Source organism: Trichosurus vulpecula, chromosome 3, assembly GCF_011100635.1.
Source record: "Trichosurus vulpecula isolate mTriVul1 chromosome 3, mTriVul1.pri, whole genome shotgun sequence".
Lineage (NCBI taxonomy): Eukaryota > Metazoa > Chordata > Mammalia > Diprotodontia > Phalangeridae > Trichosurus > Trichosurus vulpecula.
Genome location: NC_050575.1, coordinates 322311757 through 322600114, shown reverse-complemented (window position 1 = coordinate 322600114; position 288358 = coordinate 322311757). Strand labels below are relative to the sequence as shown.

Genomic DNA, 288358 nt, shown 5'->3' with positions numbered 1-288358 from the left:
CTTCCTGATCTCTTTGCAGAGTTTGACATTTTTGATTACCCTCTTCTCACTCTCTTCCATCTAGCTTCCATGACACGGCTCTCTCCTGGTTCTCCTCCTATCAGATTGCTCCTTTTCAGTCTCCTGTGCTAGACCTTCATCTGGGTCACACCCACCAACCATGGTTGTCCCCCAGGGTTCTGTCATGGTCCCCAGTCTTCTCCTTCTATATTATTTCACTTAGTGATCTCATCAACTCTCAAGGATTCAATTGTTATTTCTATGTACATGATTTTGAGGTCTATTTATACAGTCCTAACCTCTCTCTCAACCTCCAGTCTTGCATCTCCAACTGCCTCTTGGACATCTAGAACTGGATATCCTGTAAACAAACATTAAATTTAGCATAGCTAAAACTGAACTCATTATCTTTCTTCCCAAAGTTTCCCCTCTTCTTAACTTCTCTCTTATTGTCAAGAGTACTCCCATCATTCCAGGCTCCTGGGTTGGCATCTTAGGTGTTAATCTTTGACTTCTACATCTCTCATCCTCTATTCAACCATTTGTCAATTCATACCCCTACTATCTTCATAACATCTCTTGTATATACCCACTTCTTACCTGTACCACTACTACCATACTGGTGAAGTCTCTCCTTACCTCCCTCCTAGACTAATAATACCCTGCTGGTTGGTCTCTCTGGCCATCTTTCCCCACTCCATCAGAATGAAGTAAGCAGAACCAAGAAAACTATATATATATATATATATATATATATATGTGTGTGTGTGTGTGTGTGTGTGTGTGTGTGTGTGTGTGTATATGTATATATGTGTGTGTGTGTATATATATGTATATATATGTGTGTGTATATGTATATATATGTGTGTGTATATATATGTATATATATGTGTGTGTGTATATGTGTATATATATGTGTGTATATATATGTATATATATGTGTGTGTATATATATACATACATATATATAATGACAACGATGTAAATGAAGAGAACAATAAAATGACAATATACACTGAACTTATAACTATATCATACTTAATATAACTATATTATAATTAAAATGTTTTTTAAAGTGGAAAAGAATAGCATTATAAAGTGAGAGCTCTCATATCCTGGCTGATAGTATCTTTCTCTAACGGCTCTTGACTGAGGGTTCCTAGCAAGTATAGACTCCAGTTTACCTATTTCTAATGCTGTAGTCAGCTTCAGACTAGTCAGAATTCAAGACAGGCATTACATAGAGCAGTGATTGCTGGCCCAAAGGCTTCATTGGGCTGTAGTGGAGCTGAGGTCTTATAGTTCTTTTGGATGGTATAGAAACACCCATCTGGTCTTTTCAAACACTGTCGATTTTGCCCATTTGTTAACAATTTGACTTGTCCTTGTAGAATATGCTTATTAGGACAACTCTGTTAAAATAAGAGGCAGTATGGCCTAGGGCTTGAGTGTTAGATTTAGAGGCTAGGAAACCTGTTTGGGTTCAAATCCTGCCTCTGACACTAATTAACTGTGTGACCGCGGGCATGGCATTATCATGTATGACAACCTAAATGAAGCTGTTTCCTCATCTGGGAAATGGGAATAATAAGTAACCTGTAGTATTGACCTCATAGAATTGTTGTGAGGTGGAAATGAGATAAAAGTGTATAAAACACTATATAAACATCAGGAATTGTGGTGTGAGACCCTAGTCAATCAAGAGGAAAACATGATGAAATGCTGGCTCCAGATTTCCCATCAGTCAAATGGAATATTTGAATGTTACAAGCGCTGTAACAATACAACACCTAAGAGGTGGATTATTGCATACTCAGGTAGTTTACTCCTGGAATGCCAGTCAGCCAATATGCATTTTTTAAAGCACCTATTATGTGCCAGGCACTGTGCTAAATGCTGGGGATACAAAGAAAAGCAAAAGATTGTTTCTATTCTGGATGGGACACACAGTCCAATGGGGGAGAGGACAAGTAAACAACTGTTCACAAACTACATTGGGATAAAAAGGAAATAATCAACAGAGGCCACCCACTGCAAATTAAGAGGAATTGGGAGATGCTTCCTGGAAGATAGGACTTTAGCTGGGACTTGAAGGAAGCCAAACCACTCCAGTATCTGCCAAGAAAATGCCAAATGGGTTCACAAAGTCTGACACAACTGAAATAACCGAACAACAAATGAAGGAAGACAGGAGGCAGATGTGAGGAGGGAGAGAATTCCAAAGGGACAAAAAAGTATTGGAGCCCAGAGATGAGTGTTTTGTTTCAGGAACATAGAGGTCAGTGTCATTGCATCAAAGAGCATGGTAGGAGGGAGCTATATTTTGGAGGGTTTTGAATGTGAAACAAAGGATGTACCTTGGGAGAGATAAGTAGTCACTGCAGTTTATTTAGGAGGGACGTGATATGGCCCGATCTAGGTTAAAAAAAAAGTCACTTTGCCAGTGAATCGAGCAAAGCAGAACATTGCACAGTAACTGAGGTATTGTAAGGATGGTCAACTTTGAAAGACTTAGCTATTCCAATCAAGACAATGATCCATGGCAATTTCAAAGGACTCAGGATGAAAAATGCTATCCACCTCCAGAGTGCGAACCAATGGACTCTGAGGGCAGACTGAAGCATATTTTTCTTACTCATTTTTCTTCCTTTTTTTTCCCGTAACATAGCTAACATAGAAACGTTTTGTATGACTTCATATGTATAGTAGGTATTCTATTTCTTGCCTTCTGGATGGGAAGGGGGAAGTGAAGAGAGGGAGAAATTTTGGAACTGAAAATAAATTTTTTTAAAAAGTCTTGTGTTTCACTTGAGTAGCCTTTAAGAACCGAGGCTCATCTCCATATTGAGATGAGGCATTAAATAGAACTTTCCTAAAGGTATTTTTAACAACGATTTTTAAAAATTCTGCCTGCCCTCCCCCGCCCCGCCTTAAAACTGCACAAAGACCGTTGAGACATCCCGTACTTTTTTTTTTTATGAATTTAGGGCACACCCCAAAGTACCAAGAAAAATAAAGCATTTAAGTAGTGCTTTAAGATTTGCAAAGCACTCTACAAATATTATCTCATTCGCTCCTCGCAATGACCCTGGGAGGAGGGTACTATCATTATTATCATTACTCCATTTTGCAGATGAGAAAACTGAGGCAGACGGCGGTTAAGCTACTCAGTCCCAGCGATAGATAGGAGGTGTCTGAATATGGATTTGAATTCAGGTCTGTTGCGACTCCAGGGCCCGCGCTTCATCCCAGGGGGCTTGGTAAATAACTGGACGGAAGAATGGATGGATGAATGGATGGATGATTGAAACAGTGAACACTGCAGTTTTAACCTCATTTTAGGTTGTTTCCTCTCTCTTCTGCCTTTCCTCCTTTCTTTCCCCCTTCCCCTTCTCCCTTCACCGCTCTTCTCTCACCCCTCCCCCTTCCTCCCTCCCCAGGAAAGGGCACAAAAAGACTGCAGCGCTCCAACCTCAGAACTCAAGCTGGGAAATGATTTCCCGAGAGCAGCAAGCAGAGAAGGGGGCGGGGCAGAAAGGCGAGGCTCCCCATTGGCCGAGGCCTCCTACCGGAGAGCGGATTGGCTAAGGAAGGTCAGCCCTGGCGCCAGATCCGGGGGTTTCCTGCTGGGGGCGGGGCGCTGGGGAGCGGGGAGGAGCCTTTACCGCGGGGGCGGAGGAGAGAAGGGGAGGAGCGGGCTCGGGCGGCCGAGCTGCTGGGCCCTCGGGCTAGCGCGGTGCTAGCCCCCTCCTACTCCCCCAGCTGCCCCAGGAGGCGTCGGGACCCCAGGCGGTTTGGGGTAGGTGCCGAGGCTGGACCGCGGATTCCTGGACCCTGCAGGTAGGAGCCGTGGGGTGTGTGTGTGTTGTGGACTTGGGGGCGGGCGTGGTGAACGCCGAGCCCTGGCCGGGCCACCCCGCCCTTCTAGGCGGTCCGAAGCCGAGCCCGCGGCCAGGCCCCCTCCGCCCTGAGCACGGCCCCCACCCCGCGCGGCCTCTTCTGGAGCTGGGTCATGCGCGCGTGGGCATGTGCGGCCTCCTCTGGGGGTGGTCCCCCCGTTTTTCAGGTGGTTGTTCTGGTCCCGGGAGGGCGCGCGTGTGAATTGTGCACTTGGGGGTCCCAGGCCGGGGAGGGTGGGGCTGGACCCTGAATTGTGAAATATGCAGGGGGCGGAAAATGCCTGGGCGTTCTGCGTGTGTATATCAACAGACTTTGTGCGTCTGTGTGTGCATGCGCTGCGGGGAGGGGGCGTGCGAGTTCAGGGTTAGGGCGGCATAAAACAGTGAGCGCTTAATAAATGCTTTATCGCGACCTCTATAGTCTGTCGCTATCTATCTTTTTATTTCTTTCTGTGTATATCTGCTTGTCCCTACTTACCTATCTCTCCCTACCCATTTATTTCGGTGTCTTTATCTTCTTATTTCTATCATCTTTTTTTTATCAATTCTCTACCTATTTATTTCTATATCTCTGTCCAATCTATCTAAATCTTTACCACCTACCTAAACTTTCCTCTATCTCTACCTACCTATCTCTATCTTTCTATCACCTCCTTCTGCCACCTGTCTATACCTTCCTATATCTTTACCCACCCATCTGCACCTATCTCGTCTATCCATTTTATCCCTCCATCACATCCATCTATCCATCTTTCTGTCCATCCATCCATCCTTCTGTCAATCCATCCATCCATCTGTCCATCCATCCATGCATCCATCCATCCATTCCTTGAGGAATAATGCAGAATCATCACTGGAGGCCATTGAGTCGTGTGCGCCGTATCTCCGGTGAGAGGTGGTAGCACATCTTTTAGCCTCTTCTGAACAGCCGCTTGCCTACGCAGTGGTTGTTATTGGAACTCGGTTTCCTTTTGGGATGTCCTGCGGCCCCAGACTGTTTTTTCCGGGTTTTGTTCGTTAGGGGCCGGGTATCCCGTGTGGGAGTGGGGCAGTTTTCCGGCTTGCTGCAGTTGCAGACAGTTATTCTGAATACCTGTTTCTCACTCAGTGAGGGAGACCTGTCAAGCAATAGAAAAAATTAACTTATTTATTGTGATAGCAGATTCTTCTGGGCTTGACTGTAACAGGGGATGTCTTTTGGAGCTCTCACCACCAGATCACTTAGGGAAAAGGAAAATGCAAAACCTTTTTAAAAAAAAATACTAGGCTGGGTTCAGTTAACAACAATTGTGTTTTATGCGATTAAAAAATAAGGGAAATGGGCCGGTGCCAGTTAGTGGTGAGGTAATAACAGTTTACAAAAGTTTAGATAGTAACTTGGGGTTGGGTGGAACTTTAAAAAAAAAAAACCCAACACATTCTTATACTGTAGACTACAATTTTGGAACATGGAAGGAAATTTGTTGCTAGACCAATTAATGAGGAACTAGGAGACGTAGGTTACAAATTTATGTGGTCACAGACCACAAGTAAGTTGTTTCTTAGAGCTGAGGAGTTCAGGTATTTGATGGTGGTTTGGGGTCTGAATAAGCCTGATGATAAAATGGCCAACCTGCCTCTAACTGGGTAGCTAAATTAGAGGAAACAGTGAAGTCAAGTTTTTCATTTCCTGCTGTTCTCATCTTCATCTAGCTCCTTCCCCTCCACCTCCAGCCCCTTCAGACTACCTGAATCAATTCTGGACATCTGAGTTATTGGGCGGGGGGGACTGTGAAATCATAGGATTTTAAGGTTGGAAGAGAGGTCATCTATCTAACCTTTTCATATTACCTCTAAGAAACTGAGGCACGCAGATTCTGGTTTTAAATCCTGAGCTCTTGTCACTAAACCCGATGTCTCGCTAATTAAAATGGGACAGAAAAATCTCTCCAGCTAAATTAACTGAGTATCTTTTAAAGTAAATTTTTATTGATTTTTTGTTTTGTTTAATCATCATAGTTTTCCTCAGTATCTCCCCTTTCCTACTCCCAGAGAGCCATCCCATATAACAAATAATATTTTTAAAGAACTGCCACCTTCAAAAAAAGAGGAAAAAATTAGCACATTCAATCAATACATTGAGAAAGTCCACAAAAATATGAAATGTGCATCTGTGGACCTCCCACCTCCACAAAGGGGTGGGTTGGGGTGTGTCCTCTCAGCTCTTCATTTGAGTCATGCTTGATCTTTATAGTTTTGTAAATTTCACTTTTGATTTTTTGATAGGTGGGTCTTTACATTTACATTATGGTAGTCATATATATTATTTTCTTGGCTCTGATTACTTCATTCACTCTGCAACAGTTCGTGTTTTCCTTTCAATTCTCTATTCACTTACTCCTTATAGTACAGTGATATTCCATTACATTCATGTACCACAGTTTATTAATTCTTTGATAGGCATGTACTTTGTTTCTAAATTCTTTGCTATCACAAAAAGTCCTATAAATATTTTGATGTTTATAGGGATTTTCTTCTTATCAGTGACTTGTTGGGGTATAAACCCAGGAATGCAATCTCTAGGCCAAAAAGTATGGACATTTTAGTCATTTTATTTACATAATTCCAAATTGCTTTCCAGAATGGTTATACCAGTTTGCAGCTCCATCACATATATTAGCCTGTCATCCCACAACCCCTCTAACAATCAACTACTGCTATTTCTTGTCATTTTTGCCAATTTGCTAGGTGTGCAGTAAAACATCAGGGTTGTTTTAATTTACGTTTCTCTTATTTTTAGTGATGTGGAGCATTCTTTCATGTGGTTGTTAATACTATACATTTCTTTTTTGAACAGTTCATATCTTTTGACCACTTTGGGGAATTAACTGAGCAATATTGTATAATCTCCTTATTTACTCTTTAGAGCTATTCCATTTAAAAAAAAAAGGTCTTTCATTCCTTTTCCTTTACATGATGAAGTTTTTCCAGGAAGTAATCTCATGTGTGCAAGGCCTCTCACACTATTATTAAATTCATTGCAGCATAGCATCTGATATATTCTTAATCTAGAGCTTCCTAATGAAACCTCAGGTTACAAAAAAAGCAAATGGGTAGCTATATTGAGGTATTTCTCATTAGAAAAGTAGTTAGCACTGGATAGCTATATTGAGGCATTTCTCATTGGAAAATTAGTTAGCACTCTCTTTGCTGAGGTTTGGGACTATGGGCATGGAACATTGTGTATACTGTTAGACACAATTAAAGTGTTGGTTTTGCTGAACTGCTTTCTGCCCCCTCTTTTTCTACTCATTTTTACAAGCAATTGGGAAGGGAAAGGGGAAAGAATATAGACAGTTCTTGCTTTACCTAAGTGGATCATTGCTCAGGCCTCTACACAAAGCAGTAAAGTGCTTTTTGTGTAATACCAATTTGCCCGTATCGATCCACTTCACTTAGCCTATATAACAAAGGCATACACAAAATGTACCTTTATGAAAGTCCTAAATGCAGACATTAAATACTGTACCGTGATGACAAACAGAATTATGAAACGAAAGGTAAAGTTAATGATAAAGTATGTACAGTACTGTAAAGTTGACATAGGTGTGCAGTATGTTGCCCCTTCAGCACCCGCTGCACCTAGCCTTTGTCTCTGGTGTTTGGCTGTACAAATTTTTTTAATGAAGCTATTGAGAGATGTTTGGACGGTGGCTTTTTCCCCCTCATATATATGATGATAGAAAGCAAAATCATCCTCACCTAGTTTTTGAACTTTTAAAAATCTTAAAGTATTGGGATTCATTTTTTCAGTACAAGAAAAAAATTGGTTCAAATGAAGAAATGCATCTGCCAGCTGTTTGATTGTGAACCTTTTTGGTTTGACCTCAGGTTCCAAAGCTTCCCTTTCTTCTCCTGCACTCTTTGCAGCTAGCAGCTCAATCAGATCCTCATTCAGCAGTTTTTCTCCATGAGACTCAAATCAGCTCTTCCACATCATTTTCATCCACTTCTAGCTGCAATTCTTGTGCTAATTTTACAGTCTTGTTCTTTGAACGTATCATCTTTGTCAGATCAAACTGCAGGCACACTTTTTTCCCACTGTCTTCATACATATTTCTGTTAAATCTTCCCATGCCTTAGCAATATTCCACATTGCACGGTAAATATTATAGGACTTCAAGAAATCTCTCAATGTCAAGTCATTATCTACATCCAAACTGCCTGGGCAAATATAGTGCCCTGAAATTCACAGTCACTTCCTGATAGTTGTGATCATGAAGGAGTGTTTGGTAGACCACTTCTACAGTTTCTTTAAAACCATCCAAATGGGGAGGGTGACCTGGGGCATTATCCAAAATAAGTTGAATCTTGAAAAGAATGCCCTTGTCATTCTGGCAGGAAATAATGAACTGGTAGATCACTTCAGTCACTGCCTAAGTTAATGCAGACTACTCATTAGAAGGACAAATACTGAAACTGAAGCTTAAATACCTTGGCCACATAATGAGAAGACAGGGCTCATTGGAAAAGACCTTGATGTTGGGAAAGATTAAAGGCAAGAGGTGAAGGAGACAACAGAGGATGAGATAGATAGTGAGCGTCACAGAAGCAACAAACATGAGCTTGGACAAACTCCCAAGAGATAGTGGAGGGTAGAAGGGCCTGGTGTGTTTTGTGGTCCATGGGCTGGATATGACTGTACGAATGAACAACCAAACTGTTGGCTTGCTGATTCCTTTCAAGGCTCTGGGATTTTCTGAGTGATGCACCAGAACAGGTTTTAATTTGCAAGTCCTAGATGCATTCCCTCCAAGCAGACAACTATTTTTCTAAGGTTTATGCCCTGGCAGAGTTGTTTTTTTTTTTCCTCCCCTGAGATGTTAGGTTTGAGATGGCATTCTTTGATTTAATAGGCCAGTTTCGTCTACATCTGGCAGCTAGGGACCTTCATCTGTTATTTTTTGCAGGAACTCTGGGAACTTCTTTGCTTCTGCACAGTAACTGCCTCTTCTGATACTTGCACATTATGAAATCCTACACGATTTTAAAATCAGAACTGGAATGTGGATTTCTTTTAGAATTCTTTAGGTAAAGTTGAATTTGCATAATGTGACTTTAGGTAAAATGAGAACTGCCTATATTTGGAAATGAAGATGGTATGAAAACAAGGTATCAATAAAAATTTAAATTTGTGAACCTCTAACCCCCAATAGGTAGGAAATATTTTGTCAGCTTAGTATGAAGAAAGCATTGGACAATGGGTGATCAGAAGACATGGATTTTTTGAGTGGGACTTTGGGAAGTCTTTTCCTCCTTTTTAGAAGGTTAGTTCTTTTGGTTATAAATTGAGGGGGTTGGGCTCTTTCAGTTCTAATATTATATGTATGGTGAAGAGTGGTGGTTTCTTTGGAAATGGGACTTTTATTTTCTCCTCCTCTAGTATCTTAACCCAGTCTTAACAGAGGAAAAGTTTCAGATCACTTAAAAGCAACAAGCCAACAGAAACATGGAGAAGTTCTTTGCTGTTCTAGAGAAATGGTATCTAAGTAGCAAAATCTGGTAACTGCTGCCTGAAACTGCAAGATAAAAGAGAGAATATTACCTCACTTCCAGTTATTTTGTTTTTGCTAAAGAAGTTTCTCCAAGGGCTGTATTTTGAAGTTTCAGAAGGAATCATTCAGGAGGGCTATCCCAGAGGCTATAACCTACTACAGATTATTTTGTTACCTCAGATGGGGCCAATCTCACAGACCCACACCTTTCTCTCCCTCTTTAGCATAAAAGACAGAACTTATGCAGTTTTGCCTCAAACTGTGTTCTTATGTGGCAGCAGTGGCAATTTGCCACAGAGCTGTTAAAAAGTGTCAGTGTCCCTTGCCAAACAAACCTCTTTGGCTACTTGGTATCTGATTTTGTATCAGACACACTAACTCTTCAGTAGTTGGGGTCTGTTTTAGTGGCAGCCGGAGCCAGGTTTGATGTACCTGTGGGGTTTGAAGAAAATGTTAAGTTTGGGAAGATGTTTCTGATTGTTGAGATTTTTGTAATTACAGGTAACATTCTTCTCCTCTCTGTATGCTGAGAACAAATCAGATCTACTTGCATTATCTATAGCATCAGTGCTTTGAGCTCTGTTACTCTGCTCATTAGCATGCAGCTGAAGCAGCCTGAGAAGCTGGAGAGTCGGGGGAGTGGTCGCTCAAGTTCCTTTGTCCGTGTGGCAGCTGTGTGTCTTTCACGGACATTTGAAAGCCTTGCATTGACTAGTCAGCAGACCAGCTTTCTCCTCCCCCCCCCCGCCCCCAGAGTGAAAGGCAATCTTCAGGTACTCTTGTAGTAGGAATCAGCAGAGTGGAAAAGTGGACTAAATATAGATAGATAGGCAGTAAATACTCTGTACCCCTGCATTCCTGAAACACGCATCCTATCTCCACACCTCAGACCCAGTGGGGTCCAGGCTGGCTACTGTGACCCTAGGATAATAATAATAATGCATATTTCTGTAATTCTTTAGGGTTTACAAAATATCTTCCTTACAACTCTTCAATGTATTAAGTACAAAACACACTATCCCCATTTTAAAGATAAGAGAACTGAGGTTGAGATTTGCTTCATGCCTCACAGGTACCTAGAAAGCTGGAATTTGAACCCAGGTCTTCTGATGTCCACAAATCTCCACTACACATTGCCTTCCAGAGTGGGGAAACACTTTTGGGTGAGCAGAACTTCAGAAAGCAGCTCTAGGTAGAAGAGGAGGTATGACTACTGATGTTTAAAAAAAAAAAAAGACAAGACCTGAACTTGAAAAAAACAAAAAACAGATGAGCTATAACAAGCCTCACCCTCTCCCTCTCCCCAAAGAATCAAGAGGGATTTTTTTTTCCTGTTTTTCTGATTTTTTTAAAGATTTTTTGGATTTTCTTCCAGGTGACAGTTCTCAGGATGTTCACTGATATCAAAATAGACCCATTAGAGGGTAGAGTGAAAATTCCATGCCTCCTCCCTAACCTACTCTTAATGTAGTTACTTTATTTCTTTAATTCCTCTTTTTAGCATTTCTGCCTTAATGCTCTTTTAGCTTTAAGTGTTCTATAAGAGTCTGAGACTTGGTTGTGGTATGACTTCCTGATAAGCAGCGCACAAGAGTTCTTTGATTCCCTTCCATATCCTTCTCAGACAGTCCTTTTGTGGATTATTTTTCCCTTCAAAGTTGCCCTTGATGACCCCTTTAACCTGACTTCACATGTGTGAAATGTTGTGGAAAGTTGTGTATGTGCTGACTTTGCCTATGTGTGGGGAGCCCCACCTAGGGGAATGCTGAAGACAGCTGCTGATCTTGGTATATTCGGCTGCCCATTCCTGCTCTCCAGCTATGGCTCCTCTGATGTGCCCTCCTCCTGGTGTGACCAGGCATCTCTCATGACTGCCCTCCTTTGTGGGCTTCTGCTGCTTATAGCCCTTCCTCCTTTTCATACTCCCTCCTATTCCCAGATCCAATCTCCATTTTGAAGTTCCTTCTCCTTCATAAATCTCATTCTTCCAAAAGCTTTCAGGCAATCAACAATGCCCTGGCCTTTTTTTTTTTTCTTTTTCCACTCATTCTGCCAAAATTTGTGCTTGCCTAGAGGGCCTCTTCTATAGTGGGGTGGTCTTTTTGTGGTTAAGTTCTCTGCATTTATTGTCTGCCATCGTATAACTGAGCACTGGATTTGAGTCCTGACCTTAATGCTTACCAGCTGTGTGCCCACTGGTAGCCACAGTTGCATTTTCTGTAAAAAGGAGATAGTATTTTGCACTGCCTAGTTCATGGGGTCCTTGGGGGGAATGGTCCTCTGTAAGCCTTAAAGTGGAGAGAGCTCTGGGCCTGGCAGTAGGAAGATCTGAGTTCAAATGTGGCCTCAGACACTTAATAGCTGTGTGACTCTGGGCAAGTTACTTAACGCCTGTTTGCATTTATTTGCTGGAGAAGAAAATGACGTATCACTCTAGGATCTCTGCCCAGAAAAACTCCATGGACAGTATAGGTGAACTATGGTCCATGAGGTCACAAAAAGTAGGACACAATTGAAAATAGCAGCTTTATAAATGTGAGTTTTTATTACTCTCAGTGATGAGGTGAGGCAGGCAGGAGTGCTCGAGGCAGATGGACCAAGCGGGATGCAGGATGTGAGATATGGGATAAGATACAGGATGTGTCCAGCCAGAAAAGTGATCAAAGAAAACTATGCATTGAAGCCCCCCACTGTGGACTTACTTGTGTGCTTTCACAGAGCACCCCCAATTCCAGAACAACTCTTAACCTCTCCTCTCCTATTCCCTTAGCTTATCTGTATGATAAAGGCACCTCCCGACAGCCTGATATCCCAGGCATTTTGGCGCCATGCCTGCTCCTCCCATTCTCTCATCCCCCTTCCCCCTCTTCCATTGTATTTAAATCAGACACTGAACCCCAATAACCACTTTTGCCTCCTGCCGGAAGCAGAGCGCTTAGGAGAGCAGGGCCTATGCTCTGTCTCTCACATGTGTGGAAGCGACCCACTTGGGTGCATCACCTCAATAAATGCCTTTCTTCAACTTGGAAAACTGTTCGAGTGAATTTCTTTCAGGACAATGGAACCCGCATGTCTGTTCCTCACACCCCAACATTCTTGGAGTGCACCCTGAATTCATCATCAAGAATAGCAGAATTAATCTGATTTGGTTTCTGAATCATAGGATCATGGAACTGGAGCCGAGGAAAAACTTAAAGCTAGTCATCTGGTCACACTCCCTCATTTTACAGAAGAGGAAACTGAGGCCCAGAGAGTTGAAGTGCCCAAGGTTACACAGGCAGCAAAAGGCTGAGCTGTGATTCTTCTGTTAAGCTGAATTCTGGTTGTTCTAGTTCTCATGAGCATGTATGAATAGATGTAAGGTCTCTTGCTTCTTTTCAGATAATTGATATATTTGTCAGGGAATTTGTTCTAAATTAAGTCATTTTAAATGCAGTCAGAATGTTCATTGGAATCCTGAATTAAATCTCTTATTTTATTTTATTTTATTTATGGGAGCTATCCCCTAACTCTACATGCATACCAGGTTTGTTTAAATCAGAGTCTTCCCCATGTGCAGTTCCTTCTTTCAGCTCCTTACAGAGGTGGTGATATAATCTGTTAGAGACCAGAGAGCCATGCTGTCTCAGACACCAGATAGCCAGCCAAGCCTGACCAAGTTAGAATTACCGGACGTGTGATGTGTATGTACATATTTTTACTGTGCAGTAAGAGCAGGCAGGGCTGTCTCGTTCCTCATTCTCGGCTGAGGACAGAGCTCCTCTGGGTTGCTGCAGATTTGGATTGTTACAAGAAAGGTAGTAACAAAGTCAAGTTTACTAGGATATCCTGAAAAATCTCTCTGGTTTTTATAGCTGGTTTTAGACTGGAGAGGGGAGGCAGATTTGGTTTTGTAAGGATTCCTGATAGATTGACAATGGGGCTGAATTCATTATTCATGTTGTGAAGTCTAATGTCCTCTCCTGTTACTGTTGTGAGGGTTAACTGTGACCATGTCTGGGAAAATGCCTTGTCAGGTACCTAGCCTGGTGTTTTACTTTAGTAAGCTAAAAACCACTGTAACCTGGTGGTCTGGATACTTGGGTTGTTGTTTCTCTCTGTGACCTTGGCAAGTTGTGTCATCCCTGTGGCACAAAATCTCTGATGGCTCTGACAGCCCTGATCTCACTCTGACCCCCTGGGTTTGAAGCAAATGTATATATCTGAAAGTGGCAATACCACCGTCCTTTAAAACTAGGACAGTCTCTGTTTTAGATTGTCAGACTTGGCCCAAAGAAAAGAGCTTTTACTATACAATAAATGCTGCTCTTGTAGAAGAAAGGGAGCTTAGGAGAAAATGGCAGGATCAGACTAGATAGTCACAGGATCACGGATTTAGAGCTGGGAGGACCTTAGAGGTCATGTAGTCCAGATCGCTCATCTCACATGTGAGGAAAGCCCTAGGAGTTGAGGTGACTTGCTCAAGGTCGCACAGGGCTAGCAAGTCAAGATCTCTAAGGTCCTTCTAGTTAGTGATGAGAAAAATTATATTTGGCTTCAGAATGCAGCCAGAAATGTGCATCAGTATTCACATTTAACCTGTATGCCCAGCCCTGGCTTTTGTCTTTACAACAAGCACCTTTCTAGGGAAGAAGAACATAGGATCATAAATCTAGAGGTGGAAGAGATCTTAGAGGCAATCTAGTCCATCCTTTTATTTTACAAATGAGGAATCTAAAGCCCAGAGAAGTTAGTTTATTGGTCCAAGGTCACACAGTAAGTGGCAGAGTCAGGATTTGAACTCAGGTCCCATGAGTCCCATGTTCAGGTATCTTTCTGCAGTATAATTCTGCCTGCCAGGAGGCAGGAAGGTTACTTCTCTCTGCCCAATGAGAGATTTTGTAGGGGTGAAAGAAGATAGGCTTGTCCTTCTAAAACAGAAATAGGGAATGATCCTGCTTAAAGCCCACAGATTAATTTCAGCTAGTTCGGGGGAGTTCTTAATTTTTTGACTGTATTATGGATCCCTTTGGCAGTCTGGTGAAGCTTATGGACCCCTTCAAAGAATGATGTTTTTAAATACATAAAAAAAAAGGAAGCCAATTTTATTGAAATAGTTTTCAAATCAAGTTTGCAAGCCCCAGGGTAAGAATCCATGCTCTAGTTAGTGAGAGGCATACAAAAAACCTTATCTCTTCATCTGCATAGTTGTGGAACTATAACATAGAATTGTCTTTGCTGTAATATCCTGAAATGCTATGTGATTAGAATGGCTTCATGAAAATGTGTCTACTCTTGTCTCTTATACTTGTCTGCTTTCTCATACCACTTTTGTGATTGTTGCATACTTTTTGTCTGACGTGTTCCCTCTTGCCCTTCTATGTTGCTTATAAATAAAATTAGCCTTGATATAGAAATTGACTTTTGAAATTTCCGATTGCCTAGAAAAATTTTGTCTCTAATCTTCATCCTAAGGGGCAGCCAGGTGACACAGTGGACAGAGTGCTATGTCTGGAATTGGAAAGACTTGAATTCAAATCCAGCCTCAGACACGTCTTTGGCTATATAACCCCAGGCAAGTCATTTACCCTCTTTTTGCCTCAATCTCCTCAGTTGCAGAATGGGGAAAATCTTAGCAGCTCCCTCACAGGATCAAATGAGATATTTGTAAAGTGCTTAGCACAGTGCTTGGCATGTAGTAGGAGCTTAAGAAATGCTTATTCCCTCTCCTCCTTTCCTTTTTCCCATGCCACCCGTATCCCAATATTCCCCTTTTGCCCTTAGTTCTTATTCTCTAGTCTTGAAATATTAATATAGCTAAAACCCACATTTACATTTTGTAGTTTTTGGCTTTGGGGAAACTGGTTCGTTTCAACACAATCAACAGTAAATTAATGAGGAATGATTTTTTTTTCACTATTGGGTCAGTGGCTTCATAGAAAATAAACCTGGTTCCCACCTCTGTGTCAGAGATACTACTTACTGTTCCTGCCCTAGCAGCAAAGAAGTGGCCTTCCTGCCCAGGTGGCTTCTTAGGTGTCCTGGGAAGCATCAGTCTCGGCATGTCCCAACTTGTCCTCTGAAAGTTCTGCCCCTGATAGGAAGCCGGGCAGGAACATGCCAACAGTAACTCAGTAGTCACAACAGAAGGGCAGCAGATGCTTGGCACAGAAGGACCCTACTTCTCTTTCCCAGCTAGAGTGGGGTGAGGGAGTGTGAATAAAGGTGACCTTTGTACTGGAAGATCAAAATCCTGACTCCAATTAGGATAGGTCTTAAGGTTTGTTTAATGTGGGTTCCACTTATGGAGTCCCCACCTGATGCTGGGACCTTTACTAACTATTCTGAATGGAGGTAACAGAATGCTGTTTTCACAAGCTCCATTGGAAGGGTTTGGCACAAGGGGAAGTTATGACTTAAGGCTTCCTCAGAAAGTTGGTGTTTGCAAACGGTGCTTATGGCTTTAGAGTTCTTTTCTTCTTTAGTCAGATTCTGTGATAGGTGGGAGGAAAGGGTACATTGTATTGTAAGAAAAATAACTACTTTTTTCCTGTTCCTTTCCAGTTTCCTGTAGGGAGCTGGCAGCTCATGGGCCCTGAACTAGGGAGAGTCAGAAGTCTCTCCTCAATGGCACTTGGTGAAGAAAAGACTTTGGCAGAGAGTGAGACTGAGGCAGGGGCTGTGCTGGACGGGAATGTGAAGCACCATGGAGCTTGGAACAGCCAAGAACTAGAGACAGATTGCTCGATGTCTCTGGGCAGCGTGCAACACTTTGTAGAGGCCAGTGGAGGAAAATGCGTCCCACGGGGGGAGGAAGAAGAGCTGACCAACAGGAAGGCCATGCCTGACCACATTGCTGCGGCTGGAGTGTGGAAGAAACACCACACAGACAAAGAAGGCAAAACCCAGACCTCAGAGAGAGAGTCCTTCATCACTGGATCTGAACCTGTTTATAGCCATTTGCTTCCTGAAGACGGGACTGGAACAGGAACAGGAGACCTTTTGCTCAAAGTAGGAGCCCAGGTAGGAAGTGTTGTTGCTTATGGTACGCTGGATCTATAGATTACCTTTCTTTCAGATCACTGTGGCTTTCAGTCAGATACTGTTTTATTTGTTCACTCCAACCAGTATACGAGGTGAGATAAGAGCCTGGATACTTATTTTATGGATGGAAAAACAGATGTGATGAGGTCAAGTTATCCTTATCAGAGTGGTTGGCTCCCAGAGGTCAGTAGCAAGGAAAGGTCAAAGTTTAATGTCATCTCTAAGATAGAATCCTGCGTCCTGTACTACCTACCCTGCCCTGGTTGTGGGCATGTGGGACACTATGTCACTCCCTTGATTATTAGATCTCATTCCCCCACACTCAAAAAATGACATTGCACTTCCATATGTACTTTTTATATGCTTATTTGTATAAATGTTGTCCCCTACCACCACCTCAAGGAGAATGTAAACTTCTTCAAGGACAGGAGCTAGCTTGCTCTTGTATCTGTTTTCTCCTGAACTTGAACTACGCCTGGCACTTAGTAAGCACTTAATAAATGTTTATTGATTGATTGTTTTGGCATCCGGGGACCCAGGGCAAAAGTGAGGGTCATCTGTAAAATGGGGATAATAATCATACTTGTACTACCTGATACAAGCGCTGCCTCACAGAGTGAGTGTGAAGCGATTGTAGAATGTGTGAAAGGGATTAATCTATTGAAAGGCTGGAAAGGTAGGTTGGGGCCAGGTTGGAAAGGGCTTTAAAAGTCAAATGAAGGAGTTTCTGTTTCATCCTAGATGAATAGGGAGCCACTGTAGTTTATTGAACAGAAAGGTGATATGGATAGACCTATGCGTCAGGAAAATCACTTCGGCAGTTGTGTGGAGGATGAAAGGGAGTGGGGAAAATCTCTTGGCTCAGAGACCCATTAGGAGGCAGTGGTCTTGATGAGAGTTAAAAGAACTAAGGTCGCGGGTCTTCCAGTGAAAAGAAGGGGGCTGATGCAAAAGATGTAGAGGGAGGTACAAGACAAGATTGGTCCACTGGTTGGCTGTGTGGAGTGAGGGAGAGAAGGGAAAGGAGGGTGACACCAGGGTTACACAACCAGGTGACTAGAGGGGAAAAGATAATGGCATCTGTTTTGGACAGGTTGCATTTGAGATGCCTTTGGGATGTCCATTTTGAAATGTCCAATAGGTGACACAGGACTGGAGCTCAGGGCTGAAGATCTAGATGTTGGAGTCATCTGTATAGAGATGGTAATTAAGCCCAGTGAGATCACTAAGTGACAGAGTATAGAGAAAGAAGAGGCCTGGGATAGAACCTTAGGGTACCTTTTCTGGGTCTGTATTCATCCAGATGTTTATCTTCCTTTTGAAATCAGTTGACACTGTCCTGTTGACACTGACACTGAATCCTGACCTCAAATATCAGAGAGAAGATAAAGGATCCATTCTGGGATCTATCTGTGTTATCCAGGAACTGAACAGTCTGGAGTGCCCTGAGCAAAGTCATATGAAACAATAGATAGATTTCGAGGGTCCAAGAGCATGAGTTTAGCGTTACTTCTACCATTGGACTACTTGAAAATGCTAAGGGAAAATTTTGAGATTCTCCTAATTTTCCCCTTCTTTTTATTTTGTTCTTAAGGGTTTGTTTGCTTTTTGTAAACCTTATGCTTGATGACGTGTATCAATAGTAACTTACCAGTAACTTCATAACCCCTTCCTGTCTTTTCGAGTTACATATTCACATTTATGCATATGCACATTTAGTAATTTAGGGAGCTTTAATTTCAGCCAAGACTTCTTCTTCCATTGACAGACTTTACTACAGTATTCTTGAGCTGATGTAGTTGAAAAATTCATCACCCTGCATGTGATAATGAACTTTCTGAAGTTAGCTAGACTTGTCCTTGGATGACACAAACTTGGTGTCTTTTCTGATTTGCGTGGGACCTACTACATTCCATTGGCAGTTGGCTCCAGGAACCCAAGATCAGTACTCCACAAGGAGGCATTAGGGGAGAACTTAACAAAAAATGGCATCAGCTAAGAGAGGCAGCAAGGCCTAGTAGATAGAGTGCTACTGGGATTCTAAAAACTTTTGAATCCAAATCCTCCCTCTAACACTTAATAGCTGTGTGACCCCAGCAAGTCCCCCTAAACTCCTCTGTGCCTCAAGCACTTCCTTCGATTTAGGTCGAGTTACCATTGGGCTGCAATCTAACCCACCTCACAGATCCTGCCTGTGTCCTTTAAACAAAGCTATTATTAGTGGTACTCCTTATTCTGCTTTTCCTCAATTGGAGCTGTTCAGCATTACCACGATCACAACTTCTTGAAGTAATGAGCTGTTGTTTTATATAAGAGAGCCGAGTTATACACTGGTATTTGAACATGCAGTCAAAACAAAGGGAGAGTGTAGTTCTGCAGGATGCCTTCTCCTAGTCCTGGGATCACTATGAAGAAGATTCATAGATGGAATGAGGTCCTATCTACCTGACATATTTCTCAAAGATTTTCAGAAGGGACATAAATTTGGTACCAGTCATCACTGGCCTATTTGGCTAGCCCCCACCCTAAGTGGGCAGTCTTCAGTATTTTGCTGTTTTATCTGTTGGGAAAGAAATCCTATGAAAGCTGTTTTCTCTATTCCAAGACACCGGTATTGTGCTAGTGCCATTCATCAGATTCTTGGAGTCTTACAGTTTGGGAATCCTTGAATTATCCATTCTAAAGAGTTCTTTTCCAAAGTGAGGCCTTTTGGTTGTCATCCAGGTGCCAAATAAAAGTCCTTGGCCCTGTTTTTATCTTAGTAAATTGCTTCAATACAGTCACCTCTATGGTTATTTTTTTGTCTTTGTCTTCTTCCCTCTCTTCCTTTTTTACTACAGATGGAGGAGAAATTGTGTCTTGACTGTCCAGAGCTACCTCAGAATATTGCTGATCCTCTAGCCAGGACTCTCAGCTCAGGAGAGGTTGCTGATGATGAAGATGACCACTCCAGTTTTGAATCCCCCCGAATCCATGGTCCTAGGCAACAACCTTACAACTCCAATTCTTCTTTCTCATTGAGGTGGAAATCTTTGCTGAACCTAGATTTATCTGCCCTTTCTCTTTCCAGCCACAGCTTTCCCACCTCACCTACCCCAAATGGTTTCCTGAGACAGAGAGAGAAGACAGGATCGCAAAGCCTGTGGCCTCCTAAAAGCTCTTCACTTGAGCCCACAGCCTCATGTTTACCATCTGGTTTATTGAGCTCTGCATTGGGCCCCATGCCTCAAACACATGGGATGCCATGTCTAGCATCCTGCAGTGGTGGAGCTGTAGCTGAGGCAAGCAGGAGGCGGTCCTCCTTTCAGACTGATTACTGGGCCTGTGTGCTGCCTGACTCCCTGCCTCCATCTCCCAATCGTCGCTCCCCTCTCTGGAATCCCAATAAAGAGTATGAAGACTTGCTTGATTATACTTACCCTTTAAAGCCCAAAGCCCAACTTCCAAAGCACGTTGACAGCCATGTGCTGGCTGACACCTTCCTGCATGACTCAGGTGTTGACCTGGACAGCTTTTCCCTCTCACCTGAGAATACCCTGAAGTCTCCCACTACTCTGTCCCATGACTGCCTACGTACAGAACCAGATGTTCAACTCCCTCCAGAATCTAGAAACTGTGACGACAGGTTTTCTACTGTAATGTCCCAGACCCAGGGCAGCTTTGGTTTGGCAGGTTCTGGTCAGTTAACATCTACTCCCAAAGCCGGTAGTAGATGTGCTGTACAGAATGACAAGGAGCAGCCTCTGATGAACTTCCGGGAATCTCTACCTATGGGAAGCTGCCTTGAGGCGCACTTGCCATCACCTGGAGAATGGTCCAGAGGGAGTTCCTTTTCAACACTTACTGGAAAGAATGATGGGAGTGGTGATCTCCAGTGTCTTTCCCATGAGGCTCCAATGGAATCAGGGTGGAAAGCACAAGAGGATATTGAAATTGAAGAAGAGTATCTTGCTCTGCCCCCTCGGCTGACCCAGGTTTCCAGTCTGGCTCCATATCTGTCTACCATTCAGACATCTGATTCTCAGCCTTCTGTAGCTGCTGAAGGGCAAGGTTTACCAGCTGCCTCTGGTGATAAAGAGCCAGCTCCCCTTCTGCACCATACCAAAAGGCAGTCTCCTACCTGGGAAGAATCCAGAGGGAAATGGGGTACTGCAGATAGGGATTGCTGTACCCAGATCCCCCACTTTCAGTTTCAAGAACTTGATAGGGAAGGCAATGCTAACATATTAATCAGTCAAGACCCAGGAGGCCCAGCCAGCCGACTGAAGACAATTTCTTCCTTTAGGAAAATGCTTGCTGGGCTGGCTTATTCTGACTTGAAACCAGAAGGGCAAAATCCAAAGAAAGAGAGGGTCCAAGAAAGAGAATCCCTTCTACAGTGTGTGAAGGTAAGGAAAAGAAAATTTAAAGATATTTACATGATGATCTCTCTTACCACTACCTCCCCTAAACCCCCAGATTAAATTATTGCCTGGGCAAGCTAAGCTTTACTTTGTAGTGTTATCATGTGGTAGCTGGTCTCAACTGTCACTGTAAGAGAGGCCATTGTGATCCAACCCCTTGGTGTTGGTTATAAAACTGGGGTTCTAGATCCAAGGACTTCATCATTTCACTGTGGACTCACATGTTCCAGAAGTCAGACTGGTCTTTCTTGGTAGAGTGGGAGAGAGTATGTGAGCTACCCCACTGAGTTTCAAATATAGAAGCGTGGTTTCATCTGCTGCATTATGCTTTTTTGGAGGGCAGGGGGCATATGAAGGATTTTCTTTCTTCGTTCTTCCTGTGGTCTGTCACTTAATAAAAACAATGTCTCATACTTATAGAGAGCGTTATACTTCACATAAAACTCATCTGCTCAAAGAAGGTAATGCTGGGCAAATAATATCTCCATTTTACAGTGAGAATGCTGAGACACAAGAAAGTTGAAGTAGCTAGCTGTACCAAAGGCTACACCCAGGGACAGAGCTAGGATTCGAATCCAGGTCCCTTGAATTGTAGTGTAATAGAAAAAGCAATGAACTGGGACTCAGGAAACCCAAATTGTAGTCTCAGTTCTGCTGTGGGGAAGTCACTGCACCTCCAGTAAGTGACAGTCTGTGGGAGTAGAGTATTTGTGACTCTGGAGAGTCACTGTAGTGCAGTTCTCAGGACTTTGGTTGCCTCATCTATAGGATGAAGCATTTTTAGAATGAAGCATCTGAAATAGATAATTTCCCACATCTCTTTCAGTTCTGAGATTCTGTGACTTTTTAGTGTTCTGGTCCTTAGGTTTGTGAAGAAAGATACAAGATAAAAAATTTTATTGTTATTTTCAATAATGTTTTAAGGTCAGGGATGTTTGTGGCCATTTGTTCTAGGCTAACCTTTTTCAGCAGAAGTAGCTTTTTAAGTTAACATGCTAAAACAACCATACCAGCTGACATTTATGTAGCCCTGTTATGAACATGGCTGCCCTTTCCCCCAGATTTTTCACAGGCAATATTGCATTTTCTCAGTCTAGGTTAGCATCTCTTTTTCTAGGTATTAACCCAGATAGTAGAGATACTGAACTAAAAGGTTAAATGTTTGATATGATATGTATGATAGAGGCCTTCCTGCAGGGCAGGGCTTTAGAAGTATAGGGAAGTAATCAGGGAGAAATGAGGTCCAAGAGTCATTATTCATACGTTAAGTAGCCTTGGAAGAAACCCTGTGTCTGCGGTAAAAGGATATTTGTCTTTATATTGGTGTCCCTGGAACACAGATAAATAACAGTTATATTTGGCCTCAGTAGATATTTTGCTGTTACCTGGAAGAGCTGATTTGCTGGCTATATAAAGTAGCTGAAGTTACGGACAATTTGATTCCACCAAAGTCTAACCTTGCAAGTCTCAAGTCTTCCCTACAGCTTTATCGGGTAAGTATAAAGCCCCATGTGTTCTCTATACCCATCTGTCCTCTTTGGCGGGGGCGGGGGGGGGGGGGTTGGCTAAATTATTTGGCGTTAACATCACAAACTTTTGTCTTATCTTGTGAACATTAGAATCCCCCTGACCACGCTGCTGGGAGGGGCAGTTTTTTCCTCCTCCTGCCAAAAGCAGAAAGAAGAAAGCCAATAAATCTGCTTAACGTGGGGCTCCTGGTTTTCCGGATTAGTAGCTCACATTGACACAGCACTTTAGGGTTACAAAGCACCTTCCTTACAACAACCTTGTGAAAAAGGCAGGGCAAATATTATTAGTCCCATTTTCCATATGAAGATACTGAGGCTTAAACAAGGCAAAGTGGTACAGTCAGCGAGTAAGCATCAGAGCCAGGTGCTGTGCTGAACCCAGTGCTGCCGTCTTTGTTAATCGTTGTTAGTTGGATTACTTGATTCGTTTCTCTAGTGCATTGTCTTGGGAAATTACTTCCCATCCTGTAAGGGCAGAGTATTTGTTTTCTAGGAAATAAGGCACTTCAGCAAGAATTGTTTCCCTAAGATTCTTTCTGCAAATTGTTAGAGCCTTTGAAGGGTACAATGCCTGACCAGAAGCTCTTCCACGGAGAGAAGCTGTTGTTTTATTTTATCTGGAGGCAGGCTGTCAAGTTGACTAAGCCTGGTTCCTGCTCCGCCCTGTTCATAGGGGTTCCCCCACTTTGTTGGAGTTGAATGAAATGCAATTAGTTGCCTATCATACAAGAGAAAGGCATGGTGGGGAGTACAGGGAGTCTAAGCTAGTCCAGTCCTTCTGGAATGGCTCACTCTTGATGAGGCTTGGGACTTACTCTGGGGCTAAAGGTGTGAGGCCGCTGTGTCATGGAGGGTCAACTTAGAGTAAGATGGGATGTGGCAGAAATAATTAGAAGCTGCCTTCTATCTAGGCCTCCAAAAGCCCACACAGAAAGATTCCCAGATCTGGAATCAGAGGAACTGGGTTCTAATCCTGGCCCTTCCCCCAGCGCAACCTTGGACAAGCTACTTAAATTCTCTTGGGCATTTTTCCTTACCTGATGAAGATGAAGGGGTTAGTCTAGATGACCTCAGAGGTCCTTCTCAGCCCTGAATCTGTGATCTTACTAAGGCCAGAGAGGAGCTAGTGGTTAGAAAAACCTGCAGGGGAAACCCATTGGATAGGCTTTGTCTTACCTTGGTCAGTGGTTAGAGTGCTGGGCCTAGAGTCAGGAGGATTCGAGTTCAGGTCTGTTCTCAGACATCATTTAACCTCGGTTTGCCTCAGTTTCCCCAAGTGTAAAATGGAGGCAGCAGCACCAGAATAGCTCCTCCAGCCCCACAGGGCTTTTGTGAGGATCAAACGAGATAATGTCCCTAGAGCGCTAAGCACAGTGCCTGCTACATAGTGGGTGCCATACATATGCTCATTCCCTTCCCCTTCTCTTACTCTCTTGCCCTAAAGACCAAAATCACCCCGAAACTAGGTGAGGCTGTCCAGGTGGCCTTCACCTGGCGAGGGAGAATGCCGTGATTCTTCTCCCCTCTAGTTTGGTGCCCTTCTATGGGGCCCTCACATATTTTCTCTTCCATTCTCCCAGTGGGGAGACGATCTTCAGTGCATTTTATTACAATTTAGAATAGTCCATGAGGAAGGACATCCTTCTGTGTCTCAAACAGAACTGTCTAAACCCCAGCACACAAAAAGTGTTGCCTTCTACTCTCTGGTATTTGGGTATTTTTTTTTCCAAAACCAAGTTAATTAGAATTAGTTTTGCTTTGAAAAGTTCATGAAAAATATTTGAGACAATTTGTGATGCCCTGGGTTATGGGGAGGGAGGGTTGAAGGGAGAAAGAGTGGGAATTTCTTCTCAAGACATTTAAAAGAGAACAGTGATACAGATGACTATGGGGGATTCAGTATCAGAGGACCTGGGTCCACATCCTGGCTCTGCTGCTTATTACTCAGTCTCTCCTCTCTAGAAATGAAGAGGTTGGACTAGATGAACTTAAAGATGCTTTCTAGCTCTAAATGAGCTGTGCTCTGCCATTGAGATGGTCTCATTCGACCATCAGGCAGGCATTCTCTAGCAGACAACAGTAAAGTTTGTCTCTTTGTATTTTCGTAGTTTCAGAGTCTCTCTGGTGTTAAGCAAAGACATCAGAAGCGCTTAGATGGGGGTTTTATTTATTCTTCATCTTAGTTAATATGGTGGCTTTATATTAGTTTAATTTGGCAGCACTTTTTCTTATACAATTTAATAAATTATGCTCATAAAATGTTCATTTTTCTTTATCCTGATGCCTTTTTCAGCAATTTAAAAAAGACATAGCTGAACACCAATCCCTGACTGAGAATGTCTTACAGAAAGGGGAAATTCTACTCCAGTGCTTATTGGAGAATGCATCAGGTGAGATGTTTGATACTTTGCTTCATATAGACTATAGCCAATGTCCCTCTTCTCTCATGAAAGTAGTATCTAGGACTGATATTTACTCTGCACAGAGATAAGAAACCTATATTGTACAAACTCTAAATCATATGCCATGAGATTCCCATTAACTCCCCTTGTGCTAGCTAAACATCTGTACTACTACTCATCTTTCCCTTGCACTTGCTGGCTATTGCCTAGTCTTTCCACTTAAAAGAATAAAAATGTATCTTTGCTTTGACCCTGGAAATGGGAAATTCCATCTGCTTTTGACAGTATTTGATGGTTTTTTTATTTTTGTGTCCATTGGAAGCTTGGCTTTTAGAGGAGCAAGTATGATTATATAAGGGCAAATAATTCAGTCTAGAGATGTACAGGTACCTCATAGAAGGCAGGAGGATGATGAGTGGGTACATGGTGGCCATGGAAAATATGGGACCAACTGATACCAATTTTATGGGCCAAGTAGAATGTTTACTTTTTAAAGTGAGTCAGGGTCTGTGAAGGAATAAAAAGTGGACCTAGAGGTTTAAAAGTACATTTGACTAATAAAAAAAAGGATTTTTGTACTCAGCATTGCGGTAGGCTCTATAGGAGTATACAGAAGCCTGTAAAGCTTACAGCATAATTGGGGATCTAAATACAATACAGGGGAACCTTCTGTATCCTGAGGCAGCCCATTCTATATATGAATAGCTCTAATTTTTAGAAAGTTCTTTCTAATATCAAGCCTGCATTTTGCCTATAATTTCCACCTATTACTACCAGTTCTGCCCAGTTAGCTGGTGGTAAAGCTGAGAATCAAACCCTTGTCTTTAGACTCCAAGTCTAGTGCTCTTTCCATCTCACATATTGCCTCCCCAATAGATCAGTAAGGCACAGTTACGTAGTCACTCAGCAAGCATTTCTTGGGCACCTACTATATGCCTAGGTACTGTGCTAACTTCTAGGGATACAAAACAGGGCAAAAAGACAGTCCCTGCTCTCAAGGAGCTCACAGTCTAATGGGGAGACTATACAAACAAGTATGTACATGCAAGATGCAGGATAAATTAAAGATAATCAACAGAAAAAAGACCACTGGTGTTAAGGGGGATTAAGAAAGGCTTCTTGTAGAAGGTAGTACTTTAGCTGGGACTTGAAGAAACCCAGAAAAGCCAGGAGGCAAAAATAAGGAGAGAATTCCAAGTAAGAAGGAAAGCCTGTGAAAATATCCATGGCCTGGAGAAAGTGTATCTTGTTTGAGGGACCGCAGGAAGGCCAGTGTCACTGGATTGTAGAGTACATGGGAGTTTGTATGGTATAAGAATACTGCAGGGCAGCTAGGCGGTGCAGTGAATAGAGCACCGGCCCTGGAGTCAGGAGGAACTGAGTTCAAATCTGGCCTCAGACACTTGACACATGTACTAGCTGTGTGACCTTGGGCAAGTCACTTAACCCCAATTGCCCTGCCTTCCCCCCTCAAAAAAAGAAAAAAGCAGAATACTGGAAAGGTAGGAGGGGGCCAGGATAGGAAAGGCTTTCAACATCAAGCAGAGGATTTTGTGGTTGGTCTTGAAGGTGATAGGGAGCCATTGGATTTGATTGAATTCGAAGTGGGGTTTCTGACATGGTTAGACCTGAACTTTGGGAAGATCAGTTTGACAGCTGACTAGAAGATGAATTAGGGCAAGGAGACCAGCCAGCAGGCTGTTGCAATAATGTAGATGTGAGGTGAGGGCTTACACTAGAGATGTGACAGCTTCAGACAAGAGAAGGGGTATGTATGAGAGATGTTAAGTAAAATCAACAGCATTTGGCAACAGACTGGATATAGAGGGGTGTGAGAGAGGGCAAGGAGTCAAAGATTACACCTAGGTTGCCAGCCTGAACGATTGGGTTGATGGGGGAACCCTGGACATTATTACGGAAGTTAGGAAAAATTATTTGTGGAGGGAAAGACTGAGAATTCTGGACATGTTGAGTTTAAGATATTTACAGAACATCCAGTTAGAGATTTCCAGTGGGCAGTTGGGCTTGTGAAACATGAGCGTGTTTGTAGGCAATAGAGAAGCAGCCTGTAGAGAGGAGAAGATGAATGAGAAAGAAAGGATGATTGGGAGAGGGAAACATTCTGGAGATGAAATGGGATCACTTGTGCATGAAGATGACTTTGTTCTAGCAAGAGAAAGGGCCACCTTTTCATGATTGAAAGAAGTAAGGAGGAGGTAGTTGAAGAAGGCATCTGGTTGATTTAAGATGAGGAAGAGTAGAGAAAGGGAACTCTGAGAATGGCCTCAGTTTTATCGGTGAAACATGAGGCAGTGTTCTCAGCTGAGAGGGAAAGCTAGCTATGGGGGGTTTGAAGAGTAATAAGAAACCTTGGAAGGTTGCTATGGTGATTGAGAGAGTACATCAGCTAGGCAGATGTAAAAGGATGGCCTTGCTGCAGTGAGAGTTGAGATTATTTAATATAAATTTGTAGTGGACCCAGTTGACACAGTTTCATGATTTTCTCCAGCTTCATTCAGTTGTACATGAGTAGAAATAAAGACAGCAGAGAGTAAGCCAAGGTTGAAGATTGGCAGGGCAAGATCACTGATGAAATAAGAGGGCAAGGAATTCAAGAAGATGGTATAGAGTTGAATTGGTTCACTAAGGAGTCAAGATGTAAAAGGGAGGTGAGTATGGCCAGTGTAGAGGTAATGGCCTGGGAAAAAACAGAATCATTGAGGGGAGGTTGTAGTGTAGACTAAGATTAGGGATTAAAGTTGCAAGGCAGAGGGAGAGGTAGAATGTCAACAGACTGCAATCAGGTAAGAGAATTTCAGAGTTCATGAACATGGAAGTGGAGCACGCATTTGATGATCAAGGTTTTGACCATCTCTGGCTGCAGTGGGGTAGTGGATTAGTTCATGAGAAATGAGGAACTTTAAGATCATGGTGTTTGAGGGAATGTCATGAATGTTGAAGTCCCTTAGTATGAGGGCAGCAGTTGGGGAGCAGAGAAAGTCTGTGAACAGGTCACTGAACTCATTGAGGAAAGAAGGAGAATGCCCTGGAGGCTGGTAGACAACAGCTACCAGAATTTTGATTTGGTGTCAAAATACTCATTAAGTGCATCTCAAAGAAGGAGAGGTTACTGAGTGATGGTGTTAGGAGGAGAACATGGAAGTGGCAGTGTGTGGTAAGGATTATTCCAACTTGGGTTGAATGAGTGAAAGTGCAACCAGTCCTAGAAAGAGTAGCCAGGGAGTCTGTGTCTCAGCAAGATCCAGAAAGTGGAAGGGGCAGGGAAGAAACAAAAAGATTTAAGATTAAAGGACTCAAGGATCACATATTTAAGTGGTTGTTGAAGTTCAGAAGAGGAAGTACAAGTCTGTAAGGATTGGCCTTGTCAGGGAAGACTTTATGGAAGAGGTGGGATTTGAATTGAAACTTTGTAAGTTGGTAGTTTGGATAGGCAGAAGGTTGGGCATTCCGGGTGAGATTAACATAATGAACGAAGCCATAAATAAAGAGGAAGTGTACCTGGAACAGTGAAAAGTTGAACCTGACTAGATTGGGCATGCATTTGGAAAGGGAGATGGTTAACTAGGTAGGTTAAATCCTGATTATGGAACAGCCACCTAGAGGGAACTTAGATTTGATATAGTAGGAAATGCGGGAATCACAAAAGGTATCTAAACAGAGGGATAACATGAAAAGACTGGTATGTGCCCCAAATTTTTGTGTCAGTATCTAACTCTTTGAATATGAATTCTTCAAATACATATTCTTTCCCCTTCAGCTTTCCATTTACCTGTTCTTCCCTGTCCATCCACCAGAGTGGTTGTGAGTGGGGATAGAGGAAGTTAAGTGAGGTAAATCTCTGCTATTTTTGGTAGCATCCTTAAAGGGTATAGGTAGGAGGGAAGAGCCATAGGAGGGGAAAAAAATAGATGTAGCTGTAGGGAAAATTTTTTAGTTAAGGAGATTATATATTATGTTCAGAAGGAAAGTGGATTTCTTTATTAAAAGTTCTGGGTCACAGTTACAAAAATCTTTATTATTAAGTTCATCTTTCGTATGTTCTGCCAATAAAAGTTGTCTAGATAAGTGTTTACCAATCCAGATTCAACTGTAGGTCAGTAAAAGTGGTCTACCCTGGCTCTCGGTCTGCCCTAGTTTCTGTAGCTTTAGCACCGTAGTTCTCCTACTCCCTTGGAAGAAGGACGGAACTGGAGATGGGAGGAGCAGGATGAAAAAAAGAATAGAAGTATTTCTAAGGAGTGAGGAGGATATTTGGTAGTAAGAAGATTTTGTGGATCGGCTAAAAACCTTGAACTAGTGGCAGATCATCAACTGCAATGGACACATTGATTTGGACAAGTTTAGTTGTATTGCTTATGTTCCAGTCTGGGAAAAGGCCATGTAGAAAGATAAGAACTGGAGCTGAAAAATGAGTGAGAATCGCCTGTTTGGAGTGTTTGGGTATGTGTAAAATGCTAGAGATTTAAATTTAGGGAGGGGAAATTTGGAAAAGCTTTAGGGAAATTGAAGGTGGCAAAGAACTAAAGCTGAAGGAGGAAGAGGAAAAGGATTTAAGGAGAGGAATTTGAGATAAGTTGGTAAGTCAAAGGAAAGGAAATTCGTGTGTGGCTGTCAAGGTGTGAGGAAAGTGATGACTCAGGAGTTCAAGACTACAAACAGTTTACTGTGGTAGTTCTCCAGGGGAGCGACAAGTAAAGTGAAAATGACTGCGGATCTTCATTTCCAGGATGTATGGAGAGCAGGAGGAATTTTACTGTGACTTGCATAGTACTAGTCTGTTGTTTTATGTTTCTGCCTTGGCCAAGTGACTGCTATCTATTCCCAAGGTGCAGACTAATCTCCTTGTAGAAGAGAGGATGAAGGGACATAAATGCTTCTCTGCTCTCCAGGTTATGAGAGAGAATGAAGTGATGCTTTAAGAGAGAGAGAGAGAGAGAGAGAAGGGCTTCAGTGTGAAAACAGAAGAAATGGAGTCTGAAGGGGCAGAGGGGAATTCTGACCTATGAAGATGATGGAGGGTGGGACAATGTTAGAGAACAGAAAGTGGGTCCTTCGAACACTAGGAGCTGAGAAAAAGCTATTAAGTTTTTCCAGAAGGGGAGAGAGCTGATACCTCTCTATGAAGAGGCAGCGGTAGCCTATCATTAAAAGAATGAGGAGATGGATGCTAGATTACTGAAAGAACTGGTAGCTAGGAATGTAGCTGTCTGGTATAGCACTTAGAGTACTGGATTTGGAGTCAGAAACACCTGCGTTCAGCTACTCCTGCTAGTTACTTGCTATTTGGCCTTGGATAAGCCTCATTTTCCTTCTCTGTAAAATTTGGGTACTTAACCTCAGGGATTTTATGAAGTTTCCAACTAGATAAGTCATTAAAATACATTTAGAAATTTAAAGCACCTTATAATTGTCATCTGTTAATGTGATTGCTGAGTGACATAGGTGGGGAATGGGGCGGGGGGGGGGCGGATCATAGGATGAGAGAGAGGCAAATACATTAATTAGGACAGTGAACTAGACCTGAGCTCTCCCAAATTCCTCCCCGAACAACTTTAAGTCATGCATCAAAATGAATTCTGGAGCAGCAAAACTGCTAAAATAACTTAGAAGGTCTGCAGGAAAGGTCTGTCTCACTAGAGCAAAAGGGGAGTGCAGCCCAGCAGAAGCAGTGTCCAGGCCAGCCAGTGGGAGGCCCCTATCGCCAGAACAGATCAGCAGCCAAGGCCCCTGTGGTCCAGGCACAATAGACTGGTTTTGAGACCTCCAGCTCCAAGCCCAGTGACCCCAGTACAGTAGGTAAGCTGTCAGACCTGAAGCCACACAGGTGCAGTGGATGAGCTGCCATCCCTGAAAGGCAGCAGGCGAGTGTCAGGGCCAGAGATCCTGGTGCAAGAAACCTGGGACAATGCCTCTTTTGCCCCAGGAGCAGAGTTCAACTTTAAAAGTCACAAAATAGGCTGGAAAATGAGCAAAAACAAACCAAAAAAACCCTGACTCTAGAAAGCTACTATTATGACAGGGAAGATAAAAGCACAAACTTAGTTTCTGTGATTGCACATATAAAACCTTTATCCAGTTGCTTACTGTCTTAGGGAAAAGAAAGGGGAGGGAGGAGGGAGAAAATTTGTACTCAAAATTTTATGTAAAATCCTTGTTAAAAGTTGTCTTTACATGTAATTGGAAAAAATAAAATACTACTTAAAAGAAAAAACCCACAGACTCAGAAGAGGACAGCAATGTCAAAAAGTCTACATATGACGCTTCAGAGAGAAATGTAAATTGATCGCAGGTCCAAAAAGAACTCCTGGAAGAGCTCAAAAAGGATTTTAAACATCAGTTAAGAGAAGTAGAAGAAAAATTGGGGAAAGAAATGAGAGTTATGCAAGAAAGTCATGAAAAATTCAACAGCTTGGTTAAGGAATCACAAAAAAAAAAAAGGAAAAAGATGCACAAAAATGCAATGAAGAAAACAACTCCTCAAAAAGTAAAATTGGCCATGTGGAAAAGGAAATACAAAAGTTAACTGAAGAAAATAATTCCTTAAAAATTAGAATTGGGCAAGTGGAAGCTAATGACTCCATGATACATAACGAATCGATCAAACAGAATCAAAAGAATGAAAAAATAGAAGAAAATGTAAACTATCTCATTGGAAAAACAGCTGACCTGGAAAGTAGATCTAGGAGAGATATTTTAAGAATTATTAGATTACCTGAAAGCTATGATCAAAAAAAGAGCCTGGACAGCATCTTTCAAGAAATTATCACAGAATGCTGCCCTTGTATTCTAGAACCACAGGGTAAAATAGTAATTTTAAAAAATCCACCAATCATCTCCTGAAAGAGATCCCAAAATGAAAGCTACCAGGAATAATATAGCCAAATTCCAGCATTCTCAGGTCAAGGAGAAAATACTGCAAGCAGCCAGAAAGAAACAATTCAAATGTCAAGGAGCCACAGTCAGGATCACACAGGATTTACCAGCTTCTACATTAAAGGATTGGAGGGCTTAGAATGATATTCCAGAAGGCAGAGGAGCTCAGATTGCAACCAAAAATCACCTATCCAGCAAAATAGAGCATAATCCTTCAAGGAAAAAAAAGGACACTCAGTAAAATAGAAGACTTTCAGACATTCCTGGAAAAAAACACCAAAAGTAAACAGAAAATTGAGTTTTCAAATACAAGACTCAAGAGAAGCATAAAAAGGTAAGCAGAAAAGAAAAAAAAACATTTAAGTTATTCAATAAGGTTAAACTGTTTAAATCCCTACATGGCAAGGTAACACTTATAACTCTTGAGAACTGTATCGCGGGGCGGAGCCAAGATGGTGGCTGGAAAGCAAGGACTAGCGTGAGCTCCCCCCCGAGTCCCTCCAAAAACCTATAAAAAAAAGGCTCTGAACCAATTCTAGAACTGCAGAACCCACAAAATAGCAGAGGGAAGCAGGGCTCCAGCCCAGGACAGCTTGGATGGTCTCTGGGTGAGGTCTATCCTGCACAGAGCTGGGAGCAGAGCGGAACAGACCAGCGTGGGCAGCGCGGACCAACGAGACCAGGAGCCAGGTGGAGCGTGCCCTACCGCCCTGAATCAGCGAGCTGCAGCAGATACCAGACTTCTCAACCCACAAACACCAAAGACAACAGTGAAGGTTAGTGGGAAAAGCTGCTGGGGACAGAGTGAAAAAAGGAGTCACGGTTCAACCACCGCCTCTGGGGCAGTGGAGGTGGGGCAGCTGCAGTTGCTTCTGGCCCCAGGCCCACCTGGTGGGAGGAATTAAGTGGTGGATCAGAGCAGGAGTGAAAAGCCTGCTGAAGATCTAAGTCCAGTCCGGGTTGTGGGGGTTCTTGGGGAAGGAGGAGTGCTGGTGTGGCAGAGCTGGCACATCCCCCCAAGCTTGGAACATAGTTCTCTTAACTCTACAAGCAGTCATACCCCACTGAAAAACTCAAGGGTCAAGTTAGTTGGCTGGGAATATGGCCAGGCAGCAAAAATGCACCTAGATTCAGTCTCAGACTTTGGATTCTTTCTTTGGTGACAAAGAAGACCAAAACATACAGCCTAAAGAAGTCAACAAAGTCAAAGAGCCTACAACAAAAGCCTCCAAGAAAAACATGAACTGGTCTCAGGCCACAGAAGAGCCCAAAAAGGATTTGGAAAAGCAAATTAGAGAAGTAGAGGAAAAATTGGGAAGAGAAATGAGAAGGATGCAAGAAAACCATGAAAAACAAGTCAATGACTTGCTAAAGGAGACCCAAAAAATACTGAAAAATATACTGAAGAAAACATCACCTTAAAAAATAGACTAACTCAAATGGCAAAAGAGCTGCAAAAAGCCAATGAGGAGAAGAATGCCTTGAAAGGCAGAATTAGCCAAATGGAAAAGGAGGTCCAAAAGACCACTGAAGAAAATACTACCTTAAAAATTAGATTGGAGCAAGTGGAAGCTAGTGACTTTATGAGAAATAAAGATATTATAAAACAGTACCAAAGGAATGAAAAAAATGGAAGACAATGAGAACTGTATCGCTATTAAGGCAGTTAAAAGGAGTATATATAGACAGAGGGTGTGTGTATGAGTTGACTTTGATGGAATGATTTAAAAAAAATCAAGGGGTGAGAAAGAGGATTGCATTGGGAGAAAGAGGGAAGGGAGAGGCAGAACGGGGTAAAGGATTTCACATGAAGAGACACAAAAGATCTATTGAGGAGGGATGTATAGTTAGTATAACTGTGGATGTTCATCCCATTCACATCCACAGTTACACTAACTCTACATTTCCCTCCATCCTATTTTCCTTGTTTATTCTTCTCTCCTCTCTCCTTTCATCCTGTCCCTCCTCATTAGTGTTTTGCTTCTGACCTCCCTCAATCCGTTCTCCCTTCTATCAGCACCCCCCTTTCTTGTCCTCCTCCCCTCCTACTTCGCGATAGAGTAAGATAGATTTCTGTACCCAAATGAGTATATGTTATTCCCCCTTTGAGCCAAATCCCACAAGAGCAATGCTCACCCCACCCTTTCCCTCCACTGTAATAGATCTTTTGAGTTTTCCTTAAAATGATAAGAAATATCTATCTAAAACCATAAGCAAGCATTATCTGTAATGGGGATAAGCTAAAAAGCTTCCCAGGAAGATCAGGTGTGAAGGAAGGATGTCCATTATCACCACTATTATTCAGTATTGTCTAGAAATGTTAGCTATAAGAATAAGAGAAGAAAAAGAAATTGAAGAAATTAGAATAGGCAATGAAGAAGCAAAGCTACCACTTTTTACAGATGCTATGATGGTATACTTAACAGAATCCTAATGAATCAACTAAAAAACTAGTTTTAATAATTTAGCAAAGTTGCAGGATATAAAATATGCTCTCATAAGTCATCAGCATTTCTGTTTATTACCAACAAAGCCCAACAGCAAGAAATAGGGAAATTTAAAATAACTCTAGACAATATAAAATACTTGGGGATCTACCTGTCAAGACAAACCCAGGAACTCTATGAACACAGTTGTAAAACACTTTTCACATAAATAAAGTCAGATCTAAACAATTGGAAAAATATTAATTGCTCATGGGTAGGCCAAGCCAATATAATGAAGATGACAATTCTACCTAAATTAATCTGCTTATTCAGTGCCATACCAATCAGACCACCAAAAGATTACAGAGCTAGAAAAAAATAACAAAATTCATTTGGAAGAAAAGGTTACCATCTCTGAGAGGATCCCACCTGGATGCTTGTCCTGTTCTGGATTTTCATTTTCCAGTAGCCCCTCTAATTCGAGAATATCAAGGAAATTGGTGAAAATAAATGTGAATGAAGGTGGTCTAGCCATATCAGATCTCAAATTGTGTTATAAAGCAGTAATCAGTAAAACAATCTAGTACTGGCTTAAAATTAAGTGATGGATTAGTGGAATAGGTTAGGTACACAGGACTCAGTAGTAAATGACCATTCTAATCTAGTGTTTGATAAATCCAAGGACTCAAGCTTTTGGGACAAGAACTCACTATTTGACAAAAATTGCTGAGAAAACTGGAAAACAGCGTGGCAGAAATTGGGTATAGACCACCATAAGTACATGATTTAAACATAAACGGTGATACCATAAGCAAATTAGGAGAGCAAGGAATAATTTACCTGTCAGATCTATGGAGAGAGAAAGAATTTATGACCAAACAAGAGCTAGAGAGCATCACTAGATGTAAAATGAGCAATTTTGATTATATTAAATTAAAAAGAGTTTACACGAACAAAACCAGTGCAGCCAAAACTAGAAGGAAAGCAGAAAGCTGGAAAACAGTTTTTACAGCAAGTGTGTCTGGTAATTTCTCAAATATATAGAGAATTGATTCAAATGTATTAAGAAAAGCCATTCTCCAATTGATAAATGGTCAAAGGACGTGAATAGTCAGTTTTCAGATGAAGAAATCAAAGCTATCTATAGGCATATGAGAAAATGTTCTAAATCAGTATTAGACAGATGCAAATTAAAAGTACTCTGAGATACCACCTCATACATATCAGATTGCTAATATGACAGAAAAGGAAAATAAAATAAATATTGGAGGCAATGTGGGAAAATTGGGACACTGATGCACTGTTGGTGGACTTATGAATTGATCCAGCCATTCTGGAGAGCAATTTGGAACTATGGCCAAAGGGCTATAAAACTGGGCATATGCTTTGATCCAGCAATACCACTACTAGGTCTGCAATCCAAAGAAATCTTTTTTTTAAAAAAGAGACAAAGGACCTATCTGTACAGAAATATTTATAGAAGCTTTTTTTGTGGTGGCAAAGGTTTGGAAATTGAGAGGATGCCCATCAATTGGGGAATGGCTGAACAGGTTGTGGTGTATGGTTGTAGTGGAATATTGCTGTGCTGTAAGAAATGATGAGCAGGCAGATTTCAGAGAAACCTGGACTTACATGAACTGATGCAAAGTGAAGTGAGCAGAACTGGAAGAACATTGTATATAGTAACAGCAGTATGGTATGATGATCAATTGTGAATGACTTAGCTATTCTCAGAAATGCAGTGATCCAAGGCAATTCCAAAGGACTCATGATGAAAAATGCCATTCATCTTCAGAGAAAGATGGAATCTGAATACAGATCAAAGCATACTGTTTTTCACTTTCTGTATTTTTTTCATGGTTTTCTTTCCTTTGGGTCTGTGTCTTCTTTCACAACATGACTAATATGGTAATAAGTTTTGCACGATTGAACATGTATAATAACCTATATCAATTGCTTACCGTCTCAGGAAGAGAATTGGTGAGGGAGGGAGAGAGAAAATTTGGAACTCAAAAATTTTTAAAAAATGACTGTTAAAGATTATCTTTACAAATAACTGGGTGGGGGGAGAATAAATTTTTTTAAAAGAAAATTATATTAAATGGGTAGTTAATTAACATCTAGAAAGAGAAGTGGTGATTACAGAGAGCCAGCATAGCTTCGAACGAATCATTCCAGACTGATCAAATTTTTTTCTTTTTGGACAAAGTTACTAGACATTTAGCTCAGAAGAATGCTGTAGATGTAGTTTACCTAATTTTAGTAAGGCATTTGATAAAGTATCTCATGATGCTGCAGAAAAGAGGGAGAGATGGGGGTAGAGGTAGAACATCTAGTTCAGGGCTGTCCAAAATGCGGCCTGCCTACAAGCCTAGAAATTTACATAAATGCTTTAGTAAAGGAAGCCGAGCTACCACAGAGCTCTCACTAAAATGGCAAATCAAATATATTGTCTGTTGTTTCAATAAAAACCTGAGGTTGGACAGCCCTGATCTGGTTAGATGGATTCAAACTGGGTGGACGCCTATACTGAAAATAGTCATTCAGTGATTCCATGTCACATCAGAAGGCAGTCTGATATAGATGCCGTTTATTTATACAGGTCATTGCTGAAAATGCTAGATAGATGAGAGCCAAGAACAGGCCCCAGGTCCTCTCCATCACAAACCTCCTAAGATGACCCAGGTCACCTAATGGCTATTTTCAGTCCAAGTATCCAACGAGTTTGAGTTTACCTAATTGTGTGAAAGCCCATGGCTTCTGTTCTTGACCCTGTGCTCTTTAAAATAACCTTTTGATGAATGTCCTAGAAGAGACAGATGAGTGGCATCCTTAGCAACAAAACAAGGCAAGACAACAGACATTTATTAAGGCTTTATTGTGTCGGGCACTGTGCTAAGAGCAGAGGATACAAGTACAAGTGAAAATGAATCAAACATTTATTAAGTGCCTACTAGTCCCTGCCCTCAAGGAGGTTATCATTAATGAGAAAAGCCAATATTCAAAAGAGAACTAGAAAGCTAGGAGATGGGGTGAAGGTACCCAGTATGGGGATGTGGTGTCAAAGTTACAAGCACAGCCAGGAGGGAAATGAAAGCTTAGCCAACCTGGACCCCTCCCCAAAATAAAGGCCCAGAGAGGAACTTAGCTATGGAAGAAAGGGGCTGCCATAGCAGAGCAATGGTTTAGAGTGAGAAAACCATGAGACCTGTTGCTTATCCCATGAGGAGACTATAGATGAGGCATGCATGGTATGAAAGCCTAGCAAATCAAAAGCAGGCACAGCAAATGAGATTTGCATGTGTTACAAAACTGGGAGGATTTTGAGGGCTAATACAGTGGATGGTAAGTCGAGATCCAAAAAGATTTTGACAGCTTAGGATGTTGGGCTGAATTCCCTGAGATAGAATTCAGTAGTCTTACATTTGGGCTTACATAAGTGCAGAATGGGAAGCATAGTTAGATTGTAATTCATCTGAAGAAAGATCTGGTATTTTTTTGGACTAATTTCAATCATCAGGTGATAAAATTAAAAAATGGCTAATGTGATCTTCACTTCCATTAAGAAATGATTAATGTCCAGGAATAGGAAGGGCACATATGGATGAGAGATTTCCTCTAAGGGTCGATCTAGCTGATGATGTGATTTTGCTTTAGCTATAAAAGTGGTTTTCATTTTCTGGCTTCACTAATAGTGCCTGAAACCGCTAGAATGTACATTATTTTTCACATGGTATTGTAAAGGCAATCAGTAAGCGAGAAGATCCCGCGCCCCCATTTGAATAGGCTTCAGGTGGGGCTCCAGGTGGGGCCAATGAAAGGAGGTCTGATGAGAGCTTTGCTCCTAAGTAGGCCCCAAACCCCTAGCTACTAGGTGCTAAGCAGATGTGTCGAGAAGCCCTTGGGGCCCTAAGGGGAGTTGCTAAGACCAGAGCCAATAGTATGTATCTAAGTTCTGGTCACTCAGATGACGTTTGATGACATCCAAAGACTATAAAAAGAGGAAACAGAGCTATTTGCTTAAAGCTCTCACTCACTGGAAGAGTGGCGTGTGATTGGAAGAGACTCTGGGCAGCTGTTAAGAGCCCCCCAGCTCGTAAATCCGGATGTTGGGACTTTGTTAAACCCTGGTAACTATGCATTGAGATTTGAAGCAGACAAGGTCTGTCTGTTGATGTTTGTAATTTGTTTGTATTTGCTCTGAAGTTCAGGGTGCTTGCTTTTTCCCCTGAACTAAGTGGATATTTGTATGTTGGATTGAAATAAAATTGTTAACCCCCCTAACATTACTTTCCTTAGTAAAGCAGAACCTGTGCTGGCAGCATTCTTGTTGGACTTGTGTTGGTCTCTCACCCCCACAGCAGCTGCTAGCCAAATTGTTGAAACAGGTACTTGGACAGCTTGACTGCCTCCAAATCCTTTTTGGTTACTTTTTTATATCGAGACTTGGATGCTGCTACTTACCAGAGCCAAAACTAAGATTTTTTTCAAGTCATCCCCTGAATTTACACTGGGAAATGGAATTCTGTTCAGCTGTACATTCTTTTGATTCCCAGCCCTTTTACCCTCCTCCCCTTAAATATTTTCATAAGAATTTAAGGTGCTTAGAAGATCATAACCTCATCGTAAATTTGAGATTCAGAAAAAGAGTAACTACAGAGTTTCAGAGAAATAATGTGAGAAGGCACAGTTGTCTTTGTTGGAATCAGGAAGACCTGGGTCTGAATCCTGTGAGCCTCTCCGTCATCCCTCTGCTGACCCAAAGGTCTCTTAATTCTAAATCTGCTCCATTGAGAGCCAGAGATCTGCTACACATGCATACGGGGAAACCCGCTTTAATCATATTTGAAATTACTTTCCTCCTTCTGGCTACTCTTGTTTGGCCACAGTGCCTCAACAGCTCTCTTGTAAGACTTGGCTTTGCTCTGATGACGCTGCATTGGCGTGGCTTCCTCCACAAGCTGATCTCCAGCCTCTGGTCCTCTTTCCTTTCATCTCATCAGCATTGTCTGCACATCAGTGGTTTCCTCTTCCTCTGCTGGCAGATGTTGTAGCTGTGGCAGGAAGCTTGAGGACTAGCAAGACTGAAAAAGGCCCAGGGAATGAGATGATCTTTGTGTTCCAGCAATGGCTACAAATACAAATGAAAGGAGGGCACTTATATACTGCCAAAATCAGGGCCACGAGCACCCCGCCCTTCTGCTCTTCCAGGTGCAGGGGAAGAAAGGAATCCCTACTGACTCTGAAATGAAAGGTGGTGGCCTGAGAATACAAGTGTCCTTCAACACCCGCAGAAGCTTGGATTTTTTTCTGCTTTGAGAACTAAATAAAAATTGTAAACAGTTTCTTTGAATGAGGTACATGAGGGCTTTTGACTTTGCTTTAAAACAAAATTTAAAAATTTATAGTGAGAACACATTCCAGATTGATAACCCTCACCTACCAGGGGCCCCACAGAACTTGAAGTAGCCTGGTGATTGAAGTGACAGCCCACAAGTAAGGGTCCCATCTCAGCTATTTGCCGAGGCAGCACTCCCTCAGTCACCAGGGCCAAGAGTCATAAAGGAGGAAGTTAAGCTCCAAGAGATTAAGTGACTTGCCCTGTGTTCCTGTTGCTAAATACCGGGTCTTGGGACCCTGAACCCAGTTCCCTCTAGCGATTTGTGTACTTTATCTAACCCCCAAGGTTTGTGTGTCCATGTCTCCAAAATTCCATGTCAGTGTTCCTCCTCATTAGATTATAGGGTCATTGCTTTAGAGTTGGAAAGGACTTCCAAAGTCAGCCCCTTCGTTTTGCAGATGAGGAAACAGGCCCTGAGAGGTTGATTTTCAAAGACTTGCCCTTTCAAAGATAGCCACCTCTTCCCGCTGCAGACGCCTTCTCCAATTCCAGCAGTGAGTTTTTTCTGCAACCTCCATTTTGGGGGAGGGCCTAGGCCAGCCATTCCTTGTTCTTTACACTTTGCTACCATGCTGCCCAATTATTTGAACCCAAAGACTAAGCTAACTTGTAGCTTTAATTTGAGGGTAAAAACATGGATTTTGTGATGTGAACCAAAAGGTATTGAAAAATCACCTGCTATCAGTTTCTGGGCATTAGTACACTGAGCTTTTAATAGTAACTTAGTAAGACTGTATCTCTGAACCAAGGATTGTCATCTTGATGGGGAAAAATATTTCTGTAGGATCCAATGAGTATGGTTTTTTAATTTCTTGTATAGCACTTGCACATTCTGGATGCTAACCACTTTGATCCCTCCTTTCAGTTTTAAAGGATGCCCTTGGGTTGATTGCAAGGCAATCTAATGAGCTGGAGGACCATGCAGAACACCTATATGACTCCGTCTTAGCAGCTCTGGACATGATGGCCGGGAACACTTCTGGTCCAGATAGCAAGCCAGCTACATGTGGAAGGATATAACCAGGTAAGCAAAGAAAAGGGAGGGGGGGGGGGGGGGGGGGGGGGCGGGGAGGGAAGAAGAGATTTCTATTCTCTCATCAGAAACACTTGTGCTTAATAGATAATTTTGTAGAATGAATATGTCTGTCATGGTCCTTAAAACTGGCTGAGCTCAGAGTTGTTTGTGATAGGTTAAAAATGACAGAAAACTGAGACAAGATAATGTAAAAGTTGCCAGTTTGGAAGAGGATGGGGTGAGGGGAGAGGGGACCAGGCAGACCGTTTTTTAGAAAGTATGTATGGTGCCTGCCATGCCATAGTGGGCAGAGGGCAGAGCTTTAAGTCAGAAAGACTTGGGTTCAAACATCTCCAAGCACTTTTCAGTTCCAGTGAAATGACATCTATGAAGTGCTTCGCAAACCTTAAAGCCTTATGTAAGTATGAGCTATTATTAATGTTGGGGCTTTGATTTCATCAGTGGAGAGACTGACATTACCAATGCAGACTGAATCAATTAGGTGAGTATTTATTAATAGTCTGTGTGCCAGACCTAGGGATACAACCCTCAAGTCGCTTACATTCTCTTGGAAGAAACATATATTAAGTATAAATGTACGTTACACTTAATAAGTTGTCATATTTTCATTAAATATATTATGCAGTTATATTTACTACATGTGTTGTATTATGTATTTTGTACATCTGCACATATATTATGTGTAAACGAAATGAATACAAGGTATTTTGGGGAGAGGGCTCCTGCAGCTAGGAAATCAATGAAGACGTCACATAGATGACCGCTGAGCTGAGTTTTGAAGGGAACAAAGGATTCTAGGGCAGAGGGAGGACGGTGTTCATACCAGGGATGGGGGACAACTATTGCAAAGAAATGGAGATGGAAGGTGGAGCGCTGTGTGAGGAACAGCCAGAAGGCCAGTCGGAGAGTACTGTGACATGCAAGAGGAAGATTTGTGTACACAATACAGTAGGAAGGATAGTTTGGAGCTGGGTGCTGACAGGCTTTGAAGTCTGGACGAGTTTATTTATGAGCCAGGACATGCACATATGGAAGAGCATCTATAACTTAAATCTTCCTTGCCTGGGACAGCAAGAGCTTTAGTGACTTGTCCACATGGCCCTAGAGCCATTATGTCTCTGGCAGGACTGGAACCTGTGTCTTTATTGTCCTGACTCTAAGGCTGGCCCCATGTCCTCTACTGTTATAATTGTGGATATAATCAGCTCACTAGTGATTCTGTTCATTTTCTTGAAATAAATCATTTCTGTTAGCTTAGAGAAAGGATAACCTAATGGTGCAACTCTGCAGCAATACTGATTGAGAAGCAAAGTCTCTCTCCCTTTTGTCTCCCCTAACCCACAAAAGAGTGCCAGTCTTTGTCTCCTCAGAAACCGCATTTTAAGAAACTTAAATTTAACCCCAGTATCTTTTCTCTCTATGCCATAGCTAACCCCTCATAACCAGTGGGGCTCAGTGTCTCAAGTTTTATTCTCTCCCTCCTCCTACTCAGGGTCTCCTGAATCTGTTTTCCATCCTAGTCCTCCTACCCTGACTTTAAAAAAGGAAGTAAGGGGGTAGTTTCTCCATGCTTTTTAAGAAGAAACAATTCCATCTTTTGATATGTGTGGAAAGGTGAAGTGACTGGTAAGGAAAGGCAGGGCAAGGACCTTGGCAGGGGCACATGCCAGCCAAGTGCTCACCACCATTCAGAGGCTATTCACTGTCATTGCTTATCCCCACTATCTCAGAAAGAGTTTAAGAAATGGACTAGGAAGGTGATTCAGCATGGCATTCTCTTCCATAATGGTCCCGCTGGTGAACAGGATACTTCTTGTACCGTCAAAGGAGCAATCCGTGCAAGAGCTCATGTATTCATACAGTGGCTTAAGAAGCAACAATTAAAGATCCCCAAATCCCAGTTCCAATACCAGCTCTGTCTCTCGTGTGTGACTTTGGGCAAGGCAGTTAATCTCTTGTATCCTTAATTCCCTATTGGTAAAAACAAAAGTTAGGATGGTCCTTTAAGGTCCTTTCTTACTCTGAAATGAAGAAATACTGTGCCTAAATTCAAACTTCTATTCAACCTGGCCTGGCTAAGGATGCACATATTTCTTGAATTGTTTTTCTTTGCTGGCCTATTCCATCCTGTAACACATGGCCGCCTTTCTATTTCAGGTAATATCTCAAGCAATGATTTTTTGCCAGATCACACTGATGTAGCAGAGAGAACCTGCACTGACCTCCTGGCTCTACATGAATTTCTCATGTGTGAAGTGAAAAGCTACTTGAATTATTATTGAAAAAATGAATCCTCTAATGAGAACCTGTAAAAGGGAAAAGCAGATGCCTTCCAGACCAAGGTTTTTCTCAAATGGTGCTTCCAGTGACTCTGGGGATTGCCAAGCCACTCAGCTTCTTAGTTCTTAATAGAAAATAGCCTAAGTGACAAGTCTGTCCCCTTAAAAAGAAAAGGGAATGGCAACAGTTCTCATAGCCAGACAGTTGTCTCAGGAGCCAGTTTGCATCACCTGTTGTAAGTGTCCACAGAGGGCTAGGAAATATGACATTGAAAATGCTTGGCCAACTGGGAACTAAGAGAGTTATCATTGGCCAGAGGCTTTTGATCTTTCCATAAAGAAACCTCATTTGGGAAAACCAAACCTTGTTTGGGAAACCTCATTTTGCATGTTTGCAACAAGAAAGGCATTTTTAACACTTAACCTACTGATGAAAATGAATACAGCCCATTGAAACACTGGGGAGATATTAACACTAGTTTTCTTGCTGAGGACAGTTGTCTCTTTGGAATTCAAAGATGGCACCTCAGTAAACATTAAATGCCTGTTATTGAAGGCACTTTACATTCTTATCAAATGGATGATTTGATGTGATTTTGTGCCCATCTCTTGGGTAACTTACAGTGTTTGGCCTCACTTAATTCCTCAAAGTTTAGGTTGTAAGTGTACCTCTACCCTAGAAAAAGATGGAGTCTCCTTACCACCTTAAAGTGGAAGTGTAATTTAACCAATTAAAATAATTCCGTTCCTTTTTAGAACAGTGATACTAACAATTCTCTCAGGTCATGAATGAATGAAGATAGAAGAGGAAAGCAGGTAGAATATAAAAATCCTCGTAACTAAGAATTGAGCAAAGCGTGTTTGGTAGTGGAGTACTAGAAAAAAGCACTTAGAGCTTTTGGGAAATACTTTCACATTTGAATGTTGCTTTAGAAAGAAAAATCTGCTACATTTGTGGAGGATGGGAGAGGTCCGCTGTAGAGTTAATCATATTCTAAGGTAAACCAATGAGGTATGAGGTACACATTTCTAAACATTCAACTCTAGCCAAAGAAAATTTCAAAGCCCCATTGTGGTGGTATAAAACTTCTTTGAAGCTAGATTATGATAACATTCTGGGACATACAAAATGTAAATTACTTACCTATATGACCTAGCCAACTCCAGGCATTTCAAATAATTGGTCATGCATTACCAAAGAGGTAATTCCTACCTAGTCTGTTACGGGGAACTCACAATTAGATGGTAAAATGTTTATGGGGAGGAAATAATCCTTTAAGACTTAAGGCCAGTTAAAACACAAAATGAAATCTTTCTAGATGTATTGTTAAGTTAATAATATATGCTATGGAGTAACAGAAGTTTAGAGTAAAGAAGACTCAGGTTCAAATTCTGCTTCTGATGTGACTGTGATACTGGGCAGGTGTGACCTAAACCTTGCCCTGCCCTCCCTCCCTCCCTCTCCTCTTCAGGCAGTTCTCTAAGACTGGAGGAGTTGCTAGTCTGCATTGATGGGAGGGAGTCAATATATTGGAAGTTCTATATACAAATGAAATTATAGTCCTGGAAACACCCCCTCCCTGCCCCCCTCCCCACTCCCCCGCCCTTTAAAAAAAAAAAAAAACCTTTGCCCCATAGACACAGTTTCATCATAGGAGAGAAAACGTGCTGAGCTTGGAGTTAGAAAAACAAGGCTTAGATACTGCCGCTGCCACTGGCAATGTGATCATGGGTGAATCATTTCACCTGTTTCCACTATGATAATGTGTAAAGTATGCATCTCATGGCTTATACTGTGATGTTCAAATGAAAATGTTTGTAAAGCACTGTGTAAAAAAACTAGTCAACAGCTTCTCAAAGTGTGGTCAGGGAATATATCTAGGTTTCAGGAGGTCAAAAATATTTTTCATAATAATACAGTTTAATTTCTAAATTAGAAATTTGAGGGTCCTCAGTTTTTAATTATTAAAGGGTCTTTAGACCAGAAGGTTGGAGAATCATTCACCTGAGTCATAGATTGGTTGTGATCAGCATTTGTGGAGGGAATTCCTAACACTAATGAAATCACAGATGTTTACTATTTTGCCCCCAAATACACGACAATCCTTAAAAGAAGAGAAATACTAGTTTGCCACATTTGGCCTGATTTCAAAATTAGGAATTTGTATATGAGTCAGCTGTATGAATAGAACATCCTGTAGAAGGAAACTACTCAGTACTGTGTAACAAGTGATAACAAATTCTACACTCATGGTGCCTCCTGAAATCCAGTAATAGATTTACACAGCTTTTGAAAGTTTCACAGAACACTCTAGGGAGAGGCCCTTTTTCTATAAGTGACACTCCAATTCTACATCATACAAGGGTTTTTAAGCTATTGGCATTCAAATCTTTTTTCCAGTGAGTAGCAAAACACCACAGTATCTGTGGAAGCTAGAACTTTATAGCTGTCTGAGAATGCCAGTAAGCCAGTTGACAGCCACTATTCTTTAGGCACTTTTTTAAGAAAAATTAATATCATTTTGGCTTAGAAAAGTGAAATCATTTTGGCTTAGCAGTCATTCATCAGTAATGCTAAAAGGTAGGCCAATCTAAGAACCTTGGGGAAAAAATTTTATCACTACCTGGGCGAAAGTGCCTCAAATCAAGACAGATAGGAAATGTTGTTGTGCATTACAAACTCTTTAAAAGAAGTTCTATTAAGTTTCATGTCCCTATTAGAAATATTTTAATGTTCCTCTGTGAATATCAACAGGCATAATCTAGAATGGCAGAATGAACACTGTACTAAGCCAGGAGAGCCCCAGTTCTACAGAGGACTAGCTATGTGACCATGTGTAGGTGAACTTCTGAGCCTCTCATCTGTAAATTGAAGATGTTAATGTACAGTTACTGTGAGCATGTTTCTGAAAGCACTTGCCAAGCATAAAGCAGTGCAGAAACGTTAAAAGGGAGTCTTTTAAGCATATAAAGTCAACATTATTGTAATAAATGAAATTTCAACACGAGGTCAAGGAGGCTTAGAGTAAGAATGGCTCCTACCTCACAAAGATCCCCATTTTCTTCAAAGAAGAACTGTTTCTGAACTGTAATTTACAATCCCCAACATCTAGCCACAATAAAGCCCACAGCCCCATGTTAAATAACTTGTTTCTAAAGATGAGGGCAGAAAGCAATGTTTTTCCCCCTTGCAGGTAAAGACTCAACCCCCAAACAGGCATAATGAAGGGCAACATGATTTTCCTTGTCTTGAATGTCTTGGGGAATGTCAAAATTTTCCAGATTATTTGATTAAGCATGTACATCTCATGGAAATGTTGATGGTGCATCAAGAATAATGGCTTGAGCAACGTAACTATTGTATGTAATCAAATTTTGCTTCAGGATCCAAAGTTTGTGTTTAGTCAATTATTTTTCAAGTGTTTCTGAAAGCTGTGTTTTATACTGTTTTAAGGCAAGTTAGCTATTTGAAGGTGTTTTTAAAAATTACCCAAGTACTGTCTGTGACTTTTCAGGAACTGATCAGTTGCCTTACGTAGTATGAATAGATTCTCAATAAGCACATCTAAAATACAAAGTAAACTATGATTTTATTGTGAAATTCTCATAGATGGAAAATTCAATTGTATATTTATTCTGTTCATTCATTTTACAATAATCTTACCCACTTATTTTTGTACCATGTATTACGATTGCCTGTTTAGTGAAAATAAAATAAAAAATATTTTAAGGGTTGCTTTTACCTGTATTTTAACCCCTGAATTAAGTTCAAAGACTTCACCATAGAATGTGTTTGTGTACAGTGTTTTGGCTATTGTAGCATATGTTTAAACAAACAATAAGGGGAAAATCTTAAATCAAAGTGTTTAGGGGGAAAACAAAAGATTCAGAACCCAACTCAAAAAAACCCAACATCTTCTTGAGACTTCTGTTTTCATGTGGGTGCAAAAATTCACCCAGGCAAATAACTTTCTTTTAAAATTTCCACCCAGCCACAAATGGTTTTAACTCATTTTTAGGGGTGTCATTTTTCAGGTAAGGGTTATCAACTAATGAAAGAAAGCCTACTCCCAAGCTGCTTCAGTGTTTTAACTTTTCCCCCAACACAAGTTATATAGCTACAGTTTATGGAGGGCAGAATAATTATTGAAGATAGTGCGCTAAACTTATTTAATAAAGTTGAAACGGTACTGATTCAGAATATGGAAGTAACAGTATATAAAAAAAAGCACATACTGGCTAAATTACATCAGCTTGAATTGTTAGTCTGATCATTCACAAGTTAGGAAAAAGATACAATTTTCCATCTCTACTACAGATGAATTAACAAAAGCATTTCTAAATAAAGCCATTTAAAAATGGTTTTAAATTTCAGAGATAATAGACTAAATATTGTACATTCAAAATGTACTTGATTTCCATAAATACCACTTTAATCTCCCTCCAAACCAAATTTGCTAAATCCCTGTACAGTATACATGCCTGCACTGTTGCATCATTTATCAGGTATATTAGCTGGGAAGCATTGTTGTTGCTATTCTAAAATAGGTCTAAAGTGCCCTGGTTGAACATAAATGGCTATGTTTTGAGCACAATGCAAGCCTATATTTCCCCTTAACCATAAGAATTAAGACAATACTTATCACCATACAGTTTGATATTACTTCCAATAAGTACAATATTTATTAAACATTTCTTCAGTTGTTTGTTACATATTGTGCAACAAATTACAATATTCTGCAGCCACAAATTATATGCAGAGTATGAAGAAACTAGTAATCAGATAGTGTAATCTTTCCATTTATAACTCTACAAGAAAGAACTAGCAAATCAGATCTTACATATAACATCTCACTAAACTTTTATGCATGGAAAGTGACAGACACTGTTGTGCTGTTTGATACAAAATGGCTGAACTTCATCTTCAGAAGACTAAACCCGACATCTAAACATGCCAATATAAACATCAAAACAAAATATATTCTAACCAACCACGGGAAACAGTCTGGTATCAGGAAAGCAACAAGGATTACACACATTATTTTATAAACCAGCACACAAAGGTTTAAAACAGTTCTGAAAATGAAGTTAGCTGTCTTGAGTCAAGGGAATAAAAAAAAAGTCAGTATTGACCATTTACAATCTCTGACCTTTGTGGAGACGGTAAGAATCTGTTGTAGTGCAGCTACATACAGTACAATTCAGGCAATTTTGTTTTTTTTTTTTTTGTTTTTTTTTTTGTTTTGTTTTTTTTCACTTGGGTTCAGATTGCAAATTCATTGCTGTGAGAAAAGAAGGGAGGCAGATTTTAGCAGCAACCTCCACTAGACTGCTTGACTGGAGTGCTCTGAATTTTAACATTGGATTTCTCTGCACCCCCAGCTGTTGCTCCAGGGCCCATTCGCTTTTTAATCTCAGCCGCCATTGTCATGAAAGACTGTTCTACATTTGTTGCATTCTTTGCACTGGTTTCCAAAAATGGAATTCCAAGAGAATCTGCAAATTCCTAAGAATATAAAACATGACATGAAGAATAAAATCAGACCCATTCTCCATACGCATTTGCATCTTTTAAGCAAAAACATAAAGTCTATTGGTAAATATATTAAGCCTTTCCCTTCATGATGGTGTCCAGAAATGAACTGTTCTCCCTCTTCCTTTTACCGGAATTCCTCCCATTTTAAATCTCAACTCAAATTCCAACTTCCAGGAAGTCTTTCCTGATTCCACAGAGCAATCTGTTTTGTACGTGCATCATTCTGTATTTGAATTGTTAGGTTAAATTCTCCAAGTTTCCTTTGATTCTAATGAACATTCCTCTAACAATACTGTTTTTGATTCAGAAAAGGACTACTTAAATAAGGAATGACAGTAGATTTTTAAAAGTGAGAATGGTTGTTGCACTTTTCCAAGCCTAAACTTGAAATAAAAGCATAACAATAAAATCTAAAGAATAAAATACACATACCTTTGCTGTTGTGTAGTCTACTACTTTCTTTGTGGTCAGATCACATTTGTTCCCTACCAATAACTTGTTGACGTTTTCACTGGCATAGCGGTCTATTTCCTGCAGCCACTGTTTTACATTATTGAAGGACTCCTATAAAAATAGGCATTAAGAAATATAGTCAAAATCAACTTCTGAATATCAAATATTCAGTTTCCCATACTGGAAACCTTAGGATTATCTCTGTTCTTCTCTTTCACCTCTCAATTCTACCCTTGTTACCAAGTCTTATCGGTTTTAAAGTCTTCCTCAAATACATTTCCTACTCTACTCCTCCTTCCACACCAAGTACAAGCCTCACTGCTCTCCACCAATTCATCTCACACCATTGTTAGAATAATCTTCCTTATTAGTATCTAGTCACTGAATATATCACCTCTTTCCACAAAAATCTTCAGTGGCTCCCTACTGCCTGCCTACCACATACAGCTCAACCTCTTTGTCTAACATATTAAGGCCCTCCAAAATCTGACATAACTGGACCTTTCCAACCCAACCTCAAATTACCCCACTGCATACTTACACCAACTACTGTTCCCCAAACTGTACTTTTCACAGCCTCCAAGCCTTTTTTTTATAATGGTTTCTAGGAATGAATTGATCTTTCTCCCCTCTTTGCCTGAATTCCTCACCACTTTAAAGCTCATCTCAAATGCTAAGTCCTCCAAGAAGTCTTCCCTGATTATACCATTTGGGAACAATCCTCTTTAGACTAGATTTTAGAGAACAATATTTTTGTGCATGCATTATTTTGTATTTCAGTTCTAGAGCTATATATCCCCTACCGGGACATAAGCTCCATGAGGCAGGTGACAAGGTTATCTAAACACCATCTCTTCTGGAGTCTAGTACAATGCTCTGCCAACAGAAGGTACTTAATTTTTGTTGAGCAATAACAAACTGAATACATCAAGATGTATGGAAAAGAGGGTGTAGGTGACTGGGGAAAGAAAAAAAATCAAGCAGAACCAGAAAAATGTGTGTAAGTTGCAAAGAAGATAATTTAGATTCTATGCAAGTCAAATTTCCTAAGAAAATGAAAGCTATCTCTCTATAGGTAGAAGGTGATACGGGAGGGGAAGACAAGCAACTGTAGTCAAGATTAACTCTGCAAGCAAAGGCTGGAGGACCCTGGACACTGAAGTGAAGCCACAGAGAAGGGATTCTTGTCTACATCACAGTTTGTACAAGAAGTCCCTAAGGTCCCTCCCAACTCTGAGGTTCCAGGAAACAAGACATAAACAAGAAAATATTCCTAAGTCTCCACACCTCAACTGATAAAGCATCTGTATGAGGACTATCACAGGCAAATACTGTATTCTGAAAAAGAGCTAGGAAAGAATGTGGTGTAGGACATAGAAAACTGGCCGTAGCGTCAGGAAGATTCATTCTGTGCCTCTGACACATCCTAGGCTCTCAAGATCATCTTTCTTCTGGGCATGTCCCTTAATTTTCTGGATCTTCATTATAAAAAATTTGTTGAAATAAGAAGACAATTTACTTCCCCCATTACATCAAATCATAGAAATTAAAGGACAACATTTTAAGAGCAGCGGCAACTTTTGGCCAGAGTCAAAAGGAAGACCTTTTCCCCTCCTTTTGTTCATACCAGGAGGATTTTACTCTAGTTTCTACTCCAAATGAATTTTATTGTTCCAGAAAATCATGTAGGATAACGAGTTTGAAGGACAGAGATGATGATGATGATGATGATAACAATAATGGATTATTATTTTTATACAGCACCTAGTATGTGCCAGGTCCTATGCTAAGTGCTTTACAAATATCTCATTTGATCCTCATGACGACTCGGGGATGTAGATTCCAAATTATCCTCATTTTACAATTGAAGAAACTGAGGCAAACAACATTTAAGTGACTTAACCAAGATCATACAGCTAATAAGTCTTTGGGGTCCATATCTGAAGTCAAGACTTTTAATTTTAGGTCCAGAATTCTATCCACTGCACTACCTATATGCATGGCTGTGGCAAGGGAAGATGGGGAGGGCTGTCAGGGAGGGAAGGGCCAATCATGTGGATAAGGGCAAAGAATTACCAATGGACAGCTAAAGGTGCTCTATTGGAATACACACAGTTTATTAAAAGCACCAGAAGCAGTCTCCAAGGAAGATTTATTGGGGGATGGGGGAGACATGATAATACATCTATAATAATTAAAATAGCTAACTAACATTTAAATAGTACTCTGTGCCAGCAAATGTGCTACACACTTTACAATTATTATTTCATTTGATCCTCACAACAATCTTGGGACAAAGACATTATTATACCCATTTTACAGATGAGGAAACTGAGGCAGACAGTTGTTAAGTTGAAAAGGACCATCTAGACAGTTATTTTATAAGAAAAAGCTGTGATTTTTGTCACTTGAAATACACACACCGATGTAAGCACAATCCACTGAAAGACCAATGTTATCTTTAATTACACCCTTATTGCAACTTTAGAAAATAATTTCAATTTTACAGTTAAAGCAAAATAAAAAAAAAAACCACTGAAAAAAAATTCTTAACTGTAGATTCTTGAAATAACAGGCCCTTTTTAATCAATCAATAAACATTTATTAAGCACCTTCTATGTGCCAGGCACAATGCTAAGTTCTGGGCTTAACTAAATTTTAAATGATAATTTACCATCAAAATCTGAGATTTTCAATAATTCTGGAAGATAAAACCTGCCTAAATATAAAATCACTTAGAAGTGAAACTTTATCACCCATTTTTTTCACAAGTGCCTCTTTGGTGTCTGAATTCTGTATATTCATAAATTTCTACTCCCAAACAAAACAGCTTCTTGGTATCTGATGGTTATCCTAACCTTTGTCTTCAACCTAAGCCACTTTTGATAGGAACCTATCAAATGGTTACCGAATTACTCACGTGCTACTTTTCTTCTCCTCTAAATATTCTTCTGTCTCTCATATTCTTATCCCTTTTTTCCAATATCTCAACTAGAAGAGACTTCAAATCTCACTTTTAACAACTTTATTGATCTGACTTTAGGTATGAAACGTGGTTAAAAAAAAAAAATTAACACGTTTCTCCTAAACCTTGTCAGTGAAAGCAAAGCACAACAAACCCCCGGTTTACTGGATATTAGATACTATCAAGGTATCAGCAGGTATCAATCTCATTGTGAAAGATAGCACTGCCCTCTAGAGATCTGCAGGATAAAAAGCAATCTGAAGACACTATTAGGAAAAGCCAATTAAACTAAGACTGGCCAAGAAGCAGTTTCAAAATCAAAACTGATACTGGCACACAGGGGAGTCAAAAGAGAAGGGAAGTCTTTAAAGGAAAGATCTCTACTATGTTGGTTATGCCTTTTTAAAAACTCAACAGTGAACTCTCACTCCTTTAACCAAGAAATCTTGTCCTCTGAAGGTGAACTGTCAAGCTCACTGTTGATGTGCCTGAGATATGAGTGGAATACACTGAAAACCTGGACTGTAAAAAGATGCGATAACCTGATTTAGAAATGTGAAATTCAAAGACAAAACAACCACAAATGAACCATCCCTAAGTTGATCAAGTTAGGATATCCTGCTACAAATCTTCCTTTAATGACTACAAGAAATAAATACTCAAAATACTAATCTGAGAACAACTATATTAATTGTAGTCTATTATTTGAAAAATGACCTTTCAAACTCAAATAAGAAAAAAGTTATTTTTTCCTCATTTAACAGAATAAAATTAGCTTTTCTTCCAAGTCTTATGCTATCTTCTATATTCAAAAATACAAAATATTACATTTAAACATTTTGTTTTGTTAAACACTTAGTACAACAGTTTGACAATGCTTACATTTTAATGTAAAATGTCTGAATGTGACCATTCTCACACAATAGGCTTCTACTCAAGCAACAATTTCTGAAGAACTCACCTGGTCTGTCACATCATACACTACTATGATGCCATGGGCTCCTCTGTAATAACTGGAAGTGATTGTTCGAAATCTCTCTTGGCCTGCTGTGTCCCACTGTTATTAAAAAAAAATAACCCACAAATTGTTGGATTACAGTAACTTTCAAAAACTCCTCAAACACATTAAACAGATATTTGCTTAATCAATGGTAACTCAATTGCTGAAATACCTTAATATTAAGATGAGAATGAATACAAATAGAATGGACACAGTTGTAGTACCTAAGATCTTTAATATGAGTATTAGTATTATTTGTCACTAAAAAGGCCACAGCTACAATTCAACCATGAGTTATTACTACCAAATTTTTCTACTGCCATTGAACTCCAAGGTAGGGACCCATGTCAGGTTTTAAAAAAAAAAAAACAGTTACCAAACTACCTAGAACTATGTTGAGCATATAAATGTTTGATAAAGGTATTTTTTGCCTCAAACTTCCTTTAAGCAGTATGCCTTATATATGAAAATCATACCAGTATTTTACATTTCTCAAGATGATTTTATTTTCCATGTAAAACTACCTAACAAGTACTTAAAGAGCCCCTGAGATACCATCATATTCCCTGCTACCACCAGCCTGCTTTCCATGGAAGACTACCTGAACCTCAAACAAACAAGTAGAAATTCATTTGCAAATCTCAGACAAGATAACAGAAAGTGCATGTGTGTGTGTGTAAAAATTGCTGGCTATCAGACTAGGTAAAATTCCATTTGGAGGGAAAAAGTTAGCTTTTCTGATGGTCTTACTCAAAATTCGGGCAGACTGTAACTAAACTAACACTGAATGCTTCTTGAGGGCAGGGGTAAGATCACATTTATCTATGTGGTTTTCTCCGTACCTAGCAGGCTACACTGTACACAATTGGCTTAATTGAAATTTGTCATTCAATACTTTTTATTTGAGGGAGCAAAGGAGAGGAGAGTAGGCTCCTAGGCCAGGCCCCACTACTTATCGTCAGCACAGAAATTTTAAATGACCTGCTATTTCTGACTGGGGCCAGTTCAATCCTCTTCACACAGCTTGGTGGCCCGCTGTTCCTGGAACTCACCATACTGGTGGCTAGACTTAACATGGAGACTCAATAGGCTCTAGTCCCTCATTGCTCAGAACTGAGCTCAAATGACCCAGCAGAAACTACAGCTATGTACTACCATGGCCAGCTCAATACACACTCAACACCTGCTTTAAGTGAGGCACTGTATAATTCTTCTTGTTTTAATGGAAGATTTTGAGAAAGCAATGTAAAACACAAGTCAATTCTTAATCCCAATCATTTGACTTTGCTTCTTGCTTTGGCTATAAATTTCCAAAAGTTAATTTATAATTCCTTGATTTTATTAAACTATCTTATGCAGTAACAAACCCTAGATCATTCATCATAAATTTATATTCTTAATATTAAAATATTACAAGTTTTAAACAAACACTTACTATTTGAAGTTTAATTGTTTTTCCATCTAACTCTATGGTTCTTATTTTAAAATCCACACCGATTGTGCTGATGTAGCTTTCTGTGTATGTATCATCCTGTGAGAACAAAGGAAAAATGAATCAGCAAAATTCAGCACGTTTAATGTGATAAAGAAAGAATGGCATATACAACCTTACTTGTAGTTTCAGGTTCTAGGGGAAGTTACATGGTGCACTGGATAGAGTGCTGGAGTTAGGAAAACCTGAATTCAAATCGTGACTCAGACCCTTATTAGCTGTGTGATTGTAGGCAAGTCACTTAAACCTGTCTGCCTCAGCTTCCTCATCTACAAGATGGGATTAACTGAGCCTACTTCCCAGGGTTGTTGTGAAGATTATTTATTTGCAAAGTAATCTGCAAACAAACTATTATATAAATGCTAGTTATTATTTTAGAATGCAATTAAGAGGCTAGCTTCTTCTAAGTCCTGTTCTAGTATTTACCTCACTGCCCTAATTTTATAAGACACCAAATTTAAAAAATTTTAAAGAATGTCTAGAAATCTTTCCATATGAACTTTTTATCCTTTTCATTAGCAAGAAATATGTTCTTACCATATATTCCTTACTTGATGTTGAAGTTTTAAAAATTAAACTCGTTTTGGTAATCACTTTTAAAAAGGAAGTAATTTCTTCATGGAAATTACACTAACAAAAAATGTAAAAAAGGAACTATGTAATATCCAACACATTTTTCCATGTGCCAACAAAAACTGATATTTAGCCTTTAAGAGGAATGCCAACTTGTGTTAACTGATAAAATGCAAATTGAAGCTTAACATTTTTGTGTCTGTGGTCAACTGTCTTAACCATTTAGATGGAAGGGCTGGTCACAGTCAGTGGACCACTTCTATGTGAATAATATTTAAAACACCCACTAGAAAAAACTCTACACTTCAATTAATCGTGATTTCTTTACTATGAGTATATTCTGAAGGCAGACCAACCTCTTGATGACTTAGTAGATCCTTTTAAAGGAGTTATTCTGGCCAAAAAATTTTGCCCTGCAGTCAGCTTGGTAATAAGCCCCTCCAGAGTTAGCCAGGCAAGTATTCGGATGACAGACATACCACCATAGACGTTACTTGGTGGGACCTGCCAGAGCATGGACTTGCTGGCATAGCTTTCAAGAATCTAGAATCACTGGTATGCCATAAAAATGAGGATTTTAACGGAAGATCTATCGCATATAAAAGTTTTAAAGCAACTCCTTCTCATAAGAACAAGTTTAGTCTCAATCTTTTTGTTCTTTTATCTTACCCAACCAAAAGCACATAGATAACTGCTATCCAGGTAATTTTTAGGAAAGACAGAACTAAGATAAAGGGTTGGCACATATACACCTTGACTAATTTCACTGATTAGTAAAAAAAACAGAGAACTAACATGACAACATTGGGCAAAAACAGTGCTACCTGAATAGGCAGTGATATAGGAACAAAGTCAACTTTATTAAAGCACAACTGGAGACACCCTGACCCAGACAGGAAAAGGGGCTCAGGGTGGGGTGGATAGGAGATGGTGAGAGACTGGGAGTTTGAATGGACTGGCTTTAGTCAAATGGTCTAAAATTATTACATAGCAATTTGGGACACTATAGGTACTTGTTAAAATGTCTTAATGATACTACTATAAAATAACTGGGGCAAGATTATAGGGCATAACTGAAGAGATTAGACTGCAAACAGAAGCTAAACCAAATAATATGGTGAATTACAGTAGCTATATTAACAAGCTCTAGACTTTAGCCATAACAAACACTTAGATGTTATTGTAGAAAAGAACTGATTAATCTGTATTAAACAGCTTGGGTAGCTAAAGAAATGCTATTCTAGGAGACAGAAAGATCAGTTTCTAACATAAAAAATAAATAAATAATAAATAAAAACATAAATAAAAAGAAGGTAAGGACCCTAAAATTCTGCCACAACCACAATTTGGGAGTAGTGGTACATACAGAGAAACAGATATTTATTTTTACTTTAAAGAATGAAAAAAATGAGCAGCCAGCTAAGTAAGCAATAGAATGGACACCTCTAAAGAACAAAGACAATCTACTCATGATGTAAAGGGTACAGAGCTGAAAGCTAAGTATCAAGCTTCCACTGCACCCAACATATGGAAGGGGTATTATAGTTACTTTCCTTGGTTGGGAAGATGACTAAAAATGCCTCATTGCTTCAGAGGAGCATTGACCTGTCCCAAGAAGACAAAATGAAGATGTTTGCAACTACCGTGACCACTGAGATTGGCTACAATTCAGGCTTTGTCTATAAAAGATCTGTATAGAACTTGTTTCATTATTTTAGACACTATTAATTCAAGAATTACTCATTTAAACATGAGTATTTTGCTTGGCCTAATGTACATTTTTAAAATTAAGTGTGATTCTTTCAATTAGCAAAAATCCATCTCCACCCCCTCAAGAACCAAAAACCAAAACTTCTATTACAGACACGCCTGGTCAAGAAAAACAAATTTCATACTGGCCACGTCCAAAAGACAATACATATGTTTCACTCCTGTTTCATTCTAGTTTTAATCACTTTTAAAATCATTCTCTAAATCTTTTACCTATCAGGAAGTGTCCTATTTCATCATTAGTCCCCTAGAATCATTGTTGGTCATTATGCTGATCAGGGTTTCCAAGTCTTTTAAAGTTTGTCTTGACAATACTGTTGTTATTGTATAAAACCTGGTTTTGCTCATGTCTCACTGTATCAGTTTATACAAGTCTTCCCAGGCTTCTCTGAAACGCCCCCTCCCTCCCACACACTTCATAATTTCTTACAGCACAAGAGCATTTAATCTTATTTATATACTGTAATCTGTTCAGCCATTCCTCAATTGATGGGCACCCCCTTAAGATTTCCATTCTCTGCCACCTAAAAAAAGAGCTATAAGTATTTTTGTACATCCTTAGTTTGTTCTGCTTATGACTAATTCCTCCTTTATTCTATATCCTTCCTCTCAATTCTTCTTTCTCACTTTTCCTCACTATTTCCCTGTCAAGTGAAATGTACTTGTGTGTGTGTGTGTGTGTGTGTGTATTCGTATTCTTCCCACCTAGAGGCAACAAAAGGTGCAGTCTATAGATAGAACAGTGGGCCTGGACTCAGAAAGTCCTGGGTTTAGATCTGGCCTCAGATACTTGGGACCTAGGAAAGTCAATTAACCTCTGTCTACCTCAGTTTCTTCAAATATAAAATGGGGTTAATAACAGCACCAACCCTGCAGGGTTATGAGGATCAAATGAGATAACAAATGTAAACTGCTTGGCACATAGTAGGCACTGAATAAATGATTCTTTCCTTCCTTCCATCAGTTCAAATGAACATTTCAAGTGTCAGTCACTCTCCCCACCCCTTCCTCCTTGTTTTTAATGATTCCTATAGGTGCACCCTGATTATATGAGATAATTTAAGTTAGGAAACTTTCTTTTCTCTGCTACCCACTCCCCCGGAGTATTCCTTTTCTTCTCTCTTTTCCATTCTTGTAAGAGCAGCAAGAAATAAGAGAACCTCTGCAGGCCTTCTATCTACTTAGATTTCCTCTATGATTCCTGATGATAGGGTTCAGAGGGGACACATACATCATTTCCCCATATATGAATGTAAGCAGTTTATATTGGCTTAATCCATCATTATTCATTTATGTTGGCCTTTCTATAGTTTCTTTTAATTCTTATGTTTGAACTTCAGTTTCTATGCAACACTGGTACTTTCATCAAGAATACCTAGAAATCCTTTCTTATATCATTATAAGTATATTTTTCCCCTGTAGTACTCAGCTTTGCTGGTGCTGTGTTATTCGTGGTTGTAAATCAGGAATTTGTCACCTTTGTACTCTGAAATAATGCATTCCAAGAGCTCTGATCCTTTATAATGCTAAATCTGCTAAGTCATTTGTGATCCTTACTGGAGTTTCTTGGTACTGGAATTCTTTCATTCTGGCAGCTTGCGGTATTTTTTCTTTGGCTTGAAAACTCGATCTTGGCTACGATGATCCCAGAAGTTCTCTTTTTAGAGTTTTATTTAGGTAACCAGTGGACTCTTCCTCTTTTGCCATCTGATTCTAAGGGATTCATTTTTTATATTTCTTAATCATGATATTCAGGTAATCCAATGAATGAGTCTTAAACTTTTTTTCTCCTTGATCTGTTTTCCAGGCCAGTTATTTTCACTTTTTCTTTTTTGTTTCCAGTCTTTTGACTTTCAAAATTTCTTATTGCCTCATGGAGTCACTGGCTTTTATTAGACCCATTATAATTTTGAGGCAGTTTGTTGCATGAGCAAGATTTTTATACTATTGCACCAACCTGTTAATTCCCTTTCCAATTCTTTTTTTCTTCCACAGATCTCATTTATTTTCCAATTTTTTCTTCCAGAGCTTTCATTAATTAAAAACATATTTAGGTTTGTTTTTTTTTAAACTCTTGCTTCAAAACTCTTCCAGGAAATAGGTGAATTTGTGCTCACACTTGGTTTTGCTTGTAGATAAGTCATTCTCATCTTTTAGGTTTGTGTCTTGAGCGTCCATCACCACAATAGCTTTTTACAATGGGATTCTTTTTTTGATTGCTTATTTTTCTAGTCTACTTCCTGACTTCAGACTCAATGTCAGGGCTAGGTTTGGTGCAATTCTGGAGGGAAGATCTGGGCTGGTCTTCCTGCTGTGTTCTTAGGGGTACAGAACGTTGTGTTATTTAAGGCTCTCAGAGACAGCTCAAGCAGGGACATGTGAAAACTAAATGTGCTCCCAAGGTGATCAGGGCACAGAATGATCATTACTCCTCTAATGTAAGCTCTGCATGATTCTCACACATGGGGATTGGATCAGAGAAATAGTAGATTGCTGCTGATTACAGCCACTATCACCAAGCTGGGCAGCTATACTGGTTCAGAATGAGAGAACTGTAGACTCACCTTTGGCCTGGGATTCCGGCCCCAGTTACTCCTCAGCAAGTTTCAGACTGGACTAGAAGTTGGAATTGAAACCATCCTTTACTCCTGAGGTCAGTCACACCACTTGCTTCTGCACTTATTCCTTGATCACACACAGTCTAAGACCCACAAGGACTCCAAACCCTGGAACACCATTCCTAGGCAAAGGCTTCCTCAGCCTACCTCCAATCTGTGACTTGAAACTAAGCAGTGATTATTGACAAGGCTGCCAGAGTTGGCCCCTGTTCCCACATTCTGCACAAGGTTACTGAGTCCTAGTATAGTTCTAGGACCTCCTCTTGCCCTGGTGCACAATCTTTCCCTGCACTGCAATGCATACTCTAGCTAGACCCCCATCCCTAGTGTCTACTTTCTATCTCCCTGTGCCAACTTGGGCTAGAAGAAAGGCTCCCTGTGACTTTTTCTTGGATTTCCCCACCAGGATGTGGTCTGGTAAGTTTTCTAGATCTGTATGAAGTTTAAGGGAGAAGTTTTCTGTAATTCCTGCTACATCCTGGTTCTAGCCTCCTAACATATATGATATCTAACTGAACCTATTTCTTAAGTTAAATTTTCTCTGAACTGGCAACTATGATATTTCACAATATTAATAGCCTATTGTTTTAGTCACTAATTTGAATTGTCACTTGAATTTTTAAAAAATTAATTTTTCTTCCAATTTCACTTTGGTACACAACAAGACCATCTTATACAGATGGCTTACAATTTGAGCTCCATCACCTATGGTACCAAGTTTGAGATTTTCTTTAGATTAAGTTTTTGACTGATCAAGCTAAACCTTAACTTCCTATCAGTACTGAAATATTCTGACATAACAATTATCCATATGGTTGTTCTATACAGAAGTAATGGTTTGTTTTTTATCACTATAATATACATAGCTCTAAAATCTAATTTTATAAAAAGAATTCTGAATTTTTAATTTAGCAAATTCAGTGAAGTATTAAGCCTTAGCTGGACACAGATCTATACTGTAAGAATGGGAGGATTTTTTTTTAAACTAAGGTTTCACTGAAACTGAACACATAAGCTTAATTTCCCAAATACTATTTATAGCATAGTTTTTTCCTTTGAAATCAGTCAATCAATCAACAAACATAAAGGGATTTGTTTTTTAAAATAGTTCTGTTGGTGATCATTACATTATTTTAAGGGTTATGAGTTGTTTCCTGAATACTTATTTGTCAAAGGTCATTAAGAGAGATGTGAATGTGAGGCCTTGACATCTTTTAATTTACTAAAGAGGCCCAAGAAAAAAGTAAAATTCAGAGTGGTAGATAAAACAGTTACTAGGAAGATTCTCAATTATTTTCTATCCATATAAGCCATTATCTGCATGTGCAGTTAGAAATCGATGCCACTGTCAGGCTGAGATGTTACCAGCCCCTGCTCTTTCTTTCACTCTAATAGTGATGAATTATATGTAAGATTCTTTATAAAATCTAGTTATCAAATAATTTCCTCTTATCTATCGCTAACTGGAATGAGTCAGTCCTCCACCAAGCATATTAGACATCACAGATGTACAACACACATTTACTGAAATTCACAATCTCAGTCTGACTGCACCACATACACCAACATATTTATAGCAGCACTTTTTGTACTCATTACAAATGAGGTAATATTTTAAAAAATCACTTAGCACAGTGCCTGGTACACAAGGGGTGCTATATAAATGCTTATTCCTTCTTCCCTCTGTGTGGTAGCAAAGAATTGGAAACCAAGTAGCTGTTCATGCAATTGAAGAATGGCTAAACAAATTGTGGTACATGAATGTAATGGAATATTACTGTGCTTGTGGTAATAACAAACATGATAAATACAGAGAAGCATAGAAAGGCATGAACTGATGCAGAGCAAAGTAAGCAGAACTAGGAAAATCCGGAATCCACAATATCCAGCAATGGAAACAGAAAAAGCAACTACAAAACAGTCAGAACTGAATGCTACAAAGTTATAAAGTTGCCTGACCCAAACAAAGGATATGAAAAGAAATCTCCCCTCCTCCTTGCTGCTTTACAAAGATCAGGGTTCATGAGTATAGAATACTGCATAAAATGTCATTTTAATGTCATAGTGTTGTTGATCAGTTTTGCTCAATTTTTTTTCTCCTCTTCTTCCCCGCCCCACCGCCTCAAAGAATATTTTACAGAATGGCTTTCTGTGAGAAGGGGCAAGAATATAAAGGAAAAAAAAATCTAAGCAATGAAAAAACAAAATTATCAGTAATATCAATAAAAAACCTTTGTTAAAAAAGAAACACACTTCTGTGTTTGTCAATAAAGAGAACAAAAACCTTTACAAGCAAATTTCACAAAAAAACTATTCCAAATATAAACAGCCTAAGCAGTACCTATGTAGACATCGCTACCAAGAAAAATATCTAAATATTATTAATTAAAAGCAATCTTGTTTCAGACTTTACTTACTGCAAACCTAAGGAGAAGGCAAGATTTCCCAACACCGGAATCTCCAATCAGCAGTAACTTGAATAAATAATCACTGCAAGAGACAAAAAGGAAACATATTAAACATACTTCATAAGTTCAAAAAAGGCTGGCCAAGAACATAATTTTCAGGTGTTGGAAGACCAGGGGTCTTAAAATGCTTTCTATGCATGGTTTCGCAGCAATAAAAATTACACAAAAGAAGCAAGAGCTCTTTTGATAGAGAAATCTCTGTGATAAGCAACGATATTCCTAATTCTGGAGTTCAGTAGCCACCTATTTCCAGGCAAAAATTTAAAAGAAATCTCCAAGTAACTCTTGCCAATAAATGAATCTTGTTTACTCCTTCTTTAAGGTCTATAATCAGTTACTTCACTCTAGTATTCACAGGGAGTTTTCTAGAGGTTTTTTACATGTGTGAGTTATTCCTACTGAAGAGACAAATGTTTAATTTCTGAAAGCCTGTACTATAAACATTCAAGCCTAGAAATGTGGTGAAGTCAAAAGCTACTTATGCATACACAAATCCTGACCAAATATTCTAGGCTTGAAAATGATACCAAGAATACACCAGATCAGTTTTATCTACACCTATTCTCATTATTGCTTAGGCTAGCTTGAACAATCCCTCTATCTCACAAATAAAAATAATCTCCAGGGTCTTAGGAATGAGGTGAATTGAAAAGGAAGGCAAAGGAGCTGTTAAGAGTCAATAGACAACTCTTAACAAACTGAATTTTTAAGTTTCCACCAATGGATTTAGATCAAGCTTGTTTCCCAGACACCCTTTCCAATTCTAAATACATTTTATAAGTGTCCAAGGTCGAAAAAGGCGACAATAATTTGAACTCACAGTTCTACGAAAACAAATCCGTATTTTTCAGAATATTTTTATTTTACCACATATTGGTCATTCAATTTTAAAGCTTTCACTTTTGATAAGTTTTAAGGAGATACATTTCAAGTATTTCATTTCAGCTAAAACATTGTAACTTAAAGCAATATATAAAATCATTAGGTACAGTAAGTCATACCACTTATTCGGTATTTTTTAAACAATTATCAAAGCTCATTGTTTGTATGACTTAATTTTACCTTAAAATTACCTTAATTCAGTTTAATTTGTCCCCAACGGGTACTCTCTCCAATCACATATCACAACCTACACATATCTTCTTGTAAGGGATTCTTGTTCATAAATTCACTGGGAACTCTTCCTCTGGTTCTTTTACTATTCCATGGATACCAGTACAACACTGAAGTGGTCCATCTGTTAGATTGTCATTGTTACACAATCTATCTACAGCCTTTTCCTAACTATACCTATCCTTGATCATGTATTTTCAAACTTCCTTGATGTTGCTAGCCAACAAATTGCTGAATAATGTTAGGTCCTGCAGCCCCTTCATTTGACTGGTTAGTTCCTCCTAGAGCTTCCATTTTAAGTAGAGTATCCAGTCCAGCAATGTCTTCATTCTTCTCCTGGCTCCATTAGTTGTCACTAGATTTTCCCCACCATGACCCTGATGGGTACCTTCTCTCATCCCCTCTTTCAGCTTCCTTTTATATGCTGTCTTCCCCACTAAAATGTAAGATCCATGAAGGCTAAGTGTGTGTTTGTATTCCCAGGGCTTAAATACAGGCCTTGACACAAAGCAAGTACTCAAAAAATGGTTACTTTATTCTGAAAGAAACAACATTAAATCCATGTATTAATTTGTCATTTTGCTTATATCCTCTTAGAAATCTTTTAATTTTGCGGTCACATCTGTCGCAGATTATGACGACCATAATATAAGCATGGGAGACATGCTTTAGAGTTGTTAAAACTAAATTTTGTCCTACCTAGACAAATGCTTTTTATATAAACCAGAGACAGCAAGATCTTCTCTGTACTGCAGCCAATTCTGTGCACGCTCATATAGTTTTCTCCAGAAAAGTCTGTGAAAGCCCACCTAGTCCCTTCATATATTCTCAAGTACACCCTTAAGAAGTAAACGGAACCTTATCAGAAATATTTTACAGGGATGAGAAAGTAAGCACATGGAGTCATTTGTCAGGTACTTATTCATACAGTATACTGGATACTGAGGTGGTAAAAGTGCAAATGCAGATTTTATTGTCTCTAGTACAGAAATGCTGGTGATGTTTATGATCTTCTTTCCAGTTTCATCTCTTGCTTTCCCCTCATTTGCTTTTCAGTTTTAGGTTTGGGCTCAGTATTTATCACCCCCACTACCTCCAAAAGCTATTTTAATGCAGCTGCATTTTTTTTAAATAGCGAATTTAAAACATTCTACTATCAGATTTTGGCTTTGCTTTGTCAAGTAATGTGAGTAGTTACAGAATTACTGCAAGTAGGTACACACAGGTTAATTCTGGATATTTAATTTAGTAAGGAACAAAATATGAAAGATGGAACATAACCAGAGGGATTTTTAATTATACTATTAATGAAAAAAGAATCTTTTGTCATCTATCATTAGATTCTACTTGAATAGAAAACTGTTATCTGAGCTATACATCTTGCCTAGGTAATTTCACTACCTTAAAGATTAACCTATAGAATAAGAAAGAGAACGCTGGACTTGAAGTCAAGGAATGTGTTTCCAATTGGGGTTCTGAGTCTTACTATTCCCTCTGTGATCTTGGACAAGTTACCTAACACTACACACTGAATCTTAGTTTCCTCCAAATCTTTAAATACTATGAGCATACTTTGCTTACAAATAATTATAAACTGAAAAAAAATTTTCTCATGAAAGAGTCTATCATTTGAACATCAGCATTCCAACTATCTCACAATCTATTCGGAACCAAGAAAACATCTTTAATTACTAAATTGTCTGTAGCTGCCAATCATATAGTTCCACATATCTAAGTTTCAGTTTTCAGAAATAAATTTAATTCCCAAAACATAATCATTCCATACAAGATGTGTAAGAGATCAAAGAATCTGCAGAGATAAGCTATGTACTGTAATAAGCGTCAGTAATATTTTATTCTCTTCTAAACTCAATACTAGTTATACTAACATGACAATAGTAACAAAGATAATGAAAAACTGAATTTGGGCTACAAACATACAATTCTATATACGCTACATAATCTGCCTCTAGTTTATTGGCATAAATCTACCATCCTTTATTAGAATAATTTTGGATAGAATACACTACAAAAGATGCCCATAGACTTTTGGACAACGGCTTAAAAAATTATGGTGTGAATGTGTCAATATTACTGCACCATAAGAAAAAGTCATTGAAGAATTCGGAGAAGCAAAGTAAGAATTACATAAACTGATGTAGAGAAGAAAGAACCAGGAAAATAAAACATACAACAACTACAATGAGAAAGAGAGGGAGCGAGGGAGGAAGGAAGGAAGGGAAAAGGAAGGAAGAAATAAAGATAGAAAAGGAAGGAATAAAGAAGAAAGGAGAGAAGGAAGAAAACAAAGGAAGAAGGAAAAAAAGATAATTCTGTTTGTTCATGAAGAAGAAATGAAAAAATTTACCTCTGTCCTTTGGGGAAATGGGTGTATGCCTTGGAACTCTGGATATTAGTCAGGCTTATAAATGAGCTGGTGGGTTTTGCTTATCTGTTCCCTCCCTCCCCTTTTTTTTTGTTGTTGTTAAAAGGGAAGGCTCACAGGGTAGCAGAGGAAAAAGAAATGAAGTTAATGTAAAAGCAAAAGTTATTTTCAAAATTTAATCTAAAATGAATTATGAGCCTCACAAAGATCATGGTGGAAAATAAAGTAGTAATAAAATAAAAATATAGAAATAACTAGCAAAAGAAAATCCATAAGTCAAGAATTGCAGTTTTCCAGTAATTTTAAAAATAAATCTGAATTCACTTTTTCCTCCAAAAATTTTTTTTGAATGTCAAAATATTTTTATTCTCTTTTCTAAAAAAAATTTTTGTTTCTCCTCAATTACATGTAAAAATAATTTTTAACATTCATTGTTAAACATTGTTAACATTCTTTTTTTTTTTTTTAAAGTTTTGAGTTCCAAATTCTATTCCTCCCCTCTCCCTGAGGCCACAAGCAACCTGACATAAGTTATACACGTGCAATCATGAGAGGGAGGGAAGGAGAAAAGCAGGAAAGGAGGAAGGGAGGGGAAAAAAATAGTATGTTTCTGTCTATATTCAGATGCCATCAGTTCTTTCTCTGGAGGTGGATAGCATTTTTCATCATTGGTCCTTTGGGATTGTCTTGGATCACTGTACTGCTGAGAATATCTAATTCATTCTCGGTTATTCATTGCATAATACTGTTGGTTACTGTGTACAAATATTCCCCTGGTTCTGCTCACTTCACTTTGTATCAGCTCATGTAAGTCTTCCCAGGTTTTTTCTGAAATCATCCTGCTCATCATTTCTTATAGCACAATAATATTCCATTATAATAATATACCACAATTTGTTCAGCCATTTGGAAGGATGGGCATCCCCTCGATTTCCAATTCTTTGCCACCACAAAAAGAGCTGCTATAAATATTTTTGTACATATGGGTCCTTTTCCTTTTTGTTTTTTCTCTCTTTTGGAATACAGACCTAGTAGTGGCATTGTTGTATCAAAGGATATGTAGTTTGATAGCTCTTTGGACATAGATCCAAATTGTTCTCCAGAATGGTTGGATTAGTTCACAATTCCACTGGTAGTACATTAGTGTCCCAGTTTTCTTACACTCTCTCCCATATTATAATTTTACTTTGTTTTATATTAGCCAATCTGATGGATGTGAGGTGAAACCTCAGTGTTGTTTTAATTTCTCTAATCAACAATGATTTAGAACATTCTTTCATATGGCTATGGATAGCTTTTATTTCTTTGTCTGAAAACTATGTGTTCATTTCCTTTGACCATTTAAAAACTGGGGAATGATTTGCTCAATTTACTTTCAATTGTTTGACTAAAGTAGAAGTCCAGCAAATTGATTTGTATTTTCATATAACATGCTGACCAAAGGCCAAATAAATACACAATCATAAATTCAGTTTCTGGGCCATGACAATTTCCAATTATCAATAAAAAGTTGAAGACTGTATAAACTTTCCTGTGTGCTAGTTCATTATATATCATAAAGTATATATACAACCTGTCTTTTAATCAGGTTTTATCAGTAAAAACATCTGGGCAGAAGATTTTGTTATTATGGTATCTTCACATATATTTTTTAAAGCCAACTACTTTCTGTGTTAAGTACAAGAATAAACCATCCTATGATCCTATGATGCTATTTTTAAGGAGTGAACAACAGAAAGCTGGCCTTATATTAACATCTGACTTCCAACAGTTCTCTTCTGGAAACTTACGGACAAGTTGCTACCAAATCAGAAAAGGTAAAATAACAAAAGAGCATGATTAGAAGGTGTGGTTTTTTTAAAATACAAAGCTCTGTCCACTAGTACATATTTTAGTGTCAGCTCTACTATATATGCCTTAGAAAAAGGAAAGCAGCATGCAGAAAGCTGAACATAAGTTACGTTTGCTTGCTTTGTCTAGAATGTTCAAAATTAACAGATTCAGAGAGTTTCTATTAATTTACCTCACCTAATATTAATCTTTCATACTCTTCTGGTCAAGACCAGTAAATTCATCAGTGTAAGGACACCGCTCTAATAATGCAAGTTAGAAACCTGTCTGAAAATTAACAAGTTTCAGTGCCTGAGGAACTGAGATTAAATAGTTTGTCATGACAGCTATTATTATATGTGTCAGAAGCAGATCTTGAAACCAGGTCCTCCCTAATTCTAAGGCCAGCCTTCTAGTACACAATATTGTCTATCAATCTTCTACTAAAGTAGGTAAATCATGGTTTCCAGGTGATCCTAGATCTTCAAAAGCTATGCAGTGTGCAAGGAGCTACAAGCTGTAGCTTCAAGCACAGACCCAGCAATGGACTATTTCTGTGTTTTATAACCAATCTAGCTACCTTTGAAGAGATTTACCACCAGAATGTTTACCAAATAGGTAATGAATTTTTCCAGTGATGATTCGTGAAGAACGTCTCCAGAGGCACAAAGATTACAAAATCACATATCATAAAGTTACTTAAAACCTAAAACCAAGGTTACTTTGAACCAAATTCTAGAGCAGCAAATTCCATCAGTTGTTTTTTTTTTATTTAAATATACACTTAATAATTCCTGAGGCTTATATGATATACACAAAAAATTATAATGCAGGAGAGAGGTAAGAAAATATAATGTAACATCTAAGGAGGGAAAATGAGAATGATTAGATCAGAACCTGGAATTGAAGTCCTATATGACTGCAACTTTGCTTCTTCGAAGGCTCATCAAATTAGGTTGCTCAGCATTTAATTCAGAATAAAGACCTTCAGTTGCTAACAAAGGGTCAGTATTTCCTCATGCATGGCTAAAACCAAATACCTAGTCTGGCAAAGAAAATAAGAGCTAAGTAAACAATCGGTTCCCTACCAGATACAAAATTCTCTCCATCAAAAGTAAGCAACATTTAGGTAGAGTGCTGTGTCTTTTCTCAAACGTACCCACAAATATTAAAAGCTATGTATGCTTCTTTGATATTCAGACAGCATTACTTATTTTCCAGAACCCAATTTACCTTAGATTTGCTTTTTTCAGATGAGTATTTTATAAACTTAGAACCACTAATTTCAAGGGTACTCTGCAGTTGTTGACAAAAGCGGGGGTAGGACGAAGGAAGGTAACATATTTCCCTGATCTCATGCTTTCCCCCAAACAATGCTTGCAGCAGCTATCAAAAGAGAATCTAGAACAGGAAACTAAAAGTTATTTGTCCAACTCTTTAAGTGTGGATGATCATTTTGAGTAGTCTCCTCTAACCCTTTTTCTTATACATATAACAATAGCTAGGGGTCAGATTGGCAGCCAAGTGGGGCAGCAGATAAAATGCCAGGCCTGGAGTCAGGAAGACCTGAGTTCAAATCCCACCTCAGATACTTATTAGCTATGTGACCATGGGCAAGTTATCAACCTGTTTGCCTCAGTTTCTTCAATTGCAAAATGGGGATACTAAAAGCACTTACTCTCTCCTGAGACAATATTTGTAAAGCACTTGGCCAGTGCCCACCATACAGTAGGTGCTAAATGAATATTATTATATTACCAACCACATTAATATATAGTACAATTAACATGAGCTTATAGGAGGGAGACAATATTGTACAATGGAAAGCGCCAGGAGCTCTAGGGTTCAAATCTCACCTCTGACACTTGCTACCTATGTGTGGGCACAACTAGGGGACACAGTAGATTGAGTCCTGGGCCTGAAGTAAGGAAGGTCATCTTCCTGAGTTAAAATCTGGCCTCACTCACTCACTAGCTGTGTGACCCTGGGCAAGTCATTTAACTCTGTTTGCCTCCATTCCCTCATCTACAAAATGAGCAGGAGAAGGAAATGGCAAACCACTCTAGTGTCTCTGCCAAGAAAATCCCAAATGAGGTCATGAAGAAGTGGATATGATTGAAAATGACCAAACCACAAAAAACCAGTGTGTGACCTTTGGCCAGCCCCTTAATCTTCTGGCACCTCAGTCCTCTCACCTATAAAATGAGAGAATTGGTTGGCATAACAACCCTTCCTGCTCTAGATCTAGATATAATTCTATGATCCAAGGAATATTCAACATGGCATTTGCCTTTAAAAGCTCTTTGCTTAACACCATTCAATTAAGCTCAACAAATATAAAGTGCTTTGAACACAAGGTCCTGTGGATAGATATAAAGACAAAAATGAAATCGTCCCTGTCAAGAACAGTAATCTTTTCGGGGTGGGGAGGAGATACATATAAACAAATGAGCACACACCAACTGTAGAGGAGGGAGTAGTCAAGGAAGGCTCTATTAAGGGAAGACTGTATTAAGAAGTGTTAAACTTGTGAGAAACATGGTTTTGGGATCACTGGACTTCCCCAAATTGTGAGAACATGCGGCTTTGGGGATCACTGGACTTCCTAGGCAGGGCCAAAGTCCTGAGGAAGAACCCTGTGATAATCCCTAAGGAAGGCTGTACAGACCACAGGACTCCCAGAGGAAGACCAAGTGGTAGCCACCCCTTAATCTGTGGGGATCACAGGGCCTCCTAGGGGCACCTTAAGAAGGCTGTGCAGACCACAGAGTTCCCCAAGGAAATCCGGAGTGCTAGTCCTCTTAACACCGCAGTGGGGATCACAGGACACCCCAAGACAAGATCCAGGAGTAAGCCCGGCAAGCTTCCGCTGCCTATTGCTTCCCTTCACTTGACCTTAGGAAGATCCATGTGATTTGCCCATTCTCACCCAAAAAACTCAAGACCAGAGTGGGCAGAGGAAGGCATTTTATTACACTCCTCGAGAGAGCAGGTGTAGCGCTCACAGGAACACTCACACACTGATACAGCTGCAGGAGCAGAGGTAACCATTCCCTCCACTCCTGCTAGAGTTATGGTTAGTTTACAATCTTTGTTTTTTACATAGTTTTCCTAGGTTATACAGTTTATATAAATAGGATAATAAGGATACAGAAGCAAAAGTGAAGTTAATTAGATTTTCCTTGTCTTAGTTTAGGATTAAACTATATTCTTTTATTTCCCCTACTTTCCCTCTTTAACATATGCAAATTATGCAAATCAGTAGGCCTGGATTCTTGACCAAGACCAGACCCTAGATAAGCTTGAATTGGTTCAAGTGGGTTTGGCCTAATTCCCCAGACGGCCTTCTCAAAAAGCATGCACATGCGTACAAGCCTCTGACCTCTCACCTGTCAGACCTTGAGGCCTGGTCTCCACTAAAGCTGGGGTGGGGGAGGGTGGGGAAGCACACCTTTAGTTCTATGGAAACAAAACTCCTCCTCCCATTTCTTACCAACTGAAGCTAGAAGGCAGACTAAGGATTGTAAGAGGCTGCAATGATGAGCCAACATATTCCAGGTATGGGGGACCACTTTAGGGAAATGCAAGGAGGTAGATGGCATTAAGAGTAATTACTAATAGTTCAGGTAGATTAGAATACAGAGTTTCTGAAGGGAATCAGTGTGAAACAAGACTAAAAAGTTGAGTCAGAGTCCAACTGTAGAGGGCCTTAAATTCAAGCCTACGGAATTCACACTTTATTCCATAAGCAAAGGGGGGGGGGGGGGAGGACCCAAAAGTTTTTGAGCAGGGGATTGACATGGTTAACCAGTGCCTTTCGAAGACTGCGAGTTCTAGGGAAGACGGAATGGGAAAATAAGAGGCAGGAACTATAGGTAATAACTAACAGGTAACTATTACAGTACTCCAATGGAAAGACAATGAGGACCTAAATTAGGGTGGTGCTGTGTAAGCTGAACAAAGGAAGCCAATGTGAAGGAGGCTGGCTTATTTGCAGTTTCCCAAACTTGGCATTCTATATCTAGCCTCCAAAGCCTCCAGGCTATCTAGGAGTCATCTCCAAAGGGAAAGTTTCTCTGATCCCACAAGCCATAATGCTCTCCAGCTCCACCAATTATTGTGTATAGATTTATCTTTTAATATGCTATTTCCTCCCCAGTAGAACACAGAAATATTACTGATACAGAATAAATAAAAATTAGTGACTGATCAGATAGGAAGATGATGCTGAGGTTACAAATCTCTATAAGTGGAAAGTTGGTAGTACCCTCAACAAAAATAAGTAAATTTGGAGAAAGTGCAATGTGGGAAGAGAAAATTATGAAATGTCATACATTAGAAAGCACTGGCTCTGGAACCAGAGGACCTGGATTAAATACCAATTCTGAGCCTTATTACCAACATGATCTTGTACTTATCCTCCTCCTAGGGCTTCAATTTCCTCAGGTGTAAAATGAAAGATTAGATGGCCTCTGAGGTCTCTTCTTGCTCTAAATCTAGAAGCCTGTGGGTTCTGTTTGGGTTATACTAAGCTTGAGAATGGAGGTATAACTCCTCCTGCATATCTTGTTTGCAGACAGATGAAAATGCATGGCTAAAGGTCAAGAGCAATTAGGGCCAAACAGATAAGATTCAGGAGTCATATGTACACAGCTAATATATGAAAGCATAGTAACTGAAATTATGAAGTGAGTGATGAGAAAAGAAGTTTCAGTGGAAGCTGACACTAATGGACAGAAGGACACAATCTAGCAAAACACACTGAGGAATGGTCAAACAAGAAGAACCAACAAACAGCCCTGTTACGGAAGACAGAGAAAAAAGAGTAAGTTAGAGAGACGAAGGTCATCAGTATCAAAAGTTGCAGAAGTCAAAACAAATGAAGACTGACTGAAGTTCATCAAACAAGATCACTGGCGGTCTTAAAGGGGGCAGTTTCATTTGAGAGGTGGAACTTAAATTAGACTTCAAGGCATTAAGTGAGTCACTGCTGGTAAAGTTGGAGCAGGAAATGTGAATAATTCTAGGAGTTTGCCAGTGAAAGGAAGCCAGAGGTACATGACATTAGCTTGAATAGATGTCAGTGCCAAGTGACATTCTTTTTAAAGTAAATTTTATTGATACCTTGTTTTTACATCACAGTAACTTCCAGACATTTATTCCCTTCTCTTTCCCACAAACACAAAGCCCTCCCTTATCCTTGTAAAACTGAAAAAAAGTACACAAAACCAACTTACAGGAACCAAATTGGATAGTTTATGCATACAATATTCCATACCATTCCTCAACTCTCCACAAAAGGGGAGGGGCTTCATTTCCTCTCCTGGGCCAAGATTACTCAGTGCTCAGCTTTGTTTTAATGTTCTTTTAATTTACATCATTCTCCTGCTTCTGCTTATCTCACTCTTCGCTGGTTCATCTAAATTTTCCCATGTTTTTCTGAATTCCTCATATTTGCTGGACTTATTGGATTTTTGTTTTGCTTTTTACAATGCAATGATATTCCATTACTTTCATGTACTACAATTTATTTAGCCCCAATCAATGGGCATATATATTTTGCTGGCATTTTTTTTTGCTACCACTAAAGTACTATTAATAATATGGGATTTATAGAATGTTTTTCCTTCTTTCATTCACCTCCTTGGTTAAGTAAAGGTTTTTTTAAGGAAAGAGTAGAACTGATGATGTTTATAGGCAGTGGGATAAGAATGAGTAGATAAGGGAGATAGTCATAGTGGCATTATGAAAGGTTTCACAGCAAAGAAACACAACTAATAATGCCACAAGAAATTTTTTAAAAGAGCAAGAGGTAATGATACAATTTTTTTTAAACAATTATAATTGAATCAGCTAAAATACCAAAAGTAATGCAGATTGGAAAAGCCATGCGAGATATCACCAAAGATGTCCTCAGATGATTAAATCACAGTTTCAAAGAAATGAAGCAAGCATTAACATTGGTAAGAAACCAAGCTAGAATTTCAGTTAAAAAGAGATATTGAAGGTTGCCAGTATGAAGACCATAATAAAACACCTGAAAGAAATTAGACTTACTACTTCACTAGTAAAACAGAAGTACAACTAACAATGGATCAACTGGAGAAAGTATAGGTACAGAAAATACAAAAACTGGAAAATGTGCAGCATTGAATGACAGACCTGGAAGATGTATCACAATCCATGGAAGGGATGGAAGGAAGGAAATCCCAAAGATAAGCACCATCTTTTAACAAACGGGAAGTACGGGGGCAGCTAGGTGGTACAGTGAGTAGAGCACCAGCCTTGGAGTCAAGAGGACCCAAGTTCAAATCCAGACTTAGACACTTGACACACCAGTTGTGTAACCCCAATTGCCCTGCCTTCCCCCCTCTAAAAAATAAAAATAAAAGGGAAGTACAAGTGAAAGATCCCTAAACATTTAATATAAGAAAAGAACTTATAAAAAATGATTGTTAGATTTTGATTAATAACAGAAATAACAAGTATATATTCCCTTCTTATAGAATGATTGAAGACAATCCTAACAATCAGAAAGCAAAATTAGAAGACAAGAGAATATATTTTCCTACCTACGAAGAGAACTGTTTTATATCCATCCATCAACATTTATTTATCACCTATTTTGTGTTAGTCACTGCACTAAGCAATGGGGATACAAAAAAAAAATGAGAAACAAAAACCAATGGATTTTATTACATTACAAATTAAAAGGATTCTGTGCATCAAAAAGTAATACCTCCAAAATTAAAGGAAAATATTTATTACCAGTGAATATTAACAGGTAAGAGTTCAATACCCAGAATTCATAAAGAACATATATACATATATGTATGAAGTAATATACATTCCACAATACAGCAGTCAAAGAATGTGAACCAGTTTTTGAACATGAAAATAAAAATAATTACATTATATGAATAAGAGAAGCACAAACCAAGAGAAGTTCAAAATACCACCATAAACTAACTAAAATAAGAAAGTGAGAAAAGATAATTGAACTTAATATTTACGGAGGTTCACTAGGGAAAGAGCAATGATTATGATTCATTATTAATGAAATTCTTTATTGGCACAAACATTGAGAATAGCCAAAAAGTGTTTGTGTATATATATAAAAACATTCATTTGCTATATTTATGCATAATTTAAAAAACACCCCACCACCATTATTAATCAACTACTGAGAATGGCTGATTAAGCTATAATACATTCACATAACGAATATGCAATGCAAAGAAAAATAGGAATACCTATATGATACCAGGCAAGATTAGCTGAATCAGAACTGTATGTACATGAAACTATAATGTATTTAAAGTCAGAAATTATGGAAGCCCTGCCAGACTTTCAGAGAAAAAGGAAACACATTTGTTTTCCATTAATTTGTTTAGGTCTATTCTATTAAATAAAGGATTTATATAGGACTCCGTGCCTTACTTGGTATGTTATCTGATTATCAATTAAAAAAAAAAGTTTAAAGACAGAGAAAGGCTGGGATGTACAATGGAGACACAAGGAAGCTTACAACAAGTGGCTTTAATTTTCCTTAATAAAGGATATGACAAGGGCATCTGCTGAGAAGAAAAGGGGTACATAAGGGGATAGATTGTAAATTTGGGAAGAAACAGCAATAACTTAAGTAGAAAGGAGAGAATGTACAGCAAAGAGAAAGAATAATTGAATTTCTTTTAAACTAAGCTGGGTAAGAAGCACTCAACTAACTTCCTTAGGCCCAGAGTGTGAGAGAACAAAAAAATGGTCTTGTGGGGGGAGTACAGGTCATGTATAGCAGTAAGACAACGAGGAGGTAGGGTGAGAAATACTGTGGAGGCGAATTAGTTAATTGTAGGGTCATAATTCTTAAGGGTTAGAAAAGGGCCAGATCCAATTATCTCTGTGGGTGGCATTTGTAGAAGAATGCCAGCATATACAACAAAAGTCACAAGTATAAGGACTGCAGTTGAGTTGCAGAGAAGAACCTTGAGAGAGTTACTGAACTCCTTGAAAAAAGAAGGCAATGACCTGGAGGCCAGATTAAATTAACAAGAACCAAGGCTGACTGTATAGACAGAGTGAACCTCGAACATAGAGAAGTTTCAGAGGGTCTGGAAGTGACAGTGGGAAGAGTTGCAAGCAAGGAAGGTAACAACTCCTCTTTCTGGCCCAGGGTATCAAGATGCGTCAATAGAAACTAAATCTGGAAAAGGTAGCCAAGTTTCCCTTAGCATGAAAGGAAAGGGCATGAAGTTTAACCATCAACTGGGGATTCCTGAGAACACAATGTTCCTAAGAACAGTCAGAATGGCACTGTTTTTTGTCTGATGTTCCAAGTCTTTCCTGCTCCAAGTGTGTTTAACCTTCCCATATGACCCTGTGTAATCCCCGGAGACTACTTCTGTCAAAAGTGAACCCATATGGAATACTATTATTCCATAAGAAATAATGAAGAGGTGGACTTCAGAAAAACCTGGAAAGATTTACATGAACTGATGCTGAGTGAAGTGAGCAGAACCAGGGGAACATTGTACATTGTACAGCAACACTGTGGGAGGACTAACTTTGATAGACTTAGCTCTTCTCAGCAAAGCAACAATCTAAGACAACTCCAAAAAGACACATGATAGAAAGTGCTATTCACATCCAAAAAAAGAACTCTGGAGTCTGAATGCAGATCGAAGAATACTATTTACTTTTTTTTGTTTCTTCTTTCTCATGGTTTCTCCCATTGGTTCTAATTCTTCTTTACAATATATTTAAAATGAATGTATATGTAGAGCCTCTATCAGACTGCATTCTGTCTTGGGGAGGGTGGAGGAGAGGGAGGGGGGAAGGGGAGAAATTCAGAACTCAGAATCTCATGGAAGTGAATGCTGGAAAACTAAAATTAAATAATGTCTTTTGGAAAAAAAAAAGAGTGGAGGAAGAAAAATTTGGAACTCAAAATCCTGTAAAAATGTATGCTAAAAGTTTTCTTAACATGTAATGGGGGAAAAATAAAATGCTATTAAAAAAGGAAGCATTACAGGAAATAGAGATCCTTTACGTGATGGGCCTATGTCTACTGCAGGTTAGTCTCTGGAATACTTATCTCCTCTTAAGAGGTCTTTTAACCCAAAGATTATGCAACTACAATGTACAAGATAAAGTACTAGATAATATGTCTAAAGTGGAGTGATAGCCATGTCCCTAAGAAGCTTATGATCTAACAGAGTTTGAAATAGGACCCTTACACAAATAGACATTCCTCCCCATGAAGTAACTTTACATTATAACCAAATCTATCTGGAACCTTGTGAAACCCCACTGAAATTTTCCTCAACCAATTTATGGTAACTTACAACCAACCTAAACTTTTGGGTAGTCTAACTGCACCCTAACCTTGTTTGTTAGCCTCAATGCTGATGAGGGTTATGGAATGTGAGTTCTATCTCTTTTCCTTCCCTTCACCTCAAATATCTTTTGGTATCATTCCCCACTCTCTCTTTTCCCCAGTTTCTCTCAGTAAGGTGTCCCTTCTCTTTGCCAAGTTAAATCTCCTCTACATGTCCCCCCTTAATCCCATTACCTTCCCATCTTCTCTAGCTAACTACAATCTTAATTATCCTCTCTACCTATAGGTTTCTTCCTACTGCCTTCAAATATGCCAAGTCTTCCTCAAACTAAGAAACAAAAAAAAAACTAAACTAGACCATTCCATTCCTTCAAATTATTGGCCTATTCCTGTGGCGCCCCACTCCCCCATCTTCCTCAGGAAAAGTCCAATTAAAAAAACCTGAAATTGCTCTCCTCCAAAGCTACCAATGCTACCAAGTTATTTAGTTGCTAAATTTCAATCCTCACCCTTCCTGACCTCTTTGCAGCTTCCAACACTTTCAATCATACTCTTTTTCCTTGATAGTCTCTTTTCTTTAGATTTACATGAACTCTTTGGTTCTCCTTTTACTTGACCACTCCTCAGTCTCCTTTTGCTCTTCCAGCCTTCTTTCAAGTCAAGCCCAAAAACCATCGGTATTCCCCTACCCACCGAAGGCTCTGCCTTGGGTTCTATCCTCTTCTCCTTTTATACTATTTGGTTTACTTATTCTATCAATTCCCATAAATTCAATTATCAACTCTTTTTCAAATCTACTTATCCAGTCCTAACTTCTCTGCTCACTTTGAGTCTCACATCTACAATGGCCTATTTGACATCTTGAACTGTATGTCTTACAGACATCTTAAACTAAACATGCCCAAAACTGAACTCATTATCTCCACCCCCACCCTCCCACAAATATATAACTTCCTAATTTCCCTACTACTGTTCAGAATACCACCATCCTCCCAGTCACCCAGGCTCACAAAACCTAGGTGTCTCCTCATCACTCTCTCATCCCCCATATCTAATCTGCTGCCGTATCTCCTCTGACATTGCCACTACTACCGAAAAGGCCAACATCATCTCATTTCAAAAGCCTTCTAGATGGTCTCCCTGCCCCAAGTCTCTTTCCTCCAGTCCATCCTGTGGTCAAACTGATCTTCTTAAGTATAGTTCCAACTGTGCCATTCCACCCCCTTTAATAAACTCCAGTGCTTCTTTACTGCTTCCAAAATGCAGGCCCCCCCACCCCCGCCCCATCTTTTGTTTGGCTTTTAAAGCCCTTCATAACCAGGCCCATTCCAAGTTTTTCTTATATGTTATTCCCATCCATGTAACTCTACAATCCAGCCTCCTTGCTGTTCTTCCCACATGGCACTCCATCTCCCAACTCCAGGCATTCTCACTAGCCATGTTCTGAATTTCTGGAATTCTCTCCCTCCTTAATTGCCTCGTGGTTTCCCTGGCTTCCTTCAAGTCTCAGCTAAAATCCTACCTTCCAAAAGAAGTTTCTCAGCTTCCTTCTGACATTATGTCCAAATTATCTTTATATTGTCAGCTCCTGAAGGACAAGTACTGTTTTTGCTTATATACCTGAAGTGATTAACAGAATGCCTGGCACCTAGTAAGCACTTAATAAATACATGCTGATTTGACTTGTTTACATTTACAGTCTCAATTTTCTTTCCTCTCACTTCCCAACCTTTTGCAATTTGGTTCTGACTTCAGTCAACTGAAACTGTCTCCGAAGTTACCAATGACCTCTCACTTGCCACATTTCATGGTCCTCATGCAGTCTTCCTCTTTGTGAACTATCTGCTGCAATGATTCGAACTCATAAAGAAATGTGGACCACTAATCCATATTTAAGAATTCTTGCAGGTCACATACACCAAAAGTTTTAAAATGTAATGTTATCTCTATTTTACTTTATTTTCATTTTGTTAAGTATTAAATATTGCATTTTAATCTGGTTTGGGACCTATTTGGGAGTGTTGGTGGCTATGTCTGACACCTCTGATCTACCGCACTTGATACTATTGACCACTCTCTCTTTCTGGATATTCTCTCCTCTCTAGGTTTTCATGATAGTCTTCTCTTTTTGAGTTATACCTAACCTTATCTTGGCAGGTTATTTCTATTTTTTGGTTTGCCTTCTTCTGTTTTAACATCACATGCATTTCTCTCCCCTTTACCCAAGAGTCATTCCTTTTAAAAAACATTTTAAAAGAGGGAGGAAAAAAGCAGTGAAGCAAAACTCCATCAACTGTATCTGACACCATGCTTTCTACTTTACTGAGAAAAATCCAGGTTGTGGGGCAGCTAGGTGGCACAGTGAGTAGAGCACCGGCCCTGGAGTCAGGAGTACCTGAGTTCAAAGCCGGCCTCAGACACCTGACACACTTACTAGCTGTGTGACCTTCGGCAAGTCACTTAACCCCAAATGCCCTGCCTTCCCCCTCCAAAAAAAAAAGAAAAAGAAAAAGAAAAATCCAGATTGCACTTTGTAGGCTCTCATCTCCATTACTAACACACTTCAAACTCTAGCATCTTTCACAGCTCTTCTTTTCTTCTGATCCATCTTGAAGAGGTGGCCCTTCTCCCTATTATAGTTAACCCTTCCATACTTTAACCTTTGATCTTACGTCTTCCAGGAAGCTTTTCCTTTTCATCATTCCTTCTCTCATCTATAATCTCCTCTATTTACTGGCTTTGGCTTTCTCCGCTGCCTAAAAACACGCCTCATCTACCCTTCAAAATCTTCATTTTACCAAGACAGCTCCTAACGCTCATCACTTCCTTCTCCTCATTTTCACTGACAAAAATCCTAGAATCATCTGCATTCACTTCTATTTCCTCACTCAACCCTGTGCAAGCTGGTGTCCAACACTACTACTCGTCTGAAACTGTTCCCTAAAAGGTTATTAATGACTTCTTAAATGTTAAATCTTACAGTCTTTTTTCTATCACTCCCTTTGACCTCTTGCAACTTTTGAACAGGGATTGACCACATTACCTTCTGACTGCTTTTTCTTCCCTTAGCTTCCACGAACTGCTCTCTCTCCTCTTGTCTCACAGTTCCATCTCAGTATCCCCTGGTAGACCATTCATTCCTCACTCCTATGAATGGGAGCCAACCAAGTCCATTATAGGCATTCGTGTCTCTCTCTCTCTCTCTCTAATTTTGCACTCAGTGATTTCATCAGTTCCTATGGATTTAATCATTATCCCAATAAAGATAATTCCCAAATGCATGTTATCTAGGTCCAATTTCTTACCAGAGCTCCAGTCTTACATCTCCAACTGCCTGTTAAACAAATAAATTTGCAAGTACTATCAATATCTCAGACTCAATATGTTCCTTAAGAAAACTGATAGTTTCCCCCTAAATCTAACCATCCTCCCAAGCACCCAGGTTCATATTGAGAGGTAATGTAGTATGGAAAAACTACTGAATTTGTCACAAGATCAGGATTCATATCTTGCCTCTGATGCTTATTAATTGTGTATCCATGGACAACTCAGTTAACCTCTCTCTAAATCAGTTTCATCTGTAAAATGGGGACAGGAGATGATGTATAATATGTAGTCCAAGTAGCTGGGGCACAGAATTCAGGGCAGAGAATACAAAGTAAGGCAGGTAAGACAGCACCAGAATATAAAGCACCTTTGAATGCCTGAAGAATACAAAACTGATTCAGTAGACGCTAACCCCTACAGAACTGTGACAGAAAAAAAGCACTAAAACTCAAAGCAGATGTAACAGCCAGATCTATGTAGGGAGAGCTTGGAGAGGGGAGAAAATAGAAAAAGGCTCAGTTGTTAGGATTCTATTGCAACAGCCCAGAAAGGCAGTAATAAGGACGTATCTTTACGTATATTGCCTCCCTGGAAAGTATATAAGCTGCTAGAGAGCATGAACTGTTTCACTTTTGCTCTGTATCCCCACTGCCTAGCACAGTACTTGGCACACAATAGGCATTTAATAAATGCTGATTGATTGACAGACTGGTGGCAGTGAGAGTGGGAAGAAAGAGACGGTGCAGAGGTAGAATAAATATACACTTATCCCTTCTACATCTTGGGGGTTAGAAGTGCAGCACTCCCGTGATCTGGAAAATCCACATAAAAATTTTTAGGCCTCCCTTCATACCACAGAAGTCTGAATCTTTTCTTTTTCTTTTATAGGATGTCTACAGTACCTTATTGTAAAATTTGGGTTACACAGTTGGTCATTTTTGCAAATTCTAACTTTTTACTTATTTTAACTTTCAAAAAGAAATTGCATATATTTATAGTATTATAAGATAGAATAAGTTGATATTATACAATACTATACATTTTATGCATTTCTGAGTTTCTAAACTTTTTCTGGGTAGTCTGTTGGCTTTCATGTGTTGTCTGTGGCTTCCACAAAACTCCCCAAAAATTCCCATTTAATTTCTTATGCCAATCCATGATATATTGAAACCCCAATGGGGAAAGTCATGATGTGGAAGAGATAACTGTAGTGGGGGTAACTAGGTATGAAAAGTGAAGGAGAGAGTTAAAAGGTTAACAATTTTTGAGTCTCCAAACATGGCTGAGTGGGTGGCAAATAGGAAAGTTTAAGAAGTTTTGAAGAGAAGATAAATCCTACAGAATTAACTGATTCCTACAGCTTTATTTCACACCTAATGTATTGTATCAAATAGACTATAAACACACTGGAGAAGAGTACACAAATGAACATGTGAGATATATAAAAGATAAATCCCCACATACTCCTAAATATTGCCTCAAACTAGTTTCTGGAATGCTTCTACTCCTTTCTCCACTGTACTTACAACAATTTAAGGTGCACAAGCTACTAAATAAATATTTGGAGAAAATGTTTCCCCCTCAAATCAAAACACTCAACCATGGATGAACTCTATCCTGGGAGGAATTTTATGTAAGAAAAAACTGGCTCATATACAAATATTAGCAACAATTAATCTGTTGTTGGAGCTAAACAAATATCAATTTTTGCACTTTTCATTCCTTCAAAAGGCAAGAAATTTCTTAAATTACAAAAAGCAACTGTTTAATATATCAATGTTCACATAAAAATTCCAACAATGCAAAAATAAGAAAGTAGCTAAAACAAATAGGCAATACCTAAACTTACTTTCTGAAATGTTTTCCAGGACACTTAATGTAAAAATCATAATACTTTATATGGTCATATGATAAATACTTTGGTGAATACTTTATACTCTATATTTAGAAAGTGGCCCTTTTGCCACTCAAGGTTTGATAGCAAACTGATAAACAGGATCTGCCAAAAGGCAAGGAAGATCCTGGACAGCTTTAGAAAAAGTTCATTAAAGCAAAAAAAAAAAAAACCAAAAAAACCAAGAAAGATCATGGCAAGTATGTGGAGAAATAAGTGCACTTGTTGGTAACATTATAAAGTGGTTCAATCTTTCTGGAAAGGAATCAGATAATATGTACTCCAGACTAAAAAACTTCATGCACACCGACCCAGTAATTGTACTTTGGAGACTATATCCCAAGGTAATACCGAAAAGGGGGTGGAAATCTGTACAAATCTGAACAAAGATGTTTATAAAAGCCATTTGTTATAATAAAAGAAAACCTGGAACTAATCCAAATGCCCAATATTAGAGGGGAAGAATTAAGGAAGCTACACTATGTTAACATACGGAATTGCTTTTATTTTATTTTTTTAAACAAGAAATTTATATAAACAACAAGATATTTGACTTGAAGGGAAAACTATCTAGGATCATTTTCTTTATAGTAAATTATCCCTACTGAGAGACAGTGCCCTACATGTAACAGGTACATACAAAAAAGTTATAAAATTATCTTTGGTTTTACAATGATAAAAGAAAAATACTGAAATTATCCAATCAAACAAGGTATGCAAGGATTTTTTTTTAATTGAAGTTTTTTTGTTGCTGTTAAACAGTGAGAGCAAAACAGCTTACTGGTATATAAAAATAAAAGTTGAATGAGCATGCCACTAATGGAGAAAAGGGATATTTTCACAGAACTAGTTTGTTTTTTCCCCTCCCCATCTCCATTTGATGTTGATCAAAACATACCATTGGGGAAAAAAAAAACAAAAAAGAAAAAGAAAAAAAACATACCATGGGCCATTTAGTTAAAAAAAAAATAGGCATTATGCCTGTGCACATATACTGGTTACTTTATGTACAATAAAGGAATGGGAGAAGGGAATCAAAGAAGAGAGAAAACTATACTGCAGCAGTCAGGATGTGGATGAACCAAATCTTGTTTTCCAATTGTGAATGTATTGTTTTCCTTGGAAGTACAGTTCTGGAGCAGAGTTGTAGATTCTCTTTTTAGTAAGCGCTTCCAGTCTGCTGCTGGGATACATCAATTGTATCCTCATCCTCCATTTCCAACTGTGCAGGTGTATCTGTTTCATTGATTGGTTGCTCATCAAATCAGAATCTGATCTGCCTCACAGACAAATCCTGTTGTTCACAACAGGCTTTCATTAGTTGACTAAGTGGTATGTGCCTCTTAATCTTAAATTGCACCCCTGAACCATCTTGCCCCACCACCTTCAAATTAATGTGGTCACAGTTTTCAGTCTTGACTCCTTCCTTCCGCTTTTCATCAGCTATAGAGTGTCCAGGAGTCTCCTCAGCCACTGCTTCACAAACATGCACCAGGATGGTCCACTCCAAGGGAACTGGGGAGGGGGAGGAGGAAGCAGCAGCGACAGGGGAAAGAGCAGGAGGAAAATGATGGTGGTGATGGTGAGGAGGAAGAAGAGGAAAAAGAGAAGGAAGAGGTACTTTGGAATTGTTTTTAAGAAACTAAGTGGAAAACCCCAAAATTTGTGCGTGTGTGTATTTATAGTTGTGATACATACATATATAAACATAAAAAATACATTATATAAATACAATATAAAAGAGTCTCGAATGATGTACAGCTTGGTAATAAATTATTCTTACTAAGTTCATAATTTTTACAAAGTTACAAAAATTTTATTTAGCACAAAATAGCAAGATAACCTTTTCATTCACAATTTTTATATGAATATTAACTTAAATGGTTAAGAGGTAAAAATCAAAATTCTTTAGATGTTAGCTGCTGACTGTGGTATTTTGGACTCACCTTCTTTTCTAACAGCTGTAAATTGGAATTCTAGCTCCAAATGTCTTTTCCCCTATATTTTATCCATTTAAATGCAAATAACATCTAAGATATTGAGAGCCTCAAGGCAGCACTTTGAGTATATTAGCTCAACAATCCAGTGAGGTAAGAACCCATTTTAGAGATGAGGCTTAGAGAAGTTAAGAGACTAACATCCTGAAGCAAGGTCATGGATGAAAAGACCAACATTCTCCAAACTGCAACCCTAAATGTAGTTATAACAGCAATTTGTCTTAGTGTTGATCTCATACTCTCTGGGATATTATTCCATCAATCTTGCCAATTCTTTTATTTTGCCTCTCCTTCAGTCCAGAAAATGCCCAGATATATCTCCTAGCTTTAAAAAGCAAAACCAAGACAGTATTCCCCCAAAACTTTTGCCCCTGTTTCCTTATCCTATTATTCCCTCTCATTCCCTGTCAAATTTCTAAAAAAAGTACTGTATTTGGTACCTGACTTCCATATTACTGACAAGTCTTCATAAATTAAGCATAAAGCATTATGGCTACAGAGAGCCTTAGACATCATCTAATCTAACCCTCTCACTTTACAAATAAGGAAACTGAGGCATAGTAGTCTAATGACTTCCCAAGGTCACACAAGTAAGTAGAAAGTTGCTACTTTAGTCAGCAAGGTGGTAGAGTGGATAGAGAACTGGGCCTAGTCAGGAAGATCTGAATTCAAAACCAGCCTTAAGAACCTTAAGAAGCTGTGTTATCTTGGGTAAGTCACTTAAACCGTTTGCTTCAGTCTCCTCAATTGTCAGAAAATAATAGCAACTACCTCCCAGGGTTACTGTGAGGATAAAAATGAGACAATATTTGTAAAATGCTTAGCACAGCCTGGCACATATATATAAATGCTACTTATTATTACCATTCCAGTATCATCATAGCTGGAACTATAATCCAGATTGTATGCATCTTCTCATTTTACAGATGAGGAAATTAAGAGCTGGATGGTTGTGACTTGTCAAGGACACATGGATAATAAGTAGCAGAGGTGGGAATCAAAACCATGTCTTCCACTTTCCACTATTCCAAATGCTTTCCTTATATAGATTTTTTTCACTATCAGTACCCAGTTTTAATTACATACCAAGATGTTAGGACAAAGACGATACTGCAAATACAAAAAACTGGCATGAGTCTTGTGGAATTAACAGCACATTTTCTTCATTCCATGAGTTAGCAAAGTTTCCCTAAGTATTAGTGAGTCAATGAAACTTGAGGGGAATAATTTCTATCATAATACACCCTTTAGCCCAGAATTTCAGAATCCTGTTGTGTCAACTGACATTTATAGTTTGCTTTACAGTTTATAAAGCACCTCCATTTGATCCTCATAAAGATCCAGCAAGGCAAGTACTATTGTCCCCCATTCTGCAAATGTGGAAACTGAGGCTCAGCAGTTAAATGACTGCCCCAGACTCAGAGTGTCTACAGCAAGAATAGTACCAAGGCCTTCCTGACTCCAAGTCCAGAAAGACTAAAATTTATAAAATCAAAAGTTTAAAGAAAAAGTCTTCTAGAAACTAATGAATTTATCCTTATATTAGTGCTGTGATCAATTTGTACTAACAAAATCAGAAGAAATATGTTTAAGTACAAATTTGCAAGGTGTTCTGTAAAATGTAATCAGTGAAATGAAACTACTCCTCAAAAAAATGTCCAAGTTAGGTAAGCAGTCTCCTGATCTAAAAAATTAAGGGGGCTGGGCTAGATGACCTCTGAGTTGCAATGGAGCTCTAGATCTACACAGTCCCCCCTTTGATAAGGCAGGCATCTGCAAGACAGTTGGTCAGGGTTAGTAATTGTGGAACAAAGCAAAGCTACGTAGTACAAAAGAGGCTATAATCATGACCTTGGCTTTCATTTGCAGTGTGCTCCAAATGAAAAACAAAACTAAAAAACCCCCAAAACCTGAATTCCAGCAGCATTCTCCAATAGCCTACCTGTCCCAATGCTTAAGACACAGTGGTCTCAACTACCAGCTAACTTTGTATTTCTCTTGGCTCCTGGTAGACCCTGGATTGTTTCTTCCCAACCAAAAAAATCTATTCTACCCTCCCACAATCTTCTTAAGCATCTTCTTCTCCCACCAATATCTGACAAATCAGACAGAAGACATTACCCTCCCCCCCCCCTCGCCCCATACTACTAGTCCAGTCCAGATATCAAAACAAAAATCTCAGCCCCACTTTCAACTGGAAAGCAGTGACTGACCACACCTCTCTCCACTCCCAGGAGGAGGTTAGAGGGGAAAAAAAAAAAAAATTCTGGTTTTACTTCCAGCTCAGCAACTGGCATTTCAAAGTTCAGCAAAAATGTTTCTATACCCTTACCCTAACACTTAAAAAGCATTTAAGTCTTGATGCACATTTTCATGCTATCTATTAAACTGGAAGAAGAAGGCAAGTCAAGTAGATCATAACATAGGCAACTAAAAAATCCTAATACTTGCCCTCAGAAGTTAGAAAGAACAGAATATTGAAAGAATAAAAATAATTTTTTGAAAACTGTTGATAGATGTGTGGTCAGAAAAAAATATATAAGAAACCCAAGATTAAATATTAGAAAAAAGATACAATACAAAATTAACAGATTTCTGAGACTATATAAGCAAAATGACAAATTAAGATATAGAGATTTAGTGTCATTTCTTTCAGAATGAAGATTAATGTTACTGAAGGAACAAAAATGCCTCAAAGAAAAACACTCTTTAAGAGCTTTAACTACTCAGGGTTGCCATGTCCACTTGAGAAATCTGGCAAAATTTTTAAATAGTAACTAATTAAATGTAAATACTTGGACTCTGAAGATCTCCTATTCACAAAATATACTAAAAGACTCAACAACAAAACAGAAAGATTTCAGCATGTCATTGTATATAACTAGACCATAAGCTAAATAATTTTAAAAGTACAACAACAAAACCAAACAGGTTTCTAAGGTCCTTTTCAGCTCCAACATTCCACAATTCAACTTGCCTTTAAAATGAGTTAATAAATAAATGAATAAATAAAATAAAATGAGTTAACCATAGATGTTTTCTGAAATAAATACAAATTTCTCTTTTAACTTCCAGCAATCAGTTGACATCAAGTATTTAAATCTTAGAGTAAGGTAGACCCATACATGTAAAGACAGTTTAAGATACTTTAATCTTGTATAATTTAAAGAAAATTCATAGCTCAGAACTATATCTAATAAGCCTACGGTCATTAAGAAGGGGAGAAACAAAAACTGAAAGTCAAACTACTTTGAGTTGTTTTTGTTTCTTTAGTTTACAGTTTTGTTTAAAGTAAAAACTCTGAAGACATACTATGTGAGTATAATCACTAAGGGTTCTTCACTATGTCAGGTTTTTGGAAGAACTGGTTAACGTTTTTATTTTCATAAATTAAACAGCAGAGATTTACTGTGAAGTCTGGCTAGATTATTAAAAAGGTCAAATGCCCTTCAAAGTCTGCTATGGCTGAGAGAGCAAAGTCCAAAAGTTGGTTTTAAGACTTCAAAATATAAGAAAATGGAGACATGGCATTTTAAAAGGTCAACAAATATTGCTAAAAAAGACTCAAGCTGATGACTTTAAATTTTATGAAGAACCCTGTATTTTAATCAACTACAATTCTCACAGTAAAAAACAACGGTGGATTCCTAAGATAGTGTTTAAAATATCCTAAGAAAGTAGATACCTAATACTTTGATTTTCAACACTATCAGAGCTACTTTGTAAAGCTTTAAGGTTTGACTTTGTCAAATACTTGACCAGAATACCTCTTTCTTCCCCACCCCACAAGAACCCCAGAAAATTACTGTTTTAATCCCTTGAAGTACTCCTTTCCCTGTATTTTGAAATTTAATTAACTCAGTACCTATTCCTAGTTTGTAGCACACCATATCAGAGTGTCACATTATTTACCTCAAACTAATCGGGTTATTAGGGAGAGAAGAATAAAAACACAACTTTAACCTTATTACTATAATCATTAGAAATAATTATAATAGCTAACATTTATATAGCACCTATTATGTACCAGGAACTATGATAAGCATCATTTGATCTTCACAACAACCCTGGGAGATTGGTGTAATTATTGTTCCCATTTTACAGATGAGAAAACTGAGGTAAACAGATGTATAAGTGACTTGCTCAAAGTCACACAACTAGTGTGTGTCTGAGGCTAGACTGAAATCACTAATATTATTTTCAACTTTTGCAATTTATAAAATAAATAATAATGGCAAAGCAGCTATAGGCCATCCTTTTCATATTAACCAATACGAAAGCAAAAAAAAAAAACAGCAAAAAACTGTACATAACTTTCCTTTCTAATTAGAGGCCCTGTCTCCTACCTACCAAAGGATCATTTTTTATTAAATTCAGCAGCATCAATGAAAATAGGAAAAAAAAGTGTTCTGAATGGATAACTAGTTTTGGATTACAATGAATGTATCAAGAAAACTCATTTTGGAGTTATGGTATTATTAGGAAGTATGAAGCACATCCCTAATTTTTGAGACCGTCAAAAGGGGGAGTTCCTATACTACTGCACACAACATCCCTTTTGCTAATGACAAGGTATGAACATTTGGCTGGACGGACATCAATCTAAAACCAGCCTAGTATCCAAAACCCAACTTTATCCCCCGCCCCCCCAACCTTTGTTTTGTTTTTTAATAGATGAGCAATCAGAAATCCAGAAAGGTAACATGACTTGACCTAAGTCACACCGAGGCACACATACCTGGGAGTAGAATCCAGACCTGACTAAGCTCAGTGCTCAGTTCTTTCTATCTCACTTTTTCACCAGCAGTTTGCTTTAAAAAGAGGTGAAGTTCTTTCAAACTTTTCAAACTTTTTCCTACATTTTAATATTAGTAATATGGATGACAATTATCAACTTGGAGCAAACATTTCTAAATATATAAAAATATTTAACTACGAACTTTCAGGACATTGTTAGAAAGGATATTTATTTACCAACAAAAATGGTGTCAGTTTAAATTAGAAAAAGCAATCTCAAAATTCAAGAAAGGTTGGGGCAGAGCACTGTCCCTGGAGTCAGGAGAATCTGAGTTCAAATCTGACCTCAAACACTTGACACTTCCTAGTGGTGCAACCCTGGACAAGTCACTGAACCACAATCACCTCACCAAAAAAAAAAAAAATTCAAGAAAGGTGTTTTTCGAAGTCTGACTTTTCTAATCTGATTGCTGACAAGTTACTGGTCTTTTCCACTAAATGCTATGTCATGTCCCAAGTAATTTTCACCATGTGCTCTAAGATTTACAACTACTTCCTCCTTTCAAACTCCCCTCTACTTCAACTGGACCCAATATTATAAGTATGGTCATCGGTCAATTTTCTGTGCTAGAATGCAACTACTAAAAACAGTTATCATACAAAGAAGCTATTCTTGCAGAGCTTTTTTTGCTCAGGCCTTTAACTTCATTAAAAAGCCAATGTACAGGTAGACACATTTCACACCACATTTATTAGCTTTAGTCACGAAAATCTGAAACTCACTTTAGAAAATCCAAAACTCACTTTAAAAATATCGGCTCTTCCTCCTCTTCATCTTTGCCCAACAATGTTCCACTTGCCTTGCACATGAGCTCTCCTTCCCTTTCTGCTTATCTGAGTCCCACCATTCCAAGAAGGGCCAGTTCAAGTGGCTCCTCCTACACAAGCCTTCTCAAGACCAAGATGAGCTCTTCCTTCCTATGCAGCACTCACATAGCAGTTATAAATTACACTGTAAGATAGTAAGTTTGTCTCTAGTTTCCGATTAAAATTGCAAAATCCCTAAAAGCAGAGTCTATGCCTTATTTCTGTTCATAACTCAAGAACCTTATAAACAGTGATCAAATTTGGAATGGCAATTCTCCATGATAAAGTTATCTATGAAAGCTTTCCTAAGCAACCTATTAAGGCTTTGATTTCAAATCATCATCATAATAAACAATAATAACCCTAGTTTTCAAAGTACTTCACCATACATTATCTCATTTGACCCTCAAATCAAACCTGTAGGATGGGTTAGGCAAGTGTTATTACCCCCTTTTTACAATGAGGAAATTTAAAAATTAAGCAACTTGCCCCAGTCTATTTAATGTTTGATTATGATGATACAGTAGTTTTAGTATAACCATTTTTAAACAAATTGAGTCTGTGTAAGAAGTTGCCTGAGCAGCAGGACCACCAACTTCTAACTTGATAGCAAATCCCTGTTTTTGACTGTTGCCAAGAAACTGTTAAGGAGTGGTTAAGGATACTAGTCAACTCTGAGACTTTGTTTTCTTGGGGCCCCTTTTCCTAGAATTAGTAAGGAAAGGTGAAACTGCAAGCCTGCAAATAAATCATAGTAACAAAAGCTGCATCTTGAAATATGCAGGATTCTATTCAAATATGATGCCTTTTTATACAAACCGAAGGAAATATTTCAGTACCAAACCACAGTGTTACAAAACCTGCAGTCAGAATGCATTTTGCAAGAGCCATGTGACACACACATGACTGTCAGCTAAACTGATGGGTGGACCAGAGGGGAAGGGGGTAGGGGCTCAGGGAATTTAGCAGCAACGAACTTCAAATTTTCAGAGAACACTCTGACATTACTTAATCTTCCCTTCTAACATACCGGTTTACTTTAAAGGCATCCATATCCATTTCAATCACATCATTACTATTTGAGTAATTTTACATGTATTGAGGGGAGGAAATTGGGGGAGTGGGGAAGAACGCCAGAATTTTCCCAAGAAAAGTTAATTCCAGTTAAAAGGAAAAGTGCCAAGTATGTCACATCTGCTGTCGCTGCTTCCCGATTAAGCAAGAAAAAGAAATGCATTAACTTTTCATGACACGTCATGAAACCTCATTCCTTATCTGCAAGCATTCAGGTACGGTAATCCAAAACTTGCGGATCTACCGGAAGATCCCACCACTTTCTCTTTCTCCTTTGACTTTTAGGGACAAGACCTGTGATTTCAGAAGTATCCGGGACTCTCAGGTGAAGAAACTCCCTCTGGCCACATAGCTTAGTACCTCCTCTGCAACTTCAGAGTCTCGGAGAGTGGCCTGGGAGCCCTGGCCGGGTTAGGTGACTGGCCCAGGGGCGCCAGGCGGTTTTTGGTGAGGCTCCGAGGCTAGTGGGACGAGCTGCTTGACTTTGTTCGTGTTAACACGGTAATGAGGGCAGGTGTACCTGTGCCCGAGGTCTTCCTTCTGACCTACACAAAACCGTGTTTTAAAGGGCGATGGAAGTCCTTCCACCCCGAGTGACCAGGCTCTTAGGAGAACAGGAGGACTGGCTCCCCCGGCCCTCGCCGAATTCCTCTAGGAAACGGGACTCGGGAAAATAAGTGCATTTTGAAAGTCGCTCCACACCTGCCCTTCTTCGCCCCTCTCCTCTTCTCACGGTCCCAGAGGGGCGTCCATGTTCACCCGCAGCCCGGCGGGGCCCCGAGGAAGGAGGGGGAAACAAGCTCGGGAGCCGGGGAGCCGTTCCCTTCTCCCCGTGACCCTGCCCCGCCCGCAGGAGGGCAGGGGCCGGCTGACAGCACCGTATCCCGACCACCACCCCCCCCCCCCCACGAATAACCCACCCGCTTCGCGGAAGTCAATGCCCTCAGAAAAAGGAACCCCTCGTCTGGCCCTCCGAAGCAGTCTCTCACGACCCCCCCTTCCTTCCCGGGCCTGCTTCGGGGAGCCTCCATTTCACCGGACCCCGCCCCCCCACCTGGGTCTTGCGGCTCCCTCTCAGCCGCACCCCCTCCACCGTCAGACAATAGGGCCCGCCTGGCCCGGCTCGGCCCGGCCCGGCTCGGAGTGGCGGGCCCTGGCTCGGCTGCGCGCCGGCCGCCTCCGGCTTGGCCCGTCCCGGCTCCGCATCGCCTGGCCCGGGCCCCACACGTCTCCTCTTCCTTCCCAGTGTCCGCCCCTCACCGCCCGGACCCGGCCTCGGTCCCGCTCCCGGCCCCTCACTCACTATTCGGGATTCATGCTGGACATGTCACTGCAGCTGCCGCCGCCGCCGCCGCCGCCACCTCCGCCCTTGGTACTGCTGCAACTACCGCCGCTGCCGCCTTGATTCTCCGCGCCCGGAACCGACGAAAAGGAATGAGAAAGTCCGTTCCGGGAGAGCAAACGTCTTCCCCCCTCCGCACCCAGTGAACACAATCAGCTGCCACTGCCGCCGCCGCTCCTGCCGCTCGGCTCTCGCTTCCACCCAAAATGGCCGCCGCCGAACCAGGAAATAGGGAAGCCTCAGACCGAAGGGCCTTTACACAGCCCAGAGGGCGGCCGCACCGCACTGCATGCCGGGCAAGTTAGTCCAGGCGCGCGCCTGGGGGCCCCGCAGCCAGATGGTTTGGCGAGGCGGCTGGGACTCGCTTTCCCGACGAGCCCGGCTCTCTTGGCGCATGCGTATTGAGGGAACTGTTGACCACCCCACTTTACCCCACTTCCCCCCCTTTCCTCTCCCCTCCCGACTGTCTCTCGGGAGAAGGCTCCGCTCTGACTCCCCCTAGCGGATTGGCTAAACTGAGCGGCCTCGGTGATGTCATCAGTGAAACGTGGCAGCTGGGCGAGTCAGCGACCTAAAGGGAAGGGGGTGGTGTCAAGGGAGGGGCTGAACTGCGGGAGAGGGGTGGGGCGAGAAGTGAGGGGCGGGGAAGAGGAAAGGAGAAAGGAGCCGGGAGGAAGGAAGAAAAGGGAAGGGTCCAGCTGGAGAGGAAACTCCAGGAGAAGGAAGCTTAGAAAGGCAGCTGGGTGGGAAACCTCTCTGAGACGGCTCACTTGAGAGCCTTAATTACACGAATATAAGATCCCTAGGAAAAGACTTTGAAAGGGGCTGGGAGCAAAGGCGATACACGCGATGCCTCTGCTGCACCTGGTTGAACTCTGGAGTTGTGTCCGTGTCAAACCGCAGCAATCCTGACTCCTCCCTCTCCCTCACCCCACCTGCAGTGAAACACACACACAAACACACAATTTCACCAGTGTCCTAATTAGTCCTGCGTATACCTGGTCTTATTCAGCCTGTTAGTACCTCTGATGCCCGCGCGCGCGCGCACACACACACACAAACACACACACAATTTCACAAGTCTCCTAATTAGTTTTCCTGCCTATACCTGGTCTAATTCATCGTGTTGGTAACCCCCACCCCCACATACACACGCGCACACACTTGCACAAGTCTCCTAATTAGTCCTGCTGCCTCTGCCTGGTCCAGTTCATCCTGTTGATACCTGGCTGTTGGAACAATCTATCTAAAGGTGGTATCATTATGTCACTGCTATGACCTGGGTGACCTCGGGCCAGTCATTGAGCCTCAGTTTCCTTATCTGTAAAATGGGGATTATTTGCCCATCTGGGTTGATGTGAGGTAACTCTTTGTAAACCTTAAGAACCTATGAGCTATGGACTTTAAAGACCAAGCCCAAAATTTTTTTTAAAATTATATATAATATACAATTACATATATATTTGTTCAATCAGTAGTGATCTGCCTTCTCACCCTTCCACTCTAACACCCCCCCACATACACATACACACACACACACACCCCACATACACACACACACACACACTTGTGAACTAAAGAACAAATTGTTATAAATATATATAGGCAATAAAAACAAATTCTCACATTGACCACGTCCTTTAAAAAATTATCTCCTTTCACACTCTGAATCCTTTTTTTTTTCTTCTGAAACCTCTATCAGGATGTGGGCAGCATGTTTCATCCTTAGTTCTCTGGAATTGTGGTTAGTTATTATGCTGATAAGAGTTCCCAGTTCTTTCTCCACCTTCATTTAGCAATGCATGAGGCAAGTTGCTTGTATCGTGGTATAAATTGTTCTGTTTCTGCTCACTTCACTTGCCATCAGTTCATACAAGTCTTCCCAGGTGTCTCTGAAACCATTCCCTTCAACACTTCTCACAACATAACAGTGTTCCCAAACATACGATAATTTGTTCATCCATTCTCCAATTTATGGATGCCCCCTCTAATTCCCATTCTTTGCCACCTCAAAAGAACTTTAAATATTTTTGTACCAACTTAGAGTTCATTTTGCTTAGGACTAAGCCCTCTCTTAATCTACCCTTCTTTCAATTTTCCCTCTCTACTCCTCTTTCCCTCCTATGTCAAATGAAATATATTTCTGAACCCAGGTGTATGTGTGTATATTCTTCCTTTGCTTAACCCATGCAGATGAAAGTAATGAAGTGTGAGATGTTCCCCTCACCCCTCTTCTATTTGTATACCCTAATTATGTCAGATAATTTTCCCTAATCTTCCTCCCCTCCTCTATTCCTCTTTCTTTTTCTTTCCATTCTTCTCTTAAGATCAAGAGGTAACAGAACTGCTCCTAGGCTTCATCTAATTAGACTCCCTTTACGAACCTTGATGATAATAAGGTTCAGAGGGTGTACATATATCATTTCTCTATAATAGAATGTAAGCAGTTAAGTCTAATCTTTGTTTAGGTGATCATCATTGTTACGTTTACCTTTTTATGTTTCTCTTACATCCCACTTTTGAACTTCAAAGTTTCTATACAACTCTGACCTTTTCATCAGGAGTGCTTAGAAATGCTTTATTTCATTAAAGGCCCATTTCCCCCTTGTTGTATTATATGCATTTTGCTGGGTAAGATCTTCTTAACCTGTAAGTCTGTATCCTTTGCCTTCTGGAATATATTTCAAGATTTCTATTCCTTTCAAGTGGTAGGTGCTAAATCTGTGTGATCCTGACTGTGGTCTATTTAGTATTTGAAATCTTGCTTTCTGGCTGCTTGTTTAATTTTTTTCTTTGGCCTGGAAACTTTGGATTTTAGCTATGATGTACCTGGGAAATTTCATTTTGGAGCTTATTTCAGGAGGGAACTGGTGGATTCTTTTTATATCTACTTTGCCTTCTTCTAAAAGATGTGGTCACTTTCCTTTTTTTTTTTAAATTCATGGTGTTCAGATAGTCTAATAATCTTTCAATTTTTTTCTCCTCCATCTGTTTTGCAGGTCAGTTGTTTTTGCTATGAGCTACTTTACATTTTCTTCTATTTTTCAGCCTTTTGATTTTGTTTTAATATTTCTTGTTGTTTCATGGAGTTTTTGGTTTCTATTTGGTCCATTCTATTTTTCAGGGAGTTTGTTGCTCAGACAAGGTTTTATACTTCTTGTCTCAAACTGTTAATTCCCTTTCCAATCCTTTCTTCCATAGCTCTCATTTCTTTTCTGTGTTTTTTCTTCAAGCTCTTTCAGTCCATTAATAACAACATCTCTCTCTCTCAATCTCTCTCTCTCTCTCTCTCTCTCTCTCTCTCTCGATTTCCCTCTCTCTCTCCCTCCCTCCCTCCCTCTTCCCCCCCCCACCCAGCAACACTTCCCCTGTGTGTAGGACTGTGACTCAGAACGGTGTAGTGAGCAACGAAGATGTCAGTGGGCACCTGTTCCCATCACACTACCTTACTATGGATCTGGGGGTGCCTAGTATAGGTCTGGGATCTCCTCTTGCCCTGATGCACAGTCTCTCCCTAGAAGCTGGAATGTACTCTATGACAGTGTGTTCCTGCCCCAACTCCCTCCCCAGTGTCAGTACACCTCTCTCTGTCTGTCTCCTTATGCCAACCTGAGCCAAACAAAGGACTTACTGTGACTTTTTCTGGATTTCACCATCAGGATTCGGTCTAGTGCATTTTAAGCCGATTTGGAGGAATTTTGTGGATGAGAACTTGGCTGTTTTGTTTCCTGCTACTCTACCATCTTGGCTCTGACTACTCTACCATCTTGGTTCCACCATGCCCAAATTCTTTAGAGAAGAATTCAAGGGCCTCTGAAAGCTGGACCCAACTTTTTTTTCTTAACTTTATCAATCTCTACAGGAATCGTTTGTTTCAGCCTGTAATATTAATTAAGGTGGGTTTTTTTTTCTCTTTTAGAATGCTAAAGTAATCAAGTGCCTTTGATTAAGTCTTACTAGGTGCAAAACCCCAGGCCCACCCTTTTGCTGATTAGGTGTAAAGCCTTCAGGTCCTAAGAAGGGTATATAAACTCAGAGGTTAGCATTTTGTTTGGGGCTTTCACTCACTGGAAGAGTGTTGGTACAAAGACTCTGGGTAGCCACTGGAGCCCCCCAGCTTTGAAGAAAACCCAGATGTTGGTGCTTTTCTTTTTGGTAACTATGTATGTGATGTCTTGATCAGACAAAGCCTGTCTGTTGGATTGTATTATTTGATCTGTTGGTATTTTCTGTTCGTAATTTCTATTTGTATTTGCTCTGAAGCTCAGGGTACTGGCTTTTGCCCCTGAACTAAGTGAATGGTATATGTATGTTTGATTAAAGTGAGATTGTTAACCCCTTAATGTTGCTTTCCTTAGAAAAGCAGATCAAATAACCTGTGCTGGCAGCTCTTGTTGCTGGTCTTGTTGGGTCTTATACTTCAGCAGCAGCTGCTAGCCACGTTGTTGCTACACAACCAGACTGATTACTTGCTTATTTCCTGAGCATGCCTTACCCATTCCAGGCTCCTGGCCTTTGCTCACTAATTCTCTTGGGTAGCCCTTCCTCTAATTCCTATCCCCTTCTCTACCTCCTCCTTGAAGACTTCTCTAACTACTCCAGCTAATTTCTATGTCCTCTAAACATCTAAAGAAAGCACCAATTATATGTGCCCCCACTAGGTACTTTATAATATAGGATGTCCCAAAAGTCTTAGTGCAGTTTAAAGCTTTACTAACTCTTTTGAGCCTGTCATGTAAGGAGGGAATTGCTTGCTATGAAGGGTAGGAGAAAACAAACATTTATTAAGCACCTATTAAGTGCCAGGCACCCTATTAAGTGTGCTTTACAAATATTATCTAATTTGATCCTCACATCAACCCTGAGAGGTAGGTGTTATTATTAACTCATTTTATAGCTGAAGAAACTGAAGCAGACTGAGGGTAATTGAGTTGCCCAGATTCACCCAGCCAGTAACTAACTGCAGTCAATTTTGAATTTATGCCTTCCTGACTCCAAGGCCAATGCTACCACCTAGCTGTCTAGGCCCAGGCTCCTGGGCCCACCATTCCATCTTCCTCCCTCCTAGTATGCTCTGGGACCTCCTGTAATTCCACCTCTACCAGGCCCCTCGCCTGAGCCTGTCCCCACTCAGATACCTCAATGATTCACAAATACCCATCCAGTCCTACTCTCCCCATCACCGTGACTCTGAACCTCCAGCTGTTTGTTATTTGTCCAAATCCATGTTCTGATTTGTTCAAATCCGTTCCAAGTGTTCTCCATCTAGGTGGCACAGTGAATAGAGAGCTGGGCCTGGAGTCAGGAACACCTGAGTTCAAATCTGAACTCAGACACTTACTAGCTGCATGACTCTAGGCAAGTCACTTAACTTCTCCCTGCATCAGTTTTCTCATCTATAAAATGGATATGTTGATAGCACCTACCTCCTAAGGTCATTGTGAGGATCAAATGAGATAATCATCATGACGCACTTGATGCAGTGCCTGGCACATGGAGCTCTAGAAATGCCTGCTGTTATTACTTAGATGTGATTATTATTATGATTATTTCCATCATCCCCTGCAATCCAATTGTCCCCACCCCGCAGTGTACCACTGTAAAGCTCCCTCTCCCTTTCCACTGTGTTCTATGGAATGTCACTCCAGAAGTAACAACTCGCTTTCATTTTATACCCTTTCCTTTCTCACTCCTTTGGTCTACAGGAATTTACAGAGACCTGGCTCCCTCCTAATAGCACAGCTTCTCTGGCCCCCCTTTCCACACTAGCTGCCCTTTCATTTATACCCCAACCAATCATGGTAGGGGAACTAGAATACTCCTTGTTCCCTATCATGACTTCTAGGCCCTCCCTCTATCATTGAGTAAACCTTTCCTTTGAGGTTCACTGAATCCATATTTACCACTCAATCAAGATTCTGGTAGCTGTTATTTACCGACTTCAAGGACACCCTGCTCTCTTCAATGAGTTCAGTGCCTGGATCACAGACTCTCTCTCTCTGTCTCTCTGTGTCTCTCTGTCTCTCTCTTTCTCTCCTCTCTCTCTCTGTGTCTCTCTCTGCCTCTCTGTCTCTCTGTCTCTCTATGTCTCTCTCTGCCTCTCTGTGTCTCTCTCTGTCTCTCTCTCTGTCTCTCTATGTCTCTCTCTGTCTCTCTGTGTCTCTCTCTTTCTCTCCTCTCTCTATGTCTCTCTCTGCCTCTCTCTCCTTTCTCTCTGTCTCAGTCTCTCTCTCTCTCTCTTTCTCTCTCTCTCTCTCTCTCTCTCTCTCTCTCTCTCTCTCAGTTTTGTTAGTAACAACAATAGCTAACCTTTATATAGTACTTACTCTGTTCCAGGGACTGTGCTAAGCACTTTACAGTTATCTCATTCAATCCTCACAACAGCCCTGCAAGGTAAGCGCTATTATTTTATATTTTACAAATGATGAAACCGAGGCAAACAGCCATTAAATGACTTGCCCAGGTCATACAACTACTAAATGTCTGAGGCTGGATTTGAATTCAGGCTTTCCTGACTCCACACCTGGTGTTCTCTCCACCTAGCTGTCCTGTTAGGTTGTTACACTACTCTGTCCTACCTTTCTTTCTGACTGCTCCTCACTTCTTTTGCTGGATCTTCATCCAAGTCATTCCTGCTAATCATCAAGACTCTATTGTGGACCCTATTCTCTTCTCCTATACTATTTTAGTTGGTGACTTCATCAGCTCTCATGGATTAAATTTTCATCTCTATGCTGATGACTATCAGATCTACTTATCCAGCCCTAACCTCCAGACTTGCATCCACAACTGCCTATTTGGTATCTCAAAATAGGTGTCTGTAACAGCAAACACTCTGGCACGACCAGGATGGCCTACTAGCCCAAGTTCTTTTATCTGCTTTTATAAAGGAAAGACAACTTTTAAAGGGGTCATCAATCTTTTTTTAATTACATTCACTAGGTCCGGAGAAAGGTCAGCACCTTGAACATAAAGAAAATGCAAGCAGAGAAATTAGCACAGAGATTCAACAGACAGGGCTCCAACTATCCACCTACATACACCATTGGATCAGGGGAGCACCACTACATCTGAGTAGTCTGGGGGCTCTTAACAAAATAGCTATTCAGAGTCCCGTCCAGGGAATCAAAAGGTACTTCTCATGAGCAAGCCCCGAAAGCAAAAGCTCACCACAGAATATATATACACTTTTGGCTAATAGGCTCAGAGCTAGAAGGCGCCACAACCCTCACAACCCTTGTGACTCAGTGCCTAATTAGTTTAGTACCAAAAGGTGCAAAAGCCTTCCTACAAGCAAGCCTCCTCTTAGGCAAGTTCCTCCCCCAATGGGCTCTATGTGACTCAGGATGTATCACAGCTGTAATTGAACACATATGGTCACATAGGCCTATTAAAGGATGGGGAAGATCTTCCTATTCCATTAACATTACAATGTCTTGTAGATACCTTAAAATCCACATATCCACTACCCAGTTTCTTTCTCTCTACAGATAACTATTCCTAACCTCCCTATTACTTTTCAGGGTACCTCTATGCTCCTAGTTACCTAGGCTTACAATCTGTGCGTTATTCTTGACTTCTCACTCTCGCTCACTGCCCTCACTGCCAAGTCCTATTGATTCTATCTTTACAACAACTCTTGTATATGCCTCCTTCTCCTCTGACTCTGCCACTACTCTGGCTCAGGCCCATGCCACCTCATTTCAAAAGCCTTCTACTTTGTCTCACTCCCTCACTCTCTCCCAACTCCAGTTCATCCTCCTCTCAGTTATCAAATTGACCTTCCTAAAGCACAGTTCTGACCATGTCACCTCAGTCCTGCCACTTTCAATCAATTCCAGTGGCTTCCTCTTGCCTCCAGGATCAAATATAAAATCTTCTGTTTGGCTTTCAAAGCTCTTCTTAACCTGACCCCTTTCTAACTTTATAGTCACATTTTATGGTCTTTAATCCCCTGCAGATACTCTGTGATCCAATGATATTGGCCTCCTTGCTGTTTCTCCCATGAGACACTCCATCTCCCAACTCAGGTTGTTTTCACTGGTTGTCCCCCATTAAAAATTTCTCCCTCCTCTTTCCTGACTCCTGACTTTTCTGGCTTCCTTCAAGCCCCAGCTATAACCCTACCTTCTATAAGAAGCCTCTCCCAATTGTTCTTGATGCTAGTCCTTGCTGAGATTATCTCCAATTTATCCTGTATAATTCTTGTCTGCATGTTGTTTCTCCTCCAACAATAGACTGTGAGCTCCCAGAGAGCAGGGACTTTTTTTTTTAATTTGGAAGGAGTTTGTTTTGGCCTTTTTTTGTATCCCTAACCCTTAGCATAGTACTTGGTACATCATAGATTCCTAATAAATGCTTTCTGACTTGACTTGACTTGACTTGACTTGACCCATCACTCTCTTCATCCCAGGTATTCCAAACCTCCTCTCTCCTCAGACTTCCTACACCACAGCCTTTAGCTCTCAGCAAATTACTTCATCTCATTCTTTACTGTAAATATAGAGATTGTACATCGTCCCATTTCCATTGTCCCACTAGAAGGCCCCACATTTCTCTACTCTACATCTCAGAACCCCTCTTAGGTGTCTGCCATCTTTTTTTACTGTAGTCCATAATGAAAGGGTGACTCTTCTTGCCAAATCTAGCCTTTCTTGTGTATTTGTCCTTCGTTCTTGAAAAGGACCACGGCATCAGGGAAATAATAACATGGCAGTTGACTTTGATTTGAGTGAGGGAGGGCTGTGCAAGGTCAAAAGCTTCACTTTCTCCTCCAGAGCCATCTGGGTCCAGTGACCAGATATTCATCAGGATGCCTGGAGATGGCCCAGGATGCAATGGGAGACCCTGGCCCTTTCAGGCTAAGGTCTTTTCAGATGCTTATTTTGAGTGAGGTAACGCCCAGTCAGTGACTGCCTCTGCTGTTGCCACGGCCTCCTCTCCATGCTCCATTTGGATGGCTGAAGGCTGCCTCCTTAACTTCGGGTTTACTGGCTAGATTTCATTCTCAAAAACCAAGCCTTAAAGCCAATTCATTCTGGAGCTCATAGATTGGACAATAGGTCTGAGCCCTCCTAGCACAGAGTGAATGTATACACCAAATAGTAACTGGTTCTCTTTTGGCCAGGAACCCTGAGGGTCTTCCCCTCCCAGCTTGTTTTTTTTTTTTTTTGGAGTTTTGATTAAAGGGACCATCTCTTGATTAACTTCTTAAAGAGCCTATTCACTGAATGGGCATTACCTCACTCAAAGGAGAACCTGAAAAGACCTTAGCCTGAAAGGGCCAGGTTCTCCCATTGCATCCTGGGCCATCTCCAGTCATCCTGGTGAATATCAGGCCACTGGACCCAGGTGGCTGTGGAGGAAAAAAGTAAGGCTGGTGACCTTGCACAGCCCTTCCTCACTCGAATCAAAGTCAACTGTCATGTCATCACTTCCCTGGCGTCATAGTCCTCTTCCAGAACAAAGGACAGACATAAGCCCTTCTACTTGTGACCTGAATCCCAATCCTTCCTATCTCTTCCAGAAGCTTGAATCCTTTTCTCTTGTTTCCTTTCACTTCCTCCTTTTCAATCTCCCTATCTACTGGCTTCATTTCTGCCATCTACAACATGCTCAGATGTTCCCTGTTGTCGATATGTCATTTGACATAGCCATCCCCCCAAGTATTATCTTATATCTCATCTCCCTTTCACAACTTATATCCTAGGGACTGTCATCCATAATTCTGTCTCCGTTTACTTTTTTCCTCTTGTCTGCTTTTTCATCCCTTACAATCTGGCTTCTAACCCCATTTCAAATGAAAATGTTCTTGTCAAGATTATCATAAATCTCTTTATTTCTTATTCTTCTTTCCAAATCCAATGGCCTGTTCTCCATCCTCTCCTTCTTGACTTCTCTGCATGCTGCCTTTGACACTGTCAAAGGCCATTGCTGTACTTGACACCTTTTGAGAGTGTTGACCACCCCCTTTTCTGGGACACTGTCTTCTCCCCTGGCGTGTTCAACACCATTCTCTTGGTCCACCTTCCTTTCTATCTGACAGTTTATTCCAGGTCTCATTTGCTAGATACATTAGACTATGAACTCTTTGAGAATAGAGACTGTCTTTTACCTTCCTTTGTATTCCCAGCTCTTAGCACAGGGCCTGATACATAGTACGCATTTAATAAATAAATGTTTGTCGATTGACTGGCCGACTAGATCATCAGTCTGCTTCTACTAACTGGCAGTGGGCATCCCCAAGGCTCTATGGGGGATCCTCTCCTCTTCTTTCTTTACACCCTCTCTCTAGGTGGTCTCATCAGCTCTAAATGGCTCACTTATTTCTTTTCTTTTTTTTTATTTTGGAGGGGGAAGGCAAGGCAATTGGGGTTAAGTGACTTGCTCAAGGTCACAAAGCTAGTAAGTGTGTCAAGTGTCTGAGGCCAGATTTGAACTCAGGTCCTCCTCACTCCAGGGCCGGTGCTCTATTCCCTGTGCCACCTAGCTGCCCCAATGGTTCACTTGTTTCTATGCATATGATTCATATCTACATATCCAAATAATCCATTGACAAGCATTTATTAGGTTGCTATCATGTGTCAGGCACTATACTAGGTAATGGGAAATCAGGAAGGGAAAAAAATCTCTGCTCTCAAAGAACTCGCATTTAATCTCTCTCTTGAACTCCAGTCAAGCATTAGCGACTGCCTGCTGGATGTCTTCCCTCCTGGATGTCCTATAGTCCTCTCAAACTTACTCTCTCTCTATCTCTCTCTGTATATATATATACACACACACACACACACACTCTATATATACATCTATATATAAACATATATGTATGTATGCATATATGTGTACATACATGTGTATGTATATACATACACACATACAAAATGGAATCCATGATATTTTCCTTCAAACTTCCCTCTTTCTATTTAAAGCACCACCATCTTTCCACTTACCTAGTTCTGAATCTTAGAGTTATTCTTGACTGTTCCTTCTCCGTCCCTCCATATTTAAAATATCTATAAGTCTTGTCGATTTTACTTTCACAATGTACCCCTTTGTCTTCTGCCCTACCTCAGCCTATCCCTCAGGCCCTGAGCACTTCTCATCTATATTCTTTTTTTCATTAATAAATATCTAATGAGCAAATGGATGAATGTGTGAATGAATACACTTATATTATTAAAAGAGCCTCCTAGTTAGACTTTGGAGACTCCCAGGAGAGTCTCTCCCCTCTCCAGTTCATTCGCCCACACAGCTTCCAAGTAGATATTACTAAAACACAAATCTGACCGTGTCATTTTTCTCCTCAAAAATCTTGAGCAGTTCGATTTCCTCTAGGCTAAAACCCTATCCAATATAGCATCTGTCTACCTTTCCAGTCATATTTCATTTTATTCTCCCTCATACACTCTCTCCTAGTTGTATTGGTCTGCTAGCTATTCCCTGTACATAACATTTCAAATCCATCCTTGATGTTTTGCATAAGCAGTCCCTCCTGTATGCAGCGCCCTTCCCCCTCATCTAGTCCTTGAATAATTCCTAGCTTCTTTCAGGGTTCCTCTCAAGTGCCACCCCCATAGGAAGCCTTCAATGATCCCTTCAGTTGTTAGTCTCCTCTTTCCCTCTCAAACTCACTTTCTATAACTTCATTAATACTTTGTATTTACATATATGTGTATGTTTTGTTTTCTCCCTGTTTTTTGTTTGTTTGGTTTTTTCCCCTCTGGATAGTGCCTCGCACCTGGTTCATCCTTAATATAGGCTTGTTGAATTTAATTGAAGCAATGTCTGCCTAATTGAAGTAGGCAGAGCAATAATAAAGAGCCTTGTATTCCTCCTCATCTTGTCTTGTGTCTTAAGAGTGAGAGGCAACCGGCGTAGTGGATGTAAAACGGAACTCAGAGCCCGGAAGACCTAAATTCAAGGTATACCTCTAACACACACTGCCTGTGTGACTTTGGAAACTCTCAGGACTGCAAACCAGAGGTGTCAAACACAGGGCCCAGGGGCTCCATGCACTCACAGCACTTCTAGTGTGGCTTGAACCAGATGAAAAAGTACTTAGGAAATAAAAAGACAGTAAAACACAAATGATACTGCATCTTAAAACCAAATTAATATACCATTGCAGGGATCCTGATAGAAGGATTAGTGACCTTTTTCTGTCTGAGTTTGACACCACTTCCCTAAGGACTTCTCTTAACACTATAAATCTCAGAGAAGGGCCACCCTGCATTGGGAGAGGGAGTTTCCTTATCCAGGAGGTCCCCAAACCAGTGAAATCACAGGCCCCATCTGTCTCGTCTTTTGTGTCCTCCTTGGTGCATTCCCTGTAGTTTGTTTGGGCGATTTCAAATCTCATCTCCAAGGATTTGTTTTCATTGTTGTTCAGACATGTCCAACTTTTCGTGACCCTATCTGGGGTTTTCTTGGCAAAGATACCTGAGTGGTCTGCCATTTCCTTCTCCAGCTCATTTTACAGATGAGGAAACTGAGGCAAACAGGGTTAAGTTGATGGTAAATGTCTGAGGCTGGATTTGAACTCAGGTCTTCTTGACTCCTGGCCTGGTTTTCTATCCACTGCACCACCTAAACTAACAAGGATTTGTTATTTCACCTAAAAATGTCATTTAGGATTTGTTTGTGGGTGCGGGGAGAAAGTTTCTGCGTTTTTTTTTTTTTGTTTAATCTTGTAAAAAAAATTGTCAGTGTCTAGACAAAGGGAAAAGGAAATTCCTGTAGAAATTTAACAATTCCTCCATGAATTGTCAGTGATGCGAATGATACTCCATCCTAGGAATAAAAGGTTGCTCAGATTACTCCCTACTCTCCTAACAACTTTTTCATCATTCTCTTTGTCTCTGTCTCTCTCTGTCTCTCTCTGTCTCTGTATACATATATATAGTGTGTATATAGATACGTGTGTATATATACATATACATATATGTATATGTGTCTGTGTATGTATATATATGTGTGTGTGTATAAATATATATATATATATATATATATATGGAATCCTCAGATCAAGGACATTTTCAGAAGAACATAGGAGACGTAAGATGTATTTGAAAGGGAAGATATTTAAAAATTGATTAATTCTCAACTAAGAATTAAAGGTTGTTCATTCTGTGGCTCAGCAAAATCCAACAGGTGTCTTTTTTTCAGGAACTGATGATTTCAGCCTCCAGAGGCAATACGAAGACTGTTGTCTTGTGCCCTTGATGTTATCTTTGTTCAGTTCATTGGATGAAAGCCACTTGTAAATTGAAGTATACTGTCTTTTTTTGTAGTAATTAGCTTAATAACTTACCTATCAAGCCTGTATGATTAGAAAGGGGAATCATGTGACATTATCAACACAAACATGCTATTGAATCAACGGCTATGTACAACAAGGCATAGCACAGCCAATCTATGACTTAGGTTAGAGATGACAACTCAGGCAACTTTGTGAGCAGCCTGAAGCCCTTACCTGACACACAGCTGAGCAGCGTCAAAGGTGTGATCTGAATTGAAGTTGTCCTATTTCCAAATCTGGCTGTACTCAATGCACAAACATGATCCAGCTTCCGACGGCCTCATAATATGTGTGAACTTAGTTGGTAACATTTAACAGGACTCCTTTTTTTAAAAAAAAAATCTTACAAGTCTTAACAGCTCTTTTTAATCAAGTTTGGAATTTAAATCTCTACTAAGCACACACTATCTTGGGTTATTTAATGACAAAGGGCATAGTATAATACACTGACCAAAGTTTATCTTCCAACTTGTTCTAAGGAACCAAGAAAATAATCTGCGGAGACTGGTTGCAAAATCGCTTTGAATACCTTTGACACAAAATATGCAAAGTTATCATTTTGTCATCATTGCAGAATGAACTAACAATAAACTACGTGGCCAAAACTGAGTATCAAGTAATAGTGATAGAATCTATATTGCCCAATTTTTTTAAAAAAGACAATTTCTTTCAGTATCAGTTTTTGTGTATTATACAATATGAATAAATTAGTAAGTTTTATTTTGTTTATTTAATGTATTTATTAAATTTTAACAAATTAGTGAACTTATTAAATATTAGAAAAAATTAGTAAAGTTCATGATATTTTTATTAAAATTCATTTACTCAACCTAAAATATCTAAAAATCACACTTTAAAACAATTTTTCAAATGGATCAGTTTAATTCTATTTCATACTTAAGTATTTAGTAGTAGTTACTTTTATAGCAGAAATGAATCAAAAATCATCTGAGAGAGACAAAATAGTATAGTTACCAGAGTGTTGGAAGAAGAGTCAGAAGACAGGAACTAAGTCCTAGCTCTGACATGTGCTGGGTTTGTGGGACCATGGCAAAGTCATTGACCTCTTTTTTCTGAATCAGTTGCCTCATGTATTTAATTTTTTTTTGTTCAGACCTGATTTCATCAGTAGAAATTCTCTCAACCAATATAGATTACGCCTTATCTGTAATTTTGTAGTCTAGAGACAGCCTAGAACACTGAGAGGTTAGGTGATTTTCCCAGAGTCACACAACCTATATGAATTGAAGGTAGAAATTTGAACCTAGGTCTTCCTGACACCAAAGTAATAATAACATTTGTACTACCTGGTATCTCTTAGGATTGTTGCTGTATAGATGTGAATTGTAATTATTAATTCATTAATATGTATCATTTGGATCAAGTACATTATGATAATCTATTATTGGGATATAAAATTCCTGGAATATGTGTCTAGAAGTACTAAACACCATGGTAACCTTGTAGTGCTGTAAAATATTCAAATAATGAAATTCAGTTAAATTCCACAAATATTTATTTAGCACAGAGGAGATAGATGGAATGTTAAGTTTTGAGAACAGCTAGCTTGACTGGAATGTAGAATTCCTGAATCAGTCACCTAACTAGCATTTATGAAGTACCTCCACTGTGCTAAGTGCTGGAGATAAAAAAATAAAGGCAAAATAAAACAAAACAGTAGCACCATCAACAACAAAACCAGTCCCTGATGTAAAGCAGCTCATAGTCTAATGAGAGAACACATGTAAACAACTATGTACAAAGAAGATAGATGTAACCTGAGGTTCAAAACCCATTGGTATGGGACTCTCTCCTCCTTGGTGGAGATCAGTGCCCAGTACTTGAGTAAGAGCTTTGTTCTCCTCAAGTCTTTGGACCTGCTTTAGGTTCCTTTAGTCATTTTGGTCTCTAAAGTTGCTTTGGGTGCTTCTGGCTTCCACCTTGCAGAGAGACGGAAGATGCCAAGCCCGCCGCAGGGTGCTGAAGGAAAAAAACACTCTGGGAAGAAGGCAATATGAAAGGAGAGGGTAGTCTCTGTTATATCCCTATCCCTGACTTGCTACCCTGGAGACTTTGGGGATCTTTCCCTTGGAAAAGATCTAGGACTCTCTTGGTTGACCTGAATTTCCTTGCTCCCAAGGACAGAGTTCCTTCACTCTGTATTGTCTAGTACATACTATCCTATACATATTTTCTCTGATTTCTTTTTTGCTCTTGACTTGGATAAATGGATTTCTACGTGTGTTCATTATGGAACTGGTATTTGGTAGGGAATTAAGCCTTGGATACAAAGCTTGGGGTCCTCCTTTCTTCTCATTAAAGAAATAGCAATCAGAAGTTTAATGTGAACCTGAAAATAACAGCCCCTAAACTGATAATACTCAATGGAACAGATAGATAGAATTCTAGCCCAGTACCCCATCTCTCTGAGGAGAGCAGAATAGCTAATCTTCTGGCCCGAACTTCTCCTCCTGGTAGGAAATCAAGTCTCCCTTGGAGAAGGGTAGCTGAAGAAGAGGCTAGAGATGCCTAGTACCCACCATCTGGGGATCCATTAGGCCTCAGGATACTCACTGGAGTATCCCTAGGTCACCCTTGATTGTAAGGAAACTCTAAGGATCAATGAAGTTTCAAGGACACCGTCAGAGATCAGGGTTATGTTATGACTACAATGAGGGTCCCAAATCACATTGGATCCCAGAGTCACTGGGCTGGTTTCAGAATGTCTCCCTGTCCCCTGGAATCCTTAGGGATGCTTCAGAGCACACACTACTCTCCTCTTTACCACAGCCACATGTAGCGTGGGGGTGTTATTGAATGGATCATAGATTGGATTTGTATCTAGAAATATATATATATAATATGCACATATGTATAATTTGTTGCTGTTGTTCAGTCATTTCCATCATGTCTGACTCTTCATGACCCCAACTGGGATTTTCTTGGCAAAGATAATAGGGTGGTTTAACATTTCTTTCTCTAGCTCATTTTACAGATGAGGGAACTGAGAGTTAAGTGGCTTTCCCAGAGTAAGTATGTGAGGCCGGATTTGAACTCCTGAAAATTAGTCTTCCTGACTTATAGACATATGTATCTCTACCTATCTAGCTGTCTGTCTATATATATATATGGAGAGAGAGAGGGAGAGAGAGAGAGAGAGAGAGAGAGAGAGAGAGAGTCATAGCTAGACATATGATAATTTGGGGGTAATCTCAGATTAAGGCAGACTGGGGAGAAGCTTCCTGTAGAATATGGGGCTTAAAGGAAGCCAGGAAAGCTAACAATTAGACATGATGAAGGAGAGCATTCCAGGCAAGAGGGACAGCCAGTAAAAATGCTCTAAGTCAGATAGAATGTCTCCTTGGAGGAATATCAATGAGGCCAGAGCCACAGGATCACAGAGTAAGTGGAGGGGAGTTCGGTGTCAGAAGACTGAACGAGAGAAAAATGAAACAAAAATGAAAAAGCCAGCTCTCACGGAGTCTGTGGAGGGCCCTAAATACCAGGCTATGGGATTTGTGTTTTCTCCTGGAGGCAAGGGGGATCCCCTGAAGGATGTGGAGCAAGGGAGTCACATGGTCAGACCTGTCAGGTTCAACAAGTCAATGAGCATTTATTAAGTGCCTACTACATCCCAGGAATTGTGCTTAAACACTGGGGATCCAAAGAAAGGCAGTACTGATCTATCAGGAAGATAGTTTTGGCAGCTGAGGGATGGCTTGATCACAACAAGATCATAGTCTGCTTCAAAACCTGGAACTGGATGCAACATGCGTCACCAAGTTTCAAAGCCAAGTCTGCTGAAAGGAGTAGATATGCTCAGTCAATTTAGGGTCATAGCATAATAGCTTTAATGTTTAAAAGACTATCAGATGAAAAAAATGCCATCTACCTCCAGAGGAAGAACTGATGAATTTAGTGTAAATTGAAGTATAATTTTCTCACTTTCTTTATTTTTGTTACTTTTTTCTTTGAAATATGGCTAACATGGAAATACGTTCTGCATGCTTTCACGTATATTATTGCTTTGTTGCTTACCTTCTCAGGGGTAGAGGGAGGGAGGAATAGAATTTGGAAATCAAAATTTAGAAGGAAAAGAATGTTAAAAATACATAGATAATAAAATTTTTAAAAAAGGACTATCAGAAATCATCTAGTCCAATCCCCTGCATTTTATAGGCTGGAAATTGTGGCCCAGAGGGCTGAAGGGACTTGTGCACAGTCACATTGGCATTTAAGTTCTAAAGCCAAGAGACAAATCCAGGTTCTCTAAATCCAAACCTGGCATTCTTTGCGTTAAACCATATTGCCAATTTCTACCCATTCATTGCCTTTCCATTGCTTATGAAATACTTTCATGGGGCACTAAAAAAAAACCCCAACCTTGATTTTAAAAATGTGTTAGCTAAATTAAAAACATTTAACTTATACTTTAGTGTGCTTATTTCTTTTATCCGTTCCATCATTTGTTGCTATGATAAGATAATTTTCCCAGGGAGGAAGTTAGGAGGAGAGTTAAGAGAAGCAGTATGATGTAGGGTAAACAGTGTCAGGATGACTGGATTCAAGTCCAGGCACACTAATGAACTGTGTGACCTTGGGCAAGTTATTGGAATCCTTATCAAACCCAATTATTTTTAGCATAAGGACTGGAAGGAAAAAAAAGGGAGCAGGGAGAGTAGAGGTTGCTGTTAAATATTTGCTATCTGGGCCTTCTATCTATCTGTGCTGAGCTCTCTCATTGCCCTACAGCCCACGATGCCCTTTCCCCCTTGCCTTTGCCTAAATGCCTCTCATCCTTCAAAGTCCAACTCAAGTCTCACCCACTTCTTAAAGTCTTCTCTGACCGCAGAAGTCTGATAGAATCTCTTCCTCCTCAGAGCTCCTAGAGAGGTCATTGTCTACCACCCATTTAGCCACAGGACCTAATGCTTGCCTTGTATTGTTAATTATATTTGTGTACGTGTTGTTTCCCTAACTATATAATAGGCTCTTTCATGACAGAGATTGCTCTGTTCCTCTTTGTTCCCTGCTCCCTCCTCTTCAGCGCCCCACGGAGTATCCTGTACGATAGTCAATCACTACAAATTTGTCGATTGATTGGTTGCTCTGAGTTTTCATTTTGTTTTTTAAATCGTTTCAGGCACCCTGGGACCAAGTACCTCTGTCTCTTTACTTTGCTGCTGACTTTGGAGACTTTGGCACCATGACTCAGCTGCCTGAGTGCCTAGAACCTGCTCACCCTGAAATAGCTCTCCTCCATGCCGCCATGCTCCTTCTCCCATTGGCGAATTCCTCCTAGGGACTCCATTTTTAAAAAAATCTTTTTATTAATTAATTTATTTTTAATTTTCAATATTCACTTCCACAAGATTTTGAGTTCCAAATTTTCTCCCCATCTCTCCCCTACTCGCACCCCAAGACAGCATGCATTCTGATTACCCCTTCCCCCAATCTGCCCTCCCTTCTATCACATCCCCTCTCCCCCCCCCCCCCCTTTTATCCCCTTCCCTTCTGTTTGCCTGTAGCACAAGATAGATTTCTATACTCCAGGGACTCCATTTTGAGGAGGTAACCTCAGCCAGCTATTCTTCTTTTCCCTCCGGCTTTGCTCCTGGCCATGCCCCAGGCAGGAACCCTCTCCACTCTAATTTCAGCTTCCTTTTGTGTGTTGCCTTCATTCTTCACAATTTAAGCTCTACCAGGGCAGGAACTATCTTTTTTCTTCTATTTGTATCTCTGGAGTTTAGCACAGTGCCTGGCCCATAGTAAGCCCTTAATCAATTTCTGTTTCCTTCCTTCCTTTACTCCTTTGCCAGCCCCACATAAAGTTCAATCTATCTTTCGTGGGGGAAGTGTTGCATTTTTCATTGAGAAGTCAGTCACAACATCAGATAGGACCAGCTCTCCAAGAGTAGAATAAAAAGTCAGTAGTGGAATGAGTTAGGAAAAGGCTGACTAGTGTCATAAGTGGTTTTAAAATAATTTTTCTTTGGTTGTATATGACTGTTCCTGACCCCATTTGGGGATTTCTAGGCAAAGATACTGCAATGTTTGCCATTTCCTTCTCTATCTCATTTTACAGATGAGGAAACTGAGGAAGACAGGGTTAAGTAACTTGACCAGGGTCGCATAGTTAGAAAGTGTCTGAGGCCAGATTTGAACTCAGGAAGAGTCTTTCTGACTCTAGGTCTGGCACTCCATCCACCGTGCCACCTAGCTACCATATTATTTTTCAATAATACTGCAGATTAATCGTTCAGGATCCTGTCATGGAATAGGATATACAGGACAAAAGACAGGCTATTTGTTTAGCGTCCTGTCCTTACCACCTGTTAGGCCTTAGGATACTTACTAGAGTATCCTTGGGTCACCCCTGATTGGAAGGAGGCCCTGAAGATCAATGAAATTCCAAGGATACTGTCAGAGGTCAGGTATATGTTATGACTACCACAGGGATCCCAAATCAAATCAGACTTTAGCATCACTGGGCTGGTTTCAGAAGGTCTTCCTATCCCCTGGACTCCTTAGGGCTGTTTCAGAGCACACACCACTCCCCCATTCCCCACTTCACCACACCCTTCAACCTAGAGTGACTTTCCCAGGGTCACACAGTTATGAAGTATCTGAGGTCAGATTTGAACTTAGGTCTTCCTGATTGACTGGGGCAGCTAGGTGGTGCAGTCGATAGAGCACCTGACTGGGAGTATGCTGAACTGGTTAACTAAAGGGTTGTTAATGGAAGGTTAGGAAAGTGAAGTCAGAGCAGGAGCGATAGCCTGGGAAATACACTGGGAGGTATAGAGCTTTGACATCATGGTGAGGTTGAAGAAAGTGTTTATGGAAGAGTAAGAAAAGCATAGAGAGAGCTGGAATGATAGGAGGTTATGAAATGGTAAAGGAATTTCAGAGTTCTCCATCATGGAAGGAAAATAATTTGGTGTAATGACAAGATGATCAAGGGGGTGTCCATCCCTGTGTATAACTGAGGTGGGATACAAGAGTAGATCATGTCAGTTGACTAGATTGAAGAATCAGGAGGTCAGACTGTTGAAGACCTCTCATATATAAGAGCAGGATTTGGGTTTGGAAGACTGAGGTACTGAACGCCTTAAGAAAGGAAAGAGAATAACCTGGATTGGGAGAATGCCAAAGGAGGATTCTCAAAGGCATGGTGTTAAGTAATGGTGACACGGCAATGAGGAGCAAGGAGTATTTTAACTCCCCTTCCAGGATCAGCATGTTGGGGTGTATGAAAGAAGGTGCCACCAGTACTGGAAATAATGGTCAAAGATGAAGTATCAATTTTTTTTTGCAGGGGGTAGGGAGGAGAGGAATTTCAGATCCAAGTGTCTGGGATTCTATCATGTATGAGGAATTATGCAAGAGAGGTATCAAAGATGTCTGACTAGTAAAATAAAATGAGCCAGTCTCAGAGGGAGGGCAAAGAATCATTGAGGGGAGATCATATCCTCTTTCAGTATTCATCCAATGTCTAAGGAACATAGGAAGGCATACAGTATATTGGGTCAACCTCCTGAAGGATTCATGGAAAGACGGGGGCAGGAACCATCGGACGGGTTGTAAAATGCATTGTTGTATATAAAATATACACAATGGCTCTTGTGACAAGAGAAGAATCTGATACTGAAGCCACAGAGCTGTCCATAGATGTCACATCATAGCCTGCTTTGTGATCACAGATAGCATCATGTGATGATTCAGCTGCCCCTCATCTTCCCCTACATCTAGCTGCCTGCAGACCATCCATCCATCTACCAGGACACCCAGACGTAGTCAGTGCAGGTTTCGTGCCATTTGCCTTGCTGCAGCTTACTCCTCCGCACCAAGAACAGAGATGCTCTACAGACCCTGCTTCTCTCTAGGATGGATATCAAAGAGGTAAGAGAAAGGGGAGAAGGGAGGAAATAGTCCATTCATTATAGGGACCAACCCTACCGCAAAGTTGCTCAGATTAGAGAGTGAGTCCATCTTTATCTCAACCCTCCGTGTGTTGGCAGCCTACATATCATCTTATCCAGACTTCCCCAGCATATCAGAGTCTAGCTCACATGAACCTCTTCCTATATAATTTGCTGTTATTCATGTACCCCTTACCTTTCTATGTCTTTCTTAGAAAGCAATAATAAAAATCAGTATTACCATCATTTCTGGAAAGGGTATGACAATCTACTACCCTATGGCAGCTAAGTGGTACAGCAGATAGAGCAGTGGGCCTGGAGTCAGGAAGACCTGAGTTCAAATCTAGCCTCAGATATTTACTAGCTGCGTGATTCTCAAGCAAATCACTTTAACTAACCACTGTCTGCCTCAGTTTCCTCAGTTGTAAAATTGGGATAACAATAGCATCTACCTCTTAGGGTTGTTGTGTGGATTGGATAAGATCAAATTTGTAAAACTGTTATCCACAGTGTGTGGCACATAGTAGGTACTTAATAAATACTTCTATCCTTCTCCTTTCCTTCCCTCCCCTCTCCTCCATGGCTCTGCCAAAGTTCCCTTCCCTTTCACTCCCCGATGTGTTTTGTATTCCCCTGATAGAATTTAAGCTCCTTGAAAGCAGAGGCAGTCTCAGTTTTTAATTCATCTTCCCAGTGGCTACCATAGTTCCTTGCACATAGGAGATACTTAATAAATTCTTGTTGATTAAGTGGTCAAGGGATCTCAAGGAGTAGAAGTGCATCATAACATTTGGTGTCTTGTATGGGACATCTTCTCCCTACTGCCTTGTAGATGATATATACCTTTAACATTCAGATCATCTTTATATCACTTAATAATAACTTTTCTGTGTTTCTTGCCCAAGACATTCCTTCTCCTGGCTCCACACATTTTCACTTGCTGTCCCCATGCTTAGAATTCTCCTCCATCTCATGTCCATCTCCTGGCTTCCTTGACTTTCTATATTTCCCAGCTAAAATCCCACTTTTTATAAGAAATCTTTCCCTTAATGCTAGTAGTGACTTCCTTCTGTTGATTATCTCCAATTTATCTTGTATGTATCTTGTTTGTGCATAATTGTTTGCATTTTATCTCCCTCATTAGACTGGAAACTCCTTGAGAGCAGGGAATATATCTTCTTCTTTCTTTGTATCCCCAATACTTACCATAGTGCCTTGCTTAGAAGGTGTTCAATAAATGCTTGTTGGCTTGCCTCAATGGCATACTTTGCAACTGGCCATAGAAAAAGCTATATAACAATACACAACTATATGATGCGCAGAAAAATAAAGGCATGAGAACTCCATCTAATAATTCACTGTGATATAGGCTTAAGTGGCTGTGATTTTGTTTTGAGTTATGGGAATTAGTCTGGGGATAGGGAGAGGAGGTAAATCATTACATCTTTCCTACCCACTTAGCCAAGAAGGTTCAGAGAACAGATTTTATTTAGCAGAGAGGTTTCCCTGGTTAACTCTCAGTAGCTTTGGCCTGATCATTGGCAAGCTATATTTGAACCTAACAATGCTCTGGCCCCCTGGATTGGCTGAATGTCATCCTCAAATCAAGATCTGGCATTACCTTGAGGGGAAAGAGAGAAGAATTTGCCTCCATACTTCACTAAAATAACAACAATAGGGCCAACTTGTTGCCCAACAATACCAAAACCAGTTTCAGGACATCCTCTTGCACCAGCTTAAACTTCCAGTCCAACTGGTTGCTCTTAGTCTGGCCTGGGGACCCCTGACAGGGCTAAAATAAGGGCAAAGAGGACCTTGGTGATAAGACTTTTCATCACTTTTTTAAAAAATCAGATCTGTTTTTTTCTTTTCATCTATGAAGAGCCTCTACCAACAGAGATCAGCAGCTTCTCTGCAATTTATAATCTTAGAGAATTGCCTGGGGCATTCAGAAGATAAGTAATTTGTCCAAGGTCACTCAGCCAAGATGTATCCCTTTAAGGTTTGGAAAGTACTTTACAAATATTATCTCATATCTCATTTTATAGTTGAGGAAACCAAGGCAGTCAGAGGTTAAGCATCTCATCCGGAGTCACACGGCTCATAAGTGTCTAAGACCAAATGTGAACTCTGGTCTTCCTGGCTGCTATCCTTGAGCCATCTGGCTGCCATAGACACAGAGATCGAACCCAAATCCTTCTGACTCTGAGGCCAGCTCTTTATTCACCATGCAATATTCACTCTCTCTTTCATCACTTGCTTAGGTCAGATAAGGGAATATGGGTTAGCTATCAAGCCTTGATTATTTTGGTGCCGGTTGTTGTTGAGTCATTTGAATCAGGCCCAACTCTTCATGACACCATCTGGGCTTTTCTTGGTAAAGACACTGGAGTGGTTTGCCATTTCCTTCTCCAGCTCATTTTACTGATGAGGAAACTGAGGCAAACAGGGTTAAGTGTCTTGCCCAGGGTCATATAACTAGTAAATGTCTGAGGCCAGATTTTAACTCAGGAAGAGGATTCTTCCTATTTCCAAGCCCCATGCTCTCTCTATCCACTGTGCCACTTAGCTGGTTACCAGTAGAAAGCTTTTATTTGGAAATATAAACTTTTACTTCATGTTAACCTCAGTTACATATCTATATATTTTGTAGGACTTACACAGGTATGGTGGATCATTCACTTATTCATTCATTCAGAGAAGCCAAGAGCACCTGGAATAACACTCAAAGCTGAGCATCTTCAGCTTCTTGTGTTTACTGAAGGCAATTATGCTGCCATTTCCAAACATGGGATGAATAATCTCTTAAGATTTTATGTAAAAAAATCTGCTCCCTGGGGCATAGGAGAAAAACTACCCCAAGAACAAATAAAGCTCCCTTGTACTAGGATTTCTTGTGCAGAAAGTATGGACTCCCCTATCAGGGCCAGATTACACTTATTGGTTTCAGTCCCAGTGACCATATAGAAGCTCGTTGGGAGCATTTTCTGATATTATGCATCTGAGGGTCTGGTACTGCATGATGTTGAAAAATCTTCTAATTGGCTTTGGAGCTGGAACAGCTGATGACTCACGGGTTGCTGAACTGGATCTGAATGGGTATACATAAGGACGACCCACCCTTTTATTGCCCTCTTTTCCTTTGCAGCTGGGAGGAAGTAGGACTACTTAGAGCTGCTCCTAAGAGTTGAGTGGAGGAGGGAAGGCAGACACATCTTTCACCCAGTCATAGAGGGTGTGAATACACAACTATCTTTTTATATTCTTTCCTAATCTTAGGTGAATGAATGATCCATGAGTCAAGTGCCTAGGTTACTTTTATCAATGCTGGAGATCCAGATGTACTAGGAGAGGTCCCTGTAGTGACAGTGATCACTAGAGCAGTAACGATTGAAAGAAGTAGAAACGGCTACATATAAAAGGGTAAGTTGAGAGAGTAGTCCTGGAGAAGTTTGCCACACTTGAATGTACAAGGACACTCTCAAGGTCTCTCTGAAGAACTTTGCAATTGATTGTGTGACATGGGAGATGCTGGCACAGACCACCCAGCATGCCTCATCAGAGAAGGTGCTGTGCTCTATGAGCAAAGCAGAATTGAATTAGCTCAAAAGAAATGTGAGATGCACAAATTTAGAGAATCTAATCCAAATGTTCACAGAGACTACTTGTGCCTGAGCTGTGGTAGAGCCTTCTGATCCCATATTGGTCTGACCAGCCACAGTAGAATGCACTGACCCTGACATAGTGATATCATTTTGATCCTCTTCTAACCCAAAGGACAACGGGCACACCTGAATGTCCTAAGGCTTGAGTTAGTAAAAGTGCTTTACATATCTCATTTGAACCCAAACACTGTCCTTATTTTACAGATGAAGAAACTTGGGCCCAGTGAGGGTAAATGAATTGCCCAAGGTCACCCGGGTGATAGATGGCAGAGGCAAGATTCAAACTCAAGTCCCTTGACTCCAAATCCAACATCTTTTCTATTGCATCAAATGAATAATTAGGAACTGCGCTCACCTTAGAGTGTCTAGAGTACATCTCATGTAGGCCAAAGAGCTTACAGGAACAAGAGACAGGAGATCAGGAATCTAACAATCATGGCTCTGCCACCTACTTGCTACGTCATTAACCCGGGCAACACACTTAACCGGCTAATGCTCCAGATTACTCTTCTGAAAAAATGACAAGACTGGACAAAATGATCCTAAGGTGTCTTCTTGCTTTAAAATACTGTGATTCTTGGTCATTGCCTATTTGAAGGTGATTTGAAGGGAACTGAAAAGCCCAGGTGCCAAATACCTGAAATACCATTCTTCTTCTTTGTTTCCTTTGATAACACAAGAAGAGCTGTCATAGGTATATGTACAGGACCTTTATTTCTGTCTTTGATATACTTGGGTTATATGGGGCCATCTCCAATCGTCCTGATCTATATCTTGCCACTGGACCCAGATGGCTCCAGAGGAGAAAGTGAGGCTGGTGACTTTGCACAGCCCTCCCTCACTTAAGTCTAATTTACTTGCGTGTCAGGGTATCACCTCCCTGATGTCATGGTCCTCTTCGAGAACAAAGGACAAACAACAATTTGGGTTATATGTCCTGAAGTGAGATGTCTGGGTCCAAAGGTATGAATAGTTTTGTCATTTTCCTCATGTAAATCTGAATTGTTTTCCAGAATGTCTGGACTAGCTCACATTTCCACCAACAGTCCATTCTTCATGCCTGTCTTCCCACAGTACCCCTGGCTTTGGCTTTTCTCACCTTTCCTAATTGTCTGGGTGGGAAGTCAAATCACAGAGTGGCTTTAATTTCTATTTTTCTTATCACAAGTGATCTGGATCAGTCTTTCGTGTAGTTGTTAACAGTTTACAACTTCCCTTTCAAGAACTCTTTGTTCGGTTCTGTTGACCTTGTACCTATTGGAGAGTGGCTTTTGGTCTTATATGTTTGTATTAATTCCCTATACTTCAGTTACAATTTAAGAGAGGCCTGCTGTGACATGGTGCCCTCTAGTGATTTCTAAGCTTATAAAGGTTGGCTTGAATTCAAGATCACATCAAAATTATACTCATAAGGCCCCACCCATCTCTTTTAGGCCAGTCAGTATGTATCACATGACCTCCTATCTTGGGAGGAACCAAAAACAATTTTCCTAAAATAGAAGGCATTGATATCAAGAGACAATCATGTGACAAATGTACTAAAATACAGCAAATGCAATCCTGTTCCTAAACCACTTTCTCCCCCTTCTTCCCCACCTTTGCTCCTGACTCCTGACCCACAAGTAGCTAGGGCCACTAATGTTTCCAAAAACTGCCTTATCACACAACACTGTGAGCCACAGAGAGCAGACAGACTGTGAAATGCTTGTCCAACAGACTAAACATTCTGCACCTGAAACTTGGATTACCTTTATTGTTCACAAAGTTGAGGGATCAGGAACTGGCCCCCACCTCTGCCTACGGATGGGATGGACCTGCCTAGGCTCTGGGAGAGCATGACCACATCAAGTCCAAGCCAGGCAGGAGGACGGATCTCCTGTCCACATCTGGACTGTAGCTGCTACTGCTACAACCCAAAGTCCAAGTTGCAAGGTAAGCCTCAATGTGGGCAGCTAAGACTGAATGAAGTATGTTGTAGATTCTCCTGCAAGTTTCCAGGAATTAATGAAGTAGTTCCTGAAGAAGAGGGAACTGGGGATCTCAGATATATAGATATTGGGTAAGAGACAGAACGGTACCTTAAAGAGGGAACTAAGAGACAGATAGAAAGTAGAGACACTCTCCGTCTGAGAAGGACACCCAGGGGTCTGCAGGGGATTTGTTCTTCCATTGGCTGTGAAGGCAACAGCTAAGGGCATCTTCTCTCTTCTCTTCCCTCCCTTTCTTTGCCTACGTGGAGGTTTCTACTCCTTTTATGTAGATTTTTCACCGTACAATGGTGCTTTTGGTTAAGCGTGATTTGTTTAGATATGCTGTTCAGAGAGAAAGAGGAAGGAGAGGGAGGAAGAGGAGGAGACAAGTGAATTGTTTTTTGGGTTTGTTTTTTTTTTTTTTTGATTCTGCCTCTTTCTGGTCTGGACCATCAAGAATGAGGACAAAGACTGACAGCTCTACGGAGACAGTTGTTGTTTGGTCATTTTTCAGTCATGTCTGTCTCTTCATGACCTCATTTGGGGTTTTCTTGGCAAAAGCATTAGAGTAGTTTGCCATTTCCTGCTCCAGCTCATTTTTACAGCTGAGGCAAACTGAGGCAAACAGGGTTAAGTGACTTACCCAGGGTCACACAGCTAGTAAGTACCTGAGGCCAGATTGGAATTCAAGAAAGATGAGTGTTCCTGACATCAGGCCTAGCACTCCATTCACTGAGTCATCTAGCCACCCTTCGAGGGCACCTAGAGGCTATGCATACACATACCAGGGCTCCTCCTGTGGCTATTACCTTCTTCCTAATCTCATCTTCCCAGTGTCCTTTTAGAAAACTCCCACCTTCTGAATGTTTACCCATGCCTCCTGGGACTGGAAGATTTTGATTACCAAGGCTCATGGGATTATAAAGGCCCAGAGGAGCTCTTTATAGTAATACTGTATTATTAATATACTTTTAAAATATACTTCAATTAGAAGGAAAGCAGGAAATTGGGGATTAAATTTTATAACAAATTTCTCTGATAGAGGCCTTATTTCTCAAATATACAGAGATTTAAGTGAAATTTATAAAAATATGAGTTCCCCATTGATAAATGGTCAAAGGATATGAACAGGTAGTTTTCAGAAGAAGAAATCAAAGCTATTCATAGTCATATAAAAATGTTCTGAATCACAATTGAGAAATGCAAATTAAAACAACCCTGAGGTACCACTTCTCACCTATCAGTTTGGCTAACCTGACAGAAAAGGAAAATGATAAACGTTGGAGTGAATGTGGGAAAATTGGGACACTAATGCAGTGTTGGTGGAGTTGTAAAGTAGTCCAACTATTCTGGAGAGCAATTTGGAACTATGCCCGAAGGGCTATAAAACTGTAGGTACCCTTTGAGTCTATATCCTAAACAGATCTAAGAAAAAGGAAAGGCATTACATGTACAAAAATATTTACAGCGGCTGTTTTTGTAGTGGCAAAGAATTGGACCTTGAGGGTTTGCTCATCAATTGATGAATGGCTGAACAAGTTGTAATATATGATTGGGATGGGAGACTATTGTGCTGTAAGAAATGATGAGAGGGAATGGTTTCAGAAAAATCTGGGAAGACTTATATGATGCAAAGTGAAGTGAGCAGAGACAGGAAAATGCTGTACACAGTAACAGCAATATTGTACATTGACCAACTGTGAATGACTTAGCTATTCGGATCAGTCTAATGATCTGAGACAATTCTGAAGAAAATCTGATGGAAAATGCTATCCACTTCCAGAGAGAGAACTAACGGAATCTGAACGCGGCTTGAAGCATTTTTTTCATTTTCCTTATTTTTCTTTTTCTTTTTTGCAATATGGATAATATAGAAATATGTTTCGCATGATTTCACATGTATGACTGATAACTCATTTCTTGTTTTCTCAAAGGAGAGGAGTGGGAGGGAGAGAATTTCTAACTAAAAGAAAGAGAATGTTGAAAATAAATAATAAATTTCTTTTTGAAAAAAAGAAATATGTACTTCAGAAATTTCCTAAAACACGAAAGGAAGGGAAATTTACTGAGACAGAGTTCTAAAGAACAGTAGAAACTGGTCAGTGCTCAATCAGAAGTCAGCAACTGTAGGGGGAAACACTAGTCCTGTAGCATATGTGTTTTCATTTTAAATTGGAGGATCTAAGAAGACAGAAAGAACAGGAATATAATTTTTCCTAATAGGTATTCAGAGGACTATAATTCCTGGAAGATAATACTTGTAGGGATAGAACCCGGACCTTTGGTTTCACTGGTATAGGAAATTCCCAAAGGTAAATAGCTCCTTTTATCAGTGCAGAGGTCCCCATGTTCTCATCTTAGAGAATTACCTGGGATACTGAGAGGCTGAGACTTGCCCAGGGTAACACAGCTCTATAATAGATGTGAGAGGTAGGAATCAAATCCAAGTTTGCCTGGCTATGAGGGTGCCTCTCTAGACATCACACCACGCTGCTACTTGGACAATGCGTACCTACTTTTTTTTTCAAATACTGGTAGTAAAACCTAGTATGTAAAGGTCAATAGAGAACAGTCTGGCTATTTCTGGCTGAGGAGTAAAGCACGTAGACTGTAAAATGAAAGATTTAGAACCTGTCCCGCCAGATAAGGATTGTCTAAAAATCACCTGCTCCAGGAAACTACCATTGCTCAATCGGTGACTTGGCTTCTCTTTGGGAGGGATCTTCTGGATCCACATGGCAAAACCCACCCCTATGGTCAGAGCCACACCATATTTTTGGCCACAGGTCAGAGCATTTACTTTAGAGGTAACTTCCAGTCTGTTCTTTTTTATAGGTGGGAAAATGGAACCCAGAGAGGGGAAGTAACATTCTTCAGGGTCACGCAGTACGTTAAAGAGCCAGGATCTGAACTGAGGTCCTCCAGGTCCAGGGCTGTTAGTACTCATTCTAAATGAGCCACCTTATTCACCAGACTTGGCTCATCCTGACCTTTGACTTCCTCAAATCACAAAAGGATTTTCTTAGAGTCATTGTGTCTGACTCTTCCTGACCCCATTGGAGGTTTTCTTGGCAAAGATACCGGAGTGGTTTGCCATTTCCTCTCCAGCTCCTTTTACAGATGAGGAAACTGAGGCAAACAGGGTGAAGTGACTTAGCCAAGGTCACCCAGCTAGTAAGTGTTTGAGGCTAGATTTGACTCCAGGGGTGGCGCTCTATGTACTACACCACCTAGCTGCCCCAAAGGTAATGCCAGATACTGCGCTAAACACTTTATGATTTTTACTTCTTTTGATCCTCAAAACAACCCTGGGAAGTAGGTGCTATTATTACCACACACACACTCACACACTCACACACTCACACACACCATTTTACAGATAAAGAAATCAAAGCAAGCAGAGGTTGTGGCTTGCCCGTGTCACCAAACCAGGTCTGAGGCAGAATTTGAACTCAGCTCTTCTCGACACCAGGCCCCACACCCTACCCACTGCACCACCACCAACATTGTTCTAAAGAAGGCTAATGTGGGTGGCTAAGTGCCACAGGGAATAGAGAATTGATCTTGGAGTCAGGAAGACCTGAGTTCAAATCTGACCTCAGACATTTCCTAGCTTTGAGACCCTGGATGAGTCAGTTAGCCTCTGTATGTCCCAGTTTCCTCGTCTGTAAAATGGGGATAATAGCACCTACCTCTCAGGATTGCTATGGGGATCAAATGAGATAATATTTGTAAAGTATTTAGCACACTGCCAGGCACACAGGAGGTGCTTCATAAATGAGTTTCCTTGGGGCAGTTAGACGGTGCAGTAGATAGAGCACTGGCCCCAGAAACAGGAGGACCTGAGTTCAAATCCCAATTCAGATACTTATTGTGTGATGCTGGGCAAGTCATTTAGCCCCAATTGCCATTAAAAAAATGCCAGTTTCCCTCCTCTCAAACGATGTTGTACTTATGTATCTGTACGCATGATGTATCCTCCAGCTGAATGCAACCTTTTTTAGGGAAGGGGCCATTTGTCACGTCTTCCCTTTTCTTCCCAGCGCCTAACACGGTGACTTCTATATGGCGGGCAATTTACAAATGCTCAATAATTAAAGGGAATTCTCCTTTCTGGATTTCAGTTTCCTCATGCATAAAAGGGAGAAATGATAATAATATTCGCTCTGTCGACATCAACGAATATTTGGAGCAAAGCGTTTTGTGAATTGTAAAGTGTTCTGTAAAGGTGAAACATTCCTTTGTAACATAAAGATGTGAGTGAAAGGACGGGCCCTTGCAATATTCCATGAAGGGAAGGGATGAGAGCCGGAATTAGGGTGATGGCAGTGGGTTTGGGAAGGAACAGATGGATGAAAACGATACGACAGAAGTGGAATCCATAAGATCTGGAAACTCATTGCATTGGGGTGGGAGGGAAGGGACGAAAGGGAGGAGGGAGAGTCCAGAATGACTCCAAAGCTGGGAGTGATTGTGATAACGGTGGCGTGAGAATTATTACGTGTCTAACGCCGAATCAGTTGACAATCAAAAGTCCGAGTGTGTCATGGACTGGGCTTCACACACCCAAGGAGAGGTTTGCCTGTTTGTTTATGGCCCAGTCTTGTATACATTAGCTAGGTATATTTGCTAGCGTCTCATCCAATTATTTCTTGGCAATTTTCCCTCGTATTTGTTCAAGGTGCCCAACTTATTTACTTTCATATTTTCTTGTGTATATTACTGCTCTGAGGTATTTGTTTAAATGTTTCCTTTATGTGAAACAGGGATTAGGAAACATGCTCATGGTGACTTTCCAATTACAATATCTGAATGAAACGTTTCACGAATAGAAAATGCGTATGCTTCATTTGTCCCAGAATGATTTCTAAAGCTCCACTTGTTATGTAATCATAAAAAACTCGGAGTGTCAGTTTCCTTATCTGTAAAACGGAGATAAGAAAAATACCAATTTACAGTGTTATTGGAAGGAGAGGTCCCTGTAAATTGTGGGGCACTATAGGAATTTGAGTTATTGTTGCTGCTACAAACACTTAACTCTCAATCTTAAAGGACTCGTTTAAAATGAAACATGATTTAAGTTCACTAATACTTAAAGAAATGAAAATTAAAACGATCATGAGGTTCTACCTCACAGCCACTAAATGCCAACATGAGGCATGAGGGCTAGGCCTTAGTGGAGAGACATTCCTCTGTAATGTTTACCAGGGAAATAATTAAAAAGAAAAAAGACTTATTTGTACACAGATGTTTACAGCGGCACTATTTATGATAGCTAAATACTTAAATGAATCTAAACATCCAGTAGTCAAAGAATTTCTGGACTTCACAGGGTCACAAATTACTGTATTATCATATAGAATGAAAAATATGGAGGGGAAGTATAGCACGGGGGATAGTATGCTGGCCTCAGAGTCAAGGATACCTGGGACGTGTACTGACTGTGTGACCCTGGGCAAGTCATTTAACTCTGTCTGCCTCAGTTTTCTCATCTGTCAAATTGAGTGGGAGAAGGAAGTGGCAAACCACGGCGGCATCTTTTCCGAGAAAACCCCAAATGGGGTCACGAAGAGTTGGACACGACTAAGCAGCAGCAACTTGGAATTTCCTCACTGGCAGCTTGTTCTACCAATAGGTATAAGAGGAAAATACAAAACCAAGAGTGACAAAGATAAAGCATCAAGAGATATGGAAAAGTCTCTACGAAGCAATTCAAGTGGAAAAAAAAAGTAAAATTAGGAATTCCGCATATAAATATAAATGTATGACATTTTATTATCGTGTTAATTACTTATGTTAGCCTTGCTATCCGTATAGGCTTGCTTATTAATTACTCAGCTGATATTTCCACTTTGTTACTTTGAAGGATGGGTGGTTTCATTAACATCTGTTTTTGTTGTTCAGTAGTTTCAGTCATGTCTGATTCTTCGTGACCCTTGAAATTTTCTTGGCAAAAATGCTGGAGTAGTTTTCCATTTCCTTCTCCAGCTCATTTTACAGATGTGGAAACTGAGGCAAACAGGGTGAAGTGACTTGCCCAGGGTCACACAGCCAATAAGTGTCTGAGGTCAGATTTCAACCCAGGAAGAGGAATCTTCCTGACTCCAGGTCCGGCACTCTATCCACTGTGCAACCTAGCCTGGCACATTAACATTTGTACTCCTCCCCTCCCCCTGCCCCCTGTTAAACCTGAAAATTTGGTTGAAGGAAACAACAGAGCTAGGTGATAGAAAAATCCATGTTGTTCATTATTTTCCCTTAAAGCATAGCGGAGCTAGCTTACCTGTACGTACAAGGAGTCAGAGTATAAACTCTGGCTGCCTGAACAAAGCAATGAGAAAACTTATATACGTTATTTTAGCAGAGCTAGCAAGCCTGTATGACCTCATTTTTATGACCCCCATGTATGTTTAACCATGATACAAGAAGAGGATTTTCCTTAATGGAATAGATTGTAAATACAACAAATTAGATAGTTGTCAAAGTGTCAATTGGATTTGTAGCCCCAGGATCTCTGTGTTTAATTGGCCATTAACATTCCACAACATAGTATATGCCCATAAAATATTAAGATAAGGAAAAGTCACACAATTCAAGATAGTGTCTGGGCTCAAGGTTTTCACCCTTAATGGCCATGGACAGAGCAAGGAATACTCCATCTGGATTTGTTGATACAAGATAGAGATGTCTCTGAGCTTACTCAGAGAACAAAGAGACTGTTAGGATCAGGCTTTTCTTCTGGTTAAGTAGTTCAGGCCCTGATTCTTATTGAAATTACAAAAATGATATAAAATAGTATAATATTTTCCACACCCCACATACCCCAGACAAACGAAACTCTTACAATTCTTACCCATGTTTTCCTGTAAGATCAGAGAAGATCTAGTGAGTGTGTCAGATTCTTTCTTTCATTCAGCAACGGCAAGACGATGATCAATGTATCACTGGGTCTGTGCATTTGTGGTCTTTCATTCTTACTATGTGACCAATCAACATTCACTTCTAATTATACATAGTCTCCACAGTATTATTAATGCCCATCCTTGCACACAAATTATTGACACTTACCGCATCCTTCCCATTGACCTTTAAAGGGTTTGTCCTCTCGGTTCTCCTGAGAATGTGGAATTCCATGACTTAAAGTCATATAGCATGTTGGGGATAATAGTGGTGGTAACTCATGGCCTGGGCACCTCCCCTTAGCCTCCTGACATATATAGATTGAATTGAACCTCCGGGGATTACCCCCAAAGGGTCATTTTCTCTCTTTTGCTTGTTATACACCCACCTGGAGTTTACTCTATGCCAATCTCCAAATAAAGGCTAAAGATAAATAGTGTCTAGATTTCCACGGAGGTGAGGAAAAGGAGCCCCTAGCTCCCGAGCCAGCAGTCAGAGTAACAGTGAGGGTCTGGGGCATGGGATAACATTTATTTTATGCCACAGAAAATGAAGACAACACAGAGGGCTCACAGGAGTCTATAAATAGATAAACACATAAAGCACTCAAATAGCCCATTAACTTCTCCCGGAAGGCAACCATTTTGGAGCTGCTGAACAAGAAAGAGTCCTTTCTGTTACACTGTCGGAGTTACTCATTTTAATAGTGGGGGTGGGGGTGGGGGACGGGCTGCAGCAAGCTTGGAACCCTTGTTTCTCCAAGTCATCGATCCCTCTCTTTAGCCACAGGGACCAGGAAGATGATTCTTTTTTCCTCAAAGAAGCATGCTGTTCAGGAAATCCCCATTTCTCTCTAAAAGACCAGGTCTACAAACTCTTGAACTTGGTATCTCCCATTTGAGGTAACCTCTGTGTCTAACACTGCCTAGGAGGCAACTTTTCTTCTCTCTCTAGAAGGCTAGGTTCTAGGTCATGCCACCTAGTGTATCAAAATCCTCCCTTTTCTACACAGGAGGTTGGGTTAAGGGATGTTGCCCATGGGCTCCCCTCTCAGGTGAGTGGACATTATCATGTCCATCTCTGCCGTGTGCTTCTTCAGAAAACCTGTCAATGTCCTGGCTGCGGCTTAGAAAGTCCACCCTCAGGAGCCTGACCTCTCCATGGCTTTGGCAAACACACCACTGCCTCTGTTGGATGCTTCCATAAGAACTCAAATCACTGAGTCCCAGCCATCCAAGCATCTTGCAGGCAGTCCCTGACACTGAACACCAATCCAATGTTGGCTGTGAGCTCTCATCAAGGCACCAATGACATTCTTTGTGTAGAGGTCTCTTCTTGACCCTAGGCAGAGTTTCATGCCCTGAGCATCATCAGAATGGTTTCATCAGGCCTTAATCGGCCTTTTTTACTACACTGTTGAGATGATGGGTTTTTTCCCCCTTCAGCAGCAGACAGGTTACAATACAGTCCCAGACACCTCCTGTTCAGTTCTGATCCCAACTCCATCTGGAGACCTTAATGCAGATGCTAATGCTGGTGGGTCTTTTGTAGGACAATGTCCACGACTCCAGGCATTGCCTCTGGTGTTCTCCTTGCTTGATACTTGGCTTGATGGCAATACTTAGCAGATTGTTGAATAAAACAATCTCTTATCTTCTTTGTCATGGAATATCATATGATTATGATGTACACATGAGAGACATGTTTAAGGAAAATCTTTAAGACTTTGTTTCTTTTTAAGACAGTATTTTCACTATGTTTCTCTAAAGTCAACAAGGGGGAAGGGAGAGAAGATGGGAACAAGCAATTATTAAGCACCTACCATGTGCCACACACTGTGCTAAGCACTTTACAGATATCCTCTCATTTGATCTTAACAACCCTGTGATTTTCTCACCAAGCTTTCTATTAAATGTGGTATGCTATTTGTCATCTTTCCACTAAACGCCACTATAAATGCATTTAATTTAATAATAATGACCCTCAGTCTAATGAATCTATGATCTCAACTACACGAATGTTCCCACACATGGTGCTGATTGCAAGCCATGCATCTACACCTTCGTTTCTGGGAGATTTTTGTTGTTATTAAAGGAGCTCTGAATTTCCCAAAGGCAAATCCAGCCCCCTCTCCTCCTTTTGTTTAATTTTAGGCTCAATTTATTGTCCACTTGAAATGAATGTCAAGGATTAGCTCGATTGTTGTTGTCTGTCCTTCATTTTCAAAGAAGACCAGTGACATCACATCTTGACTCATTCACAGATTGGATTTAAGTGAGGCAGAGTTGCACAAAGTCATCAGCCTCACTCTCTCTTCCAGAGTCATCCAAGTCCAGTGGCAAGACAAAAGTCAGGATGACTGGCGATGGCTCGGGATGTAGTGGATGACCTTGATGTCTTCAGTGTCTGACCAAGCTCTAAGTGTTCCATGGTGCATGGCCGCCTTCACGGCCATTGGAACAAGTTGTTCTCATCTACCCATTTTGCTGAAAAAAGTCTTCACCTCCTGGGGTAGCTACCTCCCTAACTCACTGAAAGTCTTGAGGACTGTTGCTTACCCTCAACCTGGTTTAGCCTGTCTGCCAAGAGAGTTTACCTGGGTGTGGCCGCTGTGCATGCTACAGTTTCTTGGAGCCACAGGTGAGAGTTGGGTGGATCAGGTGGATGAACAGCCCTGGAGAGGGTGTGGCAGCCCTCACACCAGAGGCACTCATCTTCCCTGTACACCCCATATGCCCTACTGAGTTCTATTGGTTGTCTAATTACATCATAATATGGACAATAGATATGTGTCATTTGTTTTTTTCTGTGCGGATAGTTACACCAAACTCTTCTGGGTGGTTCTAAATCCCATCCAGGAGGTTCTTATTTGATGTAGCCAGGATGATGCCATCTGCAAACAAGCATCTGGAATACCCCCGTGCTCTTCCACTAGTATCCTCTTCTGCCTCTCCTTCATGGTCAGGACAAATGCCTCTGGTGAGGATATTTCTCTGTTTTGTGCCACATCTGATATTAATGATGACAGAGCTGTTGAACAAGGTTATCAGGTTATCACTTTTGTTTTACCTTTCAGGCAATCTGGAATAATTTTCATGCAAGCATTGAAGACACTGAGATGGAAGAGACTAGATGGCAGCATTTAGGAGGGGAAGGATAAAGAAGGAAATGTGAGCAATGTACACACAAAAGGGACCAATAGTCCATTCGTTTTTTAAAATCTTTTCATAATTTTTCTATTTTTTATCTAATTGCTGCTCTCTCAGTTTTATCTTTGAACGCTCTTGGGATGACTTGACTAGTTGGGTTGCTCATCAAGCTTTCTTTAAACTGTTTTTTTATTCCACTGTCCCTCTCTGCCTTCTGAAGGGATGCTACTCATAATCCTTCACTCTCCTCTGGAAAATTTTATCAATAAGTTTACGTTCCTGAAGCAATACTGCCTGTTGCTGCAATAGCTTTCTCTTTAGCAAGTAAGTCAAATGTTTGCCAAGGTGCTGTTTTAGGCTCTGATGGTTTCCTCCTTAAGGAAAATGACTCCCATTGGTCCACCCTGGCCGTCTTGACACCTTCCCCATTGTTTCCCTATTCTGGTTACCTTGAACAGCACTTCCCGACTTCTAGAATTCATGCCTCATTCCTGGATAAGTTAAACCACTTGGCTTTGAAGCTGCTGCCTTCGGACGGAGCTGAGCGGAATGATCAATGAGCGAGTGAACACTCACGTAGCCCACAATATTTAGCTGGCTCCAAAGCAGACCATGCACCATTCTGGCCATCTTGCCACCCGCTTTGCAGCTTACCCCTCCCCTCCCCCATTCCCATTTCATACTCTCCTCTTACTTTCCAATTCTTGCTGTGGGAACAGTAACCCTGTCACCGTCCCTGTGGCACTACTCATGAATTCCTGTGACTCTTTAAACCCAAATTCCCTTTCCTGGCCATCACTCTCCTGTTGTTGTTGCTTCCGTTTACTAGAATGTAAGTCCCTAAGGGGAAGGACTATATCATGTTTGTATCTGCATCTCCATCACTTGGCACAGTGCTTGGCTTCGTAGTAAATGCTTAATAATTTTTTTATTCACCCATTCATTCATAGGCTAAAATTCTTTATGAAATTACTTGTCTATATCCACATTCTTTCTTCCATCCATACTTGATTTTCATCATCAAGAGCTTGTTTAAATAGAATTATTGGATAGAATTATTTGGATAGAATTATTTTAATTGCATGTGGTATCTCTTACATGTATTATTTCATTTTCTCACTTGACAGAATGCATATATACTCTGTACATATATGTATGTGTGTACTTACATGTACACCTATATGCAAAATACATATGCTTATATATGCTGAAAACAAACACAACATTTAAGGATCTGTTATTTGAGGTTGGTCTAGACAAACTCCAAGGTCCCTAATAGATCTAGGTCTATAATCCTATGATTTTGACAAGGTACAGAACTTCTTGGGTGGGGAACTATATTCACCAATTCAGATCACAACCTGTGAACTCTGCACCTGGGAACCTTAAAAAAGTTGTAGGAAGTTGTTGGAAACATATATAAGTGATTTACACAGGGTCGCACACACACTAATTATAAGGGTCAGGAGTTGAACCCAGGTATTACTGGCTCTGAGCCTTATATGCCATCCATTGTGTGTGTGTGTGTGTGTGTGTGTGTGTGTGTATGCTTGTATGTGCATGTGTATATATACACACACATATCCAATCAATTTAAGTCAACGACTGCATTTACTATATTCAAGGCATGGGAGCCCAGAGAGGAGAGAGTGTCCAGGAGAAAGAATTGGTCAATAGTACCAAAAGCTTCACAAATGCCTAGGCAGATTAGGATTGAGAAAAGGCTATTCGATTTATGTTGGGAGGTCAAGAACAATCTTTTGTTTTGTTTTGTTTCCCACAGAAAGGAACTTGTTTAATTGTGAGGCAAAAGGGAAGAAGTTATCTTTAAAATTATGAGAAACAGGAGTGTAAACTCTAGGTCTTTGGTAATACCAGGGTGTGGGAGAGGGAGGGATGCCATTTGTATCTGCAAATTAAGTGGTGTTGATTCTTTTTTTTGTCCCTACACTTAGTGTCATTTTTTCCAGTCCTTTACTTTTTAGTCACTGATGTCAAAGGGAGCTAAGTGACAACTTCGACTCTGTGAAGTATGGGGGGCAGTCCGAGGAATTTACCTGAAGGCAGATTTCTTGACAAGATAATTAGGCATTTAGTGGGCATAATTAGTTGTTCTCATTTATGAAGAAATCACTGCTGCTCAAATGGTGGACCCTTAGATCACTTGTGTATTATGAAGGCAGAATTTATAATTTCAAACAGAATCATATATATGTCTGAATGGTTCAGAACCACAGGATATAAGGAATTCTCAAGGTAGGAGGCAGAAGAATTAAAGCATGTATTTAAGCTCCAGAGTAACAGACCCACAAACCAGCATCCCCATTTTGATATTTGGATCAAAAGCCTCCAGGCCCAATAAGTCCACCTCACAAGAGTAACCAGGAGGCCGCAGAGAAGCAAGATGGTATAAAGCAAAATCATATACATGCTTCCCCTCTATGGTAAAAAGATTACCCACTGGCCTCAAGTCCTTGCTCAGCACTCCTCGATCCACACGTAGGTCAGCTCTGCTACCAGCAGCTCCTGCTTCAGCTTCAGCTGTAGCTGCCTCTGGCTCCAACGGAAGCTGTTTTTAACCATCCGGCTAGCAGCTTCTGTGGGGGTGTAAGATCCACCCACAGCTTCTGCCGGCATGCCGGGAAAGCACAGGTTCTTTCAATCTGCTTAACCAAGGGAAGCAAGGTGAAGGGGTTGACTGGGAAAGCACAGGTTCTTTCAATCTGCTTAACCAAGGTAAGCAAGGTGAAGGGGTTGACAAGCTTACTTTAATCCAACATAGGCCCTCCCTGGAGTTAGCCCTACCCCACCAAGTTTCCACCCCTAACAGGGCTCTGGGCCTGGGGCCTAGCACCCAGCAAGGCTCAATGAGATAAACTGAGTCACTCAAAGAAAACAGAGGCCATTCTCCTTAATACTTGCCATCTCAGAAGACATTACTCCAGCCCTGTAGCCTTTTCCACAGTAATGTATATATGTAACACTTGGAGGATCTAGGAAGCCTGCATTAGGCTTAAAGTACTCAGTTGTAGCAATTTAGGTCAGGAGATGAGAGAGTTTGGGCACCATGAGGTATTTTCACATTCTTTTACTGATTTTGAGTTCCAAATTCACTCCCTCCAAGAATAATCTTTTAGAGAGCAGCGTCAGTGGAGCGATGGGTTGGAAACCAGGTTGCAAGACACTGAGAAGTCAAAGGATCATGAGGAAATTGAGGCAGCTAATGTTTTATTTCTATGAGTCTGGGAGAGAAGAGATAGAGCACAGTAGTTGAAGAGGATATCAGAGTCAAGCAAAAGGCTGGTTTTGTTTTTTTTTTTTTTAGGATTGGGAGACTTGCACATTCGTAGACAGGAGGGAAAGTAACAGGAGATAGAGTCTGAGAGAGGCAGGGACCAAAAGAGACATAAAGATAGAGACAAGAGACAGAGTAGCGACACAGAGACACATAGAGAGATGAGGAAAGTTTCTAGAGGAACCTGGGGCAGGGTGGGAACAAAGGCACAGGTAGAGGCATTGGCCTTGGCAAAGAGAAGGGTCACCTCTTCCTCAGAGACAGGACTAGCAGAGGAGAAAAGTGATGAAGATCTAGGGGGATTTTGAAACATGGAATAGAATATCAGACATGAGGCAGCTCACAATTAATGTCTCTATTTTCCCATAAAGCAAGAAGAAATGGCATCTCCTGAAAGAAGGAGAATAGGAGAGCCGTTGGGTATTTGAAGAGAGGAGAGCAGATGCTGAGGTGAGTAGGATAGGGGCAAAGACTAAAATAAAAGGCTGAATAATCCATATAACTGTGAAATCTTATACTGGCATTCAAAAATCATTTTCACAAGATGTAGGAGAGTTAGAAAGTCATTTGTCTGAAGAGGATCTGAGGGTCTTTGTGGAAGTTTAATATGAATCAGAAGTGTTACAAGATAACCAGAATGAATTATCCAAGCTAATGAAATGTTTGTGGCTATATGAGATAGGGCTTTCAGGACAAGGAGGTAACAGTCCTTTTATACTCTGCCATGGTCAGACTACACCTAGTCTTATGTTCAGTTCTAAAGGGAGATATGGCTTTTAGGAACAAAGAGGTAACAGCCCTCCTATACTTCATCATGATCAGACTACACCTGAAGTCTTAGGCTCAGTTCTGGAGGCCACATTTGAGCATCCAGAGGAGGCCAAACAGGATAGTGAAGGACCTAGAACTTCTGCCATATGAAAATTGGTTAGAAGTGAGTATGTTTATCCTGAAGAAGAGAAGTTAGAGGGCCACATGATGGTTGTCTTCAAGTATCTGAAGGATTGTCAAACAGAAATTAGATTGAACTTGTTCTGTTTGGTCCCAGAAGACAGTGCTAGGAAAAATTAGTGGAGTTTGCTTCAATTTAAAGAAGAACTTCTTAATAATTAGAGCTATCCAAAAATGAAATGGGTTGCCTCAGGAGTTGGTGGGTTTCTCCTCCTGCCTCTCTGGGTTGCTGTGAGGATCAAATGATACTTTTTAAGTTTAAAAGGCACTTAGCACAGTGCCTGGCACAGAGCAAGTGCATATAAGCGCTTGTTCCCTTCCCCTTCCCCTTTCTCCCTTTAAGCAAAGTCTAGGTAACCTCTCCTGAGGAGTGATGGAGGAGAGCTGGTCCATGTCCACACTCCATCCCAACTAATACCCCTTCCTCTTGCCATGGCTGTGGCCTGTTGCCTGTGGACAACCAAGACTGTGGCACTGCCACTACTTGCTGTAGTATTTATATATTTTACCATTTAACATACGTATAATGGCGTTACCATTTTTATTAGATTCCTATCTTTTTTTTAACGACACTGACAACATTTGTGCCCCTAATTCCATTTTTCCCATAAGCTTTGTGGTTTTTATTGTACAGTTTTGCACAGCACAGTGATTTAGGAACAAATATGTTGTATTATAGCAGAACTAACCGTACCGGTTGGACTCAACGGTCTCTGCAGATTCTTTCAATTCTGAAACTCTAAGCCTCCATAATTTATCTAAGCACTTCTTGTTAAACATGTAAAGTCTCTTGGGAGAAATCTGATTCAACTCAGAAAGCATCATTTAAGTGCCTACTATGTGTAAGTTGCTGTTCCAGGTACTGAGGATACAAGAACAGAACTTCAAACAGGCTCTGCCCTCAAGGAACTTTAGTCTACTAGATAAAAGGCTCCATGTATTTACTACCTATTGTATCATTTAGTTAAACTCACAGCAAAGGCTGGATTAATAATGCATGATGTCCACACTCTGTGGGGACAAGATCCTTCTTGCAAAGGTGAAGGGTGACCTCAATACATTTTGGTTAAAAAAAAGGGAGGGGAAGCTAGGTGACACAGTGGATAGAACGCCAGCCCTGGAGTCAGAAGGACCTGAGTTCAACTTGGGCCTCAGACACTTGACACTTCCTACCTGTGTGACCCTAGGCAAGTCACTTAACTCTCATTGCCTTGCAAAAATATAATAAATCCTGATCAAGAATTCTATTACTCCTTGTTCTAGTCTAGTTCTGCAAATACATATGCACAAAGAATAGCACTTTTCACATCATCAATACCATTTAGAGTTTTATTACTTTGCAATAGGGGCATTTTTGACATCATTTTTAAACTCACAAAACTGAGCAATCAAAAGAAATGAACGATCTTTGGTTATATGATTCAATCATATCAAATAACAAATGAAACAAATGCTCCCATTGCTAATACAAACATTTTGCTTCTTTGGTGAAACATACACTTGAAAGGACAGTGTCTTTCAGGCAGTATGCACTCAAAAAATTCATTAATTTTGATCTGAAGAACCAGGAAACCTTAACAACAAAATTAGCTTTGAAAAATGAAAGCCATGAAAACAAAGAAATGAAGCACCTACAAAACCAGTGAGGTCTAAAATGAGCATGTGGAAATATATTTAATGGAAAAAGACAAGTTCCAGATTCATTTATTCTATATTTATCTAGATAAATTTAACGAATTGATAGGCCAATGAATGAACAGTAAAAATAAAATGCTTGATAGTGTTTTTCATTGTAAAGGTGGTTGTATTAACTGTTCGACGGAATCATTTTCCTGAGACCAGACACAGTAGGTGAACTGAACTGATGAAGCAGCTCCAGTTTCTCCCTAAAAAGGAAGGAAATAAGCATTTATTAAACACTTATAGACCACCAGACCCAGTGGTAAGCGCTTTATAAATGTTATCTCATTTGATCTTCACAACAACACTGGAGGTAGATGCTTTTATTATCATTAGTTTGCAGTTGGGGAAACTCAGGCAGAAGTTAAGTGACTTGCCCAGGGTCATTCATCTAAAAAGAGGCAAGTTTGGATTTAAACTAAGGTCTTACCACTCTAGAGAGCAATTTGGAACTATGCCCAAAGGGCTATAAAAATGTGCATACCCTTTGACCCAGCAATAGCACTTCTAGGGCTATATCCCAAAGAGATCACACAAGAGGGAAAAGGGCCCATATGTACAAAAATATTTATAGCAGCTCTTTTTGTGGTGGCAAAGAACTAGAAATCAAGGGGATGCCCATCAATTGGGGGACGGCTAAACAAGTTGTGGTATATGAATGTAATGGAATACTATTGTGCTATAAGAAATGATGAGCAGAAGGACTTCATAATAACCTGGAAAGAACTACATGATATGATGCTGAGTGAGCGGAGAAGAACCAGGAACACTGTACACAACCACGGATATATGGATTCTGTGATGACTAACTTTGATATACTTGGCTCTTCTCAGCAACGCAAGGTTCGACAACCACTCCAAAAGACTCATGATGGAAAAAGCTATTCACATCCAGAAAAAGAATTACAGAGTTTGAATACAGATCGAAGCAAACCATTTGCTCTCTCTCTCTTGTCTGTTTTTTTAAAATTTTGTTTCTTCTTTCTCATGGTTCATTCCACTGATTATAATTCTTCTTTACAACCTGACTATTGTGAAAATAAGTTTAGTATGAAGGTATATGTAGAACCTATACTGGATTGCATGCTGTCGTGGGTGAGGAGGGGAGAGGAGAGGAGGGAGGAGAAGAAAATCTGGCACTCAAAAACTTGTGGAACTGAGTGTTGTAAACTAAAAGTCAAAAATAAATTTAAAGAAATAAACTAAGGTCTTCCTGACTCCAGGCCCAGTGCTCTATCCACTATGCCAAGCTGCCCTATAAAAAACAGTTAGGGTTACGTAAGAGAGAGGAACCTAATCTGAGTAATTGTACACTTGCGAATACATAGACATATATATATATGCATATATATATATATATATATAAGTACACTATATATGTATGTGCACAGTCATTGCTATATTTCATACATGAGAGACAGCTAGGTGGAGCAGTGAACAGGGTGCTGGGCCTGGAGTCAGGAACCTGAGTTCAAATAGGGCTTCAGACATTTGCTAACTGTGTGACCCTGGGCAAGTCGCTTCACCCTGTTTGCCTCAGTTTCCTCATCTGTAAAATGATCTGGAGAAGGAAATGGCAAACCACTTTAGTATCTTTGCCAAGGAAACCACAAATAGGGTCATGAAGAATCAGATACGACTGTGCAACAACTGAACAACAAAATTACATATACATGTGTCCATATAAACACACATATATAGTAGATGAATATATTATATAAATGCATATGCATATCCATATTTAACTAATCCATAAAGCTCTGTGATTTTGGTGAGATCTTAGAATGGATGATGTTGGAATAGAGAAATCTGGGCCACCAAGATTTCTCTAAACTCTGGGTCTTTGGCTTTTCTGCCTCAAAATCCAAGAAAAGAATTGTTCTGTGCAAGCAGGCTGATCTTTGGTGAAGCCATCCCAGACTCTCAGAAGCGGAAAGGTCTTCAGGATGCAATGAGGTGTGACCTCAGTAACCACGGTCGTCCAGGGTGCTGCCTTTAAACTGCCTGGCAGAGCTTAACCTCCCAAAGCCCTGAGATATTATGTCATTTTGCATGGTTTTGAGTCTTTCAAGTTTGAAAATTAAATAGGATTCCTCTTCCTGACTAGGATGCTGGCCTTGGAGTCAGGAAGTCCTTCCTCTGGCAGAAACTTGCTAGCTGAGTGAGCTTAATCTTAACCTCTCAGACACCTAGCAACTCTCCAAGACTATATCTAAAGGCACTTCCAGTCTCCTTCAGTGAAGAATGTTGTTTCCACACTAGGAGTTCCTGGCACTGATAAAATATATGTAAGGCCAATTTTTTCCCCTCTCTCTATCTCATCTCTAAACAAATTATAAAAAAATTTCACATTTCATACCTTCATGTTCATTGCAATAATTCCAAGTTCAAACATATTGTCATATCCCACTTGATAAGTTATATGTTTAAGGACAGACTCACATGCTTCCTTTGGAGATAAACCCTACAAGAGAAAAAGCTAGATTCTAATAGGGTTTAATACAATGGGGAAAAATACAAGTAATTCAGGAGCTAAAGTTATTCAAATAAAAATATAAATAACCAATACCTAAAATATAAGAGAAGCCAATGACACATTCTACTTTTAAGATTCCAGCTGTCATATAAAATCACAGGGGGATTTGAGAATACCTTTAACTACCAAAACACATTTATGCTAGTGCTTCTAATTTTTAATCTGTACTTTCTTCATAGCATCCTTTTAATAATTTTATTTTGGCATTTAATTGGAGAAAGCTATTAAATTCAAATTACATGTACAGATGTAAGAAGAAAACAAACCATTTTAAACATCTAAAGATAATTTTAAAATTCTATATGCAATAAAATAGTACTTGTAAATAAATATGGGGCTAGAAGCATTGTAGTGTGGTAGGAGGTAGCTTTGGCCTCAGAGGATAGGGAGGGATTCACAACCTTTTCTGCTGCATCTTGGGCAAGTGACCCTGGGACTTCAGTTTCTTTATCTGTAAAATGAGAGGTGAGATGGTCCACAAGGCCCCTTTGGGCTCTAAATCAGTGATTCTTTCAACTTCATTAATTCAAACAAAGCAGAAATTAATAGAGAACTAAAAGTCTAAATTTTAATGTATATCTTGCCTTATGTAACAAATATATTCAGAAAAATTGGAAGTTGAATATAAATTAAGAAATTTCAAATGGGAAGGAACAAGCATTTATTAAGTACCTATTGTGTAACAGGCACACACTAAGCACTTTATAAATAATACCTAATTTCATCTCTCAAACAATTCTGAGAGGTGCTAATATCCCCCCCATTTTATCTTGAGGAAACTGAGGCAGAAGGAAGTTAAGTGTCTTGCCTCAGGTCTCATAGGTAATGTCTGAGGTTGATTTGAACTCAGTTCTTCTTAATTCCAGGCCCAGCACTCTATCCACCAGAGCCACCTACTTGTCTGAATGCACAAAATTCACCATTTAACAGACCTCTGTAGCAAATTCTGTCACAAAGTGAAAAATCTTTCTGAAACAGGATTAATCAATCATCTTCTATTTTTTCTCTTACATAAGTTCATGTTTTCATGTATCAGTTTTTCTCAAAGTAGGGCACAGTTGTGGCACCATTTAAAATATTTAATTTAGGCTTCTTTAGAAGTTTACACTTGAGCAAGGAAGGTTGATCTTGGAAACAATATTGTAAAAGCCTTCCTTCACAGTAGTTTGACTTTTAAAATATATGTCATTCATTCAAAGGTTGGACTAGTTGCCTTATGAGGGGACAAAGATGGGGAGAGAGCTTGGGGGTTGAGTTGCTAAATATCCCATGAGTTGTATTTTTTTCTCATTTTAGAAAAAAATGAAGCTATCTTGGATCGGCACTGGAGAGTAGAGTTCTAGAATCTCCCTGGAAAGACACAGAGCTGGAAAGTGAATTGAGAGAAGACAGGAGAGCAGCAGGAGTGGTCATAACAGATGGAAGACACTTTTCAGGAGACTGACTCTATGTCTTGTGGTGTCTGGTGTCTTCTCTACCTGGCTCTCTTATCCGCTTGTTAAGAGAACCAAGCAGGGAGTGAAAGGATTATCTCTACCTACTTGGAGAAGGCTCTGATTCACAGTGAACCAAGTCTATCCCTGTTTCTTCCTTGTTATTGCCTACATGTGGTCAAGCCCTGGTTACTGCTAAATGTTTCTCTCATCCTCTAGAACCGTTTCCTAGTTGTTTGTAATTTAATACTAGTTCTAGATAAAGATTTTAAAAAATTCTGTCTTGCATTAGTGTCTTTGCTATAGAGATCACAGATAAGAGGGAAAATAGTCCGTAAATAGGCAACTAGGTATCCCAGTTGATACAGTGCTGGGCCTGGAGTCAGGAAGATGCCCTTCTTGAATTCAAATCTGATCTCAGACACTTACTACCTGTGTGTTCCTGGGCAAGTCTCTTTGCCCTCTCTGCCTCAGTTTCCTCATTTGTAAAATGAGCTGGAGAAGTAAACGGCAAACTGCTCCAATATCTTTGCTAAGAAAACCTCAAATGGGGTCACCAAGAGTCAGACATGACTGAACAATAAGTGAGTGAATAATTAGCTATACTGAATTCAACAGACTGCCTGGGGCTCAGAGATGTAAAACATTTTGATTAATAATCTGTATTTTTAAACTTTCTAATGTTACAGGGAAAAGAGGACATGGGAAGGGGGACCTTTGCCTTTGGCTAAAAAATATCTCAAGCAAACAATCTCTGTCTTCCAGATAACAGGCAGCTTAGAATCCAGGGGCCTCTGGGCTTTCCCATCTCCCAGGGGGAAGAACAAAGAATTCAGAGCCGAAGGGCACAGATAAGTGTGGTCAAAGAAGGGGAGAGGAGAGTAGGAGAAGCCCTCTGCCATACTGCCCAGCGTCAGCTGGCCTACAAATGCAGAACGTCTGTTTACAGGATTCGATTCAATTCAACGCTTATGAAGCACTAACTGTGTTCGAGTCGCTGTGGGCTAATCACTACTATGGATAAAAAGACCACAGTCCCTGCTTGCTGAGGAGCTTGAGTTCCACCGGAAAGACGAAACGCGCACACAAGTAAGGAAAAATAAAGAACACGCAAAGAAACTAGGAGGATCGGGAAAGGCCTCACGCAGGCGACAGGTGAACTATGTTTGGAAGGCACCTAGGAACCCTGCAGGGCAGAGATAAGAGGGGAATACATTCCCAACATGGAAGACCACTGCTCAAAGGCAAGGAGGCAAGAGACCTTCTGTCATGGACTGGCACAACTGGCAAGCCTGTGTGACCTGGACTGAGAGAGCATAAAGGTGAATAATAGGAAATAACACATCAGGCACGGTGGTGTTGTTCAGTTGTTTCAGTTGTGCCCGACTCTTCATGACCCCATGTGGGTCTTCTTGGCAAAGATGCTGGAGTGCTTTGCCATTTCCTTCTCTGGCTCATTTTACCGATGAGGAAACTGAGGCAAATAGGGTTAAGTGACTTACCCAGGGTCACAAAACTAGTAAGTGTCTGAGGTGGAGATGGCTTCAAGTGTTCAGATGTGGATTTTATATTTGATCCTAGAGGCAATGAAAAGCCACTGAAAATTTCTGCAGAGGGGAGATAACATGGTCTGATCTGTACTTTCAGAATGTCAGTTTGGCAGCTATATGGAACCTTCCTGATTCTGGAAGATATTTATCACTAAAATATTTTTATTCTTATAACAGATGTAAACAGTGTCTTTGAAAGAGGAAATCTTTCCAGTGGCAAAGTGACCCTTTCTTTTTCTTTTTTTAAATTGTTAAATATTTTATTTTGTTCCAATTACATGTAAAAATTTTTAACATTTGTTTTTTAAAATTTTGAGTTCCATACTCTCTACCTTCCTCCCTTCTTCCTAATTGAGAATTCAAGCAATTTAATATAGGTTAAATATGTGCAGTCATGCAAAATATATTTTCATGTTAGTCATGTTATGAAAGAAAACACAGACCAAACAAAACAAAACTGAGAAAAATAAAGTAAAATCAAAGTATGCTTCCATCTACATTCAGACTCCATCAGTTCTTTCTCAGGAAGTGACTCTTACACGTATGTTTGGGAGACCACAATTAAATCTAATAAGACATTATTTTAAACACAAAGAGATCACTCAACTGATGAAATGTAGATAGAGAGGCACTCCAAATAAAATTTACATGCACTCTTGGGAGATGTTATTGTTCAGTCTGTTCATGTCTGACTCTTTGTCGGTTTGGGGTTTTCTTGGCAAAGATACTGCAATGGTTTGCATTTTTTTCTCCAGTTCATTTTGTAGATGAAGAAGCTGAGGCAAACAGGATGACTTGCCCAGGGTCACACAGCTAGTAAGTATCTGAGGCTGGATTTGAACTCAGTTCTTCCTGATTCTAGGCCCAGGGTCCTATGCACTGGATAACCTAGCTTGACCTCTTGGGAGATAAGCCAAGATCCAACAAAGAAAAAGCCTCTTGGACACCCTAATATCCTGGAGGGAAAAACCCTTTGCAGACTTTAGAGATTCTGAAATGAGGGCAAAGAGAGCATCGCCCGGAATTTTCAGGCCATTCAAGTTTTTGTGTGGTGCCAAGCTTAATATGAGCCAGAGTGTGTTATGGCAGCCAAAAGATTAATGAAAACTTGGGCTACGTGAAGAGAGGCATGGCTTCCAGGAATAAGGAGGTGAAAGTACCTTTGTACTCTGTCCTAGTTAACACCTCTTTAGGAGTATTGTGCTTGGCTCTGGGTGCCTAGGTTTAAGGGTGCAAGCGATAAACTAAAGGCCATCTGAGAGGTCAGCTACGATGGCCAGAGGACTTAGGGCCATATCAGGTGAGGATGGGTTGAATGAAATAAGTATGTTTATCCTGGAGAAGAAGAGAAGACTCAAGAGGGATACAATGGCAGTCTTCAGAAGGTATCTGAAGAGTGGGAAGGAGAAGAGAATATGCACTTTTAGAGCCCTTACTATGTGCCATGGCTGAGTGCTTTACAAATATTGTTTCATTCCATCCTCAGATTGAAACCCTGCGATGCAGGCGCTGTTACTGTCCTTATCTTACAGTTGAGGAAACTGAGGCAAACAGAGATTAAGTAACTTGCCCAAGGTCCCATAACTAGTAAGTGCCTGAGGCTGAATCTGAATGTAGCTCTTCCTGACTGCAGGCCCAGTACTCCATCCAGTGTCTACTCAGATGCCCCAGCTAGGGCGGTCATGTAGATGAGGGATTCAATTTATTTTGTTTGACCCCAAAGGGAAAAACCAAGAACAAAGGGTGGATGTTGCGAAGTGGAAAATTTAGGCTTAATGTCAGGGAAAACTTCCTTGTAACCAGACTGTCCAAAAGTGGAAAGGGGTGCCCTGAGAGGTGGTGAGCTTCTCCCTCCCTGGAAGTTTTAAGAGAAGCATTTGCAAGAACACCGATCAGGTGTGTTATGGTGGGAAATCCTTTCAGGTGTGGATTGGAGCATATGCACTGTGGTTCCTTTCAACCCTCAAATTGTGGAATTCCGTGGTGCAATGACTTGTCTTTTTTATGGTAATTTTGGTAGGCCATACTTTGTTCTGAAATGTCTACAGTTGTTTTGTTGGATATTTTCTCCTGTGAGAAACTAATTCCATTTCCCAAGTGAAATCATGACAAAATCTGGGTTTCATGGAAAAATGGCGCCTTGTCTACCATAATCAGGGTTGTATAGCAGGTGTCTGGCTAATTTTAGTGATTTAGACTAGCGGGGTACACACAGTATGCATGGTGTCCATTGTGCCTATTGGAAGTCAAAAGTCGGCTTGTAGTTTCGTTGGAAGATACCAAACACTTTAGTTACCCTTTTCTCTTAGTATTTGCTTAGGAACATATGTTGTGGTTTATGCAAACACTACTAGTAAAATACAGTATGCTATTATTCACATTGCCCTTGTCTAAACAGATAATGCTTTTTTGCGTATCTATTTGATGGCAGACTTTTCTAAAGAAAAAAAGGAACCTAAGAAAAATAACATTAGGATTGGATCATGTGTGTGTGTGTGAAGCTATCCATCAATTGGGGAATGGCTGAACAAAGTATTGTACATGGATGTGATGGGATACTCTTGGGTGGTAAGAAATGATGAAGTGAACTTTCAGAGAAGCCAGGAAAGCCTCATATGAACTGATGCTGAGGGAACTGAGTATTACTAGAACAATTTATACTGTAATAATATTGTGAAAATTGTGAAAAACTTAAGAGCTCTGTTCAATGCAGCAAATGAACATGATTCCAGAGGACTGATGATGAAGAATCCTCTCGTTGCCAGAGATGCAAGAGACTAAATATGAGACACAAATTTTAGGATGTGGCCAATGTAGAAATTTGCTTGCTTGACTATGAATATTTTTTACAAGTGTGGGGAGATGAGAAGGAGAGAACATTTTTGTTCAGTCATTTTTCAATCACATCCAACTCTCTGTGACCTCATTTAGGGTTTTCTTGGCAGAGGTACTAGAGCGGTTTGCCATTCCTTCTCCAGCTCATTTTACAGATGAAGAAACTGAGGCAAATAGGGTTAAGTGACTTGCCCAGGGTCACACAGCTAGGAAGTGTTTGAGGCCAGATTTGAATTCAAGGAATCTTTCTGACTCCAGGCCCCGCACTCTATGCACTGTGCCACCTAGCTGTCCCAGGAGAGAAAACAAATGTTTGTTCATTGAAAAATTTTTTTTAATAAAAACAGTGATTGTGGCATTTTAGAATTAAGAGGTAGTCCAACCACCTCATTTTACAAGGGAGAAAAATGAAGTTTATAGTGATTGAAGTGACTTGCCCAAGGTCACACAGTTATCTGGAAGACAAGCATTCCTAATTTCTAGTCTGGTACTCTTTCTACTAAACCACATGGTTAAAATGGCAAAAACATAAATATCATCCAAACACACATGATCATTTTAAAAGCAAGAAAAATGTAGTTACATCACCTGCTTCATTAGGAGAATAACATGAAAGCAAGGACAAAAACACATGATCTTGTCTCCTTCCCCAGTTGCTGTTAATAAAAAAAGATGAGATGTTATAAATTTACTTGTAATACAGTCTGTATATTTCAGAATCAATTATTCCTGCCCCAACATACTTATAGTCTAGCACTGCATTAAACAATATTTTGTGCAATCTATTACTTAAAATGAATAATTAACACTTAAGTTATTCACATAAGGAAGTAAATTCTGATTGTAGCTAATCCCATAGAGCCACTGGTTTCTTTCGTTACAATATTTTAATAAATAGTTCTGCAGGAAATCATAGTCCTAGGGCATGGAGATGACAAACTGAACTAAGCGCAGCCTCTTTTGAAGTCAAGACTTCTGTACTTCAAGACTTTGTAGTAAAGGAATTCTCAGTGTAACCTGATCTATTAGGACCAGAATGCTGTGAGGATCAGCCAATTAGGATGAGCGCTTGGAATGCGCTATGAAGACGTAGTGTTCTGGGACACAACTTCCTTTTCTTCCTGGTCCAATCGACTGAGGGCTTTTTGGTGTTTGTTGTTGAGTATTTGGGAGTTTCCATGGTTTTTCTAGGAATGAGGGGGTTTGTAGTTGGGGAGTTGAAGGATGATTTTAATTTGATATCAAGGCAAAATAACTGTAAATAAAATTCTATTATGTTATCAGTCTAAATTAACAGAAGGTGAATCTGAGGACCAGAGGCATAGAGTGACTTGTTCCGGGCATACTGCTGTCTATCAGCTCAGGTCTTCTACAATTCAGCATAGTTCCCTTCTCATCCTTTTCACCAACAATATAAATGGAACACAATCAGGCACTTTTTTTTTATAAAGGGGAATGAGGGGTCACAGCAGATAGAGCTCAGGAACTGGGGTCAGGAAGACTTGAGTTCAAATCCAGCTTCAGATACTTGCTAGCTGTGTGACCCTGGGCAAGTCACTCAACCCTGTTTGCCTTGGTCTACTCATTTGAAAAATGGGGATAATAATAGCACTTATTTCCCAGGGTTGTTGTGAGAATCAAATGAGAAAATAATTGTAAATTGCTTAGCAGTGCCTGGCATATGGTAAAAGCGATATAAATGTGATGACGACGACAACAGTTACGTGGCCAGGTATTAGAAACTTTTTCAGTGTCACCTGATCTACAAAGCATCATTACTACTAGCCCTCCACTAGGACACAGAAATATGTTGATAAGGAGAAATATTCTGGGTGGTGTTTTACTTACAATGAGAATTTATAATCGATTTTATTTTCTCTACACTGAGAGACAGTGTTGCACAGTGGACAGAAAGCAGGATTCAGAGCCAAGAACTGGGTTCGTCTCCATTCTGACACATACGGACTGTGTAACCTGGTGCAGGTCACCTAAACCTTTCAGGAGCCTAGGCAGCTGTCTATGAGAAGATGCCAATCTGCTTTGGTGAGGGAATTTGCTTGTCTCTATGGGAGTTCCCCATATCCATATAATCATAGCTCTTATCCCTATCCCCATTATGGATGCATTAAAATACATCAGAAAACTCTTCCAATTTGTAAACAAATACATGTTTTGTAATAGATTAATCAGAACAACAAATGACCTAAATAGTCTAATTCGCTAGAAGAGATGGAAGGTGAAATAGGCCTTCATAGGCAAGAGGAACGGAAAGGCAGTCCTGGGAAAAAACAGGATAAACATTAAAAAAAAAAATCAGACCCGCAACTTTAAAACCAGTTTTGACTATTTTTTTTTACCAGTCTTATCTAATATTACCTGATTCCAATTCAGTTCAACCAAATCAACAAAAATTTATTAACTACCATAAGAATGCATAGTACTAGACGCTGAGAAGATCCAAAATTTAGATATTGCAATTTCTGCCCTTATGGAGTGTGTACTATCTGGGAACTATCACGACATAAACAATAACCACAATACAAGATTTCGCTTTGACCACCAGGAGGGGTGCTACTACCTAGCTACTTGACCCTACTTGTTGATGGCCAGAGGCTGCCCATCCCACACCTAATCGACCTAACCCTAGAGGGCAGAGGGAGTTAGGCAAGGTGGAAACAATAAGCTTGAGGGTTCAAGTGAGCTTGCCACCGCTCTCCTCCCTTCCCTCAAGTTTCACTCCTCATGTGGGCATCAGTCAATGTCTCGTGTGAGGCCTGCAGTTTGTGTGGACTTATCGAACCCAATCATGGTTTCCCATCCTTTTCCCTTCCTGCTTTCTCTATCGACCAACCCGAATCACACGGGCATGGAATCAACGACACAAGCTGAGGTTAACTGTGTGTACTTCCTTCCTGCATTTACTCCCATCCTACCCACTTTCCAATCCTTTGCAATTTGGCTTCCAACCTCATCATTCTACTGGACCTGCTCTCTCTAAAATGACCGGCGATCTCTTAATTGCCAAATCCAATGACCCTTTCTACAATCTCTGTGCCATTTGACACTGCTGACCACTTCTCCCGGATGCTGGCCCCTTTGGGTTTTTGTGACACTTCTCTATTTTTGTTCTCTTCCTGCCTGCCTACTCCTTTCATAACTTAACTACCCCAAACACTCCCACACTCAATCTGGGGAAGGGGGGTAGTGACCTATTATATAGTCACAACTCACACTGCTCTCTTCTAATCTGAATTCTTATGTATGTCTAGCAATTAAGACTAACCCAGAAAAAAAACAAAACCTCCCTCCCTAATTAGACTGAGAACTCTTTTAGGTCTGGAAATAAATCCTGCATTTTGTACCTCATGACATCTAGCACAGTGCTTGGTGCTCATTTAACACTTTTCAGGACCACGGCGCTTGAGCGTCCTTTACTGAATGAGCAGAATGGCAGATGAGAGCTCCTGTGACTTCCAAGTCGGCTTTCCAGAAGCCTGACCTTAACGAGGCAGCTAGATCCTGTCAGTGGCCTGGGAGTCAGGTGATCTAGATTCTATTTGTGATTTTGCTACCACCTGACTATGTGACCCCAAGGGCAAGACCCAATCCTTTACAGCTAGAAAAAGGTGCTGGACTAGGTGACCTCTAAGAACTCTTTCCTGCCTGATATATTCTGTGGACCTCTAAGTTCAGAGGTGAATGTAAATACAGGTGTTATGATGCAGAGGTCCACCATACCTCAGGGATGGAAAGGGAAGACTGAACAAGGCCTCTAAAAACAGGCTAAAGAGTCAGCTTGGCCCCAAGGGGTTTCTTGGAAGCTCATCAGTTCTGTTTAATGGGAGATAACTGAACAAAGGCTACATAAAGAATGGCACTGATGTAAAACACTCCCTGAAGGGAGGTCTGCTGAGGTTCAACAGGCAAGCTTAGATGGCAAAATTATCTGGATAAACCAGACATCCAGGGCTAATGTACTTATTCAATTTAACTATCTCTGAACGTGACATATCCAGTCTATTAAAGACAAGCCAAGTAGCAGTTTCACTGACAGTCAAATAAATATAGAACTGAGAAAGCAACTTGTTTCCAGCTCCAGAATAAAACCACAGTGACACAAGGGCCACCCAGGAAAGACAGCTGAGAAGTCAGTGGCATTTACATTCTGGACTTCCAAACCAGAGTATCCCCTTAACCCATATTAACTGTAAGGTAAAGAAATATTCATGCCTCATGCCAAAATGACTCTTTTCTTTTATGGAATATTTTATAAATTAAGGGCCTCTCAGTGTTTGATTTAATCAATTCGCCCATCACTGCCAGATGAATCATCCTAAAACACAGCTGTCACTCAAAAACCACTAATGGCTCCCCACTGCCTGCAGAACAAAGCCCCAACTCGTTCGTCTGGAATTAAAGGCTCTCGAAAATCTGGCCCCAACCTATTTCCTAATTTTATCTCCTTTTACTCTGTTACACAGGCTGATCTTATCATTTTAATATGCCTATCACTCTCCTGCCTTTGTTCTTATCCTATCCCTGTCACAACTGTCCTAATGCCTTCCACCTATGAAAATGCTAGCTTACCATGAGCTGCCTATTGTGGTTGTGGCTTGAACACATGGCTTTGATCACTTAAAACTGCCCCAAGACTTCTGGACACCCCATGTATATGTGTGAAAAGCTGTGTGGACTTTATTGCATTTGATCGTCTCCACATCTCTGCAGGGCTTTGGGCCATTATCTTCCCCATTTTACATATGAGGAAACCAAGGCTCCAAGAGGTGAAGTATACTTTCTCTGGAGGTGTTCCTGCTGATCTCCCAAGTCCAGCGTTCTATCCACTTATCCCTATGAGGGCCTTGTTGGAAAGAGTGCTGGATCTGGATATCTAGGGTCAAATCCCACTAGCCATACTGAGCAATCCCTTAGCTTCTCTAAGCCTCAGTTTCCTCATGTCTAAAATGCAGCGGACACCTCACAGGGTGGTCGTGAGAACCAAATGAGGTGATACATGTATAAAACACAAGGCAGAGCTTAAAGCTCTGTAGACATGTGTGTGTGTGTTGGCTGCCGCTGCTCCTGCTAGTCCTTATTCAAGGTTTATTCCTTCTTCTTAAACCCCTGCCTGACGACCCCCCAGGAAGACATCTTTCCTTCCTTAACATCAATATTCTTTACTATCCATCCAGCCTATTTGGTCCTCATCAATAATGATAAAATAAGTCTTGCCTTATTGATGTGTATATTTCCTATTTCCTCAAGCCAACAGCAAATTCTGGGGCTGCATCTGATACTGCCTTGTATTCCCACAGAATCAATAATTACTTGTTGAACAATATATATATCTGTGGATGAAGCTGAGTGGTGATCACAAAAGACAATAAATAGTTCTGTTTCCTTTAAGTTCCATTACTGAAAAGGAAAAGCCAGAGGAGTAAGTTTTTTTTTTCTTTTTGGATGAAACAATTTGAAGGCCTTGGTGAGCAGGGGGAGGGGAAGAGGAGTAAGTAGAACAGAAAGTTAGGATTCCATATACCTGGATCTCTTCATAGCAACAATGTGGATTTTGTTCTATTCAAAACTCTGAGAGTTACTCTGAATAACTCAAAATACATACTTTACATATATGTAAGCAGGGCTTGAGGGGCTAGCAAGACATTCCAGAAAGGACTATTTTTGGATAAGAGGATAACAATAAAAATGTGTATCACTATATGTCAATTAGTTCTCCTTAAGAGCATCAACAGTAGCCTCTGCTATTATAGGGTACAGCCAGAAAAGATTAAGAGGAAGCTATTATAGGAAAAGAAAGTTTTCTAACTTCTTTCAGAAACCATGGTGTGCTATTGAATGTTATATGGTATCTAGTAATCATGAATGGAATTTTAAATAAGATTGGCATTTACAACTGTAGCCAAAAGGTACAAATACTTGAGGACTGAATTGATATTTAAAAAATTATGGAATAGGGGTAGGCACTCCCAGTTCTTTGGGTATTTACTGGGAAAGACCACAATTGGTGGTGGGAAACAGGGTGGCAATCACATTTTAATTAAACACAGAGAGTATGAAGACAAAAAGCCTGTAAAGGCAGAGACAAGCAGTGAAAAAGGTACAGAGGCTGATGGCATGGCTCAGAGATGAGGGAAGGGGATGGTGAAGGAAGGCAGTGTGAGGAAGAAGGTGGGTGGGTAAAGTACAGACTGCCACTCACATGACCACGGCTTAGTACTGGGAGCACCAGGCAGTATGGACCTGATAGAAATGGGAGCATGTTCAGGGGACAGGCGTTTGAAGTGTCATTTTTACAGATTTTTGGGGACACTGACCAACTCCTTCCTATCTGTGCCATCTTGGGGTTAGATCATTAACATATCCAAAACATCTCAAAGTTATTGGTAAAACTTCAAGGTTTCCAGCATCTTTCTGATTTTCTGTGGGTCTGGAATTTGATTAAAATTTACATATTGCAGGACCAAACCCTTGATAGCAGCACCAAGAAGGCTTATGCTGATTCAGCACGCTACCATGATGGGAATTTTGGTCACCGTGTGATACAATTTGTACATTACACTCCTTTGATATTTGGAACAGTTTGTACATAACTTCCAGGTTACCCTTTGAAATCTAATCTCCTACTATTGCTCCTTTGTATTGGCTGCTTATAAACTTATTATACTGACAGGGTGGGAGTCAGGGACGGAGGGAGGTAGCCGGGGGACCAGAACAAGATGCAATTTTAATGCAGGGACACTCATTTATATCTGACCTACCAAGCCAAATCAAGATCATTCTTAGCATGACTTGAAGTTATTAACTTTCAATGAGTATCCCGTGGATAGCGGAATGTTAAATGAATAAAAAAAGTCATACTGATACATCTGGCTAGAAGAGCCACAACTTGTACAAGAAAAAGACCAACAAGGTAATCCACAGTCATTCATATGAGAGTATTCAGATAGAAGCAGTGGTGGTGGTGCTGGTAGTAGTAGTTGTCAGGAGGCAGCTAAAGCCTTTGAATCCTAAGCATCAGCGGCTCAGAGCATACAGCCTTGGACCTAGAGTTAAAAAGACCTGAGCTCAGATCAGCCCTCAGATGCAGACCAGCTGCATGACCCCAAGCACCTCACTTAACCTCCATCTCAGTTTTCTCATCTATAAAATGGGGATAATAAAACCCCCTTCTCCCAGGGGTGTTGGGAAGATCAAGTGAGATATTAAGTCCTTGTCATTGTGGCTGTTTAGCTGTGCCCAATGCTTCCAGACCCCACAGACCGCAGCACACCAGGCCCTTCTGTCCTCTATTACCTCTCAAGTCTGTCCAAGCTCATGCTCGTTGTTGCTATGACACCATGTCTCCATCTCATCCTCCACTGTACCCTTCTCCTTCTGCCTTCAAACTTTCCCAACATCCGGGGTTTTTCCGGTGAATCCTGCCTTCTCATGTGGCCAAAATATTTCAGCATCAGCATGTGACTTTCCAGTGAATAGCCTGAATTAAACAACTGACTAATTTGACCTCCTTGCCACCCAATGGACTCTCAAAAGTCTTCTCTGGCACCACAATTCAAAGGCATTGACTCTGCAGCACTCAGCTTTCCTGCCAGTCCGACTCTCACAACTATACATCACTACTGGAAAACCACAGCTTGGACTGTATAGACCGTTGCCAGGGAGGTGATGTCTCTGCTTTATAGTGTGCTGTCCGGATTTGCCACCGCTTTCCTTAGCAAACCCTAAAGTGCCATGACTAGTAGTAGTAGCAGCAGCAGCAGTAGTAGTAGTAGTAAAAACTAATTCAACTAATAGGAATGAAAAGAAAATTCAGGATGAGAGAGAGAAGAGAGGGGAGAAGAAAGACAGAGAAAGGGGGACCTGGGAAGGCACACTAGGGGGTGAAGTACCTGGAGCCATGAAAACTCATCTTCCTGAGTTCAAATCTGGTCTCAGACACTTACTAGCTGTGTGACCCTGGGCAAGTCACTTCACCCTGTTTGCTTCAGTTCCCTTATCTCTCAAATGAGCTGGAGAAGGAAATGGCAAACTGGGCCAGTATCTTTGCCAAGAAAACCTCCAATGGGTGAAGAGTTGGACAAGACTGAAATGACTGAACAAAAACTGATGAAATGCCAGAGGTCGAAGTCCTGTATTTAAGATCAGGCAATATGCTTTGGGCTGGGTATTTAATTCCATTAAGAATGGAATGTTTGTTCATTATCTGAGTAAATGAATGAATGAATGGATGGATGGATGGATGAAAAAGCACTCATTAAGGTCTTGTTATGTGCAAACACTGATGCTGGACCAGGATGGTTTAATTAGGGTTGCTCTCTTAGCTCTTCCCCAACAGCCATGCCAACTAGTCTTTCCTCTAGCCCTCCTTCTCTTATTCTCCTTTCACTAGTAAGGGAAAGCTCTCCTTTCTCTTTCTATTCGCTCTCTAGCTTTTTTCTTTTTCTCATTCTTAGGACCAGTGAAGGAACTATTGCTATTCCCTTCAGACACAGCTATCCAGACTAAGACTTTAAACAAGACCCAGTGTCCACATTCACATCAGGACTCATTCAAGACAAAGAAGCATTTAGGAACGAGAAAACAGGTGAAAAAACTAATAATATGAAAAGGGGATGCATAATACCCACATTAGTCCTCTTCCCTCAGAAATGACTTTGCATCTATTTAATATATATATTTTGGATCTTATCTTTTGTGTATGTTGATTTCTCCCAATGGAATGTAAATTCCTCAGAGGCGAATACTGTTGGGTTTTTTCCCTTTATATCTTCAGCATCTTAGCACAGTACCTGGCACACAGTAAATGCAAACTGAATGAATGATACTCATGCATTTACTCTCAAAATATAATGCAACTTGTGCTTTTTTTTTTAAATAAGCTTTTTCTCCTGTTAACTGGGTACTGCACTTCTGTTGTTAGTTAATTCAATTAACATTTCCTGGATTTCATTGACCCCATTTTTTCTTCCATTTTCTCAGCTGCAAATATGAAATAAATCTGAAAACACCTTCTTGTCACAGAGGCACTACATGCCCACCTTTGGAACACTCCCCACAGTAACACACATGTCACCAGTGACACACAAGCCTTATATTCTACCACACCAGCCTTGATCACTGCCTTATAATCATCTAAGATTCTGCAACTATATTCTGTTCCCTGCATTTTCACCACCATGTCATGGTTCCTACCTCGTGGCTTCTCTTGATGGCGAAGTCTGCTAATATTTTAATTGTGAATTCAAAAAAGGAACCAGTCATATTTTAAATGATATTTTCTCTTGGATATTCATTTTTAAAATCCTACATTTTGGGTTGATGTGCAGAGGTTAACCCAGGATAATTATTCTTAAAAGAAAAATAGCATTATCAATCAATCAATATTTACTAAGACCCTGCGCTCTGGAGGGCAGTGTGCTAAGTGCTGCGGATGCAAAAAAGGCAAAAGGCAGTCCCTGCCCTCAAGGAGTTTACAATCTAATGGGTTTATAGCATTAGTTTAACATGTTACAGCATCTGAAAAGTCAGGTAGGTAAAGGAGAGTGCTGACTGAACTGGGAAAAGGAAGGACTGAGTTCTGGTTCCAACCCAGTCACTTGCCTACCACAGTAGGGCACAGACAAATCAATCTGAGGTCTCTGTGCACTGTCCCTGAAAGAGAGAATAGAATCATTTGTCTTCTATTCCACAAGCGTGTTTGCTGTGAAAATAAAACTATATAAAAAATGAAACCCACCCCAAGAACTTTACTAGGCCCTTCGATGCTCTATAAATATAAAAATCACAGTGATGAAACAGGAACCAGTTCTCACCCTATTAATATTCCTCAAATACAGTGCTTCAGAAAGATAAGTGGAAGTAATTAGGAAGGGCTTAGAACACACAAAACCAGACTGTTAGGAGTGCACAAGTCCCTCCTTGATAGAAAGGGGATTACTGTCTACTTGCTCCAAGAGTACATGCACTTTTCAGGTTTGGAGATTTTCAAAAGCCTATTAAAGATGGAAAATAACAAACATTTAAAATCATCTGCCAGTTTCTCATTGTAGAATAGTCAAAATCCCATTGGTGTTTATTCAACTTTTCTCCTAGGCTAACTAGGTTGGAGAAAAAAAGAGCATATATTTATTAATCGTTTCCTTATGGTCACAAACCCTCCCTTTAAGGTTCTTTCTCTCAAAGAAATCATAGAGGAGAAATATTTAGTGGCAAAAAGAAAGGTCATTAAGTGCCCAACAGGTTCAGAGTGCTAGGCAATGGGAGAGAGAAAAGACTGAGTAAGATAGGATCCCTCACCTGATTGAGGCTTCCAGCCAACTACTAAAGACTGTAAAACGAGATCCCTCAGATCTCTTCAGAATTACTCAAAGGTGTATACATTGTTTTTAACTAATTGTTCATTGGCTTAAAAACTTCATTAAAACTTTTGGGACACCCTATATAGATAGAATAAGCTTCTCTTTTTTCCTGAGTACATTAAAGCAAACTTTCTTGTAACAATTCTTTCCTGTTGTTGCAAAGCAATAGGGGTTGAGTAACTTGCCCGGGGTCATACAGCTAATAAGTGTCAAGTATCTGAGGTCGAATTTGAATTTAGTCCTCCTGACTCTGGGGCTGGTGCTCCGTCCACTGCGCCACCTAGCTGCCTCACTTTTAAAATAATTCTTGAATGCCTTAAAATCTCTGGGTTATTAAGGTGCCTAAGGAAGTAGTTTTATGAAAATCTGTTCCTAGGGACTTATATTTATTCGTTATATTTTCATTTTGGTCAAATTAGTCATGTTAATTCACAGAATAAAAGTAGAAGTACTTGTTTTTCATAGATTAATGAAGCTATTTTTCTGATTTAGTTACTTGAATACTTAAAAAGTCTCTTTGTAATCAAAATTAACTTTATGTTTCAGTACCTCAAAAGTGAATTACTTTTAAAACTTCTAACTTGGTCTTTGTTAGAAATCATTGTACAATGTTGAAGAGAATGTACATGTGTGTGTGCCTACATATGGTATATTTTTAAGTATCTCCCAAAACTGCATTTAACTGTTGACATATAAGATTAAGAAGCTCTCTACACCAAGGAAAAACAAAGTTTGAAGTTTGAATGCTCATTAAAAAAAGACTGTAGAATGAAATGAAAAGTTCCCCTTTATAGCAGTACTTCAGGGCTACAATTCTATTATCCTTTTGGCTGAAACACAGGATTTGAGATAATAGGATTTTAGGGTTGGAAAGGGCCCTAAAGGTCTATCACATTAAAAAGAAAAGAAAAAAGAACAGGACTGAAAGAGAAAATAGAAACAAACTTTAAATTAGTTGAGGTTATCGGTTCAGAAGCGATTTCTTTTACACAGAGACTTTCCTCTACTGGAATTGGCCTCAAAAATCATCTATATCCAGGCCCCTCCTTTTAGAGATGGAGATTGAAAGTCAGAAGTGGCATGGTTTTCCTGTAGGTCATACAGCAAATTCAATGACAAGAGCGGACCTAGAATCAATGTATACTAACTTTCCACTACATCGTGGTATAACCCTTAGAAAGAAAAACGGAAATGACAATGAGAAAAGGAGTTTGTTTTGCTTGATTTAAAAATAAAGCAATATATATTTATTTGGGCATTTTAAAGAAAAAGAACAATTGAATTTCAGACCAGGTAGAAAACAATCTCCTCATTTTACAGACAATGGAACAAGGATCCAGACAGTCAAGTTAAATATAGACTTGTCCAAACTCAGAAAATGACAAAGACAAGAGTAGAAACCAAATCTCCTGAATGATGGAAATAAAGGAAGAATGATAGGGCAAAGATGGATAGGACAAGAATGGACAAGAGAAACACACAGAAAAAAAATAAAATGGTAGTAATATTGTTATTCCATGCAAAATTAGGCAAAGTTTAGTGTAACATTTTGAAGGTGTCTTCAGTTTAGGGACTGTTCTAGCACAAGAACAGCCTTAATATCAGTACAACTCACTTGGGAAGCTGGAGGAGTTGTCCAAGTGAACGTGGACATGGTGAGCAGGGCGCTCACCCATCAGAGGCACAGAATGGGGGAGAGGAAGGGAAGGTTTTCTGGAGGACCTGGGCAGTTGCTCTGGAAGGAGTCAGCTTTAAGGGGTTCTAGGGGACCTCTCTTAATATTAGGCAGGTGGGTGGGCATTCACAAACCTGGATGAAGACTCCCAGAGGGAGTTAAGGAAAACCTAAAAATCTTGTACTTATTTTAAAATATTTGTCCATTCTTATATTGAGACATGTCGTCTCTTCCAATAGAATCCAAGCTTCTTATGGACAAAGACGGTTTCATCCTTGCCTTGTATCATTATTAGAATGCCTGGCACATAAAAGTACTTAATAAATGACTACTGATTGATTTTCTCACTATAATGGTGACTGGATATCATCATCATCATCATTATATTAAACTCTTTGGGTCCTTGTGCTTATTAAGCCCTAGAGATATTCTTTATACATTAACCATTTTCATCTCATTCACACAGTGATGTTCTTTGATTTTAATTTCTGTATATATTTACGTACCTGCTGCTGCCCCAACCTAAAGTTAAGAGAAAGAAAATTAAATTATTTTTTGATCAAGCAGCAAACTATTTTTAACAATTTCACTGTAGTAAAATTATTAAGTTTAAGAAGTCTGTCACCAAGAGCACATTCAGACAATATTTTAAAACAAAATCCTAGATGTTGAAAAGTCAGCATAAAAACAAACCAATGAAACAGAATAAAAGGCATGTTGTATACTGATACTTTTCCATATTTTTGAAACAGTGTTTACTCCCTGTGTAAAAAAATTGAAATTTAGAGACAATGACTTTTTTTTTTAAAAAAAGCTATTCTTTTAATTATGATTTCTTAAACTGTCTAAAAGAATATTTGCTTTGGAAAATGTAACTATTAGTTGTTTTTTTTCTCCCCTTTAGTTTTATAAACCAGCTTGAGCCCCCATCATCTGAAAAAGAACAAAAACCTGGATTAGCCAATCAGGAAAAAAAGACATTTTGACCCACTCTGAGTTAATATACCATAATCCCTCTGAGTGAACCCAAAATGCTCCTTGCTGTGTCAGCAAGATGAAGCTGACCAGGAAGATTCTTCTGTTTATGGCTGATAAAGACCAGGTGCCTTGAACCAGACACTACTATCTTGATTAAGGATACTTCTCTTATCTTGATGTTTCATAGATACTATCCTGTTATGACATTCCTGTTTTATGACATTTCCATGTTTATGGCTGACAGATATGGAAACTATAAATTTGGCTAACACAGGTATACTGAGTCAGGAAGGGAAAGGGGGGAGGGGGCACTTCTTTGCTCTATGGGTATATAGTCTCCCTTCAACTGCCCTTTCTTTGAGCTCATTTTCCAATGAATTCCCATGAATCCATATGCATGTTTGTCTACTTTGAGAGAAATAAACATGTGCATACAGCCTAATTTTGTTTGTCTTTCTTAGAAGGAACTCTGTAAGGGTGAGTTTTTTGGATTCCCATTTTCCAACATTACATATGACTGATTGCCTTAAAACTTCAAAAAGCATACCAGTTTTAGGATGAAGAAACCGCTTGGAAGAATAGAGTTAAGGTGCTTCTCTTAAAACCAGATGAAAGTCAAAGACTGCTAAAGAAGTTACATCAGGTTCGAAGGGAAAGCAGGCATTTGCAGATGACATAAGACAGCCTAGGAAATACAGGCCTTTACCAAGTAGATCAATGGGGATTTCTGCCAGAGTAGATATGAAGTATGAAGATTCAGCTGAGGGGCCAAAAACATTGAATTCTTAAAGTTTCTACTAAATTTAGAAGCATGAGCTCATTACTTTTAAAAAATTCTCATGTCTTTGCAACCTAGAATGAAGAATAATCTGTGTTGTTAATATGTTGCTGAATCTCTTTAAAAAAGGCATAAGGAAGAAATGCCATTTGCATACTTTTATCTTTACTAAAGCAATTCCATGCATATTAAGACATTAATTGAAATACTGTTGCTTGACAATCGTGACAACAATGTAGGCAGAAGAAAAAGTGATATAAGAAACTATGAAAATAAGCTAGGACTTTTTGGGGGGAAGAAGTTTCCCCTCCAGGAAAAGCCTGATCCTAGTTTTCTTCCTTGGGTATTTCATAAGGAAAATACGTAGAGCATAAAACCAAGAACTAGCTGGGAGTCTGAACCAGGTTCAAGATTCAGGTTGGCTACCGCAAGCTCTGGAATTTTGGGGAAATCCCTTAAACACATCAGCATTAGTTAACCTTGTTTCTAAATGGATCACTGGACCAGATGGTGGATGTCTCAAAAGTTTGCTCTCACTCAGAAGTTCTAAGACTCTATCAAAAAATTTTTTACGACCTGTGATTCCACTGCTATGGGGAACTCCCAGTGAAGAAACTTCCTTCATCGAGAAACATAAACAATTTGCAATTTGAAGTCTTCGAGAGTTGCAGGGGCAAAAAGGGTTTGAGTGATTTTAGGCTTAAACGCGTCAGATTTAGGACTCTGACTCAGGTGTGTACTTGACTCCACAGCCAAGTTAAATTGTTAAATTCTGGGTGTGAATATTTACACCTTGAAGGTTGGCTGGCATATGCAATAGATTAGGGCCTGATTTAGCATGTTGATTGTCTAGATTTAAGGAAAAAAAAAACCCAGAGGGCAGAAGGGTCACATAAGTAATTCAATGATTTAAGTGTGGAAAGCATTCATTAAGTATCATTACATACAAAAGATTGAGGGTAATCAAAAAAAAAGAAAGTGCATAATTCTTGCTCAGAAAAAGCTGATAGTTGAGTGGTGGGAATTACAATATGATCCTCCTGTCCCTTTCAGCCTTTGGGTAGTCAAGGCCTAGTTACTGACAAGTTAATGTAGTTAACTGAAGTGGAAAGAAAATACAAGGTTGAAGAAGACTAGCACTTCTGGGTTTCTGGCTAATTCTGGCTCCTGCTAATAATCTATAGCAGGTTTCCTACTATTGTAAATGGTGGCTGTTCAGAGAAAGCATAAAGATAGATAAAGGAGACACTACAAAAAATGCAATCAAGGAACCAAGCTGGGTTCTGCTGGGCACATGCAGATCAGGATTTATTCTTAAAATTACAATACTTTTTATTAACTTGCCTTACATAGTAGGACTTCTGAGAAGAACAAACATTAGCATGCTTAGCAGCACTGTCCCACATCTATGAGGCAGCTTAAATACCACCTACCCTTTTCTGCAGAAACATACTCATTACATGCAAAGGTATACTCTTTAAGGGAGGAGGATCATGGGATCACAGATCTAGAACTGGAAGGGACCTCAAAGGCCATATATTCATTCATATAACCCAATCCTCTCATTTTACGGATAAAGAAACTGAGTCCCAGGGAGGTACACCTCCTTGTACTTTTTCCTTCAAGCTCTATCTTCTGACCATCTCCCTTACTTTGTGGGGCTGGTCAGTGGCCAGAGGCCACCATGGGTAGGGTTTGGGATTTCCTCTCCATCTTCCCCAACAACTTCAGGACTAATAAAGCATAATGAAGAAAATTCACCTGATAATCTGCATACAGACCACATCCTGGCAAGGGAGAATCTCCCACTCTTCCAGGATACTTAAAGGGAGAGCCTGATGTAGATACACCTATGCAGATAAAATTGAAATTTTATTTGAGGTTTGTTTGTCCTTCAAACTACAGAAAGGAGGAAAAAAAGGGCAAATTAAAGTTTCATTTTCTTTTCCATGCCTTGATTAGACATTCTGCTAAATTTTCTCTTTCCAAATTCTCATTTTTTTTCTTTTTCACAGGGGTAAAATACTACATTTAATTTTTTCTTACCAACAGTTATGTTTCCATGAATATCCAACGCAATGAGACCTGTAAGGAAAAATGTAAAAAGAAATGGAATCACAACTCTAGCAGCATTAATTGTTCTGACAATGATACCTGACATGTTTCTGAATTTGCAGATGGACCATTCACCCAATTAATATGACTGGTTTAAAGACTGCCATTTCCAAAAGGAAAATCTATCTCAATCACTCAACCTTTTCTCTGAAAATATGTATTCACTGGAAGTCTTGAATTTCATTGCTGATAGGAATGAAGCTCAGTTAGATAGAACTTCATTGAAATCCCTCATGAAATCAACTTTTGATTTTTATGATTATTTAGAAGATAAAAGTACTGTCTCATAGATCCAGAAGATTAATTTGGAATAATGAATAATTTAGGTAGCTAAAAAAAGATCGACATTTTTAGGTTTTCATGTGTTGTGTTATAAAACAATACATTTTTTAATGTGGCTGAATTTAAACAGAAATAAATAGATATAGACATAAATAAATAGAAAAATCTCCATATAATCTATATGTTTAAATTTATTCCCTCATAAAGAATTCACAGGAAATATTTACAAAATATATACACAATAATAATAGGAAGTGTGATGAATATGATGTGAATAAGGGTATACAATATTATCACAATGATGGAGTGTGACTCAAATTTTAACTAATGCATATAATCCAAAATGTTTCTACTAAGAAAGTCTCAGAATAACATAAAAGATATATGACTGTCAAAGAGCACATCACTAAATTATTAATGTGTGATTTAATATAGAGGTGTATGAATATCTAAATATAAAAACAATTTTCCCTCATGGTCATTTTATGACAAACTTTGGTCATCGATCAACAGGCATTTACTAAACATAGACTATGTGCCAAGGACTGTGCAAAGTGTTGGGGAATTCAAGAATGTTAAAAAATATGGTCCCTGCCCTCAAGGAGCTCATATTCAAATGGGGGAGACAGCATAGCAACAATTTTGTAAAGACAGATATATGCAGTGTAAATGGGAGGCGATCCCAGAGCCAGAGAAAGGGCACTAGCAGGGGGAGGTCCTGGGAAACACCTCTTGCAGAAGAAAGTGGGATTTGGGCTGAGTCTTGAAGAAGTGAGTGAATCTAGGAGGCAGGGGTTAGGAGAGAGGGCATTGCAGGCTTGGATGACAGATATTACAAAAGAACATAGTTGGGAGATAGCCTTTAGGGCTAAAAATAGAAAACCAGGTGCTGCCAGATTGTAGAGCACTAGAGAGGAGTTGAATGTAAGAGGACCAAAAAGGTTCAAATGAGTCTATGTCTTTAACAAAACCCAGAAAGGGTCTTGCCCTCTTCAAAGACCTTAATTAACAATGATAATTGACTAAACCAAACAAAGTTTGTTGAAGATTTGTCATCTCACAATTTTCTAGTGTATCTAACACTGTATGAAGACACAAACACAAAGTTATACATGTATCAGATTGATACCCTTAGCTGTATTCTCTTGGTTTGTAAATTACTGCTCAGAATGAAGTTACAAAATGTGGGAAATGTTAACTTTTTCACCTCTAAAGTAACATTTATAATTTAATATGACTGACCATATCACTGCTTTTTACCATTAAAATATAAAAATACCCTCAACAAATGAATTAATTACCTAAGGTATCATGCCCAGTGAAGCTTGCTTTTCTCCCCAAATATTCCTGTAGTCAGAAAAATAAGCAGAGTAGGATCAAATGAGATAACATTTGCAAACCTTAAAACACTACATAAATGTTAGTTTTTATTATTATTTTAAATCATACAGAGAAGAAACAGAACGAAATTCTTTCCAATTAGACTGTAAGCTTCTTGAGGGCAGGGACTGTCTCTGATACTTCTAACAACATGCATTTTACACACTCTGCACTTAACAAGCATTTAACTGATTGATTCTATGACAAAGGATAAAACCCAAACTACTTTTTCTCAGCTTGAGGCAAAGTGAGTGACTGGTCTTAATAAATATTTTTTAATTAACTGTAAAATGCATTTGGTTATGAGTCGAAAGTCTAAAGCATGAGTCAAGTTCATTACCTGATAAGCATCTGCACTGTGCTTACTTAGCATATGTTCATTTTCTTCTACTACAAAACCTTCTTCTCTTGCAAAAGCCATGGCCCCTTCTCCAACAAGCAGACTGTGAGATGATTTATCCATGACCTTTCGAGCCACAGCAAGGGGAGTTGCGATTCTTTTTTAAGACAAGAAAGTATTATGATGCAATGTCTATGTATTGTTTACATAAAGAAAACATTTATTATTCTCTTAATTCCTGTAACTCTTAGACTTTTTAAAATATTCTTTAAAAATTCTTTTGAACATTCTTTTTAAAATTTTGAGTTCCAAATTCTCTCCCTCCCTTCAGCTGTTCCACCACCCATTGAGAAGGCAAGCAATATGATACCTATTATACATGTGAAGTCATGTAAAACATATTTCCATATTAGACACGTTGGAAAAAAAGCAAGAAAAATAAAGTGAAAAAAATTATGTTTCAATTTGCAGTCAGAGTTCATCAGTTCCCTCCCTGGACATGGATAGCATTTTTTACCATGAGTCCTTTGGATGGATTCTTCTAACTTTTTTTAAATTTATTTTTTATTTTTAGTTTACAACACTCAGTTCCACAGTTTTGGGTTCCAAATTTTTCTTTCCTCCCAACCCCCCAAGACTGCATGAAATCCAATGTAGGTTCTACATATACCTTCACATTGAACTTATTTGCATAATAGTCCAGTTGTAATGAAGAATTATAACTAATGGAATGAACCATGAGGAAGGAGAAACAAAACCAAAAAAAAAAAAAAAAAAAAGGAGAATTCTTAACTCTTACAAAACCGAAAAAAAAAAAAAAAGAATTCTTAACTCTTACAAAACCAAAAAAAAAAAAAAGGAGAATTCTTATAACTCTTACTCTCTAAACCAATGTTACTTAACCATTTCACAGATGCTTATTTCTGCAATATCCTTAAAGAATTATGTCTTATACTTTTTTCTATCCCTCCCAGAATCCTGAGTTTTATACAGAGCAATCAATGGACAAGAATTTATTAAGTATTTACTAAGCACCAGGCACTGTCCTATATGCTGGAGAAATAAATACAAAAGTGATACAGCCTTTGTTTTCAAGGTTCTTACACTCTACTAATAAAAGTTGTTACATTAAATATAATCATGATTAAATGCTATTTTTTTTAGCCAACGTTAAGTAGTAGAAAAGATTCAAATATCCATATTGAAACTGTGAAATTGAACCAAGCTAGAAGAATCTCTATAGGAGAAATTGTAGATAGCATGACCAGAAGAGTGAGTTTCCCTTCTAGGCAAATCTAATCCCTCTGCTTACTTTTTTGATCTCATTCTCTCCCTTTTCCTCAAGGACCTTAAGCCTTGAATCATCCTTCTGAATCTTTTAACTAATCAATCAAAATGCGTTCTTTAAAGTACCCACTTAGTATCATGAGGTGCAGGAGACACAAAGATAAAAACCAAACAGTCCCTGTCTTCAAGAAGCTACTTTCTAATCTTCAAGCAAGGGTCAGAGTTATTATGTGGAGGAGCAAATATGGATCATTTTCTCCATTAACACTGTGAGTTATGTGCACTGTGCAGATCCTGGTTGAAGGAGGTCAACTCTCCAGTGACCTCCGCGTCATTCTTTCTCCTTGTAGCTGCACCAAAAGTGGAGGGCTATAATATTGAAGAAGGAAGGGTTCACTTAGAAAGGGCTAACTCTTTAGGAACTCCAAGAGCCTTCATCTTCTGCAGAAAAGGAAATAAGCCAAAAAGAGAGTGATGTGAGACACACCTCCAAGACTAAACCTGATCCATATAGACTCTGACCTTTAGGTAATGGCCATGGGTTACGAAATCAATATTTCTAGGTATTTTTCTTTAAACAAGATATCTGAAGAACTGATTAATTTTTGAGATTATAAAAGCTGCCATTATGAATGGAAAGGACATCAAAACTAACTGACACTAGAACACATTTTTTATCCTATTATTGATTTTATAGTACGTTTTTTTATGTGCAGAGTTCCCTTTAACTGCTAAGAGAACTTCAAGTAAAAAACATAAAGGAGAAGAAAAAAAGGATTGATTCTCATTTTGCTTTATACGATGTAGTAATCTAGCTAGTACAGACTGAATTGACAAGAAATTAATTTTTCTTAGTTAATGCAGAAAAAATTATTTGTCAAAGAATTCAAACTCAGAGGGAAAGAATCCATATATACAAAAATATTTATAGTAAAACTTTTTGTTGCAGCAAAGAACTAGGAAAAAATGAGTGCTCAGCAATTGGGGAATGGCTGAATGAATTATGGTATATGAATGGAATGGAATATTACTTTGCTACAGGAAATGATGAATATAGCAAATTCAGAGATACCTGAGGAGTACAAGAGAGGCAGAATGACATAAGAATCAATGGAACATTTTTACACAATGACCAAAATAATGTAAAGAAAAAAATTTTTGAAAGACCTTAGACTTCATCAATGCAATGTCTGATCATGACTTCAAAAAACTGATGAAGCATGGTCATATTTTTTTTGATTGAGAGATTACAATCAAGAAGTACATGAAAATATGTATTTGTTTTGCTTAGTTATATATATTTTTTGTTACAAGTGAAGGGTTCTATTTGGGGGTAGAGAGTTGGCAGATAGTGACAGTGATACCAAAAAAAAGAGTGTCAAGGAAATGTTTTTAAAATACATAGAAGTGAGCAGAAGGAAGTTCAGAAGGGGGACACAGATTTGTTATTAATGTGTTAAATTTAATGTACATTTTAAAAAACTCAAATTGTATATAACAGATGCTCAGAGTATCATATACAATCCTCTTTTCAGTTTCTCTTTTTGTACTGAAATGTTTATGTTTGTGAAGTTCATAAGAGAGAAAAATTTTAAACGACTACTAGTCTTTCAAAAGCACCTAGCTATCCTTATCATTAAAAGCTACTATAATAAAGATCTAACGTACAAAATGAAACTTTAATTTTTCTCCTAAGCCCAATCTATATTGCTTTATATTTGAAGCAGATTCTGAATAAAAATGAGATGCTCTTCTAGCTGAAGGCTAAGGAAACTGACTTTAAAATAACATTCATCTAAAATCTCTGAGAATCATGTCTCTGTCACTTTTAATTGCATCCAACTACACTAAACATATAAAGAACTTGTGTGGTTACAGAAAGCACCCAGAATTCAATTCTACAAATTGAACTGGGAGCCTGAGGAGGGCACTGCTGCTTTTATTATGGGACAGCACTAGCTCTCAACTTTGCAATTTGGGAGATTTCTTAGGTGACATGTTCTGGGATTTTCTGGGATTCTCTCGAATGTAGAGGTCATGAAGAAGCCCTCAGAGAATACTCCAAGAGTGAACCAAATTTAACATTTATAAAGATTCATGAAAAGACTCTGCCCACTAAGACTGTGTCATTGAAATTTCATCAGTGTGAGGATTCCTTTTAACACTGCGACCCCCTTTTATAACTTGGTAGATGGTCTCTCAAGCATTGCTAGATCCAAAAAAAAAAGCCTCACAACCCTACACATTGGTGAGAAACTTCTTTGGACCTAAGTGTGTCCTCAGACTACAGACATACAGCAAGCTGCACTGGAACCACAGGCAAGCTTTGACTTTATCTTGACTAGAACAGGCCACCGCCCCACTTTACATTCATCTCCAAACTACTTCACTGCACTCTGGCCTTCTTCATCCTCTCACCAGCTCAGGTTCTTATCCCTGGGAATCTGGGCTCTGAGAGGTGAGCAGTTATTTCCTCTTACCCAGAATCACTTGTTGGATGTTTCCAAGGATGCACAGGTCCCCTGGGGAGGCCCCCTTCCCTTCCCAGCTCTAGTTCTCCTACCTGCCTGGTCTGGCCCCGCTGGAATGTAAGCAGCTTTAGGCGGTTGTCGTCCCAGCGCTTAGCAGTGTACCTGGTACATAGCCATTCTTCTGGCCCTAAGTCAATGCCTTTCTGGCTTGGTAGGATCTACTAAAGGGTGCTTCTCTGGCACAGCCTTCAAGATCTCAGAATCACCTCCATGTTAGCTAACACTTACCTAGGGCTTTAAGGTTTGCCAAGCACTTCACACATCTCATCTCATTCGATCCTAACAACCTTGCCAGATGGGTACCAGTATTATCCCCATTTTATAGATGAGGCAGACAGTGGCTAAGTGACTTACCCAGGGTCACAAAGCTAGTAAGTGTCTGTGGCCAGATTTAATAATGAGGATGATGAGAACTAACATTTATACAGCGCTTACCATGTGCCAGGTACTGTGCTAAGCACTTTACAATCACTGTCTTATTTGATCCTCACAACAACCCGGGGAGTCAAGTGTCATCATTATCCTCATTTTATAGACGAGGAAACTGAGGTGGACAGAGGTTAAGTGACTTGCCCAGGGTCATACAGCTAGGAAGTGTCTGAGGTTGCATTTGAACTCAGATCTTCTATTTGCCACACCAGCTAACGGCCAGTTTGTAGAGCTGCCATCTGTAAAGTGTTTAGCACAGTGCCCAGCACAAAGTAAGCAGCCTCCTCCTCCCCGCCTCCGTGACATGATTAAGGACTGGACTAAGACTTTTCTGGAGTCTGTATCACTACATGTTACGGAAATTAACAGAGTAGTTCCAATGAGCAATTCTGTCTGTAGCGCGCTAGCAGAGAATTTTTACTGGTACAGCTAAAACAACGAGGAGGCGTATTCTCCACAATATCTGTAGATTAGACTTCAGAGAATTATAGCGATGCTACTTCCAGATTCAATGACAACTCTGAGAGGACATGCTTGTCACGGATCATCAGGGTGAATCAATCACTTTATCAATGACAAGCCTTTATTAAGGATCTACTACCATGCACTATTCTAGGCCCTATTTCCCAGGAGCTGTGATATATTACAATGAACTTCAAAAGTGTATCATGTTCAGAACATCAGTAGCAAAGATACTTCAGTATTTCTAATAGCACTCATAAATGGAAGTACAAGATAGAATTTGTCTTTAGTTGTGGTATATCAATAACTGATATAATTACCATCCGTAATATTTTTTAACAAGACCTTTTGCCACAGTTATCAGGGTTTCCATGCATTCTCTGAAATTATAAATATCCAGATGATGTACTGCTGGAACCTCCATTATAAGTGTATAATGTCTCTGTGCAGAAACTGATTTATCATCCTTCGGGAGCAGTACAAAAAGGTTCTAATTCACTTACTTACACACTAGGAAAAAGTGTTCAAACTATGGAGGCAGGTCATGGGTATAGTCTGGGTAAAGCAGGAAATCTCTGGATATCCCAAGGTAGTTTCAAGGGGCAGCCACTGCGTCATTTCATCAGAAGCCTGTCATTACACTGACTGGTTTGAAAGCTAAAAATATACCTTTTTTCTTAATAAAAAAAAAATGAAGAGTCTGAGCCTTAAATCAAATGAGATGTCCTTTTTTGCTGAGTAACACACTCAGCAAGCTATGCCAACTGTGCTGAGCTCAAGATAAGCAATCTTGTAGAGGTGGTGGAAACTCTAAGTATACTGTTAGTGAGGTGCTTAAATGACACTAAGATCTGATCTGTTGTCTATCCTCTCCTTGCTATTCTTGCGAAACGACGGGGCTTTTCTAAGCCTAAGCTTGCCCAAGCTTATCAAGGGATGCTTTTCAATGATGCTACTACAGATGCCCCCAAGCAATCATTACTTGTCAAAGGGTATTCTGAGTTAAGCACCTTCAGTTTTAAAATGTCTATTGCTTCTGAAACTTCCCAGTGCTTCACTGGCAAAATACCTTCTTGAATCTTAGATATGGTGCCATATTTCAAGATCCCTTGATGTATCCAATTCTTTATTTTCTTCCATCCAACTATTTTTTTCTTTAAAATCATGCATATTCACCATCTTTTTTTCTTGTCATTTAATATCTTAATACTTCTTTCCATTGAAGTGGCTCTCTTCAAGGTTACCAATTATAATAAATCTTTGATTATCTAATGATCAACTTTCTGGCACCCTTAAGCAGCTAGAATGTTTCTGAAGCCAGAAGTAAAGGGGGGAAAATGGAAATTGTTTCTTTTGCAAAGAAAGAGTATCAAGGAGTAATTAAAACAGTCGGGAAAAGCAAGAGAACCAATTACCACTTGATGAATGGTCAGTTCACCAATCAGAAGGAAAGATGATTGCCTTTTTCTGACTACCTGGTAAAATTTATAAAGGGTAGCCCTTTCACGTGAAAGCTGAAATATTAGGAAGAGGAGAGACAAGAAAGGAGAAAAGTAAAGATACCAGAGGCAGTAGAGAATAAACGGAGGTGGTAGTAGCAGCAGTAATCAGTCGAGATTAGAACAGTGAGGGGGATATTACTGAGGACACAGAGTCAGTGATGAAGAGATGGCACTCTCAGGATGGCAAACAGACCTCTATACCTGCATACTGTAGCACTTGAAAGCACAAGCAAAGGGAGCCCCTACCTTGTGGGTTGGTCCTTGTCTATATATATTTGTTTGCATAGGTAACTGTCACCTGCATGTGGAGCTGAGCCCTAATGGCAACAATTAACACCCCAGATCAGGGGCAGCTAAGTGGCACAGGGAGTAGAGCACTGGCCCTGGAGTCAGGAGGACCTGAGTTCAAATACAGCCTCAGACACTTGACACACTTACTAGCTGTGTGACCTTGGGCAAGTCACTTAACCCCAACTGCCCTGCCTTCCCCCAACCCCAGGTCAGCAGTCAGTGCAAAATGGACAAAATTATTCAGCTCTAAGTTCCATACCATAAGTATCAGCATCAACAAGTGTAGGATGGGTAAATAAAATTTACATTTTAGAAACAGTTCCATTAAAAAGTCAAAATAAAAAGGCTATGAATGCTTCATTATACCTAATTATTGACAAATTCATGGCCCCTGCCTATTTTTTCATTGCCTCTTTCCTCTTTGCTCCCATTTCCTAAATGAGATGTATTTACGTTGCTTTGTAAACTTTACGATCATATATGAAATTAGCTATTTCTTTTTTCTTGTCTGGCCTGTATTTTCTCCAACCTTTTTGCTTTTTAATTGCTCACTGGAATGCTATTTACTGAGCATCCACTATCTTGTTAGTTGTATATTATTATTGAGATCATTAGTGAACATCTAGAAAAGAAAGTAGTGGCCACAAAAAGTCAGCATGATTTCATCAAGACAAGAATATGTAAGACTGAAATTCTTTCTTTCTGTGATAGGTCTGCTAAATTGATACTTTGGCAGTATGTCAAAATCCAATAGAAAAGGTGGCCAATAATCTGTACATAAGGATCCCTGTGGACCACACTGACTTAGAAAACCACTTGTTAATATTATCTATGTTTGTTTATATTTTTATTTATTTTGTTAACTATTTCCCAATTATATTGTAATTTGATTTGGGCACCACTGGGTAGTGTTGAGGGCCACAATGCAGCCACTGAGCTGCCATGCTAGATAACTCTGGTTTAGGGGAATGTTATTAATTTAAATTTTAGCAAAGCATATGACATAGTCTCTCATACTATTCTTGTAGACAGAATGTGGGTTAGACAAAAGTACTGTTATTTGGATTTAGGATGGGTTGAAAGGCTAGACCCAAGGAGTAACTATTAGGTCTCTGGTAGTGTGTTTGTGGAATCTGTGTTTGGCTTGTGCTGTTTAACATTTTTACCAAGGAATAAAGAAATAAATGTCATGCTTATTAAATTGGTATATAACACAAAATTGGGAGACACGGCTAATGAACTCAGTGGAAATCAGGTGAAAAAATACCTTGGCAGACTAAAATGTTAGATTAAATACAAAAACCATAAACGTGAATAGGAACAAATGTAAAATCTTCTATTTAGGTTAAAAAAAATCAACTCTGTTAATACAGGATAGAGGAGATACAGTTGGATTATCAGGTCAACTGAAAAATGATTCAGAAGTTTCGGGCACTGAGAGCTCAATGAGTCAACAGTGTGACACAGAAGTCAAAAAACCTAATGAGATCTTAGAGTAGGTGGAGAGGCGTAGCGTCTAGGACCAGGGAGGCAATCGCCCCACTCTGCTTTGTCTGGACCATATTTGGAATACTGTGTACATTCCAGTAACCACTTCTAAGAGGAAAATTGATGAGCCTGACAGTGTTTGAAGGGTAAGTGATGATGGGGAAGAGCCTGGGGATGATTATACCATACAAGAGTCAGTGGAAAAGAACCAGGGGTATTTAGTGGAGAAGATAAGACAGGCAGGGAGAGAGAATATAATGTTGTTTTCTTTTTTCAATTCAACAAATATTTAGTATGTTTTTACTGTGTACAAAGCTGGGTATGCAAGGCAGAAATGGAAAACAGTCGAAGCCTTCAAGGAGGATTACAACTCACATACCACCATCTCTTGTAGTAGGTAAAGAAAAAAAATAAATTTAAAGAAAAAATGTGAGAAAATTCATCAAATCAAATCAACACATTCATTGATATTCTTTCACGCTAATCTAAAGGCAGGGAAGGGGGTAAATGATGACAAATACACTGGAAAACATGGTTCAAGATAAAGAAATGAAAAAAGCTTAAGACATAAGGACTACTAAGAAGCCTTATGCTTAATGGTAATACTTTCAATTTTTTGAAGGGCTGTAATTTAGAAGACATATTACACTTGTTCCATATAGCCCTTTCCCTCTCCCTACTCTAAGCTTAAAGTTACAGGAGATCTTGGCAGAAATTTGGGAGAAGTTTGAGAGAAGGAAAAGGTCTATAGAGATTTGCAAGTCACTTCTATAGAGGTAAGGTGGTTGGAGTTGAGGGAGCTGAATGTTCAGAGCAGACAGTTTTAGGGAAAGAAAAGGGTCCAGTCATAGAATTCCTTTCTTTCAGGTTTAGTGGATAGGAAGAAGAAAAAGTGGTAAAGGAGATTAAGGTAAAAGGAGAGTCAGAATAATACAATTCTAGGAGAGTCAAGGAAAATAAGTTTTAAAGAGGTGGTTAATAGTTATTATAAAAACAGAGACTGAACACTGATAAAAGGCCATTAGATTTGAAGGCTGTGAGTCGTTAGTGACCCCCAGGAAGATGTTTCAGTAGAGTAATGAGAAGGGGAACTGAACTGTAAGGGAATGGGCAGAGAATAAGCAGCAAGGAAGTAGAAGCAGTAGGTATGGACCAATAATGAAAGAAATTTCGTTATGAAACAAAAGAGAGAAATAGTTAGTGAAGGCAGTCCTGTCAAGTGAACTTTTTTCAAGATTGAGGACACTTAGACATGATAGTTGACAGTGGGAAAGCCAGTATAAAGGGAGAGATGGAAAATGTGGAAAAGAGAAAGTTTTATTGAAAGGGTCAGAACCCTTAAGAAGCAGGACAGCACAGGGTCAAAGGCACAACATGCCTTGGAAAGTTATCACTCATCAGTATTAGTGTGTATACTCATATATATGCATATCGGGATTAGTTTATGTATACGTACATGTTGTATATAGATGAAAGAAAAGTCCTATTTGTTAATAATCATGTGAATATGTGAATTTTGATTATATGTATTAAAAGGTTTTGTATGTGACCATTTCCCTCCTATGGACATAGTTAAATGAACCTTCATTGTAAACACTAACAAGCACACTTAACATTAACGTACTTACGTTAACAAAATTAATCACATACCCATGTACGGCTGCCACTGCTCCAAATCGACTAGGGAGACCTTCCATGATACCTGCATCACACTGGACCAGCCCATCTTTATTTGGGTAACCTCCTCGTCCAACTATGTATTGACCAGTTTCCTCACTGTTCTCAATTTCTAGATGTAATTAAAAACATGGTAGAACACAATTAATCTCTAATTTTAGTATATATTATATATGGTAGTTTGAGAAGCAAATATCCATTTGAAAGTTACTGCTACACCATAACAATACAGTGGGTATTAATTATCAAGGAATTTCATAAAAACATTTTTTGATCCTCTTGCATTTCAATACTTCAATGGATCTGTGATCTCATCGAAATGGGCATATCCTCTGCCAATAGAGACTGCAGCTTATCTATGCCTTCTCATTTACCTGGCATGCTGGAGATCTTCCGTGTGTGTGTGTGTGTGTGTGGTTTTTTTTAAATACATTCTGAGGCTAGTGGTGTAGCTAATCTTCTATATTTTCTCATTCTTGCCATATGAAAGGCTTACATTTTTTTGATCATACATTTCTGAATGATGTCTGTCTATATCAATTCTTATATATAGGTCATCACTGTAAATATGCATGCCTGCTCTGTATGAATCTCTCCATTGCCCTTTACAGGTCCCCCACAACTTTGATTCTTTGGAGACTGCGGTGTTATTCACAACCACTTGACATCACTGAGAGAAAATCTGTGTTAAAAGAAGGGGCTCTGTGCCAGGTAATTTAAAAAGTACACAATTTCCCAAATATAATCTAGTCTGTTCTTTTCCTTCTATTCAAGTCTGGGCCCAATTCACAATCCATTTGTCATACATACCCCAATAAGGTGGCTTTTCAACTGCATGTCACAACCCAAACAAACAGAATTTTTCATTCCTTTAGTTTTTCCTCTCTGGATAGATAAGCCACTCTCTTTTGAGTAGCCACTCAAAATCAGTTTCAGTAAGGAGGCCCTGCAGTGTCCTGGGCTTAATGAAATTAGCACATTATCATCCCCACGCAGAAACACGTATCCTGCTCAAACACCCTTTCTTTGGGTAGCAATATCATCCATGATTTCTCTCCCTTGCCCCCTCATTCTTTTGGTATGTTCTCTTCCCTAAAATAGACTAATCAAACCGATTCCTTAATGCTTTCAAGATTGTCATCTCCAATCTGGATTTCATTAGCATGTGCCTGGCCTGTTCCACATGTTCTCTCTGTCTTTGTGTTTTCTAGCGCTATTTCTATTTCCTCAAATACCACACAGACGACTAAGGTACTGGTCCAAATGTGGTAGTTTCACTTTCACTGATGATGAAAAGGGATTATAGGGCTGCATATTTTAGAGACAGAAGGGACTTTAAAGGTCATTGAGTCCAACCCCTCTCACTTTACAGATGAGGAATCCGATGTCTTCAGAGTCTAGTTATTTGCCCAGGGTCATGCAACTAGTAAGTGTCTGATGGGAGATTCAAACCCAGGTTCTTTTAACTCCAAGTTTAGTGTCTATTCAGTCCACCACATTCCTCATTTCAGAATCACTGACAAATCTTTTCTAATTTCTGTCTATTTGTTGTCTTGCCAGCTCCATGTACACCCTTGGGGATGGTATGGCTCAGCTGGGGTTTATGCTAAGCTTTCCGTAGACTGGCTTTCACCTCCACTGCTTTTCAAAGTCTTATAAAGTAATACTACTTGTAATCTTCCTACCATCTTCTTGGGGTGCATGGGGTGTTCAAGGAAGACTAGCACCTCTGGTGTGAGGGCTTGCTGAGTCCACCTGGCACTCAACTCTCACCTGTGGCTCCAAGAAGCTATAGCATGTACAGTGGCCACACCCTGGTAAACCATCTTGGCAGATGGGCTAAACCAGGTTGAGGGTAACCAAGATGCTTCAAACCCACTGGTGAGTTGGTGTATGTGTGTGTGTGGGTGACCCCAAGCACATGAAGACTTCTTCCAGTGGAATAGTGGTGGATGAGAACAAATTGTTTCAAAGGCCATGAAGGTTGCTGAAGCAGAGTTGGTCAGGCATTGAAGGCATTGAAGATGCCAAGGTCATCCACTGCATCCTGGGCCATTGATGATCATCCTGACTTTTGTCTTGCCACTGAACTTTGATGACTCTGTAAGAGAGAGTGAGGCTGACAACTTTGTGCAACTCTGCCTCATTTAAATCCAATTCATGCACAAGTCAAGACATCACCTTGTGATGTCCTCTTTGAAAACAAAGGACAAACAACATTCTTCTCTGTAGTATTTTTGAACTAGATTTTATTTTTCAATGATCAAATATTTATTTTTTTCTCCCTCCTACCTCCCCCTCAAAAAAACCCAACCCCAAAACAGAAATGCCTGTAACAGATAAGCATAGTCAAGCAAAATAAATTTCCATATTGTCCATGTCTAAAAATGTGTACCTAATTCTCCATATTAGTCCATCATCTCTGTGAAACGGTAAGTAGCCTTCTTTATTCCTCTGGAATCATGGCTAATTATTGTATTGATAAGAGTTCTTAAGTTTTTTTTCTCTATAGTATTTTATGAATTAATCTGAATGCTAAACTAGTGAGAATCTTAACTGTTATCTCTCCCTGCCAGGCAATACTGAATGTTTGCTGGCTTAGATGGTTTCTTGGCTCTTTTGACCTGATGATGGTGACTACTTTACATTAAATTTCTGCAGGAAATGGTGATAATCCAGGTAGATGTCTTTAACTTTTTCTATTTTCCATTTGTCATATCAGTAGCTTGTTTGACAAGGCCAAATCGAAATGACTGCATTTGTATCCAATTTTAATCATTATCTTTTCTTCTAATTTGAGAAGCAGTACAGCACAGTGGATAGGGTGTTGGACTTGGAGTAAAGCAGACTTGGGTTCAAATGCCACCTCTAATGTTTACTAGCTAGTGAATAGCACGGTGTTTGGCACATAGGAGGTTCTTAATATTTATTAACTGACGAGCTTTGTGATCAGGGGCAAGTCATTTAACTTCTTTTCTTTAAACTTGGGATGAGAACTATAATATTTACACTTCATAAGTCTATTATGAAACTAAAATAAGAAAACACATAAAGTGCTTTATAAACTTTAGAGTACCAGATAAACGTCAGCTATTATGACTGTTGTATTTGACATTGATTCTGACCTTTGCTTTAAATAGCCAATGATCTGACTGATTGTACACTGACAGCTGATTCTGATATTACTCCTACATCCCAAACTAGTGGTGTCTTGCCTCTTTAAGATGGAGGTGATTTGACTTTGTGGTGATGCTGTTTGATGCCTATCCATGTTCAGCACTTTCTGGCTTTCTTCTTGAAGAAAGCATTCGTGATCATAGGTCAGGAGTCTGACCAGCCCTTGCCCTCTTTCATTTCTCATTTTCCATAACATTTTCCTATTCTTCCCTGAATCACTAACTTACAAAATATTTGCTGACTTGTTTTGGAATATGGTATGATTTTCTAGGCAAGAAAAAAATACCATAATTGAATAGGAAAGGCAAAAGCTTTCTGTTTAAAAAGTTATCTTTGCTAAATTTAAAAAGGAGAAAATAAGCAAACCTACCTCCCCAATTCCATGTTTCCTTTAAGTGCAGATGAAAATATTTCTTACTTCCTTGTTAGGATTATCTCCTTTGAGACTGTGTTCCCACATTTACCCTTTTCCTTCTCTGGCATCTTTAACTTTTACATGCTTGCCACCTCTGTTCTACCTTCAAACATGCACTGATCTCTTCCATATCGAAAAATCAATGGCTTTCTCTAGTGAAGAAGTGGTCAAAGGATATGAACAAATAGTTCTCAAAAGAAGAACTGCTAATTATTGACAACCACTGGAAAGATTAATCCTTAGCATGAATAAGATCTAAATCAAAAGAACTTTGAAGATTCACCTAGAAAAGATTCAAACCTAGAAAAATGGCAAAGATGAGGAAATATGGGAAAATTCAATACTGCGGGGGTTGTGGATAAAATGGGCACACAAATCAATTTAGTGGAGCTGCAAACTGGTTCAACCGTTCTGGCAAGCATTTTGGAATTTTACTCAGATGCTCACTAAAATGATCAAAATCCTTTGACTCTGAGGTCATACTACTGTATAACACATGTAACTGAAGGAGTTCAAGGATATAGAAAGTAAACTCCCCTATAAAACAAAATATTGATAGCAGCACTTTTTGTAGTAGCAAAGAACTGAAAACAAAGTAAATGCTGATCAGCTGGGAAATTGTTAAGACAAATTGTGATTCACGATTATGCTAGAATATTACTGCACCTTAAAAACTGGTGAATGTAAGTGATGCAGGGAAGCAGGGGAAGATTTATGTGAACTGATGAAAAGTGAAATAAGCAGGACTAAGCAAACAATATACAAAATGACTACAACAGTGTGAGTGGAAAGAACTACTAGCACCAAAAATCAAAAGGAAACACTTTGTAATTATAATGCTTGATGATCTTGACCTTGAAGAAATATGAGATTGCACTTCCCTCCCTTGTTTGCAGGCAGGGAGAGGAACTATGCATGCAGAGCACTGAGTATACTGGATCAACATACTGACTTGTTTGCTGAGCTACTGTCCTCTTCCATCCCTTTTTTATTCTTTGTTATAAGAGATGATCTCTTGATGAGAGAGGTAAAGGATATATTGGGAAATGAAAGAGATTAAGGGAAAAAAACAGAAACAAAAATTAATTTAAATGTGAAAAAACCCTGAAGTTCTTTCTATAGATCAAGGCATTTCTCTCCTTTCTCTCACTCCAAGTTTGTCAAACGAGGAGCCAATGATGCCTATTCATTTCATTTCTTCACCATCCCTTCCTTACTTCACCTTTTGTTGTTTGTTCACCAAACCCTCCTTCTCCTTTTCTCAAACAGCCTTGAAGGTTCCTTACAAACACTCTTGTGTTTTTTGTCACACTATTTTCCCTACCTGAAATGCCCTCTCTATTCTCCACCTGACTAAACTTTCTTAACTCTCAAAGCTTATTTCAAGCTCCTTCTCCAAGAAACATTTTCAACCTATATGAAGCCACAGTGTGAATTATATCTTGAAAAAATCTAGGAGAATTCAGGATTCAATGAACCCCCATGATTTGTCAAGGAAATAACTCACACATTTTGAGTAAAATTTCACTAGAGTGGTAGGAATGATTCCAAGCCCAGCATACTATCTATTGTGCCACCTAGCTGCCCTCCTCTTTAGGATACTTCACTTTACATGTCTCTGACTTCCCCTGTATTTCCACATGTTTCTTCTCCTTTAGTCCTTCAACTGTAGTCATTCCCAAAGGCTCAATTTTGACTATGTGGAGGAAATATTAAAAAATAAAACTCAATATTTAAAAAATGCAATATAACTAAAAATAATTAAGAATGTCTACCTCCCAAAAAACCTAATGGAAGGATAGGTTGCATTAATAGAAATATTATGGCCAAATGAAGGGAGGTAACAATCTTTCTAGGCAGAACACATTCAAAATTATGTGTTCAGTTCAGGATGCTACATTTGGGGGGTGTTGATAAACTGAAATATGTCCAGAGGAGAATGACCAGATATGACAGATCTAGAAATTACGTCAATACAGAGAACTGGGATCTGTAGCTTGGAAAAGGGAAGAGTAAAAAGGAACATGAAAGTTTTTTTAACTATTTAAAGGGTGTTATATGAAAGAGGAAATAGTTGTCTTCTGTTTCTCTTAAATGAAGAGCCAGAATAAAAGGATAGAAAGGCATAGCGAGCTTTCCTTATGAGGTAGTGAATCCTCTTTTTCACTGGACATATTAAACAAGCATGAAATGCTAAAGAAAACAAGGCCAAAAAACCTGCTACATAAATATTAAAATTTAAAAAGTCACTTCACAACCTGGGTTTACATTAAGCGAAGAGTGAAAATTACACTAGATCTGAGCACCTGCATGCAAGTCGTTTTGATTAATTTCAACTAGAATTATAGGCCTTGGAGAAAAAGAATGCCATCTTGTCATTAAGCCTGCTGTCCAATTTTTACTTGGTTTATCATAATCCCTTTTAGGCCCCAACTGGCTAATGCTTATATCCCTGGCTACTGCCTTGCTAAAACATGCTTACAACTCCATACTTTCTAAATGTGTGATGAAGCAAATTTTAAAGCAGTACAAAATTGTCTCTGTAAATACTCCCTGGTAAATTATTTTTCTAAGTTATTTAAAGTCTTGATATCGATAGTGTTCAATGTAGCCTCTCTCCTGACTACATTACCTTAAAAATTAAATTAACAAGAAATCTTAGTTTGAAAAGAATCTTAAATCTAATAAAAAACAATCATTTATTCATAAGAAAAGCCAATCAAGTCTGAACAAAACCATCTGTTGGCCATACTTTACATTCCAGGATGAAATCTTAACCACATGTTCAGAAGAAAACTTAAATTCACGAGACCATATGATAAGGAAGATTTTAATTTTAAAAACTGTGCATTTATTTCTCAATTTGAAATAGTCTTTCACTGAGTGTGGTAAATTTCACCTAGAGGAGCTAAATTCAACTGATTCAAAGGAATGTGTTTCCACCCTACTGGGAATCATGTTTCTGTGTCTTTACTAAGGGTAAAAAATGAAAATGGAGATGAATTCTGCTTGATGCTTCATATTTTAATTAGCCCCTCTAGCCAAGAGATTTCATGAACTCTGCTATTTTCTTAGGATGTACAGTTATAGAATCAGTCATTCAACGAATATTTACAAAGTGCTTACCACATGCCGGCCACAGTACTAGGTGAGGGGATATAAGTAAAGAAAATGAAACAATCCCTACTTATAAAAAGCTTACTTCCTAGTGGACCAAACAAGTACAAAGATAAATATAAAGTAAAATAATATATATGTGTATTATATACATATATTATAATCACACACAAATATACAGTGAATATACATACATACAAGGTAGCTACTCGCAGTTGGAAGGATCTCGAAGAAAGTCTTCATGCAGAAGATGGTGCTTGAGCCTAATCTCACTGTTAGGAGGCAGGGGTAAGGAGAGAGTACATTTCTAGGCATAGGAGACAGTCAGAGAGTACTGCGTGTGAGGAAAAGAAACTTTGGCTGGATTGCTGAGTGTGGGAGGGAAGGAATGTCCAATGAAGTTGGGGACAGACTGTGTAGACTTTTAAAAGCTAAAGAGAGGTTTTTTATTCTAGAGACAACAGGAAACCATTGGAATTGATTTAGTACATGAATGACATAGTCATATCTGTACTTAAGGAAAATTACTTTGGCAGCTGGAGGCTGACCAGGCGTGGGGAGAAACAAGATGCAGAGAAACCAATTAAAGGCTGCTGCAGTGATCCAGAAGAGGTGATGAGGGCCTGAAATAAGGTGACAGCTGTATGAGTGGAGAGAGTGTGGGATGTGGGAGTTGTTGGGAAGGTAGAAGCAGCAAGATTTGACAAATGATTGGATATGTGGGCTAAGGGAGAGTGAGAAGTTCAAGATTACGTCAAGGTTGCAAACCTAGGAAACGGGAAGGATGCTGGTGCTTTGTACAGAAATAGGGATGTTTGGAAGAGAGAAAGTTTTGGGGAAAAGAAAATGAGTCCAGTTTTGGACATGATGAATTTAAGATGTCTCTGGTACATCCAGTTTGAAATGTCCAACGGGAAAATGATGATGTAGGACTAAAGTTCAAGGGAGAAACAAGCTAGATATATAGAACTGGGGGTCCTCTGAGAGTTAAACTCATGGGAGGTGATAAGGGTACGGAGAGACAGGGTATAGTGGAAGAAGAAAGGATGGCCCAGGACAGAAACTTCAGGAACACCCACAGATTAAGAACTAGCAAGGAAAAAAAAAACAGAACTAACAAAGGAGACTAAGGAGTAGTCTGACAGGGAGGAGATTTAGCAGAGAGAAGAGTACTGTCAACCAAGTGTCAAGTGCAGCAGAGAGGCAAAGAAGGAGGAAGCAGGAGAAAAGACCGCCACATGAGGCAATTAAGAAATCACTGGAATTCTGGAGAGATTTGGTTTCCATTGAATAATGAGCTAAGAATTGCAAGAGGCTGAGAAGTGAGAGGAGAGGGAATAAAGGTAGTGAGTGAAGGCAGCTTTTTCTTAGAATCTGGCTGAGAAGTAAGGAGAGATATAGGATGATTGCTTAATGGGATTGGGATGGTGTATTTAGTGAAGGTATTTTACATGAACATGTTTGAAGGCAGAAAGGAACTAGTTAATAGGGAAAGGCTGAAGATTTAAGAGAGAGGGAGGATTGTGGATGCGATATGTAGGAGAAGAGAGAAGGGGTGAGATACACACGTAGGGAGGTTGCTCTTGGCAAGGAGAGAGGCCATCTTTTTGTCAGATACTAGGGCAAAAGAAGAGGGTGTGGGAGATGATGTCAAAGAGTTTTAAAGAGGAGAATGGAGGAGAGAGTTCACCTAGGAGAAGAGGGCGTTCATGTCAAATGGTTCCAATTTATCAGTAAAAAAAGAGACAAGATCTGTACCTGAAGGGAGGAAAGGGTTATGTGAAAGACTTGAAGAAAGAAGAAAGGGTTTGGAATAGCTTCTTTGGGAAATGAGATAGGGCATCAATTAGGGAGGAATAAAAGGACTGCCTTGTTACAGTGAGGGTCCACTTAATATTGGATAAATTTGTAATGTATGCAGTCAACATGGTTGTGAGACTTCATTTGTGTTCAGCACCTCCTGAGTAAAGAGGAATTAGGCGGTAAGAGTAATCCAGGGCTGAGATATGCCAAGAAAAGAGTGGTTATGGAACAAGTGGGCAAAGGATTCATCAGTAGATGACCATATACAACTGATATTGCTAAATATTGGGTTGCGGTTGGAGAGGGAGTAAATCAGAGAAGTGCTGGTGGGCTGAGAAAGTACTGAGAAATGGAGGGTTTGGAAATCTTGGTAAAGGACAGGTTTAGGAGGGGTGGAATGATAGAAGATTGTGGCTGGATACAAAAATATCAGAGTTTCTAATTTAGGAAAATGGAACATTTATGGGTAATGGTGAGATCTAATGTGTGATCATTCCTTTGTGTGGCTGAGATGGAGAGAAAGACTAGGTCACTGAATTTTTTGAGGCTGAAGAAATAGAAAGGTTAGGAAGTTTGATGGAGCCTCTAATTGGATATCAAAGTCCCCTGCTAGAAGGGGAAGAACTGAGGAAGAGAGGAAGACGGTGAGCCAGGTAATGAACTCCTTGAGAAAGGAGGAAGAATGACCTGGGAGTTGTAGTTACCATAATTCAGATGTCAGTTGTAAAAATTGATCAAATTGACTTGTCACTCTGATTGAATATCAATAATATTCTCTAAGGCCCTTATATAGTTACTCAAAGCACCACATATGTTGAAACAAATTTCTACTGCTAGTTTCAGTGTGTGATTCTACAAGAATCTGTGTTCAATTCGACAGCTACTTATTAAGCACTAATTACATGTAAAATGCATGCCTTCCCCTTCCCCCCAATACTTTTGATCCATTGACACTGGTCTCCTTGCTGTTCCTCAAACAAGACTCCATTTATCTTTTTCCTTAGCACAGTGCCTAGCACATAGTAGGTGCTTAAGAATATTTATTGACTGACATTTGGCACTGGAAATATAAAGATAAAAATGATACAGTGCCAGGCCTAAAGATTGCTAAAGCTTCATCCAATGAAGGATGTTGAGGAAAATTAAGAATAACAAAAAGGATTTTAAAAACACTATATTGGGGAAACAAGGAATATCACAAGAGGCATAAGAACAGAAAGAAAGCCTAAGTGTTCAACTCATCTTACTTCTGTTTTCTTTGTCAAGAAAAATGATTGTTGTCAAGTCAATAGTTAATAAGCATTTATTTAAGTGCCTACTATGTGTCAGGCACTGTGCTAAGTGCTGGGGACAGAAAGAATGGCAAGACAGTTCCTGCCCTCAAGGAGCTCACAATCTAAGGAGGGAGACAACAGGCAAAGAAATATGTACAAATAAGCTAGATATGGAATAAATGGAAAATAATTCACAGAGGAAAGACACTAGAGTTAAGAGGGATTGGGAGAGGCTTCCAGCAGAAACTAGGATTTCAACTTTGGTCCTCTTTGAAGACGATGAACAACAGGGTTTTAACTGGGACTTGAAGGAGTACAGGGAAGCCAGTGGGCAGAGAGGAGGAGGGAGACCATTCAAGGCACAGGGAACAGCCAGAGAAAATGCCTGGAGCTGAGAAGGCAATGGACTGGAAAGGTTAAAACAAAAAAAAGTGTTAGGGAGGGAGTTGATTCTTTTTTTTTTTCCTTAATTTATTTATTCTTAGTTTTCAACATTCACTTCCATAAGTTTTAAATTTTCTCCCCCTCCCCTCCCCTCTCCTCAAGATGGCCTACAATCTAATATAGGCTCTACATATACATACATTTCCTATTAAACATATTTTCACATTAGTCATGTTGTACAGAAGAATTGTAACAAATGGGAGAAACCATGAGAAAGAAAAAACAAAGCAAAATAAACAAAAAAAAACCAACAACAAAAAAGAAAATAGTATCCTTTGCTCTGCATTCCAACTCCACAGTTCTTTCTCTGGATGTGGATGGCATTTTCCATCATGAGTCCTTTGGAACTGTTTTAAGTCCTTTCTTTGCTGAGAAGGGCTCAGTCTATCTAAATCAGTCATCGCACATGTGTACAATGTTCTCCTCTTCTACTCACTTCATTCAGCATCAGTTCATGTAAGTCTTTCCAGGTTTTTCTGAAGTTGGCCTGCTCATCATTTCTTATAGCACAACAGTATTCCATTACATTCATGTGCCACAACTTGTTCAGCCATTCCCCAATTGATGAGCATCCCCTCAATTTCCAGTTCTAGGCCACCACAAAAAGAGCTGTTCTAAATATTTTATACATGTGGGTCCTTTTCCCATTGTTATGATCTCTTTGGGATACAGACCTAGAAGCAGTATTGCTGGGTCAAAGGGTATGCATATTTTTATAGCCCTTTGGGCATAGTTCCAAATTGCTCTCCAGAATGGCTGCATCAGCCCACAGCTGAGGGAGTTGATTCTTAAGGAAATAAGAATGCCTCCCTAATTGCCAACAAAGAACTCAAGTCACCTGGCCCTGAGGAGATATCCATATCCTAGGGCATTACAAGAATGGATAGATGTGATTACTGAGCTACTATCATTGATCTCTGAAATAATCTGAAGAATAGAAGGGGAATTGCAGGAATGGAAGAGGGCAAATATCCTGGTTTTCAAAAAAGGGAAGAGAAAATTATAGACTAGTGAGCCTGACTCTGGATTCTTGGAAAAATTCTGAAACATGTTATTAAAGGAACGATTAGTGAAGAGGTACTCCTTTTTGACACTTACTAGACTGGTAGATAAAAGGAATGCTGTAGATAATAGTTTACCTTGATTTTAGGAAAGCATTTCACAGTCTCTCGCGTCATTTTTGTGTAAAAGATAGAGAAATATGACCTAGAAAATATGTGTGATTAGATATAATTGAGAATGGTCTATTTATTCCTATGTTTTCTAGTACTTTTAACAGAAAAGGATATTGTATTTTGTCAGCTTTTTTCTGCATTTATTAGTATAATTGATTTTTGTTAATCTTAATATAACCTATTAGGTTCATAATTTTCCTAATATTGAATCAAAGTGTATTTTTATATGTTGCTCTAGCCTCAGTAGTCAATAAATTTCTTTCTCCATTTTCACCCTTCCTGGTTTAGTTATCAAGACCATATTTGTATTATGGAAGGAATTTGGTAAGCTCCTTTCTTTTGCTATTTTTGCAAACAGTTTACATAACATTGGAATTAATTGTTCTCTTTGCTAAAATTCACTTGTATATCCATCTGCTTCCAGAGTTTTTTGGGGGAGAGTTCATTTATGGCTTGTTCAACTTCTTTTTTCCAAGACTGAGTTATCTAAATCAAATTCTCTACTTCTTATTCTGTTAATATGGGCATTGTGTATTTTTGTAAATATTCATTCATTTCACTTGGGTTGTTGGTTTTATTACCATACAGTTGGGCAAAATAGTTTCTAATCATTTCATTTGTTGTGATTTCTACTTTATTTATTGTGAACAGTGCATTCTTAATTGCTAAATGTGATAAATATCTCTCCTTTATTCTTTTTCTGATTCAGTCCAATTTAACAAGCATTTATAAAGTACCCATCACAACAAGGCACTGGGAACACAAGAACAAAATGAAAATGGTTCCTGCCCTCAGGAGCTTGTATTCTTCTGGGGAGAGAACAATGATTATAGGATCCTAGACTTAGAGCTGGAAAGGTCTGCGGTAAATTACCTCTCTAGGCCTGTTTCCTCATCTATAAAATAAGAAGGCTGGACTAGTAAATCTCTGATTCTCTGATCCTATGACCTCACTGAGTATACACATGAGTGTTGCAACACTCCGGCTAGCAGCTGCTGTGGGGGTGTAAAACCAACAACAACCAGTTCACTGCAAGCCCAAGTTCTTTTGATCTGCTTTACTAAGGAAAGCAACATTAAGGGGTTAACAATCTTACTTTAATCCAGCATACAAATATCACTCACCTAGTTCAGGGGAAAAAGGCAGCACCCCAAACTTCAGAGCAAACACAAATTACAAACATCAACAGACAGACCTTGTCTGATTCAAATCTCGATTCATAGTTACCAGAATTTAACAAAGTCCGAACATACGGGTTTACAAGCTGGAAGGCTCTTAACTACAGCTGCCTGGAGTCTTCACATCAGCAGACCATCAAGAGTAAGAGCCCTAAGCAAATAGCTCTGTCTTCCCTTTTTATGCACTCTTTAGCTGTCATCAAAAATCATCTGAGCGACCAGAACTGAAGCTCTTACTATTGGCTCTGGTCTTAGCAACTCCCCTTAAGACCCTGAGAGCTTCATGCCCACATAAGCTTAGAACCTAACAGATATGGGTTTGAGCCTGGGGTTTAGTACCTAGTAAGACTCAATCAAAGACACTTAATCATTTTAAAACAGAAAGAAAGTCCTGCCTTAATTGATATTACAATGAGGAGGAGGAGGAGGTGAGCACTAACAACTAAGGGGATCTGGAAATGCTTCCTATAGTAAATGGCACGTGAGACAAGTCTTCCTATGGGTGGAGATGAGGAATGAGTGCATTCCAGCTATGGAATCCAGGTCTGTATAGAGTTCTGGAGGGAGGAGATGGAGTGTCAAATTTGAGAAGTAGTAAGTACATCATTTTGGCTAGACCATGTATGAAGGGCAGTAATGTGCAATTAGCTAGAGCCAGATTGCGAAGGGTTACAAATCCCAAACCCAGGGTTTGTGTGCTATTCTAAAGGAGACAGGGAGTAGCTAAAGGTTCTGGACCAAGGAAGTAAAATGGCTAGACTTATGCTTTAGGAAGATTACTTTGGTAGCTGTGTGGAAGATGGACTGGAGAAGTCAAAGATTGGAAGATAGAAATCCTATTAGGAAGTCATGGCAAAAATCCAGGCTAGCCTGACAAGTGAGCACCTGAACTGAGGGTGGGGTGTGGCCATTTTGGGAGGTAGCAAAGAAAGGTAAGAACCAGCCTTGTCAGTCAGCTAGCTCTGGGGATACAAAGAAAAGCCCTTGAGAAGCTCACAGTCTAATGGGGGAGGAGATAACATGTAAACAACTACATACAAATAAGATAAACATAGGATAAATTGGGAGTAAATTCGGAGGATTAAGGAGGTAAATGATGGGGAGGGGAACTTTGCTGAGACTCAAAGAGTGCCAAGGAAGCCAGGAGGTGGAAATGAGGAGGGGGAGTATCCCACGCATGAGAAACAACCAAAGGAAACGCTTGGAGTTGAGGGATGGAATGTCATGGGTGACAAATAGCAAGGAGAACAGTGTCACTAAGAATACTACAAAGGTAACCATGGGTATCCCATGTGACTCTGGCCCAGGTCCTCTTTTCTTCAATACTATTTCACCAGTTCCCATGGTTTCAATTATCATCTCTATGCAGATGGCCGTCAATCTACTTGGTCCAGGCCTAGCCTCTCCAAACCTCTATCTAGTCTTGCATCTATGATTTTTAGACATCTCCAACTTGATATCCTGTAGACATCTTAAACTCAACACGTCCAAAACGGAATTCATTATCTTTCCTTCAAACCTTCTCCTTTTGTTAACTTCCCTATTATTGTCAAGGTAACTACCATTGCCTCACTCCCTCAGACTCACAACCTAGGAATTATCCTAGACTCCTCACTCTCTCTCATTTTCCAATCTGTTGCCAAAGCATGTCGATTTTGACCTTTATAACATCTCTCATATATAAACTCTTCTCTCTTTTGACACTACCATTATCCTGTTGAAGGTTCTCATTACTTTAAGCTTGGACTACTGAAATAGCAAGCTACTACTTGCTACAAGTCTCTCCCCACTCCATTCTATCCTCCACTCAGCTGTCACAGTAATTTTCCTAAAGCACGTCTGACCACATCACCTGCTACCCCACTCAATAAACTCCAGTGGCTCCCTATTACCACAGGACCAAATATAAAATGCTTTGTTTGACATTCAAAGCCCTTCATAACCTGCCTCCCCCCGACCTTTCCAGTCTTCATACACTTGGGAACCCCTACCCCCTGCCTACTCTTTGATTTGGGGACATTGGCCTCCTTGCTGTTCCTTGAACAAGACATTCCATCTCCCCGCTCCAGAAATTTTCACTGGCTGTTCCCCATGTCTGGAATGCTGCTCCTCTTCATCTCTGCCTCCTGACCTCCCTGTCCTCTAAGACTCGACTATAATCACACATTCTACAGGACCCTCTTCCTAATCCCTCTTAATTTTGGTGCCTTCCAGATGGTAATTATTTCCTATTTATTCTGCACATAGCCTATATATATGTGTATTATTCTGTAAATAGCTTGTATATATGTATTTTCATGTTGTCTCTCCCATTAGCAGTCTTTTGCCTTTCTTTGTATCCCTAGTACTTAGCACAGTGCCTGGCACATCACAGATACTTAATAAATGTCTATTGATTGAGAGAAATAGGATTGCTAATTGAACAAAATATACTTTTAAAAGAGCAATGAAATGGAATGCCATGTACTATAATGACTAATTTTGGTCTTCAGGAGAAGCAGAAAAATGTAGCTCTCGCTTTTCACTGGAGATGTTGGGGTATGAAATGTTTCACATAATGTCTGACTCAGATAGCAAGTCAAAGGGATTTATTTGCTTAACTATTAGATTAAGGAAAAGTCCACTGCAAGAAGAGGATGAAAAGAGGTATATTCAGAAAACAACCATGGTATAAATGTAAAAGATACAAACAAAAATAAATTACTTTTTTTAAAAAGGATGAAAGGCAGAGATCTGGTTTGAAAGGGAATTTAACAAAAGACTGCAAGTTCCAGAGGATACTGGGAAGACCAGAGGAGAACAGTGATGGGGAAGGGGAGGGCTACAATGTACAGGTATGAGACCCTGGGAAAGGTAATGGGGGAAAAGTTGTTATTGCTTAAGAAGATGCCAGTTCAGTAACCAGTATTAGAAAAGACAAAGTTAGGAATTGGCTACAATGTGAAAGGGAGAGTACCAAGTGAAACAAACTTGTAGACTAAATCAAAGCTCAAATGAAATAAAATGTTGGTGTGAAAGCCTCTCTCTGCTAAATGGGGCTTCATCAGTTGATTGCCACTGAATTTAGCCCTTTCTACCAAACCCTAATGTCCCCTTCACAACCTCTTTGGGTCTTAATTTTTTTCATCGGTAAAATGAAATAGTTGGTTTGGAATTATGCAAGAAAAGTGAATAAAATATCTATATCCACTGAGTGAGAAGTACCACTGCTGGGCATAAGACCCAAGGAAGTCAAAGACAACATCCTATAGCCTGAGAAAAAGCCATTGGATTTGGGAATTATGGATCACTGATGGTGTCTAATATAATGTAAGATCTTCGAAGGCAAGGACTGTTCCATCTTTAACCTTGTATCCTTAGTGAACTAGCATAGTACCTGGCACATAGTAGGTGTTAGTTAAGTGCTTGTTGATTCATAAGGAAAAGAAGTAAAGGCTACATAGTTACATCAAAATATTCATAGTAGACCTCTTGTGGTTGCAAACTAACGCTCCCCTCTCCTTCAAACTGCCCCCCACCCCAAATCTTGAAACTAAGTGGAAGCTGGTTATCTATTAGGGAATATATAACACGGGAAGCTAGATGGATAGAGCACCCTGTCTGGAGTCAGGAAGACTCATCTTCCCGAGTTCAAATCCTGCCTCAGACACTTACTTGCTGGGCAACTCACTTCATCCTGTTTACCTCAGTTTCCTCATCTGTAAAACAAGCTGGAGAAGGCATGGCAAACCACTCTAGTATCTTTGCTAAGAAAACCCCAAATGGGTTCATAAAGAGTCAAACATGTCAAAAAATGACTAAACACACAAATACATATTATTTATAAGTAGCAAGGTACCCCAAGAGAGAGTGCTCCAGACAAGTTAAACCATCACCAACACCTTGACCTCCGTCTCTTCTTAAACTTGGATGGACATATATTAGGATTCAGAATCCAAGACTTCTGGGAACTGAAGTGCCCCACAGTCTAGGCCCTGAAGCCATCTTTCTGGGAAGCCATCCCTGTAGAAAAGAGACCTAAAAGCACTTCTGTGGGTTCTGTAGCAACCATAGCTACCAAAGACTGGAAAAAGAAGATTCTTACTCCCAAAGTTCTTGGCATTGTCAAATAGCTTAACATCAGCCATAGATGTGATTTTATCAATGGAACTGACATTGAAGATGTGTTAGGATTTGCTTCACTGATGTATCCTAAGGACCATGAGACTTTCCTATTCCTTGTAGCTACATGTTATTCACCTCATTAGAATATGAGCTCTGGGGAGCCAAGATAGTGGCTGGAAAATAGGAACTGGCTTAAGCTCTCCCCCAAATCCCTCCAAACACCTGTAAAAAATGGCTCTGAACAAATTTTAGAGCTATAGAACCCACGAAATAACAGAGGGAAACAAGTCTTCAACCCAAGACAGCCTGAATGGTGGCTGGGAAGAGTCTATGACACCATGCTGAGAATGGAGCTCAGCTCAGTGTGGGTTGTGCCAGGACAGACCAGACCGGGAGCTAGGCAGAGCAGGCCTTAGTGCCGTGAATTACTGAGCTGTAGCAGTTACCAGACTTCTCAACCTACAAACGCCAAAGACAATGGAGCAGGTTAGTGGGAAAACTGCAGGAGGCAGTGAAGGTGGTAGGGCAGCAGCAAGAAGCTCCTGCAGCTGCTTCCAGAGCTCCAGTGGTAGCTGCTTCTGGCCCCAGGCCCACCTGGTGGAAGGAATCGAGCAGCGGATCAAAGTGGGAGTGTAGGGATTGCTTTGCTGGCGCAGAGGCAGGGTTCTTTTGCTTTGCCCTGCTTGGATCTGGGTCACAGTCCTGGTTGGCGGTTCTTGGGGGAGGAGGAAGGCTGCTGTGGCAGAGCTTGTGGTGACTGTGGAGAAGTAGCAGTTCTGAAAACAGCAGCGCAAGGTCCCTAAAGCTTGGGACAAAGTACTCTCCACTATGAAGGCAGTCATACCCTGACAAAAAGCTCAAGGGTCAAGTAGCTGGCTGGGAACATGAACAGGCAGCGTAGAAGGACTCAGACTTAGACTACATAATCTTTTTTTGTTGACAAAGAAGACCAAAACACACAGACAGAAGAAGTCAACAAAGTCGAAGAGCCTATATCAAAAGTCTCCAAGAAAAATATGAATTGCTCTCAGGCCATGGAAGAGCTCAAAAAGGATTTGGAAAAGCAAGTAAGAGAAGTAGAGGAAAAATTGGGAAGAGAAATGAGAGTGATGTAAGAAAATCATGAAAAACAAGTCAAGGACTTGCTAAAGGAGGCCCAAAAAAATACCAAAGAAAATAACACCTTAAAAAATAGACTAACCCAAATGGCAAAAGAGCTCCAAAAAGCCAACGAAGAGAAGAATGCCTTACAAGGCAGAATTAGCCAAATGGAAAACAAGGTCCAAAAGACCACTGAAGAAAATACCACCCTAAAAATTAGACTGGAGGAAGTGGAAGCTAGTAACTTTATGAGAAATCAAGAAATTAGAATATGAGCTCTGTGAAAACTGGACTGTCTCCATTTTTCTATCTGTATCCCTAGCGCTTGGCACATACAAAGTACTTACTACATTTTCATTCCATCATTTGTATTGCTGCATATGAATATAAAGAAATGTTACTGCACTGTAAGAAAGGAGGAAAATAAGTGATCTAGAGAAATTTAGAAAGATTTGTACAAACTATAGAACCAAAACAACACAATGACCTCAATAATATAAAGGAAAACCGCATTAAAAAGACATCAAAATTCAGATTAATCTTCCTTGATTCCAGAGGACTAATGATGAAACACATTTCTTCTTTCAACAGCAAGGTGTTGGAGGGGAGAGGCTGAAATTCTATCAATAGAGGATGATGTATGTATGCACTGGCAGGCATGACTAATGGATGTGTTTGTTTTACTCAGCCATTCCTCTTTGTTGCAAGGGAGTGTTGGGGGTGGGGTAGGGATGGTTACTATGAAATGACACCGATATAAAATAAGAAATGCATCAATAAAACCTTTTAAAAATAAAACAAAATGAGATAGAGCTTAATTTTTTAAATATGATTCCATGATATTATTTTAGCTTTGGAAGAAAGAGTTAATTAGCTACTGAATTCCTTGTCTGTCCACACCCTTTCTGGAAGCCAGGAGTAGGCTAAAGGTTTTCATCAGGGAATTCTATGGAAATATCTCTGTTGGATTTAGAAAAACCAGAACAGAGATGAGAAAGGATAGTCAGGTACATTAGACATTTTACCTCTAGAATAAATGGAAGAGGCCAGGCTTGCCATTCCTCTGATGAGGTGTTTTTTATTCTTGCCTTGTTTATTTAAAGCTTCATGGGTATTAAACAGCTTCTGAAAAGCTCATGTTGTCCCAGACCCTGCTGTTGGCTGCCTAGGTTGTCTTAAACGCCCTTTTCTGTCATCCTTCATTAGAGATCTAAATTTGCCTCTGCCCCCACAAGCTTTGTGTTCTCTTTTTCTATCGCAAATTATCAGCATTCAATTTAGAGGCTGAGAGCTCAGAGCAGAGAATATGTGATTTAGGTAAAAAACATATTAATCTGATGAAATTTCTTTTCACTCCCATTTTGTATCTTCTGAATGATTCTTAAAATGGGAATCTAGATTACTATTCTGACCCTTTCAACCATCCTTAGTCATAGCACCATAGATTTAGAGCCGGAAAGGACCTTAGATGTTCTTTGGTCCAACTCCTTCATTTTAGAGATGAGAAAAATGCAGCCTAGACTGATGGAGGGGAACCAAGAGATGATGAGTAACCTCTCCAGGGGCACAGACAGCACATGGCAGAGGTCCTCTGACCACAAAGCCATCATTCTTTCCACTGTACTACCTAGCCCTTAAATAACTGGTCAATAGGGACAGGTCAACAGAAGGTCAAAATCTTGGTTTCTGCTACTGTCAGGCACGTTTTCAAGGTTCATTTGTAAAACATTCTGGAGCACTCAACTTAAACATTATTAGAACGATTAAATATTTTACCTCAAAATTGACTGCTAAAAATATAATGCTGTGCTATTTTTAATATGGGTCAGACTGATGTACTGTACACTGTACTTTCTGGGGAAATGGATTCCCACTCTTTAACAATTTTTACTAACATGACACAGATCTGTTATGTGAATGCTATCAGAACAGTCATTGAGCCCACCAGTGAAATGAATGGCAAAATATAAACGATAATGAACATGCTCCTTAAGAGTGCACTGTAACGATTAAGAACCTGGCTGAGAATGTAGACATTTGTGTCTAAGTCATTTCTTCTAAAGATTTGGGGTTCAATAAAAATCAATTGGTGAGCTTATAAATAAAACCAGAAGACAGAAAGAAGTTACAGCAAAATAGAAAGATGGCTGATAGATTGTTATTGGAGAGGCAAATAAATGAGCATGCAGAATTGGTTTTATCAGGCATCCCATGGTATCCAGAAACATAAATTCACAGAACATTTGGTCATTTCTCATGACAAACATAGATCTGGAATAATCAGGTCTCTGGAGGAGACCAGAGCTCTTATGACCACTTTGTTTTTGTGTCTTCAGCACCCGATACAGTGCCGTGCCATAGTAGGTGCCTAATAAATGCTTGTTGATCAACGTCATTCCTACCTTCTTTCAAGGTCAGCTCAAAGATTACCTGCAAAAGGGCCTTTCCTAATTCCCCTAGCTGCTTGCGCCTTTCCTCCCAATTAACTTTCTTTTTGTTATGAACACACTTAAGTATATACTTAAATATATACTTGTTTCCTACCTAGAATGTAAACTTGAGAGGAGGGACTATTTTACTTTTTTTTTGTTTTGGCAAGAACTACAGAATGCCTGGCACAGGGGAAATGCTTAATAAATGCTTGTTGATTAGTCAACTAATAGGTTGATTTCTCTGGGAAAAGAATGAGAAGATATTGGATATGGTGACGACTGAATAACATCATAAAAAGGAAATTGATTATGTTTTAATAGACAGAAAACAACTCATCCTTAATGTGCGAGTCATTCCTGAATCAGCAGTCTTATATACAGTCAGATAACTGTTAGAACAAAAATAAAAATAAAAAGCTAACAGAATTAAAATGATAAAAAGATGTGGTGGGCAATGAAAACAAATATAAGCTGATAAGTTACTGATGCCAAAAAACGGGGTATGGATGGAAAGATGTCAGCATTACAATAATTTCATATAAAAGTTTAAGTGGCATAAATTAATTACCATAACAAGAAGACGAAGGAGCTTAAAATGAGCCTAGTCAGTGAGCGCTTGACTTCCAAATTGAGAGATAAGGCAACCAATGGCAACACTAGTATAGAATGTGAGATCATTTGGGAAATTTTATAGAGTATGGTAGAACATTATAAGCAGTACCACCCCATAAAACAGAGAAAAGCAATGGAGGGTAAAATCAGTTTTAAAAAAAACCAAACCAAAAAAACCTTATTAAATCTTGGTCCTGGAAAGAATCTGAGAAAATGTACCTCCTTCCTTTCTTTAGAGATGGGGGACTATGTATATTGCATATACTGTCAGATATGGATGATACGTTGGTTGGTTTTGCTGAATATTTTTTTTCCTCTTTTAAAATTCTTATTAGAAGCACTGGCTCTCTAGGTAGGAGGAATGTATTTAAAAATCCATATAATGTAAAAACAAAAAGCATTCATACAAATACCATTAAAAATAAAGTTTAGTGCAATACACATCTATGCAAAATCATTCTGAGAGTGCTGATAGATGAAAGTGGAAGAGTAACACTGACAAAAAATGAAAAGATTTGCAAAAAATTTTATCACAAACTTTTTTTTTTTAACCATCAAGGACAATGTAGTCATCACTTGGACTTTAATTAAACAGTCCTGGATGGGGTCAGAGAGGAGGTAGAAACATGGAGTAGAACATATATGGGAAAAAGAACTGGATTAGACTAGATGTACATGGAGAAGATCTATGCTGAAGCCAGGTCAATTGTAAGGGCACTGAGAGAGTCATTCTCAGTTATCTGAAAGAGGGGAAGATAGCAAAAGGGTGGCTAGTAAAAAAAAAAAAAAATACCTCAGTTCTTATTACTATGAAAAAATGAGCAATTACTAGATGCCTACTTTCGTGTATGTGCATACACTGTAGACCACACCTTTACTACCACACAACTGACGGGAAGATATCATTTATTGTTTTTTAAATATGAAGAAGCAATTCAGCAGAGCAAAATGCCGCCTCTAAAAAAAAGTGTTTCCTATGACCACATCAAAATTATACAAGGGTCCCTTAAAGATTTAACAGAGATTATCTCGTGTAACAACCTTCTGATTATTACCATAAAGGTAAACTCTATAACTGAGGCACGTATGCTGACCAAAGGTTTTCACTTTTGTTATAGGAGAAATCCAATATATATTTTAAGTCAAAAATGTATTTCCTATGATGGAGAGGTCCTCCAAATGCTCCTTTTTGCAGATTACACTGTGCTGATTGCCTTAATCTTTGGAATATCACAGAGCCTCCTAGATGAGATTCCTACTCATTTAAAAAAAATAGCTCAAGTGTTCTTAGAAAAGCAATTAGATGAAGGTTGCTTATCATCTATACTATGATATTTAATTTGATGGAAAACCTAAGGAACTCTTCCATTAGTATCTAGCTTAAATATTGAAAATGTACAATGTATTGAACCAGCACCATAGGGCACAATGAATTTAGGAAATCTCAAAATTCTTTTTTTAATGAAACAAAGGCTCATCTTTTTTAAAATTAAATCTATTTTTAGTTTTCAATATTTACTTTTATAAAATTTTGAGTTCTAAATTCTTCCCCTGCCCCTCTTCCCCAAGATGGTATGCAACCTGATATCAGCTATATACGTACAATCATTTTAAACATATTTTCATATTAGTCATGTTGTAAAGAAGAATCAGAACCTAAGGGAAAAACCATGAGAAAGAAAAAAGAAGAGAAAATAGTATGCTTCGGTCTGCATTCAGACTCCATAGTTCCTTCTCTGGATGTGGATAGCATTTTCCATCTTTAGTCTTCTGGAATTATCCTAGATCATTGCATTGCTGAGAAGAGCTGAGTCTATCAAAGTTGGTCATCGCACAATGTTGCTGTTACTGTGTATGATGTTCTTCTGGTTCTGCTCACTTCACTCAGCATCAGTTCACAGAAGTCTTCCAGGTTTCTCTGAGATTGGCCTGCTCATCATTCCTTATAGTACAACAGTATACCATTACATTCATATACCACAATTTGTTCAGCCATTCCCCAATTGAGGGGCATCCCCTTAATTTCCAATTCTTTGCTAACAAAAAAAGAGCTGCTAGAAATATTTTTGTACATGTGAGTCCTTTTCCCATTTTTATGACCTCTTTGGGATACAGTCCTAGAAGTGGTATTGCTGGATCAAAGGGTATGCACAGTTTTATAGCCCTTTGAACCTAGTTCCAAATTGCTCTCCAGAATGGTTAGGTCAGTTCACAACTCCACCAACAATGCATTAGTGTTCCAATTTTTCCACATCTTCTCCAACATTTATAATCTTCCTATTTTGTCATGTTAGAAAAGTTCATCTTTTTAATATCAATATTAATAGGTAGGCAAGCCAGCCTAGCTCAGGTAGCTCCTTGAGGGAGAAAAGGGATCAAGTACCAGTCAAGTCAAATTACAACCACTAACTTGACCACCATCTCTCCACTCAGACCTTGACAGAGTCAGGCCAGCACTGTGGAACAGTAGTGTTCCACAAACCACTATTACTGCTTCTGGTTCTGCTTTTGTTTTTTTTTTGGGGGGGGGGGTTGGAGGAGGGAAGGCAGGGCAATTGGGTTTAAGTGACTTGCCCAAGGTCACACAGCTAGTAAGTGTGTCTAGTCCTGCTTTTGAAACCACAATTGGGGGAGAAAAAACCCACCCTCCTTATCACCACCACCAACTGCTGATCAATGGCTACCAAAAGGCAGATAGGTACAGCCCTGAGATTAGCAGCATCCCTCAAACCACCAGTCCTGCTTCTAGCCCAGGCTTTACAGTCATCATATGGGGAGGCAGTTCCTGTGGAGAAAGCCTCACCATCTGTCAACCAACTATGACCCACAAACTAGACAAGGCAGTCTGACTGAAGCAGTAAGGTACTCTGAGGGAAGGACAAGATGTAGCACAGGCCAGGCAAGCCAATGACCCCACTACGATGACCACCATCTCTATTTGGATTGTGAGCCCAAAGGCCTTGGGAATAGCAATGCTTCCTGCCTTGTGTCCACGTGTAGCCTGTTAATGGCTCCCACGAGGACTACAGCCCCATCCACTGAAGACCCACAAAAGAAACTGTGTCACCAAAGTCCTTGGCACTGTTAAATGATGTGACATAAGGAAATTATGTGACCTTATCAGTGAAAATGACATTAAAGAAGAGGTATCACCATATGCATGGCACTCTAAGGAAAATGAGACTTGTCAGAGTGACTTGCAGTTTAAATTTTCCATGTTTTATCTCCCCATTAGAATGTGAGCTCCTTGAGAGCAGGGGCTGTCTTAATTTTCTATTTGTGATAGTCAACACTCAGGACTGTGCTTTGTGCACGTAAATAAATAAAGCTAGTAAATATTGTATTCATTTAAATATTTAATAATGTACTGGTATTGCATAGCTCTAAGTTAAGAAGCACCATAATCCCTGAAGAACTAAAAATGAGTGTCATTTGGAGGGGAAAAGAGAGGTTCACGATGGATGTGAGTAGGTTGTGACACATTATAAAAAATCATAAAACAAAGCAGAATTTTATGAATGCTGTCAAAGAAACATATGAAAGGAGATGGGCTGGTTATGGAGTAAAAGTGATAGATAACCTATAAACTGTCCATATGCTCCTTTGTTATCCTCATGATATCAAGAAAAACACGGAAGGCTTCCCACATATTAGGTTGACCCCATGTGACTGACTTAGGGAAGTTAACAGAGGAGTCTATAGGCAAGAATGGCTGGGCTGTAAGTTGAATCATTAGAGGAATAATCCACATAGATGAGAACAGACCCATTTGAATACTGATGTTAATTCATTAATCTTCATAACATCTTCTTATGCTGTAACACATTTATCATCTCTGAATTTTGGATGTGAAAATTAAAATCTATTAAATTTCACCAAGTCCACAAGTAAAAAGGTTGAAAAAGAATTCAAATCAACTTTATTCTTTTCATTTCACTTAAATACGTATTGTCTTCAAAAAGAATGCTGTGTGTTTTAAAACTATACAGAGAGGCTGAGAGAAAAGAGCATCATTATCCAAACCAAAATGTTAACTCAGAATATGAGATAGCACATTCTCTTAAATTGCAGTGGATAGAGAGTCCTGGGCCTGGAGTGGCTGTGTGATCCTGGGTAAGTCACTTAACTTGTATGCCTCAGTTTCCTCATCTGTAAAATTGGCATAAAAATAAGTACCTGTTGGGAGGATTAATATGATATTTGTAAAACATTTAGCACAGTGTTTGGCACACAGTGCTATATAAACGTTAGCTCTTATTAAAACTTGAAATACTCTGAGTGTTAGGGGTAGGCTTGACTCTAGCATCTTGTTAGTTCAGGTTTGATTTGGGAACAAAATGAGACACAATAAGTCACCGAGCAGTTAACAAAAAGGCTACTTTGCCCTAAAGCTTCAAGGATATGCAAAAAGGAAGGTAGCCTTTTGTCTCCTATACTTGACCCCATTCACCTCCACGTGGCAACATATCTGGTCATTAGGACAGTGCATTGTGACTTGCATGGTTTTCAGGCAACCACCAAGTTGGAGGAGACCTGACTCCACATGGGAGGGACTTTTTAATGTCCTTAGGTGACCAGGAAGCTGCAATTAGGGAGGCAGAAACTAATCAAATCCTGGGGACGGTTTTGTTGCTTTTAAGGGAGAATTAATTACTGTTGTTTACTGATTGCTAGAGGAGAGGGGCACCCTGGGGCATCAGATGCTGGTCTGATCATACCAGGTTCATTATTTTATATATTAAAAATACCCCGAAAAAGTATTTCACAGGTCTGTATCCACTAGCAAGAAAGGAACATGATTTAATATTAATTTAAACAGAAGACTATCAGCTAATGATAATTAAAGACCAACTAAAAGCACGCTATTCTTTCCACATCTAGTTCCGTTTTCCAAAATGATTTAAGCAATCCAGTTCTGCTAATATAATTCTGTAAGTCACTTAATCCAATTGCAGTAAGCCCATTAGGCTTCATCTCATAGTTGCTTTGAAAAATCAGGAAAGCATGGTGTAGTTAAATATTAACCTATGTGAGGACTGAAGATAATGCTATTCTTTTCTCTGGCACTGCCACCACCCTGGTGCAGGTTCTCACCACCTCACACCTGGACTATTGTAATAACCTACTGGTGGGTCTGCCTGCCTCAAGTCTCTCCCCACTCCAGTCCATTCTCCACTCAGCCACTAAATTGATTTTCCTAAAATGCAGGTCTGATCATGTCAACTCCCCTACCCCCAATATAGACTCAAATGGCTATCACCTAAGGGAACAAATATAAAATCCTCCGTTTCACATTCAGAGCCCTTCATGCAGCCCCCTCCTACCTTTCCAGTCTTTTTGTAACTTACTCCCCTACACATGCTCTTAGATCCAGTAACATTGCCCTCCTGGCTGTTCCACAAACAAGACAGTCCATCTCTTGGCTATGAGCATTCTCTCTGGCTCTCCTTCATTCCTGGAATGCTCTCTCTCCCCATCTCTGCCTCCTGGCTTTCCCAGTCCCAAGTGAAATCCCATCTTCTAACAGAGACTTTCCCTAACCCCTCTTAATTCTAGTGACTTCCTATCTCCTATTCATCTTGTAGATAGTTTGCTTTGTATATTTGTTTGCTTGTTGTCTCCCCCATTAGACTGTAAGCTCCTTCAGGGCAAGATCTGTCTGTTGCCTCTTTTTGTATCCCTACCGCCTGGCACATAGAAGGTGCTTAATGATTACTGAAGGAAACATTTACTTCCAGTCATATGATATGCCTATGTGGACAGGAAGCAACTACAGAAGTTTACATAAAGGATCTAAAAACATCATCGAATTATAAGAAACCACATAAAATCTTAAGATTTGTATTTTCTCTCCTTACCCTTGACTTCCAACTAGATCCCCTCCCCTCACTATTTTGCTCACCTTCTAATCTATGTGAAGTGAGTGTCTATATGTGGTTTTTTTTTTTTAAGCCCTGATGGTTTTAATATAAGTTCTGTATCATGTCTGCTTATGCCATAAAAATATAACCTAGAAAATCCCTTGAAATGACACAAAAATTTGTTAAATTAATCCGGATTAATTGGAAAATGTATTAACTCACTTCTAACTACAATGAATTAACATTAATGCTATTTCTCTAATATTAAGCACTATCTAAGGATATGGGTAAACATGATAAGTAATGGACTGGGACAAATGAAGACAGGATGGTGAGGCTTTTTCCTTTCTTTCTGATAGTTATAAACCTTTATGGATCTAGAGATTTTTTGGAGCCTTTATTAGTTTAAATAAGCCACTCCACTGAGGTGATAATCAGTACATAGATCTAGGACAGGTACCTCCTATGGAGAATGAGATGGGACATCCTCATTGCACAGGAGGAAAAGAACAGGTTGATTGCATTTGGGAAACTGGGTAATACTGTTAACCATTCCAAGTTACAACTCACTAAAAAACCACATCTTTTTAATATGAGTGTCCTACTTTTGATGCTGCATGTTCAGAAATCTTGGAACATCATTAATATTTTGATAATTGTGTTTCAAAAGAACTGGTTTCCTTTATAATTCTAAGTATTTTATATATTTAAAAATATTATTCTAGGAAGAGGTTCCACAACACAGAAAAGGTTAAGATGCCCTAGCCCAGAAGGACTCTTCCAACATGTCAGGCAGACCCTGAAAGAACAATGAGGACATGGGCAAGAACAAGTAGAGCTCTCCACTGATGGAAGGAATACCCACATTGCTGAGATCACTGAAATAGTGAGGCATCTCTACTCCCATTTTCCTGCAAAGAGAGGTAGAATGAATAGTTTCTAAAACAGGTTAACTGCAATATGAACCTCATTCAATTAAGAATTACCTTGATATTATATAGATGCCTTCTCACTTTTTCTTCATCAATCAAAAATCTAGAGCTAGAAAGCATCTCAGAGGCCGCCTATTCCAGGAGTGGGGAACCTGGGGTCTCAAGACCACATGTGGTCCTTGGATGCAAACTTCTGAGTCCAAGTTTTACAGAACAAATCCTTTTATTAAGGGAATTTGTTCTATGAAGTTTGGATTCAGCCAAAGGGTCACACTTGAGGACCCAGAGGGTCACATGTGGCCTTGATGCCACAGGTTCCTCACGCCTGGTCTAGTCCAACCAGTTTATTTTATAGCTGAAATAACTCAGATTCGAAGATGTTAAATGACTTGTCTAGAAGCATATGGCTAGTAAGTGGCAGAGCTAGGATTTAAACTCTTTGACCCTAAATAGAGCTCTCTTTCCACTAAGCCACGCTGCCTGTCTTTTAATTTGGGAAGCTCATGGTACACATTACTATATCCTGAACATAGTCCGTGAAAAGCATCCTTATTTTGAACATGATGGTACAAACTCTGGAGATAACTTAAGTCCTAGTTCCATTTTTATTGCTATTAGATATTTTATTTTCCTTAAACTTTCTGAAGTAGAAATACACTGATTTCAGGCATCTAAAATAGCTTGATAGGGTCTCCAGACTTTCATGCAGACTGCTGTCATCATCCATATAAATAAGTTCCAAGAGGTCAGGGTCTTTGTCTTGTCTAAACTCCTAGGCTTAGCCCAAGGTCTGGGGTTTTCACAATCGCCTCAGTCTAGTGTCCTCAAAAACATTTGTTAACAATGTTTAATCCATGCAACTCCACAAGGAAGAAAGATCCCAAAGCACACTAGATCTTACAGACTAATTCTGAAGCTAATAAATTTCACCTACAGAAAAAGTATAAACCCTTATTTCCTAATATTCCATCATAAGATATAATGAACATCATTAGTACTTAAAATTTCAAGATAGGCTCGTTCATTTCTTGGGAATTCAGTGAATGCTGAAATATTTTGGTTCAAATTTCACAATTTGCCTGGATATGTCACATTCATAGGTAACGGTGTTCTGTTAACAAAGAATACGCTGGTATGGAAAGCATTCTAAGGATTAGGCTAAGATGGAAAAAACCGGCATAGCAGAAGGGACAAATGCTGGATCTGACAGCAGAAGGCCTGGCTTTAACTCCCAGCACTGTTACTGAATATGTGTGATTCCAGACTAGTCTCTTCACATCTCACTGTGCCTGTTTCTTCATCTGTAAATCAGAGGGCTGTTCCTACTAGCTCTAAATCTACAATCTTAATCTTAATGAACTCCTCTGAATAGATGTACAATTGGAAAAAGGGCACATCTGCAGGCCCAAGACTCATAGCTGTGAAGCAGCCACACAGTGCAAAGGTACTTGCTTAGTTCAAAGCCCTCTTAAAGTTAACCAGTTCAAATCTACTGATCTCTAACATCAATTGCTGTTGTGGAGCATGGAGGTTTGGGAGAATGGTATGATCATTTGGATTTCTTGAGGCTAAAGTTTATATTCTAGTCCAGTGGTTCAACAACTTTCTTAAGGTCCTTAAAACTAAAGGGTTCTTAGAAACCCTTTAAAATCTTTTTTTCTTTTTTAAAAAGCATTATTTATTTAAAACTAAAAAGTTTTCAGCCTTAATTTTCACAAGAGTCTGAAGTACAAATTTTCTCCCCATTTCTACCCCCCCACTCCAAGATGGTATATATTCTGATTGCCCTGTTCCCCAGTCAGCCCTCCCTTCTGTCACCCCACTCCCCCCCATCCCCTTTTCCCTTATTTTCTTGTAGGGCAAGATGGATTTCTATGCCCCATTGCCTGTATATCTTATTTCCTAGTTGCATGCAAAATCTTTTTTTTGAACATCTGTTTATAAAACTTTGAGTTCCAAATTCTCTCCCCTCCTCCCTTCCCATCCACTCTCCCTAAGAAGGCAAGCAATTCAACATAGGCCACATGTGTATCATTATGCAAAACCCTTCCACAATACTCATGTTGTGAAAGACTAACTATATTTTGCTCCTTCCTATCCTAACCCCCTTTATCCAATTTTCTTTGTCCCTGTCCCTTTTAAAAAGTGTTTGCTTTTGATTACCTCCTCCCCCTATCTGCCCTCCCTTCTATTGTCCCCCCCTTTTTTATCTCCTTCCTCCTTCTTTCCTGTGGGGTAAGATACCCAATTGAGTGTGTATATTATTCCCTCCTCAGTTCAAATCCAATGAGAGCAAGATTCACTCATTCCCCCTCACCTGCCCCCTCTTCCCTCCCAAAGGAACTGCTTTTTCCTGCCACTTTTATGCAAGATAATTTACCCCATTCTATCTCTCCCTTTCTCCTTCTCTCATCCCTTAATTTGATTTTATTTTTTTAGATATCATCCCTTCATATTCAACTCACCCTGTGCCCTCTGTCTGCATATATATATCTATATGTGCATATATATATATATATATATATATATATATATATATATATATATATATATATATATATATATATATATGTATGTATGTATATTCCCTTAAGCTACTCTAATATTGAGGTCTCATGAATTACACACAGCATCTTTCCATGTAGGAATGTAAACAAAACAGTTCAACTTTAGTAAGTCTCTTGTGATTTCTCTTTCTTGTTTACCTTTTCATGCTTCTCTTGATTCTTGTGTTTGAAAGTCAAATTTTCTATTTAGCTCTGGTCTTTTCACTGATAAAGCTTGAAAGTCCTCTATTTTATTGAAAATCCATATTTTGCCTTGGAGCATGATACTCAGTTTTCCTGGGTAGGTAATTCTTGGTTTTAATCCTAGCTCCATTGACCTCCAGAATATTGTATTCCAAGCCCTTAGATCTCTTAATGTAGAAGCTGCTAGATCTTGTATTATTCTGATTATGTTTCCACAAATATTCAAATTGTTTCTTTCTGGTTGCTTGCAGTATTTTCTCCTTGATCTGGGAGCTCTGGAATTTAGCGACAATATACCTAGGAGTTTTCTTTTTGGGATCTTTTTCAGGAGGCGATCAGTGGATTCTTTCAATTTCTATTTTACCCTCTGGTTCTAGAATATCAGGGCAGTTCTCCCTGATAATTTCTTGAAAGAGGATATTTAGGTTCTTTTTTTGATCATGGCTTTCAGGTAGTCCAATAATTTTTAAATTAACTCTCCTGGATCTATTGTCCAGGTCAGTGGTTTTTCCAATGAGATATTTTACACTGTCTTCCATTTTTTCATTCCTTTGGTTCTGTTTCATAACATCTTCACTTCTCATAAAGTCACTAGCTTCCACTTGCTCCAAACTAATTTTTAAGGTAGTATTTTCTTCAGTGGTCTTTTGGACCTCCTTTTCCACTTGGCTAATTCTGCCTTTCAAGGCATTCTTCTCCTCATTGGCTTTTTGGAGCTCTTTTGCCATTTGAGTTAGTCTAGTTTTTAAGGTGTTATTTTCTTCAGTATTTTTTTGGGGGGGGGTCTCCTTTAGCAAGTCATTGACTTGTTTTTCATGGTTTCCTCACATCATTCTCATTTCTCTTCCCAATTTTTCCTCTCCTTCTCTTAGTGGCTTTTCCAAATCCTTTTTGAGTGCTTCCATGGCCTGAGACCAGTTCATGGTTTTCTTGGAGGCTTTGGATGTAGACCCTTTGACTTTGTTGATTTCTTCTGGCTGTATGTTTTGGTCTTCTTTGTCACCAAAGAAAGTTTCTAAAGTCTGAGTCTGAATCTGAGTCCGTTTTCTCTACCTGGCTATGCCAACTAGTTGACCCTTGAGTTTTTCAGTGGGGTATGACTGCTTGTAGAGAGTACTTTGTTCTAAGCTTGAGGGGACGCACTGTTTTCAGAGCTATTTCTACACAGCAACCTCTGCCACATCAGTTCTCCTCCTCCCCCAAGAACCCCCAACCTAGACCGGGACTCAGATCTTAAGCAGTCTCTGCACTCCTGCTCTGATCTGCCACTTAATTCATCCCACCAGGTGGGCCTGGGGCTAGAAGCAACTGCAGCTGTAGTTCTGTAGCTGCACCACCCCCACTGCCCCTGGGGGCCATGGCTGAACCCCAAACTCCTTTCACTCTGTCCCAGCAGCTTTTCCCACTAAACTTCTCTGTTGTCTTTGGTGTTTGTGGGTTGAGAAGTCTGGTAACTGCCACAGCTCACTGATTCAGGGTGCTAGGGCCTGTTCCACGCAGCTCCTGGTCTGGTTGGTCTGGGCGCAGCCCATGCTGGGCTCCACTCTGTACTCAATAGACCTTACCTAGCGACCATCCAGGCTGTCCTGGGCTGGAGCCCTGCTTCCCTCTGCTATTTTATGGGTTCTGCAGTTCTAGAATTTGTTCAGAGCCATTTTTTATTGCTGTTTGGAGGGTCCTGGGGGAAAGCCCTAGGCAAGTCCCTCCTTTCCAGCTGCCATCTTGGCTCCACCTCCCCCCCACCCCAATCCCTTTACAATCTCAAAAATTACTGTGGACCTACAAAGAACTCTGGTTTATATGCAAAGAACTTTGATTTATATGTAATAACAATATATTCGAAATTAAAATATCTTATTATTATTATTATGAAAATGGTTTTGGCCTTGCAGACCACACTTTGAAAACTGCTGCTCTAGGCAGATTAAATTGTTCTATCTTGTAAGAGTACATAGCAATTTGTAATTGAAATTTATCATCATTAAATTAAAGACTAGCAAGAATGAGCGTTTAATTATACAAGTGATAACTAAGTACAGTTAATGGGGATCAAAGATGTAGAGTTGGAAGGGAAGACAGAAGTCATCTAGTTCTTCTCCGTCTGTTCTTTGCAAGGTTAGCATCCCATATAAATCATCAGCCTTGACCACATAAATCAAGAGCCTTTTTGACAAAGCTCAACAGGAATAAAAAGAAGAATATATAAAATATTTAGGAGTCTACCTACCAAGTCACATAACAATTATATGAATATATCTATAAAACACATTTTACAGGAACAGAAGGACCTAAATAATTGGAAAGATATTAATTTCTTATAGTTGGGCTAACCTAATGTAAGTGACAACAATGTACTGTTTAAATTACTTCATGTACTTATTAAGAGCCATATCAATCAAACAATCTAGGAATTACTTTACAGATCCAGAAAAAAGGACAACAAAATTCAGCCAAAGGAAAAAAAAAGGATCAAGAATCTGAATGGATAAACAGTGGGAAGGGAGGGGGCCTAAAAGTGTCTGGCATCAAACTTCACTAAAAGCAATAATCATCAAGACATTATGGCACTGATTTAAATAAAAGAGAAAACTAATCAGTGGGACTGATTAGGTTCATAACATACAGAAGCAAACAAACCTAGAAACCTAGTGTTCTATAAACCCAGAGAACCCAGTAGCTAGGTTAAGGTTCACATTCAATAAAACGTCTAGGAAAACTGGAAAGCAGCCTGGCAGAAATTAGGCTTACACGAACATTCACATCATATACCACAATAAGCTCCAAATGAATACAGTCACATCATAAACAAATTAGAGGTGCAGGGAAGAAAATACACTTTACAATTAGATAGGGAAGATTTCCTGACCAAACATGGGATAGCAAGGATCATAAAAGATAAAACTGACAATTTTGATTACATCAAATTGAAAAGCTTTTCCACACACAAAAATCAAAGAAATTAAAATCAGAGGGGAAAAAGTTAACTGAGAAACAAAAATCTTAGAAGCAAGTTTATCTGATAAATCAAAGCTTGATACTGAAGACATATAGGGAACTGATTAGAATACACAAGAACAAAAGTCATCCCTCAACAAACTATTGAGATATGAATAGGCAGTTCTTAAAAGAAAACAAGCATACCAAAAATGTTGCAAATCAATAATATTAAGAGAAATACAAATTTTAAAACTCTGAGGTTCTACTTCACATAGATCAGATCAGCAAAGATGGGGCAGCTAGGTGGTGTAGTGAGTAGAGCACCGGCCCTGGAGTCAGGAGGACCTGAGTTCAAATCCGGCCTCAGACATTTGACACACTTACTAGCTGTGTGACCTTGGGCAAGTCACTTAACCCCAATTGCCTTGCCTTCCCCCTCCAAAAAAAAAAAAAAGAACAAAAGGTGTTAAGATAATTAGTCAGAGAATGTAGCTTACCCCCATCATTGTTAGGATATGCTCTCCAGGTGCAGAAAAAAGTAAAAAAAAAAAACCATTTCAGTCAGATCAGCAAAGATGACAAAAAAGGAACATAGTAATTGGTGGAGGGGAGGTGGGAGGACCGACATATAGCTGTATTGTAGGTGGAGCTGTGAATTGGTCCAGTCATTCTGAACAACAATTTGTTTCTAAACCCCCAAAGTCACTGAACTGTACAATACCCTTTGGCCCAGTATCACCACGAGGCATAAACCTCAAAGAGAGGAAACAAAAGGTAAAGAACCTGTATGTACAAGAATCTTCATAGTCACATTTTCATCATAGTAAGGAACTGGAGATAACAGGGTTATTCATCAACTGGGGAATGGCTAAACAAAGTACAGTATGTGAATATAATATTATTATTTCAAGAGAAATTATGAAAAGGACGAAATAACAGAAACTGGGAAGACTAGTGTGAAAAGAGAGGAAAATGAGCAGAACCAGAACAATTTATACAATAACTATAACATTATGAAGAAAAGCAACTTTGAAAGATGAGAACCCTGATCAATGCAAGGACCAAACACACTTCCAGAGAACCAATGATGAAGCATACCACTCACCGAGGCGCAGGGCGAAGAATGATGCAACTATTTTTTGAAAATGGTCAATGTAAGAATTTCTTTTCCTTGACTATATATATGCATATCTGTTACAAGGATTTTATTTTTCATTTGGAAGGTAGGGTAGAGAATTAACTGAAAAGAGTAATTTTTTTTTTAAAAAGAAAAACAACTTTGAAAGACTTGAGAGATATGTCCAACTAAGACTTCAGAAGATGGATGATGAAGTGAGAGTTGCAGAGGGAGATCTACATTTTTGGACAGGGCCCATGTGTGGCCTCGTTTTACTTAACTATGCTTCTACAGAGCAAGGCACCTATAAGAAGCCTTTCCTGATCCATTCCACATCCTAGGGTCCACCTTCCCAGACTACCCTGTATCTGTTTTCTTTATGTTTATTCTCCCCCCTCTCTCCCCCCCACACACGTACACTCTCGTGTGTTCAGGTACACACTTGTTTCCCTTGTTAGCTTCTTGAGAGCAGGGCTGTTTCATTCTTCTTATCTGTATCTCCAGTACCTAGTACAGTGCCTGGCACATAGTAAGGACTTCATAAATGCTTGTTTATCTTCCCACAGTCCAGCAAAGCTGGGGAATCAAATCCAGGCTTTCTGTCTTCAAAAGTGGTGCTCTTTACACTGCCTCTTGGATCAGTTGGTATGGCACAGATGAGACTTGAAAGGGTTCTTTGAAGTTGTTTTCAAAAAATATTTCAGTAACTGCATTTTAATATAGTTAGTTTTTCCTTTGTCCTCTGGCATATTTTATGCATTTAAAAATATTGTTCTGGGAAGAGATCCATAAGCTTCATCAGACTGCCAAAGGGGTGTACAATATCAAAAAACCAGTTAATAAACCCCTGGACTAGAGGGACAACATTGCTGAGCTTGGGTGTCAGGAAGAACTGGGTTCAAATCCTATCTCAGATAATAATAATAATAATAGCTACCATTTATATAGCTCCTTAAGGTAAGCAAAGTACTTCTCATGCTCTCTCATTGCTAATATGTAGACTATGGGTGAATCACTTAACCTCTCTGAGACTCATTTCCTCCCTTGTAAAATGGATATAAAAACACTTGTGGCACTCAACTCAGAGTTGATGTGAACCTATAATGCTTAGGAAAACTTAGAGTGTTCACATATAAATGTGAGTTATTATTGTAAGTATATATACATATATCTCAATGCTATATTATTATATATCTGTGCTATATATAACATTTTATATTAAACATTATATTGTTTATTATTGTAATACATTAACTATATAATATCTATTAAAATGCATCGATAGGTTAATATAATCTATATGCGTATTAATCAGTAAGCATGTAGTAATATACGTATCAGTCGATATGCATAACATGTACTAATACATACATGTATAAGTTAATACACATAATATGTAGTAATATATGATTAGTATTAATCAATTAACATACAGAATATATATTACCGGCAGCTAGGTGATGCAGTGGATAGAGTGCCAGGCTGGGAGTCAGAAAGACTCATCTTCATGAATTCAAATCCTGCCTCTGACACTTACTAGCTCTGTGATCTTGGGCAAGTCACTTAACTTTGCCTTAGTTTCCTCATCTGTAAAATAAGCTGAAGGAAATGGCAAACCACTCTAGTATCTTTGCCAAGAAAACCCCAAATGGAGTCATGAGTCAAACATGACTGAACAACAAAAATACATACAAGTATTAAATACTTAATATACATAATATAGTATAATGTAATATATTAGTAACAATTACTTAATATGCATAATATGCATTAATACGTCACAAGTATAATTAATAGATATGTAATAATGCATATGTATTAATACTCAATAATATTTCACACATATATGTATTAATTAATATGCAAAACGTGTATTAGTATGGTTGTGTTGTTGTTCAGTCATGTCCAAATCTATGGGACCACATGCACAAAAGATCCCATGGACGAATTTTTTTTCCAAGGATAATGGGGTGGTTTGCCATCTTCTTCTCTCCTGTGCTTCCTCATTTTAGGGATGAGGAACTGAGGCAAAATGGGGTTAAATGACTTGTCCAGGGTCACACAGCTACTAAGTATCTGAAGTCGAATCTGAACTCGGATCTTCCTGACTCCAGACTTGGTGCTCTATCCATCGCACCACCTAGCTGCCCAATTAAAACAGTCATATGTATTAATATACACAATACATATTATTAATAATGTATATTAATATACAAGAATTGGTTAATACATATTATACTGTTATATTAACCCATCGATAATATGTAATTAATGCATTACAGTGTAATATTATAAATAACATAATGCTATAATACTATGTACCAATGATAGATATTCTAAGGGAGCGCTGCGGGGGGCGGGGTTCTTACTCCAGGGCGCCCCCTCACCGCCTGCTCCGGGACAGTGGGCTGGGTCACTGCCTTCTCCAGCCGCCTGCCCGCCCCTCTCCCCGTGCCCTTCACCTGCCATCGCCTCCTGCAGGGAGTCCGTAGCCCCAGACCCATTCTTGAGCAGGGAGCCCAGCTTCCTCACAGCCGGAAGCGAGAACGCCCAAGTGCCAACGGCGACGGCCATGGTAACGCCCCGAGGAGGACTGGAAACGAGAGGAAAGAGAAGGAAGAAGGGCTCCCGGTGGCAGGGCGCGGCGGCCGGAAGCGGGGCAGAGGGCGTGGGCGGGAGGTAGGCAACCATAGAGAGAGAAGGAGAGGAGACGGAATCGGTAGGACAAGGAGCGGGGCGGAGCCTCCGCCTCCTCCAGCTTCTCATTGGGCAGTTGTGCTGCCGCTCCTCGGTTGAACGCTTTCTTGGAGTCCTCCATCCAACTTCTCTCCCTCCCCCCTCAAGGAGCTGTCAGTTATGCAGCAGGCGGGGCGGGGCAAGCCACTTCCGGTTGGGTCCAGAAAGTTGAGCTGAAGGAGGGGCAGAAAGAAGGAGGAGGAGGAAGAGGAAGAGGAAGAGAGAGCCTGGGCGGTGGCAGCGGCGGCGGCTGTAGTAGCTTCCCCAGCAGCAGCAGCGGCGGCAGCTAGCCCAGCTGAAGACGGAGAGAGGCAGGCAGGCGGCGTTAGTTCTCTCCGGGGCTCACAATGGACAGCCAGGGCAGGAAGGTGGTGGTGTGTGACAACGGCACCGGGGTAAGCGCCGAGCCCGGGGGAGGCCTGTGGAGACCGGAGCCGAAGGTGGCCCGGGGGAGGAGGAAGATGTGTGGGCAGGCTGCCTGGGCGCGGTGCGGCGCGGGCCACTGGGGCCTCAGGTGGGGGGCCTGCGCCCCTCGCCCCCGCACCTCTTCCTGTCAGCCCCCACCCCCACGCCGCGCCTCTCATTCCCGTGGGCGGGGGAAGTGGGGAGAATGGTGTCCCGCTAGTCCCCTCCCCGAGTACCTTGGAGATGGTGCCGAGCACCATGGGGGTGGGCTGATTCGAGATAGTCCCGGTCCATTCAGAGGAGCTTCTGATTTTAAAAAATCAGAATAATCGGGCCTTCCTCTTCCTGTAAAATCGAAGGTAGGCAGGAGGCAGGAAGCGAGGGGCTGAGAAAGGAAGTAGGGCTGGCCGCGGCCGTCTTGAAGCAACGTTTTGGAGGGGCTCCTGCGAGAGAGCCTAGAGGGGGGCGCCCCACTTCGGATGTCCGAGGGGGCAGTGGGGATTAGGTGCCGAAGTGGGAGAGACCCGGGGGGCGAGGGCTGCACAAGTCGGGAAGGCCGAGGTGCTGGTGACCTTGGGAGAAGTTACTGAGCCCCTTCTGTTCCTCTTTTTCTCCTCACTGCAAGTTGCAAATGAGTGCGATCTTAAATAAGATCCCCGAGCACACAGTTGTAAAAATGGGTTATTATTCCCCTCTCCCTTTTTATCCAGATGCTCCTTTTGGGAGGGGAGAAGGTCTGTCTTTTTTTTTGTTGTTTGTTTTTTATCCAATGGTAGCAAAATAAGAACAAATCTCAAGACTGAAACACGATTTGTTTGGAGTGTGGATGATTTTGTGTTACATTTGTTCTCAGGTCATTTTGAGGTTGCCACAGCATACCAATGTATGTCTGCTTTTTTCGTGATCCTGCCAGCAGGGTCTATCTAGTATGCGAATTAAAATTGAAAAAAAATTTACGTTAAACTCTTACAGAATTAGGCTGTCAAGAATGTAATGAACTTAATTAATTTAACATACACAAATCTCTTATAAATTAGGAAATTGAAGTCCAGAGGAGTTGTGACTTGCACAAGGTAACACCACATACTAGTGGCATTAGCTATGACTAGAACCCAGCTTTCTGATTTATTACTCTCTATGTTAACACAGATCTGCCTCTTAGAATCGTATGGGCTGTTGGAAAAAAAAAATATATGGTTGGGAATCATTGTTACATTATTTTGTTCATTCAGTGATGCCATAGCCTTTTAAAGGGACTATTAAATATAAAATGTACTGATTTATTATGACACTGTTTCATTTTGATTTTGTCACAGGAGATTGAATTATAGGATCATCTCAGATTGATTTCCTTTATAATTAATAATGTTCAGAAAGCAATGTTTTATATGTATTTAAGATCTCTATAGAACTAGAGATGGTAGATGGGAGTTCATTGGCATAGAGAACTTCTGGATGAGGAAATTCCTCTACAGACAATGCAAATTGACACCTTCTCTGTAACCTTGATCAGTCTTGGAGCAGGGATTCTTAATCTGGGGTCCATGGACCTTGCGGTTTGAATTCAAGGGACCCATGAAGTTGGATGGGAAAAAGTTGTATCTTTCTTTTCACCAGCCTCTAACTGAAATTTAGCATTTCTTTCAGTTATTTAAAAACATTATCTGAGAAGAGGTCCGTAGGCTTCACCAGATGCTGCCAAAGTGGCCCATGATAAAAGAAAAATTAAGAATCCTTGTCTCAGAAAGTTGCTTACTGTCAGTCAGTAGGCATATTTACTATGTGCCAGACACTGTGCTAAATATTGGGAATACAAAGGAAGGCAAAAGACAGTTCCTGCTCTTAAGGAGCTCACACCTAATGGGAGAGATAACATGACAGCAACTATGGACAGACTAGCTAGATACAAGATAAATTTAAAATATGCAATAGAGAAAAGGCTTTAGCATTGAGGGGAGATTGGGAAAGACTTCTCTTAGAAGATGGGATTTTAGCTGATTCTTAGAAGAAGCCAGGAGATAGAGATTGAGAGGGACAATTAAGTGACTTGCCCAGGGTCAGCCATTTATAGGTTAGAGGCTGAACTCAAACTCAAGTCTTCCAGGCTTCAGGGCCAACTCTCTATCCCCATGCTATATTTCTTCTCAGAGGTCTGTTCCAATTTTTTTGCTTTTTGGCAATATCCTAGCTGATGAACTCTTTACTTGTATAAGTCAAAGTTATTTATTACCTTCTGTTAGTATAGGAACACATGGACAGCTACTTTCTTCTTTATATAATAAAACACTAGCTTAGAGATGCTGGGCAGCTATGTGGCACAGCGGATAGAGTCAAAAATACATATCTTCCTGAGTTCAAATGTGGCCTTAGGCTTTTACTAGCTGTGTGACCCTGGGCAAGTCACTCAACCTTGTTTGCCTCAGTTTCCTCATCTGAAAAATGAGCTGTAGAAGGAAATAGCAAACCGCTCCAGTATCTTTGCCAAGAAAACCCCAAATGGGGTCATGAAGAGTCAGACAAGACTGAGAAATGGCTGAACAACAAAAAGCATGCGGAATGGTCTTTAAATTTGATATTAGAAAGTCCATTGTGTAAAAAGCACAATGAACTATACATTTAAGACTCATTTCACCAGTCACATTTTGAAGGGAAGTGGATGTTTACAACATAAAATTTAAGAATCTAGTTCCTTTCATTTTCTGTTACAAATTATCTAGTAAACAAATAGATCTGTTTTGAAATTTATTGCCAGTGTCAGCATATATGCATACATTAATTAGTTTACAGTGAAGAAAGAACCAGCATCTGTAATGAAGTGGTATTGATAGCATCATAATACATTCAGGGATATTTTAATATTTCTATAAACTAGATATAGATGTTTTAAAGCTATACAGTATAGTAAATCAATCACACCCTGTCTTTCATCTTGATTTTATTCTAGAACGGCATTTGGTATGCAATTAAATATTTACAAGGCCATAGATTTGTGTATGTAGCATTTTCATTTGTTCTTCACTCTTTTGAAGTTTTCTTAGCGATGGATTATCCCAAAGTTTGGTAATTTTTTAGTACCTATTGGCCAGGCCTTTTGCCTTCAGATGCTTCTATTGCAAATAACAATGTGCTGATTTTATCAAGCCCCAGAAGATCTCAAAGCCTTCTTAAATCACTTAGAAAGTTCAGTTTTAACTATTCACATAGGGAAACCTAAAAAATGCCTACTTCCTAGACTGCTATGTAATTTGATAGACAACCTGTAGCTTCTGTCTGTTGATCACATATTAAAAGAAAATAAGCAACAGAGCAAAAATCCATGTTAACCTGTATGAATTGACTGGACACTTAAAAGATGCTTTAAAAAAAAGTTAAATGATCCTTTAATACAGTTTTGAGCTGTGCTGAGAATTGAACAACAGGAGGAATGGGCTAGACTGTGTTTGTTAAATTGCACAATTATTTTAATGATAATGCCTCTCCAAGCTTCTTCCTTAACAAAAGTTCTTACTTTTTAACACCTGTAGTCTTATTGTGACATTACGTAGTCATATATAACCACATTCTGTGGCTTATTGAATTGGATGATAATCCAAAAGAGATACATGGTTGGTAGGCGTAGCATGCAGCATGTTCCAAACCAGAAATGGCTTAGGAAAGGCCTGGTAGTAAAGATGTAATTAGAAATAAATGATCAGGAAAAGCAAAAAAGGTAAGCCAGTCAAGAACAAAGAGAAACTAATAGCCTGCCAGTGCACTTCGTTGATACCCACTGATGCCTGGAAAATGAGAAGTAGGTCCCCTTTGGGACCCTTTGTGTTAAATTTATGGGAGGAAATGAGGGTGCATTCTATTGCAATCATTCGATTTCTAGTCTTCCTCATTGGAAGGGACGAAATCATAACTCCATTGAAGTGTAAAACTATCAAGAGTTTTGGCCAGGCTTAAAAATGCCCAAGCATTTCACGTTTACAAGGTAGGGAGAAGGTGCCGTACTTACTTTTCCATATCTATTATTTCTGCTCCCTATAGCATTCAGAGAAAGCAAAGAAAAAGGAAACTAATACTTTACAGCTAGGCTGCTGGTGGTGCTTGAAGGGTCAATAGTAAAGAAGTCCTGAGTTCAAATGCAGTCTCAGACACTGACTAACTGTACCACCCTGGGCAAGTCATTTAACATCTGTTTGCCTCAGTTTCTTCAACTGTAAAGTGTAGGTAAAAACAGCACCTTCCTTGCAGGACTGTTGTGAGGCCCAAATGAGATACAGCATTTCATACAGTGCCTAGCACATAGGAGGTGCACGTATCAATGCTTATGCTTCTCTAAAATGTCCTAGCCCTTTAATTCTATCCAATATTTGGCACAATTGCTTTCTAAAGTGGCACCACAAGGATTGGCCAGAGCAGTGAATCTGTACTCTAAAGTAACTCCAATCTAGAGATAAGGAAGGCTTTACACAAAGCTGAGAGGGATAGCAAATTTTGACAGCATTCAAAAAGATCTTGACAGGTTAGTACACTGGCATGAATCTAATTAGATAAAATTCAGTAGAGGTAAATGCGAAGTTTTAGATCAGAAACCCACTTCCAAATCACAGGACGGGAGAGGGAAAGTTAGTAGGTGTCTTTTTTTGTTAGTTTTTGAAAAAAAAATCTGGAGAATTTGGTGGACTACAAATTCAACATGAGGTAGTAGGGCAATGTAGCTGCTCAAAATAGTTAATATAATTTGGGGCTGCATTGAGAGGCATAACTTCCAGAAATCAGGTGAGTTGCTCTATACTTGGCTCATATGGAGTTTGTGTTCAGTTCTGGGCACAACAGTTTAAGGAGGTTTTGATAAGCTAACACTTGTCTAGAAGAGGACAACTAGGAGGTTGAAGGGCCTTGAGTCTGGTTTTTAAGTTTTTAAATTTATTTTGAACTTAAATACAAAATAAGAAAAGAAAAAAAAATTTCCATGTGTATAGCAGAACATAACAGGATTCAGTATAAAGCAATAAATTTCCATTTCAAGAAAAACTATATAATAAATACAACACATTATTTTCAAAGCTGTCCATCTTTTCTTTGTTTCCTTTTAGTTTTTTTTTGCCTTCTGCTGTGTACTTTTTACTTTATTTTTTCCCCTTCCCCACCCCAAGAAGGCTGCAATTAAGTACAAATATATTTTTTATAGATAAATACACACACATATATATGTGTGTTTACATACATATACATAGATACACATACACATATATACACTCAAATGCATATATATAAGACCATATTGTGCTTATTTGCACTTGTCATCTGTTTCTCTGAAGGTGGATAGCATCTTCCTTCATAAGGCCAAGTCTTTCCACATTTTTCTAAATCCACCAGCTCATCATTCCCTACATCACAACAGTATTCCGACCCAATCACATTCTCTCTGAGAGATTGAGTTTTTTCTCACGTTTTCTGCATTCCATCTATTCTTGGCTACATAGGTTTTGAGTCTGTTTGAATTGAGGATTGGTTGGTGGACCTGGGGATGGATAACTAGAAGCAGAGAATGCTTGGAGGGGACAGAATAGTTGTATTTGAAAGGCCTTCATGTGGAAGAGGAATAGTACTTGTTTTGTTTGGCCTCAGGGGGTGCAGAACCAAAGCAATGTTTGGAAATTGCAAAGAGACATTGAGATTTGATTTCTGGAAATTTTTCCCAACATTGAGAACCAAACAAAAATTGAATGGGTTCCCTTAAGAGAATCATTGGAGGTCTTCAAGCAGAGACTGGATCATCAGTTTTCTTTTTAAGTGAGTTATAGTGGATTGGACCATATGGCCACCAAAATCACTTCCCTCTAATGCTGTGTGATTCATTCAGGAATCCTTATGTAGTAGGGGTTACTAGGTGGTACTATAGATAGGATGCTAGGTATAGAGTCAGTAAGACTCATCCTTCTTGAGTTCAAATCTGGCCTCAGACAATTACTGAGTGGCCCTGGGCAAAACATGTAACCCTGTTTGCTTCAGTTTCCTCGTCTGTAAAATGAGTTGGAGAAGGAAATGGCAAACTACTACACTATCTTTGCCAAGAAAACCTCCAAAAATTGGATTATGAAGAGTTAGACATGACTGAAACAACTCAACAACACTGTAGTTGAACCATGAACTTTGCTAGCTACTGGTTACCACCCTGTGAACTTTAGTAGTTTATAGAAGTACTGTACTGGTGTATGAATTTTCTATTACTTAGCTATGGAGAGATTTCTTTTAGGGACTCTGATGATTGTATGGAGGTTGTTTGAAATAAAACTATCGTCTGGTTCATCTGATGGGGGTTCATTGAATAAGAATAACTCTGGGACAAATAAGATTGTAGGGTGGTGTCCTAATCTTTATCTGATTAAAATAATGAAAAAGAACTATTCTGATAAAATTATTGGAAGAAAAAAGACAAGTAAAAGCAAGGTTTAAATTCGCTCATAAAACATTTTTTTTGAGCTAATATAGCTAATACTCTTTAATTTTTGCCTGAAAGACTATCATAGACTGTGAGTGTTCTTACCATTTGATGACTCAGTGGGAAGTAAGAGAGCCAGTTTCAACCACAATGCTATGAAGAAGAAACTATATATGGTAAAACGTATTTCTTAAACACAGCCTTCTTGCACACACCAGGGGAAATTAGTAGCTAAGTTTTTAAATGATGAGAGGGTTGTAAGCATATGCCATGTCACATTTTGCCATTTAAGGATTAAAGTGACAAAATATGGTTTGAACAAGGCTTATTTTCTTCATTTTACAAATTAATAATTGTGGTGGTTTTTATACATTTTTAAAAATCGTGATTTTGGTGCAGGAAGAATGAATGTTGGTTTTTTTTTCCTTCAAAATTCCTTAGTATGTATCACTGTTTTTAAAAAAAAGCATTTCATTTAATTTTAATACGTAATAATAAATGTACCTTAATTTTGTTTTTATAAATGAAATATGTTCATGTTTTAAAAATATGTTAAATTTACACTATACTCAAGTGCACATATAGACAAACATGGAAGCTACCATATATATATTTGGGAGCTAGCACATGTACATTAAAACTAGCACATGTACCTGTGAGCTTAGACTCATATACAAGAGCTAACACTAGTCATTAGGTACAGTACATTAATTTTGCCACTTGTATTTAGTGGTAACAGACCTATCAGCTCTTTCTTGTGGATACCAAAATCAAATTTTCTAAAATCCCCATTCTTTTCTTACATAAGAAAAAATTATCCCGTCAGACCCTTTATTGGTTTCGTGTAGGAGAGCTGTTCCTTGATGCTTGGGCTGGGGGGTGGAGGAATGGAGCTGGCAGCTACCTATTTATAAATCCCTTCTTAAGAATCTTTTGCTCCAGTACCTCGTTGGTGTTTGTAGATGACTTTAGACTCTCTATTCAGTTCAGTAACATTTATTAAGCAACTTTGTGCCTGACTAATAAGAAAAAGAAAGATAGTTCCTTCCCTTGAGGAGCTCATAATTTAAGGGATGGAAACAAGGGAGAGTGGTACGTGGAAGTCCTGGAACCTGAGGTTAGATGGAGTGGAAACTAATGGGGTAGCTGATGAAAAGAGTTACCTGGGCTTAGTATGTATTTTTATTGTAAAGGTTTTCTTTTAAACTATGTACCTGTTACAGTAGTTTTGAAGCAGTTTTAAAATTTGAAGTGAAAGATGTGTGCCAAAGTATAGTTACGGAGTAGTTTCGACTGAGCATCCCAAAGAAATCTGTGTAGAAATGTTAGCCATTGTTTGATAAATACATTTGTTACATAATAATTTAACAAGTGTTCATTATTTTGCATTTGAGTGTTATATTAAAACAGACACAGTTTTTCATTGAACAGGTAGAAATTCAGATAACTTCAAAAACACCCTCTAAGTTGTTTCCACTTTCAGTACTGTCCCTTATCTTTAAACTTGGCAACTTTGAAAATTTCTTTTCTCTTGCAGCTTTCCAAGCAGTTAAGTTTTAAGAATATTAGACACTGACTCAACATTGTACATAGGTGTCCTAAAAACACGCAGCTTTTAATTGTTTGAATAGCAACTTGAATAATTATTGGGCCAGTCTCCTTGTTTAGAAACAGGACATAAATTTGATCCCCTCCTACAATTGCAAATCAATTTGCATTTTTCATTTTAGTTGTATATACATATAATCATAAATGAATTTTTAAAACCATGAAAGTTTAACTTTGCCCAAGGTGCCATAACTTCCCTTAGTGGCTCGCTTCGTGGCTGTTTTAAACCCTCTCCCATGTTTTTCTTTCCCTCTCAGCAGAGAGTTCTGCCTCATACTTGCCTGAGAAAATAAAAACCATGGGCCTTGAGCTCCATCTTTTCCTCTACTCTGTATATTAAAAGTTCTTGTCATTGTATTTCATTCTATCCTTTAGTTGCAGATGAAGTGATGGTTCTTGTCAAAGACAGCCCCTCTACTTATCATGATTCCCTTCCATCTCCTGTAGACTACCCTTAAATCTTCCCCTCATTAATCTTCTGTGTTTCAGTCATTTCCTACTATCTACGCATATGCCTAATTCTCCTCCATCCTGAAAAAAAAAGCCATATACACTTCTTCCTTTAACTTCCTCTGTTCTAGATCTGGCTTCTGACCTCACCACTCAACTGAAACCCCTTTCTCCAAACTTACTAGTGATCTTTTAGTTGCTAAATCCAGTGGCATTTTTTAGTCCTCATCATTCTTGACCTCTCTGCAGCATTTGACACTTTTGAACCATTCTCTCCTATATAATCTTTCTTCTCTGGAGTTTTTATGGCGCTTCTCAGTTACCTTTGTTAGATCATCATTCAAGTCCTAGCTTTAGTTGTAAGTATACCTCAGGATTCAGTCAGCAGAGGTTCCTTACTCTCTCATCCCAGACCAGTTGCTAAGCCTTGTCAGTTCTACCTCCACAGCATCATTTATGTCCGTCCATTTCCCAAATCCTCCCCTCTTATGAACTTTTTTGTTCCTGCCAAGGGCACCAACATCTTCTCAGTTCCCTAAGCTCACAATCATGATGTTGTCCTTGACTCCTTATTTACACTTAACCCCCACATATCCGATATGTTGCTACATCTTGTCATTTTTACATTTACAACATTTACATACATCTCCTTCTCTCCACTCGTAAAGCTGCCACCTGCTGTGGGCCCTCTACCTTAATAAGAACTGGATTATTCCATAAACTGTTATGTCAGTAGCCATCTGGTTGATCTTCCTGCTTTATATCTATTCTGACTCCATTCTGTTCTCCAGGTAAGTGCCAAAATGATCTTCCTAAAGCACAGATCTTCTTCTTAAGATAGACACTGAAAGTAGCCCTTGTAGAGGATAGGCTTGTATATAATTTACATATCGAAGCTAACCATATTCATCTTACCAAACCACTAGGGGTGTTTGACCCTTCTTATGTTTATATCTAGTTTATATATCTAACTTTGGTGTTAACATAAAAGCATAAGAAAATAATTATAATTGAGTGCATATAATTTGCTAAAGTCCTATTCCAATCTCTCATTGTGGAATGTAGGTGACCCTGGGGTTCTTGAAGGCTATGCCAGTGGAGTACAGGCTCTAATAGATCTTATAAAGCCACAACAATTGAGGTTTGAGCCCAGTGAGAAGTATCTGTTGTTTGACAGAAGATAATCATCAGTTTGGCCACAAGGTAATTTTTGGCCACAAAGAGTATATGCCAGATAAATAGTAAATATGTTGGTAGTGGTATGGGTTGGAGGAAAGACCCACACAGACAAAAACAAATGGAGCCTATCTGGAATAGCTTTGAAGAAAGTAGGAAGACCTCCCACCACTGGGCAACCCTTCTCCCTTCATCTAGGATCCTAGACAACTCTTACAAGACTGAGATAAGATCAGAGTCAACAATTCTTCCTTGTGATGAGATGGAGGACCATCAGGTCTTATGTACTCTGCAAATGCCTCCTGAGTTCTGCTGGGCCTTAATGTCAGCCCTGCATCTATTTCCGGCACGGTCATTTGACCTCATATAATTTCAGGATCCCTGAGATTGGCCAATTAACCTGCTGCTGTACACTTAGGACTTCTAGGTCTTTCCATCTGCCCTGCATCTGAACTTTCTTTTGTGTTGTCTCACCTGCTTAGAGTGTTAGTTCTTTGAGAGAAGGGACTGTCTTGTTGCCCTGAGCACTTAGTACAATATTTGGTATATAGTAAATGTTTATTAAAATGCTTATTCATTAAGGTACTGAAGTTTTACACATATATGTGTTGGCTAATGCCGATGTTAGCTAGCGCCAACTGTAAATTAGGAACAGATTCTCCCTCTGCCCTCTTCCCCACTTTTGGTTTTTAGCCAGTTGTTTAAGTTAAGGACAAGAGTAAGTAATGTCAGGTTAGCTTCTGTATCTGAAGTTGTTTTAGTGCAAAAATAGCCTTGATTTGGGAAGGAAATCCTAGGTCTTTGAGTACCAACTGATGCAAATAAGTCTGGGGAGTGATGAAGTTAAGCAAGTACTTTCTATTGTTTTATTTCTATTACTCTTAATTTTTGTCTCAATGAGAATTGCCTTTATGCTAAGCTGTAGGGAAATAGAATAATGATGTCCTTGTTTGATACCGTCTTTAGTAAGATCTTAGGTACAATCCTTGTGTGCTTTGGAAGGAGGAATATGTGTGAATCAGTCCTGGATTAGTCTTTAAAATAACCATAATGCATCAGGGAATAACTTATTTATTGTTTTGTACATAAAAGAAATAATTTCCAGACAGACTTTTATAAAAGATTTAGTCTGTTGAAGAGGGCATGACTTTGACACATCTCACAGGCCCCATCTGTTAAAGCCAAGTAGAATTCTAAATGGCAGTATATCTTGAGCTATTTATGATTAAATAGATGTCTTCAAAATCTTTAACCAGATTGCTGTGGAGGATTTTGAAGATCCCCAAGTTCTGTTACATGGAGTTTTCATATGTTACATGTGGAGAATTTGCAAATGGCATTTAGAGATAATAATGAATGATTCATGTAGTCATTTAGTAAAAAGAATAACTCTAATGGTAATATGCACATTGTAAATTCTTAGTAGATAGTGGTGAGTTGGTTTTTGTTTATGCCTATGCATTTTTTATAGGATGGGGCAAAAATCAATCAATTCATATCTATAGTATTGCTTAATTAGATTAATCTTAGAATGAAAACAAATAGCTCTTACTACTGTCTTCTTTGAACTATGATACTTTCAGGTATTTTTCCTTTTTGTAGGTGAGGGTTGATGAAGATTTGGTAGGAGACTAGAAAAAGAAGGAAAAATGACCTGTATGAGAATGAAAACCCTTTGTTTTAGTTAGACTACGATTATTTAATCTCCTTTGGGAGGTTACTGTAAGAGTTAACTAGATGATTATTATCAAATTTCTTACATCTTTGGCAGAGTATACCAGGTAAATAAAAAACTGTCGTGACCATGTATTATTAAATGCTTCCATGAAAACCGTACTCTAAATACATCATCATGGAATCAAGGTGGAGAAGAGATGAGACTATACTCCCTTCTTCTCAGTGGAGAGGTGAGGGACTATGTAGGTAGAATACTGCATGTGCATTACATCCATATGTTTGGTTTTACTGAGCTGTGTTTTTGTTGTTTTTTTTTTTTCCTTGAAAAATCTTTGTTCCAACGGAAGACTTACTGGGTAGAGAAGGGTCACCAGGTAGAGAAGGTGAAGTAATAGGAAAGAGGAGAGAGAAGATGTTTGGAATTGAAAGTGATATAAAAACAAAAGACATCAATTCCAAAATCATGGAAGGGAGCTGATCCTTAGTTCAGAGCTTTATAAGATCAGTGATGAACTCTGGTAGGACTTAACTAGTAAGAAAGTTTTCAGATACTCTATTGAAGGCCAGACTTACTAAGTTCGGAAAACCCCATCAGAAGGTTGAGCACAATTTTTTTGGCCACAGCAATTCATTAAACTGTTTAAAGGAGTGTTCTGTGTTGGTGGACTGAATACTCATAAAGATGAAACCATGGGTTGGAAGAAGTTTTAGTAAAGACTTTGTTGTATCTCATCACTGGATATTTCTTGCACTGGTGCAAATTGTAGTTCAGCTGTACCTTGTCATTTTTAGTAATTCTTACCCATATTCCTCCATTATTCCTCTAAAGCGGATCTACTGAATATCTTAGGTCTTTTAACATTTTATAGATTTGTCGAGCATATCAATAAGCATAACATTTTTATTTCATGCTCTTACTACCTAACTGGCCCAATGCCTATGATCATACATTTCCTGGATGGTATTTTTTGCATCGCTTCCTTCGTGCAAAATTTACTTTGTTATAGATTATTTATAACTGATAACCTTCTTTCCTTTACCTTTTCAATTCTACACAATTTTGATTACTTGGAGATAGTTATACTCTATTTTTGCAGCCAGATAATATCAGTAGGAGAATGTTGGTGACTTATTTTTTACTGGGGCTAAGGAGACGTCAGGGATCAGCTCTCCCACATACAACCAGCCCTCTCCTTTCTTATTCCTGTTCAGTCTAGATCTGGCTCATTGACCATGGGTGCATGTATGTACATACATACATCTATGTATAGAGAGATGTAGGTATGCACACCTCTTGGTGGACCCCATTTTATTGACTTTTTCTCTGTGGGTTGTTAAACCATGCTCTTTTCAGTGTACTAGGATTGCACTGAGGAAGCCCTGTAGTATTCTGGAACTTTCCACAATTGGCACAATGTCATCCACAAAAAGAGCATATGGAAGGCTTCACCTGCACGTCTAGCTAAGTGGTGCAGTGGATAAGAGCGCAGGATTTGGAGACAGGAAGACCTGAATTCAGATTCCGCCTCAGACACTTATTAGCTGTGGGACTCTAAGCAAGTCACTTAATCTCTAAAATGAAGATAATAATAGCACCTGCCTCACAGAGTTGTGAGGATTAAATGAGTTAACATATGTAAAGCATTTTGCAAATCTTAAACTGCTATGTAAATTCTACCTGTTACTATTATTATATAGGATATCTCCCATGCTGATGGTAAATACTTTTGTTGAGCAAATTTAACTTGTTTCATTCCCCTTCTGATATTTATAACAGTGGATTATTGAACAAAGTTATCTTTATGGTTGTATTTATCAATAAAACATATGCATGGGAGACACACTATTGATAAGCAGTTTTGGTCTATCCATTCAAATGCTCTTCTGTAACTAATAAACAGCAAGATTTTGTATTCTGTATGCCAGAGGTGGGGAACCTGCAGCCTCAAGGCCACATGTGGCCTTTTGGGTCCTTGGGTGCAGCCTTTTGACTGAGTCCCAAGTTTCACAGAACAAATCTTTTCATTAAAGGGATGTGTTCTGTGAAGTTTGGATTCAAAGGGCTGCACTTGAGGACTCAGAGGGCCACATGTGGCCTTGAGGCTGCAGGTTCCCCACCCCTGCTCTACCTCTTTCAGTCTACTGTGTGACTGGGAAGAGGTTTTATCTACTGTAGAAAATTATCTATAAATTGCTACTTGTTCCTTTTTCTTATATCATGAAAAATAATCCTAAAACATGTGGAAACCATTCTTGTAAAGATTTTATAAGATACGAAGGAAGGAAACAAGCACTTACAAAGTGTCTACTATATGCCAGGTACTGTGCTAAGCACTTTGCAGATATCTTGTTTGATTCTCAGCAACTTTGGGAGGTAGATGCTATTATTAGCCTCATTTTACAGATGAGGAAACTGAGGTAGACAGTGGTTAAATGACTTGTCCTAGGTCACACATCTAGTAATTGTCTGAGGCTAGATTTGAACTCAGGCCTTCCTGACCTTGCACTCTATTCACTGCACCAATTAGCTGTCCCTAAAGCTTTCCCTTTTTCAAATGTGAAAAAAGACATTTGTTCGTAATTGATGATTCCATATATTTGTGTGTATACACACACACACACACACACACACAATAATGTGAGTTTTTTCCACTCTTGGTATCTTTTCCTCCCTGAGAGATTTTGAAAATTGATCTTTCAGTGCTTTCAGAGTTGTCACCTCCAGCATAGATTTCTTCTCTGTGAACTTGGTCAGGTCCAGCTAGTTTCTTCCTGAGTCTATCTTTTTAAGTGTCCTTTCAACCTACTCTTGTAGCCCATCAGGCACTAAGTGTTAGAATATAAATATGGAAGGTCTATTATCTTTGATGATGAAAACAGGTGATTTGAGTTTCTTTGTTCTCCCTCTGATGTCACCTATAAATATTTTTGGTAATTTGACTTAGTTGACATGAAACCTAAGCTTTCTGTAGATTTGTTTCCCCCTTGTTATTTGTCATTATTTTATGAGGTTATGGTGTTTTTAAATTTCCACCATTCTCCTTCAGTGATTCTTTACTCAGAAAATTGAGGTCTTCCATTGTGGGTTATTTTTTTTCTTTCTGGTTATATGCTTTATATCTCCTCAACTTTATTCCCCCATTCTATTCTTCTGTTCTCTGACAATTAGGTGGCCCTTCTTCCTTATGTTAACCTTTCTACTTGTATCCTTTAATCCTATCTCTTCCCATTTCTGGGAGCTTGACTCTTCAATTATACTCTCTCCTTTCTCTCTAATGTTTATTTTTTCTTGTTCCCCTCGTTCCTTCCCTTCTGTGTTATAGACATGTTCAACTCTCTCCTTTTCTGAAATCTTCAGTTGTCCTTTTCATCTTCTCAAGCTAACTTACCCTACTTTTTTTTCCACAAACTCCTAGAAGAAGCCATCTATCTATCTATACTTACTTTCTCCACTTTTCTCCTCTAATTTACTCCATAACTGCCTCCACTTTTCACCTCTTATTTGCTCCATAACATCTTGCAATCCATTTTAACTAATAATCTCTTAGTTTCCAAATCCCGTGACTTTTTTGACTCCTGCCATTTTTGACACTTGCCCTTCTTCCCATATACTTTCTCCTTTCTGGGTTGTTATGAAATTATTCTCTCCTAATTTTCCTGCTAACCGTTTGTCTCAGAATCCTTTGCTGAATTATCATCCATGCATCACTCTCTATGCGTGAGGTACCTGTCCTAAGCCTTCTTAGAAGATCACAGATCTAGAAGCCATCTAATCCAGTCTCATTTTGCAAGTGAGGAAACTGAGGTGCAAGGAAGTTAAGTGATATACCTAAGGTTACATGCTCAAGAACTGTGATCTTTTTCCTGTCCTATGGGGCTTCCCTTCTCTTTATAAAGTCTCCCTGGGTGATCTCATTAACTCCCCAGAGTTCAGTTATAATCTCTATGCAGATAACTCTCATATCTACATATCCAAACTTTCATATCAACTCTCTCCAACATTACCTATTGCCTGGTCATCTCCACTTAGATGCCAAGGTTGCTGTCAAGCTGGATATTTCCAAAGCAGAAATCTCTCTTCTCTCTCTCCTCTTCTCTACCCCTTCCTCCAAGTCCATTTTCCCAACTTCCTAATTCTACTGGGGACACCACCGTTCTTTCAGTCACCCAGATTTGCAACACCAGGGTTATACTCCCCTCTTCTCTCTCTCACCCCTTGTGGTTAGTCAGTTGTCAAATTGTATTAAACCTTCCTTGTGATCTACTTGACTGAGAAAATGGAAGCCATCAGTTAAAATATCTTCTGCTCCATTTTACTCTTCAATATCCCTGTGTTCTATTTCCTATTCTCTCCTTTTCTGTAGTCTCACGAAGAAGGTAACTTTTCTCTTGCCAAAGCCACCTCCTTCATTTGAGCTCTTGATGTCATCCCCATCTAGAACGTCTGGAAGCTTGTCCCCTTAATTGTTCCTTCTCTGTCATCTTCGTGCATCCTTTGTTCAGTGGCTCCTTTCCTGTTATTTTTGAACATGCTTAAGTCTCCTGCATCCTTAACATTTTAATTTCTTCTTTCCATCTCGCTTAGTTTGGAAGTTCACAGGAGCTTTTTTGGGGTGGAGGTGATCTGAGTCCCATCCACTGTCCCTACCATTTAAAAGCAAATGCTTTTTTAAATGAGAGATTTTTGTGAAAAAGCAAGCCCATGCACAAAACCTATATGTCCTAGTAAAGCTTATTGAAAATTTAGATAATTTATGAATTATGAAATAGGGGCAGACAAACCTGGTTCTTTGGGTACTCTCTGGGAAAGACCCCAACTAGCAGTGGGAAACAGGATACCTTAATAAGCACAGAGGTTCTGGGGGCAAAGAGCACAGAGGGTACAAAGACAAGTGGTGAAAGAGGCAAATGGTGTGGGGACAGGGGATGGGATAGTAAAGGAAGACAGGCAGGGATGGGGAAGAGTATGGGGAGAAGAAGAGGCAGAGAGTATCACTCAGGCAACCATGGATTAGATTTGAAAACACTTGGCAGCACAAACCTGATGGAAATGAATGAGTGCTGGGGCGGGGAGGAAGGGGCAGGAGTTTGAGGTCTTGTTTTTTGTGAGGGTAACACACTCTTATCTGTGCTGTCTTGGGGTTAGTTCATTAACCAAATTATCTCAAAGCTAACATCGACTCAAAATTATTTCATCAGCAATTTTTCTTACAGTGGATGTCTGGTACTTGTCTTAGATTTACGTATTGTAGGACCAGAGGCTCTGACAGCAGCATTGAGATGGCTTCCACTGATACAGCACATACCACCATGATGTGAATTTTAGTTACTATATGATTACAGTTTGTAAATTATGTCCCTTTGATCTTTGGGACAGTTTGTGCATGACTTCCAGGTTCCCCCTTGCTGTCTTATTTCCTCCTATTTCCTCTTTATACCTGCTACTTATAAACTTAGTATACTAAGTAGAAGTGGGAGGGGGACTAGAATAAGATAACATATTAATACAAAAGATAAAGTTTGCAGTGGTCTGGAGATTTAGAGCTAAAGACATAAGTATCATGACTTTTCTTACAGGTGCTTCTAGAAGGGAGAATATTCTTTGTTCAGGCCTTTAGATTGTCTTACTGTAAGTAGTCAACTTTGCTACTAGTGTCTCTAGATGTGTTCTTGAAGTACAGTAGGACTAATGTGGCTCTCCAGTTTTCCCCTCATGTGAAGAAAAAAGTACCGTCTTTGATACATATTTGTGATGTTTCATCAGTTCCCTCGCTTCCCAGGGATTCTAGGGTAGTCACTGATTGGAAGACAAGGTGTCATCTAAAGCCTCCATTCTTAAATCTGCACTTTGGAAACTTTTAGCTCTGTAGTTGGTTGAAGAAGTGAAAAAGGAAAAAAAATTTGGAGGGAAGGGACTGACTCATTTCATGGTATGTGAACATGTATTTTTATTACTTACTGCATAGAAATAGATGCCGGATCTCAGGGCTCTGGGCTAGGATATGAGAGACATTTTATTTGTATTTCCTTACAATCGAGGATAACAAATAACTAGAAGCCAACAAATGGTACTGTTTGTATTTATATATAACCTGAATGTATGACACCCAACTCCCTAGGCCAGTATCCAAACTGTAAAGGATTTAGATATAATACAAGTTAACATTCACTTAGGGATCTTGTTCACTGCTTCATTTATTGGGGTATTTTGCATTATAAGACAGATCAGCAATAATGGGGATAGGGAGGGAGGGACTAGAAAGACTAGTGTACCATCCCCTTTAACTACTGTCTAATTATTTATCCTTAGCATTAACTCACTGGAAGAATTTCTCTACTCTTTGCCTCCACTTCCTCATTTCCTGCTCCTCTATCCCTGGCATCCTGGCTTCCAACCCCACTACTTAACTGAAACTGTGTTTAGCAAGGGCAGCAGTGATCTCTTTACCTGTTAAATCCAGTAGCGTTTTCTCAGTCCTTATCCGACTTGACCTCTCTGCAGCTTTTGACACTTAAGTCCCTCTCCTCCTGGCTTTGCTTCAGCCTGTCTGACCTTTCTTTCTCATTTATCTTTGCTTTGGGCATCCACCACAATGTCTCTCCTCAGGCCTTTTCTCTTTACTCTTTTTTGGTGATCTCATGAGTAAACTATCAGATCTAGGCATATGACTCAAATCTCTCCATCTTTGACTCTGCCTTCTCTCTCATTCCCACCATTTAATCAGTTACCCAGGCTTGTCCACAACGTCTCTTGCATTTGTTGTCCCCTGCTCTCTAGTCCAGTTACTTTGACCTGGTTGTTGTTCACCGTTTTCCATTTCTCTCTCTGTGACTTTGTGTAGGTGGTTATCCGTGTCTAGAATGCATTCCCTCCTCATTTCTGCCTTTTGGATTCACTTAGCTTCCTTTGAAATGCAGCTCAGGTGACACCTGTTGTAGGAAGCCTTTCCTGATGTCCAGTGCCAGCCTCACGGTTGTTAATGCTTTCTGTTCTCGAAATATACTACTTGTTATTCTGTATTTACTTTTTATTGGTGTGTCTATAAATATGTTTTGCCACCATCCCTACTTCTTAAAGAAAGAGACTAGTTGTAGCCACATTACTTTGTATCATGTAGAGTTGTGTGGAATTAAATGATTATTGATGCCTTTGGGCTCATGATGAAATCTACTTTTGCCTTTCCCTGGGAGAAGCTGAGCAGGTCACTTAACCCTGTTTGCCTCAGTTTCCTCCTCTGTAAAATGAGCTGGACAAGGAAATGGCAAACCACTCCCAGTATACTTTGTCAAGAAAAGCCCAGATGGGGTCATGAAGAATTGGATATGACCAAAATAATGCAGCAACAACAACAAAGGGAGAAATTGTAAGCCTCTTCCCATTTAACATTTAGTAGCTGCATATTCTTGTTTTCTGATTTCATTTATAGAGAGAATGTCATTACTGATGGACTTTATCTCCTCTGGTAGTTCGTCACTTTGTAAGTCTTTGGATAGAAATGTCAAATTTGGACTACTAGCAATTAATTTTGTTTATGAATGGTCTAGAACAGGGATTCTTAACCCTTTTTTGTGTGTTAATGGGCCTTTTTGGCAGTCTGGTGAAGTCCTTGGGAGCCAGACTGCCAAAGTGGTCCATACAGCAACAAGGGTAAAAACCCATGTTGTAGACGTATTGGGCATTATTATTCCCTCTCCCACACTCTGAGATCTGTCCAGTCTGTCCTTCTCTTTGTTCCTCACACAGGACACTCTTTTCTTCCTGTCCCACAGGCCTCGAACTCACTTTTGCCTTATCTTTGCTTCACAGAGTCCTCTCATTCTGTGAGTCATACAGGAATCAGTTCTCCTTAAAGCCTTTCTTCATTCTCCCAACTGCTAGTGTTCTTCCTCCAAAATTATCTTGTATTTACCTACTTCATGTATATTTGTATTTATTGACTTTCTATTTCAGCTATATATATAGTTACATAATGTATATTTCCCTTCTCCAGTAGAGTGTAAGCTCCTTTTGAGTAGGAAATGTTTCTGTCTTTTATTTGTATTATCAACAGCAAGCACAATGCCTTGCACTTTGATAAATACTTACTGATAGATAGATAATGAATCAGTACTTTAGAAGGCTGTATCATAGACAGCAGACTCAATCTGTCTCTGGGATCATAGTAAAAAAGCCTTTTAGGTTGGTTGACAGAAATTGCCAGGTCTTATGTTTTTCTAGTATATTGGGAACTCAGAGTTTGATAGATGATGAGGCATTAGAGCAAAACTTTTGTGGAAAATCAAATATTTATTGTTAAACAAGACATTTAAATATTTTGGTAAAATTTTCATTCAGTGGTGTTTACATACTGGTTTATATGAAGAGGTATGCAGAGTGCTACACACTAACGTATAATTCTTTGAGAGTTGTTGGGGGTTTTTTGGTATTGTATAAAATGTATTGTCATTTGCAAGAATGTACTCCAAAATCTGAGGTAGTTTTAGGAAGACATTTATTAGATTGAGAGAGAGAGAGAGAGAGAGAACGCCACCTCGCATGAGTGAGAGCAGCTCCCTCCTCAAGTCTTTGTGAAGTTACATTATAGAGAATTGAGAAAAGGGCATACAGACATTTGCCTGATTAGTCTCATTTAGGCAATAGGTAGTCATCAGTAAGGCAGACTCTTGGGGTGGACACAAAACAAGACCTGAGGGAACCTCTGGGTGGAACCTAAGCATTCCTTACAACCATCTGGCTTCCCTGAAGTGTCTCTGAAGTCAGCCTTGCCTCTACAGTAAGCTTTTTGGGTTAGATAGTTTTTAAGCCACATAAAATGAATATGAATAAATAGTAAATAATGATCCACAGTGTGAAGGTGAATCCTTTGCCAAAGATACAAGAGTCAGGATTATAATTAAAGCTTCCATTCTGTTTTGTTGTTACTATATATTTTAGTAATGTTTCATTCTTGAAAGGTGGCATTCTATATTCAAATGAAGTAATGTGTAAAAGTGTTTTATTAGTATTCTGATATTCATAATAACAGTCTAATAGTCATTCTAAAAAGGATTTAGGAAGTGGTGCATATTTTGTGTTTAACACACTCTTTTTTTTCCCTTTCAGTTTGTCAAATGTGGCTATGCAGGCTCTAATTTTCCAGAACACATCTTTCCAGCTTTGGTTGGAAGACCTATTATCAGATCAACCACCAAAGTGGGAAACATTGAAATCAAGGTAATATTTTATTTATAAGTAAATCAGGAACGAAATCTCTGTTACTTGAAGTAACATTATTTGTTAAATAAAATATAGTGATCAGCAAAGTGAAGCGTTAATGTCAGTTTAAATGTAATTTTGTTTACTTTGTGACTACAGCATATATTTGGAATAAAATACCTATTAAGTTCTGTATATAATGCTTAATATTCTACTGAGGGTTTTAATCCTGGCTGCACAATAGAGCGAATTTTAGAATGCCTTTGTTCTTTAAAATTCAAAAGGTCTTTTTCTGTCTTTCTATTTTGTAGGGCAACTGCTGTTATATAAATGCTTCTTTGGAAACTTGTGCATTTTCTTTCAATGCTTTGTGGCCTGATCCTGTATTTTTTCACAGTATAGCTGTGGAAACTTTGGACGCCATGTAAATCTTATATGTTCTTCTGCTCAACTAACACCACCAACCTCCTATACACTGCCTGAGGAGGAAGTTATGCATGTCTTCCATTTGGCCTTTGCCCAAAGGTTCTCTGGTGTACTATTTAGCTTAGTCTTGGAGTAGGGCTAGGAAGCAGGTAATATAGAATCTTATGGCCCTTACAGTTCAGGAGCAGTAATTGAGAGTTGTCCTTGAATAAGCCAGTGTTGTAGGTCTTATTTATGTAGCCTCTTTGTAAGACTTCTGGGTCCTATTAGAACACCAAGTCACTTGAATTAGAGATGAGGTTCTAGTCAGTCTTTGGAGATGGAGGTCTATTGTAAAGTATAGATTTACAGTTTCATGTAGTAGGCATTTGTTTTCTTGCTAAGTTACTAGCTCAGTAAATAAATGTACTGATACTTTTTAAAATCCTAAATAATATGTAAAATCTTTTTAAAAGGCCTTTAAGTAATCCAGACTTTGCTTCTCCATGTTAAATAAAAGAGCAAAAATCACCAGAGAAACCTATAACAATAGAAGCAGTAGAAGTGGATTTTAAAATAGAAATAAGTTGTTTGAGACAGGAGATGAATATAGTAGTCTTTATCTAAAGTCCCTTACAGCTTTAGCATTCTGTGATTATGATGCCTTATTTTCCAAGCAACTTTTTCTTTAATTCTGACTGAATTCCATCTTGAAATTTAAATCTTAATTTCAGTTTGGGCATAATTATGACCACAAAAGTTAAGCATTTACTAGATGTGATAAAATATGGCTGTCTTCTTTTTTAAACTTAATATTAGCCTTTTTATTCAATGATATACTTAACTGGAAATAAAGAATGCCATTTCTACTTTACCATATTTAAACAGTATATGTTATATAGTTATAAATTATCCTCAGATAGTATGTTCATATATTTGTACATACATGTCCTCATTCTAGGAAATGTTTCATTTTACATTTAAGGCCATGGAGTAGTCATGGGCTCTGTCTTCCTTCTCTCCATGACTTTTGCTCTAGATGCAAAATGATTAGCAAAAGGGGGTTTTCCCCCACAGGGTTTGTCTACTCTGTTCTTCATTGGCTCAATCAGTCCAACTTGTCATTTGAAACTATAATGTCATATGATTTAGGTTGGAAAAATGTGGCAAAAAGGATGTGACTAAGCTTTTATGCAAGAACCAGAAACGTAGCTTTGATCCTGCTACCTAGAGAAAGCCTTTTTTTTTTAGCTTTTAGAAAATCAGATGTTATTAACATTAATTAATGAATTTGGAAGGATGCTTGGAATTTGAAATTTCCTTTATTGGATGGATACTTTCTATTTCATCCTTTTCAGCTAACATGGTTGTTAACTATAGAAGGAAACTGGAAATTTAATTTATAAATAGCAAATTCCATTTATAAATAAGGTGCCTGAACAACTATTCCTTTTTTAGGGTTGATGATACTGACCATGTTAATTTGGCCCTGATTTTATTAACTCAGTAAAATCATAGCAGTACTGCATCTGACTTCTACTTAATTTGTCTCTCTTGCTTGTGTGTTTAAAATTTTTAGTGAGGATTTTATTTAGGCCTTTCTGACTCTTACTTCTACCTTCTCTCTCTTCACCTTTCTTGACCTGTTGAAGTAGAATAACAAGATGGTAAGTGAGGTTATACCATGCTCTGTTTGTTTTCCACTTTTGCTTTATGGGACCAGTAGCTGTTATTTTGTGTCCCTTAGTATTTGGGAGGGGGGATATTTCCATAATTTTTTTTTAATACATTCATTCATTTTTTTAAACTTTTTTTTTCCTTCATTGCTTCAGTTTAGTGGCAACTAATTTAAGTCTTATGCTTTTTTCTGAATGGGACATGTACCAAGGACCAAACAGTCTAATCACTAACATAGTTTTGGCTTTTTTTTTTTTTTTTTGTCTACCATGTAGAAAAATTTAATAGTTAAAACGGAATGTGGTGTGCATTATATTAGAATTCAAGTGATTCTTTACAGGATTAAGTGTTAACATAGTGAAAGGGATTAGTAGAATTTTCAGGTTCTAAATAAGTTTAATTGACATGGCTGTGTTCAATTAAACATTTTAATCATAGCTTATGTATATTCATCATACTCTATGCTATCTGCAAAGTATCAGAACAAAATTTCAATGTGCAAGTGATGTATAAATGGAGGGAAAGAAAGGAAGAGATATTGATTAGTTTCTTCTATTATAACTAGGGAGGAATAGTAGGAACCAAAAGCCTGTGACTAAGAAAAAGAGGATGCTCATAAGAATTTCATCCTTCAGTGATTATTTCAAATAAATGCAGAACCCCACAGCTTTGTCCTCAGATTTGTTCTATCCTCTTACTACATTTCCTTGAGATTTAAGATTTTTTAATTTATTTGCTAATTTTATTTTTGAATATTTTTGAAGACTTTAAAATGTCTACATTTTAACTTTTTCCCCTCCACTTGAAAATTAAGAATGATAGTTGTATGAAAATATAAGATGAATGTCGAATGATTTTAGTGATTGTACAAAGCATTTTAGGCATTCAGTCTTTGTCATGTTAGTTTCCTATTAAATTCCAAATGGTTTAAGAAGATTGGGGGATTCCTAGGTTTAGCCCAAAATAAGTGACAAAATTTAATATTAAAGATCTGAAAAGGTACAGATTAAGATGAGGTCAAATGTTATTAACGTTTTTACGTAGAGTATTGTGAGTGTATAACAACATTCTGTGTGCTTTTTATTTAGTGTTTGAAGTTCTTTGCAAAGTTCAGATTGTCTAGAATCTTGACTTTAATTTAGTTGCGTATTTCAGAATTGCTCTTATTGGTAATTGGAATTTATACTGCCTGCTGTTTGTAAAATATAATTTTTGCTGCTTGTTGTATGTATTAACATCTTTCTAAAGGCATTTCAGATAGTTACCATAATTTCTAATTCTTTTCAGGCAACAGGTGATGTTTTAGGCTTGAGTGCCCAGTGAAGACTACTGCTGTCAAGAGAGTAGTAAAGCCTGAGGCCTGACCTAATAACTCACACCTTGTTTCTAAGGTCTGAGGGCAGGATGCATAATTTTCTCAGTAGGTTTTATTTTAAGAAGTTGAGGTTCTCTTTGAAAGAGTACTTCATGTTATTGTGTGTTATATTAAAATCTCAGTCATAGGTAAACAAACGTCATAGAAAGATAAGTATAACTAACATACATAATTTACATTTATTCATTCACATTTTTCTTACATCTTTTCTTCCTTTCCAAATTTCCCTATTTGCTGAGGAATGGTAAAGATAATTTTGTTCATTCAGAAATTTCTTTCACTTAATCTTAAGTATTTTCAAAATAAGATGTTGACTTGGTTGTAAGAATCCACACCATTACATTGGGACAGACTTTTCCTAAAATGAATGAAATATAGTTTGTACATAGAGTTAGTGTAATGAAATGTTAAAAGCATGATTACTGTGTAATAGTAAAACTGATTCATGCTGTCCTTAATAATGCTTTTATATAGTTCTTTGAGGTTTGTAAAGTGCTTTTTTCATAACAATCCTGTAGAATTGGAAGTGCCATTGTTGTAGTTCTCATTTTATAGCTGATGAAACTGATGATTAGAGAATAGTCATACAGTGTTGGAGCCAGCATTTGAACCCAGCTCTCCTGAGAAGTTTGGTGTTTTTTCTACATTTCTTCTAATAGCCCTAAATAAGCCTTTTAAAATGTACAAAATACAGGATAATGCGTACTAAAATGTGTTAAAATTAACGTTAAATTTCCGTAGGAGTGTTGAGTACCTTAAGGATTCAAGTGCTGACACACTTATTAATTCTTGGTTTTTTATCTTTTATGAGTGATACTGAAGTATTATAATGTTCAAAGTATTAAAATAAAGGAATCAAAGCACTTATAATACTTCAGTTTTAGAAAGGGCCAGTCATAAGGTGAGCACTGTAACTTTATTACATCCTGATAAATATGTTGGAATTCCTTTTCAGCTTGTTAATTGTTAATTGTTCTTGTTTATACAGCTAATTTGCTGGAAATCTTAGTTTTTCAATGGGATTCTCCTCCCTAATCTTAAGACTGAATGTGTTCTTAATAGTGTTGCTTTTTTCTTCCCTAAAGAGTATTTTAGAGATGGACACTTTTAGAAAAAAAACAATGTTACTGATCCTTATATTCTGTTGAGATTACCTAATTTGTCATTAACCATTGGAGAAAAAAAAGTTTTATTTCTGTACTTCTTTCTCGCAAATTATAATATTCTATAGTTGGATAATACTAAGACTGGTATAATTGGAGGCAGAGTATGTATAGAAATAATGGGTTTTGTGTGTGACACCACGTTTTTCTGAAATGCGTTTGAGATTTACATTATTGTTCATACTGGGGATACTTATTGAAAGAAGTGGGACTTTTTCTCTTAAGATGTAATTCCCTTAATACTTGTTTGGGAAGTTACCTGTAAACTTTCAATTCTAGATTGAAGTGCTGTTTTGGACTGGCATAGGGATATGTTTTGTGAAATTTGTATTTTTGTGATACCCATGGAAAATATAAATTGCCATGAGTATGTATTATGCTGATATAAAATTGTGGTCCCCCTTCTTTACTTAACTATCCTATACCTTCAGATATTTATTATTACCATTTTGGTAACAAGAACAGTATGCACAATATGCTGTATGCATTGAACATTTTTCTATCAGCTTCTCTTCTCTCTCTTTATGTGTTATTTATCCTATCACACTTTGTTACTTAGATATTAGATCAAAAGCAACAGATGAAACCACACAGAAAGCCCGTTAGTATAATAAAATGTAGGATTTATTTATGCTAATAACCCTTTCTTTTGGGATCATAAGAACAGAAGGTAAGATCAATTTATTGTTTTAAACCCCGATATACATTAAAATCTGCCATTCAAAAATGAAACTTTTCAAAGCGTTTTTGAAAGGCCAGAGTTTTAATATGACCCTGAAAACTGTTAAGGGAAAGTGTATATTTGAAAGTACTGCAGTAAATCAGGGATTGTCTTACTCATGTTAAGTTTCTTAAAATACAACAGAAATGTGACTTTTCTAAGACCTTATATATAAAAATTTGAATAGTTTTAACATGTTCCTATTGTGATTTTTAGGATCTTATGGTTGGTGATGAGGCAAGTGAATTGCGATCAATGTTAGAAGTTAACTATCCTATGGAAAATGGCATAGTTCGAAATTGGGATGATATGAAGCATCTGTGGGACTATACATTTGGACCAGAAAAACTTAACATAGATACCAGAAACTGTAAAATCTTGCTTACGGAGCCTCCCATGAACCCAACAAAAAACAGAGAGAAGATTGTGGAGGTAAATTTAAGATGGAATTTATATATCTATATCTATATCTATATCTATCTATCTATCTATCTATCTATCTATCTATCTATCTATGTGTGTGTGTGTGTGTGTGTGTGTGTGTATAGATACACACACACACACATACATATTTATTTTTTCTGTGACAGAATTTCAGAATTAAACATACATATAGAAATCTCATAAGCATTGTCTTCTTTCCCGTACTTTGAAGATGTGAATAACTTTCCAACAAAGGGAAAAGGAATAAAGAAAGTCTGAGTCATCAACAGTGTGGCTGATTAGTCTCCTATATCTCTATAGCCTTTTAAACATAGAGACCTAGTAAAAGATTTTGAGCCAAAGTCAGCCCCAAAGAGAATCTAGTTTAACCCTTTACTTTTACAATGGATCAAACTGCCCTTCAAAGTCTTGGCTAAGTTCACATGCTCAGTGTTGGTAAAGCAATAATTAGAGCTAAGGCCTTCTCATTTTGAGTCAGAGTACATTTGTTAGGTTGCATGATAGTAATATTTATTTAGCTATAATTTATGAGTTAAATTTGTCTTAATCCAGTGAGTATAGATGAAATGAGTAATTTTTTCTTAAATGTAGCCATTTTAAATTAAAAGTTGACTTTGTTTTTAAATTTTTGGCTTGCTCTGAGATGTTCAGATTTTTGCTTTTTCATCAGTTTTTTCTTTTTGTACTTATAGCCCAATGTTGACTTCATCTTAAATTAACTTAAACATGGCTACACTTCCCTCTTTGAAGAGAAACAGAATTGTGAACCAGTGTTCTTTTAAAGGGAGATCTTATTTTCTGGGAGATAGCTAGCATTTAAGTTAAAGGTTTGAAAAGTAGGAGCTTACATATTGAACTATAGTTTCAAGAACTTAATTCATTCAACTACCATTTACTAAGTACCTGATGTGTGAAAAGCGCTGTGTAGGTACAAGACCGGATACAGAGATAACTGAGACATAGTTCTTGACCTAGCAGAGCTTAAAGATATCTCTTATGTTCTTTATTGATTACCATTTTAGTTTTGGGGTTCTGTGCATTTGAGTGTAAATTTATCTATAACTGACAATGTCCGATTTTAAACTCACCCACAGAATCGTCCTATTAATAATAACGAGCAATAATAATAAGCTCATTTTGAGGTTTGCAGACCGCCTTCTTCGCAACCCTGTGACGTGTAGGTGGTATAAGTATTCTCCTTTTACAGATAAGAAAACTGAGGCTTATGGAAGGTATTTTTACTACAACAAAAAACTTTAGTGATCTTACTAATAATAGTAGGAATTGATAACTTGACTCAGTGCAAGAGACAGAAAACTTTCAGGATGGCAAGTCATGTAGCTTGCCTTTTCTTAAAAAGAGGATGATAGAGGAGCAGCCAGGTGGTGCAGTGGATAGAGCACCAGCTCTGGCTGGCTGGAGTCAGTAGGACCTGATTTCAAATGAGTCCTCAGACACTTACAGCTGTGTGATGCTGGGCAAGTCACTTAACTCTGATTGCCTTTTTAAACTTAAAAGTATAGAATTTTCTCAACTCTTTTTTTTTAATTCATGGGGAATAATAGTATGCATAATCAAAAACCGTGAATAGTGTCCCCCCTTGGATTAGATTTGAGGCCTTTGAAAGTCACAGGTTCCCTGTGACCCAGGAGTCACAAGTCTGATCCAGCCAAGGTATAAGAAAATTCGCCCGCTCAAAGCAGTCCATTTCCCATTGGCTACCCAACTGGCATTTGTTAAGATGGGTGGGCAGAGTGTCATAACCTAGCTGGAATGTTCCATAGCAAGGAAGTTCTAATTTTTGCCCACTCTCAGTAGTTAACTATATATAGTTTTAGTTCTTTGTCTTCTCATGATATCATTTTTTCTTTTCTAAATTACTATCCCCATACAAAACGATGAGCTTCTCTGGTGTTCCATAATTTGAATTGAAATTTATTTCCCACAGAAAGCACTGATTAAGGTAGTCTTATTCTTATGTAGAAGTCTTTCATTTCATTATAATTGCTAAATAACTGAAATGCTCAGAATCTTTTGTTTGTATTATTTTGTTAAATTGGTTGTAACATTCAGTGAGTTTCACAAAACTATTATCAAACTAGGGGAATATGTGACTGAAGTAGTGAGAGCATGAACCAATTAGAGCTGGAAAAGCAAGACTCATGTTGAATGTGGGCCGAATTACATAGCATTGGTTTTCTGTAATGTTTATTAAGAGAGAACTAATTAGTAAACGAATAATACATAATGAAGGTTGACTAACTTTCTAAGGTTTTTCTTGTAGTCATGGATACTTTTAATTTCTTTTAGGTCATGTTTGAGACTTACCAGTTTTCTGGTGTATATGTAGCCATCCAGGCTGTTCTTACTTTGTATGCTCAAGGTAGGTAAAACTTATCAGGGAACTATTTCTTAATTATTCAACTGTATGTCAGCTAATTCAAGGAAAATGCATTTTTTTCAACTATGTCATCTGTTGTGTATGCTCTAAGTTTTTTTTCAGTACTGTAAATTTTAAATCTCTGAAATAATTTGGGAAAATTAGTCTATTGTAGACTTTGAATTCCTCAAATTACCTTTTATTAAATAATAAAAGATCTGGTTTAGATAAATACAAACCTACTTATTAAATACTGCTGAACCAAGGAAACACTTTTTTAGGCTAGTCTTACTTTCTTTATATTTATCCTGAAATTATGATACTACAGGCAATGAGCGTACAGAATTTCTTACCTTAAGAAGTAGCACAAGTAGAAATGTAGGGTACAGCAAGGGTTTATATGATCATGGATGGTAATTTTATAGTGAACTGAAAAGGAAAAATTAGAATAGTTTGTAATAGATATTTAACATTTAGAGATGTGTTTTGAACATATAATACTGATTTGAATAAACCAAAGATTGTACCTACTGTAGTATTTCTGCTCTTGGTGTTTTGGACAACAAGCACTTTTAAATACTTGCTAGTGTTCTTTTCTGCCTTGGTTGTTTACATACCTGAAACTTTTTTAAAATACAAATTTTGTGATAGTCATCTACTGAAACATGAAAGATCTTAATTAAATCAACCGCTAGGCATGATAAATTAAATATAGTAGAATTTTTAAACTATTTGGTTTGCTGCTGTGCACATAAATACACAAATACTTGCTTTAGAGGGTTTAAGCAAATTTTAAAGTATATTGAAAAATATTGTTTTCTTAGAGAAATGAAAAACATTATTGTGGAGATAAGTCAATGAGTACTTGATTTTAATTAATTTGAATGTCTTCTACAATTGCCACTTGAATACATGGGAATACAACATCTTCTGCATAAATCTTCCTCAGGGGACTCATCCCACATACTAAAAGTCTTTCTTTAAGTCTTTTGACATTATTTAAATACAAAGGAGCACACAGGCTGTCCAGCATACATCTCTCTGATGTGTCTCTTTACATAGCTTCTTTTGTGCAATTCATGGTCGTTAGTGTGTTTCATTAACATCATGACCATGGTTTTAGAACTCAAGATCACTATGAATGAATGAATGAAAATGTACTTATTAAGTGATTACTTTGTACCAGGCACCGTAACAAGTGATAAGGATATAGACAGATACTTATCTTTTGCCTTTTGAGTGATCTTCTAGAAACTATGGTGTTCCATGGTTTATAGCAATATATCACCACTAAAAGAATATTGGGTGTGTTTTTTTTAATGAGTTTTTATTTCCAGGAGTAACTGGGGGGTCAATAAAAGGCTTTTTTACAAATTGTATTTTATATTAGAATACATGTTTTCAGTCAAATGGTTGCCTGTATAGAGAATATAAGATTTCATGGCAATTGCTATTTGTGGGGTTTTTTTTGTTTGTTTTTTTGTTTCATTTGTTTTAAATCAAGCTTTTAGTTTGGTAGAAGAAAATACTAAAGTTTTCTTAATAAGGTATCCCACATGCATTTGTCAGAATAAAACAAGAACCATACGAGATTGAAAGGTGTAACAAAAAACTTTGCTTAACCGACTGATTATTATAATATTAGGCATATATCAGGGCACCAAAGGTATTTGCCACTGTCCTAGAGGATTTCCTATATCAAGTTGAAATAAAAGAATTATCTGTGAATGGAGAGGTCTCTGATATGCTCCATTTGTAAATGACATTGTACTTTGCAATTGCTTTATTAAAATTGATTTTTTAAATCTGACTTTTAAAATAAAGAATTTTTCAGGAATAGAATTCAAATCCAGAAATGTCTTAACAATCTAGAACAATGAACTTAATATTAAAGTGACATTCAGTAGGGATAATTGTGAAATCTTAGACTTGAATTTAAAGAAATCAGTTATGTAAGCAAAGGTTGGGAGAAAGATGCCTAAAAATTAAGATAAAGAAGACTGGTATTTATGATGGACTGCTAGTGCAGTATAAATCATCAGTGTTACATGGCGGTCGAAAAAACGAATTTGAAATTAAGCTTAGTTAATTAAAAAACGTATAGTGTCCAGAACAAGGACTTTTTAGTTCCACTGTACTATGCATTGATCCAGTCACATTTGAACTATTGTGGCCCGTTCTGGGTGCCATGTCGAAGGAAGGAAATAGATATGTTGGTCCAGTTAAGGGTGACCAGAATGTCAAAGGGAATGAAAACTACTTGCATGGATTGGTTGAAAGAACTTAGAATATTAGCCTGAAGAAGAGGAAACCATGATTATCACCTTAAAGTTTCCGAAGGGCTGTCATGTGGAATGAGATGACTTTCTTTTTGGCTCATAGGACAAAACTAGGACCTGATTTAGTGGATAGAGTGCTGGACTTACTGTCAGGAAGACGACCTGAGTTTGAATCTGCCTCAGACATTTATTGGCCATGTGACCCTAAACAAGTCACTTAACCTCTTTGAGCCTTAGTTTCCTCATCTATAAATGATTGAGTTGGACGTGATGACTTCTAAGGCTCCTTCCAGTTTTAATCTCAGGCAATCCAGTTTAGTTACTAAAGTGTTGAAAAATGGAATAGCATATTTCTGTGGAATAGTGAGTCCCCCATTATTTGCAGAGGAGAGAGGAGGTCCTTCACTAAAAGAGAATTATACCTCAGGTTGAGTTTAGGCTTCTGATTTTCCTTCAAATTCTTAAGATTCATTCTGATTATTTTTTAAAAGATTTTTTCCTACCTAGACTTTTTTCTCTCTCCAGGTAGAAAAGAATGAATGTGAACATTCAATTTATAGCTATAAGCCAGTGTCTATTAAAAGAATTTTGAAAATTTTTAATATTGTGAATATCATCTTTGAATAAAAACCTCAGGTTTTTTTTTAATTTCCAGTGTTCATAACTTTATTTTCCTCTAGTTGGATATCATTAGTTATTTTTAATAATACTTTTGAAAAATTTAATCTTAAGAAAGAAAGTTTAATAATACCAACAAATTTTAGTATAAAGGCCAATGATGACTGTCATTTCAGTTCCAGGAAGTGATATTCTTCTGCTTCATGGTGATAGATAATACCTTTTAATGTGGGTAGCTGTCTTATAAAAACATATTGTTGGGTGAACTTGGAAATAGTATGTGGTCAGATTCATTAATTTAGCAATGAAAAAAGTTCTGGGCTAAGGAGAACCTGCTACCTTTATGATCTTGGACAAATAATCTTTCTAAGCCCTTACTTCTTTCTCTGTAAAATTTCACTAGATCTCTAGGGTTATTTTCAGATCATATTCCGTGGTTCAGTATTTACTAAGGGGCTGTGGAGAGGATACAGAGCAACACTGTGTTTTGCCCTTAAGGAATTAACCTCCTAGTCAAGGAGACCAGATGTGAAGCTACATAACAGTATAATGTAATATAATATTAAATGTGGAAAGGTGATGCAATTAATGACGGCTGTAAGAGTTCTGAAGAAGAAACTGGAATACTAGAGAAGGCTTACTTCAAAAGATGTATGCCTAGATCTGGGCTTAGAAATGTGGTTTGTATTTGGATAGGAAAAGGGAAAAGTGAGTGATGCAATGGCAAGAGCAAAAATGTAGAAGTAAGAGTGGAGCAAGGCTTGTTGGGAGGGCATTATTAAGTACCCCTTAATAATAAGATTGGAAAAATACATTGGAGTTAAACCATGACTTTAGATTAAGTGCAGAAAGAGTTTGATTTTGTCCTATATGCAGTGGAAGCTGTTGAAAGTTTTCAAATAGAGAAATGATAATTTAGGGAGAAGAATGTAGCCTGAAAATTGGACAGGATGAAAGGTGTGGAGAGCTGTGATCTCTACCAGTGGAAAAGTGAGTATTCACAGTCATCAAATTATTTAAATGTGGCACGGTTTACAGGGGGAGAAGGAGAAAGGAAAGGTGACATCTGGAATTTGGGGGCCAAGTATGCAGATGTAAGGACCTGAATTTAAAGTGATAAAAATGGAAAAGCAAAGACACGTGAGAGACAGACTTGGAGACAGTTGGTTTTGGGGAACAAGGGAGGCAAAATCAAAGATGACAACCAAGCGATTCTAAGCCTTTTATTCTTAAGTCTCCAGTAGCAAGCTTCCTTTCCTCACCTCCATTCCCCCTTCCCCCTCCCCACAAAATTGAGGCCGTTGGTTGAGAGGTCTGTCTCTTCCTTTTCTCATTTCACATCATTCAGATAATTTCTCTCACTATCTCCTTTTTCACCCCTGTCTCATGTAAAAAGGTAGCCCTTCATACCAGAGAAAACCTCTCTACAGTCACCTTTGACCCCATGTCATCTGTCTTTTCCAGCATATTATGCTCTCTAGCACCCTAAATTTTTGAGACCACTCTATCTTAGTTCTCTCCCTATCTGTCTTAACCACTTCTCATCCAGTAATGCTCACTAATGACAGGTGTTCCCCAAAGCTCTGTCCTGGGCCCTTTTATCTTCTTAGTGATCTTATCAACTCCCATGATGAGTCCATTTATCATCTCTATATAGAGGATTCCCACGTCTTTATATCCAACTGTAATCTCTATACTGAACTATTAAATACCACCAACTACCTTTTGAGCATCTCAAACTGGATGTTCTATAGGCATCTCAAATTCAACATATCCAAAGCAGAACTCGTTTTCTTCCTTCCCCTACCTCTCCTCTTCCATACTTTATTGATGAGTATGCCACCATCTGGTCACCCAGATTCACAGCACCAGTGTCATTCTAGCCTTTTCTCTCGTATTTAGTCCATATAATCCAGTCTGCTGCCAAATCTTATCCTTTCTGCCTTCACACATCTCTTGTATACCTCACATTCTCTTAACTCACACGGCCACCATCCTAGTTTAGATCCTCATCACTTCATGCTTAGGCTTTATTACAATAATACAATATATTACAATTATGATTCTGATTGGTTTCCTTCAGGTTTCTCCCTACTCCAATTCTTCCTCCATTCAACGGCCAGAGTGATTTTTTTTTTAATTTAAAAATCTTTATTAAGAGGTGCTTACGGTTTGAAAAATATCAGGTGTACTTTTTACAAATCAAAAATGAGGTTCTTAAAAATCTCAGCTTGACCAGATACAAAACAATTTAAAAACCTTTAAAGGTGTATTGAGAAAACTCAGGTTTGTTTTTTTTGGGGGAGGAGGGGCAGGGCAATTGGGGTTAAGTGATTTGCCCAAGGTCACACAACTAGTACATGTGTCAAGTGTCTGAGGCCATATTTGAATTCAAGTCCTCCTGACTCCAGGGCCGGTGCTCTACTCACTGCACCACCTAGCTGCCCCGCAAACTCAGTTTTTAAAAGAATATATTATTCCCCGAAACAAACCTCTTTAGGTAAAAATAATAAAAACCTCATGCTACATAGATGATGCAGGGAGTTATAATTATCTGGTCAGTAGCAAAAAGCAAGCATTTAGGCCATCCATTCCAAATCTTATTGTTAGAATTTCATTTTTCTTTTTCTTCTTATATCTGAACCAGATGATAGTAGAGATGGTAAGCTGGCATTTACTTTTCACCACCCTTCTCAGACTCTGGGATGGATGTATACTCAGTTGGTGGTTTGGCTGCTTTTGTCTCTTTGCCATCTTGTGGTTTAGGGTTCTCTCGGAATCTGTGCCAGTAATTGAAATTACAGCAGTACTGATATTAAATTGGCCGCTGACCCTGGGTCTCATCTCCTTGCTTCTCTTTGTCTTCTTCATTACTTTCCTCTCTAGGCTAGCTTTGATGAGGAGGGCCTTGCAGAATCATGATCTGTAACCCCAGTACATATTCTGTCTCACTGGTCTACCTTGTTCTCCTGCATTCTGATCATCAGCACCTTCTGTTACTTCTGCCTGCACAGAAAGGTTGGAATACTCTGGTCAGTGCCTATAGGGTCTCTGCATGTTGTCGGAGCTGGTCTTCTGGAACACTATCTGCTCCCTTGTTCTTCTCCCCACTCTCACTATTCTTGTAGTTCCTTGGGAGACCCTTACAACGTGAATAAGATGTGTAATTGTTACAGTTGGCTGCATATTTATTGCCTGCACTGAAACACCACCAGGGCCTGTGACATTGTCTGCCTCCACACTCTTTCTCCTCCAGCTTTCCAACTCCACAGTCTCTCCATCTTCTACATGGTGAAGATACTTCCTGGGATTATTCATTATGTGGCAGTCTGGCGTACAAATACATCTTTCTTGGTGTCATTCCTCTTGATGAAACCATGGCCATTTCTTACATTGAACCATTTTATTATTCCCAAAACCTTCATTGCAATGATCTTCTTGTCCCTGTCAGCGGGCACTGCAGATAGGAGGTCACCAGGGCCTCCTTTGCTTCCCATGATATGGGCTGCTCGTTATTGCAGTGATGGTGACTGGGGCCTGCGGCAGTCACTGGTGTGATGGTGACTAGGACTTTGCTGGCTGCAGCTATGGGGCTGCTCTCAGGGCCCCCTGGCCTCCTTGCTCTGTTCCCACACCAATTACCATTTGAATTCCAAAGTGATTTTCTTAAGAAGCAAAGTTCTGATCTTGTTACCCTTCTAAGAAGTAAACTCCAGAAGCTTCTATTACTTCTAGGATCAAATATAAAATCCCGTTTGGCATTTGACCTTTAACAACCTGCACTGCTTCCTGCCTTTTCAGTTTTCTTGCACTTTAATCTCTTCCACATACTCTATAATCTATCAACATTGCACTTCTCTCTATTGGTTCATACAGCACTCTGTCTCCTGACTCTACGCCTTTTTTGTTGACTGTCACCATGATTAGAATGCTCTCCTACCTCTGCCTCCTGGCTTCCTTGAAGACTCAGTTTAAATCCTACCTTAAAGCCTCAGCAAGGCTTCCTGCAGAAGCCTTTCTCAGTGTCTGCCTCTTCCCACTCTGTGCCACTCCCCCTTACTCCTACTAATACCTTCCCTCTGAGATTCCCTTCCATTTGTAATGTATGTGTCTTGTATGTACAGTTACTTGAATGTTGTCTCATTGTGAGCTCTGTGAACACAGGGATTGTTCTTGCCTTTCATTGAATCCTCGGTCCTTAATACAGTGCCTGGACCGTAGTAAGTACTAAATATTAGTTAATCCTTGTTGATAGACTCTCCTTCCTACTTAACTCATTTTGTCTGATATTATGGTTATTTGTCTTTTCCTACCGTTTTTTTTGTCTGCAGCATCCAATATAATATCTTGCATATAGGTGGAACTCAATAAATGTTTGGATTAAATTTAATAATACAGTTATGATTAAAAGAAGAAATAACAATTTTTATAATGATGCCTATTTTCATATAGCATAAAATAGGAAACTAGGACAGCAGCAGTATTTGAAAGCTTGCATTGCTCCTCCTATTAAAAACTGTCCCTACAGTTGGCACATAAATATATTTAGGGCATTTCTGTGCTAACTGGAAATTAAGTTGTGACTTATTTATTTCAAATTAAAGACAGTCTTCAGCTACTAGTGTTTGAAGAAAGCCAGTTGACATCTAAGTTTTGGTGTTAGATTTTTGATGTTGCAGATTATTTCCTCTATGCCCTCAGTCATTTAACATCAAAAATTGTCAGCTACTGCATGACAGAAAAGACTTCTGGGATACAAATTCCTTGATGTAAGGGCAGGTTCTTTCAAGAACTCTTAAAGTATTTATTATTTTTTAAAATTTATTGATGGCTTTTAGTTTTATGTCATATTCATTTCTGTTCCTGAACAGTCATTCCATTGCACTCTAGTCACCCCCTTCTATTACTTACAGCTCTGTCAGGGTTATCTTGCACTTTCTTCCACATCTCCATCCAGTTTCAAGCCACACATCTGCTTGATACCATGTAAGAGCTTCACCCAAGGCTGTACCCCTTTGGACAGTAATGACCTCCTTGAACTCACTCCTCAATGATTAACATACTTCCACCCTGTCATACCGCTCCATTCCTGATTCTGAAACCCCTGTTGCTATTATTTAAATCTCATTCTCTATCTCCCTAATATTTTTGTCCTCAGTCACCTCCTCTCCCTGCCCCCTTCCTCATTGTCCTACAATAGAAGCTACCTAACCCTTCTTCAGTGCTTTCTGAAATGCCCATTCCATTGGTAAGTCTTTAATCTTAAATCTTTTCCTTTCTTCCTGTCTTGTACTTGCTGAGACCTGGCTTCTTCCTGGTAACACAGTTTCTTTGGCCACCCTTTCCAGCACTGTACTTTTACTCATGGGTCATGGTGGAGGACTTGTAATATTCCTTAATTCTCATTGCTACTTTCACACCCTCCCTCTACCGCCATCGTTCAATCCTTGTTGTCTAATGACCTCTAGTATACTCCTTCCTCTTTCAGTGAGTTTGTTGACTGGTCACAGTCTTCCCTTCTTCCCAAACTCTTGTCCTCATACTGAGGGCCTTCAGCATACATATTGATACTCCCTCAAATACTTTAACCTCCCAGGTCCGCAGCTTACTTATTTCCTGTGACCCATTTCTCTATCCCATCACAGCTACATGCAGAGATGGTAGTACCTTTGATTTTGCTGTCACTCAAAAATGTTGCACGTATGTGTTCATAAACTCTGAAACTCCAAGCCCTGTTGTCCTCTCCATGATCCTGCCATTTCTCTGTTCTTTCCTCGGCTATCATTCTTGCATTAGTTATATTCCCTTCTATTCCCCATCTGGTCCCTTGGTGAACCAGTTATACTCTACATTGTCATCTTATCCTGAGTACCTTGCCCCTTTATCTTATGAAAAGGCAATCAATCCTTTTACATCTGTCCCTAATCAATTCACTATCCAATTCATCAGAGCTGTAAAACTTTTCATTCCTCCTCAAATCTCCCATAGCTCCCCTTACTCTACCCTCTGACCTGGTTTGTCTTTTATTTCACTGGAAAAACTGAGGCCAATCACAGAGCTCCCTCTTCTTGCTTGTTCTTTATCTCATGTCGTTTAGATGCTGTCTACAATTATCTCCCCCATTACCACTGATTGACATAAAGAGGTGCCTTTTCTCTTTGCAAAGGTAAACCCTTTATATGTACAAGGTTTTTTTCCGTATTGTCTTCTGCAGCAGGTCGCCCCGTCTATTATCCCTTTTTGATAATTTTCACTTACTTCCTGTCTACTAGCTACAGACATGCTTATGTCTCCCCATTCTCAAAAAACCCTCACTTGATTTGTCCGTCCACACTAGGGGTGTGTGTGTGTGTGTGTGTGTGTGTGTGTGTGTGTGTGTGTGTGTGTGTGTATCTCCTATCTCTCTCCTCCTTTTTGTAGCTCAACTATTTAAGATGGCTGTCTGTAGTAGATGCCTCCATTTCTTTTCCTCTCACTTTCTTCTTAACTCTCTACAGTCTGGCTTCCTACTTTTTCATTCAGCTGAAACTGTTCTCTACAAAGTTAGTAATGATCTCTTAATTGCCAAATCTAATGGCCTTTTCTTTATCCTCATTCTTCTTGACCTTTTGTAGCCTTTTACATTATTACCCTCTTCTCTTTGGAACTCTTCTCTCTAGACTTTTCTGGCACTGCTCTTTCCCTGTTTCTCCTACTTGTAAGACTGCACCTTCTCAGTTATTTTTGCTGGATCTCCATCCAGCTCACAATGGGTGTCCCCCAAGGCTCTGTTCTTGGTCCTTCCTTCTTTTTAACTTTTTAACATAAGCTCCCCTGAGCTTAACCATCATTATCATCTCTGTGTAGCTGATTCTCCAGATTTATTTGTCCAGCCTCTCCAGACCTCTCAGTCTTACATCTCCAACTGCCTATAAGACACCTAGAACTGGATATCCCATAGACATCTTAAGTTCAACATATCCGAAACTGAACTCGTCTTTTTCCCCAAATCCTTTCCTCTTCCTAACTTCCTTATTACTGACAAGGGTACTACCACCCTCCTAGTTACCCAGGCTGACAGCCAAGATGTCATCTTTCAACTTTTCCTCTCTTCTTCCCCTTCTCCCCCCGCACCCCCCCAATATCCTGGCAGTTGTCAAGTCCTGTTATTTCCACCTTTGCAACTTCTCTTGTATTGCCTCTCTATATTGCTACCAGACTGGCCCTCATCACCCCATCCCTGGACTACTGCAGTATTCTCCTTGTTGATCTTCCTGCCTCAAGTCTCTTCCCACTCCAATCTATCCTTTTCTCGTATTCCTGTTCCTCCATCTTCAATAAACTCCCCATTAGTGGCTCCTTATTAACCCCAGGATAAAATATAAAATCCTCTGTTTAGCTTTTATAGCTCTTCGTAACCTGGTTGCTTCCTACATTTTCAGTCTTTTTACATTTTATTCTTCAATCTTACAATTTACTCTGTGCTCTAGTAATACTGGCATCCTTGCTGTTCCTTGAACTTGACACTCTATCTCTATCTCTGACTCTGAATGTTTTCATTGGCTCTCTCCCAGTTTACCAGTTTTCCTTCCAGTCTAAGCTACAGTTTCACCTTCCTCAAGAAGCTTTTCCTAATCTCCCTTGATCTTCATGCCTTCCCTCTGAAATTACCCCCAATTTAGTCTGCATATATCATAATAATAGTACATGGTTATACATGTTGTCTTTCCTATTAGACTGTTATATCTCTGAGAGCAGGGACTGTTTTTTGCCTATTTTTGTATTTCTGGTGCTTAGCGCAGTGCCTGACACATAGTTAGCACTTTATAAATGGTGATCTGACTTCTCCCCTAGCAAGCATCTATTTTTTAAAAATTTGTTAAGGTTAGCCAAGAGAACCAATTAACCCATTGCTTACGTCTGATAACGTATGCAACATTCTAAACTCTTATATCGTCACCTCTTCAACAAAATGAAGTTGGTGCTTTTTCTCCTTTTTCCCTTTGGACCAAACTTTGGTCATTATAATTACAGAACCAAGCTGTTTAAAATACATAAATCTAAATGGTTCCCTAAAGATGTTTTACTTAAAATTATCATGTATATATGAAGCAAGGAAGGATCAAATGTTTCATTAAAAACATTTTAAAATTTCTTATTCTTAATATACTTTTATTTTAAGGCTAATAATTTTTTTATAATATCTTGCCTTCTTTGGTGCTTATCCATATATGGATGAAGATCTTTTAAAATTTCACAGAAAGGATTTAGGATGACTTCATATAATGGCAACTGTAATCTAGACTTTTACTGAAGTTAATGAATCATCATCATCATCTTTATTTATCTATCTATCTATTTATTTATTTGCAGGGGGAAGGCAGGGCAATTGGGGTTGAGTGACTTGCCCAAGGTCACACAGCTAGTAAATGTGTCAAGTGTCTGAGGCCAAATTTGAACTCAGGTATTCCTGACTCCAGGGCCGATTTTCTACTCGCTACACTACCTAGCTGCCTTAAAAGAACATGAATTTGCTAATTTACTTAGTTCTCTCTTGCTTCCCAAACATTTTTGTTGTTGAGTCATTTCAGTCATATCTAATTCTTTGTGATGCCATTTGGGGTTTTCTTGGCAAAGATACTGGAGTGGTTTGCCATTTCTTTCTCCAGCTCATTTTATAGATGAGGAAACTGAGGCAAACAGGGCTAAGTGACTTGCCCTGGGTTACACAGCTAGGAAGTGTCTGAGGCCAGATTTGAACTCAGGAAGAAGAGTCGTCCTGACTCCAGGCTGGGGAATCTATCCACTGTGCCACCTAGTTGCCCCTTCCCAGACATTACCTAATGATAATAGGTATTACCTCCAAAACGTATAAGAGTGTTTTGTAAAGCTTTGAAGGCTTTTTTTAAAGTGAAGTTAGTTCTGGTTAATTAGTAATTCTTGACCCAAATTCATTAGTTTTTATGACTGACTACACGTGGTCTCATTATCACCAGGGAATCTTTTACAATAATAAAACTGTTCTCTCACAGCATTATTATACTTTTAAATATTTGAGAACTTTAAATCAATGATTATGTGTAAAATACTGAGACTTCTTTTCTTCTATTAATTATTCTCACCAGATGTCTAGGGAGTGTGAAGTAGAATTTTAATTGTAAAAATTGATTGAACTCAAACTTTTTGTTTTGCTTATAAGGACTATTCTAGGTGTTTGTTTAATAAACATTAAGTGCCTAATGTATTCGATGAATTGTACTAAGCAGATACTACTCAATTTTATTTAGCATTTTAAGGTTTACAAAATGCTTGCAACCTAATAAAGTTGGTAGTCCAGCAGGTCTGTTTTTGTTTTACTGAGGGACCCATCTGGCAGTGGTGTGTAGGCTGGTTTTGGTGGGAGGAGACTTCAGAGAAGGATTACTGTTAGAAGGGCAATACGGACCTTCACTGGGTGGTGATACAATGGAAATGGAGAAGAGGGTGTGGGTGTGAGATATTTAAGTCTAAAATCAGAAGGGAAGGCTGTCAGAGATCGCTGAGGTTACTAGCTTGGGTTACTGAGAGAATGATGTTCAGGACAGGGAGGCGATATAGAAAAGGTAAATTTGGGATTTATCTAGACAAGCATAAGTTCAGATTTTAGATCTGTCTAGCTTGAAATGAATTGTATGAAGGGAGTAACATTCAAGTGGAAATCACAGTTACAAATTTTGGTGCTGGAGAGGACCTGGTTATCTGGTCCAGATGCCCCGGGCAGGATGTGACTGGTTGAAGATTTCATAGAAAGTAAGCAGTAGAGGAGGCACCTGAAGTCAGGGGTGATGATATCAAATCTACTGTTGTTTAAACCTTGGAGATAAATTAGATCAGCAAGGTAGAGCATAGAGAGAGATGAGAGAGCCAAGGATGGGGCCTTGAGAAATAAGTGCCTGTTTTATGAGGGAGAGAGAAGAGGAGGCAGAAGAGGAACTAGTCAGACAATCAAGATGAGAACCAGGACAGCGTGGCATAAAGGGGGCCAGTGGAGTAAAGATGGTCAAGGGAGAGAGCATAGTTAACAATCTCAGTGCTTGGGACGTTTCAGGATGAGATTTTTTATTTCTCATACTGCTTCTTTAAGCCTTACTACTCTAACAGGTAGTTTCCATTTGTCTCATTATTGTTCAGAACTGCCTCTATCATATATTTTTCAACAAATTTACTTCTTGAAATAACTGTCAAGTGGTGGCATAGCGACTAGTGTTCTAGAGTAGGAGTCAGAAAAAACTTAGTTTGAATCCTGTCTCAGATATCTACTAGCTGTGTGACCTTGCACAAATTACTTAACTTCTCTGACCCTCAGTTTCCTCTTCTGTAAAATGGAAATAACTATAGTATCCACCTCGCAAGATAGTTGTGATTATTAAATAGATAATATAAGTACTCTGTAGCCCTTTGCAAACTCTAAAGTGGTATATACATTTTAGCTATAAGTATTATTATTATTTTCATGGATTTTTGAAGCTCTCTGCTTTTTTCTCCATTTGAAATTTTAGGGAAAGATTTTATTTTTACCTTTAATCCAGGCTGTCAAGTACAATTTTAACCTCTTTGCCAGGACTGTCCAAAAGAAAACCTGTACTTCAATTATATAGAAGTTTTGTGTTGTGGATGTGAGAGGTATTTGTTTCTGTAACTTCCCAAGTCCTGGATGACATTCTTTACTAATATTTAAAATTTGCTGGCTACAATTTTTCTGCTTTTTCCTTTTATTTCATATGTTGTTTCTCTTGCCTAGGTTTATTGACTGGTGTTGTTGTGGACTCTGGTGATGGTGTAACTCACATATGTCCAGTATATGAAGGCTTTTCTCTTCCTCACCTTACCAGAAGACTGGATATTGCTGGGAGGGATATTACCAGGTACCTTATCAAGGTAAGCTGGAGGGGGACAGACATATTAAACACTCTGAGGTTTGTCTTCATTAAATTGCAGTATGTTGGATTTACCTTAGAACTAACTAATCTACTCATTTCAGAGAATATAAAAAAAAAATCTCTTCACTCCTGTCTACAGAAGACATAATGGAAAGACCTCTTCTTTATAAATTAGCCTCCCAATAATATTTCCCTCAACAATTTTTAAAACAAGTGAATAGGGTTTACATAATCCAGGTATTCCCAGTGAAGTTTTTAGGATTCAGGGCCTAGTTATCGAAGTTCTACTCTTATCCTTTTTTCTGTTATAAATCAGTTTTTGCTGTCTTTCACCCATTAAATTTATAACTTTTTAGGATCCCTGTAGTTTTTTCAACAATGGGTATAAATAATGTCCTTTCTTTATTGAATTGAACTGGACCTTAAATGAGAGGAAGATTGTCAATAGGGAGAGATGAGGGAAGAAGGGAACTTAACCATGTATGGGAGTTGGCATCTGGAAAGCCAGAAGACAGAGAGAGTCAAAAGAGGCCCAAAAAAAAAAAAAGGAGTTGGCCAGTTCAGCTGCTGTATAGTTTATGCAAAGGGAAGTCCCTATGAAATATGACCAGAAAGGTAAGTTAACTCCAGATAATGGGAGACATTGAATGTTACACTAAGAAGTTTGTGTTTTATTCAGTAGGTAATGATGAACCACTAACAGTTTTTTCAGTATGTGAGAGTTTTGTGACCCAAGGTATGTGGTAGGAAATACATTGGTAGCAGCATAAAAGGTCAGATAAAGAACAGTTGGGAGGACCAATGGTGAATACATATGGAATTTGGAATTGGAATACTTGAGTTTAAGTGTCTGATATATTATTAATTCTTTTTGACCTAGGGAAAGTCACTTAACCTCAGAACCTCAGAAATGGGACTAATACTTGGACTAATGGTTTTGGGGAGGTCATATAAATAGGACCTAAGGATCTCAGAGAAGAGATGATGAAGGCTTCAACTAGGTTGGTAGAAGTAGGAATGGAAGGCACAGGATAGGATGTAATGGATTTCAGAGGTAGAATTGTGTTGTGGGAGGGGGGGCAGTGGAGAGGTGAGTGAGAGGGAAAAGAAAATGACAAGTCAGGAAGTTAAGTGAAAGTGTAGGTTTTGGAAAAAATTAATGAATTCAATTTTGGGTATGTTGAGTTTAAGATATTCTAAAAAAGGAGGCGGGGTACCTAGCAAACAGTTGGACATATAAAACTAGAGCAGGTGGTAGAGATCAAGATACAGATTTTGGAAGTATACCTGAATAATGGTGATAATTAACATGATAGCCATGAATGAGATTGCCAAGCAAGAGAGTGTGGAAGAATAAGAGGGCTGAGGACAATTAGAGGGCTTCACTTTAGTGGTTAGGAGAAGGAAGGAAAACAAGGAAAGGGCCCTGAGATGTTAGGGTAGGACAACCAAAAATGCAGTGACACGAAGGGGACAGAGAGTATTGAAGTGGGGGGAGGGAAGGAGGAAGAACACAGTGTCACACGCAGTAGAGAGGGCTGAACATGGAGATGAAGAAGCCATTGGAAATTTTCAGTGACTTGGAGAGAGAAGTTTCATGATAGTGATAGAGAAGAAAGCCATACTGAAGGGGATAGAGCATGGGTGGTAAGGCAGTGGGTTCACATTTCATGCTAGAAGTTGAGTTGTAAAAGGGAAGAGAGAAGCTGAAAAGTTGAGAAGTGAGTACGAGAGTTGAGGGAACGGTTATTTGGGATGATGGTTTATTTTTGGTTAGGAGAAATTGAGGCTGGGATGGAGGAGGTGAGATGATCAGTGGAACAGTGCTACAGAGGAGTTGGCAAAGATTGTTTTAAGACATAAGAAAAATGAAAATCGTCTAGATCAGAAACTTGGCTCACTATTAGCATGTACAGAAAAAGGCTGAACATAAGTCAGTCTGCCATTGTTGATTGTTGGCTTAAGTAGCCATCCCTTAATCTCTGAGCTAGAATTTACTATATGTTGTTTGGCCTGATTATGTTTGATCTTTCCTTCTAATCCTTCCAATATACCACTGACTATTGAGTCCCTGTGTAATAGGGATTGTGATGCTTCTGTTTACTATCTCTAAGCATTGTGGTGAGGAAGGTCCTTTTTAAGCATTAAAATAGTATGTAAATGCAAATTGGTGGTAAACTACTGCCCAATGCTTGCTAATCATGGGTAGTTGGATCTTTGGAGGATTTTCATGGCAAATGGGGTAAAGATACAGAACCTTTCTCCCATGTAAACTTTTGTTTAATATAAGAGTATCAAGTAAGAGAAAAAGCCATATTGTATAAATTTCATTGTCTTCGGTTAATTTTTTCCATTCATTAAGATCACAATTCCTCCAATGCCTTACAGCAGGGCTGGCCAACCTTAGGTTTTTATTGAAACAATAGACAATATATTTTGATTTGCCATTTTAGTGAGAGCTCTGCAGTAGCTTGGCTTTGTTTACTAAAGCATTTATGTAAATTTCTATGCTTGTAGGTGGGCTGCATAAATCACACTGCAGGCCACATGCAGCCCTCAGGCCACATTTTGGGCAGCCCTGCCTTACAGTATAGAGCCTTTAATGAGTTTTGGGTCTGGGTGAGTTGCTGTATCCAAAAATAATTGATTATCTGAAGACCAGCTCTCATAAATATAACTTAATATATTTCTGTGAATGCATGTCTTTCAAAACCATATTTTGATTGAACTGTTTTCACAGAATTTCTTCCTTTTTTATTTCATGAACGAAAGCCATAAAAGAGAGGTTTGAGCTGAGTGATGAAGAATAAAGTCAGATGGTAGGGCATTGAGAAGTGAGTTTAGACGTGGAGTATAAATATTGAAAGTATAGACAAAGTGAGTATGGATAAAGAAAGATGAGAGGGAAGGAGCCACTAGTATTTAATAAATCATGTGTACATGAGGCAGCAGAGTAAAAAACACTGGATTTGAAATCAGAAGAACCCTGAATTTAAATTCTGTTACTGTGAGAGCCACTGAACCTTTTTGTGCCTGACTTTCCTCATCTGTATAAGGAGGATAAATAATGGTGTCTCTCTCACTGAATGATTGTGAGGGTCAAATAAAAATATAGATAAAGCACTTTATAAATCTTAAAATACTGTGTAAATGTTAACTATTATTGTGCATAATTTAAGAGCTAAAAATAGAAATGACAGTGCTCATCCTCTCTTGTTTTCACATCAGCTGCTTCTGCTTCGGGGATATGCCTTCAACCATTCTGCTGATTTTGAAACTGTTCGCATGATTAAAGAAAAACTGTGCTATGTGGGGTATAATATTGAACAGGAGCAGAAACTGGCCCTAGAAACCACAGTGTTAGTTGAATCTTATACAGTAAGTATAATGTGCCTAATTTCAGAAATTAAAAGATACAATCAATGTTTTTTCTTTATGACTAAGTTTCAATTAGAAGAAAACAGTACACACATCAGTGAGATTGCAGAGCATTTAAAATAGTGGCGTAAATGCTTTACAGAGTCCTCTCCTGCTTCAAACCAAGTATCTTTGTTCTTGTGTTAAGAATTATAAATAATCGTTTGAAGGATTGGAGTGATTTACATCTAAAATTCCCTTCCATTTCTTAAGATTCTGTATGCATTTTTTCTACTTTGCATTACCTGTCCTCCATCCTTCCCCAAATCTGGGTATATGAAAGTTTGCCTTGATAATTCAGTACGTGGCATTCTTTTCTTTGAATCAGTGTTTAATTAATGAGATATTCATAAATTCTTTCCATTAAGTAAAATTAATCTCCTGGAAAACATTTATTTTCCTATAACCTACAACATTTAACCTTTAAGTTTATCTGAATAAGATGTCTTTCTTAACTTTATATAGGAAAGAAAGAATTTAAAGCCATATTTAACACTGACTAAATGTGTATGTATATGTATATATATAAAACCACGTTTGTTTTTTTTTTTTAAGTAAAATCACATTTATTGAGCTCCTTCTGCAGCTGTTTGTAAAGGTGTGCTTAAAAACATTCCTAGATTCCTAATTTTTTACTTGCCTTCGTGATTAATACTGGAGGAAAATAAAAGAGAGGTAATTGGACCCTACCAAGTAATGAAATTGCTGTATTAAAGAGAACAATGTTTCATAAACTTTAAGATGTTGTATATAGCCAAAATGCCCTCATGTTGAATATTTTTCCCTTAGTCTCTTGATCTGTTAAAAGCAAACTTTTCTGTTAAATCACTTGAAATATTTGAGGATAAAATGTATTGTGTATAATTTGTACTTTTAGAATTTAACACTTCACAACTCAGAAATAGACAGTGCATTCAGTTCTACTCTAACATGAAATGTGTTCCTAAAAATCACTGTGCTATGCAATATTGAACAATAAAAATCGCAGGCTTTTTGAGGGAGATGGAGTTTGCGTGTAAACAAAACTTTATCAGTAACACATAAAAAAAAGATAAGAACCTAATAAATCACTAGCACAACTTAAAACATTAAATGCTTAAGAAATGCATAGATACTACAATAAATAGTGGCACTGTTTACCTTGACAAAAGGGGTGTATGTTTGTGCTTGAGCATGTAGCTCCTACTATACCAGAAGATAAACACTAAACATCCCATTTTACCTTGGAAAATACTTTACATTTGCTTGTGGAAATGAGCATCAGAAGGATTACAGCTTGTGAGTTATTGTGAATTGATGCAGTTTTCAGTATTCTCTCTCTTTTTGATGAAATCCTAAACAAATTCAAAATTTAGTTGATGCTCAAATTTTTCCCATGTTGGAACAAATTTGTGTTTTTAAAACAGGTGTTATAGCAGAACTAAATGTACTTCTTGTGAGATACTGAATAAAATTTGATTATTGTAGCCAACAGATGCAAGAGTTTTAGATGAGTTATTTCTATCATGGGAACTAATTATATAACAGAATCAATTGAGGAGGTGCTAAATATAATTAATATGTTAAAAATTCTAAAACAACTGTGATTAAATACCATAATTAATTTTAGGATCTCGTGAAGAAATACATCAGATGCCAACATACCAGTGTACATATTTGGCTTGTAATTCAGTCTGCTGAACAGTGTAGTGGTAGTATAAGAGAGGCAGTGTCCTTTCAGCATTGCTCATTTAAATAAAGCTAAATTTGGTATTTGCTTTACAAAATTATGTCCCTAAAAAAGTTGATATGACACTAAAAAAAATTTTAAGCTTATTTTAAATGTTTTTAAATTTTATATCTTAAATGACAATCTTTTTTTTTTAATATGATATTCACTTCCAAATATATCTCCACCTGGCAAGCTATCCCCTTTTAGGAAGAAAAAAAGTGCAATGAAAACAACCAACATATCAACTGTAACAGTGTTCGCATTTATCTATATGAGATCTGACTAGCTGATAGTTCTTGATGCAGACATGAGTCCCCCCAGCTTTGCAAAGAGAGGAAGGAAGTACATTTTCTCAACTCTTCTGGAAAATTTGAATTTAATGTTCATGTTTAAAGCAAAACTTATGAACACTGTCAGCTTACATAAAAAGTAGTAAAATATAGCAAGTAGGTAAAATAGTATGATCTATTAGAAAAAGTCTAGTAGGGTGGAAGAAAAAGGCGTTCTGTTGCTGTTGAACACTTAGCTTAGCCCTAACTAGTTATCTAACCTTTGGTAAGTAATAAACCCTTTGCCTCCGTTGCCTTGTTTACAGAGCGAAAATTCGACTTTTAACCATAGTTTATGTATGGTCTCTTTAGATATTTAGAACAGTACTCTTAGAATATATTTATTCATGTGCAATCTCTATGCAGATAGCTCCCACGTCCTTCCCACTTTCTCTTCTGAGCTCCAGGCCTGAATCTTGTTATCATCTGCTTGTGCGTGAGAAGATCTTGGATATCATCTAGTCCAATTCTCGTTTTATAAATGAAAAAAAACTGAGACCTGGGGCAGTGAAGTGACATGTTCAGGGTAACACAGATAGTAAGCATCAGAGACTGGATTTGAACCCAGGTCTGCTCCAACTGCAGCCAGTGCTCTTTTCGCTGTACTATGCTGTTGGCCATCTGTACCTGGAGGTCCCATAGGTATCCAACTCACCCTATTAAAAATAGGATGAGAACTCATTATCTTCTTCCCCTAAACCATTCCCTCCCTCCAACTCCCACATTTCTGTTGAGGGCACCACCATCTTCTCTCCTTTGCCTTTTGGAGAAAATACACACTCTTTTGTTGTCCCTTAAAACCTTCACAGTCTGGCTTCAGCATATCTTTGCATATTGACTACGTACACTTTGCGTCTTGTGCTCTACCCTCAAGCCAGATTACCTGAGTTATGCCTTTACATACAGTGTCCTCCCATACCTCAAATGGTCTCATACCAAACTTCCTTCAAGGCTCAGCTCAAGTGCCACCTCTTTTAAAAGAATCGTTTGATTTCCCTAGTTGTGAATGCACCTACATTTATTTTTGTATTTATTTATTTGTGAATAGGCTTTAATCCCCCAGTAGAGTAGAAGCTCTTTGAGGGTAGCAGCTGTTTCATCTTTGATGCCTAGAACATCTCCTGACCCATAGTAAGAGCTTAGTTAAAGCTTATTGATGGACCTGCATTTTATAGATGAGGGGAAAAGCTTATAGAAATTTGTATGATTTGCCCAGTCACTCAGGTATTAAGTGGTAGAGCTGATATACTTGAACTTGTCCATTGTTCTTTCTGCTAAAACACACTGCCTCTTTTCTAGTTGTATGCTTTGTAGTGATGGAAAGCCAGTTCTGCTTTTGGCTAGTATGGTCACGAATCCTTATTAAATATGTACCTGTACCCTTGTTTTCTTATATTTTAGCTCCCAGATGGCCGAATTATCAAAGTTGGTGGAGAGAGGTTTGAAGCACCTGAAGCTTTATTTCAACCTCATTTGATTAATGTGGAAGGAGTAGGTGTTGCCGAATTGCTTTTTAACACAATCCAGGCTGCTGATATTGACACCAGGTAGGTTAGGATGTTTTGTGCTTTCATGCAAGCCTTTAGAAATGGGTATATTGTAAATAGTGGTTGAGCTGTCAATTAATTGGCAAGAATTAGTGTTTTTAAGTACAGGAAAGTAATTTCTGAAGGGTGACAGTGAACTTTAAACATAAAAATAGACCCATTATAGTGGGTTAAAAGCTACTTTTTAAAGCATAGATTAGTTGACCATAATTTAAGGGATATACCCAATGAGTCATTTTGGTAAAGTAACTGTGGAGCAAGGGATAATAATGAGTATATATTAAAACAGAACATTTATTTTAGGCTGGGTCTTGGCAAGCAGCAAGCCAAGTAGAAGACAGTCAGATACCCCTCTAATTGACACTTTCTAATTGTGGTAAATACTTTTGGCAGGGATATTTTTATCTCATAGTTGATATTATAATGTGTATTAAACCCCATACGGCCCATTTTTGTTCATAGGATCCTTGTAGGGGCGAAAGGGACCTCAGAGGCCATCTCATCCAACCTCTGCTTTTTAAAAAAAAATTCTGAATTTAACACACCCCAAATGAGTATTTCCATATAGAATTGTAGATCTCTATTATTTTGCTTTTCCTTTTTTTAGAGTAGAATAAATTCAATATGTCACTTTCAAAATTATCCTGCTTACTTTCTGTGATTCTTTTTGACCTTTCCTGTATGTTTTAAAAAAATGCTTTTGTGACTTCTCTCTCTCTCTCTCCCTCTCTCCCTCTCCCTCCCTCTCTCTCTCCCTTCTCTCTGTCTGTCTTTCTCTCTCTCTCCATCTCTCTCTCTTTGTAACTCTATCCTTAGCTTAACTCTATCCCCGCCCTGCACCTCCCTATTTAAAAAAGAAGATACTTGAAACTTGTGTATCAAATACATACAATTAAGGAAAATAAATCCCCCCAGTGGCCATATCTGAAAATCCATGTCTTATTTTGCATTTCGAATCCATCTGACTCCTGTCAGGAAGTGGGTTGCATACTTCATCGCTGCTCCTCTGAAATCTCCAACCCTTTATTTTATAGAGGAAGAAATTGAGGCCGCAGAAGGTTGTGGTGTGTCCAGGGTCATACATGGTAGTAAATGTCAGGGAGGATTTGAACCCAGCTCCTCTGACCCCAGAGCAGTGCTCTTTCCTCTATACCATGCTGCCTCCCATGTTTACCATTGACTGGTATTTAGTTTTTTGTATTTTTAAGCACATTTAATACATAAAGCATAATTCAAGCCATAACTCCTTAGCCGAAGGGGCTCTACATTTGAGAGCAATATCACTGTCATCACACATGCAAAAACATACCTCAGTCCTCGTGTGTGTACTCATATGTGTGCGCGCGCACATGTATGGTGTGTGTATTTATACACATACACGTGTACACACATATACATACACATGCATACATTTAATCCTCATAGCTCCTGATGCAGAGTATCCACTCTCATCAGAACATAGAGTCACATACCACTTACTAGAGTCCAGACTTGTTGCCCACTAGCAGCACCAGTCAGTGTCTGCTAAGGTCTGTGACTAGTGATATTTTTCCATGCAATATTAATGGAAAATAGAGGCTTTGCAGGATTATCTAGATGAAGCCACATTAAAAGCAGCATCAGGAATAATTCAGATCAAGGTAGCGTGATAGGTAGTGGAAAGAGCGTGAATGTGGAGACAACCAGGCAGTCTGTAAGTATTTATTAAGCACTTACTGTGCTCTGGGCACTAAGCTGGAACCTGGATTCGAATTTCAGCTCTGCCACTTGTTCATTGGGGCAGACACAGGATGGAAATCCACCTCTTTCACATGGAGATTGTGGCACAGCTCCCAGACTCCTACCAGTAATACTGCATGTCCCCAGCAAGAGTGGAGTTGACAATGTTGTCCAGGTCCAGGGCAGGCAAGGATTGGAGATTCCTAAGGGAGTACCACCCAGAGTTCTTTACAGATTCTAAACTGAATGCATTGATGTCAGTGTCAGTAGAATGAAGGGAGGGAGAGATGACAGAGTAGTAGATGAGAATGGGCACTGGCTCTGGAGTCAGAAGACCTGGGTTCAAGTTTTGGCCCTTGTTAGTGACATTCTCTCTGACCTTTGGGCAAAGCACTTCCCTTTATTTCCTCATCTGTGAAAGGATGGGATCAGATGATGACCTCTAAAGACCCGTCCAGTTCAAAATTGTGGTTTATAAATTTACCTACTCAGATGTACTCGTGTGATTTTAGATAAGTCTTTTTGACCTCTCAAGGCCTCAGTTTTCATGTCTATCATAGGAGTGAATAGATGATCTCCAGCTCACAGTCCTGTGATACACTCTCCCTGAGAATACCAGATACATCAGTCACTGCAGTCCTCTAATCCAAAACTAATGCATTTTGACAGTACTGAAGAGAGCATTGAACTGGTGACAAGAAACCTGAGTTTTAGTCCCACTTGGATCACACTTTGGATAAATGGTTTTACGTATCAGTTTCTCTTCCTTCCTCTCCTCCCCCCCCCGCACCCCCCCCCAATCTATAAAATGAGGGGGTTGGAGGAATGGGTGATTTCCTCTTGTCTTTTTGAACTCTAAGTCTATAACCTGATTTATCTTCTTTAGATCTGAATTTTATAAGCACATTGTGCTTTCTGGAGGATCTACTATGTACCCTGGCCTGCCGTCTCGTTTGGAACGAGAACTTAAACAACTGTACCTAGAACGAGTTTTAAAGGGGGATGTGGAAAAACTTTCGGTAAGTAGTGAACGACATAGTTCAGGCTTTCTGTAGTTTCAAATTCTAGGAAGTAGATTAGGAATCCTGACAACCACTAGAGGGAGCTAGGAGCTCAGCCTTTGTGTGACATGTGGTCAGCTAGAACATCTTGGAGAATGGGATGCCTTTTTCCTTGCCATCTTCTGACCTAGGAGTGACCATACAGGACCAAACCTTTCGGGCCGACTCTAAGGATTGGGCCAAAATCACACGGTGATTCTGAGAATGATCTTTTCTGATTTTATTATTCATAACCAATTCTCCAGCTGAAATGATTAAATATTTCTTTCTCTGCTACCTCTCTTAACAGTTATTGAACACCCACTATATTTATTGGGTTAGACATTGGTAGGGGGGTAGGGGTAGAATAAACAAGACTTCTTTACTGTCCTTAATACATTTATTATTTGTTATAAAACAATATAGTGTTAAAAGTTTCTATATTCATTTCCTCCTCCCTCCATTTCTACTTGATGATCTCTTCTTCTCATCAGTCACCACCACCCCCATTTAAATTTGCATATCCTGAAACCAACTCAGTTCCAAAAACCCTCCCTTGACCTCCGAGTTTCTGAGGCAGCTAGGTGACACTGGGTAGATTGCAGGGCCTGGAGTCAGGAATACCAGAGTTCAAATCTGGCCTCAGGTGTCTATCATCTCAGCATCCGGAACTGTAAAATGGGGATAATAACAGCACCTGCTTTGCTGGTTTGTTGTTAGGATCACATGAGATAATATTGGTAAAAAGTGCCTAGTACAGTGCCTGACACATAGTAAGTGCTATATAAATGCTTCTTTCCTTCCCCTTTTCTCTCCTCCCCACCTCCTTCCCCAATTGATGCAATTAACATGCTTAAAAATCCTGAGTCATGTTTGACTCTTCCCTCTCTCTTATTCCCCTATACCCAATTAGTTGTCAAGTCCTGTGGAGTTTATTTCCATAGTATTGCTCACCTCCATTGCCTTCTTACCCTTCCCATTGATAACTACTCTAAGTGAGGCCTTCATTAATTTTTACCCCAAATTATTAGTTACAATAACTTTACCACCAGTTTTCTGGCCTCTAGTCTCATCCCCTTAGTAGCTACCTAGCTTCTAATGACTCTGATTGTATAATTCCCCTGCTGAAAACTACCCTTTTTTGATTCCTCATTTCCTTATTTCTAAGGTTCTTTACAGTTCTAAGTAAAGATTCCTAGATAATAGCAGAGAATATGTTTAAAAGTACTGAACAAGAGTATAGAGCAGGGATTCTTAACCAGGGGCTCATGACCTTGTTTTTGAAGTATGTATTGTATTTTATACATTTAAAAAAAAACATTTTGAGAAAGGGGTCTATAGGTTTCATCAGACTTCCAGAGGGGTCCATGACATAAAAAAATTTAAGAACCTCGATATAAAGAAAAGATGAGGACATAATCTCAGAATATGCCTGCACTACCAAGGTTAGGGAGACCAGGGGAAACCAGAAGTGGGATAGTTAAAGAGACATGAAGAGAGAGCCAGTGTCATGCAGGGTCACTGACTGCATAGAAGCCCAGGAAGCAGAGCATCTTGAAATGGGGGCTGGGCTCCTATGTTCAGTTTTGCAGAAGGGTTAAAAAGGATGAGAACTAAGAAAAGACAGTAGGATATGGCAGTGAATTCATTCTTATGGTATAGTCTCTACTGCACCGTGTAGCACTTCATTATATATTATTTGTTGTCCAGTTGTTTGATAATTTTTCTTTTCCCCAGCTAGACAGAAGAAAACAGGACCTTTGAGGCCATCTTTTCCAACTCCATTTATTTTACAGATGAGGAAACTGAGGCCTAGAGAGACTTGCCCATACATACAGAAAATCACAGAGGCAGGATTTGAGCCCAAGTCCTCTGACTGCAAACCCAGTGCTCCTTCAGACCATGCTGTTGCATTTTTGTTTCTTTCACAGCCCCTAGTATAGTACTGGTCTGATACTTAATAAATACTTACTGATTTGTTGACTTGAAAAAAATTAATTGATGACACAATCTTAAAAGGCTTCTTGGGTTAAACTGTATATTCTAGAAACCCAGTTCTTTTTGAAGTAATCTAGCTTTATATATCAGCTTTGAATTTATGTTAATGCTGGGGATACTTCCATTAAGATGGCCACATGAACAAAAACTCTGGTAACACCACCAAAGAGTGCATAGGGGAAAACCCTTTAAAAATATGAAAAAGAGATCCCTAGCAGGTGCCCGTCACTTCTATCACCATTTGTTTCAGGGTTGGAGAATGAACAATGATGTGCCTGCTGCCCCCAGGCAGGTCTCCATTGGCTTATCTGGCACATCTGCCAGTTCTTTGAAGTACCTTAGATGGTGCTCACCTGGGTCAGGTGGCTTTATCTCACCTGGGAGAACTAAGTACTCTTGTTATTTCTTTACCTATCTTGGGTATCCATGTCCAGTTATTCACTTTTGTTCTCACACTCCATAACTAGAATCATTCTTTGCAGAGAATACAAAAAGTAGGAATCTAGCAGCTGTACCTTCTCTTCCCTATTGGTTATTCTTTCTGTCCCTTTTCCTCAACTTTATTTTTTTAAATATATTTTTTATTTAGTATTGTATTTTTCCACAGTTACATGTAAAAACAATTTTTAACATTTGTTTTTAAAACTTTGAGTTCTAAATTCTTTCCCTTCTCCCCTCTCCCCCCATCCCCCAATTGAGAAGGCAAGCAATTAGATATAGGTTATACACAAGATAACTTTAGAAATCAGTTTTGTTAACCTCAGTTTTTTCTCTCTCACTTTCAATTCATTCTCACCTTAGACAATTTTAATACTACTCTTAGTGGCTTATGCTGCGCTTTTGAATTTGTTCTCCATTACCTGTCTCTTTACATGTTTTTTTAGGTTCCCCATATAGCCACATTAAGTCTCTGCACAACAACCCCTTTTCCTCATCCAGGTGTTTTTTTTCTTTTCATCCAGGTTTTCTCTTTCTCTTTGTGTCCTTAGGATTTCATTATTGAGCCTTTCCTGGGCTGATTCCCTATAGAATTTTAAACCCTAGAATCCTACCTAAATTCTTGTGAAATCTTTCCCCCCCAAATCCAGTGTGCATACCAGGCTCTGCCCAGCTTTCCTGTCTTCTGTCACATGTTTCAAGGTTTTGATAGAGAGGTGATGGTGGATCTGGTGGCAGACTCGGGGTCAGAAAGACCTGCGTTTGATTCCTTTCTTTGACTCTTACTAGCTTTGTGATCTTGGGCATGTTATTTAACTTCTCTCAGCCGTATTTTCTTTATCTGTAAAATGGAGGTGGTGACTACAGCATGTCCCTTACTGATGAAGATCAAATTAGGTGATACATGTAAAGCATTTTGAAAAGCCTAAAATCCTGTATAAATACTAGCTGTTATTATTTATACCCTAGAAATAAGTTCCTCCTTGTGTATGAGAATTAAGATCCAGAATAAGACTTTTTCCTTATTGGTCCCTTCACTTGGAAGGGTGAAATTATCATTAAAACACACCAAGAAAGAACTTGCTATTCTGCATTTGGCAGAGCTCCAGTAGCTATCCACATAAGTCAAGTTCTGTGTCACTACTATATCATTTCTCTGTGCTAAGCTTATAACCTATTTCCTAAACATCACATATAATTCCTTTTTCTGCCCATTTGTCTTGTAGTATACTCCAAAGACAAAATAGTGTTTCAGGCAAAGTATGTGAGGAACAATGAGAAAGTCAGTTTGGTTAGGAAAAGGAGTAGTACATAATAAAGCTAGCAAGGTAGATGCTGGAATTACTCCTTTATCTCCACTAATATGCTCAACCTTTGAACTGGCCCAGATCACTTACTTACTTTTCAGCTTACTTTCTGTGAGGGGAAGCAGCATAGATACATCATTGTCATCATTGCTAATATTTATATAGCCTCTACCACATGCCAGGCACTATCCTAAGTCCTTAAAGAAACTATCTCATTTGATTCCCCATTACACTCCTGCAAGGTAAAAGCTGTTAATAGCCCTATTTAACAGTTGAGAAAACTGAGGCAAACAAGTTAAGCAACTTGCCCAGGGTCACACAGCTAGTAAATGTCTGAGGCCAGATTTGAACTCTGGAGTCAGACATTTACTAGATGTGTGACCCTTGGCAAAACATTTAACCCTGTTTCTTCATCAGTAAAATGAGTTGGAGAAGGACATGGCAAACCATTCTAGTATCTTTGCCAAGAAAACCCCAAATTGGGTCATGAAGAGTTGACAGAACTGAAATGACTGAACTTCCCCCAGGCCCAGCATTCTATCCATTGTGCCACCTCTCTGCTCCTAAACGAAACAGTTATGAAATACATACATACATACATACATACATACATATATATATATATATATATGAAGTAAATACAAAGTAAAGAAAGCTGCTGTAAAGGACAATACCCAGTCCCCACTGAACAAATGTAAACAAATATTAATAATTTACACATTGTAAATTATCACTTCAAAGTCCTAAAGAAAGGCAGATTAAGCCAATTCTGAGATTCCACTAAATAACTTTTAGATTGTCAAAAATTACAGAACTTAACAAAATTCACCCAATAGCAAGATTGTGTTATATTGTTAAGGGAACTACGTAATGGTAAACTCTTTTTGTAGAGAAATCTGGTATTACACAATGAATATTACAGAAGTAGCCATATCATTTAACTTGATACAAAAATATCTCAAGAAAATCTACCTATCCAACATTTGAGTAATGGTTGATTTAACTGTTCCATATTAAGGTAGTTAATTCAATACTATAATGCAATTTAAAATTAACCGAGACATATAAACAAATTTGAAAAGACATGAAGTAGGTGAAGAAAGAATAGAATAAATGCTAATTAAGGCTGCATAAAAATATATTTTAAAATATAGATGAAAAATGAAAGGGGAAGTAGAATAATAAATAATTTACATTTCAAATGTAGAAATTCCTTTTTAAAAGATAGTCGTAAATGTATACTAATTGGGTTTTTTGTTTGTTTTTGAAATTGTTTTAGTCCTGACTCTGGCTGTGAGTCTTTGTATCTCCAGTGTCTAGCATTGTGCCTTGCTTATTAGGTGGTTAATAAATACCTTTTGACTGTGCCTTTCTCCCTGCTGACATAGGAGAGATTTCTTTTGACAAATTGTTTAGATTAAATTAAGTATTAGAAATCTTGTTCACCATTTTTTTTCCTTTTTGTCTATCCTATCAAATTAAGAATAACTTTAAAAGGTAATTAATTAGTTGATTTGTATTCCTCTTTTCTTTCCACCGATTGTAGGAAATAAAAAGACATCTTTAGCCTCGTTTCTTTCCAAATGCTGATTGAATATGCCATTTTATTTTAGCTAATACAAAGAGTGTTTACTCTTTTCGGTATTTCATTTGTTGTTTCATGAGCTTTTAAAAATCAAGTTCACAGTAATGATGATGATGATGATAGCTATCTTTTATATAGTACTTACTATGTGCCAGGCGCTGTGCTAAGCACTTTACAATTATTATTTCATTTGATCCTCACAACAGCCCTGGGAGGTAGGTACTATTCTTGGGAGAAACTGAGACAAACCAGCTCAGGATCTCACAGCTAGTGAGTGTATGAGGCTGAATTGAGCACAGGTACCCCTGCCTCCAGGTCCAGCATTCTGCACTACCTGCATCCATAGTTTGCTTTTTAGTGGCCTGTATTTTAAGAACTATTTTATATTATTTCTTTTAAGAAATAATTTTATTTCAGTTTGGCTCTGTACAAAATGGAGTTTGGATTTTTTAAAAATCAGACAATCTCAGAGGCCAACTAGTCCGACTTAAATGTGTACAAAAATCTAATAAGTGTCACCAGTTGACACTGACAAGTGGTCATCGTATCTTTTAAGACACCTAGTGTGGAGGAACCTGCTACTTCCCAAGGTAGCCCAATCTGCTGCTTTACACGCAGTAGGTGCTTAATAATTGTTTCAATTGCATTGCATTGGATAGATGTTTAATTGAATTTCTTTACTTGTTAGGAATTTAATCCTCATTTAAAAAAAAAAAACTCAGTCTGCCTCTCTATGCATCTTCTATGCATTCTTACTCTTCTCATGCCCCTTTTGGGGCCAAACTAGACAGCCTGATTCCTTCTCCATATGCATCTTTTCATATACTTGAAGACAGCCATTGCTACCCCTTCTTATCTACTCTTCTCCAGGTTGGCTATCCCTAGTTCATTTAGATGGCAAATTCCCTACAATTTATGGTATTAATTTTATTTCTCTCCCCATTTTAGAAATTTAAGATCCGCATTGAGGACCCACCTCGCCGAAAGCACATGGTGTTTCTGGGTGGTGCAGTTCTGGCAGACATCATGAAGGACAAAGACAACTTTTGGATGACCAGACAAGAATACCAGGAAAAGGGTGTTCGTGTGCTGGAGAAACTTGGTGTGACTGTTCGATAAACTCAGAGCTTGTTCCCATCACATCTTTAAAGCTTTCTTTTTTTTCCCTTTTATTGCCAATCTTTGAACTCATTCAGCTACATGACATGGAAAAGGCCTCTCTGTGCCCTTTGACTCGAAAGGTCAGGTTTTGTTCTGATTTCTCTGGGAAGCTTTGTTAAGTGTTGGTTAATGTGGCTAAATTTGACTATTTAATTTGACCACTTCCCTACAAACAAAACATGAGAGCTAAGGGGCCTGTCTGTTGCATTGTTCCTTCTCTGTAGGCATTTGGATAATTCCTGTAGGCATTTTATTTTCAGTTTACTGCTATAATGCTGCTAGCTTTTGTCTTTAGCACACCAGGTGGTTTGCCTTTCTTCGCTTAAGAAAAACTTTTACAGCAGCTTTTATATCCCATTACTTTTGTGGGGGAGTTACCTTTGCACCCTTTGTAGCCTTTCTTCCATAGTATGTAGCTTTAAGCTATCACTGCTACTACTATAAATACCTTAAAGCCTTCCATGTTAATGTTTTGGGGAAATATCTGGCTGTGAACTAAAATGTTAAAGTTCTTCCCCCCTTTCCTCCCGGGGTTAGTGGGATGTCAGGGTGGAATTGAGTTGAGAGGTATTGTGTTTTGATTTTTGAGCTGTACATCTTTTCTGTGATTATATAGGGTGAACTTTATTTACATTACTTTTATTTTGTAGGTTTTCTATTTTAATTTTGGTATACATTTCCATACAAAAAGCAAGGGTAGAATATCTAATCCATTTCCATATGGTTTAACCCTAGCTTAAAAAAAGTGAAAAACAACTCTAAACCATCATCATCCTGGGACTGGTTCCCTAAAATTTCTCAATTGAAAGATGCTTTTAGTAATTCTAAGTACAGAGAAAAGCATTACTTTAAAAACTGAATTGTAAAATTGGTCATTTTTAAAAGTGCTTCTGTTTATTTCTGAAGCACTTAAATTAAAATTTTGCAATGGCAGTAACCTAGTGCCAAGTACTGTTCTTAAAAAGTGGAGATTTCCTGTAACTGACCAGTGCTGATATAAATAAAACAAGCAGATATGGTCACTGGCAGTAATTAAGAAGAGATACCTCTCCTTGTTGGATTAAAAAAATAACATTGGGTTATGGGACTTGTTGCCAGTTGATAAATACTCATTCACAAGTCATTTTTGCTTGTCTTGATTTGATACTGGGAAGGGGGCAGGGTGAAATTCAATTGTTTGAAATGTTGTTTACAAAAGAAAAATCAAGATTAAAAATGAAAAAAATAATTGTAGCTGCTAACTATCATCCATTTTTTATGCTTGAGAGAAGAGTTGCTGTTCTATGTAAATGCGTAGCAGGCTGCTGCCTATGCTACATCATCTGTATAAAACGACATGGTGGTTCTTAGTATTTATTGGAAATATCAAGTAATGTCATGCAGATGAAGTTCTTTCCAAATCTGTTGAATAAAGTAACAGGAAATTGTATCACTGAGTGAAAAAATGAGGATTTTGAAGACCCAGAGCCTTATTCCAGAAGCAAAATTCATTCCCTAATAGTGATGTTTAAAGATGGGATAAAGGGGACTGGACCTATGATTCCATTGGATGGGGAACTCTCTTGGGTGAAGATCCCCGGTCTGCCTATGGCAACTTAGGAGAGTTGTCTAGAGAATGAAAGGTTTTAGTGACTTCTGCAGAATCACACAGATGTATCAGAGGCATGATGAGAACCCCCAGGCCTCCTGGCTTTGAGGCTGTATGCCATGCTGCCTTTCATTTCTTTTAACCAAAAAAAAAAAAGCTTTTTTCCTTTTTCCCTCTTTTGGGCTGACTAAAATAAAAAAAATTGGCTTAGTTCTTCTATATTTATGAAAACTTAAGCAAAATCTTCTGTTTAAATGAAACAAGTACAAAAAAGAGGTGAGTTATGCAGCCGATATTTTGATAATGGTGATTAACTTATGTTTACCCTTAGCTTGGAAAAAGGCAAACTTGCAGGCATGCTGGATGTGCTTTTCAGTACCTTCACATAGCAGTAGGTAATAAATTTTAGCAGTATTGATGTGAAGTATTTGAGATTCCTAAAGTCTTATAAATGGACTTCATTAGGGTGGGATACTCATAAATACAGCACTGTCTTGAGCACTGGCCATGTCAGAGGATCCACATTTAGGAGAAGTACTGGTTGCTGTTCTCAACATTAATGGAATAACTCTCTTGACCTTCGGACAGTAGTGAATCCGTGGAATAAATAAACAAAATGAATGTTCTATTTAAAAAATTATTCCTTTGAATTTTGAATTGAAAATTGTTATCATAATACTTCGAGTTAAAATAATACTTAATGATTAATCCCTATCTACATATATTACAAAATACCGTTTTAAAATCTGATTCTCATGAGTTGAATGAGTACACTTAGAAATGTCTTTTTGGGTGTCTCTGTTTAGTTGATGTCTTTGTTGTGTCAGATAAGGTTCCCACAGGGAAGTTTCCAACTGCTCCCACAGCTTAAAACAGAATGCTGCTGTGAAAGAGAACTGGTTTTGTCTTCTAAAGACCACAGTCGCTCAAATTTATAATTATGATGCTTTAATTTGATTTTTTTTATCTAGAATTTGCTTACGTCTTTGACAGTTAAAGGGTTTCTTGGGGTTACATCCTACTTTTAAACATTGATCTGCTTTAAAATCACACCAAACCTTGGCATTTAGGATGTTAACCCAAGTAAACTAATAGTACAAAAGCATTATTATAGTTCTGAGCAATGTTAAAATATCTGGAAAGCCATTTGAGAAACTGTCAATGAATATTTCAATAGAGTTTTAAATTTAATTTGAGCACAGGCCTTTTTTATTAAAAAATAAAATCAAATTTTTCAGAGTTCGTTTGGTTTTAGTCTTATCTTTTGATAATTGTGTTTGATTGCATTTTGTTTCATTTTCATTCATGTTTTGTTTTGCCTAGAATGTGATCAATTGACAACATTTAGGAAGTAATGTTATGAAAAAGACTAGATTGAGTTTTCCTGTGATTGCCACTTTCACTATTTGGCCAAACCAAGGCTGTTAATTTTGGTCTATTTACTAGTTTTGTCTTATAAAATTTTACTGAATGAAAATTTTAACAGAGGTAGACTATGAAGATTATCAGAAGTACAGATTACCACTAATCTTCTACAAACATAACATACCTGTTTTTATGGTTGATTGGCTTTCACAAAGGCAATTCACAATTCAGGCTTTAGAATGAACTGAATTGAGAACAACTAAAGCAGCCTTGAATATATCATGTATAACTAAACAGCCACATGACACTCCCAGTTTATCTCTTTTAGCATTTAGTCAGGATTGAGGGTGGTGGGGTGGTGGTAGATGTATCTATTTTCCTTTTTCTTCTTCATATTTAATCATTAGCCACTCCAGTAATGTTCTCTCTTCCATCTTTGAATTCCTTGACCCTCCGTTGTTTCCACCCTATGATTCTCAGCCTTGGTTGAATTCTGTTGTCTTCTCCCATTCCCAAGCTACCCAAGCAAATCACAAAGTCCTGCTAATGGAGTCTACTACAAATGTACACCCTCTGATATCAACAGGTTTCTTCTACATGACAATCTTTTTATTCACTCCTATGGACTCTATAATATACTTTCTCAATCATGCACTTTCTCTGTAACCCTCCAAATCCCCCCAGAGCCTCCCTTTACGTTTAGCATACAACCCAGCGTCCTACTTGATTATGTTGAGGGTATCTCAGGTGAACTTCAGCTCCACTGCTCCCTACTTGTGTCCACAACCCATCTTCATCCTTCCCTCTAGTTTCACAGGTTGAAATACTGATTGGCAAAGCTAACCCCACCACCAGTTTCCCGATACTAATTCCCCTCTCATCTCTGTGGCTTTGTTTTACCAACTATCACCTTTTTTCATGGATCTTTAATTTCTCTCTTCCTAACCTTAGCTCTGCTATATATTTTCTCTGGTCTTTTCCATGCTTGGAAAACCTTATTTGACCCTTCTGTCTCTTTAAGCTTTCATCTTAGCTCTTTGCCTGTTAGTGCCAAGTTTTGAGGAATAATAGTCAATATTTCTGCCTACATTATCTTACCACCTACTTAGCTCATGGCAATCATACTTCTGTTCTCACCACTATCACTAAAATCGAATAGCTTTTCTTTTCTGTCCTCATCACTCTTGACTCTGCTATAGCATTTGACAATGTGATCACCCCCTCTTTTTTGACACTTTTCCCCCCTTGAATTCTCTTAAGGTTTTCTTACCTGTCTGACCACTCCTCATCTTATTGATTTCTCATCTCCCTTTTTTTTTAAAAATCACAATTGTGCTTTGCTTCTCTCCTCTAGGAGTCTGTTCTTGGCCACATTTTCTTCTCTTTTTTATTCCCCCATACCTATGACTTCATTTATCACTTTATCACTTCCCTATCCGTCATTTTCCCCCAGCCTCTGTACTTCCCTTCCCAGAGAGCTATCCCAAATAAAGTTTTTTAAGACAAAAGAGGAAAAATCTGGCTATTTAATACTGCAAAAAAAAAATCTGAAAATGAGCAATGTGAAATACTTATGGACCTCCCGCCTCTGCGGAGGGGTAAGTTGGGAGTATTTTCTCATATCTGTTCTTTTGAACCATGATCTATATAATTTTTTTGTGTGTATATGTGGTTATTCTTTCTATTTACCTTGTTGTAGTCATTGTATGTATTGTTTTCTTGGTTCTGCGTATTTCATTTTGTATCAGTTCTCATTGATCTTTCCATGATTCTTTGTATTCATCCCATTAGTCCTTTCCTTCTGCACAGTAATATTCCATTATATTCACATGCTACAATTTATTTAGTTATTCCCCAATTGATGGGTATTTGTGTTGTTTCCACTTCTTTGACAGCAGAGAAAAATGCTGCTGTATCTTTAGTGTATATTGGGAACTTTCTTATCGGTGACTTCTTTGGGGTATATGCCCAGTAATGTCATCTCTGGGTCTAAGGGTTTGGACATTTTAGTCACCTAATTTGTATATTCCAAATTGCTTTCCAGAATGGTGTTACCGATTGATGGCTCTACCAGTTTGCTTATCTTCCCACACCTCTTCTAACACTGCACAGTTGAGTATTTCTAGCATCCTGCTGAAGTTATCTATAATTTGTCCACCTGTGATCAAACTGGATATGTTCAAAACTGAACCTTTCTCCTACCACCTCCTTCTGTTATTAATGGTTCCATAATCCTCCTGGTCAACCAGGTTTCTAACAACTCTGAGTCATAATTGTCCTTAGGTACAGAGCGCTGGGCTGGGAGTCAAGAAGACCTGAGTTCAGATTCAGCCTCAGATACTCCCTAAGTGTATAACCCTAGGTAAGTCACCTAGCTTCTGTCTACCTCAGTTTCCTTAGCCGTAAAATGAGGATAATAGCACTTACCTTCCAAGATTGTTGTGAGGATCAAATGAGATATTTGTAAAGTATTTAGTACAGTGCCTTATGTGTAGTTTACATTTAATAAAAGCTTGTTCCCTTCCCTGTTCCTTCTGCCTCACCACATACATCTAGTTAGTTGTCCGATTTTGCTAATTGTATCTTTAAATTCTGTCACATTGCCATGGCCTCTTAGCTAGTCTTGCTGCATGTAGTCTACGCCCTCTCCAATGCATTCTTCACATTTTTGCCTGAATAACCTTAATGTGACTAGTCAAATCTTCAGCAGCTTCCTTTTGCCTAGTCTTAGCATTTAAAGACCCTTCACAATTTGGCTGCAACCTATATCTCATACCCTTCACCTTTGTGTATTCTACAGCCTAGCCAAATTGGTCTGTTCTCTTTCTTGTTCTTTGTCCTCTCCTGCCTGGAATGTATTGTCGCATCTCTTCTCCCAAATTGTTGAAGTCCCTTTCTTTAGATGCTAGGTCAGGTGCCACTTTTCTTCCATGAAGCTTTCTCTGACAAACCTCCCTGCCCTCAGCCTCCAAGTGAGAGGGACTCTTCCAGATTTTTCATAGTACTTTTCCTAGCCCTTCTTTGCACTCATTCTCCCTTTAATATTTTCTATGTGTTTCTTCTTATTAGATTAATAAACTTCTTGAAAGGAATCTTGTCTTACCTACCTTCTTATTATCCTCCATGCTTAGTTCCTTATGAATCATAATTTTAGTAAATGTCTGCTGTATTGGAGGAATTAGGATTTCTAGCTAGTAGAAAGGGGCAAAGTCTTGGCAAAACAGCAGCATGGAAGAAGAGAGAGAAAAAAGTATTGATATGGATGGGTATTGTTATGACAGTCACCATAAAGCCTTCATAGTACCCTGTTGTTAGTTCTCGGTTTTTACATGGGATATGTTTATGGGGGTATCATTCTAGTTTGCTTACACAACAGAGTAAAGGCATTGTCTGAAGTGCAATAGTAGTATGTAGTCAATAAACTACTCATCATGTTTTTATTAAGCACCTACTACATGCTGAGCCCTTTTTCCCCTCTCCCTCAACCCTCCAAAACCCGAACTTTTTACCACTCTGTGAGAGAATATGAGTTATACATTCAAATTAACAAGCATTTATTAAGTGCCCTATGTAGGTACTAGGGCATACAAAGACAAAAATGAAACTATCCCCACTCTCAAGAACTCTACATTCTATCAGGAGAGACAAAATGTATATAAAAACAAGAAACATTGGTAAGGGAGAGAGCACTAGCAATAGCAGGGCAGCCTTTGGGCTGAAGCCTTACTGCTGACCCTTGATGTCCTCTAACTCTAAGACTCTAACTCTACACAGTGTCCATGTAACTCTAAGACTGTAAACTATAAAGGTCTCCTATGCTGATTGATTCACAATTCCAGACCAAAAAAGAACAGTAGACTAGAAAAATAAAGGATTGATTTCTGTTTAATACTTTATTCGTGACATGACCTTAGAGAAATTGTTTGGCCTTTCAAAAACCAACTAGAGTGTGCTAACCAATCATTTTAGACTATATTGGTATGTGGAGGGTTAATGTTTCTCTGGAGTGATTCTTCAGCTGTTGTACAAGGGAAGAAGATACTTCTCACAGTCTTAAGGAAATAACTATAAAAGGATGGCTTTGAGAATTCCATCAGTGTCAGAAATGAGTAAATAGAATGACTGATGGAAAAGAGATGTTAAAGGGATTTGGGTAAAAAAGTTACTGTTTAATTCAATTAAATTGCCCTGTGTGAATATCCACTCCTCAAGCTGTGCCTGTTTTATAAGAGCATTTATTTAGCTTTTTAAGTTTTGCAAAGCACTTTATGTATATTATCACATTTGATTCTCACAATGACCCCCTGAGGTTGGTGCTGTTATCCCCATTACACAAACGAAAAAACTGTGACTGAGAAGTTAAGTGACTTGCCCACAGTCACATAGGTAGCAAGCAAGACTTGAATTCTAGCTCCCCAGTCTACCCATTCCATATGCTAATCACTTCTATAGTATCTGAATGTCCATCTTGGAATCAGAAAGACCTAAGTTCATTTCCCTTTGATCACACTGGCCAAGTTACTTTAACCCCTATATATCTAAGAAAGGTCCTTTGGACTTAGCTACTCAATTTTTTAGGGTTGTATTTGCATTCGTGGAATGAGTTCCCCCACCCCTGTAGGGGAGTTATATATGCTGAAATACGCTGAATCTATATACACTGAAATCATAGTTTATTCACATGAATAATATTTCTTTGCAATATTCATAAAAAGCAAGTTGTGAAAAAAAAATGAGAATACAGGTAAGGAAGGTGAGACTCAGGTTAAGTGATTTATCCAAGGCTACCTAGCCAGTCCGTTTCTGTGGCAGGACTCTAAGTAAGAGACTAGGCCAAACACAGACTGTTACAAGCACCATCCCATGAAAATAAAACAACCTTGTCCCCACTGCATAATACCTTGCTCAGTTATTTGAAGATATGCGAATTCATATTTAAATGGAAAGTTATTTTTTTTTCCTTATTTCTTGGGAAACAAAGATTCAGACCTGTTTCCTTCCTCCTCAACGTGTAGACCGTGAGGCACTTTGCAGATAGTTTTTCCAAGATCACCTGTAAATAGACACCTTGAAGAATTTGCATGAGGTAGTGTAGGCTGAGTTGGAAATGGTGTGGGATAAGTAGAAGCAAAAGTTTGCTGAATGTGGTATTGGGGTAGGCCTGGACACTGAACAAAAGGGAGGCTTACTTAACCCTAACATAGCAAAAGCATTCAGACAGAGTAGTAGCATGTAGCTACCCTGCAGTCCACTTTAGCTTTGTATGGAAATGTCTGGTCATCAGGGCAGGGTGTAATGATTTAAGTCTGAAGGTCTCTCAACCCAGTGTGGGTGGGCCAGGTTCAGTCAAGTGAAAAAAACCTATCTGAAACCCTGGGGGGAGTGGGGAGGGTGTACAAAAGGGGGTACCTATCATTCCTATCATGTATGGTACATTTCTCAGTCCCAAGTAGATTTCCAGAATTAACACCTTTTGCACTTGATACAAAGTTAGCCATTTGAATATGTATTTTGAGAGGTAGAAGAAAAAAGGTCTGTTGTGTCCCATTCTATTCTCCTTGAGAAACAACCCAAGATCTAAAATTTTACCAACAGAAGCTCAGTAAGGATGTTATTTATAAATGTTCCTGTACATAAGGATGGATTGATTATAAATTTTTAAATGCGAAGACATTAATACTACCTAAAGGTTGAGAATTTAGGCATTCGCTTCAGGAAACTCTAAAGGGAAGGTCTACCACAACATTAATCTGATCTTGTTGAATTTCTTTTGTTAAATGTATACCTTTCTGTTTTTCTTGAGGGGGAAGGTAGGTAGATCATAAAATATGCACAAGAGAATTGAAAGTATTATCATTACGTTAGGAAACCAAACTTAAGGATTTCCTGATTGTGAACTGCTTTCTCTTTATTGCACTCACTTTTCTATATTTCATTTTCAGGGTTGTTTTTTTTTTTCGAAGAATAAGACATGAAATTTTCTCCCTTGCTGAGGCTCAGACAAAAGATAATAAGAAATAGATTATGGTAGTAAGTGGTGAATTTTTTATTTCTGGCTCCAAATTTGATGACTTTTCATTAATTTTTAGACTGTTAAGTGCTGGATGATTTCTTAGGATCTATCCAGTCCTTTATAGATCAGGGAACAGACCCAGGAAGATACTTATCAGCTACCAAGTCTATATATCCAGCCTTATTCTCTCTCCTAAATTCCAACCTTGCCTCACCAGCTGCCTGTTAGGCATCTCAAACTCAACATGTCCAAACTTGTTATCTTTTCCTTCCAGTCCCCCTCCCCCAACTTATCTACATCTGCCAAAGGTACCCCACCATCCAGTAACCCAGTTTGGGTCTCATCCTTGGCTCTCCATTCTCTTCCACCACCCAACATTTGGCTTGTTAATTTTACCTCACCATCTCATACAGCCGCCACTCTAATTGAGGCCCTTATCATCTCTTCCCTGGATCCTTGTAATAGTTCTATTTGCCTCCCTGCCACAAGTCTCTCCACTTTCCAATCCCTCTATTTGTCAGAGTGATGGGATACAGGGGGTACAGCAGGGTACAGTGGAAAGAGTGGTGTTGGGTTTGGAGTCTCAGGGATCTGGGTTTGAAACCATCCCTGCCACCTCACACTTAAGTAATCTTGGGTAAGTCATTTAGCCGGAATGGGCTCCAGTTTCTTCATCTATAAAATGAGGAGGTTGGGTGAAGTGGCCTCTGAGGTCTCTTCTAGAGTTCCAGTAACCCCTTCCAGACTTGCCAGCTTGCTTGTCCCTCACATTTCATCTATCCCCAAGCCTTTGCCAATAATGCATTTATTCCTTCCATCTTACAATTGTTGTAGCTTTCTTCAAAGCTCAGCTCAGGTGTCACTTCCCACAAGAGTCCTTTCTTGATCCCCCTCAGTTGTTAGTACCCCTTCCTCAGAATTACTTTGAATTAACTTTGTATATATCTTGCACTTACTTGAGTTGTGTTGTTTACCCCATAAAATTTAATCTTTTTTAGGGAAGAAACTGCTGTTTCTGACTATATTTCTAGAGCTTAGCACACAATGACTGGCACATAGTAGGTACTTATATAATAGGTTTGCTGAATAAATCAAACAATAAGAGGCAGTCAGAACTGAAACTCAAGTCTGATGATGCCCAGCCCTGTCTTTTTCTTCCTAAGACCTAACTACTGAAAAACCTCAAGAGTAGTATTTTTTGAGTGTAAAAAAGTGTCATTTTAGGTCCCCTAAATGTGGTGACAGTCTTAAGTCAAATGGCCAAAACAGTTGCTTCTAAAACTGAGAGGATACTTTTCTTTGCCTTTTAAGTGGAATCCAGATAACAGATCCTTACAGCCCACAAGGTTGTGTGTTTTCCCCAACTTATAAACAATTTAAAAAGGAACTTTAAATGGAAACCACTTTTCAACCTTATTTTGGATATTGAATATCCAATCCACACAATAAATAAATTATTTCAATGTGGTTGCCTAAGGTAGAATAGAATTAGAGCGGGAAGAGACCATAGCAGTATCAATCCCTCCCTCTTGATTTTAACATGGGAGGAAAACTAGGCTCAGAAAGGTGAAATTATTTGCCGAAGGTCATACATCTCAGTAGGGAAAGTTGGGTAGGTTCCAGGTCTTACGAATTCCAGTCTAGGAAGCTTTGCATAGGTAGTAATGATATATAACCAATTACTTTTCCTAAATGAATTGCTACCTATCTGTTCTTTCAGACACTTGAATGAAGCAGATAATCCCCTGTCTTAGAAATAACCACCCTCCTAGCCCTCTCTTCCCTGAGCAGTTGTTTAATTTTAAAATGGAGCTTTTAGAAACAGAAAAAGAAGCTGTGTAGGCTGAAAGTGGGGTAGGGGACTGTGGCCTATGAGGTTGGCTCTCCAAACCTAAATATCTCTTCCCCATACTGCCCAAAATTTTTCACTCAACTTTGTCATATTGTCCACCAGTTAGAGATTCGTTTGAGTTATCTAGCTCGCCCTCTCTCTCTCTCTCTCTCTCTCTCTCTCCCCCCCTCTCCCCCTCCCTCCCTCCCTCTTTCTCTCTCACACATACCTGTAAATATTATAGGGTTCTTAGTCACTTAATAATTTGAATTAACTCAGATTACTTCTAACAAGCTGGGATCAGTTGATTTAAAGAAAAAGGAGTTTTGACTGGGGAAAGGCATGTAGGTGACTTTGGGAGTATACCATGCTTTTTTTTTTTTTTTAGGAGAGGGCAGGGAGGATTAAGTTGGGTAATTACAGGGAGAAACCTAAAGCAACATGGGTTTCTCCAGAGAGGGTAGTAGTAAGGGAGGTATAAAGGTACCAAAGACAAATTTTACCTGTTGTGAAATTTTGCCTCTGGCACTAAACTTACCTAAAAAGGAGAGAAGTAAAAGGGCATGCTTGCAGTAGCTACCCCTGGTTTATCTTCTGAGTCTTAAACTCATGTTTCAAGTTATCTAGTGGACAGCCTATGGATGTGCCATCATTAGCTTTCCTTTAGCCTCTACCCTTTTTCTTCTGCTCACTTTTCTCTTTCCTTATCCAGTATGCAATGGCCTTCTGTTCTGGGAATCTGGAACTCAGGCTAGTAGTAGTAATGCTACAGTTTCCCCTTATCTATAAGCTAAATAGGTTTTTATGGGCTAGCCTGGCAACCCAACTACAATATTTTTATGTGAAAGTTTTGAATTCTAATCAATAAACTTAGAATTGAACTTTTGAAACACAGCTATTTTGTAAGTAAGTACTTGGTGTAGTTGTCTTTAAAAAACCTTATGTATTTTTTAAGATGGTATTCTTATCTCCACTATAGTTCCAGACTCATATTTCCAACTACTGAATAACCTTCTGGATGTGTCATTAACATCTTAAAACTCATCAGATCTAAAACTGAACCTATCTTCCCCTTCCTCTTCTCCTTACTCCATGAACCTATCATCCTCTTCCTCTTCTCCTTACCTCATCGCTAAAGAGAACCCTAATAGTTCCATGATATCCTGCATTTCTGTTAATAGTATCGCCAGGCTTATTTACTCGCCCAGGCTCAAAACCTTTGAGTTTCCTGACTTTACCTTCTTTGTTCCCCATGTTTGTTTGATTGCTAGATACTGCTGACTCAACCTCCTCAAGATTTCTTATTTCAGTTCCTACCGCCATAAATCAACTGCTACTGCCTTAGTTCCGGCTTTCATGACCTCTCACTTGAACTGTTATAAAGTCTGACCAATTTCCTGACCCCTTCCTTTTCTGCCCTCCAGCTCCTCCTACATGCCTTATTGCCAGGTTAATCTTTCTGAAGCGTGATCTCAGTCACATTTATTCCTGTACTCAGAAATCTTTGCTGTCACCCCATCGCCTCCTAAATAATGTCTAGATGTCTTCACTTGACATTCAAAGTTTAAAATTTTTTTTCCATTAAAAATCTGCTTTCTTCTCCTTCCCTGTATATTCTTATAAATTTAATTGGTTCCTTAAGAACTTGAAGTCCTTATTGGAGAACCTAGAGCAAAGGACATTAAAAGTTTAAACTAAAAATATTTTCTATCAGTCAACAAATATTTATTGAGTTTTAACTGTAGGGTTCAGTGTTGTTGTAGACTTAAGGTTAAAAAAAAAAACCAAACAGCTAGCGTTCCATAGAATACTACTACTCTGCTACTACTATTTACGTAGAGCCTACTATGTGCCAGGCACAATGCTAAGATCTTTACAAACATTAACTCATTTTATCCTTATGATAACCCTGCAAGGTAGGATGCTATTATTATCCTTATTTTACAAATGAGAAAACTGAGGCTGTATTTGAACCCAGGTCATCCCGACTCCAGGCCAAGCACTCTATTCAGTCTACCACATAGCTGCCTTCTAGTGTGTCACACACACACACACACACACACACACACACACACACACACACACACACACACCCCCTACTTAGTAGCTTTAATAGCTTAACTGTACTAAGATTTTTCCATGTGCGTAGATGTGGGGTACCTTGTATGTGTGTATATTTTGTGTGTGTGTACATATGTTTGTACAGGAGTACCCTGTATGTATAACTATATATTTAGGCATACACATATTTACATATGTACATGCATATGTACGTTTAAGCGTTGGTGATTTCATTTGTATAGGTATGGAAATTCCCAGAGTTGCCTGGGATATTCCTAAGGCCTTTCTCTACTGCTCCACACTGCCCATGCTTACAAAAGTGGAGAAGTTAATAAAGAACGCAGGCAGATCACTCCTATATAACAACAGCTTACGTTTATATAGTAAGTACTTCATGGTTTACAAAACATTTCATCTCCATTGGTCCTTCAGATATTGGTATTACTATTTTATAGATAAGAAACAGGTTCCAAGAGACTAAGTGATTTGCCCAGGGTCACACTGTATCAGAGCTAGGATTCAAATACAGGGCTCTTCTGACTGTACAGTGCTCATTCTGCTATACCTTACTTCCTTTGTAGACAAAGAGAAAGAAAGCTAGGTAGCAAGCATTTAGTAAGTGCTTACTAGCTTTGTTGTCTGACTCTTCATGAAGCCATTTGGGGTTTTCTTGCCAAAGACAGTGGAGTGGTTTGCCAGTTCTTTTCCAGCTCCTTTTACAGATGAGGACACTGAGGCAAACAGGGTTTAACTGTAGGGTTACACAGCTAGGAAGTATCTGAGACTAGATTTTAACTCAGGAAGATGAATATTCCTGACTCCAGGCCTAGCACTATCCTCTTCACCACCTAGCAACCTACATTTAGAGGCACTATGCTAAACAAATACAAGAAAGCAAGACAGCTCCTCTCTTCAGTGAGCTTAAATTCCAGTGGGGGAAGAAAGCAAAGCCATTCTGGGGTTGGCATGGGAATATGAGGTAGTGTGGAGGCCTGAGTCTCCTGAAATATAAGGGGAAAGCCAGAAGACAAACCCAAGGTTCCAGGAGAGGAAGATGAGGATGATGTCCTGAAAGCAGAAGCTAGCAGTAAAGAGTAAGGAGTAGCAAGTGGTACGCAGGTGTGGGCACTAGCAAGGTAGGGTGAATGCTCTTCAGGAAAGGAATGTCTAGTTTTCAGTTTCTGTTTGCTGAGAAATGCGTCTTTTACTAGCAGCGGGTTATGCTGATCCTAGGAGTCAATAGGGAGCAACTTTCAGGAGATTCCCTAACTTTCAAGCCGTGAAAGTGACTTTCCAGGCCCTAGAAAACTGATTTGCAGTAGTAAAACCTTGATGTTTTCCCTCGCCATATGATTCCACAAGAGATGGGTTGGATTCTGTTTTACTGTCTTATTCTTTATCATTTTAAATTTTCCATTTCACTTGTAGATCGACAAACTGAACAAAATAGCTTCCAGCCTTTACAAACATCACCTCTGAGATTGAGAGCGCAGATGGCTATAAAAACACATGCCGGATCATCAGAAGCCTTATCAATTCTGAATGTTGACCTTTTGAAAATTGTCCATGAGTAGCAGTGTCTAATTGTTCTTAATGACCAATAGTCTACACATTAATTTTAATGACATTACTATAAATATATTTCTTATGACAGCAAAACGGACTGAACAGTCACAAGGTGTCTTTTAAAGCAGAGCAGTGTTGTCTACAACTGTGGCTTTCTAGCATGTTCATGCTTCCTGTTAGCCTTTTCTTAAAAACATGAGGTGTAAGGGACACCAAAAACACTTTAGCTACTATTTTAAGCTGTTAACACTTCCGACTTTTTTAAAAAATGGTGTGACAAGTTTTTATTCCTATCTTTTTAGTGTTTATTAATTCTAGTGTAACAAGTGTGTGACAACATCCTGCAAATACCTCAGTTCTACCTTCCTGTTACACCAAGTTCCAGTTAAGTTTTGACTCAGCCTTCATTCCTTGAAGCTATTTTTCTTTTAGATCCAGCTATTAACTTAGACTTTATGCCAAGAAGACAAGACTCCTTATTTAGATAATATAGTGACATCAAACTTGGGCACAATAAAAAACTGAATGCATCAAATACAGATGGCACAAAATCGTGTCCTCTTACCAAAGCCCTGACCTTCCACATACCCAACATCCAGCCCCAGGGAGCTAACAGATTCAGGCTTGACGTAGATGAACACACACAAAAAGGATTGTGATCTGTTGTGTCCATTGCTGAGGCGTTCCCCTCAAAGGTAACAGAGACACCATGATTTATTTTGGGTCACCTTTGAGATTTCTGAGAACTCAGAGATTGGGTGCTGCCTGTTCCCACCAAGGTTATGGAAGGGAGACTGAGAGGAGGACTCCCCTCAAAGTAGGCAAACTTGTGGGAGGGGCCGGGTGTTCAAATTGGTAACTTCACCTCTGTGTGTTTGCTAAGCATCCAGGGAAGAAGGGCACACTATCAAAGCACTGAGGTTCTGACCAGATACCAAAAACCCTGCTCTTTGCATTACTAACACAAGTTCAAAGTGAAGACAAAGTAACTTTCTTCCCATTTCCATTTCATATTTGTGTAGCACTCCCTTTGTTAGGTCTTTGTCTCCTCTGGGAAACAGATTGAAGGAAGGAAAAAATGGTGATAAATACAGACAAATCTTACATGGACAATTTTGACAACAAAAAAAAAGGACTTCTTTGGAAATTAATGTTTCATTACATTTGTGTGGGCTGTGTATTTATGTATATGTTTATTTAATAAAACCTCTTCTGAGAATTGGAAGATGGTTTTGTTCAGGTGGCATTCAGGTAGATAGTAGTAAAGATAGTCTAGAGGCATGGAAGAGATGAGGAAGATACTGAGCTTCCCAGTTGTAGCCTGTTAATAACTTGAGTGGTTACTGCCTCCACATACTACTGGGCTTTATTGATCACAGGGACTAGAATGTTGAAGGAAAGGATACAGCACTAACCCTACAGCGTGTTGCTACTTTGGGGGAATCATGAAATTCCAGAGGCTCTTCCAAGGCAACTGGACAGGTCAGCCTTTAGGTCAAAAGCAGATAAAGGAAAGATAGCTGTCTCTGGAGTTTGCTTTCACTGAACGGATACTATCAAAATTGAAACCCCTTGGGTAAATAAATATCAGAGCAAGGCTTATATGGAAAGAGAGAGTGTCTGTGCAGCAACTGTCCCAAACCTTTCCTGTCATCCAGCCTCCCGTCACACCGTCACACCTTCACTCCCTAAGTCTTGATTGATTAATTGAAGGTAAGATTTCCTGCTATTATTAGGCTGTAAACTCCACGAGGGCAGGGGCCAGTGTCTTATCTAAGCCTTTTATTTCTCCCAGCAGTCTAGGGGTCATGACCCATGGTTTAAGCAGCCCTGAAGGGGTCACAAGTGGAAAAACCTTAAGAAGCCCTGGTCTAGAACAAGGTTCAAGGGCTTAATAAAAGATCAATGCAGAGAAAATAAGTGTAAATAGGTAGCATGATATAATAGTAGAAAGATGGTAAGACAGGGTGGGAAAGTGGGGCCTCTATTGCTCACTCTGCCGATTACTGAGTAACCCTAAAGAAGTCCTCTCTATGCCTCCATTCACTCATCTATAAAGTAAAGCTAATCCCACCTGTCCTGCTTACTGCTTTCCCAGTGTTGGGAGGATCCAATGAGTTAACGTATACAAAGCTGTAAAGCTCATCCTATAAATGTCAACTAAGCCAAATGGCTTCTTTCCAGGATGATGCTGTTCAGAAAGGGATGGGACAGATGAAAGGGACTTTTCCCTCTACATTTCAATATAGTTCTTGCTTTCAAGAATATGGGCTGTTTTCTTTAGGATCTGAGCCTGGTTGCTAAAATAATTAGCTGTGAAGCAGACAGAGGGAGAGAATTGCATCCGCACAAGACAGGAAGAGGAGAGTAGTTGGGGGGAAAAAACTACCCTGCTGAAACCACAGCTGCCCACCACACAGAGTAAAGAGAGCTTGCCAAGAATGTTGAGATTGATTTAAGGAGGAAACCATTTAGGCCCTGATATCTTCGATTTGTGACGGGATCTGTGTAAATCATTCCCGTTTAGGCCAAAGGTAGATTCTGAGTCATGTAGGTGTGACACTGCCCAGCACCATTCATCCTTCCTTGGGGTTCTCAGTGTCATTATTGGCTTACAGAGAAAGGCCTCAAAGCTAAGGGACTCTTAGTTCAAAAAATTAAGACAGGGAACAGGGAAGCCAAAGCTCCTCTTAAAAACAAATTCATAAGTCTTTACCTTCTGGCATTTCCAAAAGGCTCCACCCTGAGTTGGAGTTTTTCCAAGAGTGAAGGCCAGGTCACATAGTAGGCATCTCACGTGCCTAGCATGGTGCTGGGCACAGGGGAGGCACTTTTCATATACTTTGTTTGAAATTGCTTATGAAGTAGAAATTTATCACGCCCTGGTTTGTATTTCTAGAATCCACTACTTAAACCTTGGGGAAAGGAAGCTGGGACACTCTAATTTGACAAGTACTTCTTAAGAGACTGTCTTATAAGTGCTTTGTCTTCCAATGACTTGAGACCCTTAGGACTGTCAGACCTGGACTGAGAAGAAAGAGCAGGTGACCTTCTATTGCAGAGGCAACATGTTTCTACTGAGACTTGTTGAAGAGAATTGTAGGTAAGAAAGATGAAGAATAAATGCACATTCAGTTTAAGTTTTCTTTTTGACTCTTCCTAAGTGTCCTGGGGGAAATTATATCTTTGTTAGGAAAGGAGGAGGGAGGGTGGAATTTAACTCAGTAGGAGAATGGCATTGGGGACACTGATGTAGCAGTCACTATTATGGTTTGAAAGTGCTTGCTCTTCTGTGTATAACAAACTATTTTGAAGAATACAATTAGGTGTATTCTGAATTGTTTGTTAACAAGTAAATGCTATATAACAGTAAGATATTGAGATCAAATGCAGACTTGTCACACTTTCAGGATTTATCAAGTTGGGGACTTTTCTGTAGGCTTTGGCTTAATTTTACCTATTTGAATTTTTGTGTTCACTTTGGTAAGAGACCCCATGTGAAAACTTGACAAATGAGTAAACTGAGTTTTCATAATCTCCATTCAAGGCAGGAAAGCAAGAAATGGAAAGAATCTAAGTTATTAAAGCTGACAGAAGCCTTGGAATCCAAACAGCCCATAGAAGGAACATTTGGGAAGGGCAGGCAAGTATTTAAAGTAGCCCATGTCCTCACTTCTGTATTGAGGGCTCTCTGAAACTGGCTCACTGCAAGAATGCTCTTGGTGTGTTCCTTGGTGGTAACAATCTAATGCAAGGCCCACATGTTAGGAGCTCATGTTAGGAAGAATTGTATCTGGAGAGAAGATGCTGTGGGACCCACACATAGCAGCTGTGTGTTACTCAAGCAGCGGCTAATTTAGTTATCTGAATTCAAGGATATTTTCCCAGCTCTCCAGACAATGAATAGCGGTGTTGTTTAGGCTCACCATCACCGCTTACACCCTCCTTTGACTGAGCAAAGGGAGGAAGCTTCATTCTTCCTTGCTGTTGCTGGGGCAGAAGGACATGATTAGTGGTTAGCCTAGTATAGGAAACCCCTGGGGTACCAAGACTACTGAACTTGAAGGAAGGAAGGAAATTGTGTAGGATAAACAAAAATTTTTTTTTAAAAAAGGCCTCAGGAAAGCTCTTCAGATGAGCAAGAATCAGTAATTCAGATACATGTGGGAGATTTGAGGTTTACGGGTAATATTAAATGCTTTCACATAAAGTGGGAATACCAAGAAAATAGCAACAGGGAGGGTGGAGCGACTGGCTAAGTCTAAAGCTGCATTAGAAACAGACTAGTTTCATGTTTCTGTATATTTAGACACAGCACAATCCACATATTAGTCGTTTTAAATATACACAGCAAATTTTAGAAGTCGAGCTACAAAGTGGACTTGAGTTTTCCAGGGTGGAATTAAACGGGCTTATTGATGTTACTGTTGACCGTAAGTAATCACTTGAAAAATTAAAGGAGAGTGAGATCCAATGACCGTTTAAGGATTAGTCCAAAGAAAACCCAAATCCTAGTTTCTCCTTCTGGCAGTGTTTTAAGGAAAAACAAGGGATATACTTGGCTTGCTTTCCCTCACAGATGACACAGGGTCTTTGGTAGAAGACTCTAGATGAGGGCCTTGCTCATAAATATGATAGTCCGGCCCAACCAGAAGGGGAACAATCCTACTTCCAAGATGGTGACCTACCTATTGGAGATCTTCGGTTTGGGGGTTACAGCACCCAAACACCTCCAGTAATTAGGCATAGCATGCGTTTTGTAACTATACTAAATTATCCCAACCTTTAGTTTGCCAAGTACTAATAAGCCAAGTGGTATGTGGCAGTTTGAAGTCTTCGTCTTACACAGCTGTTCTTGTCGGGGCTTTGGGGACTGGAGCATGTTGGAGCCAAATATTTTGCAGGTTTTGTACATGTAAACAAAACCACTCAGGCAGACAGTCCGGGGCCAAGTGAAATTAGCCTGAAGATGATCTGTCAGGTTTAACTTGACAATTAACAACCCCTCCCCCACCCCACCCCCAACTCCCCTGCATATGTAATGACTTTCCATGGGCATACATTAAGCGCATTAGAGAAGCCTTAGGTATGGAACTTGTTCTTTGTGAAACCAGCCTTTATTCCCAGCAGATGACATTATTTTAATTCTGTTTCTATCACTACTTGGCCACACTGTTCGTACTTAAAGAGAATCTTTCATTTAAGGACCTCAGATTGCTTTTCTTGTTTCATAAGCCTCCTATTATAGGCAGCAGTGACTTCTGTTAAATTGCTCAGGTTGGAACTTACATTTCCACTCCTCTCCCTCATTTTGTCAGGGGAATTTTGTCTAACTCATAGAACTATAGAATTCCTCAAACAACACACTCATGTCCCATCTCATCGCCTTTGCTCAGGCTATCCATCATGCCTAGGATGCTCTGCCCTGTCACTTCCTTTAATTTTCCTGGTTTCTTGATCAGTGACAGGTCAAGACTCAGCTCAAATCCCACCTTCTGCTAAAGACTTTTCCTGGTCCCCTAAGATGGTAATGCCTTTCCCTTTCCCTTCTATTCTCTGTGTGTATCTTATATGTATCATGGTTAACATGTTTTCTCCTCCATTAGAACATACACTCCTTAGTGGCAGAGACTGGCTGTCATTAAACTATTGCTACTGTTATGAGCCCGCCATACCTTATATCTGAGCTATAATCTCCATTGCACTGCAACCTGCTGGTCCTATGTAGTACTGTCATCCATTGGTGTCTACACCGGGCTGCTCTCTCCAGGTTCTTTTGCCATGTGCTTATCTTTTCATAAGCTTCCGGTGGGGGGGCGGTGAGGGGAGGAATTGGGGTAGAGTGAGGGGGTGAGATATCAGCTCTTTTAGTCATAACCTCAGGAGCTATTTCAACTCTTTTTGTGAACCCGACTCAACAGCCAATACTACCAGTGAACCAAAAGCAAGCAGAAGCTCTCAGGGCTCAGACTCTTTAGCATTTCTTGTTTATGTTTCAGGTTCTTGTTCCTTGAACTCAGTGAGCTATTTGGATTGTAGACAGAAAATTCCTTTCAATTCCCATCATTCTTCTGGTTGCTATCTACAGCCATACTAATCACCATGGGATCTTCACTAAGCAAGGAAGGGATGGGGCACAGTTTAGGGACTTTTTGTCCGGCATCTTTTCCGGCAATTAAAAAAAATGTAGCTTTTCCTACCGAAGATATGGTGGGCTTACTCCTGCCCAGAATAACAGCCCTGTTTGTCATTGCTCTAAGACTATTTCCCTTTCAGAAAAGGTACCTTCATTCATACCTCTTCATCAACACTGAAAGAGTATCTGTGTGGTAGGAACAATATTTGCTTTACATAGGCTGAGCAGGTTTCCCTTTAAAAGAGCAGAGAAGCTGTTCTTGGGATTTGGGTTTGAGCTGTTGGCATGTCTTCCTGGTTGCCTGAGCTATATAAAGCTCAGGAAGAGTTGGTGGTCTTCAGACTTGACAGACTCCCTGCTGCGGTGTAAGTCAATTAGAGGAGAGCAGCATCTCCCTAAATCAGGTTGGATCCTTTTGAAATCTTTCATTGTTAAATAAATTTATTTTTACTCAATTTTATATGGTCTACAAGTGTTTCCAAACCTGAATCTGAATCACTGGGACTGGCCTGAGGTAGGCCTGGCCCAGAAGTCACTGATAAGACTAGATTCAAATTAAGGACTGCAGGCAATCCTGACTGGTGGGTGGTTTTGTTTTTACTAGATTCTTTCATTTGACATTCTAGGTCTGGGAAGAGAAACAGAACCATGGGATATTAGAGATGGAAGAAGATGTTATGACCATCTAGTCCAATCTTGTCATTTTGTCATATGAGGAAACTTAGCCCAGAGAAGTAAAGGGACTTAACGTCATACAGCTGTTTAGATGCAAAGTTTGTAACAGAGACCAAAGCCAACCTTTACAAACCGTACTGATTCAAAATAAGGTCCCCAGCCCAATCTTCTTTCTTCCTTGGTGGCTTGAGAAAGAAGCCTTTGGAACCCGCACTCTATTTTTAACAAACTTCTCATCTTAAACTTCTTCCTCTCCCAATCCTTTCATCTGGAAATAACAGAAACCTGGCTCCCCTTAGAAGACTCTGAATCCCTTTCCACCTTCTCCAGTACTAACTGCATTTTCTCTCATTCCTCCCCCAGACCTCTTTAAGGAAGAAGAGTTGGCATAGTCTTCTTCTCTGCCACTTCCAGACTTTCTTTTAGCT

The 288358-nt window shown here is 39.1% G+C and overlaps 4 protein-coding genes and 1 pseudogene across 5 annotated transcripts; 2 read left to right on the top strand and 3 right to left on the bottom strand.

The window, feature by feature from the left end:
- Positions 1-15982: 15982 nt before the first annotated feature.
- CEP68 (centrosomal protein 68) lies at positions 15983-47947 on the top strand. 2 transcript variants are annotated; one of them, XM_036751682.1, is made up of 6 exons: positions 15983-16435; positions 19297-20844; positions 22230-22352; positions 24682-24778; positions 40377-40535; positions 42705-47947. In XM_036751682.1, exons 1-5 carry the CDS (start codon positions 16001-16003, stop codon positions 40529-40531), a joined length of 2358 nt encoding a protein of 785 aa, XP_036607577.1. In that variant the 5' UTR covers positions 15983-16000; the 3' UTR covers positions 40532-40535; positions 42705-47947. The 2 variants fall into 2 exon arrangements, with proteins under 2 accessions (XP_036607577.1, XP_036607578.1); XM_036751683.1 differs by lacking the exons at positions 24682-24778; positions 40377-40535; positions 42705-47947 and having other exon boundaries at positions 22227-22263.
- Positions 46398-92067, bottom strand: RAB1A (RAB1A, member RAS oncogene family). The gene is made up of 6 exons (XM_036751684.1): positions 91564-92067; positions 61651-61723; positions 54216-54311; positions 52742-52837; positions 48795-48926; positions 46398-48332 (listed from the first exon to the last, which is right to left on the bottom strand). The coding sequence occupies exons 1-6, from the start codon at positions 91584-91586 to the stop codon at positions 48135-48137; spliced, it is 618 nt and encodes a 205-aa protein (XP_036607579.1). The 5' UTR covers positions 91587-92067; the 3' UTR covers positions 46398-48134.
- Positions 92068-134066: 41999 nt separating this feature from the next.
- Positions 134067-207455, bottom strand: LOC118841128 (N(4)-(Beta-N-acetylglucosaminyl)-L-asparaginase-like). Its single transcript, XM_036748530.1, has 10 exons — positions 207268-207455; positions 170350-170488; positions 160710-160866; positions 160291-160336; positions 158639-158677; positions 158354-158442; positions 155343-155358; positions 143374-143441; positions 136791-136895; positions 134067-134637 (listed from the first exon to the last, which is right to left on the bottom strand). Exons 1-10 carry the CDS (start codon positions 207377-207379, stop codon positions 134539-134541), a joined length of 870 nt encoding a protein of 289 aa, XP_036604425.1. The 5' UTR covers positions 207380-207455; the 3' UTR covers positions 134067-134538.
- Positions 207456-207669: 214 nt separating this feature from the next.
- On the top strand, positions 207670-269523 carry ACTR2 (actin related protein 2). Its single transcript, XM_036748529.1, has 9 exons — positions 207670-207936; positions 228391-228501; positions 234041-234256; positions 236579-236651; positions 250305-250441; positions 253672-253821; positions 257302-257447; positions 260053-260185; positions 266483-269523. The coding sequence occupies exons 1-9, from the start codon at positions 207889-207891 to the stop codon at positions 266651-266653; spliced, it is 1185 nt and encodes a 394-aa protein (XP_036604424.1). The 5' UTR covers positions 207670-207888; the 3' UTR covers positions 266654-269523.
- LOC118841127 lies at positions 242220-243042 on the bottom strand (annotated as a pseudogene).
- Positions 269524-288358: the final 18835 nt, after the last annotated feature.

What these genes read in the sequence shown, in the direction of transcription:
- CEP68 (XM_036751682.1), top strand. Translation starts at nt 16,001, where the DNA reads ATGGGCCCTGAACTAGGGAGAGTCAGAAGTCTCTCCTCAATGGCACTT. An exon ending in CCCTTCTACAGTGTGTGAAG is followed by an intron (nt 20,845 to 22,229) that starts GTAAGGAAAAGA and finishes TGGCCTCAGTAG; the next exon opens with ATATTTTGCTGTTACCTGGA. An exon ending in CTTCCCTACAGCTTTATCGG is followed by an intron (nt 22,353 to 24,681) that starts GTAAGTATAAAG and finishes TGCCTTTTTCAG; the next exon opens with CAATTTAAAAAAGACATAGC.
- RAB1A (XM_036751684.1), bottom strand. Translation starts at nt 91,586, where the DNA reads ATGTCCAGCATGAATCCCGAATA. An exon ending in TCCAGCATGAATCCCGAATA is followed by an intron (nt 61,724 to 91,563) that starts GTGAGTGAGGGG and finishes TGTCTCTTGCAG; the next exon opens with TGATTATTTATTCAAGTTAC. An exon ending in AAACAATTAAACTTCAAATA is followed by an intron (nt 52,838 to 54,215) that starts GTAAGTGTTTGT and finishes TTTTAATAACAG; the next exon opens with TGGGACACAGCAGGCCAAGA.
- LOC118841128 (XM_036748530.1), bottom strand. Translation starts at nt 207,379, where the DNA reads ATGGCCGTCGCCGTTGGCACTTGGGCGTTCTCGCTTCCGGCTGTGAGG. An exon ending in CCTGCAGGAGGCGATGGCAG is followed by an intron (nt 170,489 to 207,267) that starts GTGAAGGGCACG and finishes AATTACATCTAG; the next exon opens with AAATTGAGAACAGTGAGGAA. An exon ending in TTATTGCAATGAACATGAAG is followed by an intron (nt 134,638 to 136,790) that starts GTATGAAATGTG and finishes CTTCCTTTTTAG; the next exon opens with GGAGAAACTGGAGCTGCTTC.
- ACTR2 (XM_036748529.1), top strand. Translation starts at nt 207,889, where the DNA reads ATGGACAGCCAGGGCAGGAAGGTGGTGGTGTGTGACAACGGCACCGGG. An exon ending in TGGGAAACATTGAAATCAAG is followed by an intron (nt 228,502 to 234,040) that starts GTAATATTTTAT and finishes TGTGATTTTTAG; the next exon opens with GATCTTATGGTTGGTGATGA. An exon ending in TTACCAGGTACCTTATCAAG is followed by an intron (nt 250,442 to 253,671) that starts GTAAGCTGGAGG and finishes TTTTCACATCAG; the next exon opens with CTGCTTCTGCTTCGGGGATA.